The sequence below is a fragment of the Pseudophryne corroboree genome, chromosome 2 (genome assembly GCF_028390025.1).
Source record: "Pseudophryne corroboree isolate aPseCor3 chromosome 2, aPseCor3.hap2, whole genome shotgun sequence".
Lineage (NCBI taxonomy): Eukaryota > Metazoa > Chordata > Amphibia > Anura > Myobatrachidae > Pseudophryne > Pseudophryne corroboree.
Window position 1 is genome coordinate 729,290,873 of NC_086445.1, and position 288,358 is coordinate 729,579,230.

The window sequence follows — 288,358 nt, forward strand, 5'->3', positions numbered from 1 at the left end:
CCCCTTAAAAGTTTTTAAAATATTTTTTTTTTTAAATTGGATCATGGGGCAGTTACATCAATATACCACATTACTTCTGAATTAAGTTGCATCAAAATAAAAATCTTCATTTACAGTTAAAATTTAAATAATTTAAAAAACTAATAGCAATTACAAGTGATAAACACATACTTTCTTTTGCTAGAAGTCTCTATCTCTTTATAACGTATCCCCCAACTGTCTGGATTTTGGCACGACAACTGACTGAGAAACATGCTGGGACTTTTAGTTCCACAGCAGCAGGGCCGCGAAAGCCGTTGAAATATTGTTAAACCTTTCTGCACTGTACATTTTACATAGTAGATTTTTCCTGTCCGAACAAAAAAAGCAGGCTTAACCCGCCTTCACCAAGAACAGACACACAGTAAAATACCAGTTTTCCTTTATTTGCTCATTGTACATATGTTTATTTTTATTTTTACATTCTTAAGTCACGTGTGTCAAAATACAACTTTTACAGGCAGTCTGCAAAGAACAGAATACAAAACAGATAAAAGGCAAAAAAAAGAAGAAAAAGAAAAATCTCACAAGTATAAGCTTTATTTTAATAAAGGAATTTTAAAAGGCAAAAGTGAGGGACACAAGCTGAAGGTCTCAAGGAAAGATAAAGCTAGTCTGAAGAATTGCTGTAAAAAGCATGAAAATAACATTTCAGTAGACAAAGCACAGACACGTGGGTTCTGCAATTGTAATTACATCTATCAAAAATGCTGGTGTATAATGTGTGCATTATTTAGCAATAGTGTGGGAAGTAGGCTTTGTTTAGGGGAATAGGAAAAGAGGAACACAATGGAACACAGGACAGTGTGTAGAAATGGCTATTATACCCTCCAATATAATAGAGAATTAAATGCTGGTGTACAGTAACACCGCAGACACAAAGTACATGGGTGCAGCTGTGCCTATGCTTAGGTCTTGTGCGTTATAATGCCACAAGTTCCCAACAGAATTCATACACCCTTAAATACACTTATTATTATATACTTTTTGTACTACTATATAAATATAAAACAATGCCCTTGTGCAGTGGCATGGCCCTAGTGCCATGTTTCTGTGCTAGAGCCATAATGGCCATCAGCCAACCTTTTATGAGAGGCTGAGAAGGGGCATATATATTGTATGAAAATTAGGTCCATAGAGAGACTGTGTCATTTTGGCACAATCCATAAAAAAGTGGCATAAGCAAATACGCCCAAAGTCACATGCGTTCTGTGACATCGTTACCAAACAGGGCACATTCCGGCATGCTTCGCGTAAAAAAAATATCCTGCTCCATTCTTCTGTATTTATGGGCCTAATAGAGGTCACATGCTTGGTATAATGTGGGCAAGTTAGAACCTAACAATTGCTCTTTGTGGAAGTCTGAATGATCGTTAGCAGAAGCAGATTATGGTAAACATGATACACAAATATGTTAATAGCGATTTCAAGAAAATAATTTACAATGTAGGGCATTTACAATCTTTAGCAGCGTGGGCATTACTGGTCTGAGGAGTTTCGTGAAATTTAGGAACGGATCAATAACTTGTACAGCTGTGAGAATGCAAACTATTTCTGTACTATTTTGGACTTTTACAAGTGATGACAGCTTTAATAGCAGTGATCCTCTTTTACATGGCAAAACTTTTTTTTACGCTAATATCACTAGAGTTTATTACATGAAATGACTGCTAAAAGCAACATGCCGAATAGAAGCCATGACATAGGCAACAATAGTGCAATTTGTCTGTAGATCATATTGTGCTGTGCAAGATTCCCAGAAAGTATAATCTTTAAAGGCTTAAGAAACAATTTATTCTAATGTAGCTCCTTTGCAGCTACACAGCCCAACATAGCAATAAGCCTCAACAAGTCATTTTGGAAGGAGATTTGCGCATAATAATATATATTTAGTGTTTGTGTGTGTATGTGTGTTTGTTTGTGTATGTGTGTATGTATGTATGTATGATATACACACACACATTTTTTAGTGTACATGTATATCTATCTATAGCACAGAAAAAGAAGGGAAAAAAAAAAAAAAAAGTCTCCCAGAACCCCATATGTGCTTTTAATTTCTAAAACAATTTTTTATCCGGTGTATGGATTAGAAGTGGAGAAGGAAGGTACTGCAGTCAGTGCTTCCTGAAGACGTTTCTGTAATCCCAAACTCGCATAACTCTACGAAGGGGTTTAGTTGGGGAAACAATTAAACAAAAAAACATGAATACATACATTTAAAGTACAAACGGTGCATATAGCTCTTTGCTACTGAAGTCTCTGGCATCTTATAGCAGATGCTGCAGCAGCAATAGTAGCTACTCACTTTGTTCTTTTGGTCTTTCCAAAAGGCTCTAGGACATTTTTTTTATAAGATGGAGCAACGTTGCTTCTTCCTGTGTTTTCGGACTTGCAAGGCTGCTCGTGTTGCCATTTCAAACACTTCCCGGACGCCATCTTTTGTCTTGGCAGAGCATTCAAGGTAACCAAAGGCGTTAATTCGGTTTGCCATTTCTCTTCCATCTTCTGGCTTAACAGGCTCCTGCAGAAGAAGACAATATGATCAAACAATTTTTAAAAAGTACATATTTGTATAAAAATATATATTTAGTAGTAATAATTAAAGTATTATTAATAATAATAATAAATAATAATAATAATATTATATAGCATTATACATTATGCTGAAAGTCCTGCTTGACGACTAAAATAAAAAAAAGAATGATACCAAGTAAGCGCATGTTATTTTTGTAGAAGAATGGCCATAGTAAGGTTTTCTGAGCCATCATGTATGCCCATTACTAAGGAAGTTAAATAAAAATGAATAAAATCATCCTTACACATTATCTTGAGAGGCACTGTATTAAGGGTAACGCTAGAAACATGCAGATGTAAAGTGGGATGAAATATTATTATTATTATTATTAATATTATTATTATTATTATTATTATTACAAATCCTACAAAGTGTTCGGTATCATCAATTACTTTCTGATGTTTGCCTTTAGCACCATCTAGGCAACTTTATACAAAAATGTATATTTAAATACATGCAGATGCCATTCAGATATGCAAATGTGGTGTAGGCCATAAAAGGATATAAAGTCCCCTTCATATCACGACTCTTGCAGACATACAGATGTGTCCTCAACTATCGTTGCTGCGTACCGTGTAGCGGGCGCCATGCAACTCGCGCCCGCTCCTTGTGTTAGAAGTCCATTATAAGTTGCGTTATAATTGTAACGTGCATACTACTTTCTGTCCACAAGATGTCACTTTTCTAAACTGTACAGCGCATGCCTCAAATAGCCAACGGACCCTTCCTAGCGCCGCCTGCTGATTGGCTGACATTTATTGTGACAAAGAACCATTAAATCACTTCCCTTTATAAAAAAAATCCCCTTCTACAAAATACAATGCCACGCCGACGCCCTGTTCACACTATTCATTTTGTCATTACATTGTGTACTAAATCCTGGATTTTTATTAGCATAAACAGCTTTATTATCTCAGTAAGAGTTTCAGGTTTCTTTGCTATCAAATGGACAGAAACATGTAATGCACTGTACCACTGGGTCCCTATCACATTAATATGACTCCCAGATGGTCTCCATTGCAGTGCCACCACGCTTGGCGGATTCAATCTAAATTTTGTTTTTAAAACGGGGCCGCAAATCAGACAAAAAACACATCACATATACACCAGGGGTGCTTACTCTTACCATGGTTGGCTGAGGCCTAATGAATACAGTCACCGCCCACAATGCTTGCATCACTGGGTTCGATACCCAGCGGGCTCTTAATTTTTTTTTTAAATTTTTTTTTATTTTTTTTTATTGAATAGTTATTTGGGGTGTCGCCCTTTAAATCTGAAAGACAAAATTATTTTCTGCAGTATTCTATGCCATGGTATGATGAGGTGCTATTTACACTGTATTGTTTCACAGTCTAGGCGGCTCCCTACACTACAGTATGCAACTCAATGCAGGCTTCTGCACCACCCCCCACTGATCACTCATTAGTATTCATTCCCACTGAGCTCACTATGCCTGTACCAAAGCTCCTCCCCCAGCCACACTGCCGCCCATTCACGCTATTCATTTCGTCGTTACATTGTGTACTAAATCCTGGATTTTATTAGCATAAACAGCTTTATCTCAGAAAGAATTTCAGGTTTCATTGCTATCAAATGGATAGAAATATGTAATGCACTGTACCACTGCGTCCCTATCTCATTAATATGACTTCCAAATAGTCTCCATTGCTATGCCACCACGGTTATCAAAACTGTCGAAAATGGGTCTAAAACTGTCAGATTTGGCTGCATTCATTTTGTCGTTACATAAATGCACTAAGTTCTGGATTTCATTCAATAAAGTTATTTGGTGTGTCACTTCTTCCCTTTATACTGTATCTGAAAAATACAAACCAAAATTCTCTTCTACAGTATTCTATGCCACGGTATGATGAGGCACTGTTTACACTTTAGCGTAGGAAGTTGCCTAGACTGAACAATACAGTATGACACTCAATGCAGGCTTCTGCACCTCCCCCCATTGATCACTCATTAGAATTCATTACCTCTGAGCTCACTGTATGCCTGTACCAAAGCACCTACCCCAGCCACGCTGCTGCCCATTCATGCTATTGATATTGTTGTTACATTTTGTACTAAGCTCTGGAATTTATTAGCATAAACCACTTTATTATCTCAGACTTCCAGATGGTCTCTAGTGTTGTGCTGCCATTCACATAACGCTGTATACTGTAGTCCACAGGCCCTGGAAGAACCAGGAGTACCCCTCAGGTGAAATGATGTACCCCAAACATGAAATATTGTGACATTTGTGTTTTGTATCTGAGCCCCTCTCTTGCTGCTAGATAGAAAACACACTGTTATACCTTTTTACTAAAAACTCTTTTCTCTTCCGCAGGTTTCTCTTGGATGTTCCTGAACTCCTGGGACACCTCTACAGCTGAATGTAGCATTGACTCACCCCCTTCTACCATGACGGCATACTTGTGATTAAACCCCCCCACTGCGGTGTGACCAGGAGTACCCCTCAGATGAGATGAGGTGCACGCATTGCGGGCGGTGACTGAATTCGTTAGGCCACAGCCACCCGTGGTAAGAGTAAGCACCCGTGGTGTATAATATATATGATGTGTTTTGTCTGATTTGCGGCCCCGTTTAAAAAAAAAAAAAAAAAAAGTCGGATTGAATCCACCAAGCGTGGCGGCTCAGCAATGGAGACCATCTGGAAGTCATATTAATGAGATAGGAACCCAGTGGTACAGTGCATTACATATTTCTGTCCATTTGATAGCAAAGAAACATGAAATTTTTTCTGAGATAATAAAGCTGTTTATGCTAAAAAAATATCCAGGATTTAGTTACGACAAAATGAATAGTGTGAACAGGGCGGCAGCGTGGCATTGTATTTTCTAGAAGGGGACTTTTTTTTTTTTTCATAAAAAGGGTAGTAGCAACACACCAAATGGCTTTATTGAATTAAAAAATAATAAATGCATAAAAAAAAAAAAAACAACAACAACTGCGCCCCCCGCTGGGTATCAACCCCGGGGGTGCATGCATTGCGGGCGGTGACTGTATTTGTTAGGCCACAGCCAACTGTGGTAACAGTAAGCACCCCTGGTGTATATGTGATGTGTTTTGTCGGATTTGCAGCCTCGTTTAAAAAAAAACAAGTTGGATTGAATCCGCCAAGCGTGGTGGCACAGCAATGGAGACCATCTGGAAGTCATATTAATGAGATAGGGACCCAGTGGTACAGTGCATTACATGTTTCTGTCCATTTGGTAGCAACTATACCTCAAGAGCTTTCGGAGATAATAAAGCTGTTTGTGCTAATAAAATTCAGAACTTAGTACACAATGTAACAACATTGTGAACAGGGCGGCAGCGTAGCATTGTACAGTATTTTGTAGAAGGGGATTTTTTTTATAAATGGAAGAGCGTGATTGGCAAGACTCTCACAGATAACTGCCTACTGCCATAGCATTGCATTCAGCACTGTAGTCTTAACGTGGAGCATTTGCCACCCAGCGGTTCAACTGTGTATTACATGGCGTGGGACATAACACACACCATAAGGTTATTTACAACTCGCGACTCGGGATCCTAAATAGTGCGCTATTAGCAACGATGTTTGAGGACATATCTGTACACATTTGTATCCTGGTCATTCAAAAGTTCTTCCCTAAGTAGAAATGAAGAATGGGACTTAATCTGGAACATGCAAATCACATTTTTCTATTCATAAAAAGACAGTTTCTGATGGTTATTTAATTTAATGACTGTTTCAGAGTTGTACGCAAACCGTATGGCACAACTCGGATGGTGGGGGTGCCCCCTAAGCCACATCCTGATTGACATGCTGCGTCCGTTTGGGGGCAGGGAGGGGGGGGGGGGAGGGGACAAGCAGCACTCGTGAAAAAATAAATAAATAGGAATTTAATACCTACCGGTAATTCCTTTTCTCCTAGTCCATAGTGGATTTAGTCCCATGGGGGTATAGATCGGGTCCACTTGAGCCTGGCACTTTTAAACTTTTAGTGTGTGTTGGGTCTTCCCCTCTATGTTCCTACCAGACTCAGTCTAGGAAAACTCTGCCCGAGGAGAAGGACATAATCTGAGAGAAGAAACAATACAACCGCAGTGAGGCAACAAGTCAACACACAACCAGAAACGAAAGGAGGGCACTAACCAGAACAGTGGATAGCAACAGCAACCTAACCCGGATAGCACAGCTATCCCAACAACAGAATGGGACCACAACGTCGGTCCAACCAAACACTTACACAGGTAAGCAGGAACGAAGGACTGAGACGGGTGCCCAGTATCCACTATGGACTACGAGAAAAGGAATTACTGCTAGGTATTAAATTCCTATTTTCTCTCACGTCCTAGTGGATACTGGGGTCTTGTACTTTAGTACCATGGGGAAGTCCCAAAGCTCCCAAACGGGTGGGAGAATGCAGAGACCCCTGTAAAACCGCCTGACCAAACGGAAGGTCATCCCTGGCCAGGGTATCGAACTGATAGAATTTTACAAACTTGTTCGAACCAGACCAAGTTGCAGCTCGGCAGAACTGTAGGGCTGATACACCCCGGGCAGCAGCCCAGGAAGACCCCACCGTACTCGTCGAGTGGGCCTGAATAGACGTCGACACGGGCAGAGCAGCTGAAGTATAAGCCTGTTGAATGGTTAAACGGCGCCAACGAGCAATAGATTGGTCGCCCATCTTCTAAGCAATCTTGAAAGCATCATAAAAGGACAAACAGAGTCAGATTTCTGATGATGGGCCGCCTTTTTGGCATAAATCTTCAAAGCCCTGACCACATCCAAGAACTCAGGACCAACGGAAGCGTCAGACAACACTAGAACCACAATAGGTTGATTTACATGAAAGGCTGACACCACTTTAGGCAAAAACTGAGGACGGGTCCTAAGTTCAGCCCTGTCTGCATGAATAATCAAATAAGGGCTCTTACAGGATAAGTCCCCTAATTCAGAGACACATCTGGGCAGACACCAATGCTAATAACATCACAGTCTTCCAGGTGAGAAACTTCAACTCCACCCTATGTAAGGGTTCAAACCAGTCCGATTTGAGAAAGGACAAAACCACACTGAGGTCCCACGGAGCCGTGGGAGGTGTAAAAGGAGGTTGCATATGATGAACACCCTTAAGGAAAGTCAGTACTTCTGGTAACATGGCAAGCGGTTTCTGGAAGAAAATAGAGAGCGCCGAAATCTGGACTTTGATTGAGCCTAAACATAGGCCCATATCCACTCCCGCTTGTAGGAAAAGTAGAAAGCGATCAATTCTAAATTCCACAGGAGACACCTTTCTACTTTCACACCAGGAAGACATACTTTTTCCAGAAACGATGATAATGTCTTGACATAACCATCTTCCTGGCCTGGACCATGGTGGAAATAACCCTGGAGGGAAGACCCTTTCTTGCTAGAATTTCTCTCTCAACTTCCAAGCCGTCAAACGCAGCCGCTGTAAGTCTGGATAGACAAACTGACCTTGCTGCAGAAGATCGTTTTGGAGCGGCAGAGGCCAGGGATCCTCCAGAGACATGGTCAGGAGGTCCGAGTACCATGCCCGTCAAGGCCAATCTGGGGCAATTAGAAATGCCTGAACGCTTTCCCTTCTTAGCCTTTTTAGTACCCTTGGGATCAGCTGTAGAGGGGGGGGGGGGGAACAGGTACATCCACGGTGTCGTCAGCGCGTCCACTGCTACAGCCTGCGGATCCCTCATCCTGGAACAGTAATGGCATACCTTCTTGTTGAGTCGAGAAGCCATCATATCGATCTGCGGACAGCCCCACCGGTGAACTAACTTTTGAAACACCTGGGGATGTAGGCCCCATTCCCCCGGATGGAGGTCGTGCCTGCTGAGGAAGTCCACTCTCCAGTTGTCCACTCCTGGGATGAATATGGCTGAGATAGCTCTTGTGTTGGCCTCCATCCAGAGAAGGATTTTTGAGACCTCTGCATCACCGCTCTGCTTCTTGTTCCCCCTTACCGGTTTATGTACACCACCACCGTGACGTTGTCTGACTGAACCTGGATCGCCTGATCCTTCAGAAGATGAGAAGCCTGCAGAAGAACATTGTAAATTGGCCTGAGTTCCAGGATGTTTATCGGCAGAGTCGATTCCTGTCTTAACCATATCACCTGGAACTGGGTCCCTTGGGTCACAGCCCCCAACCTTGGAGGCATCCGTCGTCAGTCGAATCCACAAGTGGATATTGAAACTTCTGAACACTACCAGGTGAGGAACTTGTAACCACCATAATAGAGATTCGTGCTCTCAGAGATAATGTCGCTTCCTGATGCATGTGAAGATGAGACCCCGACCATTTGTCTAGCAGAAAGGGTCAGGCATGAAATCTGCTGTATTGGATTGCCTCGTAAGCAGCTACCAACTTGCCCAGTAATCAGATGCAAAGATGAATGGATACCTTGCGAGGACTGAGCACCAAGCGAACCATAGCCTGGATAGTCGAGGCCTTTTCCATTGGGAGAAACACCTTTTGAGACACTGTATCCAGCATCATCCCAAGGAACTGAAGACGCTGTGTCAGTTCCAGGTGAGACTTCTGAAAATTTAGGATCCACCCATGATCCGTACGTAGGCGAGTCGTCAGATCGATGCTGTGCAGTAGATGCTCCCTGGACACAGCCTTTATTAGGAGATCATCCAAGTATGGGACTATGTTCACTCCCATCCTGCACAGTTGCAGCATCATCTCTGCCATGACTTTGGTGAAGACCCTTGGAGCTGTGGATAAACCGAAGGGTAAAGCCTGAAACTGGAAGTGGTCTTCCAATATGGCGAACCTGAGGCAAACCTGATTTGGTGGCCACATGGGAATGTGTAGGTAAGCATCCTTGATGTCCAAAGACACTAGGAATTCCCCCTCCCCCAGAGCGGACACCAACGCCCGCAGGGATTCCATCTTGAATTTGAACACCCGCAGATATGGGTTTAGAGACTTCAGGTTCAAGGTGGGGCACACCGAACCATCTGGTATGGGAACGACAAAAAGACTGGAGTAAAAACCCAGTTGCGTAACGGAGGAGGTACAGGAACTACCACCCCTGTCTGCAAAAGTTTTTGAATAGCCTCGTGCAAGGTAACTTTTGCTGCGGGTAAAGCTGGTAAGCCCGACTCGAAAAACCTGTGAGGATGGAGTGCTTGAAATTCCAGCCAGTATCCGTGGGAAATGAGGTCCCTCACCTAAGGATCCCGGCAGGACTCCGCCCACATGTGGGCGAAGTGTTGAAGGCGAGCACCTACCTGAAAGTCACCTTGTTGCTGGGGCCAACAGTCACGCGGAAGGCTTAGCGGCAGGGAATCCAGTGGTCTGGTCCAGGGAGACAGCAGGTGCAGGTTTACGGGACTTACCACGAGATCCTCTGGAAGTGGAGGAGGCCCCTCAGCCCTTGCCTCTGAACCTTACCACACAAAAGGACTGCAAGTTGGGTTCTGTGTAAGGATGGCATAGCAGACGGCAGATAGGTAGACTTACCCGCAGTTGCTTAGGAGATCCATTTATATAGTTCGTCACCAAACAAAGCATTACCTGTAAAGGGAAGATTTCCTACATCCTTTTTGGAATCAGCATCTACCGACCACTGACGCAGCCACAGAGCTCTGCACGCCGAAACAGCCATAGCAGTAGTGCGGCCATTAATCTTACACAACTCCTTAATAGCCTTCTGAAGCATTCTGTATATGTTGCAGCAGAGTAACTACCTCATCTCGGGGCAAAGAATCCAAACCATTGATAAAATATCAGACCACTTGACTATTGCCCTGGAAATCCACCCACAAACAATTGTGGGGTGTTGAGCAGCGCCTGCCGCCGTATATACTGCCTTGAGCGTGGTCTCAATCTTACGGTCAGCTGGCTCTTTTAGGTATATAGCCACTGGTACCGGCAGTACCAATTTCTTAGACAGTCTGGACACAGACTTATCGACTGACGGGGAGTTTACCCATACCTCCCTGTCATCATCGGGAAAGGGAAAAGTAGTTAAAAACCTCTGAGGAAATTTTTTAACAGGGTTTAACCATGCCTCCCTGGCCAGGGAGTTCAACTCTTTAAACACAGGAAAAGTCGCTGAGGCCTTCGGTTTAACATTAAAATAAAACTCCTCATCTGGCTCTGACTCTTGATCTGGTATGTGAAGGGTCTCTCACAGCGAAGATGAGGGCCTCCACCCCTGGGGACAGAGAGCTGTCCTCATCCATATCATCATCATCTACATAAGTCTGATCAGAATCAGACTGGAGCACCTGTGGCAGTGAGCATTTTTGTGAAACCACTAGATGGGCTGAGAAGCTCTTTGTATCTGCTGCCTTGGTCACAGAATCAATAGAATGCTTCAACACCTGTCTCCCTTTAGCTGCAGCTAATTCAGAATTAACATGCTGGATCAAGCTAGTAAAGCTGTCCAGCCAGGCGCTTGTGAACTGTGTCCCTGTGGAGACCAGGAACACTGTTCACACATGAGTGACCCCGCTGAAGACGGGGATGAATTACAGGCAGTACACATAACCATGTCTACAGATATCTTTCACCCTGTAAAACAGCACAGCCCACTGACCAAACGCTCCACACAGACCCTAGAGAGCCCCAGGAGGGACACTTGAGGAGCGGACACCAGCACCCAGAAACACAGCAGTATAAGAGTAACTAAATGTATGACCTGAAAGGAGTGCAGCGGCGCTGTCGCTAGTGTGCATTTCTCTGTCTAAGACCCCCTGGTACCAGTACAGATTTCTGTAGCAGCGTAGGTCTCTGAAGGCGCAGCATTGTGTGCAGCTTGATTCGCAGCAGCAGGAAAATGGCGCCTTCCCGCCTCAGGTCCCGATCCAGGAAGCGCAGCCCCCTTTAATGCCGCGTGATCCCCGTTAATAGATTATACTGGCTATGTCAAAAATAGATATATACAGTACTCCCAAAGCCTTTCTGCAACAGTGAGCACAGAGGGGTGTCTGCCCGTTGCCAGTTCACCAGCAGCGGGCACCGCAGCTCAGGGCCCGTGACCGCCACACGACCTGTCACCAAAACTGCACGGGAGACCCGCTAACCTGGACCCCGGTGTAACACTCACCGCACCTGTATCTTCAGCATATTTTAGAGGGTGGTGGCTAGCTGCTGGAGTGGGCACACACACTAACAATGTGTGACCAGTACCTCAGGAGCTCAGTGTCCTGTCAACTGGGATTACGAACCATTAACCATCAGGAGGTTGGTTCAGTCCCCACCTCTAAGTCCCACAAATCAGGTAGTCTGTCTGCCAAGCAGAGCTACCTGAAAATAAACTAAATTAAACTTGAAGAAAAACTCTCTGGAGCTCCAGAGAAGTGCACCCGGCTCCTCTGGCACATTTTTCAAAACTGAGTCTGATAGGAGGGGCATAGAGGGGAGGAGCCAGCACACACAAAGTTTTAAAGTGCCAGGCTCCAGTGGACCCGATCTATACCCCCATGGTACTAAAGTTCAAGACCCCAGTACCCACTAGGACGTAAGAGAAAAGGGCATGCCGTCCTCGTTTTCTGAGAGTGCCAAGTCAAGTGTCTGTCTGCGGACGCAGATTTACTGGCCTACGAATGCGAGATGGCCATTCTAAGTAATCTGTGGGTTACTCGGATGGCTGATGTTCTCACATGTGATCTGAAGCTGCATCCTCGGATATAGCAGCGGATCACACATGCATGCAGGAGGCGTCTGAGAACACAAGTCGCCTCCTGCAGCATTATCTGCACCCAATGCTGTGTTCACCGCATCAGTCTCTGAATCACCCCCAAAAATGTACATGTGCTGTAACTAATCAGAAGTAACAGTCAATTATCCACTGCAAGTCTGTATGGTTGGTTGTATTGGTTGCTGCACATCTCCAGTTTGCTAGCAAATAACCCCCTCTGTGTAGTCCGGAGAGCCAGAATAGAAACAGGGTCACATCTATCTGACCCCTGCTGTCTTGATGGATGATGGCAAATGGCTGTCTGGTGCTAAAATGTAATGTCTCTGTTACTGTCCTCATGGGCAAAATACCAGAAATCTATATTATCTAAACCTTACTTGACAATCCTTGCCCGGCTTTAGCCACATTCTGTATTAATCTACATGATCTGTAATTAGTCTCAATAAGACTTACAAGGAACACCATCACATTTAGTTAAACAATAAAAAAAAAAAACAGGCAAAGTACTGTATCCAGCAGAGATAAAAGGTTTGACCAAAACCCCAATCAACCATTCAGACATGTGTTTGTGAAAGTATAAAACGGGTAGAGGGGCACTGACTAGTTTAGTTCATTTGCTAACAAAATGACATGCCAGAAGGAGCTAACAGAGTGTGAAAAGGGGATCACTGAAGGCAGTGCAATGTCATGTTCCCAGGGTGTCGTTGGACTGGTTTACAGAAAATACAGTAACCCCAATGGACTGGCAGCTCAGAGTCCAGATCTTAACCCCATTGAGAACCTCTGGGATGAATTGGAGCAACTGGTACGTTCTGTGTCGCAGTTGGTCACTGTACTTAAGGGGGAATGGCAAAAAATACCGCTTGTATAAAGTCACAGATTAAGGATAATGTAATGATACATGGATAGGTTCACTCACACAGGACTTGTCTTTTGCTGTTTAAACTGGATTATGTACTTTCTCCTCAGATGTGCATCTAGGATTAGTGTTTTGTGCAGCAATTTGAGGATAGATGTAGTTAATGCATAGTGCAGATAGAGACCTCCCAGTGATAAAATTTTTTTGCCCTATTTGTCTATTCGACCTAACCATCCCCCCTGACTTGTGGATGCAATCCAATGAAATGTATAACATAAGCACATAATTAAATCATAATAATCAAATGGCTGGACGTTTGATCTTATTTACCCACTTACCTAATATCAAAACTCCATACTTGGAGAAACACCTATGCCCCCTAGTGTATGCACTGAGAAGCAAATCCTTGTATTTGTTTAGCCAGATTAAACACTGAAATAAATAGGCCCATATAGACGGGCCGATGCGGGAGAGATGTGTGCTGAGTGAACCGCTCAGCACACATCTCTCCCGCCGCTCAGCAAAGCGCAATCTGTGCTGAGCGTGTGGGGGGAGACGGTACGGGGGGGCGCTCATTTCACCCAGCGGGTGAAGTGAGCGACACTCTAGATTGGCCTGCATGCAGGCCAATCTAGCTCCAGCGATAGCGATGCGTGGGGCTGCGCATCGCTATCGCTGTAGGGGGTACACACAAAGCGATAATGCTCAAATTCTAAGCAATCTAGTAAGATTGCTTAGAATATCGCTCCGTGAGTACCCCCCTTATCTGTGACCTCAGTAATTACATAAAAACTGACAATACAGTTACAGTAAGCAGGGAAAAGAACAGGTGTTATAAGATTTACGGTATTCCAACACACCGTGGTATTCTCACAAGGCCTTCAGCGTATAACAAGCGCCACCCTGGACGTGGACGGAAACTGGTCAGAATCCCTCCAGTATAGCTGAATTAGCTATCATGGTATAGGAGCATACATTTACATATGTCTGGTGAACCAGTGGAGTAGTCACAGATCAATTCAAGTGTGTCAGACATTCAGTGTATTCATACAGTGCATTATAAAGGGCTACATAACCAGCACATCAAAGGAAAGGTAAAATGTCCTCATTAAAGTAGATCCTTTATTTAACCACTTGCCTGGCATGGTCGCATCAGATGCAACCATGACTGCAAGTACTTTATCTGATCTGGTCGCACAGGATGCGACCAGTCAGATTAACTATGTTAGCAGCGGCAGGGAAGAGAAACTTCCCTCCGCTGCTGCTGCAGAAAGATCCGAAGGTCCCTCTGTCACCCTGCACAACCCCCCCTGTCTGCTTGTGGTGCCGATCATTGCTGATCGGTCAGCATGGCAGTATCCACCAACCCCCAGCAGCTGCAGACAATAGCAGTCGCTGGTAAGGGTAAAACAACTACCCCAAGCCACCCCCCAGACCCCCCCCCCCCCCCCTCCCGTGTACCTGGCACCTGTCCGGAAACTAAAAACTAAAGTCACGATGTTTTGGGGAAAAAAATATTTAAAAAAAATGAAAAAATATATATATTTTTTTTTTTTTAAACCAAAATCATTTTGGATAGGGTTAAATTCATGTTTTTCACCTAATTCACTCATAGAAAAACCCGACAAGTTCAGAGCAGTTTTTGGGGAAATAAATCGTCCGTTAAGTGGTTAAAGTTGTATTGGTCTAAAAGCAATCTGGTTTCACACCAGCACATTAATAGAAAACAAGTTTTGATTTTCAGTTCTATGGTCTCTGCAGGCTCTTAAACACCCCATAAAAAAAACAAAAAAACAAACAAACAAACAAACACACAACAAAACAAACAAACAAACAAACAAACAAACCAGTGCAACTTCTCTGCTTTATTAATTAGGATTTCAACAATTCCATTCTAAAGACAAACAGCCTTTGCAACTACTTATGATATAAATGGAGCTTTCTTCTTTTATTACAGTAATTTTGTTTTTGCTCTATGCAGAAACAGCTCATCTAATTATAGTGGAACAAACTAGAATAGTGTTGGTAGCATGGGAGCTGACGTCCATCAATCTAAAAAAAAAAAAAAAAAAAGTTGAAATATCTGACACACACTCTGAACCTCCGAGAGGGAAGCCAACTGTTTTTGGAAGAAAATGGATAAGGCCGAAATCTGGATTTTTATGGAGCCCAGGCCCACATCCACACCTGACTGCAGAAAAAGCAGAAAACGTCCCAGTTGAAACTCCACCACAGGAAATTTCCTGTTTTCACACCAAGAGACGTAGTCTCTCCAAATACTGTGGTAATATTTAGACGTTACCCCTTTTCTGGCTTGGATCAAGGTAGGAATTACCCTGTCCAGAATGCCTTTCCGTGCTAGAATTTGACGCTCAACCTCCATGCCGTCAAATGTAGCCGCGATAAGTCTTGATAGATGAACGGCCCCTGTTGCAGAAGATCCTCTCGAAGAGGTAGAGGCAACGGATCCTCCAGGAGCATTTACAATAGATCCGCATACCAAGCCCTTCTCGGGCAATCAGGAGCAATGAGAATTGCTTGAACCTTTTCCCTTTTTATTCTTTTGAGAATTCTTGGGATCAATGGAAGTGGTGGAAACACATACACCATCTGATAGACCCATGGAGTCACCAGAGCTTCCACCACCACTGCCAGTGGATCGCTCAACCTGGAACAATACCGCCTGAGCTTCTTGTTGAGATGAGAGGCCATCATGTTAATCTGTGGAATTCCCCACAGACGTGTCAAGCACTCAAACACTTCAGGGTGAAAGCCCCATTCTCCTGGGTGGAGGTTGTGTCTGCTGAGGAAGTCTGCTTCCCAGTTGTCTACGGCTGGAATGAAGATTGCGGACAACGCCACAGCGTGTCTTTCTGTCCAGAGGAGAATCCTTGTTAACTCTGACATTGCAGCTCTGCTCTTCGTTCCACCCTGTCTATGTACGTTACCGCTGTCACATTGTCCGACTGAACCTGGATGGCCTGATCTTGAAGAAGATGTGATTCCTGTAGAAGGGCGTTGTATATGGCCCTTAGTTCCAGAATGTTGATTGGAAGAATGGTTTCCTGACTTAACCATTTTTCTTGAAAGTGTTCCCCCTGGGTGACTGCTCCCCAACCTCTGAGGCTTGCGTCTGTGGTTAGCAGAATCCAATTTTGAATCCCGAACCTTCAGCCTTCTGTCAGGTGAGAAGTCTAAAGCCTCAACAGAAGAGAAATCCTGGCTCTTAGCGACAGAAGTATCCTCTGGTGCATGTGGAGATGCGATCCGGACAATTTGTCCAACAGCTCCAGCTGGAAGGACCTTGCGTGAAACCTTTCATACTGCAGCGCCTCGTAAGCGGCTACCATCTTTCCCAGAAGGCGAATGCATAGATGCACTGATATTCGGGTTGGTTTTAGAACATCCCACACCATCGACTGGATTACCAATGCCTTTTCCAATGGAAGGAATACCTTCTGTACCTCCGTATCCAGTATCATCCACAGGAACTGAAGCCTCCGTGTTTGTTCCAGGTGAGATTTTGTTGGGTTCAGAATCCACCCGTGATCCCGGAGTAGTCGAGTTGAGAGGGCAATGTTGTCCAACAACCGCTCCCTGGATGGTGCTTTTATCAGCAGATCGTCCAGGTACGGGATTATGTTCACTCCCTGTTTGCGGAGGAGAAACATCATCTCTGCCATTACCTTTTGGGATATGAAGGTACGCATCCTTGATATCCAGAGACACCAAGAATTCCCCTTCCTCCAGACCTGAGATCACCGCTCTCAGAGACTCCATCTTGAATTTGAACACCCGGAAATATGGGTTCAGTGACTTAAGGTTTAAAATGGGTCTTACCGAACAGTCTGGTTTCGGTACCACAAACAGGATGGAATAAGAACCTTTGTTTTGTAGCGGAGGTGAAACTGGAATAAAATGATACTTGCCTCCTGAGAAGCTGGTAAACCTGAGTTGAAAAATCTGTGAGGTGGGAGTTCCTGAAACTCCAGTCTGTAGCCCTGGGCGATGAGCTCTTTGACCCAGGGATCCTGGCATGATGTCGCCCTTATGTGACTGAAATCTCTTAAATCGGGCTCCCACCTGCCTGTCTTCCAGGCAGTGCAGTCCACCGTCATGCTGAAGGCTTTGAGGAAACAGAACCTGAGGTCGGTTCCTGTGAACCTGCAGTTGCTTGTTTTCTGGGTTTACCTCTATTGCCTTTGAAGGCTGTAGAAGAACCTTTGTTTTGTTTTTTTAAATTTTGCTGTCCAAAAGGACTGCAGAGTTGGAGCAGAGTATGTCTTCCTAGCTGGGGGGGCTGCGGAAAGAAGGTATGTAGACTTACCCGCCGCAGCCTTGGATATCCACGTATCCAGTTCATCTCCAAACAAGGCTTCACCTGTGAATGGTAAGCTTTCCACACCTTTTCTGGAATCCGCATCCGCAGTCCACTGATGTAGCCATAGCCCCCTGCGTGTTGACACTGCCAATGGCCGTGGTGCTTCCATGGAGCAAACCTATATCTTTTATGGCCTCCACCATAAAATTTGCTGAGTCCTGTATATGCTGTAGGAGTAAAACTATCTCCCCTCTGGGTAAGGAATCTCACCCCTCAAATAGATTACCTGACCATTTTGCAATGGCCCTAGTGATCCATGCACAAGCTATAGTGGGTCTTTGGGCCACCCCCGCAGTTGTGTACAGAGATTTGAGAGTGGTCTCAATCTTGCGGTCAGCCATGTCCTTTACGGAGGCTGCCCCTGGGACAAGTAAGATAATCTTACGTGACAACAGAGATACCGATGCATCAACAATCGGTGGGTTTTACCATTTTTTTCTATCATCCTGAGGAAAATGGAAGGATGCCAGTAACCTTTTAGGGATCTGAAACTTCTTGTCAGGATCAATCCAAGTTTCTTCAAATAGGGAATTTAATTCCTTAGATGCAGGGAAAGTAGCAGAGATTTCTTTTTTACATTAATATAAGATTCCTCATCTGTATTCCTTGTGACAGAGCTGCACCCCCACCTCCCGAGTCCACCTCACCCTCCTCTGCGTCTGATACATCATCATTGTCATCCTGCAGTATCTGGGCCAGTGTACGCTTTCGTGGACAAATGGTAGGGTACTTAGACGCTGGTATGAATTCCGAATCTCTATTCATCAGGTCATCCACAGACTGTCTTAAGTATTGCCTCTCTTTCTCATTTTGGGACAATTTATGTGAAATATTTGAGATCATCCCTTTTAATGAATCCAACCAAACTGGTTCGGACCCACTAGCCTGATAATGTGCACTATCCTGAGTACACTGTAGTGATACCCCTGGGGAAGAAAAACACTCTGCCATGCATGAGACACACTCATTTGACATAGTAAAATGTGAAAGAACACACTCACACAGGAGATCCCGATGGAATTCACTCGAGGGTTCATATGGAGCTGCACGCTGAACTAGCAAGACCTCTATTTTTGATCTTCATGGATTTGGTTAAATTGGGTATGGTTCCCATGGACTGGCGTATAGCGGAGGTAGTGCCGATATTTAAAAAGGGGAGCAAAGCTGAACCAGGTAATTATAGACCAGTTAATCTTACATTTAGAGTGGGGAAAGTATTGGAAGGTATTCTAAGGGACAGTATTCAAAAGTTCCTTGAAGCAAATAAGGTCATTAAAAGGAACCAACATGGATTTGTGAAAAACAGATCATGTCAGACCAACTTACTTGGCTTTTATGAAACAGTAAGTGCGAACCTGGATCAGGGTAAGGAGGTGGATATAATCTTTTTAGACTTTGCCAAAGCTTTCAGCACTGTACCACACATGCGTCTTATCTATAAGCTACAAGAAATAGTGCTAGGGAACACAATATGCACGTGGGTCAGTAACTGGTTAGATAATAGGGAGCAGCGCGTTTGGTCCAATTTGAAAATGATCCATTGACCACAGTACTAAGTGGTGTGCCACAAGGGTCTGTACTTGGACGACTTTTGTTCAACATTTTCATCAACGACCTAACAGTAGGTCTAGAGAGCATGGTGTCCATTTTCGCAAACGATACCAAATTGTGTAAGGTTATAAATACGGAGGGGAATGCTGAGTCTCTTCAGAACGACTTGACTAAACTGGAAGCATGAGCAGCAAAATGGAGAATAAGATTCAACACAGACAAGTGTAAGGTAATGCACTGTGGGGGCAAGACCAAAAATTACACCTACATACTAAATGGGGTAATATTAGGGGATTCTGTACTGGAAAAAGACTTAGGGGTTCACATAGATAACAAATTAAGCAGCAGTACCCAAAGTAGGAGTGCAGCAAAGAAGGCCAATAAGATATTAGCATGAATAAAACGGGGAATTGATGCAAGGGACGAGAGTATTATACTTCCATTATATAAATCACTAGTGAGGCCACATCTTGAATACTGTGTGCAATTTTGGGCACCATATTACAAAAAGGATATCCTGGAGCTAGAAAAGGTTCAGAGGCGGGCGACCAAACTATTCAAGGGCATGGAGACGCTGGAATACGAGGAAAGGCTTGCAAGACTAGGTATGTTTACATTGGAAAAGAGGAGACTAAGAGGGGACATGATCAACATCTACAAAATACATAAGGGGTCAATACACAGAGCTTGGGAGGGACCTGTTTTCTATAAGACCAGCACAGAGAACACGTGGTCACTCGCTTAGGTTAGAGGAGAGGAGTTTCCGCACATTGAGGCGAAAAGGTTTTTTTACAGTAAGGACAATACGTGTTTGTTATTCCCTGCCTGAGAGATTAGTAACTGCGTACTCAGTCAACACCTTTAAGAATGGTTTAGATAAATTCCTATTGGATAAAGGTAATCAGGGTTATGGTGCGTAGGCAAGCATTATAGTTAATATAACTAGTCCTAACATAAAAATAACTAGTCCTATAATAAGACTGCACAGGAGACCACAAATAGGTTGAACTCGATGGACAATTGTCTTTTTTCAACCTTAGTTACTATGTTACTATGAGAAAGGTTAAAAGCAGAGTTAACCCACACAGAGCCCTCTAGGGAGACACAGAGTATGATGGAGCCAGCAACACCGCAACCTTATAGCTAATGCCAAGCTTAGCTGGGTCGCAAACTAAGTACCCTTAATAGGGCTTAGTATTCTAATATTGCTTCACTCCATTGCTATGATCCCCTCGTACCGCTGAGGTAATCTGGAGTCCTTGTGGAGGAGCTGCGCTTCCCAGACAGACTGTCTGTGTAAGCTGCAGAAGGAAAATGGCGCTGGTGAGCGTCTGGATCCGCTCATAGTAAAGCCCCGCCCCCTCAATGGCGCGCGGTCTTCCCGTTTTTTTTTTTTATACTGGCCGAGGTGATTTTGGCGTTTAACAGTGGGTCAGAGCCCCTGTAAGCGCTGTGCCAGTGTAGGTAGTTGTTTAAAAAACGGCTCAGCTCGCCCCTCAGAGCGGTGCAGCAATGCTGATCTGGGCCTGGAGACGGAGCCTGCACTCAGAGCTGAGCTCCTACCCTTGTGCCGCCATAATAGCCGGCGACCCGCTAACCGGGACGCTGGCATAGTACTCACCACTCTAACTTCTGGCTCTGTTAGGGGTGGCAGCGTGCTGCGGGATTGTAGGGCTTGCGAATGGTTCCCTCAGGAGCTCAGTGACCTGTCAGCGGGGAACGGGACCATTAACCCTATTGGAGGTTGGGCCGTTTCCCCCCTTAGTCCCACGAAGCAGACAGGCTGGTGCCAACCAGCCCTGTCTGAAAATAACAAACAGAAAATAAATGCAGAAAACTCTTCAGGAGCTCCTCCGGGCACATTTTCTAAACTGAGTCTGGCAGGAGAGGCATAGAGTGAGGAGCCAGGGCACACTATTCATTTCTTAAAGTGCCCAAGGCTCCTAGTGGACCAGTCTATACCCCATGGTACTAAATGGACTCCAGTCTCCTCTAAGACGTAAGAGAAAATAGACATAAATTTGGTAAGAAGTTTGTTCTAATGAGGGAGGGCACATTTCTATAGATAACCCTCAGAACGGATGATAGAGTAAGAAAAAGAACTATACATTAAAAAAGGTCACAACATGCTGCTCTAACAACGGAGCCAAGGAACTCATGCCCAGTCACACAAATTTTAACTTTAAAGTTGCATTACTCTCTAAGCCAGGTAGTGTAAATGTTTACCACTATAAAGGGTCTGATTCAGAGATGTATGCAAATGCATTTGTGAATTTGTATGCAGCAGCTGTGCTGAAATATGCTAATGTCATAGCCACCGGGATTTGTAATTAGACGCCCATCAGTGGCTGCAAATCCCAGTGGTTGCATACAAAAGACGCAGCATAGTTGATTATGGAATTTCTAAATAGCTCTATTGTTGTGCAGCAGGAAGTGAGATGAAGGAGCCATTGCAGATCACAGTTGCAGGCTAACACCGCCTCAATACTATTGTGACGCATGCGCACTGCGACTTAGACGCATGTGAAGATTCTCATTAGTCTACTCGCTCTCCCCCTCCCAGACGGGGGCTTGGAGACTAACCCACAGGTAGACTCCTGGGCTTCGGGGAATAGGAGGAGCAATAATGCTCAGTTCCCTTCCTAACTTCTAGTCAAGTTTCCACAACTTACTTGTTTCATTTTTGTCAGCTCCCTCCGGGTATGTTCATCATTTCTAAGGTCTTTTTTGTTGCCGACTAGAATGATGGGCACATTAGGGCAGAAATGTTTCACTTCAGGCGTCCACTTCTCTGGAATGTTCTCTGTGATGGTTAAAACCAGAAGAAAAACATTTTATTATTGGTTCATTGTACTGTGACATTTGGTTCAGTCTCTAAGAAACAAGATCAGTGGCTTACATGAAAAGCTGCTAAGATTTCTGCACCTCTATCAGCAAATGAAATCTCTTTTAGCAAATGTATCTGGAACCTGAGGGAGACAATGGGGCCTATGTACTAAACCTTGGAGAATGATAAAGAAGACAGAGATAAAGTACTAGCCAATCAGCCCTTAACTGCCATTTTACAGGATGTGTGTGAAAAATGGCAGTAATGAGCTGATTGGTAAGTACTTCATCTCTCTCTCTTCAAGGCTTAGTACATATAGTAGATTCCTATTTCTTGCATGGAGCAACAGACGACGTGCTCATGGGCTTCTAATATAATGTACACATTATCTGCTTACAGTAAAGCAGTATAAACTCTTGCACAGACTAGAATACATGGCCAGTGACCTACATGATCCCCCAAACACAGGGCCGGATTAACAATGGGGCGGGTGGAGCTGCAGATCCAGGCCCCCCATAAAAATAGGCCCAGATGGTGCTGGTAGACATTGGTGACAAGAATTTTTTTTTCTGTCACCACCGTCAGTGGCCATCTGAATCTCCGCTCACTACCTCCCTCGCCCCCCCACCGCACCTAGTGTCCGACTCCACATACACTTCATAGTGTGGCGCAGCTGAATGGCCTTCCTGCGCCTCTGTGCAGATCCACTGAAGTGCAGTAATAAGAGGCTGGTCGTGTGCTGAGGCGGTCCGGCCTCTCGCCTACACTCATGTCATGTTTCCTCCCCCTGTTCCTCTCGGACGCTACCGCGTGCTATTGCCGCTGCTGAAAGCTGCAAGATCCAAACGACGGGGACCCGCTGCTGCCTGCTCCACTGATGCGGACCCGCTGCTGATGAGGACCCGCTGCTGCCGTCGCCTCTGATGCGGACCCGCTGATGGGGACTCGCTGCTGCCGCTGCCTCTGATGCGGACCCGCTGCTGCCGGCGCTTCTGATGCGGACCCGCTGCCGCCAAAAATGGGGACCCGCTACTATTGAAGGTGCAAAGTGCTACCTGCACAGAGAGGGGATGCTTTGTCACATGTTAACAAAGTGCCACCTGTTTGGGTGTTAGGGAATGCCTGTCCCTTTCGCTGTGCCCCCCCTTTCTCTTTCTGTCTCCTCCCCACTCTCTCTCTCTCCCTTCTGTGTGTCTCCCCCTTCCCTCTCTCTCTCTCCCTCTGCTCCCCCCTTCTCTCTCTGTCTCCCCCTTCTTTCACTCCGTCTCCCCCCTCTCTCTGTCTCCCGCTTTTGCCTCTCCTCTGTGTCTCACCCTTCTCTCTCTGTCTCCCCCCTTTTTTCTTTCTCTGTTTCCCCCTTCTCTCTCTCCTCTCCCCGTCACCCCTCTCTCTCTGTATCTTCCCCTTCTTTCTCTCTCTGTCTCCCCACTTCTGTCTCCTCTCCCCTCTCCTCCTCTCTCTCTGTGTGTCTCTCCATTCTCCCTCTGTGTCTCCTCCCCTTCACTCTGTCACCCCCCTCTTTCTCTCTGTCTCCCCTTTCTCTCTCCTCTCTCTCACCCCCTCTCTCTCTCTCTGTATCTCCCCCTTCTTTCTCTCTCTGCTTGCACCTTCTGTCTTTGTGTCTCCACCTTCACTCTGTATGTCTCTCTGTACCTACCCCCTTTCTCTCTCCCACTTCTCCTTCCTCTCTCTCACCAAATAATTAGTCATGCCACCACAGCACTGGTCACACCCCTGTGGGGGCACACAATAGGCCCTTCAGCAATTTCAGCTCCAGGCCCATGTGGTCCTTAATCTGGCCCTGCCCACACACTCTGCATTGCTGTAGATGCAGCTCCTCTCTGTCATAATACATTACATTTTATACACAGAGATATTTCCTTACCTAAACTGTCTGGACTGTCAATTGAGAAACACATGAGAATAACATCGGTGTCAGGGTAAGAGAGTGGGCGCAGCCTGTCGTAATCCTCCTGTCCTGCTGTGTCCCACAGAGCCAGTTCCACCTACATTGAAATAACCTAATTAGTTTGCACAGGAGGAGAGGAGGGATTATAGGCTTAAGAGCAAGTAGAGAGAGATAAAGAGAAAAGTGGAACTTGAGAGGTGCTCAGCATTTAGCTATACAGATTGCATAACTGGCACAAATACGAGGGAGAATTGGGCATTCCGACGAAGAGCTATAAAATTAAAATGTAAACTATGCCAGGAGAGTGCTCCTTTTCTCACCGTCCTCATAAGAAGTGATTTTGCTTTGTGTAAAACGGTCTTAGAAGTGCATGTTATAACAGATAAGAAACAAATTCTATTAATTTAATACAACTTAAGGTGCAGTTAGACTTAGATCAGACCCTGGCACATCCTCCAGACTGCTTGTTTAAATTCCCTATGATTAGACAACATCTTTGCCAAGTGTCAGTTTAAAATGTCTCCCAAATTTGGTGTAGTGCATACGATCATGCTTGTCCAAATAATGGCGCAGTGGGCTTTATATATATTACTGTATGAGGGCAAGGGGCAGGTTTGCTAGCAGGTGGTATGATATTACGTTAAGGAGGCAGCTAGGTAGCAATGTGGGTATCTGGATGGAAGAAAAGCAGTACAGTAAATAGTCAATAGGTCAAAACCAGATGGTCAACAGTCAGTAAGACAGAGTCAAAAGGTTGACATGGACAGGGTTAAAAGGTCGACATGCAAACGGTCAACTCCAAAATGTTGACACATGCTTTTTCATGATTTTAGGGGGTTGGGTTAGAGTTAGGCACTTGAGGGAAAGTTAGGGTTAGGCTGCCAGAGGGGAGGGTTAGGATTAAACACCAGGGGGAGAGTTAGGTTTAGGGTTAAAATAATATAAAAAAAATAAACAGGTGTCAAAATTTTTTTAGTTGACCTTTTGACCATGTAGAAGTCTATGTCAGCCATTGAACGGTCAACCTTTTGACTGTCTAACATCTGGTGTCAATCTACTGATTGTCTCTACAGACACTGTCGATCTTTTAATCCACACCTGCAATGTGTGTGGGCCGGGTTGGCTAACCAGGGTTTTATAGCCTCTCACCTGTTTTCCATCCACTTCAATGTCAGCAATGTAGTTCTCAAAAACAGTTGGCACATAGACCTCAGGAAACTGATCCTTACTGAATACTATCAAGAGGCAGGTCTTTCCGCATGCACCATCCCCAACAATTACTAGCTTTTTCCGTATCGCTGCCATCACTGGAACGAGAAGGTGAGAGCTCATTTATTCACAATACAAGCTGACTAAAAAGACAATCTTAGTCATTATAGGTTTAGAATAAGAAAAGAATAAGGTCAGCAATAGCCTGACAGATATTTAATCCATTTATGTAAATGCTATTGAAAACACATTAGGAAATATGTTTATATTTAGTGTACATCACTATTGCCAAATCCCATCTCAAGGCAAACAGCATGTGTGGTAATTTATAACACACTGTAAAACGGGATCCTGTCAGAATCCCAGCAGTCAGAATACCGACGCCTGACTTCCGACACTATTCGGAATGCCAACACTACATACTTCTCTTCCCCTGTTGGGATTCCGCACATTGGGATGCTGCAGTTTGTATTCTGACCACTGGCAAATCGAACCCAACCCATGTAAAAAACGCATATGAATTGCTGCATCTCCCCATAATAGCCGCATTTCTCTCTAAACCACTGTGTAACAACCTGTATCGTTCATGAGAGATCCGCTATACTTCATAAAAGGCATATTCCATAGAGGATTAGATTAATTTCTGACCAGGGTATCTTTTTTGTCGAAATTGCATCTTAGTCGCAACGCAATCTGACTAGACTCACCAGGAGAATGTGCGTATTACTTTTATATGCGACACTTGTACATCTGTGTGTGACTATGGGGTCTACGTATTAACTAAGCCTTGGAGAGAGAAAGTGGATGGAGATAAAGACAGATATCCTAATAGCTGTGGTGTGTTACCACAGCTAAAGGACTCTGGTGGGGCTATCCTATTAGCCCCAAAAGCTGGCACATATGCAGAATCCCCGATAACCAGCCCCCGGAGCCCAGTTATCGGACTCAAACACATGGGTCCGCGATGTTATCATGGATCCCATGTGTTATCGGCTTATAATGGGCGAGTTACTGCACAGTAAAAACAGGCTGTAATTGCATAGCCGATTAGCGTTATCGGGCTAAAAAGTCTTATTACTGTGCAGTAACTCACTGCACCTAATAGGATATCGGCCAAAATCTGTATACGAAGCACAACGGAACTTGCATGGGAAAAAAAAAGCTGCGGCTGTTACATTGTAACACTTTGAATACAGATTTTGAGACTCAGACGAACACAGATATACAAGTGTCACATAACAATTTCAGCAAAATAGAAGAGGCGCCCAAAGCTAGCAGAGTCTCACGGAATATGGAGTACGAGGATACATCTATGCAAATGAAAATATTTGATGTGCTCTGGCCTCAACACAGGTTCCTCAAAACAAACATCAGGAATAACATTTATTGCATTATTTAGACATGCTGCTGTTTAGATAAAAAGAATGACAGAAGACATTTAACCATCATATTGTTTGAAATGATTAGGAAAAAAAATAGATAGGAATTCAAGGTACAATTTTATAAACATTATTATTTATGCAATAATGAACATACCCTTTTTCACAAACACTTGAAAGCTCTGTACATGCAGGTTTCTTTCAGTAAATCAAATGGAGCCGTTTATGCTCTATGGGCCTGATTCAGATGTGAATGGAGGTGCGACCTGCACCGCAAAGTACTGATTATCGGTACTATGCACAGGACCCATTCTGTACCGCACAAACGGGTGCTACAACACAGGACACAGTCCGTCGTTAGACTGATTGACGGTCTGATGCCGTTTTGGGGGTATCGTCAGCTTCTATTTCTCCAACAGAGGTGTGTCGCCACGGTTTATGGGGAGGGAAGAGGCCAGGGATCTCCATGGTTGCCTATGCTATGTATTGTATCCAGAGATATACCTACCAATATTTTAGCATTTTTTTCTAGGACAGTGCACGCGCTGGTAAAAACATTATGGGTTTATTAATCTATTTCTGTTGTTCGTACTATTTTGTTGTGTTGGTACCCTTTGTACTGTACCTTTGATTATGTACAATTCAAAAAGTAAAAAAAAAAAAAAAAATTAAAAAAAAAAAAAACCACAAAAAAACTTTTGTTACCACACAACTCTCAAAACACTCCAGGCATTGCCATGTACAGCAGTATCAGGCAGGCAGGACACATCCCACGGTCACAAGTCGCCCTAAAGACATATTACAGTGTTTCCTAAGCTGTTTTCCTAACTGTTTGTAGGCTTGGCAACACACTGAGGCAGATGTATTAACCTGGAGAAGGGATAAAGAAGTGATAAACCAGTGACAAATGCAAGGTGATAACGCAGCAGCTTAGGAGCGGAGTGGCTGCTGCGTTTTCACCTTGCACTTATCACTGCTTTATCCCTTCTCCAGGCCTAATACATCTGCTCCACTGTCTGTCAGCCTTAGAGAATTAGCGCACGGTTATTTACCCAGGCTACATTGCTTGTTGGCCCCTCTCTCCGCTTCCTCCACCACTTCCCTTATTCTTCTGTACGGAAATCGTGTTCTCTCTCCTCCCCATCATCCTTCTTTGCATTGGTTTCTCCCTATCCAATTTTGTATACATGTCCCTTTGTCTCCACGTATACCTCTATGCCCTACCACCCTTGTCTCCCATTATGCCCCAAATCCCGGCTGTTCACCCTGATTTTTTTTCTCATGCCCATTTCAACATCTCCCCTGCCTGCCACTTCATGCATTTCTTTTCTCCTCTTCTGCTCAATGTGACAGTCAAAATCAGAGCTAGTGGCTACTGATCAGACATGGCCAAACAGAAGTAAACCAGCATGGGTTTGTGAGGGACAGGTCATGTCAGACTAACTTAATTAGCTTCTATGAGGAAGTGAGCAATAAGCTTGATTAGGGAAAAGCAGTGGATGTGGTCTTCCTAGATTTTGCAAAAGCATTCGATACAGTGCCTCACAGGAGACTGATCATCAAATTAAAGGAGCTTGGCCTAGGAAAAACTATTTGCACGTGGATAAGCAACTGGTTGGATAGCAGGGTACAGCGAGTAGTGGTCAACAGGAAGTCCTCAATCTGGTCCCCAGTCGTCAGCGGAATACCACAAGGGTCTGTACTCGGACCACTACTGTTCCAACATATTTATCAATGACCTAGAAATAGGCCTGGAAAGCACAGTGTCAATTTTTGCAGATGATACTAAACTGTGTAAGGTAATTAATTCGGAATTGGATGTGGAGTCCTTGCAGAATGATCTATCTAAACTTGAACTCTTGGCGTCTAAATGGAAAATGAGGTTCAATACAGACAAATGCAAGGTTTTTCATTTCGGGACTAAAAACAAACTCTCAGCCTACATATTAAATGGGGAACGCCTGGGGGAAACAGAATTGGAAAAAGATTTGGGGGTACTCATTGATAATAGGCTTAATAACCATACACAATGTCAAAGCGCAGTAAAGAAGGCAAGTAAGGTGCTAGCGTGCATAAAACGGGGAATTGAGTCAAGGGACTCGGATGTAGTCCCGCCGCTGTATTAAGCATTGGTACGTCCGCACCTGGAATATTGTGTTCAGTTTTGGGCACCACTGTATAAAAAATAAAAATAAAAATAAAAAAAATCGGTGAACTTGAAAGGGTTCAAAGGCGAGCTACTAAATTGATTAAAGGCCTAGAGGGACTGGATTATGAGGAAAGGCTTAATAGGTTGAATATGTATACACTAGAAAAGAGGCTTCTAAGAGGAGATTTTTTTTTTTTACCTGGCATAATGTGTAAGGGGTACTACTAATGTGGGTGTTATGATTTAAGAGGAAATACTCATGTGGGCATCATGTGTATAAGGGGAAGGAGCATAGGGAGGGCAGCTCCGGTGGAGCACATGCTTCGGCCCAAAAGGTTAGAGGGCACTCTGCAGTCACCCTGCTGGTGCCCTGTTTGCTTTTGCCCACCGCCATATTTTATTTACTGGTAACAGGCTAACAGCACAGTGCTGCTGGGGATCCAGTCTTCCCGACCCTCCCACTTTTTGCGGCTTTCCTGTGTAGCGTAATGTGTATAAGGAGCACTATTGTGTGGTGTAATGTGACTAATGGACACTACTGTGCGGTGCAATGTGAATTGGTAATATTCTGTGGTCACACCCCTATATTTTTGACGTGCACCGCCGCGCATGGTCCCCGTTTTAAGTATGGCGGACACCCAAATACATTTTTGTCCTGAGCTCCATAAGGTCTAGAACTGGCCTGGTCACCAATTTAGAATTTTTAAATATTTTTTTCTTTTTTGAAATGTAACAGGCCCCCAATTCAATAAAGGGGAAGGGGCACTAAAATATACCCTTGCTCTGGGCACCATGGCACCTAGCCACACCTCTGATAAGGGCCACTACTGTGGGCATTGTGCATAAGGGGTACTACTGTGTAGCGTAACGTGTATAAGAGGCACCACTGTGTGACATAACGTGATGTAATATGACTTGTGGGTACTACGTTTGGGGTAATGGGTTTAAGAATGTAATACCGTGTGGCGTAATTTGAATTGTGGGTACCATTGTGGCCACACACAGCCTCCTTGTGTGACCACACCTCTTTTTGCTGCGCATGCTATCCCTTTTTTACTTATGGGAAGGTGAAAATGTATCATTTGTAGGGGGGCACCAAACAACATAGCACCGGCCCTGGTTCTGTGTGTGAGCCTTTTGTCACATGACAGATATGATAATCCAATTAGTTCAAACACACCGAAGCATCTCCTTGTCAATATTCACAACAGCTGCTGTGATGCATTGCTTAAGAACGTTTACACTTACAGAATGTGGAGGAACTAGAAAAAAACCCAAAACACAACGTTGGGAAGAAGGTTTTTACGACTACAGCTGTTTGAGACATCAGCATTGTATGAGGAGCGGCCACTGCGTCATGTAAGCAGAATGGCTGCTACGCCAGTAGAGAAGGCTTTTAGTATGCTAGAATTAGCAAAAGCTAACCCTGTTAACTGTTGTACAGTGGCATTTTAAAACATGATATGGGAAATCTCCACCTACAAGACAGCCCATCTAAGACTGGAACAAGAAACGTACGTACACTGGTTGTTTAAGCAAAGGGAAAAGTTATGGGAGGCCACCTATATCAGAGAAACAAGTGGCTTTGGTTTGTGTACATGGATCTACACGCGCAGCTCTAAGAAGTCGACAAAACACAAGTTTAAAATTACAGAGTCCACAACAGACTGTATGGAAAATTTAGCAGAAATGTTTACAAATGTTTCCATATAAGCTACAGTTACTGCAAAGTTTAAGTAACGCAGAGAAACTCGTACGTCATTCTCTCTGTGTTTGGATTATCGTATTAATATCTGTCATGTGACAAAAGACTCACACATAGAACATTTGTAACTTATGCTGGGTACACACTAGAACAATATGTTGTCCGATCTGGTAGATCGGACCAACATATTGGGCACACAGTCTAGTGTGTACCATCTATAGCCCTGATTATGCATGCTCCCTTGCGACGCCAGTGCCATCCTCAGTTGGGCCTGCATGCAGAAAACATCTCTAGTGAGGGACATGCTGCCGAATGCAAAGTGGCTGCCGCTGCTCCGTCGCCCGCAATTTCGTGCTGGGTACACATCTTTAAGTGTGTATCCAGATTTAGTCACGGAAACTTAGACACATACTACATATCCATGTAAGTAATTTGACTATATCAAAGTGTCTATTTTAAATGGTTTAAAAACAGAAAAGGTTTCAAAAGTGTTTAGGCTCAATGTATTGCATCATACTATGTGAATAAGCATAACATGACTCAAATGTACCTGTTTATAGTAATTCAATGGGGGGGGGGGGGGGGCTGGTACAGGTAACAGAGGCAGTTTACCTATTTTTATTTATTTATTTATTTTAGTGGATGAAACTATTTTTTTTTTTAGACGTTTGTGTATTTTAAGGAGGGAGCTAAAAAATAGGATGCACAGGCTGATATGACTTGAAACCACGTATCTACCATCTGCTAAATGAACGTTAGGCTGTGGAAAGATGGGGGGGGGGGCACATTTAGGTCAAAGTGATGTTTTACTCTTGAGGAAAAGATGTGCACTTTTTAAATGAAAATTGCGAATGAAATCCAGTCCAAGATATAAGTTGTGGATTTATTCGGAGCAGCAACAAAAAGGAAGTGTACAGAGGCCCTGAGTGAGTGAGAGGCATTCAAAGAATTCAAACCGCATTCCTTTTACAAGCGGATTAGCTTCTACTTATAACACTTTACTGATCCAAGTATCAAATCCACTTCTAACCACAAGACATGCAGTGTCTGCACTGCACAGAATCAACAGGCCATTCACTCAATGTCCAGCTATGTTTATAGTGCACACAAATGAAAGGTCCGACATACTTAAGATTTCCTCTGCTAATTAATTTTCTCTTCATGAGAAAGGGAGTGGCGGGGGGCTGCTTCTCACACCCCTCTCCTTCTTGATGCTTATTAATGCCTGACCACACACAGTATGATCCTGCCAATAAGATCCACATGGAAGTGGCGGAATTGGATGACTGTCAGTCATTTGATGCTTGGCCCAAGCAGAAGGATCTCTTCAGACATCCCTGGGGCTGGATATTGTCACATTCACTTGGTGTTGCACGAGTACCCATGTTCTGTATCTATAGCTGAAATATATACCATCAGTCAGACCATTAGAATTGCTGTTATATGGATGAATGCAAATCATATGGTTTTTGCTTTATGATAAAGTGATATTTACAAGAGTACATTTTAAATAAAAACTTTGACCATTATTGGTTCAACTGCATGGTGGAGCTGGGTTGGGTATGTGTGACCGGCGGCCAGGAGACCGCTGGTGACAATACCGCCGGTGGGATCCCAGCTGCAGGTTGGCCAGCGGGGGTGGGGGGCGGGGGAACGACGTGCGGAGCATAGCCCCTCTTGTGGGCTCGCTGCGCTCACCATACAGGTTCATGGACACCCAAAAGTGGGAATAGTCCCTGTTGGTTGGCATGCAGACTGGTGGGATTTTGATCAGCGGTCACATAAACGCAACCCGGTGGAGTCACATTATTATGACCACCACATAAATTTGACGTCGGCAGCACGTAGCCCATGAAGTACGTCACATGTAGTGCACTGGTGGGTTTAGAAGGTGTGCGATAGGCCATCTGCACACATCACGTGTGTGATGGGAGAGGTGAACGTCAACTATGAAGATATGTGAGGAGCAACCGATGCAGTACAGTGGATCTTTTCATCATCAAAATGAACCGGCGGTTACTCCAGCTATTAGCTGGTGGTCATAATAATGTGACTTGACCATGTATTTCAAACATATTGCTTAGTACCATACTCTAGTGTGACAGTTTTAATTTCTCACAGATTAAGAATCTATACTTTTTTTTTTCTTTGCAAGGTAATACTATTACTATATTCAAAGAGGGACGACTATGTAAAGGTCCACAGTTTTTGAATGAACCTAGTATCTTTTTTTGGAATGGGTACTTATTTATATGTTGGTTATATTTAAGTGAGAGAGAGTAATAAATAAACATTAGGCTCCTGAAGGAAGACCTATGCAGACAGAGCACCAAGCATAGATTCAATTCATTTGCAGGGATTTAGCTCCCAAACTAAGCACCCGGGGGTTTGCAATAAATTCCCGCAATGGGCACTATTTCATGCGAGTATCCAGGTTTGTTCAAAGGCAATGGGAGGGAGTGGGGTTGTATAATTTGAATGGAATTATAGTTCCATATTGACATGTTTCTATTACTTATTTTTATATTTCAGTGAAACTAGTAAACTATTTATTGCTATGCAGACAAATTAGTACTCAAATTTTACCAAGATCTGGTATTCCCATCATGGAAATTGTATGTTTATTATTTTATTCAGTTAATGACACTGACAAGGAAGACTTACTGACTTGCCATATGCAAAGTCCACACACACCTCTTTTCTTGTTTGCTTATATGACGTCTAGATTGCAGTCATTGTGACTTCGGTTGTTAGTTTGTAAATGTACGGGGCGTCAGTACACGTGCAGTGACCAGTGGTGTATCTAATGTGTGCGGTCCACTGGGACCACACTCTCATACATTATGCTCACCGCTCCGGGATATGGCGTTTGTGCTGCAGAAATACCAAGAGAAATCACTGAGAACATGGTCTGGATGCCATTTTCCTGGAGACCTGCACATGTGCAGTAGGCTCTGGCATGGTACAATAGTGCACTTCCCAATGCAGTTTGAGAGAAGATGGAGCAAAACAGAAAATCTACAGTATGTCAGCAAAAAAACACAAAAAAAAACACATCTGTCTGTCACTGCTATCCTGTACTCATTTAGTTTTGGGACAGAATCTTAAGGTGCATATACACAGTGAGATTTTGGCTACCTTCGATTTTGACTCTGCGATATGGACTATGCGATATTGACTATGTGTGCTTGCTATATTGGATATGTGTGATTTTGATTAAGGGGGTAATTCAGAACTGATCGCAGCAGGTGGGGCAGATATCGAGATTTATGGTAAGAACTTACCGTTGTTAAATCTCTTTCTGTGAGGTACACTGGGCTCCACAAGGATTAACATCGGGGTGTACAGTAGGATCTTGATCCGAGGCACCAACAGGCTCAAAGCTTTGACTGCTCCCAAGATGCACAGCGCCGCTTCCTCTATAAACCCGCCTCCGTGCACAGGAGCTCAGTTTCGTTAACCAGTCCAATGCGTAGCAGATACTAGAGACTACAATCGCTCGTAGCCAATTACACCACACACTCACCACAGGAGAGGGTGTCAGCAGCTATGCCACACCAACCCAAAGAAGGTAAGTGCGTCAGGGTGGGCGCCTTGTGGAGCACAGTGTACCTCGCAGAAAAAGATTCAACAACGGTAAGTTCTTACCATAAATCTCGTTTTCTGCTGCGGGGTACACTGGGCTCCACAAGGATTAACATCGGAGATGTCCTAAAGCAGTTCCTTATGGGAGGGGACGCACTGTAGCGGGCAGAAGAACCTGGCGTCCAAAGGAAGCATCCTGGGAGGCAGAAGTATCGAAGGCATAGAACCTTATGAGCGTGTTCACCGAGGACCACGCAGCCGCCTTGCACAATTGTTCAAGGGTCACACCACGGTGGGCCGCCCAAGAAGGTCCAACTGACCGAGTAGAATGGGCTTTGATGGTAGCAGGAGCTGGACGACCAGCCTGTACAACCACCATTCTTATCCATCTGGCCAGGGTCTGCTTGGAAGCAGGCCAGCCACGTTTGTGAAAACCAAACAGTACAAAAAGAGAATCGGATTTCCTAATGGAGGATGTTCTCTTCACATAGATACTGAGAGCCCATACCATATCCAAAGATCGTTCTTTGGAAGACAACTCAGAAGAATTAAAGGCCAGAATCACAATCTCCTGGTTAAGGTGGAAAGAAGACACCACCTTGGGTCACAGTGAAAAATCAAATGGGGGGGGGGACTTACAGGATATGGCACCCAAGTCCGAGACCCTTCTAACTGAAGCAATAGCCAGCAAAAACAGCACCTTAAGGGAAAGCCACTTAAGGTCAGCAGAGGCAAGAGGTTCAAACGGAGACTCTTGCAAGGCCTCCAGAACCACCGACAGATCCCAAGGGGCCACAGGTGGTACATAAGGAGGCTGAATCCACAACACGCCCTGAGTGAATGTATGAACATTAGGTAGGACAGCAATCTTTCTCTGAAACCAAACAGACAAGGCAGAAATGTGAACCTTGAGGGAGGCCAGATGAAGGCCTAAGTCCAGGCCCTGTTGTAGGAATGCCAACAGTTTGGCCGTGATAAACTTGAAAACGTCATGATTGTGAGACGCACACCAAGTAAACAAAGCATTCCAGACCCTATGGTAAATCCGAACAGAAGCCGGCTTACGGGCCTTTAACATAGTTTGAACGACCGCCTCAGAAAAACCCTTGGCCCTCAGGACGGAAGCTTCAAGAGCCATGCCGTCAAAGCCAGATAGGCCAAGTCCTGGTAAACACAAGGGCCCTGAACGAGGAGGTCTGGTCATTGTGGAAGTAGAAGGGAACGATCTAGCGAGAGGCCCTGTAGATCGGAGAACCAGTGCCGCCTGGGCCACGCTAGAGCGATCAGAAGTAGGTTTCCTCCTTCTTGCTTGAACTTCCGTATTAATCTGGGCAGTAATGACACCGGAGGGAACACATACGGCAGCCAAAAGTTCCATGGGATTGACAAAGCATCCACAAACGCAGGTTAAGGATCCCTTGTCCTTGATCCGGAACCTTGCGATTGTGTGGAGACGCCATCACGTCCACATCTGGAAGGCCCCACATGTACACGAGAAGTTGCAACACCTCTGGATGAAGGCTCCACTCTCTGGCGTGTACATCCTGACGACTGAGAAAGTCCGCTTCTCAGTTTAGGACCCCGGAATGAACACTGCGGATATGGCCGGCAGATGGCGTTCTGGCCACTGAAGAATCTGTGATACTTACCTCATTGCCATGCGGCTTCAAGTGCCGCCTTGATGATTGATGTATGCCACCGTGGTGGCGTTGTCCGATTGTACTTGAACAGGTCTGTTCTGTACCAAATGCTGGGCCAGGTTTAATGCATTGAACACTGCCCGCAGTTCCAGAATGTTTATCGGGAGTAGAGACTCCTCCTCGGTCCACCGACCCTGAAGAGAGTGTTGTTCCAACACCGTGCCCCAACCTCTCAGACTGGCATCCGTCGTCAGCAGGACCCAGTTGGATATCCAGAAGGGACGGCCCCTGCTCAAATCGATGGTTCTGAAGCCACCAGCTCAGTGACAGGCGGACCCACGGAGACAGGGAGATCATATGAGATCTGATCCGGTGAGGCAGGCCGTCCAACTTGGTCAGAATTAACTTCTGAAGAGGACGAGAATGGAATTGAGCATACTCCACCATGTTGAAAGCCGACACCATGAGATCTAGCACTTACATTGCCGAATGTATCGACACTTGCGGACGAGATAGGAAGCATCGAATCCTGTCCTGAAGCTTCAGGACTTGCTCCTGAGACAAGAACAACCGCTGGCTGTGAGTGTCCAATAACGCTCCCAAGGTGCAGCATGCTCCGAGCAGGAACCAGAAAGGATCTCTTCCAGTTGATTACCACCCGTGGGCTTTCATGAACCGGACCGTCAGATCTAGATGACACAGGAGAAGTTCTGGGGAATTCGCCAGGATCAACAAATCGCCTAAGTACGGTAGGATCCTGACCCCTTGACGGCGGAGTACAGCCGTCATTACCGCCATTACTTTGGTGAAAACTCGCGGAGACGTTGTCAAACCAAATGTAACGCCTGAAATTAGTAATGAAGGTTGCCCACCGCAAACCTCAGGTACTGCTGATGAGACACTGCAATAGGAATATGCAGGTAGGCATCCTGTATGTCCAGGGAGACCATATAGTCCCCAGACACCAAGGCCAGAACAATAGAGCGCAGAGTTTCCATACAAAACTTGGAGACCTGCACATACTTGTTCAAGGACTTCAGGTTGAGAATGGGAGGCGAGGACCAGTTTGGTTTCGGGACTAGAAACAGCGGTGAATAGTACCCGTTGCCTCTCTGAGCCAGAGGCACCTGTACTACCACTCCTGTGGTCAGGAGGGAATGTACCACTGAATGCAGTGTTTGCCTTCGCCGGGTCCAGAGGAACACTTGTCAGGCAAAATCGATGAGGGGGACGATTCTTGAGGGGTACGGCATAACCTCAAGTGACGACTTCCCTTACCCAGGCATCGGAAGTGGTCTTCAACCATTCCTGGGCAAAACCTAGAAGTCTGCCCCCCACCCTGGGATCCCCTAGAGGGAGGCCCGCCAGTTTTGGAAGCAGGCTGACGGACAGCCCAGGCCCACTTTGGTCTGGGCTTGGCAGGTCTGGAAGCACAAGCTTGTTTTGGGTACGCCTGACCTTTTGCTTTAACTGGAGGATGAAAGGGCCGAGGGAAGGTACTTTTAGCCTTCTGCGTGGAAGGAGCCATACTAGGTAGGCAAGCTGTTTTAGCAGTAGCCAGATCAGCCACAATATTATTGCGGTCTTCTCCAAAGAGAATGTCTCCCTTGAAAGGAAGCACCTCCAGGGTTTTCTTGGAATCCATATCCACCGACCAGGATCTCGACCAAAGGATATGTCTGGCCAAGACTGACGTAGTAGCAGCCTTGGCTGCCAGCACCCCGGCATCGGAGACCGCCTTCTTAAGGTACAGAGTAGCCGTGGCAATATATGAGAGACATTGTCGAGCATGCTCAGATGCGTTGGAAGGTAGCTCCGCCTCTAGTTCCTGAGCCCACGCCTCAACAGCTTCAGCAGCCCATGTTGCTGCAATGGTTGGCCTATGCACAGCCCCAGTTAGGGTGTAAATCGCTTTCTTCTGATTAAGCTAAAATATGGGCTGCAATGGCAGCCCCCCTCTTGATTGCCTGCTTACTGCATGTCACCAACTTACAAACTGAGCTCCTGTGCACGGAGGCGGGGTTATAGAGGAGGTGGCGCTGTGCATCTTGGGAACAGTCAAAGCTTTGAGCCTGTTGGTGCCTCGGATCAAGATCCTACTCTACACCCCGATGTTAATCCTTGTGGAGCCCAGTGTACCCCGCAGCAGAAATAACATTTGCAGAGAGTTACATTTGGGTGGGTTATATTGTGTCTGTGCAGGGTAAATACTGGCTGCTTTATTTTTACACTGCAATGTAGATTTCAGATTGAACACACCACACACAAATCTAACTCTCTCTGCACATGTTACATCTGTCCCCCCTGCAGTGCACATTGTTTTGCCTAACTACTAACAAAATTTGCTGCTGCGATCAGATCTGAATTAGGCCCTAAGTGCCAATTTTCACTATACTTTACTACTAGTCAAAATTGACTTGCCTGTGTGTATCAGTACCAAATGATGGTAGTCCAGAACATGTTATTGGGATTTTCAGATATGCCATAAATTCAATTCAAAATCACTTTTAAAACCCAGAACAATCAGATTTTTGCAGATGTAAAAATGGTCATCGACCTTAGATGATACTGCTACTTTAACTTTTCATACTGTAATACTGTTAAATGAGACAAAAGCTGTAAATATATTTTTATAATCTAGGCAAGTAAAAATAAAGTCAATTTGTTTGGTAAGCCTGGCGGTGGGGTTACCCTTCCTGTGATGACTACAACTCTTATAAATACCCCAAATGAGATCAAACACACAGTGCAACACAGCCTTTAAACCCAACAGCCTAGCTCTCAAGCAGCTACACAGACTGACATTACTATTAAGGCTATTCTACAGCCATTTAACGCATATGGGTATATGCAATTCCGGGCGAATTGCGGCAATTTTTCGCCCGTTTTTAAATTCGACACAATTTGACCGTCGAATTCCGGCCGGCGGGTGCCGGAATTCGACATATTCAATAAAAAACAGATTAGACAGTCCCGCTGTCGAAAAACGGACCAATTGACGGATTTTGAATCGACTTTTCAGATGGTACAAAAAACGGTAAAAAACCCGAAAAAAAATTGCGTGGGGTCCCCCCTCCTAAGCATAACCAGCCTCAGGCTCTTTGAGCCGGTCCTGGTTGCAAAAATACGGGGGGAAAAAGGACAGGGGATCCCCCGTATTTTAACAACCAGCACCGGGCTCTGCGCCTGGTCCTGGTGCAAAAAATACGGGGGACAAAAAGAGTAGGGGTCCCCCGTATTTTTTGTACCAGCACCGGGCTCCACTAGCTGGACAGATAATGCCACAACCGGGGGGACACTTTTATACCGCTCCCTGCAGCCGTGGCAATAAATACCCAACTAGTCACCCCTGGCCGGGGTACCCTGGAGGAGTGGGGACCCCTTCAATCAAGGGGTCCCCCCCCCAGCCACCCAAGGGCCAGGGGTGAAGCCCGAGGCTGTCCCCCCCAATCCAAGGGCTGCGGATGGGGGGCTGATAGCCTTGTTGAAAATTAAAGAATATTGTTTTTTTGCAGAAGAACTACAAGTCCCAGCAAGCCTCCCCCGCAAGCTGGTACTTTGAGAACCACAATTACCAGCATGCGGGGGGGGGGGGGGGGGACGGGCCGCTGGTAACTGTAGTTCTTCTGCAAAAAAAATACCCAAATAAAAACAGGACACGCACACCGTGAAAATACAACTTTATTTCACACATGCCGACACATACATACTTACCTATGTTGACACGCCGACTGCCACGTCTCCAATGTCGACGAATCCGGGGTACCTGAAAATAAACTTATATTCACCTAAATCCAGTGTCCTGTGATATTTGTAATCCACGTACTTGGCAAAAAAACAACAACGCATACCCGATCCACACGGACTGAAAGGGGTCCCATGTTTACACATGGGACCCCTTTCCCCGAATGCAGAGACCCCCCGTGACTGCTGTCATAGAAGGTCCCTTCAGCCAATCAGGGAGCGCCACGTCGTGGCACTCTCCTGATTGGCTGTATGCGCGTCTGAGCTGTCAGACGCGCATCGCACAGCCCCCTCCATTATCTTCAATGGTGGGAACTTTGCGGTCAGCGGTGAGGTCACCCGCGGTCATAACCCCACTGCTGACTGCAAAGTTCCCACCATTGAAACTAATGGAGGTGCTGTGCGATGCGCTGTCTGCCAGCTCAGACGCGCATAGGGAATCAGGAGAGTGCCAGGACGCGTCGCTCCCTGATTGCCTGAAGGGACCCTCTGTGACAGGAGTCACAGGGGGTGTCAGCATTCGGGAAAGGGGTCCCATGTGTAAACATGGGACCCCTTTCAGTCCGTGTGGATCGGGTATGCGTTTTTTTTTTTTTTTTGCCAAGTACGTGGATTACAAATATCACAGGACACTGGATTTAGGTGGGTATAAGTTTATTTTCAGGTACCCCGGATTCGTCGACATTGGAGACGTGGCAGTCGACGTGTCAACATAGGTATGTATGTGTTGGCATGTGTGAAATAAAGTTGTATTTTCACGGTGTGCATGTCCTGTTTTTATTTGGGTATTTTTTTTGCAGAAGAACTACAGGTACCAGCGGGCCCGTTTCCCCCGCATGCTGGTACTTGTGGTTCTCCAAGTACCAGCTTGCGGGGGAGGCTTGCTGGGACTTGTAGTTCTTCTGCAAAAAACAATATTCTTTCATTTTCAACAAGGCTATCAGCCCCCCCATCCGCAGCCCTTGGATGGGGGGGGGGGGGGGGCAGCCTCGGGCTTCACCCCCCTGGCCCTTGGGTGGCTAGGGGGGGGCCTTGATTGAAGGGGTCCCCACTCCTCCAGGGTACCCCGGCCAGGGGTGACTAGTTGGGTGTTTAATGCCACGGCCGCAGGGAGCGGTATAAAAGTGTCCCCCGGCTGTGGCATTATCTGTCCAGCTAGTGGAGCCCGGTGCTGGTACAAAAAATACGGGGGACCCCTACTCTTTGTCCCCCGTATTTTTTGCACCAGGACCAGGCGCAGAGCCCGGTGCTGGTTGTTAAAATACGGGGGAACCCCTGTCATTTCCCCCCCCGTATTTTTGCAACCAGGACCGGCTCAAAGAGCCCGAGGCTGGTTATGCTTAGGAGGGGGGACCCCACGCAATTTTTTTCCGGGTTTTTAACCCATTCCATTTAAAAAATATATATATATATATTTTAAAAAAATATATATAAATAATACTAGTGCCTCCTAAATAGACAAACCAAGTACCTAATCCCTTCTAATATAAATAGATATGCTATTAGCAATAAAAAAAACACAAAATAAAAACTTTAAAAATTTTTTATTACATTCCGCCAGCAAAGTGAGGCGGATTGAAAATGACGAATTTACTGACGAAAAGCACGGTTGTCGAATTTACATTCTTCAATTGAATATACTTTTGTCGAAAAGCCGCATTTGTACCATTGCAGAAATGTCGAATTTGTCAAATGTCGAATTTCAAAAAGTCGAATTTGAAAAGTCAGTTTTTTTGCCGAAAAGTACTGTATTGCATTGTCGAATTATTTTTTTTGGCGAAAAAGTTCAGTTTTTCGACGTTTTCGGGAATTCAACCGCAATTGCATATACCCCATACTCTTTGAAATGAATTCGGAAGGAAGGACCATGCATCAGTCTTGCGACCTGTTTCTGTATTGCTTGTAAGGAAGAGGTGAAAAGATTATTTTAGATTCAAAAAGGAGAAGTGGACTTACATTAAGAATGCTGCCATCATATGGATACAGGGCTGTAAATACAGGCCAATTTTAGGTAACCATCTGTTTGAGAGACCGATAATGGACAAAAGGGACAGGGTAAAGAACCAACGAGTAGGCTCTTACTCCTTTGAGCTTGCAGTAAAGGAATGTATTTATGTATGCAGTGCTCCCCACAAGCCTGCATCCATAGGCCATGACCACACGATACACCACAAATGGAGTCATCTAGCCCCTAGATCGTCCACTTTGCTCATAGAAATATGGGCGTACCCAAATATTCTGGTACAGGCAGCAATTATGCAGTGGGTTTAGCAGTATGGCTCATGAAACGGCCAAACATTAATATGTTATATTTACTTTATTTATTGATCGTCGTAAACTAAAGATTAGTTTATATTATAGATTCTAGCTATTAGAGTATAACCCCCCCCCCCCGAGCAAAGTACACTCGGTTCCAACTACATCCACATGTGTGGCTTGTATTAGGCCTATTACATGTTCTGTGCCGAGCTTTGAGAGAGGCCTTGCTTATTAAGAGGCAAATTCAGAGACGTATGCAAACAGATGGTTTACGTCCATCTCCAATGTTCGGTGAACTGCACATGCAAAGCACCTGTGCTGTGCATGTGCAGATTGGCTCCTGCGTCACCAGAACTGCATTTGAGGGTGGCGACGGAGAACGCTATGACGGTCCCGTTTTCGAGGTTCACTGAGGCCAGTGTTTGAGCCTTTCAAAGCAACTTTACTGGCCTTAGAAGCGTGAATTACGTGTCTATCATGAGGAACCTTAGATTTATACAGATGACCGATGCTCAGGCAGATGACTAGATGCTGTGTCATTGGACGCAGCAGGGGAACAGAGAAGCCGGTAGTAGCACATTATCGCAAAGCCGCTGCATCCAAAGACACAGCTGCTGTATAACCTGCTTCCATCTCTGAACCAGGCCCCAAGTTATGTATTGTGCTTAAATATTTTGTAGAATTGCATTTACGCTTGTTGACCATCAGGAATTTTGCTTGTTGTACTTACTATGGTTTATGTGTTATATGCTATTTCCACACTGTAAGGTACCTTGTTATTATTTTTCTAATTTCACATTCCAGAAGTATATCCCCAAACCATGTACAGCAAGTGAAACTATTTTTCAGCTTGCTGACCATGCAAGTCAAATAAGATAACATCTGTATACTAAAATTATACAAACTACGACACTGTCCTGATTTTTTAATCCCTAAGTGTTCTGAAAATAGCAGATTACACTTCACATCAATTAGAACAAAAGACAAAATATGCCTCAATATACACTGCAAATACACCGAGCCCGATAATTGGATAAAAGTACTGTTCATACACTAGAACACAGTACACACATATATATATATATATATATATATATATATATATATATATATATATATATATATATATCCTCTTCCAAATAAGGCACTCCACGGACTTTCATCAGAAATAATAACAGCTCACTGCGGGGCTTGTAACTGCAACGTTTCGGATTTAATATCCTTTGTCAAGCATTACCATCATCAAAAGAAGAGGTTGTATGACGTTATAAAGAGCACCGCGGCAGCTGCATGGAAGTGAGAGTGCCGGTTGAGATATATATATATATATATATATATATATATATATAAATATATATATATATATATATAAATATATATATATATATATATATATATATATATATATATATATATATATATATAAAAATTGCATGGACTGAGATTGGAGTTTCCAGCCAGCCCCAATTCATATAGGACAGATTCTATTGTGGAATCGCTTTTCATTTTGGACCCACACTTAAGAAAATTGTGGCCAGTTTGTCAAGCAACCTGGCCATACAAATTGCTGTGTATTAGGAGACACAGCTGATATTACACAATGTGTAGTGTATGGAGAGCTTTACAGTTTTGCTTTGCCGTGTCCTAAGGGAATGTGGTTACAGTGCGGCAGTCAGGATCCCGGCGGTCAGGATACAGGCGGCAGAATCCCAACCACTGACAATACAGACAGCTGGAATCCCAGCTAACAGAAGCTATTCCCACTCGTGGGTGTACACGACACCCATAGAGTAGGAATAGAACCTGTGGCGAGCCACTGTGCCTGCAAGGGGCTTAGTTGCGCTCGCCCCCGTGCCAGCATCTGGTGTCTGTATGCTGCCTGCCGGGATCCCGACCGCCGGCATACCATACCCAACACCTCACAAGAGTGGATTGGCTTATGCAATGTATTACATTTAACAGAAAACATGAAGACTTAATGGGAGGTTTTCAACAGCGCTCGTCAACAGTTATTCAAATGTTTCTGCCGACAGGTGTGCTAACATTACAGCTTGCGAGCTGAAATGAGCTAAAAGTGACACATTTGAGCGCTCAAACAAGACTTTTTTGCATCCCGCCCCTTAGTTTAGTTGGGTTTAGCTTAGAGATGAGCAGGTTCGGTTCTCAGAGAACCGAACCCTAACGAACTTTGCCTTCCGAGCCTGGATCAGAGTCCGGCTCGGGTTTTCTCGCCTGACTCGGAAACCCGAACGTGGCAAAACGTCATCATCCCGCTGTCAGATTCTCGCGGGATTTGGATTGCATATAAGGAGGCCATTTCACTCCAGTCTCGGAGAGTGTATAGAGAGGACGTGCCCTTAGTGTTCAGTGTCTGTGTGCTGGGGCGGGGAAGTGGGGTGGCAAGTGTTGTTTAGTCCAGTGTATTGTGCTGCATCAGTTCAGGCAGTCACAGTGTTTGTGTTCTCTGCTGCTATATATCCAGTGTAGCTGAATAAAGGGGTGGTCTTCAGTTTGCCGAATGTCGGGATCCCGGCGCACAGTATACCGGCGCCGGAATCCCGACACCCGGCATACCCCATGACCCCCCCCTGGAGGGAGAATAAAATAGCGTGGCGCGCGTAGCGAGCCCGCAAGGGGCTCCTTTGCGCTCGCCACGGTGTCGGTATGCCGGTGGTCGGGCTCCCGGCGCCGGTATGCTGGTCGCCGGGAGCCCGGCCGCCAGCATACCATACTACACCCGTATAAAGTGGTGCTGTGTTGTGCAGACCAGTGGTAGTGTCCTGTGTCATCAATAATTCCAGTGACGATATACGCTGCTGCTATATGTCCACTGCTGCAGTATAATAATAATTATAACAACAACCTGTTGTGCTGCATCAGACCAGTGGTAGTGTCCTGTCATTCCTGTGCCGCATAATGTCTTCTATAACTCCCACAAAATAATGGGAGAACAAAAATTTTGAGAAGAAAATAGGGAAAGATCAAGAAGAACCACTTCCTCCTAGTGCTGAAGCTGTTGCCGCTAGCCATGATATAGACAATGAAATGCCATCAACGTCGTCTGCCAAGGCCGATGACCAATGTGACCGTAGAGGGCGTGTAAAATCCAAAAAGCCAAAGTTCTGTAAAAAGAACCAAAAAAAGAAATTTAAATCGTCTGAGGAGAAACGTAAACTTGCCAATATGCCATTTACAACATGGAGTGGCAAGGAACGGCTGAGGCCCTGGCCTATGTTCATGGCTAGTGGTTCAGCTTCACATGACGATGGAAGCCCTCATCCTCCCGCTACAAAAATTAAAAGAGTTAAGCTGGAAAGAGCACAGGAAAGAATTGTGCGCTCTGAGATGGTATCACAAATCCCCAAGGAGAGACCAAGTGTGTCGGTGGTTGCGATTCCTGACCTTCCCAACACTGGACGGGAAGAGTTGGCTCCTTCCACCATTTGCACGCCCCCTGCAAGCGCTGGAAGGAGCACCCAGAGTACAGTTAATGATACAGGTTGAGTATCCCATATCCAAATATCCGAAATACGGAATATTCCGAAATACGGACTTTTTGAGTGAGAGTGAGACAGTGAAACTTGTTTTTTTGATGGCTCAATGTACACAAACTTTGCTTAATACACACAGTTATTACAAATATTGTATTAAATGACCTTCAGGCTGTGTGTATAAGGTGTATATGAAACATAAATGAATTGTGTGAATGTAGATACACTTTGTTTAATGCACAAAGTTATACAAAATATTGGCTAAAATTACCTTCAGGCTGTGTGTATATGGTGTATATAAAACAAATGCATTCTGTGCTTAGATTTAGGTCCCATCGCCATGATAGATCATTATGGTATGCAATTATTCCAAAATACGGAAAAATACGATTTTCAAAATACCTCTGGTCCCAAGCATTTTGGATAAGGGATACTCAACCTGTATTCAAATTGAAGATGTCACTGTTGAAGTACACCAGGATGAGGAAAATAAGAATTTACTTACCGATAATTCTATTTCTCGTAGTCCGTAGTGGATGCTGGGAACTCCGTAAGGACCATGGGGAATAGCGGCTCCGCAGGAGACTGGGCACAAAAGTAAAGCTTTAGGACTGCCTGGTGTGCACTGGCTCCTCCCCCTATGACCCTCCTCCAAGCCTCAGTTAGGATACTGTGCCCGGACGAGCGTACACAATAAGGAAGGATTTTGAATCCCGGGTAAGACTCATACCAGCCACACCAATCACACCGTATAACCTGTGATCTGAACCCAGTTAACAGCATGATAACAGAGGAGCCTCTGGAAAGATGGCTCACAACAATAATAACCCGATTTTTGTAACAATAACTATGTACAAGTATTGCAGACAATCCACACTTGGGATGGGCGCCCAGCATCCACTACGGACTACGAGAAATAGAATTATCGGTAAGTAAATTCTTATTTTCTCTGACGTCCTAGTGGATGCTGGGAACTCCGTAAGGACCATGGGGATTATACCAAAGCTCCCAAACGGGCGGGAGAGTGCGGATGACTCTGCAGCACCGAATGAGAGAACTCCAGGTCCTCCTCAGCCAGGGTATCAAATTTGTAGAATTTAGCAAACGTGTTTGCCCCTGACCAAGTAGCTGCTCGGCAAAGTTGTAACGCCGAGACCCCTCGGGCAGCCGCCCAAGATGAGCCCACCTTTCTTGTGGAATGGGCTTTCACAGATTTTGGCTGTGGCAGGCCTGCCACAGAATGTGCAAGCTGAATTGTACTACAAATCCAGCGAGCAATAGTCTGCTTAGAGGCAGGAGCACCCAGCTTGTTGGGTGCATACAGGATAAACAGCGAGTCAGATTTCCTGACTCCAGCCGTCCTGTTAACATATATTTTCAGGGCCCTGACTACGTCCAGCAACTTGGAGTCCTCCAAGTCCCTAGTAGCCGCAGGTACCACAATAGGCTGGTTCAGGTGAAACGCTGAAACCACCTTAGGGAGAAATTGAGGACGAGTCCTCAATTCTGCCCTGTCCGAATGAAAAATTAGGTAAGGGCTTTTATAGGATAAAGCCGCCAATTCTGAGACACGCCTGGCTGAAGCCAGGGCCAACAGCATTACCACTTTCCATGTGAGATATTTTAAGTCCACAGTGGTGAGTGGTTTAAACCAATGTGATTTTAGGAACCCCAAAACTACATTGAGATCCCAAGGTGCCACTGGAGGCACAAAAGGAGGTTGTATATGCAGTACCCCCTTGACAAACGTCTGAACTTCAGGAACAGAAGCCAGTTCTTTCTGGAAGAAAATCGACAGGGCCGAAATTTGAACCTTAATGGACCCTAATTTTAGGCCCATAGACAGTCCTGTTTGCAGGAAATGCAGGAAACGACCCAGTTGAAATTCCTCTGTAGGGGCCTTCCTGGCCTCGCACCACGCAACATATTTACGCCAAATGCGGTGATAATGTTGTGCGGTTACATCCTTCCTGGCTTTGATCAGGGTAGGGATGACTTCATCCGGAATGCCTTTTTCCTTCAGGATCCGGCGTTCAACCGCCATGCCGTCAAACGCAGCGGCGGTAAGTCTTGGAACAGACAGGGTCCCTGCTGGAGCAGATCCCTTCTTAGAGGTAGAGGCCACGGTTCCTCTGTGAGCATCTCTTGAAGTTCCGGGTACCAAGTCCTTCTTGGCCAATCCGGAGCCACGAGTATAGTCCTTACTCCTCTCCTTCTTATGATTCTCAGTACCTTGGGCAGAGGAGGGAACACATACACTGACTGGTACACCCACGGTGTTACCAGAGCGTCCACAGCTATTGCCTGAGGGTCCCTTGACCTGGCGCAATACCTGTCTAGTTTTTTGTTGAGGCGGGACGCCATCATGTCCACCTTTGGTTTTTCCCAACGGTTTACAATCATGTGGAAGACTTCTGGATGAAGTCCCCACTCTCCCGGGTGGAGGTCGTGTCTGCTGAGGAAGTCTGCTTCCCAGTTGTCCACTCCCGGAATGAACACTGCTGACAGTGCTATCACATGATTTTCCGCCCAGCGAAGAATCCTTGCAGCTTCTGCCATTGCCCTCCTGCTTCTCGTGCCGCCCTGTCTGTTTACGTGGGCGACTGCCGTGATGTTGTCCGACTGGATCAACACCGGCTGACCCTGAAGCAGAGGTCTTGCTTGACTTAGAGCATTGTAAATGGCCCTTAGTTCCAGGATATTTATGTGAAGTGACGTTTCCAGGCTTGACCACAAGCCCTGGAAATTTCTTCCCTGTGTGACTGCTCCCCAGCCTCGCAGGCTGGCATCCGTGGTCACCAGGATCCAGTCCTGAATGCCGAATCTGCGGCCCTCTAGAAGATGAGCACTCTGCAACCACCACAGGAGAGACACTCTTGTCCTTGGGGACAGGGTTATCCGCTGATGCATGTGAAGATGCGATCCGGACCATTTGTCCAGCAGATCCCACTGAAATGTTCTTGCGTGGAATCTGCCGAATGGAATCGCTTCGTAGGAAGCCACCATTTTTCTCAGGACCCTTGTGCATTGATGCACTGAGACCCGGTCTGGTTTCAGGAGGTTTCTGACTAACTCGGATAACTCCCTGGCTTTTTCTTCCGGAAGAAACACCTTTTTCTGGACTGTGTCTAGAATCATCCCTAGGAACAGCAGACGTGTCGTCGGAATCAGCTGTGATTTTGGGATATTTAGAATCCACCCGTGCTGTCGTAACACTACTTGAGATAGTGCTACTCCGACTACTAACCGTTCCTTGGATCTTGCCCTTATCAGGAGATCGTCCAAGTAAGGGATAATTAAGACGCCTTCTCTTCGAAGAAGTATCATAATTTCGGCCATTACCTTGGTAAAGACCCGGGGTGCCGTGGACAATCCAAACGGCAGCGTCTGAAACTGATAGTGACAGTTCTGTACCACAAACCTGAGGTACCCTTGGTGAGAAGGGTAAATTGGGACATGGAGGTAAGCATCCTTGATGTCCAGAGACACCATATAGTCCCCTTCTTCCAGGTTCGCGTCGCGATCACTGCTCTGAGTGACTCCATCTTGAACTTGAACCTTTGTATGTAAGTGTTCAAAGATTTCAGATTTAAAATAGGTCTCACCGAGCCGTCCGGCTTCGGTACCACAAACAGCGTTGAATAATACCCCTTGCCCTGTTGCAGGAGGGGTACCTTGATTATCACCTGCTGAGAATACAGCTTGTGAATGGCCTCCAATACCGCCTCCTTGTCGGAGGGAGACGTCGGTAAAGCAGACTTTAGGAACCGGCGAGGGGGAGGTGTCTCGAATTCCAATTTGTACCCCTGAGATACCACCTGAAGGACCCAGGGGTCTACCTGCGAGTGAGCCCACTGCGCGTTGAAATTCTTGAGACGTGCCCCCACCGTGCCTAAGTCCGCTTGTAAAGCCCCAGCGTCATGCTGAGGACTTGGCAGAAGCGGGAGAGGGCTTCTGTTCTTGGGGATTTGCTGTCTGTTGCAGCCTTTTTCCCCTTCCTCTGCCCCGGGGCAGAAATGAGGAGCCTTTCGCTCGCTTGCCCTTATGGGGACGAAAGGACTGCGCCTGATAATACGGCGTCTTCTTATGTTGAGAGGCGACCTGGGGTAAAAATGTGGATTTCCCAGCTGTTGCCGTGGCCACCAGATCTGACAGACCTACCCCAAATAACTCCTCCCCTTTATAAGGCAATACTTCCATATGCCGTTTGGAATCCGCATCACCTGACCACTGTCGCGTCCATAACCCTCTTCTGGCAGAAATGGACAGCGCACTTACTCTTGATGCCAGTCGGCAAATATCCCGCTGTGCATCACGCATATATAGAAATGCATCTTTTAAATGCTCTATAGTCAGTAATATACTGTCCCTGTCTAGGGTATCAATATTTTCAGTCAGGGAATCCGACCAAGCCAAACCAGCACTGCACATCCAGGCTGAGGCGATTGCCGGTCGCAGTATAACACCAGTATGTGTGTAAATACATTTTAGGATACCTTCCTGCTTTCTATCAGCAGGATCCTTAAGGGCGGCCGTCTCAGGAGAGGGTAGAGCCACCTGTTTTGATAAGCGTGTGAGTGCTTTATCCACCCTAGGGGGTGTTTCCCAACGCGCCCTAATCTCTGGCGGGAAAGGATATAATGCCAATAATTTTTTAGGAATTATCAGTTTTTTATCGGGGGAAACCCACGCTTCATCACACACCTCATTTAATTCCTCAGATTCAGGAAAAAACTACAGGTAGTTTTTTCTCACCGAACATAATACCCTTTTTAGTGGTATTAGTAATATCAGAAATATGTAAAACATTTTTCATTGCCTCAATCATGTAACGTGTGGCCCTACTGGAAGTCACGTTTGTCTCTTCCCCGTCGACACTGGAGTCAGTATCCGTGTCGACGTCTGTATCTACCATCTGAGGTAACGGGCGTTTTAGAGCCCCTGATGGCTTTTGAGACGCCTGGACAGGCACAAGCTGAGTAGCCGGCTGTCTTATGTCGTCAACTGTTTTTTGCAAAGAGCTGACACTGTCACGTAATTCCTTCCATAATATCATCCACTCAGGTGTCGACTCCCTAGGGGGTGACATCTCTATTATAGGCAATTGCCCCGCCTCCACATCATTTTCCTCCTCATACATGTCGACACAACGTACCGACACACAGCACACACACAGGGAATGCTCTGACAGAGGACAGGACCCCACTAGCCCTTTGGGGAGACAGAGGGAGAGTATGCCAGCACACACCAGAGCGCTATATATATACAGGGATAACCTTAAATAAGTGTTTTTCCCCCTTATAGCTGCTATTTGTAATTATTACGCCAATTAGTGCCCCCCTCTCTTTTTTACCCTGTTTCTGTAGTGCAGGACTGCAGGGGAGAGTCAGGGAGACGTCCTTTCAGCGGAGCTGTGAAGGAAAATGGCGCCTGTGTGCTGAGGAGATAGGCTCCGCCCCCTTCTCGGCGGCCTTTTCTCCCGCTTTATTGTGGAATCTGGCAGGGGTTAAAATTCATCCATATAGCCCTGGGGGCTATATGTGATGTATTTTCGCCAGCCAAGGTGTTTCTATTGCTGCTCAGGGCGCCCCCCCCCCTAGCGCCCTGCACCCTCAGTGACCGGAGTGTGAAGTGTGCTGAGGAGCAATGGCTACCTTGGTGAAGACAGGATGTCTTCTGCCGCCGATTTTCCGGACCTCTTCTTGCTTCTGGCTCTGTAAGGGGGCCGGCGGCGCGGCTCTGGGACCGGACTTCGAGGCTGGGCCTGTGTTCGGTCCCTCTGGAGCTAATGGTGTCCAGTAGCTTAAGAAGCCCATTCCACTCTGCACGCAGGTGAGTTCGCTTCTTCTCCCCTTAGTCCCTCGATGCAGTGAGCCTGTTGCCAGCAGGTCTCACTGAAAATAAAAAACCTAAAACTAAACTTTCACTAAGAGCTCAGGAGAGCCCCTAGTGTGCACCCTTCTCGGTCGGGCACAAAAATCTAACTAAGGCTTGGAGGAGGGTCATAGGGGGAGGAGCCAGTGCACACCAGGTAGTCCTAAAGCTTTACTTTTGTGCCCAGCCTCCTGCGGAGCCGCTATTCCCCATGGTCCTTACGGAGTTCCCAGCATCCACTAGGACGTCAGAGAAATGGGTGTTGCTGGCGCTGAGGAGGAAGTTGACGATGAGGATTCTGATGGTGATGTGATTTGTTTAAGTCAGGTACCGGGGGAGACACCTGTTGTCCTTTGGACAAAGAAGCCCATTGTGATGCCTGGGTAAACTACCTAAAAAGCCACCTCTTCGGTGTGGAATTATTTCTCCACAAATCCGGACAACAGGTGTCAAGCCATCTGTTGCCTCTGTCAATCTGTAATAAGTAGGGGTAAGGATGTTAACCACCTAGGAACATCCTCCCTTATACGTCACCTGCAGCGCATTCATCAGACGTCAGTGTCAAGTTGTGAAACTTTGGGTAAGAGCGTAAGCAGTCCACCGACACCTAAATCCCTTCTTCCTCCTGTACCCAAGCTCCTGCAAGCCACACCACCAACTCCCTCAACGTCAACTTCCTCCTCAGTCAGGAACGTCAGTAGTCCTGCAGGCCATGTCTCTGTCAAGACTGAGGAGTCCTCTCCTAACCGGGATTCCTCCGGAGGATCCTTGAGTGGTACGCCTGCTGTTGCTGCCGCTGCGGTTGTTGCTGCTGGGAGTGGATCGTCATCCCAGAGGAAAAGTCGGAAGACCACTTGTACTACTTCCAGTAAGCAATTGACTGTCCAACAGTCCTTTGTGAGGAAGATGAAATATGACAGCAGTCATCCTTTTGCAAAGCGGATAACTCAGGACTTGACAGCTATGTTGGTGCTAGAGGTGCGTCCGGTATCCACCATTAGTTCAGTGGCACTTAGAGATTTTTTTTATATATATAAAAATAAGGTATTGCGCTGACTCACTGGTGGAGAAATAACTTACTAATATTTCCCTTCTTAGGGGTATTCTAATAGTAATACTGCTGCTGCTACCCAAAGTGAGGGATGTTTTGCGCCCCTCGTAATTATGATAGAAACAAGAAAACAAACAAAGTGGGAGTGCTGCTAGTATTGCTAAAAAATACAACCTTCTTTACTCATATAATTAATACTCATTAGCGGTGTTGATAATAAAATGACCTTTAATTATTACCATAAAAAAAAAGGGGGAGAGAGAGAAAAAGAAAAAAAGAAATAAAAAAGAAAAACAATATTAATAACACCAATGATAAAATGTATTGCTGAGATGGAATACCAGATCAGAGATATTTTATCTGATTCAAATGAAACATATAAAAATCATGTGCAGGGTATAATAGTATTGCACAATGCCCTTGCTTAATAGCGTAGTCTCATAGGGTAGTTCAGAGAGTTACTTGTTGCTGGCCAAAAGAAACATTGTTTCATTTTTGCATGAAGATATTGATACTTTGATATAGCTTCATCCACATGTAACACAATGTAGCAGTGCGGATCCAGCTGAATGCAATGTCCTTTATAGAAATAAGGATCCCTTGATCACACAGTCAATATAGAGACTGTGTGATCAAGGGATCCTTATTTCTATAAAGGACATTGCATTCAGCTGGATCCGAAGTATCAATATCTTCATGCAAAAATGAAACAATGTTTCTTTTGGCCAGCAACTCTCTGAACTACCCTATGAGACTACGCTATTAAGCAAGGGCATTGTGCAATACTATTATAGCCTGCACAGGATTTTTATATGTTTCATTTGAATCAGATAAAATATCTCTGATCTGGTATTCCATCTCAGCAATACATTTTATCATTGGTGTTATTAAGATTGTTTTTCTTTATTTCTTTTTTTCTTTTTCTCTCTCTCCCCCTTTTTTTTATGGTAATAATTAAAGGTCATTTTATTATCAACACCGCTAATGAGTATTAATTATATGAGTAAAGAAGGTTGTATTTTTTAGCAATACTAGCAGCGCTCCCACTTTGTTTGTTTTCTTGCACTTAAAGATTTGATGGAGATAGTGTGTCCTCGGTATCAAATCCCATCTAGGTTCCACTTCTCTAGGCAGGCGATACCGAGAATGTACACCGACGTCAGAAAAAGTCACCAGTGTCCTTCAAAATGCGGTTGTATCCAGTGTCCACTTAACCACGGACATGTGGACAAGTGGAACAGGGCAGACTAAGGACTATATGACTGTAACAGCCCACTGGGTAGATGCAAGGCCTCCCGCAGCAACAACAGCAGTGGAACCAGTAGCAGCATCTTGCAAACGCCAACTCGTTCCTAGGCAGGCTACGCTGTGCATCACCGCTTTCCATAAGTGGCACACAGCTGACAACCTCTTACGGAAACTGAGGAACATCATCGCAGAATGGCTTACCCCAATTGGACTCTCCTGGGGATTTGAGATATCGGACAACGCCAAGAATATTGTGCGTGCATTACATCTGGGCAAATTCCAGCACGTCCCATGTTTTGCACATACAATTAATTTGGTGGTGCAGAATTTTTTTGAAAATGATAGGGGTGTGCAGGAGATGCTGTTGGTGGCCCGAAAAATTGCGGGCCACTTTCGGCATTCTGCCACTGCGTGCTGAATATTGGAGCGCCAGCAAACACTCCTGAACCTGCCCCATCAACTGAAGCAAGAGGTGGTAACGAGGTTGAATTCAATACTCTATATGCTTCAGAGGATGGAGGAGCATCAAAAGGCCATTCAAGCCTATACATCCACCTACGATATAGGCAAAGGAGGGGTAATGCACCTGACTCAAGCTCAGTGGAGAATGATTTCCGTCTTGTGCAAGGTTCTCCAACTCTTCGAACTTGCCACACGTGAAGTCAGTTCAGACACTGCCAGCTTGAGTCAGGTCATTCCCCTTATCAGGCTTTTGCAGAAGCAGCTGGATAAATTGAAGGAGGAGCTAAGACAGAGCAATTGCGCAAAGTATGTGGGACTTGTGGATGGAGCCCTTCATTCGCTTTGCCAGGATTCAAGGGTGGTCAATCTGTTGAAATCAGAGCACTACATTTTGGCCACCGTGCTCGATCCTAGGTTTAAAGCCTACGTTGTATCTCTCTTTCCAGCAGACACAAGTGTGCAGAGGTGCAAAGACCTGCTGGTAGTAAATTGTCAACTCAAGCGGCAGGTGACTCGTCAACAGCTCCTCCTTCAAATTCTCACGCCACTGGGGCTGCAAAGAAAATGATAACATTTCCTAGCCCACCTGCTGGCGGTGATGCAGGGAAGTCAGGAGCGATAGCGGACATCGGGTCCGGACTGAAACCTGCCAACGATTACTGACATGTCTACTGTCACTGCATATGATTCTGTCACCATTGAAAGAATGGTGGAGGATTATATGAGTGACAGCATCCAAGTAGGCATGTCAGATAGTCCGTACGTATACTAGCAGGAAAAAGAGGCAATTTGTAGGCCCTTGCACAAACTGGCTTTATTTTACCTAAGTTGCCCCCCCTCCAGTGTGTACTCCGAAAGAGTGTTTAGTGCAGCCGTAAACTGATCGGCATAGGAGGTTACTTCCACTAAATGTGGAGAAGATGATGGGGTAAATTTACTAAGGTGGGAGATTTTTAGAACTGGTGATGTTGCCCATGGCAACCAATCAGATTCTACTTACCATTTATCTAGCTGCTTCTAGCAGATAATAGATATAATCTGATTGGTTGCTATGGGCAACATCACCAGTTCTAAAAATCTCCCACCTTAGTAAATTTACCCCGATGTTCATCAAAATGAATTATAAATTCCTCCGGGAAGACCTTTACCAGCAATTGCCTTCAGAAAGTACACAGGGACCTGTGATGGTGGATTCCAGTGGGGACAAATTAATACTCAGTGAGGAGGATGTACGTGGTGAAAGGGGTGAGGAATCGGGGGATGATGAGGAGGTCGAAATCTTTCCTCTGTAGAGCCAGTATGTGCAAGGAGAGACTGATTGCTTCTTTTTTGGTCATTTCAGCCAGTCGTGTGGCAGACCCGGTCACTGAAATGATTGGTTTGTTAAAGTGTGCATGTCCTGTTTATACAACATAAGAGTGGGTGGGATCAGAGCCGGCCATAGGCATAGGCAAACTAGGCAATTGCCTAGGGCATTTGATATGCCTAGGGGCATCAGCAGCTTCTGCTGATTAAAATGATATGAGACATGCCTATATTCTGTATGTAACATTTCATATGCAGATACAGCCACAGTCTCACAGTATATAGGCATGCTGCATATCAGTTTAATCAGCAGAAGCTGCTTGTGCATCCTAGCCACATAGCAATGCAAATAAGATGCATTTTCATAAAAAAAGGTGCCCGACGTTAGCATTGAGGCAAGATTTATGAGGACACGTGTATCCAAGCAGAGGCAGAGGTCAAGTGGCAGTGTGAGTGCTGTGTGCATGTGAGTGGGTTGGTTGTGCAGTAGTGTTCGGAATATGTGTAAGGAGCATTGTGTGTGTCATGTAAAAATGCATTAATAATGTGCAACATATATGTAAAGGGGCACTGTGTGTGTCATTAGGTGTATAAGGGCATTAATAATGTGCGGCATATGTGTAACAGGGTACTACTGTATATGTGTCATTATGTGTATAGGGGCACTAATAATGTGCAGCAAATGTGTAGGGGGCACTATGTGTCATTTCGTGTATAAGGGCATTAATAATGCGTGGTATATGTGTAAGGGACATTATGTGTAAAAGGGCATTAATAAAGGTTGTCATAATGTGTAAGGCACATTATGTTTATAAGGACATTAATGTGTCTTATATGTGTAAGGGGCATTACTGTGTGGAATTGTGTATAAATGCATTACTAATGTGTGGCATTATGTGTATAAGGTGCTCTACTATGTGGCGTTGCATATAGAAAGGGCACTACTGTGTCATCTAATGTGAATAAAGAGCAATAGGGTGTGGTGTAATGTGAATAAAGAGCAATTCAGTGTGATGTAATGTGAATAAGGGGCTCTACTGTGAGGAGTAACGATTATAAGGTAAAGTGATACTACTGTGGGATGTAATATGAATTATGGACACTATCGCATAAAATGTGAATAAAGTTGCAGCACTGTGTGGCGTAATTGGAATTGGGGTTACTATTGTGTCCATGCCCCTTGCCAGCAAAAACACACATTTTTTTGGGCTGTGCGCCAAATGTGCAAACTGTTCCTATTTAAAATAAGGGGGGTACAAACACCAAAATAAGGACTGTTATGGGTGAAGGGTGATGGGAAAGAGGTGCAAGGTCAGAGGCGGAACCAGCGGTGGTGCTAGGGTGCACCAGCCAAAATCTTGCCTAGGGCATCATATTGGTTAGGGCCGGCTCTGGGTGGGATGGCCCAAGGACAATTCCATCTTGCACCTCTTTTTCTTCTTTGCATCATGTGCTGTTTGGGGACTAGTTTTTTTTAAGTGCCATCCTGTCTGCCACTGCAGTGCCACTCCTAGATGGGCCAGGTGTTTTGTGCCGCACACTTGTGTCGCTTAGCTTAGTCCTACAGCCACCTCGGTGCAACTTTTAGGCCTAAAAACAATATTGTGAGGTGTGAGGTGTTCAGAATAGACTGGAAATGAATGTTATTGACGTTAATAATACCGTAAGACCAAAAGTACTCCCAAATTCTGTGATTTTAGCGATTTATGTTTTTTTTTTTTTTAAATCATCCAGATCCAAAACCAAAACACGAAAGGGTGGTTTTGGCAAAACCATGCCAAAACCCGAAAATGGAATTAGAACCAAAACACGAAAAGTGCCTGCCGCACATCTCTAGTTTAGCTGTGTCACGTGGCAAAACCAGACACTAATGAGTGTGAGCAGCACAATAAAAAAATTGTGATCTCCCGTCACTAAAGACGAGAGATCGGGCGCAATATAACAATTGAATACTGTCCAATATAAGTTTTTTTTCTTAAACACAAAGGGGCAGATTCAATTGGTTTCCCCGTGTACCCTTAAGGGGCGCAAAACGGAACAATTAAATTGTTGCCCTGTTTAGACACCTGTAGCTGCGGGGGTGACATTTCTTCTCGCAGCCTCCTGAGGTGCGAGAAAAAATAATGTGTGCAAACTCAGCACTTTGGGTGTCTAAAATGGGGGCAATTCAATTGTTCTGAGTGTCTATTTATCCCGTCTACAGGGGACGGGTAGACGGCCAAACATTTATCAGGATTCAATTGTGTTTGGGCACTCATGCAAATGGACAGGGTTCAGCAGCATAAAGGCTTAAATCCGGCTTTGGGTATCCAAATTCCAGTTTGGAATCCCAAAGTGACGACTTTGCACACATTTTTCTTGTACCTCGGTAGGCTGCGAGAAGAAAGGTCACCCCTGCAATTGAATTGCTCCATTTAAAAAAACAAAAAACAACTTTAAACAAACTAGGGTCTGCTGACGACAGTTTCACATATACATTTTACAGTGTCCCTTATCAGTTGAGCTTTATGTAGTATCAGTTACATCATATTTGTTATTTGTTTAAAACACAGATTAAGTCTGTGTGTACGTGACACGAGGTCAGATTTCACAATGCCATGAATGTCACAATAGCGCCATTGCTATAAGTTTCTTACAGATACAAAAGTAAAAGAGAAGAAGGTATTGATAAAGTCATAAGTAATAAATGATCTTGATGTTATAAGGGCCACACAAGGCATTGCTTAATCTTTATCAAGCTGCCCATTGGAGTCCGTGTAAACAAAGCCAAGTTTCCATAGCAACTCTTTCTCAGCTCTACTGGAGCATAAAGAGTCTCTGCCATCTGCATCACTCCTACATTATACGCTCCCTCATTGCAACATCCCGCATTTCTTAACAAGGGGAAGGGTCTCACTCAAATGACATGTATATTAGCTTTGCAAAATTTGGCTAGTCCCTTTTATTGGCTCTACATTCCGGTCTATAGTTATTGGGGGGGGGGGGGGGGGGGGGGATAATTAATGTTATCAATGCTCAAGTCTGAATGCTTTAGATAACAAGGTGTCCAGCAAATCATTTTGTGTCAATAAATATGGGGTTAACGTAATCTGATATTCACGTCAGATGAATGTTTTCTGTCACATGGGTTTGATTTGTCATTCAGAGAGGCCTGGTATCAAAGATGGGGCCACTATTTTGCTTACTGATCAGTTTAAGGGCGCCACAATCTCCTAACATATTGGCTAAATTACTATGGATATAAAAAGAATCAACTTTGTCTCACTCAAAGTTTAGTACTAATCTTTATGGCAAAATAATGGATCAAAGAAATACTTTCCAGAATCCTTACTTTAGTACATCTCTGTATAGAACGGTTATGGTAATACCCTTTTTATGACTTTTCCTTCTCATTTCATTTGGTTTGTAAATATAAAAGAAGAATTTACTCACCGGTAATTCTATTTCTCGTAGTCCGTAGTGGATGCTGGGAACTCCGTAAGGACCATGGGGAGTAGACGGGCTCCGCAGGAGACTGGGCACTCTAAAAGAAAGATTAGGTACTATCTGGTGTGCACTGGCTCCTACCTCTATGCCCCTCCTCCAGACCTCAGTTAGGGAAACTGTGCCCGGAAGAGCTGACACAACAAGGAAAGGATTTGGAATCCAGGGTAAGACTCATACCAGCCACACTGTACAACTTGTGATAACCATACCCAGTTAACAGTATGAACAACAACTGAGCCTCAGTAACAGATGGCTCATAACAATAACCCTTTAGTTAAGCAATAACTATATACATGTATTGCAGAGTCCGCACTTGGGACGGGCGCCCAGCATCCACTACGGACTACGAGAAATAGAATTACCGGTGAGTAAATTCTTATTTTCTCTGACGTCCTAGTGGATGCTGGGTACTCCGTAAGGACCATGGGGATTATACCAAAGCTCCCAAACGGGCAGGAGAGTGCGGATGACTCTGCAGCACTGAATGAGCAAAGGCAAGGTCCTTCTCAGCCAGGATATCAAACTTGTAGAACTTAGCAAATGTGTTTGAACCCGACCAAGTAGCAGCTCGGCAAAGCTGTAAAGCAGAGACCCCTCGGGCAGCCGCCCAAGAAGAGCCCACCTTCCTTGTGGAATGGGCTTTTACTGATTTAGGATGCGGTAACCCTGCCGCAGAATGAGCTTGCTGAATCGTGTTACAGATCCAGCGCGCAATAGTTTGCTTTGAAGCCGGAGCACCCAGTTTGTTGGGTGCATGCAGGATAAACAGCGAGTCAGTTTTCCTGACTCCAGCCGTCCTGGCTACATAGATTTTCAAAGCCCTGACTACATCAAGTAACCTGGAGTCCTCCAAGTCCCGAGTAGCCGCAGGCACCACAATAGGCTGGTTCAAATGAAACGCTGATACCACCTTAGGGAGAAATTGGGGACGAGTCCTCAACTCTGCCCTGTCCATATGAAAGATCAGATATGGGCTTTTACATGACAAAGCCGCCAATTCTGACACACGCCTAGCTGAAGCTAAGGCCAACAGCATGACCACCTTCCATGTGAGATACTTTAGCTCCACGGTCTTAAGTGGCTCAAACCAGTGTGATTTCAGGAAATCCAACAGAACGTTAAGATCCCAAGGTGCCACTGGAGGCACAAAAGGGGGCTGAATATGCAGCACTCCCTTAACAAACGTCTGAACTTCAGGCAGTGAAGCCAGTTCTTTTTGAAAGAAAATAGATAGGGCCGAAATCTGGACCTTTATGGACCCCAATTTTAGGCCCATAGTCACCCCTGACTGTAGGAAGTGCAGAAATCGACCCAGCTGGAATTCCTTTGTTGGGGCCTTCTTGGCCTCACACCAAGCAACATATTTCCGCCATATGCGGTGATAATGCTTTGCTGTCACATCCTTCCTAGCTTTTATCAGCGTAGGAATCACTTCATCCCGAATGCCCTTTTCCGTTAGGATCCGGTAAGTCTTGGAACAGACAGGGCCCCTGCTGTAACAGGTCCTGTCTGAGAGGCAGAGGCCATGGGTCCTCTGAGATCATTTCTTGTAGCTCTGGGTACCAAGTTCTTCTTGGCCAATCCGCAACGATGAGTATAGTTCTTACTCCTCTCTTTCTTACTATCCTCAGTACCTTGGGTATGAGAGGAAGAGGAGGGAACACATAAACCGACTGGTACACCCACGGTGTCACTAGTGCGTCCACAGCTATCACCTGAGGGTCCCGTGACCTGGCGCAATATTTTTTTAACTTTTTGTTGAGGCGGGACGCCATCATGTCCACCTGTGGCAGTTCCCAACGATTTACAATCTGTGTGAAGACTTCTTGATGAAGTCCTCACTCTCCCGGGTGGAGGTCGTGCCTGCTGAGGAAGTCTGCTTCCCAGTTGTCCACTCCCGGAATGAACACTGCTGACAGTGCTAGCACGTGATTCTCCGCCCATCGAAGAATCCTTGTGGCTTCTGCCATTGCCATCCTGCTTCTTGTGCCGCCCTGGCGGTTTACATGGGCGACCGCCGTGATGTTGTCTGACTGAATCAGTACTGATTGGTTATGAAGCAGGGGCTCTGCTTGACTCAGGGCGTTGTAGATGGCCCTTAGTTCCAATATATTTATGTGTAGAGAAGTCTCCAGACTTGACCACTGTCCTTGGTAGTTTCTTCCCTGAGTGACTGCCCCCCATCCTCGGAGGCTTGCATCCGTGGTCACCAGGACCCAGTCCTGTATGCCGAACCTGCGTCCCTCGAGAAGATGAGCACTCTGCAGCCACCACAGCAGAGACATCCTGGCCCTTGGGGACAGGGTGATCAACCGATGCATCTGAAGATGCGATCCGGACCATTTGTCCAACAGATCCCACTGAAAGATCCTTGCATGGAACCTGCCGAACGGAATTGCTTCGTAAGAAGCCACCATCTTTCCCAGGACTCGCGTGCAGTGATGCACCGACACCTGTTTTGGTTTCAGGAGGTCCCTGACCAGAGATGACAATTCCTGGGCCTTCTCCTCCGGGAGAAACACCTTCTTCTGTTCTGTGTCCAGAATCATTCCCAGGAAAAGCAGACGCGTCGTAGGAATCAGCTGCGACTTTGGGATATTCAGAATCCAGCCGTGCTGTTGCAACCCTTCCTGAGAGAGAGTGCTACGCTGACCAACAACTGCTCTTTGGACCTCGCCTTTATGGAGGAGATCGTCTGAGTACGGGATAATTATAACTCCCTTTCTTCGAAGGAGTATTATCATTTCGGCCATTACCTTGGTAAATATTCTCGGAGCCGTGGAGAGACCAAACGGCAATGTCTGGAATTGGTAATGACAGTTCTGTACCACAAACCTGAGGTACTCCTGGTGAGGTGGGTAAATGGGGACATGCAAGTAAGCATCCTTGATGTCCAGCGACACCATAAAATCCCCCTCTTCCAGGCTTGCAATAACCGCCCTGAGCGATTCCATTTTGAACTTGAACTTCTTTATATAAGTGTTCAAGGATTTTAAATTCAGGATGGGTCTCACCGAACCGTCCGGTTTCGGTACCACAAACATTGTGGAATAGTAACCCCTGCCCTGTTGAAGGAGGGGGACCTTGATTATCACCTGCTGGAGGTACAGCTTGTGAATTGCCGCCAGTACTACCTCCCTTTCCCTGGGAGCAGCTGGCAAGGCTGATTTGAGGTAACGGCGAGGGGGAGTCGCCTCGAACTCCAGCTTGTATCCCTGAGATACAATTTGTACAGCCCAGAGATCCACTTGTGAGCGAACCCACTGGTTGCTGAAGTTTCGGAGATGCGCCCCCACCGCACCTGGCTCCGCCTGTGGAGCCCCAACGTCATGCGGTGGACTTAGTGGAAGCAGGGGAGGATTTTTGTTCCTGGGAACTGGCTGCCTGGTGCAGCTTCTTTCCTCTACCCTTGCCTCTGGCCAGAAAGGATGCTCCTCTGACCCGCTTGCCTTTCTGAGGCCGAAAGGACTGCATTTGATAATACGGTGCTTTCTTAAGCTGTGAGGGAACCGGAGGTAAAAAAGTCGACTTCCCAGCAGTTGCTGTGGATACGAGGTCCGAGAGACCGTCCCCAAATAATTCCTCACCCTTATAAGGCAAAACCTCCATGTGTTTTTTAGAATCAGCATCACCTGTCCACTGCAGAGTCCATAATACTCTCCTGGCAGAAATGGACATTGCATTAATTCTAGATGCCAGCAGGCAAATGTCCCTCTGTGCATCCCGCATATATAAGACTACGTCTTTTATATGTTCGATGGTTAGCAAAATAGTATCCCTGTCGAGGGAATCAATGTTGTCTGACAGGGTATCAGTCCATGCTGCTGCAGCACTACACATCCAGGCTGAAGCAATAGCAGGTCTCAGTAGAGTACCAGAGTGTGTATACACAGACTTCAGGATAGCTTCCTGCTTTCTATCCGCAGGATCCTTTAGGGCGGCCGTATCCTGAGACGGCAGTGCCACCCTTTTAGATAAGCGTGTTAGCGCCTTGTCCACCCTAGGGGATGTTTCCCAACGTAACCTATCCGTTGGCGGGAAAGGGTACGCCATCAGTAACCTCTTAGAAATCACTAGTTTCTTATCAGGGGAACTCCACGCTTCTTCACACAAATCATTTAATTCATCAGATGGGGGAAAGTCACTGGCTGCTTTTTCTCCCCAAACATAATACCCCTTTTGGTGGTAACCGGGTTAATATCGGAAATGTGCAATACATCTTTCATTGCAGTAATCATGCATCGGATGGCTTTTGTAGACTGTACATTTGTCTCATCCTCATCTACACTGGAGTCAGACTCCGTGTCGACATCTGTGTCTACCATCAGAGCTAGCGGGCGTTTATGAGCCCCTGACGGCTTCTGAGTCGCCTGGGCAGGCGCGGGCTGAGACCCCGGCTGTCCCAAGGCTGCTGCGTCATCGAACCTTTTATGTAAGGAGTTGACACTGTCGGTTAAGACCTTCCACATATCCATCCAATCATGTGTCGGCCCCGTCGGGGGCGACACCACATGTATCTGCCCCTGCTCCGCCTCCACGTAACCCTCCTCATCAAACATGTCGACACAGCCGTACCGACACCGCACACACACAGGGAATGCTCAGACTGAGGACAGGACCCCACAAAGTCCTTTGGGGAGACAGAGAGTATGCCAGCACACACCACAGCGCTATATAACACAGGGATTTACACTGCTAATAAGTGATTTTCCCAATAGCTGCTTGTTTGTATCGATTTGCGCCTAAATTTATGTGCCCCCCCTCTCTTTTTAACCAGTCTTGTACCTGGATACTGCAGGGGAGAGCCTGGGGAGCGTCCTTCTAGCGGAGCTGTGAAGAGAAAATGGCGCTGGTGTGCTGAGGAAGAAGGCCCCGCCCCCACAGCGGCGGGCTTCTGTCCCGCGTTTTCTGTAACTTAATGGCGGGGTTTTTTACACATATACAGTTAACTGACTGTATTATGTGTATTTTATGCCAAAAGGTAATATAATTGCTGCTCAGGGCACCCCCCCCCCCCAGCGCCCTGCACCCTACAGTGACCGGAGTGTGTGGTGTGCTGTGGGAGCAATGGCGCACAGCTGCAGTGCTGTGCGCTACCTTAATGAAGACAGGAGTCTTCTGCCGCCGATTTCATCGTTCTTCTTCTGTCTTCTGGCTCTGCAAGGGGGACGGCGGCGCGGCTCCGGGAACGGACGATCGAGGTCAGGCCCTGTGTTCGAACCCTCTGGAGCTAATGGTGTCCAGTAGCCTAAGAAGCACAAGCTAGCTGCAAGCAGGTAGGTTTGCTTCTCTCCCCTGAGTCCCACGTAGCAGTGAGTCTGTTGCCAGCAGATCTCACTGAAAATAAAAAACCTAACAAATACTTTCTTTTCTAGCAAGCTCAGGAGAGCCCACTAGGTGCATCCAGCTCTGGCCGGGCACAGATTCTAACTGAGGTCTGGAGGAGGGGCATAGAGGGAGGAGCCAGTGCACACCAGATAGTACCTAATCTTTCTTTTAGAGTGCCCAGTCTCCTGCGGAGCCCGTCTATTCCCCATGGTCCTTACGGAGTTCCCAGCATCCACTAGGACGTCAGAGAAATATATATTCTAGACTTTAGTTTGTCATTGTTTCATGATGATGTGTCCTTAGTCATACCTATTGTGGCTGGATTGCTTCATGTACTTCAACAACCTCCCACACCCAGTTCACAGGTTCTGTACCACTGTGATATCTTGCTATAATTGTGTTCTAGTGATGCAACACACGGATGTAAAATACTCTAGGGATGCAACATTGAATAAGGCAACATCCTGTCTGTAACTTCTGAATGATTTTACTTAGCTTTCAGAACATTCCTCATATTACAGCATGACAATTAATCAGGCTCTAATATACAATACATATTCAGGTTTAGCTTTCACTTGGGGACAGAGGCAGAACTCTGGGAGGCAAAGGAGTCATCTGCCGCCGGGCTCCTGCTCTAAAGGGGGGCACCTCTCCTCCCATTCTGTAACACCATTTGATTAAGTTAATTGAGAGCTGCTGCTGTCTTTTCAGTGGCTGACTTTCTCACTGGTCCCTGCACCTTACAATTCACACCCTTTTTATTATAGATACACATTTTACAATTGTCATACCCAGGATTAGAAACCACATCCTATTATACTGGAAGCAGACACCTTACTGATGAAGCTATTTGGTCCTGTATAGTAAATATGAGAATTCTCACTATGGGGTCGATTCAATTCGTCAACTTATGAATAGCGCCAGGAATAAGCTCCCGACGCTATTCAATTCAGCTGCTAGTTACCCGCAATTGTCGGGAATTCTTCTCTCATCCCCGGGGGATGAGAGAAGAAACCCGACAAAAGTGCTGCCTCGCGGCCGGCGCGAGGCTGATTCTGTCGGGAATCAGCCTCGCGCCGGGGAGTTAAGTCGGAGAATGCTCGTTCTCCCGACAATTCAACCTGTTTAGTCGGCGAGAACGGGCCATCGCTGACTTAACTGGAGCTGAATTGAATAGCGTCGGGAGCTAATTCCCGGCGCTATTCATAAGTTGCCGAATTGAATCGACCCCTATATGAAGTTACTTCTCTGACAATTACACGTAACATCATATAGTTAGAATTCTCATTTTTCCTGTACAGAAACAAATGGCTCCATCAGTAAAGTATCTGCTGTCAGTGTAACAGGTCATGGGTTCTAATCCTGGGTATGACTGCTAAGAAATGTGTGATTTAAAATAAAAGACAATTAAATGTATAAATACAGTACAGTGTATAAATTTTTTTCAGACCACTCCATACACACACACACACACACACACACACACACACACACACACACACACATATTTATCTTAATATAGGAAATAGGGGGGCACCAATATTTATCTTGCCTCCGGGCAACTGGGACAAACTTACGCCACTGCTTGGGGACATAACCTTTACACACCCTTCTATCATTGGACGTATCCAGTCCCACTTGCTATTATCCTTTATGTGCTAGGTTGAGCCCTATGAAAAGTTGAATACAAGTACAATATATGCTGTATTTTTACTTAACTAGACTTGAGCAGTTTAGTAAACTTTTTAAATCACACAAGGAACTTCCCAACCCCTCCCCTCCTTCCTTATTCGTATAAGCAAAACTTGATACTTAAAATATAAATTCACTAAGGTTTACCATCACTTGAGACTTCCCCAATCAGATGCAAGCCCCAAGTATACATTAGGGAATACATATGTGCCACTGTTATCATTTGGCTAATTGCGCAAATGCTGTATAATGGTGATTTTATAGCCTGCAAAACCCTTCATGCAAAATCTCCTGGATCGAATAGTTCCTTATTCTGCTTGTCAGGTGAATTACAGGTATATTCTTTCACGCTGCAATTTCTTGATATGTCTGCAAAAAGGGAATTACAGTCCTATGCTTCTCCAAAATAATGCATACGTACCTCCCCAGATCTACAAATTCTATAGCTGATGAGGAGAGAAAAAGGATTTTTTTTTTTTTTTTACGAATACCATTATTAAAATAGTCTTGTTTTTGTGAGAGCAAATAATTGGCATCACTGGTCTACAAAGTGCATGTGTGCCCTCTCTAGGGGATAAGTGATAGAGTGTGGACCACTAGGGCATTTTAGCCACAGTATGAACAATTTAATGTATTAATTGGCCAGTTATAAGCTCATTTCTGTTTTATATACAGACACACAATCAAGCCAGAACCCTACCAAATAAACCGAGGCAGTAAAATAATTGACGTGACAGTGTCTATTCTGAGTGAACACTTCCCGGAATGTGGGGTGTACAGGGGAATTCCAGAGTCACATCCCTCCTATCCTGCCTACTACAACATAATTCCACAACCACATTCTAGGACATCCTCTAATTTTCTGAATGGATAATAGACGGAGAGCTTGGAAAAAGTTTAATTTTAAGGGTTTTAAAGCTAAATACACAGTTTATTGTACTTCGCATTATATATTTTACAAACCAGATTTTATATGTAGTACTGTATATGGTTTATTTTACCACTTGTGACCATCGAAAGTTTGGGCTAAATACCCACACTGACATTAGGCTACATTTATCATGGATGTAATACTGTCATTCAGGAACACTTCCACTTTGGTTACTGGCACAAAGTTGGGTGCGTGGACAAAATGAGCAGGCAAAAAACCCCAAGAAATACAAATCCCCAAGAGAGGGGAAGGACAAAAGAAACCAGGTATACTTTGTGGTGCACTCTACCCAACTGACAATTTTTAAATAAGATTTCACAGAAATGTATATCCTCAGTAATATTAGTAAGTATTGGTTTAAATGCCCATAACCAAAATGGTTGCCTGAAATTATTTTTCTAATGGGACTAAATATGTCCTTTATTAATAGAGCGAAATATTAAAATCAAAGAAAAAGAAAAATTATTTGTGTGATAGAAAAAGAAAAATGTGAATAAAGATTTAAAAACAAAGCTGATGTGTTTTTCCCTGTGTGTACTTTCTTATATTTGTTTCAAATGTGCATGACCATTCATGTATTTGTACAGCACTATATCAGTGCAAAATTTATTCAAAATGTATAATATCCATATTCCATGGAGCTTGTACCATATATTATAGAGGGAAATATATTTCCCTGCTATTGAGTCACAGACTTATTTCAGATATTGCAACAATGAGACTCTAGTCTCCTAATGTATACCAGAAGTGTAGTGAGATATTTCTCAATGTAGCAAGTTATGCTGCTTTCAGATCGCAAATGCCGGATCCTACCCGGTAAGAGAAACGTGTACTTACCGGGTGGGATCCGGCATTTGCGCTCCGTTGCTGGCTTTCCGACCCAGCAATATACCGGGTCGGTTGCCATAGCAGCGGAGGGCGCAGCAGCAGCAGGGGCGGGGGTGGAGGCGGCGCCGGGAGATGAGCGCATCTCCTGCGCCGCCTCTGCCTATGCTGTGAATGGGAGCCGTGTCGCATCGGAACGGCTCCCATTCACACTGCGCCTGACCCGGTAATCAACCCGGTAATAACCCTTCTTTTTTACCGGGTTGAATTACCGGGTCAGGAGACCCGCTAATTCACCAAAGGACCTTTCACATCGCACACGGACCCGTTTCGTCACGGCAATATGCCGTGTCGATACCGGGTTTTCAGTGCGATGTGAAAGGGGTATTAGAGTGAATGAAACACTGTTGCTCAAGTATGTGACTCATACGCTGAGTCCTGAGATACTGCACGGTACAGAAGCCTTGCAGTGTAATATCTACCATCCACATATAGAGAGAGCTAATTGGGGATATATCTTAGAGTAGTAACATATATAGAGTTATGTACAGATGTATAAATTAATCTTCCATTAATAAGGTTAATTAACAGTATTATATTTCCTTTTTATACTGTGTTGTGTCTATTCAGTGATTCACGATAGTATTTACAGCCCAGTGGTCATATTTATGACATGCTGCAGCAAGATATTCAACAAGTACATGGAGAGAATAAACTGATATCCCCTATATACTATTATTGGTTAATAACAGACTGTCTTGCTGCACTGTATTAAACTGGAATCACAGTAATACTTTATATCTGCTATTCATGCTGATGGTGCATCATTCTTAGTACAAGCAGATACTGAGTAGATATACAGGAATAATTATATCTTCTGTATGATATTAATACACAGTAGTTAGCTCTCTACCTTGCTGCATTAAATTGTATCAATTTGATGACACTTGGTAGCGCTTAATACCCGCTGTCCGTGATTATGTGTGAAAGCAACTTTTAAATGGTATTATTCATATTCAACTATATACATGCAGATGTGTATATGAAGTACTTGGCTATTCACATGACCATATTAAATTGTCACTTTTGATAACATGCGGAAGCGCTTTATAACCGCTGTTCGTGCTTGTAGGTGACAGCATTAACCATATTGAGTTGTATATATGAAGGTGTATTACACATCGCATGAATCCATTGAGACAGTAACCTAGTATGTGATCAAATACAATGAGTCCGTGTATATATATATGAACTACACTGTAAATTAAATAAATCCCCTGCTCTCCCTCGTGTTTTGTCTAAATGACAGCGTAATCCACAACACTGAGATGGCGTTCTGCTAGATATAACAGGCAGCCGTTTTTTTTGTTTACCACATACATTTGTAAACTCCCAAAATTAGGGTTTGACTGGATATAGTAAAAGGCATCCCAACTTTGTAATGAAAACTGTTATCAATTTATCTTGGTGCGGGTTACCCCCCAGTATCTGGCAGGATTGTCTTGCCTGACCAGCACTGGAACTTTTGGAAAAAAAAAACCAAGAGTTTTACTCACTGTATAATCTCTTCCTCTGCAACTTCTGGGGTACACTGAGCCATTACCTTTGGCGTTAGTGTAGGTGGCTTCTGGAGTCTGGCATTAAAATAGTTAATCTCTTTGACAGCAGGCCCCCTCCCCTACATTACCCCTTCCCGGTTAGCAGCACCTCATACCCCTTCTACACTGCCTGAAATATCCCGGGATTTTACATGGGAGCGTGCAAAATCCCGGGATTGCAGGCGGTGTAAAACGGTCCTTCTCCAAAACCCTGGGTCCTTTTTTCTTCCAGGAATCCAACCCGGCTTGTGTGCAGGGTTAGACCCGAGATAGGAGGCGGTGTAAATGGGTAAGCCAGGTCATCCGACGTGGTACCCATTTACAGCATGGCAGACCTCTCAAACCGCAATGTCCAGACAGTGGTCTGGAGGCTGGGGTTCACGGCGCACAATGTCTATGCAGACAGCAGCCCGTGCTGGCTTCCATGCGGCATCGAAGACTGGGGACACAGCGCATGCGGTCTATGCACACCGCAGCGCTCTATCAGGTGCCCGGCAGCTTCCAGATTGCTGGGTTTGCCCCCAGCGTGACACAAGGGAGTCCGGTTCTGCCAGGTTTCCTGGTGCTTGGAGAAGTCATCTCTAAGCGCCGGCCTCAAAGGCACTGCACCCGCGTGCAGTGTAAACGGTGCCGATCCGAAACGGCGGTGTAAAAGAGGGAGTCCCGAGTCTAACCTGACTTATAACTGTGTTCCAAATCTTGGGTCAGACCAGGGATTTTAGTGTAAAAGCAGCATCAATCTACACTAATACAGCTAGAGCTTTTACAAACGTGCCTTACTCCAAGGCACTAAACACTAGGTGCTGCTAATGGGGGAGGGGGCCTGCTGTCAAACAGATTAAACTATTTTAGTGCCAGGCTCCAGAAGCCACCTACACTAATCCCAGAGGTAATGTCTCAGCGTACCCCAGATGGATGGAAGCTTATAGAGAGAGTCACCCATTTATACATAAAAGCATCTATAAGATTTATGGACTATACTCCTTACAAGTGTGTGGTGTAATTTAGGACTATCATACAGTGTATTGTTCTGCAGAATGTAAGTGTTTATTCTTGTTTTTTATTTTATTTTCAAAATCAGATTTTTATTGGTATAGCATAAACACAACACAAGGTAAGCGATAAAGAAAATCTCCATCAGCAGCATATCTTCCTTTTATTATTTTAAAGTACAGTTGTCACTGCTGGTCCTAAAGCAGACTCCAGGCGGGGTGTACTATCTGGTTTATGACCCAGGAGACCGTATGCGCATGAGGAGGTGGCAGCCACAGGGGACGCTGGGAGGGATCCCTCACACAGCGCAACACGGAATGAAGCCCATAGGCTTCTGTAGGGTAACGCCAGCTACAGTCCAGGCGTCGGTACTTTAGTTCATTTGGACATGCGGTAAAAACCCTGAAAAACCACATTTCTTCTTTAGTACATCCTGCCCTCCATCTTCATCTGTATACAGATGTGTCCTCATATATCTAGCCTCAAAATGCAGCACAACGCGAGATGCCTGGTGGATAAGAGCCGCCAAGTCCTGTGCAACTCTACAAGCATCTGTCAGCTTTTTTTCTGAAAATCTGATGCGACTACAATGCACCAGGAGACACTGCTGATTAATTTCATATGCAACACTTGTAAAGGGAGCTTGGCATGGAAAAAAGCCATGACCGCTGCACCGTAGCACTTAATATACAGAGTCAGAGACTCCGTTTTATATATATATATAAGATTTTACTTACCGGTAAATCTATTTCTCGTAGTCCGTAGAGGATGCTGGGACTCCGTAAGTACCATGGGGAATAGACAGGCTCCGCAGGAGATAGGGCACTTTAAGAAAGCTTTGGACTCTGGGTGTGCACTGGCTCCTCCCTCTATGCCCCTCCTCCAGACCTCAGTTAGGGAAACTGTGCCCAGAGGAGATGGACAGTACGAGGAAGGATTTTTGTAAATCTAAGGGCGAGATCCATACCAGCCACACCAATCACACCTTATAACTTGTGATAAACTTACCCAGTTAACGGCATGAACAACAACATAGCCACGGTTCCACCGAAAAACTATAACATAACCCTTATGTAAGCAATAACTATATACAAGTCTTGCAGAAGAAGTCCGCACTTGGGACGGGCGCCTAGCATCCTCTACGGACTACGAGAAATAGATTTACCGGTAAGTAAAATCTTATTTTCTCTAACGTCCTTGAGGATGCTGGGACTCCGTAAGGGGATTATACCAAAGCTCCCAAAACGGGCGGGAGAGTGCGGATGACTCTGCAGCACCGATTGAGCAAACAGGAGGTCCTCCTCTGCCAGGGTATCAAACTTCTAGAACTTTGCAAAGGTGTTTGTCCCCAACCAAGTAGCTGCTCGGCACAACTGTAATGCCGAGACCCCTCCTGCAGCCGCCCAAGAAGAGCCCACTTTCATAGTGGAGTGGGCCTTAACCGATTTCGGTAACAGCAATCCTGCCGTAGAATGCGCCTGCTGAATCGTGTTACAGATCCAGCGAGCAATAGTCTGCTTTGAAGCAGGAGCGGCAACCTTGTTGGCCGCATAAAGAACGAACAAAGCTTCAGTCTTCCTGATTTTAGCCGTTCTGGTCACATAAATCTTCAAAGCCCTGACTACATCCAGGGACTCGGAATCCTCCAAGTCCCGTGTAGCCACAGGCACGACAATAGGTTGGTTCACATGAAAAGATGAGACCACTTTTGGCAGAAAGTAATGGCGAGTCCTCAACTCTGCCCTATCCACGTGAAAAACCAAGTATGGGCTTTTATGTGATAAAGCCGCCAATTCGGAAACACGTCTTGCCGAAGCCAACGCCAACAACATGACCACTTTCCACGTGAGGTATTTCAACTCCACAGTTTTGAGTGGTTCAAACCAAGGTGACTTGAGGAAACTTAACACCACGTTAAGATCCCAAGGCGCCACCGGAGGCACAAAGGGAGGCTGAATATGCAGCACTCCCTTCACAAAGGTCTGTACTTCAGGAATAGAGGCCCATTCTCTTTGAAAGAAAATGGATAAGGCCGAAATCTGGACCTTTATGGACCCTAATTTTAGGCCCAAAGTCACTCCTGTTTGAAGGAAGTGAAGTATACGGCCCAAATGGGACTCCTCCGTAGGAGCAGCTCTGGCCTCACACCAAGAAACATATTTCTGCCATATACGGTGATAATGTTTTAACGTCACGTCTTTCCTAGCCTTGATCAGGGTAGGAATTACTTCCTCCGGAATCCCTTTTTCCGCTAGGATCCGGCGTTCAACCGCCATGCCGTCAAACGCAGCCGCGGTAAGTCTTGGAACAGACAGGGCCCCTGCCGCAGCAGGTCCTGCCTTAGAGAAAGAGGCCACGGATCCCCTGCGAGCAACTCTTGCAGCTCCGGATACCAAGTCCTCCGTGGCCAATCCGGAACAATGAGTATTGTTCTGACCCTGCTTCTTCGTATTATTCTCAACACCTTGGGTATGAGAGGAAGAGGAGGAAACACATAGACCGTTCTGAACACCCAAGGTGTCACCAGAGCGTCTACCGCTACCGCCTGAGGGTCCCTTGACCTGGCGCAATACCGCTTTAGCTTTTTGTTGAGACGGGATGCCATCATGTCGATTTGAGGCAGTCCCCAACGATCCGTGATCTGTGCGAAGACTTCTTGATGAAGTCCCCACTCTCCCGGATGCAGGTCGTGCCTGCTGAGGAAGTTCGCCTCCCAGTTGTCCACCCCCGGGATGAACACCGCTGACAGCGCGCTTACATGGCCTTCCGCCCAGCGTAGAATCCTGGTCGCTTCTGCCATGGCCATTCTGCTCCTTGTTCCGCCTTGGCGGTTTATATGAGCCACTGCCGTGACATTGTCTGACTGAATCAGAACCGTTTTTCTCCGAAGCAATTCCTCCGCTTGACGCAGGGCGTTGTATATGGCCCTGAACTCCAGGATGTTGATGTGGAGACAAGACTCTAGGCTTGACCAGAGACCTTGGAAATTTATTCCCAGTGTCACTGCTCCCCAGCCTCGGAGGCTTGCGTCCGTGGTCACCAGGACCCAGTCCTGAATGCCGAACCTGCAACCTTCTAGTAGGTGAGCACTGTTCAGCCACCACAGGAGAGATACCCTGGTCCTGGGAGACAGGGTGATCCTTTGATGCATTTGTAAATGGGACCCGGACTACTTGTCCAAGAGGTCCCATTGAAAAGTCCTCGCATGGAACCTGCCGAAAGGGATAGCCTCGTAGGAAGCCACCATCTTCCCCAGGACCCGCGTGCAATGATGCACTGAAACCTTTTTGCTATGCTATGTATTCCCCCTTCATGTTGCTGCTTGGCGATGCACTGTACCGCAAAAAATTCCTAGTGTACATGAGTACACCTGGCCAATAAAGCGGATTCTAATTCTGATGTACGTAGGCATTTTTAATCAACAAATCTGGCGGAGCAGGAATGAGCTAGGGGGCCAGTTGTTGCGCACTGTTCTTTTGTGTGACCAGGACTGCCCATAAGAATTATGGACATACTTAAAATATAGATCTGGGCCCTCCTCTCCTTATCAGAGGAGTTTGAAAAGTGGTCTCTGATAATCTGATTAATAAAAAAAAAAAAGGTTCTCATTTCTTGTAACACTGCAATACAAATAACATGGCCACCCTTTATTTACATATGAGCTGAGCAACGTGTGTGATCCTGTTTGGGGGCCCTTAATTGTAAGCTATGTAACAAATTATAAGCACCCCTTTTGATGCTCCTGTATGATTTTGCTAGGGTTCTAGAAAAATTACAATTGTGGTCCTAAAGGTTGAGCACTATTATTTCACATTACTCTCTACAATAATGTATTATCATGATCAAGGTCAGAGATGCTACAAAATGTGCTCATTAATAGCTTAGGGTTCCTCCCTATATTTTATTTAGTTCCTCAACCTCACTTTTCCAACACCTCATGGAAGGAACATAAAAGATAATTTTGGAAGCTGACCAGTAAAAAAACCTCACTTTAGCTGTGGTTCAGCCTCTAGGTATAATTTATGCATGAGGATTAAAATGATGGAAAAGCACCTCATTTTTAAAAAGCCAAAGTATTCAACATGTCCTTAAAAGGATGTGGTCATGTGACCGTTGCTCGAGATCCTGGTCACCATGTCGACACCAGAGTCCCGCGCGATCAAACGCCCGACAGTCAGCATACGATTAACAGGGACTATTCCCACTCGACACGACACCCATTAAGAGTGGTAATAGAACCTGTGGCGAGCGCAGCGAGCCCGCAAGGTGCTCTGTTGCGCTTGCCCCCTCCAGGCATTCCGGGGTCGGTATGCTGACCTTCTGGATCCCCACCATTGGTCTCTCAACACCAACCCGTCCTTGAAATGTGGTTAGTTCTTAGACCTGGTTAGTAATCATGAAAACACTGCTGGTTATATAAGTTGTACAGAATACATGTAAAGTGCCCATGGAAATGGCTCGAATTACTTCAAATATGCATTGAAAAGGATATTTATTACACCACCATTCAGCCTATGCATTCACTAGCAACTAGAATTAGGTGTACTGATGCATTTTAAGTAGCAACTACGAAGCTTTTCTATTTAAATCATCTTTAGTATCAACGAGTCTGGAAAGAGGTGTAAGAGGTAATTTATCAAACATTCAGTTCATAAGTATAAGTATTTTTGTGGAGTGGAAATGGCATTATGCCCACTAGGTACAGTAGTAAACACCACTCACAAATGTTTAATCATCTCGCTCCACAAAATGAGGTTTCTTTTCCACAGTACTCTGCAAAACTATGTGCACTTGTGTCACCCTATGCCCTTATTCTGCCCAATTCCTACCCTCAGTCTATGCCAGTGGTTCCCTAACCCAGTCGTCAAGGCACCCCAACAGTCTAGCTTTTATGGATAGCCCTGCTTTGTGCACAGATGGTATAATCAAACTGACTGAGGTACTAATTAAGTCATCTGTGCCTTAAAACGTGGACTGTTACGGTAACTTGAGGACCACATTTGGGAACTACTGGTCTCTGCTAACTTTTTACAATGTTGCTCTGTTAACCTATGCAATTCAGTTCTAGACACAATTTTGCAAATCAAGACTTTAAGCTGCCCATACACCAAAAGATTTATCTTCTAATCTGGCTGGTTGGAACGAAAATCTGGTAATGGATGCAAGCAAAATGACAATTAACCATTTCAAATGGTCAACTGTCATTTGTTCCCATCCGTTACCAGATTTTCGTTCCAACCAGCCAGATTGGAATATAGCTCTTTAGGTATATGGGCATCTTAAGGGGTGTATTTATGAAGCCATGGGTGGAGATAAAGTGGACAGAGTTAAAGTACCAGCCAATCAGCTCCTAATTGTCATTTTTCAAACCCAGCCTGTAACATGGCACTTGGGAGCTGGTTGGCTGGTACTTTACCTCCAGCCAAGGTTTAGTAAATAGACCCCTAAAGTTTGCCCTGCACTGCTCAAATGACATTTGTGCTTAGTAAATGACCTCCATAGTATGTGCTTTGTGGCTTTGTAGGTAAAGTAAGGTTGGATGTAGCAAATTGACACTGGCCAATGGCAGAGGATGCTTAGGCCTTAAGGTGAGCGTGTCATATCTGTGGAAATGGCAATGCCGCCAGTCTGCATTTTCAGACAAAACTTGCCATTTTATCTTACTGGCACATGCACTGTAGGCAAGAGCCTACAGAGTGTGAGGCACGATAACACCTCCCAACACCCCCTGACTAGTGCAGGAAAGCTGGTCAGTGCCCTGAAATCTAGGGACGTCGGGGAGGTGAGAAGCTTAACAAATGACACACAGAAATTGCATGTCCATGTTATGAGCACAGAGTTTACAAAAAAAGAAAAATGTAGCAAGGTAATAGGGGTCAATTCAATTGTGTAATGGGTGCCTGCCAGCAGCAATTCAATTGTGCTGGCGAATGAATGCGCATGCTGCTGGTGCAGACATATCTGCAGAAATGTGCGAAACATGTTCCTTTGGGTGTCAAAACGTGAATTTTCGCATAATGGGCAGCAGTTTAGTCGGGTTTAGCAGTTTTGCATTGCTAAACCTGGAACTAGTGTGCGTGAGCAGTGCAATAACACTCAATGGACACTAAAACAATTGAATACAACCCCATCTAAAGTGACAGGGGAAATGCAATTATGGCCCGCACATTATAAAACTTAAAATCTTCTTAAGTAAGGTTGATTTTCACTATTTTTGTAGAAGTGTTCACTGAAACATGAGCTGTAGATTCTATACAAGAAATATGATATTCACTTTAAAGCTCGAGTGGGAGGTGTATTATAGAAAAAAAATAAGATTTTACTCACCGGTAAATCTATTTCTCGTAGTCCGTAGTGGATGCTGGGACTCCGTAAGGACCATGGGGAATAGCGGCTCCGCAGGAGACTGGGCACAACTAAAGAAAGCTTTAGGACTACCTGGTGTGCACTGGCTCCTCCCACTATGACCCTCCTCCAGACCACAGTTAGGATACTGTGCCCGGAAGAGCTGACACGATAAGGAAGGATTTTGAATCCCAGGTAAGACTCACACCAGCCACACCAATCACACCGTACAACTCGTGATACTATACCCAGTTAACAGTATGAATATAACTGAGCCTCTCAACAGATGGCTCAACAATAACCCTTTAGTTAAACAATAACTATATACAAGTATTGCAGACAATCCGCACTTGGGATGGGCGCCCAGCATCCACTACGGACTACGAGAAATAGATTTACCGGTGAGTAAAATCTTATTTTCTCTGACGTCCTAAGTGGATGCTGGGACTCCGTAAGGACCATGGGGATTATACCAAAGCTCCCAAACGGGCGGGAGAGTGCGGATGACTCTGCAGCACTGAATGGGCAAACTCTAGGTCCACCTCAGCCAGGGTGTCAAACTTGTAGAATTTAGCAAATGTGTTTGACCCCGACCAAGTAGCTGCTCGGCAAAGTTGTAAAGCCGAGACCCCTCGGGCAGCCGCCCAAGAAGAGCCCACCTTCCTCGTGGAATGGGCTTTCACCGATTTAGGATGCGGCAGTCCAGCCGCAGAATGTGCAAGCTGAATCGTACTACAGATCCAGCGAGCAATAGTCTGCTTTGAAGCAGGAGCACCCAGTTTGTTGGGTGCATACAGGATAAATAGCGAGTCAGTTTTCCTGATACTAGCCGTCCTGGAAACATAAATTTTCAGGGCCCTGACTACGTCCAACAACTTGGAAGCCTCCAAGTCTTTAGTAGCCGCAGGCACCACGATAGGTTAGTTCAAATGAAAGGCTGATACCACCTTAGGGAGAAACTGGGGACGAGTCCTCAATTCTGCCCTATCCATATGGAAAATTAGATAAGGGCTTTTACATGACAAAGCCGCCAATTCTGACACACGCCTGGCCGAAGCCAAGGCCAACAGCATGACCACTTTCCACGTGAGATATTTTAATTCCACGGTTTTAAGTGGCTCAAACCAATGTGACTTTAAGAAATCCAACACCACGTTGAGATCCCAAGGTGCCACTGGAGGCACAAAAGGTGGCTGAATATGCAGCACTCCCTTAACAAAAGACTGAACTTCGGGTAGTGAAGCCAGTTCTCTCTGGAAGAAAATCGATAGAGCCGAAATCTGGACCTTAATGGAACCCAATTTTAGGCCCATAGTCACCCCTGACTGTAGGAAGTGCAGAAAACGGCCCAGCTGAAATTCCTCCGTTGGGGCCTTCCTGGACTCACACCACGCAACATATTTTCGCCAAATGCGGTGATAATGGTTTGCGGTCACTTCTTTCCTAGCTTTAATCAGCGTAGGAATGACTTTCTCCGGAATGCCCTTTTCCTTCAGGATCCGGTGTTCAACCGCCATGCCATCAAACGCAGCCGCGGTAAGTCTTGGAACAGACAGGGCCCCTGCTGCAGCAGGTCCTGTCTGAGCGGCAGAGGCCATGGGTCCTCTGAGATCATTTCTTGAAGTTCCGGGTACCAAGCTCTTCTTGGCCAATCCGGAACAATGAGTATAGTTCTTACTCCTCTTCTCCTTATTATCCTCAGTACCTTGGGTATGAGAGGAAGAGGAGGGAACACATAAACCGACCGGTACACCCACGGTGTCACTAAAGCGTCCACAGCTATCGCCTGAGGGTCTCTTGACCTGGCGCAATATCTTTCTAGCTTTTTGTTTAGGCGGGACGCCATCATGTCCACCTGTGGCCTTTCCCAACGGTTTACAATCAGTTGGAAGACTTCTGGATGAAGTCCCCACTCTCCCGGGTGGAGGTCGTGCCTGCTGAGGAAGTCTGCTTCCCAGTTGTCCACTCCCGGAATGAACACTGCTGACAGTGCTAACACGTGATTTTCCGCCAATCGGAGAATCCTTGTGGCTTCTGCCATCGCCGTCCTGCTTCTTGTGCCGCCCTGTCGGTTTACATGGGCGACTGCCGTGATGTTGTCTGACTGGATCAGAACCGGCTGGTTTTGAAGCAGGGGTTTTGCCTGACTTAGGGCATTGAAAATGGCCCTCAGTTCCAGAATATTTATGTGTAGGGAAGTCTCCTGACTTGACCACAGTCCTTGGAAGTTTCTTCCCTGTGTGACTGCCCCCCCAGCCTCGAAGGCTGGCATCCGTGGTCACCAGGACCCAGTCCTGTATGCCGAATCTGCGGCCCTCTTGAAGATTAGCACTTTGCAGCCACCACAGCAGAGACACCCTGGTCCTTGGAGACAGGGTTATCAGCCGATGCATCTGAAGATGCGATCCGGACCACTTGTCCAACAGGTCCCACTGAAAAGTCCTTGCATGGAACCTGCCGAATGGAATTGCTCCGTAGGAAGCTACCATTTTTCCCAGGACTCGCGTGCAGTGATGCACAGACACCTGTTTTGGTTTTAGGAGGCCTCTGACTAGAGATGACAGCTCCTTGGCCTTCTCCTCCGGGAGAAACACCTTTTTCTGTTCTGTGTCCAGAACCATCCCCAGGAACAGTAGATGTGTCGTAGGGACCAGCTGTGACTTTGGAATATTTAGAATCCAACCGTGCTGTTGTAGCACCTCCCGAGATAGTGCTACCCCAACCAACAACTGCTCCCTGGACCTCGCCTTTATCAGGAGATCGTCCAAGTACGGGATAATTAAAACTCCCTTTTTTCGAAGGAGTATCATCATTTCGGCCATTACCTTGGTAAATACCCTCGGTGCCGTGGACAGACCAAACGGCAACGTCAGGAATTGGTAATGACAATCCTGTACCACAAATCTGAGGTACTCCTGGTGAGGATGGTAAATGGGGACATGCAGGTAAGCATCCTTGATGTCCAGTGATACCATGTAATCCCCCTCGTCCAGGCTTGCAATAACCGCCCTGAGCGATTCCATCTTGAACTTGAATTTTTTTATATATGTGTTCAAGGATTTCAAATTTAAAATGGGTCTCACCGAACCGTCCGGTTTCGGTACCACAAACATTGTGGAATAGTAACCCCGTCCTTGTTGAAGGAGGGGCACCTTGACTATCACCTGCTGGGAATACAGCTTGTGAATTGCCTCTAGCACTGCCTCCCTGCCTGAGGGAGTTGTTGGCAAGGCAGATTTAAGGAAACGGCGGGGGGGAGACGTCTCGAATTCCAGCTTGTACCCCTGAGATACTACTTGAAGGATCCAGGGATCCACCCGTGAGCGAGCCCACTGATTGCTGAAGTTTTTGAGACGGGCCCCCACCGTACCTGGCTCCGCCTGTGGAGCCTCAGCGTCATGCGGTGGACTTGGAGGAAGCGGGGGAGGACTTTTGCTCCTGGGAACTGGCTGTATGCTGCAGCTTTTTCCCTCTGCCTCTGGGCAGAAAGGACGCGCCTTTAACCCGCTTGCCCTTATGGGGCCGAATGGACTGTACCTGATAATACGGTGCTTTCTTTGGCTGTGAGGGAACATGGGGTAAAAATGCTGACTTCCCAGCTGTTGCTGTGGTCCGAGAGACCATCCCCGAACAACTCCTCACCCTTATAAGGCAAAACTTCCATGTGCCTTTTAGAATCTGCATCACCTGTCCACTGCCGAGTCCATAACCCTCTCCTGGCAGAAATGGACATTGCACTTATTTTAGATGCCAGCCGGCAAATATCCCTCTGTGCATCTCTCATGTATAAGACTGCGTCTTTAATATGCTCGACGGTTAGCAATATAGTGTCCCTGTCTAGGGTATCAATATTTTCCGACAGGGAATCTGACCACGCAGCTGCAGCACTGCACATCCATGCTGAAGCAATAGCTGGTCTCAGTATAATGCCTGTGTGTGTATATACAGACTTCAGGATAGCCTCCTGCTTCATATCAGCAGGCTCCTTTAGGGCGGCCGTATCCGGAGACGGTAATGCCACCTTTTTTGACAAGCGTGTGAGCGCTTTATCCACCCTAGGGGATGTTTCCCAACGTGACCTATCCTCTGGCGGGAAAGGGTACGTCATTAGTAACCTTTTAGAAATTACCAGTTTCTTATCGGGGGAAGCCCACGCTTCTTCACACACTTCATTTAATTCCTCAGATGGAGGAAAAACTACTGGTAGTTTTCTCTCTCCAAACATAATACCCTTTTTTGTGGTTCCTGGGGTAACATCAGAAATGTGCAACACATTTTTCATTGCCTCAATCATGTAACGTGTGGCCCTATTGGAAGTTACATTAGTCTCATCGTCGTCGACACCGGAGTCAGTATCCGTGTCGACATCTGTGTCTGCCATCTGAGGTAGCGGGCGTTTTAGAGCCCCTGATGGCTTTTGAGACGCCTGGGCAGGCACAGGCTGAGAAGCCGGCTGTCCCATATTTGGTATGTCGTCAAACCTTTTATGTAAGGAGTCGACACTGTCGCGTAATTCCTTCCACATAACCATCCACTCAGGTGTCGACCCCGCAGGGGGTGACATCACATTTATCGGCATCTGCTCCGCCTCCACATAAGCCTCCTCCTCAAACATGTCGACACAGCCGTACCGACACACCGCACACACACAGGGAATGCTCTGACAGAGGACAGGACCCCACAAAGCCCTTTGGGGAGACAGAGAGAGAGTATGCCAGCACACACCAGAGCGCTATATAACACAGGGATGAACACTATAACCGAGTGATTTTCCCTTATATCTGCTTATATATATACTGCTGCGCCTAAATTTAGTGGCCCCCCTCTCTTTTTTACCCTTTGTAGTCTTGAAACTGCAGGGGAGAGCCTGGGAGCGATCCTTCCAGCGGAGCTGTGAGGGAAAAATGGCGCCAGTGTGCTGAGGGAGATAGCCCCGCCCCTTTTTTGGCTGACTTTCTCCCGCTTTTTTATGGATCCTGGCAGGGGTATTTTTCACATATATAGCCTCTAGGACTATATATTGTGATTATTTTGCCAGCCAAGGTGTTAATATTGCTGCTCAGGGCGCCCCCCCCAGCGCCCTGCACCCATCAGTGACCGGAGTGTGAGGTGTGCATGAGGAGCAATGGCGCACAGCTGCAGTGCTGTGCGCTACCTTGTTGAAGACCGAAGTCTTCTGCCGCCGATTTTCAGGACCATCTTCATGCTTCTGGCTCTGTAAGGGGGACGGCGGCGCGGCTCCGGGACCGGAAGATCGAGGTCGGGTCCTGTGTTCGATCCCTCTGGAGCTAATGGTGTCCAGTAGCCTAAGAAGCCCAAACTAGCTGCAAGCAGGTAGGTTCGCTTCTTCTCCCCTTAGTCCCTCGTAGCAGTGAGTCTGTTACCAGCAGATCTCACTGAAAATAAAAAACCTAAAATATACTTTCTTTTCTAGGAGCTCAGGAGAGCCCCTAGTGTGCATCCAGCTCAGCCGGGCACAAGATTCTAACTGAGGTCTGGAGGAGGGTCATAGTGGGAGGAGCCAGTGCACACCAGGTAGTCCTAAAGCTTTCTTTAGTTGTGCCCAGTCTCCTGCGGAGCCGCTATTCCCCATGGTCCTTACGGAGTCCCAGCATCCACTTGGGACGTCAGAGAAAAATGATATAGATTACTGTAAACATCAAAATGTAATATGCAATATAACGCAGTGGCTGTCATGAAACATTCCACCGTGAAGAAGAAAAAAAAAAAAAAAAAAAAAAAAAAGGAGGTTCTTATGTTGTTATAGTGTATCTTTAAAGGAAGCCCTTTGATGCGACATTGGGGAGATAGGCAAATTGCAGACTACATACTTAAGCCTAGTACAGACAGGGAGATTTCCCCAGAGATGTGTGCTGAGCGATCTGTCACAGACCGCTCAGCACACATCTCTCCTCCCGCTCAGCACAGCGCGTTGTGCTAGATTGTGCCTGCATGCAGGCCAATGTAGCACTGGCGATAGAGACGCGTGTGGTCACACATCGCTGTCGCCGGCACCCCTGCACAGGGAGCGATGTGTTCTTAATTTCTAAGCAATCTAGTCAGATTACTTAAAGTGGGTACACACTATTAGATATATCTGCAGATCAATTGATCTGCAGATATATCTATGTACGGATCGTGCAGTGTGCTGTGCATACACAGCCCGATCCGTCGGGGGACTGACGTCATGAACTGGGCGGGCGGGCGCGAGCGCCCAGTTCACCTGTCAATCACCGCCGGCCGCCGCAGCATGTGTACGGGCGGTCGTACACACACAGCGACGGGCCAATATATCGTTAGATATATTGGCTGTCGGCTGTGCTGCGCGGCCGACGCGATACGTCTGTGAACGACGGAGTTCACAGACTTATCGCCCGTACACACTGGCCGACGGTCCCGCGATGTATCGGCCGTTCAAGATAACGGCCGATACATCGACCAGTGTGTACGGGCCTTTAGAAATTAAGTGTACACCGCTCCCTGTGTTGCCCCCCACACCCTTAATGTACAACACTCTGCTACGGCTAAAAGCAATTATACTGGGTTTATACATCCTCAACTCCATAAAAACCACTAGCATCTCCTTATATAAAAAGCCATGAAATGACAAAATCATAAATCTTGCCAATGCAATGCTTACTAGGAAAATAAGATTTTACTCACCGGTAAATCTATTTCTCGTAGTCCGTAGTGGATGCTGGGGACTCCGTAAGGACCATGGGGATTAGCGGCTCCGCAGGAGACTGGGCACAACTAAAGAAAGCTTTAGGACTACCTGGTGTGCACTGGCTCCTCCCACTAAGACCCTCCTCCAGACCTCAGTTAGGATACTGTGCTTGGAAGAGCTGACACAATAAGGAAGGATTTTGAATCCCGGGTAAGACTCATACCAGCCACACCAATCACACCGTATAACTCGTGATACTATACCCAGTTAACAGTATGATAACAACTGAGCCTCTCAACAGATGGCTCAACAATAACCCTTTAGTTAGGCAATAACTATATACAAGTATTGCAGACAATCCGCACTTGGGATAGGCGCCCAGCATCCACTACGGACTACGAGAAATAGATTTACCGGTGAGTAAAATCTTATTTTCTCTAACGTCCTAAGTGGATGCTGGGGACTCCGTAAGGACCATGGGGATTATACCAAAGCTCCCAAACGGGCGGGAGAGTGCGGATGACTCTGCAGCACTGAATGAGAAAACTCTAGGTCCTCCTCAGCCAGGGTATCAAACTTGTAGACTCTTGCAAGAGTGTTTGAACCCGACCAAGTAACAGCTCGGAAAATTTGTAAAGCCGAGACCCCTCGGGCAGCCGCCCAAGAAGAGCCCACTTTCCTCGTGGAATGGGCTTTCACAGATTTAGGGTGCGGCAGTCCAGCCGCAGAATGTGCAAGTTGATTCGTGCTACAGATCCAGCGAGCAATAGTCTGCTTTGAAGCAGGAGCACCCAGCTTGTTGGGTGCATACAGGATAAACAGCGAGTCAGATTTCCTGACTCCAGCCGTCATGGAAACATATACTTTTCAGGGCCCTGACTACGTCCAGAAACTTGGAATCCTCCAAGTCTCAATTAGCCGCAGGCACCACAATAGGTTGGTTCACATGAAAAACTGCTACCACCTTAGGAAGGAAATGGGAACGAGTCCTCAATTCCGCCTTATCCATATAAAATACAGATAAGGGCTTTTGCATGACAAAGCCGCCAATTCTGATACACGCCTGGCCGACGCCAAGGCCCACAGCATGACCACTTTCCACGTGAGGTATTGTAGCTCCACGGATTTAAGTGGCTCAACTCAATGCTACTTCAAGAAATCCAACACTACGTTGAGATCCCACGGTGCCACTGGAGGCACAAATGGGGGCTGACTATGCAGCACTCCCTTAACAAAAGTCTGAACTTCAGGCAGTGAAGCCAGTTCTATTTTGGAAGAAAATCGATAGAGCCGAAATCTGGACCTTAATGGAACCTAATTTTAGGCCCATAGTCACCTCTGACTTGTAGGAAGTGCAGAAATCGACCTAGCTGAAATTCCTCCTTTGGGGCCTTACTGGCCTCACAGCACGCAACATATTTCCGCCATATGCGGTGATAATGGTTTGCGTTCACTTCTTTCCTAGCTTTAAATAGCGTAGGGATAACTTCCTCCGGAATGCCCTTTTCCTTCAGGATCCGGCGTTCAACCGCCATGCCGTCAAACGCAGCCGCGGTACGTCTTGGAACAGACAGGCCCCCTGCTGCAGCAGGTCCTGTCTGAGCGGCAGAGGCCATGGGTCCTCTGAGATCATTTCTTGGAGTTCTGGGTACCAAGCTCTTCTTGGCCACCCGGAACAATGAGTATAGTTCTTACTCCTCTCCTTATTATTCTCATTACCCTGGGTATGAGAGGCAGAGAAGGGAACACATACACCGACTGGTACACCCACGGTGTTACTAGAGCGTCCACAGCTATCGCCTGAGGGTCCCTTGACCTGGCGCAATATCTTTGTAGCTTTTTGTTGAGGCGGGACGCCATCCTGTCCACCTGTGGCCTTTCCCAACGGTGTACAATCATTTGGAAGACTTCTGGATGAAGTCCCCACTCTCACGGGTGGAGGTCGTGTCTGCTGAGAAAGTCTGCTTCTCAGTTGTCCACTCCGGGAATGAACACTGCTGACAGTGCTAACACATGATTTTCCGCCCATCGGAGAATCCTTGTGGCTTCTGCCATCGCCATCCTGCTTCTTGTGCCGCCCTGTCGGTTTACATGAGCGACCGCCGTGATGTTGTCTGACTGGATCAGCACCGGCCGGTGTTGAAGCAGGGGTCTAGCCTGACTTAGGGCATTGTAAATGGCCCATAGTTCCAGAACATTTATGTGTAGGGAAGTCTCCTGACTTTTCCATAGGCCTTGGAAGTTTCTTCCCTGTGTGACTGCCCCCCAGCCTTGAAGGCTGGCATCCGTGGTCACCAGGACCCAGTCTTGTATGCCGAATCTGCGGCCCCCTAGAAGATGAGCACTCTGCAGTCACCACAACAGCGACACCCTGGCCCTTGGAGACAGGGTTATCCGCCGATGCATCTGAGGATGCGACCCGGACCACTTGTCCAACAGATCCTACTGGAAGATCCTTGCATGGGACCTGGCGAATGGAAATTCTTCGTAAGAAGCTACCATCTTTCCCAAGGCTCGCGTGCATTGATGCACCGACACCTGTATTTGTATTAGGAGGTCTCCGTCTAGAGACGCCAACTCCTTGGACTTCTCCTCCGGGAGAAACCCTTTTTATCCTGTTCTGTGTCCAGAACCATACCCAGGAACAGTAGACGCGTCGTAGGAACCAGCTGCGACTTTGGAATTTTCAGAATCCAGCCGTGCTGTTGTAGCACTTCCCGAGATAGTGCTACTCCGACGAACAACTGCTCCCTGGACCTCGCCTTTATAAGGAGATCGTCCAAGTACGGGATAAGTACTTCGGCCATTACCTTGGTAAATACCCTCGGTGCCGGGAACAGACCAACAGCAACGTCTGGAATTGGTAATGACAATCCTGTACCACAATTTTGAGGTACACCTGGTGAAGACGGTAAATAGGGACATGCAGGTAAGCATCCTTGATGTCCAGTGATACCCTGAAATTTTCCAGGCTTGCAATAATCGCCCTGAGCGATTCCATTTTGAACTTGAACCTTCGTATATAAGTGTTCAAGGATTTCAATTTTAGAATGGGTCTCACCGAACCGTCTGGTTTCGGTACCACAACATTTTGGAATAGTAACCCCGGCCTTGTTGAAGGAGGGGTACCTTGATTTCACCTGCTGGAAGTACAGCTTGTGAATTGCCGCCAGTACTACCTTTCTCCGAGGGCAGCAGGCAAGGCTGATGTGAGGCAACGGCGAGGGGGAGTCGCCTCGAACTCCAGCCTGTATCCCTGTGATACTACTTGCAGAACCTAGGGATCCACCTGTGGGCAAGCCCACCGGTCCCTGCAGTTCCCGAGACGCGCCCCCACCGCACCTGTCTCCACCTGTGGAACCCCAGCGTCATGCGGTGGACTCAGAGGAAGCGAGGGAAAATATTTGATCCTGGGAACTGGCTGACTGGTGCAGCTTTTTCCTTCTTCCCTTGTCTCTGTGCAGAAAGGAAGCGCCTTTGACCCGCTTGCTTTTCTGAAGCCGAAAGGACTGTACCTGAAAATACGGTGCTTTCTTAGGCTTTTGTGAGGAAACCTGAGGTAAAAGATTTTCTTCCCAGCTGTTGCTGTGAATACGAGGTCCCAGAGACCATCCCCAAACAATTCCTCACCCTTATAAGGCAGAATCTCCATGTGCCTTTTAAAGGCAGCATCACCTGTCCACTGCCGGGTTTCTAATACCCTCCTGGCAGAATGGACATTGCATTAATTCTGGATGCCAGCCGGCAAATATCCCTCTGTGCATCCTTTATATATAAGACAACGTCTTAAATATGCTCAATGTTAGCAAAATATTATCCCTGTCTTAGCGTATTAATATTATCTGACAGGGTATCAGACCACGCTGCAGCAGCACTATTTATGCTGAGGCAATTGCAGGTTTCAGTATATAACCTGAGTGTGTAAATACAGACTTCAGGATCGCCTCCTGCTTTTTATCAGCAGGTTCCTTCAAGGTGGCCGTATCTTAAGACGGCAGTGCCACCTTTTGACAAACGTGTGAGCGCCTTATCCACCCTAAGGGATATCTCCCAACGTGACCTATCCTCTGGCGGGAAAGGGTACACCATCAGTAACTTTCTAGAAATTACCAGTTTCTTATCGGGGGAAACCACGCTTCTTTACACACTTCATTCATTCATCTGATGGGGGAAAAAAAACACTGGCTGCTTTTTCTCCCCAAAAATAAAACCCCTTTTATGTGGTACTTGGGTTCATGTCAGAAAATGCGTAACACATTTTTCATTGCCGAGATCATGTAACGGATGTTCCTAGTGGATTGTGTATATGTCTCAACCTCGTCGACACTGGAGTCAGACTCCGTGTCGACATCTGTGTCTGCCATCTGAGGTAACGGGCGTTGTTTGAGCCCCTGATGGCCTTTGAGACGCCTGGGCAGGCGCGGGCTGAGAAGCCGGCTGTCCCACAGCTGTTACGTCATCCAGCCTTTTATGTAAGGAGTTGATACTGTCGGTTAATACCTTCCACCTATCCATCCACTCTGGTGTCGGCCCCACAGGGGGCGACATCCCATTTATCGGCCTCTGCTCCGCCTCCACGTAACCTTCCTCATCCAACATGTCGACACAGCCGTACCGACACACCACACACACACACACACACACACACACACAGGGAATGCTCTGACTGAGGACAGGACCCCACAAAGTCCTTTGGGGAGACCGAGAGAGAGTATGCCAGCACACACCAGAGCGCTATATAATGCAGGGATTAACACTATAACTGAGTGATTTTTCCCCAAATAGCTGCTTGTATACATATATTGCGCCTAAATTTAGTGCCCCTCCCCCTCTCTTTTTAACCCTTTGAGCCTGAAAACTACAGGGGAGAGCCTGGGGAGCTGTCTTCCAGCTGCACTGTGAAGAGAAAATGGCGCCAGTGTGCTGAGGGAGAAGCCCCACCCCTTTTTCGGCAGACTTTCTCCCGCTTTTTCTGGAATACTGGCAGGGGTAATTTTACATCTATATAGCCTCTAGGACTATATAGGATGTAGATTTGCCAGCCAAGGTGTCATATATTGCCCTCAGGGCGCCCCCCTTAGCGCCCTGCACCCATCAGTGACCGGAGTGTGAGGTGTACATGAGGAGCAATGGCGCACAGCTGCAGTGCTGTGCGCTACCTTGGTGAAGACCGAAGTCTTCTGCCGCCGATTTTCCGGACTCTTCATGCTTCTGGCTCTGTAAGGGGGACGGCGGCGCGGCTCCGGGAACGAACACCAAGGTCGGGTCCTGCGGTCGATCCCTCTGGAGCTAATGGTGTCCAGTAGCCTAAGAAGCCCAAACTACCACCTGTTAGGTATGTTCGCTTCTTCTCCCCTTAGTCCCTCGCTGCAGTGAGTCTGTTGCCAGCAGATCTCACTGTAAAATAAAAAACCTAAATATACTTTCTTTCTAGGAGCTCAGGAGAGCCCCTAGTGTGCATCCAGCTCAGCCGGGCACAAGAATCTAACTAAGGTCTGGAGGAGGGTCTTAGTGGGAGGAGCCAGTGCACACCAGGTAGTCCTAAAGCTTTCTTTAGTTGTGCCCAGTCTCCTGCGGAGCCGCTAATCCCCATGGTCCTTACGGAGTCCCCAGCATCCACTTAGGACGTTAGAGAAATAATATGTACCAAACCAAATTGTTAAATAATTTAAAATATAGCCTTTATAGGGTGTAGGTCCAGCTCCATATTTTAAGTGACTATACTTTTTTACGCAACACTATTAAATCCATACTACAGAAAGCAGCGCAGGCACTTCATATGAGAAACATATTTATTAACAGTTATGTATATAGCGCACACATATTCCACATTGCTTTACAGAGAATATTTGGCCAGTCACATCAGTCCCTGCCTCAGTGGAGCTGACAATCTATATTCCTTACCACATGTACAGACAACATTCACATTAGGGATAATTTCGTTTTGAGCCAATTAACCTACCAGTATATTTGCATTTAAACAGTGCTGTAGTTTCATAGCTTTGTAAGCTGCTCTGAACCTATACTTTATAGAAATATAATCAGAACAACAGACCTGTTAAACCTGTCTGTAACAACCAGTGTAATGTAATCTTGTTACTAAGCACCAGGATGATCTATTCAAGATGATGCGTCACTAACATACCAGGTCACATGTACTATGAGTTACACACAAGGGAAGGGTGTCACAAAAATGCAGTGTACACAAGGAGGATGCACAGAGTAGACCTGCAGTATCCCATGGATATGCAGATAGGCCAGAGTTCTACAACTTCAGCATGGGAAAGTTTTACTTTATTTATTAATGGTTGCACACATATTCCACGCTGCTTGACATTAAATATTTAATCAACATGTAAACACACACACATTTATTTTACAGAATCCAATTAACCCAATAATATATTTATGGATTATGGTAAGAAACCAGATCACCTGGAGAAAATCAGGAAGAACATACAAACTCCACACAGTTAGGGCCTTTGTGGCAATCGAAAACAAAACTGTGATGTGCTGTGAGGCAGTAATGCTTGGCAACACCTCAAAACTAACCAGAATGCCATTGGTGAAAACCCACCAATCATTGCACTATAGATTTACCTCTATCTGCATACATGGACGCTAAATCATTATCTATAATCAGTCATGTAAAGTAAGTCTTCTAGAAAAAAATAAAATATTTTTATTAAAAATTTTGACAAGCATGGAATGAGATCTAATGGTGACAGCAAGTTTGATAGAGGAAGAATGTTTATTTCCCAAAGACCCGCTACTGTAGCCCTATCTGCTCATTTTGCGAGTACAGCTTTAAAGGTCAGAATCTTTGACAATACTCATACTTACCCGGCTTCAACCAGTTTCTCAGATACTGCAATTATGTGAGGAACTGGTTGAAGCCACACAAGTATCAGTATTACCATTTATTTTTATACATTTAAATTGTAAAATGTTTAGGCTATTTCAGCTTTGATGTATTGTTTCTTTATGGGATACCTAGACCTAATTTTTTATTTTTATTAGTTCCATCTGGGTTCACACAAAAAAAAAAATATAGTGACCCGATTTAGATAAAACCTTCACTACTCTATTTGGTATACATCAGAAAATGGGATAAGCTATTTATTATTGCGCCTGTTCTCAAAACGGGTAGTTTGTAAATAAGAAACCTAATTGTGGGCAGGGCCGAGTAACCTTGGCATGATTGGTGGGTAGGTATCCTTTTAGACCACAGGTTCTCAAACTCGGTCCTCAGGACCCCACACGGTGCATATTTTGCAGGTCTCCTCACAGAATCACAAGTGACCTAATTAGCTCCACCTGTGGACCTTTTAAAATGTGTCAGTGAGTAATTAATACACCTGTGCACTTGCTGGGTTACCTACAAAACATGCAATGTGTGGGGTCCTGAGGACAGAGTTTGAGAACCACTGTTTTAGACCATTACCTATACTATTACATTATTTTAATAGGAATTTAATTAATAGTGTAAGCCAGAGGTTCCCAAACGTACCCATTATAGTCCAGGTTTTAAGGATATCCATGCTTGATATTAGAGCAGCGTGTTTTTACTGCTGTGCCATGGCACAAGTGGTTCTCAAGTGTGCCACCAGAGCCAGAGATGTACGCACCAGTGTATAGCCACTGCCGCCAATTCAACTATTAATTTTGGGTAGCACTGGTCTCTTCCTAGTGGACCTGCGCTGAGGAGTTGAAAGAGAGTCCAGGGAAGATTGAATTACAGAAAGATAGAGGGAAATGTGTTTTCATTTTTTTTCATGTGGAGGCCAATGTGTTTGGGTTTTTTCCTGCAAGGGGGATATGTGTGGATTTTTCCCCGTGGGGGACTTGTTGTGTGCCTTGACAAAACCCTGTTCGATGTGCTGCAAGTTGAAAAAGGTTGAAAACCACTGGCTTAGAGGGTTTGACTGAGGTACTAATCACTTGCGCTCAAGAATAGATTGTGTAAAAAGCATGGACTGTAATGGCAGAGTTTTGGAATCTGTGGAGTATGCACATTATTTGTTAATAAAGTTAATACAAATAAAAAGGAACTATAATAAGTATACGATTACGGATTCCTCAATACAACTAAAACACTTCAAATGAAAAAATAAAATAAAATACAACAATACAATGTTGGCAGAAGCAACTTCAATTATCATACTGTAATATGAACACAGAACAGCTGAGGGCTTAATAGATATTCATGTCACAGTTACCTTCAATGTATGAATAAAGGTCCAACTACATGACAGGACTTATAGGGGTATATGCAATTGCGGTCGAATTCCCGAAATTGTCGAATTTCGGGTCATTTTCGACCAAAAAAAAAAAAATCGCCTATGCAATTCAGTGCTTTCCGACCAAAAAACGGACTTTCAAAATTCGACTTTTTGAAATTCGACTTTTTGCAAATTCGACTTTTCTGCAATGATACAAGTGCTGCAATTCGACCAAAGCATATTCAATTCAAGTTTGGAAATTCGACAGCAGTGCTTTTAGACAGCAAATTCGTCATTTTCAATCCGCCACACTTTGGAGGGTGAAAACAAATAAAAAAAAAATTTAAACATGTTTTTTTTTGTGTTTTTTTTGGGGGGAATAGCAGATCTATTTATATTAGAAGGGATTAGGTACTTTTTTTTTTTTTTTTGGAGGCACAAATATTATTTATATATTTTTTAAAATATTATTATTATTATTTTTTTTTTTTTTATGCTGGAACGGTGAAATCATAAAAAAAAATGGCGTGGGGTCCCCCCTCCAAAGCATAACCAGCCTCGGGCTCTTCGAGCTGGTCCTGGTTCTAAAAATGCGGGGAAAAAATTGACAGGGGATCCCCCGAATTTTTAAAACCAGCACCGGGCTCTGCGCCTGGTGCTGGTGCCAAAAATACGGGGGACAAAAAGAGTAGGGGTCCCCCGTATTTTTAACACCAGCATCGGGCTCCACTAGCTGGACAGATAATGCCACAGCCGGGAGTCACTTTTATGCCGTGCCCTGCGGCCGTGGCATTAAATATCCAACTAGTCACCCCTGGCCGGGGTACCCTGGGGGAGTGGGGACCCCTTCAATCAAGGGGTCCCCCCCCCCAGCCACCCAAGGGCCAGGGGTGAAGCCCGAGGCTGTCCCCCCCCATCCAATGGGCTGCGGATGGGGGGGCTGATAGCCTTTTGTGATAATAAAAAGATATTGTTTTTTCCAGTAGTACTACAAGTCCCAGCAAGCCTCCCCCGCAAGCTGGTACTTGGAGAACCACAAGTACCAGCATGCGGGAGAAAAACGGGCCCGCTGGTACCTGTAGTACTACTGGGGAAAAAATACCCAAATAAAAACAGGACACACACACCGTCGACAGTAAAAATTTCATACGTCGACACACACATACTTACCTATGTTCACACGCCGACATCGGTCCTCTTCTCCATGTAGAATCCACGGATACCTGAAAAGAAAAGATCAATATACTCACCTCAGCCATGGTCCAGAGATAAATCCACGTACTTGGCAAAAAAACAAACCGAACACCCGCTCCATGCCGGACTGAAAGGGGTCCCATGCTGACACATGGGACACCTTTCCACGAATGAGACCTGTCAGTGACAGCTGTCACAGAAAGGTCTCTAAGCCAATCAGGAAGCGCAACTTCGTTGCGCTCACCTGATTGGCTGTGCGCTGTCTGTACTGTGACAGCACATCGCAAAGCCGCTCCATTACTTTCAATGGTGGGAACTTAGCGGCTAGCGGTAAGGTCACCCGCCGGTCAGCGGCTGACCGGCGGGTGACCCCACCGCTACCCGCAAAGTTCCCACCATTGAAAGTAATGGAGCGGCTTTGCGATGTGCTGTCACAGTACAGACAGCGCACAGCCAATCAGGTGAGCGCCACGGAAGTAGCGCTTCCTGATTGGCTGAAGGGACGTCAGTGACAGGAGTCACGTGATGTCCCGGCATTCGGGAGAAAGGGGTCTGATGTGAAAGCATGGGACCCCTTTCTAGTCCGGTATGGAGCGGGTTTTTGCGTGTTTTTTTTTTTAAACAAGTACGTGGATTTTACTCTCTGGACGTGGATTTATCTCTGGACGCTGGAAGGTGAGTATAATTTTTTCACAGGTACCCTCGGATCGTCGGAGACCGTGGCAGTCGGCGTGTCAACATAGGTAAGTATGTGTGTGTCGGTAGTGTGTAATAAAGTTTTACTATCAAAGGTGTGTGTGTCCTGTTTTTATTTGGGTATTTTTTTCCCAGTAGTACTACAGGTACCAGCGGACCCGTTTTTCTCCCGCATGCTGGTACTTGTGGTTCTCCAAGTACCAGCTTGCGGGGGAGGCTTGCTGGGACTTGTAGTACTGCTGGAAAAAACAATATCTTTTTATTATCACAAAAGGCTATCAGCCCCCCCATCCGCAGCCCATTGGATGGGGGGGGGACAGCCTCGGGCTTCACCCCTGGCCCTTGGGTGGCTGGGGGGGGACCCCTTGATTGAAGGGGTCCCCACTCCCCCAGGGTACCCCCCGGCCAGGGGTGACTAGTTGGATATTTAATGCCACGGCCGCAGGGCACGGCATAAAAGTGACCCCCGGCTGTGGCATTATCTGTCCAGCTAGTGGAGCCCGATGCTGGTGTTAAAAATACGGGGGACCCCTACTCTTTTTGTCCCCCGTATTTTTGGCACCAGCACCAGGCGCAGAGCCCGGTGCTGGTTTTAAAAATACGGGGGATCCCTGGCCAATTTTTCCCCTGCATTTTTAGAACCAGGACCAGCTCGATGAGCCCGAGGCTGGTTATGCTTTGGAGGGGGGACCCCACGCCATTTTATTTTTCGGGTTTTTCACGTTTTTTTACCATTTTTTAAAATCGCGGCAAAATCCGCCAAATCGGCCGATTTTCGCCCGCGACTCTGGCGAATCCGTTTTTCATTGAATATGGTGAATTCCGGAAGCCACCTTCCGGGATTCACCTGTCGAATTGAGTCGAATTAAAAAACGGCGAAAATTGCCGCGAATTCGACCGCAATTGCATATACCCCATAGTGGCACTCCTGGTTAGTGATGGAAGTTATAGTTTGGCAATCTAAAATGGCGTATGAATGTGGGGGTGCCTTCATGGACCAATACGAAGCAGCAAAGGCCAAACTTTCGGCCTCATATTGGTCCTTACAGCCACATCCTTCCACAGCTCACTGTGGCCCAGGATTTATCGAGCTTTGGAGAGTGATAAATTGCATGGTGATAAAAGCACCAACCAATCAGCTCCTAATTGTCATTTTTCAAACACAGCCTGTAACATGGCAGTTAGCAGCTGATTAGCCTGTACTTTATCAACGTGCAATTTATCATTCTCCAAAGCTTGATAAATCTGGGCCTCAGTCTCAACTGTCAGCTAGAAAGACAGAGCCCAGAGACAAAATGACTACATGGAACATCCAGTCTGTGCATGACTGTCAGGAGCGGTGGGTTTATAACAACCACAAAATGTAGCTTTACAATATTTAGCAGGGCTGCATTTACATTGTGGGAGTACCCATCCAGCACAAGATGACCTGCCTCCATTCACATGGTTTAAAGCAGGGATGGAGAACCTTCGGCTCTCCAGCTTTTGTTGAACTACACATCCCAGCATGCCCTGTAACAGTTTTAACATGGCCAAATAGCAAAACTGTAGCAAGGCATGCTGGTATATGTAGTTAAACAACAGATGGCGGGCCAAAGGTTCCCCATCCCTGCTTTAAAGGGTTGCACGTCTATAGAGGACTCCATCTTGGTCTCCGTTCAGGCACTTACCCAAAAGCAGGTGGATATGCACAGGACACAAATCTGAATGTCACAAAAGAGCCTCCTTTTTCTTTGGCATGCTATTAGCTATTTTTCTGGTATTTATTAGCTCTAAAGGTTCAAACTGATCCAGCTTCACCAAAGTCTCCTATCATTTGACAAGAAAACTCCATTGCTACATCTGGTTTCCCACTTATTACGCACTCAGGAGTTTACACAAATGAACCTAGTGACGGACAGTCTATCCTTACAAAGGATTTTAATCAGTGGCATAACTTGAAATGAATGGTCTCCAAAGTATAATTTGTGAAGAGGCCTCTCTAAACCACTTCATAGTTGTTGCCTACCACTAAAGTGTCTTTAATGAACCAAAATACACTTTCACAAAAATATCCAGAATGGCAACATACTAATTAAATTACTACCACACTGTTTTCTGAATTTTATCTATGCATTACTTATTTATTCAGAGGCTACCAAATTGGATTCCAGAAAGACTCTCTGGGGGATACAGTATGTATCAAAGTTTGGACAGAGATAAAGTAGAGCGAGATAAAGTACCACATACTCCTTACTGTCAGTTTACAGGCAGTGTGTTTGAAAAATGGAAGTTAGGAGCTGATTGGTTGGTAGTTTCTCTCTCTCCAAGCTTTGATACATATGCCCCTTATTTAGAAAGATTTTTACTAGGAGTCCGGCTAACAGCAGTCACACGGCCAGCTATAGGTCTATAGAGCCTACACTTGCTGAACGCTTTCACTTAAATAAAAAAAGTAAAATATAATAAAAATAAGAATTTACTTACCGATAATTCTATTTCTCGGAGTCCGTAGTGGATGCTGGGGTTCCTGAAAGGACCATGGGGAATAGCGGCTCCGCAGGAGACAGGGCACAAAAAGTAAAGCTTTTCCAGATCAGGTGGTGTGCACTGGCTCCTCCCCCTATGACCCTCCTCCAGACTCCAGTTAGGTACTGTGCCCGGACGAGCGTACACAATAAGGGAGGATTTTGAATCCCGGGTAAGACTCATACCAGCCACACCAATCACACCGTACAACTTGTGATCTAAACCCAGTTAACAGTATGATAACAGAGGAGCCTCTGAAAGATGGCTCCCTAAACAATAACCCGAATTAGTTAACAATAACTATGTACAAGTATTGCAGATAATCCGCACTTGGGATGGGCGCCCAGCATCCACTACGGACTCCGAGAAATAGAATTATCGGTAAGTAAATTCTTATTTTCTCTATCGTCCTAGTGGATGCTGGGGTTCCTGAAAGGACCATGGGGATTATACCAAAGCTCCCAAACGGGCGGGAGAGTGCGGATGACTCTGCAGCACCGAATGAGAGAACTCCAGGTCCTCCTTTGCCAGGGTATCAAATTTGTAGAATTTTACAAACGTGTTCTCCCCTGACCACGTAGCTGCTCGGCAGAGTTGTAATGCCGAGACCCCTCGGGCAGCCGCCCAAGATGAGCCCACCTTCCTTGTGGAATGGGCCTTAACAGATTTAGGCTGTGGCAGGCCTGCCACAGAATGTGCAAGTTGAATTGTGTTACAAATCCAACGAGCAATCGACTGCTTAGAAGCAGGCGCACCCAACTTGTTTGGTGCATACAGTATAAACAGCGAGTCAGATTTTCTGACTCCAGCCGTCCTTGAAATGTATATTTTTAAAGCTCTGACAACGTCCAACAACTTGGAGTCCTCCAAGTCGCTTGTAGCCGCAGGCACTACAATAGGCTGGTTCAGGTGAAACGCTGATACCACCTTAGGGAGAAAATGCGGACGCGTCCGCAGCTCTGCCCTATCCGAATGGAAAATTAAATAAGGGCTTTTATAAGATAAAGCCGCCAGTTTAGATACTCTCCTGGCGGACGCCAGGGCCAGTAACATAGTCACTTTCCATGTGAGATATTTCAAATCCACATTTTTTAGTGGTTCAAACCAATGGGATTTGAGGAAATCTAAAACTACATTTAGATCCCACGGTGCCACCGGAGGCACCACAGGAGGCTGTATATGCAGTACTCCTTTGACAAAAGTCTGGACCTCAGGAACTGAGGCCAATTCTTTTTGGAAGAATATTGACAGGGCCGAAATTTGAACCTTAATAGATCCCAATTTGAGACCCATAGACAATCCTGATTGCAGGAAATGTAGGAAATGACCCAGTTGAAATTCCTCCGTCGGAGCACTCCGATCCTCGCACCACGCAACATATTTCCGCCAAATGCGGTGATAATGCTTCGCGGTGACTTCCTTTCTTGCCTTAATCAAGGTAGGAATGACTTCTTCTGGAATGCCTTTTCCTTTTAGGATCTGGCGTTCAACCGCCATGCCGTCAAACGCAGCCGCGGTAAGTCTTGGAATAGACACGGTCCCTGCTGAAGCAGGTCCTGTCTTAGAGGTAGAGGCCACGGATCGTCCGTGACCATCTCTTGAAGTTCCGGGTACCAAGACCTTCTTGGCCAATCCGGAGCCACTAGTATCGTTCTTACTCCGCTTTGCCGTATGATTCTCAATACCTTTGGTATGAGAGGCAGAGGAGGAAACACATACACCGACTGGTACACCCAAGGTGTTACCAGCGCGTCCACAGCTATTGCCTGCGGATCTCTTGACCTGGCGCAATACCTGTCCAGTGTTTTGTTGAGGCGAGACGCCATCATGTCCACCATTGGTCTTTCCCAACGGTTTATTAGCATGTGGAAAACTTCTGGATGAAGTCCCCACTCTCCCGGGTGAAGATCGTGTCTGCTGAGGAAGTCTGCTTCCCAGTTGTCCACTCCCGGGATGAACACTGCTGACAGTGCTATCACGTGATTCTCCGCCCAGCGAAGGATCCTGGCAGCTTCTGCCATTGCACTCCTGCTTCTTGTGCCGCCCTGTCTGTTTACATGGGCGACTGCCGTGATGTTGTCCGACTGGATCAACACCGGTCTTCCTTGAAGCAGAGGTTCCGCCTGGCTTAGAGCATTGTAGATTGCTCTTAGTTCCAGAATGTTTATGTGAAGAGACTTTTCCAGGCTCGACCACACTCCCTGGAAGTTTCTTCCTTGTGTGACTGCTCCCCAGCCTCTCAGGCTGGCATCCGTGGTCACCAGGATCCAATCCTGTATGCCGAATCTGCGGCCCTCCAATAGATGAGCCCTCTGCAACCACCACAGAAGAGATACCCTTGTCCTTGGAGACAGGGTTATCCGCAGGTGCATCTGAAGATGCGTGCATTGATGTACAGACACCTTTCCTGGTTTTAGGAGATCCCTGACCAGGTCGGATAACTCCTTGGCTTTTTCCTCGGGAAGAAAAACCTTTTTCTGAACCGTGTCCAGAATCATCCCTAGGAACAGCAGACGAGTTGTCGGCATTAATTGGGATTTTGGAATATTCAGAATCCATCCGTGCTGCTTTAGCACCTCTTGAGATATTGCTAATCCCATCTCTAGCTGTTCTCTGGACCTTGCCCTTATTAGGAGATCGTCCAAGTATGGGATAATTAATACGCCTTTTCTTCGAAGAAGAATCATCATCTCGGCCATTACCTTTGTAAAGACCCGAGGTGCCGTGGACAAACCAAACGGCAGCGTCTGAAACTGATAGTGACAGTTTTGTACAACGAACCTAAGGTACCCCTGGTGTGAGGGGTAAATTGGAACGTGGAGATACGCATCCTTGATGTCCAAGGATACCATAAAGTCCCCTTCTTCCAGGTTCGCTATCACTGCTCTGAGTGACTCCATCTTGAACTTGAACTTCTTTATGTACAGGTTCAAGGACTTCAGATTTAGAATAGGCCTTACCGAGCCATCCGGCTTCGGTACCACAAATAGAGTGGAATAATACCCCTTCCCTTGTTGTAGAAGAGGTACCTTGACTATCACCTGCTGAGAGTACAGCTTGTGAATGGCTTCCAAAACCGTCTCCCTTTCGGAAGGGGACGTTGGTAAAGCAGACTTCAGGAAACGGCGAGGTGGATCTGTCTCTAATTCCAACCTGTACCCCTGAGATATTATCTGCAGGATCCAGGGATCTACCTGCGAGTGAGCCCACTGCGCGCTGTAATTTTTGAGACGACCTCCCACCGTCCCCGAGTCCGCTTGAGAAGCCCCAGCGTCATGCTGAGGCTTTTGTAGAAGCCGGGGAGGGCTTCTGTTCCTGGGAAGGAGCTGCCTGTTGCTGTTTCTTCCCTCTACCTCTGCCTCGTGGCAGATATGAATAGCCCTTTGCTCTCTTATTTTTAAAGGAACGAAAGGGCTGCGGTTGAAAAGTCGGTGCCTTTTTCTGTTGGGGAGTGACTTGAGGTAGAAAGGTGGATTTCCCGGCTGTAGCCGTGGCCACCAAATCTGATAGACCGACTCCAAATAACTCCTCCCCTTTATACGGCAAAACTTCCATATGCCGTTTTGAATCCGCATCGCCTGTCCACTGTCGCGTCCATAAAGCTCTTCTGGCCGAAATGGACATAGCACTTACCCGTGATGCCAGTGTGCAGATATCCCTCTGTGCATCACGCATATAAAGAAATGCATCCTTTATTTGTTCTAACGACAGTAAAATATTGTCCCTGTCCAGGGTATCAATATTTTCAATCAGGGACTCTGACCAAACTACCCCAGCACTGCACATCCAGGCAGTCGCTATAGCTGGTCGTAGTATAACACCTGCATGTGTGTATATACTTTTTTGGATATTTTCCATCCTCCTATCTGATGGATCTTTAAGTGCGGCCGTCTCAGGAGAAGGTAACGCCACTTGTTTTGATAAGCGTGTTAGCGCCTTGTCCACCCTAGGAGGTGTTTCCCAGCGCTCCCTAACCTCTGGCGGGAAAGGGTATAATGTCAATAATTTCTTTGAAATTATCAGCTTTTTATCAGGGGCAACCCACGCTTCATCACACACGTCATTTAATTCTTCTGATTCAGGAAAAACTATAGGTAGTTTTTTCACACCCCACATAATACCCTGTTTAGTGGTACCTGTAGTATCAGCTAAATGTAACGCCTCCTTCATTGCCAAAATCATATAACGTGTGGCCCTACTGGAAAATACGGTTGATTCGTCACCGTCACCACTGGAATCAGTGCCTGTGTCTGGGTCTGTGTCGACCGACTGAGGCAAAGGGCGTTTTACAGCCCCTGACGGTGTTTGAGGCGCCTGGACAGGCACTAATTGATTGTCCGGCCGCCTCATGTCGTCAAACGACTGCTTTAGCGTGTTGACACTATCCCGTAATTCCATAAATAAAGGCATCCATTCTGGTGTCGACCCCCTAGGAGGTGACATCCCCATATTTGGCAATTGCTCCGCCTCCACACCAATATCGTCCTCATACATGTCGACACACACGTACCGACACACAGCAGACACACAGGGAATGCTCTAAACGAAGACAGGACCCACTAGCCCTTTGGGGAGACAGAGGGAGAGTCTGCCAGCACACACCAAAAAGCGCTATATATGACAGGGATAGCCTTATAATAAGTGCTCCCTTATAGCTGCTTTATATATATCAAGATATTGCCATTAAATTTGCCCCCCCTCTCTGTTTTACCCTGTTTCTGTAGTGCAGTGCAGGGGAGAGACCTGGGAGCCGTCCTGACCAGCGGAGCTGTGAGAGGAAATGGCGCCGTGTGCTGAGGAGATAGGCCCCGCCCCTTTTTCGGCGGGCTCGTCTCCCGCTATTTTGTGAATACAGGCAGGGGTTAAATATCTCCATATAGCCTCTGGGGGCTATATGTGAGGTATTTTTAGCCTTTATATAGGTTTACATTTGCCTCCCAGGGCGCCCCCCCCCCAGCGCCCTGCACCCTCAGTGACTGCGTGTGAAGTGTGCTGAGAGGAAAATGGCGCACAGCTGCAGTGCTGTGTGCTACCTTTAGAAGACTGCAGGAGTCTTCAGCCGCCGATTCTGGACCTCTTCTTACTTCAGCATCTGCAAGGGGGCCGGCGGCGCGGCTCCGGTGACCATCCAGGCTGTACCTGTGATCGTCCCTCTGGAGCTGATGTCCAGTAGCCAAGAAGCCAATCCATCCTGCACGCAGGTGAGTTCACTTCTTCTCCCCTCTGTCCCTCGTTGCAGTGATCCTGTTGCCAGCAGGAATCACTGTAAAATAAAAAACCTAAGCTAAACTTTCTCTAAGCAGCTCTTTATGAGAGCCACCTAGAATTGCACCCTTCTCGGCCGGGCACAAAAATCTAACTGGAGTCTGGAGGAGGGTCATAGGGGGAGGAGCCAGTGCACACCACCTGATCTGGAAAAGCTTTACTTTTTGTGCCCTGTCTCCTGCGGAGCCGCTATTCCCCATGGTCCTTTCAGGAACCCCAGCATCCACTAGGACGATAGAGAAAGGCTTTTATAGTCTGCCTGCAATATTGCACCTGGGTAGAATGGATTTGAATGGTCTTGGAAGGGCTATGTGGTTGTTATGGAAACTTCTGGAACTGGCTCTTAAATTGGTGAGTCACCGAAGACTTATCTGACAGCAGATGAAATCAGTCACAAACAAAAGCAAAACATTTAAATCATCTGTGTTTATAGCCCCTACTTGGGGAAATCTGGCAACCTTTCATATCCGACAAGCTGCACCGCACTTTATTTCTTGAAGTACTGTAAACCACTATGACTGTGTGGTTTTAGCAGCTCTATTAAAACAATAACAATTGTAAGTATAATGAAAGAAAACGTGGAATTTCAAATATAAAGCTGGGCATACACTATCCAACAGTGTGACCCAGGGTCCAAGCCCTGCAGTGGCACCTGCATGTACAGCAGCTCCTGTGTGGTTCACAGCGGGATCAAAGTGTGGCCGCTGCTCTTCCAATGGAACTCTGTGGCGCACCTGCTGTTGCAGAGTTAAGCAGCTGTGTCCCAGAAGCCCTGCTACCACCAGCAATAGGGAACAGGATGGCCCCTGCCTGGTACCGCTCAGCCTGCGCTGCAACATGTGATGGTGCAGCAGGCACTGCTGTTGGACTGTGAGATGGGACCCACCGGTGAACGCTCATGCTGCAGACGGCTGAATCTCGTGAGTCTGACCCCCAAGCTGTTCTCACACAGCGTAACTGGAGTCCTGCCAATTCATTGTGCGTTCCGGTCTCTGTAAACCAGCTGAGAGCGCTATCTATATAATTAAATAAGCCGTGGAACACACAACATATTTGTTTTGCCTTTTTGTTTTTTTAAGAGCAGTGGCGCATGCAGGTGGGGTTTCTGAGCACCCAGAAACCCCCCTGATGGACCAATTTCTTATTTCAGAGAAGGAGACACCATTGTCTCTGCCTCTGCAACAACCGCGGGACACCTGCGATCAGAGCTGCCCGTCTGTTCAGCCGTCAGCGCTTCCGCTTCAGTCCACAGAAGCGCCGACTGCTGTACTAGCCATTTGCCGGGCAGCGCGCTGCTATCAGACAGCTCTCCCGCAGGAACAGGAGACAGGGAGAACTGCCCTGCTGAGCACCTAATGTCACGTAGGAGGTCCGCAGCTGACATGCTGCGTTGTGTTTACAGTATAAAGTATGTGTTGGGGTGATGTATGCTCACTGTATGTTTGCAACTATGCTGTGTGTGCATGCTACTATATGTGTGTCTCTGTATGTATGCATATGAGAGGGTGTGTGTGTGTGTGTGTGTGTGTGTGTGTGTGTGTGTGTGTGTGTGTGTGTGTGTGTAAGTACTGCCCTGATTTACTGCTGAGAGAGAGAGAGAGAGAGAGAGAGAGAGAGAGAGAGAGAGAGAGAGAGAGGATATACATACACACATATATATATATATATATATATATATATATATATATATATATATACATACATATATATATATATATATACATACATACATATACATATACATATATACACACACACACACACACACACACACACACCTCGCAGAGTCCTGCATTTGCCGCTGAAGAGGGACGGCTAGAATGAACTTATGCCCCTGGTGTGACCAAAAATATAGATCGTCGGACATGCTGCATCGTCCAGCATATCTACCGATGTCATATTTCGAAGTTACAATCTGGCTGCATTTGGTAGTATACACACCACAGTGTCTGACCATTAGATCTTTCCACTGCTCCTTCAATGAGGAGGAATGGTGAAAGTTTTCCTTCCCAGGGGAGAATTACAGACATCCTGTGGCCATAAACTGCGAGATATGTATGGCCACACAATATCTCACAGTGTATGCACAGGATATCTGATGAATGCAAGGATGACAAGCATTTTATCTGAGCGTGTATGCCCAGTTTAAACCACGATACGTTAGGGGGAAAATCTATCAAAGCCTGGAGAGATGGAGAGAGATAAAGGGTGGTATTCAATTGTTTGAAAAGTCAGTTGGGTGTCTGTTTTTTTTCTATCTGATAGACAGGAAAAAAAAAGATGCCCAACCAAACTTTTAAAACAATTTAATTCCCCCCAAAGTACAAAACAATCCGCTTCACACTTACGTCAAAATCTGTCATTTATTCACATGAACGCGCATCAACATGGGATTTTGGTAAATCCCCAACCCTGCTCTTTACCAGGGTCGGACTGAGATCTGGGAATTTTCCTGCTAATAGCCCTGGCAATTTCCCCGGTAGTAAGTCTGAAAGGGGCATAACTTTTTTCAAACAAACTGTAAAAATGACAGAAGCTGATTAGTTTGTACTTTTAGCTCTATCCAAGCTTTGCCAAATATATCCCTATACACTCTGACACACAGCACAGTTGTAGTAGTAATAGATGATACAGAGCTCCATTACCTATGGCTCGAATTATGCATGGGTGGCTACAGAGAGTCCAGGAAAATAATTATTATTCAGAGCCTAAACATGAGAAGTGCAGGCAGAAGGCATAACCTATAACTGGTAATAACTCACAATTGCTCATACTGCAATAAACTGTAGCAGCCAACTGGAGTTAATTACTGGTGAGGAAGGTCAATAATTAGGATTGCTTTGTACACTATCCACAACCAGGAAAGTCTGTATTTTGCATTAGTAATGAGGGATCATGTATTTAATCTATATACTAGGTGCCAAGAGCATGGAAGCTGGATCTGGTCACCAAGAATAGGGAGGCAGGGTTGTCTATATTAAATATTAGCCACCACGAAAGTTGTATGTATTGTATATGAAGAAGATATGTTCTAGACTACACCAGACAGTAGAATGGTAAGCCACACCTACAAACTGTATAAACCCCATAAATTAGCAGCAGGGGGTTTCTGCACAGCTCCTACCATTCTCTGGATATTTATCTCCATCTTGCTCAAGTGACAGTTAGTATGCCTGCTTTGATCGCCTTGACAACGGTTCCAAATCAAAAACACTTAATTCCTTCTGGAAAATCATGTGCGGATGTAGGGGTGAGGGTTCTCCTAGGCACAACAGTAATGCTCATTCCCTCCCCCCTCTCGAAAACATCTTGCTAATTTTATTATTTTTATTAATTCGTTATAAGCCCTCATTTGAGGATAGCCAATTTAATAGAATAATAAAAAAGCCACAAACTATGACTTTTTATTTTTAATTATGTATACATATTTACTAAGTAAGACAGCTTACAGGGGCAGTATGTTTATGTCCTATCCATTCACACTACATTCAAGATGGCATATGGTACAGTACAGTGGAAATATTTTGCAGTTATGGGTACATTTTGGGCTGACGGTACTAGCAGAAGCATCCAAGTGTCGCCCCCCAAACAAGTGCCGCCGCCCCTAGGCAAGTGCCTCTCGTGCCTAATGGGAAATTCAGCATGGTGGACACTAACATTGATTGACCGTTTATCATATAAAAAAACGTATAATAATAATAATAATAATAATAATAATAAAACTATTGGGACCTGGCTTGCTGAGCAAGAAGAAAAAAAACTTGACACGCTCAGAGCTGCATAGTGGAGATGTGAGTTTAGTACAGATTGTTTCAGACTGCTGTACATAAACTGAATCAATGCTACTTTCTGTCATAACAACAAATAGCTTCAGACTATTTATGGACACAATGAAGCAGTTTTTAATAAAAAAAAATTGAAGAAGTTTTGCAACAAGCAAAACATTGGCAGAGCTTAGAATCCACACTAAAGGCTAATCGTAGTATAATTTACTAAATATTTAGAATAGATCTAAATTAAACAGTCTGAAGCAGCCAAGTGATGTACTGTAGGGATGACAATATGATAAATACCAACCGCTGTTAGATGGAATTGCAATTATCCCCATGACTGAAGAAATATGTATGAGAAAATAGGACAGCTTTGAAAATATAGGCAGCGAGAAACTGGCAAGCGCAGGTCTCCTGATACAGGGAAGGGTTGGATTGAACTGTTTGTAACCCCTTCACAAAGGGCTTTAAAAATATTTTCAATGGATTTACTGCTTTACTTAGATTCCACAGAGTTTAAAAAGAAGGTTCAGGGTTATCATGTGCTATAGGCACTAATGAAGTGACTATTTTCTTGTTGAAGGCCCCTGTACACTAGCAGATTTTACAGGAAAATGTCTGGTTTTATCACCACAGCACTACCTCCTGAACTCAATGGCATAGGAACGCTTGCAAGGTGGAGGAAATGAATACAAATAAGTCCATGCACAACACATCCATTTTGGTCAGGACCAAGACTTGTTTGAACACTAGAAAAATCTGGTATGTCATTTTAGTACAAGTTCTGTTAGGTTCTCAAACATCATATTTACAGCTGCTATATGACAAATAGACGTTATAAAATGACAAACAAATGACGAGCATTTTGAAAATCCTGTCATTTAGGGAGTCATGTAACACGTGGAGATCTCAATCACTAGATCCCTATGTAATGTTAAAATATAAGATTTACTATATTTTATAAATCAAATTAAGCTTTGACTGCCATTCCTATTTCTATATGTAGGTACACACTAGGCGATGTGCTCTATGAGCGACGTCGTCTAGTGTTTCCTCTCCCGGGCCGGGGCGGTCAGCTGCCGGGCATACACACTGAGCGATAGGACGCACGGCCGACAGCGAGGGCCGTTAATGCGCTGGTTGTAGTCGTCGGCATACACTTGCCGAAAAAGTGAGCAACATCGTTCAGGAAGGGTGAAAATTAGTAACATTCATTTAGTAACATTCATTATTCTTTTCAAGGGAATTACCTGAAGGATAATTTATACCCCTAGATTTAATAAATGAGTCACCTTTTATTTTGAAATACAAACAACAAATGGTTCCACTAAACATTAGGTTGTCTCTATTTAGGCCAATACATCCGCAATAAAAAAATAAAATAAAGTAAATTAAAAATAAAATTTAAAAAAACAAACACACAACACAGATTCTATGAAGTTTCTTCACTCCCCGTCACCCGGCTCCATAGCAGTGCATGCTAATAAGGACGTGATTGTCCATATTGGCATGCATGTTTAAACGAGCCAGCACCAACGATGAACGAGCACGGGGCCACGCATCATTCATCGTTGATGCCTACACATTGGGGTCGATTCAATTCACTGACAGTTGAATAGCGCTATTCAATACAGCGACGAGTGACCCTCAATTGTCGGGGATTCTTCTCTCATCTCCGGGGGATGAGAGAAGAAACCCGACAAAAGTGCTGCCGTGCGCCCGGCGCGAGGCTGATTCTGTCAGGAATCAGCCTCGCGCCGGGGAGTTAAGTCGGAGAATGCCCGTTCTCCCGACAAAACAACCTGTTAAGTCGGCGATGGCCCGTTCTCGCCGACTAAACTGGAGCTAAATTGAATAGCGTCGGGAGCTAATTCCCGGCACTATTCATCTGTTGCCGAATTGAATCGACCCCAATGAAAGATATGAACGAGTTCATATCTTTCAGTGGTCTCGGCAGGTGTGTAGGGCCTATTAGAGTCTTCGCATTTTGATTAGAATCAGCAGCTAGTGTACCCCATTCATCTGCAAATCGGGGAATTGCCACAATCCATTGCAGATATATCGGCCCCATAAGACAACTATAAAGTTGACAGGGACGTTGCTTCTAAAGGCCCATATAGATGGGCCGATGCAGGAAGAGATGTGTGCTGAGCGAACCGCTTAGCACACATCTCTCCCGCCGCTCAGCACAGCGCGAGAAGGGCTGAGTGTGCGGGGGAAGACGGGGGGGCCGCTCACTTCACCCAGCGGGTGAAGTGAGCGACCCGCTAGATTGGCCTGCATGCAGGCAAATATAGCAGCAGCGATAGCGATGTGCGGGGCCGCGCATCGCTATCGCTGAGGGGGCTACACACGGAGCGATCATGCTGATATTCTAAGCAATCTAGTCAGATTGCTTAGAATATCGCTCCGTGAGTACCCCCCTTTACTTCACAGAAGCATGGAATTCCATTTACAGATGAAACAGTCCAGAAGCCACTTGCAGTGTAATAGAATTATGAATAGCTCCCAGAGGTTACAGTTCAAAGGTCACTCAAGGAGGGAGGGGCACAATAACACCATTCACATACATTGGTAGGGTTGTACAAATGTTGACTGATTTACGTAATTTCCATTTGTAACTCTTATAGCTTATGCAGTCTGGTAGTTTTAAAGTGACTTTTTTTTGCATCCACACAAATGGACAAAAGCAGGGATGCAAACGTACAAATGTATGATAGAAGAACAAGGAAAGCAATCAAATACAAATCTACTGTTTTCCATCCAAGTTTAACAAAATAAAAATAAAAGTATGATATTAATTAATATACAAGTCTATGAACATCACCCTATGAGATTTGAATCATGGACCCTCAAGTAATAGTCTTCAAGTGACATTATTACAGTGATTTAGTAAGCAGATGTAAAGTGACAATAATTTAAAAGGCAAATCCAGCTTGTTTTTGCCTTTTAAATTATCGCTGCTTTAAATTTTGTTGACCACACTACATGCCTGCGGGATACATATGATATCCCGGCAGATGGGATGCTAGCTCTCACTATGCTGACAGCTGCATTCCATCTGCTGGAATCCCCTCGCTGGCTCGCCGTGCTGGTGTGGACCCACCTACCGAGTGGGAATACCCATTGTGACAGGTTTCCGGGCGTCGGTATTTCACCGGCTGTCGACTTTCCGGTGTCGGTCTCCTGAACACCGGCAGACAGACTGGTTATTGACTGCATCCCGGTACTGTAACTTACGCATCATTATGTTTTTGCTCCATCCACAAGCTGCAGAATCAACGGAGTAATAAACACAGACTCGTACAGTGTAACGAACACTGAGGTCAGGTCAGTCTAGATTGGCCAAGTGGTTCTTATCTATCAAATTCTATGTTTCTATGTAACATAGTGGTTTAGAGACAACCTTGTAGGTTAATTAGCTACTGACAAAACTAACCAGAGTATGAGGGGGGGGGAATTCAGTAAGACCTGATAATTTTCCAGGTGTGAAAAAGGGTGGCAGGCTCAGGCTTTAATTAGAGCCCCTTTTTCTCGCCCAGTAAATTAACTGTTAACGGACGTTAACACATAGAATCCAGAATAAGTTCCCAGACCTATGTGTTAACATGGGCGCGGCACCCGAATAACAGACTATTTACTGGGGAAATCCCCAATAACGGCAGCCTGCGGCAGAGCCGTAACTGTGTGTGCGCCAGGTGTGCAACAGCCAGCGGCTTGCAATGAGTCCAATTGACTCATTACAAGCCACCTGTGCTGTGCTGTGTGCGCCGCGCTGGAGGAGAGCAGCAGCGCCGGAGGAGGAGGGGGGGGGGGACTGGAGCCGCAACAGTGCTATGTAATTGGTAGAGGCGCCGCTGCAGCAGTCCCTCTGCACGGCGCTGCTGTGAATGCTGGGATCCGCTTCCCTCATCCCAGCGGCGTCGGGCAGCCAATGTGGAGGGAGAGGTACAGCTGTAGCGGCGCCGTCACCAATTACACTGCGCTGCTGCGGCTCCAGTCCCCCTCCCTCCTCGGGATCTACCAGTACCGAAGAGCATGACTGCCTGAGCCAGCGGGGAGAGATGGTAAGTGTCTGTCTGTCTATCTATTCTGTCTGCCGCAATGTGTAAAAAGGGGGACGCTGTCTGCCGTAATGTGTAAAAAGGGGGACGCTGTCTGCAGTAATGTGTAAAAAGGGGACGCTGTCTGCAGTATCCCCATGAAGCCACGCCCCTATATATTTTCCGAGCGTCATTGGCGCGCACTGCCCCTGTCTTGCATGGGGGGGGCCCACCAATGCCGTTTCTTGCACACAGCGCTAAAATGCCTAGTTACGGTATTGGCCTGCGGGCTGCCTTCAGGACTAATTGAATCCCCACCCATAGTGTCCATGTGTGGTAGCGAGCAGAAATTGTAAACTCCAGTGGAGCAGAAACTAATGTGGATGATTAAATATTCTCTATAAAGTGCTGCATAAATCGTAGGTACTATATGAACAACTTATTAAAAATTATAGAAGCTGAAACAACCTACAGATGTAGCCACCTTTATCTTGACCGATTCTCCGCCTAGACGGACATTTAGTCACGCTAAGGCGATAGCTTAGCTTGCTGAGTATAATCACAGGCTGGCGCGTTGAGGCGATTCTAGATACTCAGCATGCATTACACATCTCCACCACTGGGTGGCTAATGCTCCACTAATCCAGTACTTTCGATCATATAGTGGCGGATTGATCTACAGCTCTGGCAAATGGTCAGTGACGACTGTAATATTAATAGATGGTGACCAATGGTCAGACGGTGAGAGTTCTCAATATAAATAAATAGTTTATACAGACACAAACAAACATGTTAAAACACTTGTGTATGCAGACGCAAGATTGTGTATGGAGACATGCATAAACACTGTGCTTTTGAAATACATGTATGGCATGAGCATCCGAGTTCCCGTGACATTCACTTTATTATCATTTTTTTTCTTTGTTATAAATTCAATGGAAGGGTGCACACAGGTTTCACATAAATCTTGTCTTGTAACCTGATCGGAACTCCCTACCTGTCTACTGCATGAACTGTGCAGGCTCCCAGGGGGGAAGGGGAAAGTGGGATGGGAGAAGGCCAGGCAGTGGAAAATACTGTGTTCAAAGAACGGGCCAATGCTGAAGGAGCGTCCGAATCCCCTAGCTAAAATACACAGGGTCGATAGGGATAAGCGAGGTCTATGCACATAACGATACACCAGACCCCATCGCATCACAAAGTGACAAAATGTCCGAGGTAGATGAACCCCCGTTTTGTAGAATTGTGTGCATAGACCTCGCTTAACCCTATCACCCCTGTGTATTTTAGCTAGGGGATTCAGACGCTCCTTCAGCACTGCCGCGAAGCCTGCAAAACCTATGCCGTCACTCGCTCCATAGCGGAGTGCTGACACAAGGTGGATGTTCATGTGCCTTGGACATTTTGTCACTTTGTGATGCAAAGGGGTCTGGGGTATCGTTAAGTGCATAGACCTCGCTTATCCCTATCGACCCTGTGTATTTTAGCTAGGGGATTCTGACGCTCCTTCAGCATTGCCCCGTGACCTACAAAATCTGTGCTGTTACTTGCTCCATAGCCGAGGGCCTCCATGGGGCAAGGAGTCACAGGCGGTAGCCATTTCAATTGAGTCTGCCCTGCTACAGAATTGTATGTGTACCGTATGGTGCATAGAACATTAACAGTACAACCGCTCCTGCAGCTTTGCCCTGGTTTATGTGAATAACTCCCTCCCTGTCTACTGCATGACCTGTGCAGGCTCCCATGGGGGTAGGGCGATGGGCTAGCGGCAAGCGGTGGAAAATACCGTGCTTTTGAAATGCAAGTACTGTATGAGTCCGAGTCCCCAGTATGTTCTTCTAGTGTACTAATTAGCACGAACTGCTTGTAACGTTCAGTGGCAAGTTTAACCTTTCTACGTATAATGGAGAGATAAAAGCTCCTCCCTAAGTTCCTAGATGCCAAGTCACCGTCCTTAGTATCTCTGTACAGTATGTTCTGCTAGTGTACTAATAAGCACAAACAGCTTTTAAATGGATGCCAAATCACCGTACTTAGTATCTCTGTACAGTATGTTCTATTAGGGTACTAATTAGCACAAACAGCTTGTAACGTACAGCGGCAAGTTTAATCTTTCTATGTATAATGGAGAGAGATAAAAGCTCCTCAGTAAGTTCCTGGATGCCAAATTACCGTACTTAGTACCTCTGTACAGTATGTTCTATTAGGGTACTAATTAGCTGTTCGTGCTAAGTTCGTAGCTAATTGTCTCCTCTTCCATACCAACCTAGCGATGAAGGCTCCCACCTCCCACACTGAGAGTCCTAGGTTTGAGTCCCAAAGTGCCAACTTTTTTTTTTTTTTAATATATATGTTCCCGTGACATTCACTTTATTATTATTATTTTTTCTTTGTTATACATTCAATGGAAGGGTGCACACAGGTTTCACATAAATCAGAGTGGGTGGGGGATTTTCCTACATACAGTAGTATACTGTTGCACATGTCTTGTAACCTGATCGGAACTCCCTCCCTGTCTACTGCATGTACTTTGCAGGCTCCCAGGGGGCAAGGGGAAAGTGGGATGGGGGTAGGGCGAGGCAGTGGAAAATACAGTGTTCAAAGAAAAGGCATAATCAAAACCATGGGGAACTTTACGGTGTATCGTTATGTGGATAGACCTCGCTTATCCCTATCACCCCTGTGTATTTTAGCTAGGGGATTCTGACGCTCCTTCAGCATTACCCCGTAGCCTGCAAAACCTATGCTGTTGCTCGCTCCATAGCTGAGTGCTGCCACAAGGCAGGGGTTCACGTGCCTCTGACATTTTGTCACTTTGCGATGCGATGGGGTCCGGTGTATCGTTATGTGCATAGACCTCGCTTATCCCTATCGCCCCTGTGTATTTTAGCTAGGGGTTTCTAATGCTTCTTCAGCATTGCCCCGTAGCCTGCAAAATCTGTGCTGTTACTTGCTCCATAGCCAAGTGCCTCCATGGAGCTAGGAGTCAGAGGCGGTAGCCATTTCAATTGAGTCTGTCCTACTATAGAATTGTATGTGTACCGTACGGTGCATAGAACCTTGACAGTAGAAACTCTCCTGCAGCTTTGCCCTGCTTTATGTAAAACTTGTGTTTTGTCAGTTTGCTATGCGATCGAGCCCGGTGTAACGTAATGTGCATAGACCTCGCTTATCTCTATCGCCCCTGTGTATTTTGGCTAGGGGATTGTGACGCTCCTTCAGCATTGCCCCGTAGCCTGCAAAACTTTTGCCATCTCTCACTCTATATCCGAGCGCTGCCTGCCATGTGATGGGGGTTCAGGGGCGGCAGCCATTTTGCCAGTGTGCTGTGCGATTGAGTCCGGTGTACTGTAATGTGCATAGACCTCGCTTATTCCTATCGCCCCTGTGTATTTTAGCTAGGGGATTGTGACGCTCCATCAGCATTGCCCCATAGCCTGCAAAATCTGGACTGTTACTTGCTCCGTAGCCTAGGGCCTCCGTGGGGCAAGGAGTCATAAGTGGTAGCCATTTCTATTGAGTCTGCCCTGCTACAGAATTGTATGTGTACTGTACGGTGCATAGAACCTTAACAGTAGAACCGCTCCTGCAGCTTTGCCCTGGTTTATGTGAATAAAAAAATAATAAAGTGTCTGGAAAAAACTAACATGCATTCGTACTTTAGAAATTGAACTCGGGACTCTGAGTATAGGAAACGGAACACTTCACCACTTCACCGCAGACAGATGAATAAATCAATTGGTTTTGATTATGCTGTAATGGCTATGGGATTAGGACGCTAACATACTGTACAAAATTCCTAATCTCAAGAGGCAATAGTGAACTTCTAACACGTCCATTTGCGACAGTGAACACTACTGGTTTTATGTTGTTTTGTCTGCGGGACTTGGACGCTCACATATTCATAAAGTACTGTAGATGGATCATATACTGTATGCTGTACTATTTGCATCTGTACCGTATATACTGTATTAAATAATGCAGCGTAATGAGTATTTACTGTATGCAGCTTAATGAGACGCCTTAGTAAAGTAGTCCTTATTATATATTTCAGTATTGTATTTTACGGGAGACCACACGCATGCGCAGTGGTGATTGTAAAAGGCGACATCTGGTGGATGATCGCAGGTATTACACGTAAAGGTAACGCCAAACGCTCTGTCTGCCTCCGTGCGATTAGGTACGCCTCTCTGTGACTAGGCGCGCCTCCCTACGCCCCGGTATGCTGCGTATGCTCGATCGGGACAAACGCCTCAGCCAGTCAAGATAAAAGTGGCTACATCTGTACTGCTTAAAATTTTTTACTTTGTTAAATATTTACATATACGCTAAGCTATATTAAGGCTATTTTCTCACTTAACAATGGGAAAGTGATAAGTCTACAAAAATTGTGACTGGTGTTCACAAATCTGTACTTACAGAGAAATAAAATCCATACCAAATTTCAGATCTACCTTAAATCTCTGTTCTAATCCATAACTTAATATTTCAGACAGCTAAACCCAGATGTGCAACATTAATGTAAAAAGAAATCCAAATACAGTGATTTGAGTTACAAATGAGAGAAAGCTGAAGTCCGAGGAATATTTTTGATGGACGTGGTACCAGTCTGTCAACACTAAACAAATGATTTGTAAATTACATCTATGATGGCAATGTACACATAGGGGCTTATCTACTAACATATTAATGGCATGCATCTCAGATTTGCTTCCAATGTCTAAATTCCAAATCATCAAAGTTCATTCCAGATCAGTTCCCAAGGATGAAAGCAAATCTGCCTTTTTGTAAGTTCATTTCCCCCTTGTACATCAGCCATTGAGATCACCGCATCTCAGCCTATCACTTGCAGCAACAAGTACAGGTAAAACGCAGAAAATTTGAATATTGTGCAAAAGTTCATTTATTTCAGTAATTCAACTTAAAATGTGAAATATATTATATAGACTCATTACATGCAAAGTTAGATATTTCAAGCCTTTGTTATAAATGTTGATGATTGTGGCTTACAGCTTAAGAAAACCCCAATTCCAAAACCTCAGAAAATTAGAATATTACATTAAATGAATAAAAAAAAAAAAAAAAAAAAAAAAGGATTTTAAATACAGAAAATGTCGGCCCTCTGAAAAAGTATCATCATGCATATGTACTCAGTACTTGGTTAAGGCCCCTTTTGCATGAATTACTGCCTCAATGTGGCGTGGCATGGATTCTATCAGCCTGTGGCACTGTTGAGGTGTTATGGAAGACTCGGATGCTTCAATAGAGGCCTTCAGCTCTTGTGCATTGTTCGGTCTCATGTCTCTCATCTTTCTCTTGGCAATGCCCCATAGATTCTCTTTTACTTTAGCCCAGGTAAGACGCTTCTGACGTTTGTTGTTCAGGAGCGGCTTGACAAGAGGAATACGACATTTGAAACCCATGCCCAGGATCCCTCTGTGTATGGTGGCTCTTGATGCACTAACTCCAGCCTCAGTCCACTCCTTGTGAAGCTCCCCCAACTGGCCTGTTGTTCAGTGGTCCAAAGTCCTCTTTTCTGAAGAAAGCAAATGTTGCATCTCATTTGGAAACCAAGGTCCCAGAGTATGGTGGAAGAATGGAGAGGCACACAATCCAAGATGCTTGAAGTCGAGTGTGAAGTTTTTACAGTCTGTGTTGATTTGGGGAGCCATGTCATCTGCTGGTGTTGGTCCACTGTGCTTTATTAAGTCCAGAGTCAACACAGCCGTTTACCAGGACATTTTAGAGTACTTCACGCTTCCTTTGGCAGACAAGCTTTATGGAGATGCGGACTTCATTATCCAGCAGGGCTTGGCACCTATTCACACTGCCAAAAAGTACCAAAACCTGGTTCAATGACCATGGGATTACTGTGCTGGATTGGCCAGTAAACTCACCTGACCAGATCCCCATAGAGAATCTATGGGGCATTGCCAAGAGAAAGATGAAAAACATGAGGCCGAACAATGCACAAGAGCTGAAAGCCGCTATTGGAGCATCCTGCTCTTCCATAACACAGCAGCAGTGCCACAGGCTGATAGAATCCATGTCACGCCGCAGTGAGGCAGTAATTCATGCAAAAGTGGCCCAACCCAAGTACATATGCATGATTATACTTTTCAGAGAGCCGACATTTCTGTATTTAAAATCCTTTTTTTATTGATTTTATGTAATATTCTAATTTTCTGAGATTTTGGATTTGGGTTTTTCTTAAGCTGTAAGTCACAATCATCAAAATTATAACAAATAAAGGCTTAAAAATATCTCACTTTGCATGTAATGAGTCTATATAATACATTAGTTTCACCTTTTAAGTTAAATTACTGAAACAAACTTTTGCACGATATTTTAATATTCTGAGTTTCACCTGTATTTATTAACTTACTTGTATAGGGAACACATTCTGCAGCTCTTTACAGAGAATATTTCAGTCCTCCACATCAGTTCCTGCCCCAGTAGAACTTACAGTCTATAATTTCAAGCAATGGGCAAGGCCACATGGCACCTGTGGGGTCAGTCGCTCTTCTACTAAGTGTGCAGTTCCTTCTCTCCTGTTCTACCTCTTTCCCTCATACAAGAGACCCATCTGGCTAGACCCTCTCCAAACTGAGGAACATAGGTGTGGCTTGCATACCCAAAGCAAAGCCGAAACTTCTGGTGAGTAAACCCAGTCACAGTTATTCCTGCTCAGAATCAACTAACAGTGGAAAATTCTGAAGCAAATTTCTGTCTTCAACTACACATTATCAATTTATAGCAGTATCCAATTAGCCATGGTAATCTATCAAAATGGATTCGCCGAGGGTTATTCAATAAATCCAGAGAGCCGGCATTTATCTGGGATTATGCATCATGTGCCTGAGCATAATCCCCGATAACAGGTGGGACCAAATACTTGTTCTGGATCGGCCGAATACAGGACACTTTTCTCCTGAAAAAACGGGCTTTAATTGGATAGCACACAAATTACCACTGGTCAAAAATCATTTCTACGTTATAACACAGGATACTGCATGGCCTCGTGACACACACCCATTATCACTCTGAGGACGTGCCCAGTACTCCCAGATATGCTGGGCTGCCCCCAGGATCTCCACACACCCTTAACAGATGCCAAACGCATACATAGCAGATGGGACCCAGTGGCAGGGCAGGCATCACCCTGCCGATACCGTCAGCAACGAGCAACGGCCGGGGGGGAGGGGGGGGTGTAGCGGGGGTTCATGCTACATTCAGCAGTATGGCCCTCGCTGATATCACCCATTGGACGTGTGGGATTGCGCATTGTCAGCTACATAGTGCATACACACTAGATGATATTGTGATCGTTGTCGGAATCAGGCACATCGTACACTATATCGGCTAGTGTGTACCCAGCTTTAGTGCTCTTGCTTCCTCAACTTTTTCCTGCTCCCACTTGTCCACAAAAGTGGGACTAAAGAGAAAAATGTAGCCTACCCCTACCCTTTCACATGGACACATACTAGATTTAACATTTTTAGTCATAAGCCAATTATCCTACCAATAAGTGTTTTGGGGGGATGGGGAGGGAAAATGGAATACAGAAATCCCATGTAAACATGGGGAGATAAAACAAACTAATGTTATATAGTGAAGAAAAACGATTCTGCATCAATAAAGGGAAGGTGAGCAGCACAATTTAAAAGACTATTAGATTATTCCCCTTTCACATTGCAAACCCGGGTCAGAGCCGGGATTTGAACATGGCTCCGACCTGGGTAAGAGACGTTCTCATCGCAATATTAACCTGGGTTATCGCCGTGTTGGTACCTTTTTGCTCAACCCGGGTTACCAATGTTAAAACCAGTGTGATGTCATTTTAAAAGGACTTGATTGGTTCCTGGTTTTCTACAAGAAAGGGAGGGGGCTGGGGAATGCTCACAGTGCAGCAATCATGACCAACAGAGCACATGTTCCAGCACAGAGCCCGGAATTCAGGATTGTCTCAGCTGTACTGCTGCTGGATTCAGGCTGTGAGAGGTTATTACAGCTTCTCACTGTCTGCAGCTTCTTCTGCTGCTATTGCAGGTTGAATTTTTTGGCTGAAAGGGATATTTTGGAGACAATATCTGCATAGGAGAGCCCGCATAACAGCATCGGTGACAACTATCCTGCACCTCCACCTCTCTTCTAACCAAAGATTATGGTCCAGACAACGGCAGCATAGATAAGCGTTCATGCACAGCGTCCTTAATTTTTAAGGATATCACACTTCAGGATATCACGGGAGACTTCCCATTATCTCTTGGATCTATTGACCCCAACACTCGCTAAGCAGACCACAAACTTCCGTACACCCATACAGCCTAGTAGGAGGCTAGCGATAGCATTGTGGTGGTGCGCCACTCCTGGTGAAAATCGCACCCTGTCGTGCCTATTTGGTGTGGGCATATCAACAGAGTTCAACATCGTTTATGAAGTCACACGGGCACTGGTGCAAACTCTATGCCATCGATTTGTCTACCCCAAGGTCAGCGCTTACAGGACACCATAAATGGTTTCAAGACCCGCGGATATCCTCAATGCGCAGGTGCAATTGATGGTACCCACATTTCTATCATAGCCCCTCACGAAAACCACTCTGATTATTACAACCGAAAAGGGTGGCACTCCATAGTTTTACAGGCTTACATACTTTTACAGGCTTACAGTGGTGGGATCATAAATATTGGTAAGAATGTTCTGTCTTTTTTTTTGCAATTTATATTTCTACATTTCCTAACTAATTCTTTTTGTTTCTCAGCTTCATAGATCTATCTGTTGGCCTGGACGGGCACATGATATTCGGGTACTTGCCAATTCTGGACTGTTTCGCCTAGCAGAGGAAAAGCAAGGAGGCTGGCTTTTCCCTAGAGAGGTAAGTAAATTTCACTTTTTAACTATGTTATTATAGCAGGCCATGTTGTTCATGCATATATATGACATCCTGAGCATTAATACAGGGGGTAATGTTTCCTAAAGAACGTGATTCTATCACTGCACCCACATATTCCATTTTACCCGCAAACACCAACACCCCATCTGTGGCCACCAGTCTGCCCATCACGGGAGAATCTGCTCCTATGATAATACCTATTCTTAATCTTAATGTAATTGTTTTGACACTTTTTGTAGAAATCTAAAATAGTTGGAGTGGAAGTACTGGTCCATATAATTGGTGATGCAGCTTACCCTTTGAGAAGATGGTTGATGAAGGGGTTCACGCAACCAGATAAGATAAACTCACAGCCTAAGCTCCGCTAGAATGGTTGTAGAAAACGCGCTCGACAAGCTGAAAGGTCGTTGGCGTTGTCATTTGAAACTGAATGAAGTGGACCTTTTGATTATGCCTAACATTGTGGCAGCATGCTGTATACTGCATAATCTTTGCAAGTATAGGAGGGAGGAATTCCTACCGGAGAGGGCAGTACAGGACTCTGAATGTGTCTATCCTGCACTTTATCCAGAGTCCTATTTGGGTGACCATGCAGAAAGTGCAGAACAAATTACGGCTGCAATAATGGGCAATCTTTCATCTTTCTTGGTTTAAATGTTGTTGTTTTTTTGTTGGTTATAGTTTTCAAAAAATGTTTGTTGCCATTCAACTACTGCACCCATATACATCTGCTATTGTGTTACACTTCGTTTTTTGTTGAAAAATTACATTTTTGAATGTGTACACAACAGGTGAGACACCTTTTACATTTATTCGAAACAAGCTTTGTAAATACCAAATAACAATACTATGTTAATATATACTATATTATTAATGCTTAAAAGGTTTTTTTTTTTTAAATATAATAACAAGTCAGCAAATACTCAGGTAATACAAAAAAATACTTTGAGATTAAGGTAAATTTTTATACATCGGTGCATTAGGATCTACCGGCCTCTGTGTAGGGGGTGGTTGGGGATGACTATACTCATACGATGCTGGGTAAGGTGCAGGATTGAAATGGGGATTGGAGTGACTGTATTGGGGAGGCATATTATGTTAGTGCCCTAAGCGTGGACTTTCGCTACCTGGGTAAACACGATCAAATAGAGACGTGAGAAACTCCTGGTTCTCCCTCTGTCGCTCAGGAGCATCTCTGTTATTTTGCTCCTGCATGTCTCTTAAATGATCGAAAACAATTGTTCTGCATGGCTTGTTCCGCTGCCAGGAAACAGTCCATGCGAGCATCTTCCCTGGCTGCGTCCATTTGTTCAAGCTTATCCAGCAGAACAGTCGTTATGGCTTTTGCTGCCTGTTCTGTTTTGTTAGGCCTCCTCCTGCGTGGCGGTACAATATATACTGTGGGCGCAAGAGATCAAAAAAAAAAAAAAAAAAAAAAATCTTTAAAAATGTGATTTGCAGTGAGGATATAGTGATGTTAGCAAGTGTGTGTCTGTGGTCTCCTCCCACCTACACACTGCAACATCATTCTTAGTTGTAATTCATATCCAATTTAACTTTTGAATATTTTATTATTTGTCCACTTTCCACACGATTTCTCAGACCTATACATCGGAATCGGGGTGACAAGTAGCCAAATAATAAGACAAGTGTATGTCCAGATTTTGTTATAAATATATCATTATTAACTTACATGATCCTCGTAAAGGCTGGGTTTGGGTTGTTGCAGCCAGACTAGGTCAAGATTGTGTCTCATCAGCCACCTGTGTTGTAGGCAACACGCCGGCTGCTTCTTCCGTCAGCAGTGAATCAGCCACCATGGGTGTAGGCTCATCCACAAACAATGCAGGTGACGGTGGCAGAGATGAGCGTGCCTCTGGGGTCACTACAGGAGGAAGGGGTTCTGCAGCACAGGCCTGGCTAGTTTCAGCAGCAGCCAGACTGGATGACAATGTCACAGGGCTGCTTAATGCAGTATGGCCAAATGTGTGGGAAGACAGCTCAAAATACTGCCAATCCATGCGGGCAGCACCACTGCGATTCCTATTGTGGCCGTTAACCTTGTGATAGTTTCTTGAGTGCCTTCAGCTTATTGACCACCTGCTGTTGGGACCTAATAAATCCTGATGCCGCAAGCATTTTACTGATGTTGCGATATGTTATCGCATCCCTGACTGTACCTGTTATCTGCCTACGTATTTCTTCTTCACCCCTGATCCACAGAAACTCCCCGACTTCCTCATCATTCCAGTTTGCCATGGCTAACGAGGTCTAAAGAAGTGCAGCACTAGGTCCAAAGGAGTGCAGAACTGTGCCGATTGCTTTCCAACATGTGCTCACAGTGCAGTACAGTAAACAGACCTCAGCTGACTGGAAACAGCCAATCAGCACTATTTCTTCAGAGGCAGGTCGAATATCCCAGGACTGTAGCTTCTTAGTGCACAATAATCCGGGTCCAACACGTGTTTAACCTGGGTCGAATGTCCCGGTATATTCAGTTTGACGCTTTCACACTGCACCTTGACCTGGGTCGACTCGGCAACAACCCGGTAAAAAGCCGGGTTATTTTCGCGATGTGAAAGGGGTATTAGTAGTTACTGGTCATTGGGATAATGTGGGAGTAAATTGGAGGTTTGAGAGGCATATGTATCAAAGGAGTTTTAAAGTGCACATGGGATCTGAGGGCAACTATAATATTTTGGCATTAGGGAGAACATTTCGTGGCAAGTGGTGCAGGGTGTCAGATTGGCATATAAGGTCTAATGGACAAGTGGGGGCATTTTGGGTCTGTTTCTGTTAATTAATGGGTAGGGTAATGGGTGGCGATTTTGAATGCTAGAGGGTGGTACATATGGTGTATCAGGTTGGCCATTACTGAACTACGGTGTTTGAAAAAGGCAAGAACTACCTATTACTACCAACATGGTAACATATGCAAAGTGTATTAAAACTTGGCCTAAAGTCAAAAGGTGCTGTTCCCAGATCTGCACTCTAAAATTTGAACACTGTGCTTAAAATGACTGAAAGAGGCACAAGCTATATCATTCATTAGCGCACAATACACGCTAATATATTGTAAAAGCACAAATGAAAAGTGCATGGAAAATTTGCATCACGTTTTAGGTCAACACGCCAGCCATGTAATCATTACATCCTCACACACTAAATATTTTAGGGTGTGTGCAAATGTGTCAGATTGACACAAAACACCACTGTGTATTCCCTTTCTAATCTAGTAAAACACCATGCACAGTTGACACTAAGCACATACAATTTGAAGCAAGCAAACAAGAACACATTTTGCTCTTTTTTTGCAATTTCTATTTTTGCAAGAATTATTTTGGACTGCCTGCGGTAGGTAGTGTGTGGAAGCCTCTTCAGCCGCCATGACTGGCCTCCACAGAGATGAAGATACCAGGGACTGCAGTGATAAATGTAACCAGTCATACACACAAGCTATGCCAGGACACCAACAGCACTGGAAGAAACAGGGTGTGTACTCTGAAAACTTACAGCTGTTCTATTACAATCCTAGCAAAAATATTACATAATTCCCAGAGAATCTATTTATATAAGTCTTTCACTTCAGAGTTTTTCAATGGCACATCGGGAACACTAATGTTCTGGGCCAGATTTCATTGTAAGCATTATCTAAACATTAGCTACAAACTTTCTGCAATTCTTTAGGCATTTGTTAACTTGTAAAGAAAAAAAACAATTAAACGTCAAAGCATAAATAAAACCGTATACTTGCATTAATAGAGTGTTGAGTGTTCTACATTATTAATTATCATCATTATGTATATAGCGCACACATATTCCGCGGCGCTTTACAGAGAGAATATTTAGCCATTCACATCAGTATCTGCCCCAATGGAGCTTACAATCTATGGTGTCTATTTAATAAGCCTTTGAGTGAGATAACGTGGCCAGAGTTAAAGCCCCAGCTCCTAACTGTCACAGCCTGTGACATGGCAGTTAGGAGCCGATTGGCTGATACTTTGTCCACAGCTTCGTAAATAGACCCATACATTCCATACCACATTGCCTGCAGCATAGTGTATAACGGGTCAGCAACAGATGGCGCACACCGAAGTTCAGAAGATTTACCAGCTAGAACCAAAATTTAAGTTCCCCCAGCACACATTAACGTCTGCCCTGCCCGCACCCCCCCCCCCCCAAAGGAAAAAAAAAAAAAAAAGTGCAATGCTTAGGCTATAACTAGCTGCAACTGCCCCTTTCTGCGGCACCCGCCTGCCCGCTTCCTGCTCTCCCAGCGTGTATAGATGCTGTGCGCATAGCATCCATTCACGCTACGGGAGAGCACTTGGGGAAGCCCAGCACCCCTTTTGTGACGCCACCACGTCCCCATTTGTGACGCCGCCAGCCGCCCACGCCCCCTTTAGTGACGCCGCCCACACACGCCCCCTTTAGTGACGCCGCCGCCCACCCATGCCCCCTTAAGTGACGCCGTCAGACGCGTGCATAAGTGCCCCCTCAGACCAGCGCCCTGCCCTCAAAAATTCCTAGGGGGAACACTAATGTCTAATATATAATTTCTCTTACGTCCTAGAGGAGGCTGGGGACTCCTTAAGGACCATGGGGAATAGACGGGCTCCGCAGGAGACATGGGCACTAAAAAAGAACTTTAGGTATGGGTGTGCACTGGCTCCTCCCTCTATGCCCCTCCTCCAGACCTCAGTTTAATACTGTGCCCAGAGGAGACTGGGTGCACTACAGGGAGCTCTCCTGAGCTTCCTGAAAGAAAGTATTTTGTTAGGTTTTTTATTTTCAGGGAGACCTGCTGGCAACAGGCTTCCTGCATCGTGGGACTGAGGAGAGAGAAGCAGCCCTACTTAAGTGCTAGGCTCTGCTTCTTAGGCCACTGGAGACCATTAGCTCCAGAGGGAGTCAGAATGCAGGTCTCCCCTAGCGGTTCGTCCCGGAGCCGCGCCGCCGTCCTCCTCGCAGAGCCGGAAGATAGAAGCCAGGTGAGTATAGGAAGGCAGAAGACTTCAGAGCTTCACTGAGGTAACGCTGCACGCCATTGCTCCCTCATGGAACACACACAGCGCAGACTGTTGGGTGCAGGGCGTGGGGGGGGGGGGGGGGGGGCGCCCTGGGCAGCAATGTATACCTCTAAGACTGGATATATATATATATATATATATATAGATATATATATATAGATATAGATATAGATATATATACATACATACACATACACACACACACACACACATACTTTTTTGTAGTATTTACAGTGAATCCCCGCCAGTTGTTTTAAAAGAGCGGGACCGAAGCACGCCACTGAGGGGGCGGGGCTTCTCCCTCAGCACTCACCAGCGCCATTTTCTCCACAGCACACGCTGAGAAGCTGGTTCCCCGGACTCTCCCCTGCTGACCACCGGTGACAGAGGGTTTTAAAGAAGGTGGGGGGGGCACATAATTTGGTGCAGTACATATATAAAGAAGCGCTGTATCTGGGTAATTTTTTCCAGGGTTATTGGCGCTGGGTGTGTGCTGGCATACTCTCTCTTTGTCTCTCCGAAGGTCCTTGTGGGGGAACTGTCTCCAGATTAGAGATTTCCCCGAGTGTGTGGTGTGTCGGTACGTGCGTGTCGGCATGTCTGAAGCGGAAGGCTCTCCTAGGGATGAGGTGGAGCGCATGAGTGTGGTGTCTCCGTCGGCAACGCCGACACATGACTGGATGGATATGTGGAATATTTTAAATGCAAATGTGAATTTATTGCACAAACGTTTGGACAAAGCAGAGTCCAGGGACGGAACAGAGGGCCATGCCCTGCCTTTCCCTATGTCACAGGGGCCTTCTGGGTCTCAAAAACTCCCACTTTCCCCGGTAGTTGACACAGATACCGACACGGATTCTGAATCCAGTGTCTATTATGATGATGCGAGGTTGCAGCCAAAATTGGTAGAGAGTATTCATTATATGATTATTTCTATAAAGGATGTGCTGCATATTATAGATGACCCCGCTGTACCTAATCCAAAGATCCACATGTTTAAAGAAAAAGGAGCCTGAGGTTACTTTTCCACCTTCTTTTGAATTAAATGAGTTATTTGAAAGTGCTTGGGAAACTCCAGACAAGAAACTGCAGATTCCCAAAAGGATTCTTATGGCGTATCCTTTCCCGATCAAGGACAGGATACGGTGGGAATCCTCCCCAAGGGTGGACAAAGTGTTGACGCGCCTTTCCAAATAAGGTGGCGCTGCCGTCTCAGGATACCACTGCCCTCACGGATCCTGCTGATCGCAAGCAGGAAACTACCTTGAAGTCAATTTACTCAAATACCGGTACAGTACTCAGGCCGGCAATAGCGTCGGCCTGGGTTTGTAGCACTGTAATAGCGTGGACCGATACCTTATCTGCTGATATGGATACGATGGATAAGGAAACTATTTTTTTGACCCTGGGCCATATTAAGGATGCGGTCCTTTATATGAGAGAGGCTCAGAGGGATGTGGGCATACTGGGGTCCAGAGCGAACGCTATGGCGATTTCTGCCAGGCGAGCACTGTGGACCTGACAGTGGACGGGTGATGCAGACTCGAAACGGCATATGGAGGTTTTGCCTTACAAGGGTGAGGAATTGTTTGGGGAAGGTCTCGCGGACCTAGTTTCCACGGCTACTGCAGGTAAATCAGCCTTTTTACCTTATGTTTCCTCACAGCCTAAGAAAGCGTCACATTATCAGATGCAGTCCTTTCGGTCGCATAAATCCAAGAGAGCTCGGGGATCTTCCTTTCTTGCCAGAGGTAAGGGCAAAGGGAAAAAGCTGCCAGCTACAGCCAGTTCCCAGGAACAAAAGTCCTCCCCGGCTTCTACTAAATCCACCGAATGACGCTGGGGCTCCGCGGGGGAAGTCCGCTCCTGTGGGGGCACGTCTTCGTCTTTTCAGCCAAGTCTGGGTTCACTCTCAGGTGGATCCCTGGGCAATAGACATTGTTTCCCAGGGGTACAAGCTGGAATTCGAAGAGGTGCCTCCTCGCCGGTTTTTAAAATCGGCACTGCCGACTTCTTCCCCAGAGAGGGAGGTAGTTTTGGCAGCAATTCAAAAGTTGTGCCTTCAACAAGTGGTGGTCAAAGTTCCCCTGCTGCAGCAGGGGATGGGCTATTACTCAACCCTGTTTGTGGTCCCGAAACCGGACGGTTCGGTCAGACCCATTCTGAATTTAAAATCCTTAAACCTATACTTAAAGAGGTTCAAGTTCAAGATGGAATCGCTCAGAGCGGTCATCGCAAGTCTGGAAGGGTGAGATTATATGGTGTTCCTAGACATAAAGGATACATACCTTCATGTCCCCATATATCAACCTCATCAGGCGTTCCTGAGATTTGTGGCGCAGGATTGTCATTACCAATTTCAGATGTTGCCGTTTGGGCTTTCCATGGCCCCGAGGATTTTTACCAAAATTAATGGCAGCACGGAACAAAAGAGGGCCTTTCTCCCGATGGAAAAGGCCCAGGAACTTCAGAGCTTGGTCAGGGACCTGTTAAAGCCAGACAGGGTGTCTGTACATCACTGCACTCGAGTTCTGGGAAAGATGGTGGCGTCTTACGAGGCCATTCCATTCTGCAGGTTCCATGCCAGGACTTCTCAGTGGGACCTTCTGGACAAGTGGTCCGAGTCACATCTACAGATTCATCAGATGATCCGCCTGTCCCCCAGGGCCAGGGTATCTCTCTTGTGGTGGCTGCAGAGTGCTCACCTTCTAGAGGGTCGCAGGTTTGGCATTCAGGACTGGGTTCTGGTGACCACGGACGCGAGCCTCCGAGGATGGGGAGCAGTCACACAGGGAAGAAACTTCCAAGGTCTGTGGTCAAGCCAGGAGACTTGTCTACACATCAACGTACTGGAATTAAGGGCCATATACAACGGCCTTCGTCAAGCGGAGACCTTACTTCGAGGTCTACCGGTTCTGATTCAGTCAAACAACATCACAGCAGTGGCTCATGTAAACCGCCAAGGCGGCACAAGGAGCAGAGTAACATTGGCAGAAGCCTCAAAGATTCTTCGATGGGCGGAGAGTCATGTAAGCGCTCTGTCAGCAGTCTTCATTCCGGGAGTGGACAACTGGGAGGCAGACTTCCTAAGCAGACACGATCTGCATCCAGGAGAGTGGGGACTTCATCAGGAAGTCTTCGCAGAGATTGCAAGTCAGTGGGGACTGCCTCAAATAGACATGTTGGCTTCACACCTCAACAAGAAACTTCCGAGATATTGCGCCAGGTCAAGGGACCCTCAGGCGGTGGCAGTGGACGCACTGGTGACACCGTGGGTGTTTCAGTCGGTCTATGTGTTCCCTCCTCTTCCTCTCAAAGATACTGAGAATCATAAGACGAAGAGGGATTCAGACAATTCTCATTGTTCCAGATTGGCTTCGAAGGGCCTGGTATCCGGATCTGCAGGAAATGCTCACAGAAGAACCGTGGCCTCTTCCTCTCAGGGAAGACCTGTTACAACAAGGGCCCTGTCTGTTCCAGGACTTACCGCGACTGCGTTTGACGGCATGGCGGTTGAACGCAGGATCCTAGCGGAAAAGGGCATTCTGGATGAGGTCATTCCTACTCTGATAAAGGCTAGGAAGGAGGTGACATCGAAACATTATCACCGTATCTGGAGGAAGTATGTATCTTGGTGCGAAGCCAAGACTGCTCCTCCGGAAAAATTCCATCTGGGCCATTTTCTCCACTTCCTGCAAACTGGAGTGAATTTGGGCCTAAAGTCAGGCTCCATTAAGGTTCAGATTTCGGCCCTATCCATTTTCTTTCAAAAGGAATTGGCTTCTCTTCCAGAAGTCCAGACTTTCGTGAAAGGGGTGCTGCATATCCAGCCTCCTTTTGTGCCTCCGATGGCACCATGGGACCTTAACGTGGTGTTACGGTTTCTTAAGTCTCACTGGTTTGAACCTCTTCAAACAGTTGAATTGAAGTATCTCACTTGGAATGTAGTTATGTTATTGGCTTTGGCGCGGCGAGTGTCGGAGTTGGCGGCTTTGTCTCACAAAAGCCCTTATCTGATTTTTCATGTGGATAGAGCCGAGTTGCGGACTCGTCCTCAGTTTTTGCCTAAGGTGGTTTCTTCTTTTCATATGAACCAACCTATTGTGGTGCGAGTAGCTACTAGGGACGTGGAGGATTCCGAGTCCCTGGATGTTGCCAGGGCATTAAAAATGTATGTGGCCAGAACGGCTCGGGTTAGGAAAACAAAGTCGGCGCTCCTGCGTCTAAGCAGACTATTGCTCGCTGGATCTGTAACACGATTCAGCAGGCTCATTCTACGGCTGGATTGCCGTTAACGAATTCGGTAAAGGCCCATTCCACTAGGAAGGTGGGCTCTTCTTGGGCGGCTGCCCGAGGCGTCTCGGCATTACAACTTTGACGAGCGGCGACTTGGTCGGGTTCAAACACTTTTGCAAAATTCTACAAGTTTGATACCCTGGCTGATGAGGACCTAATGTTTGCTCATTCAGTGCTGCAGAGTCATCCGCACTCTCCCACCCGTTTTGAAACTTTGGTATAATCCCCATGGTCCTTACGGAGTCCCCAGCATCCTCTAGGACGTAAGAGAAAATAAGATTTTAAACCTACCGGTAAATCTTTTTCTCCTGGTCCGTAGAGGATGCTGGGCGCCCGTCCCAGTGCGGACAACATCCTGCAAGACTTGTATATAGTTGTTGCTTACATAAGGGTTATGTTTTCAGTTTGGATCAGTTTTGGACTGATACTGGTTTTGTTTCATACTGTTGACTGGTTCGTGTATCCCATGTTATATGGTGTGAATGGTGTGGCTGGTATGAATCTTGCCCTTGGATTTAGAAAATCCTTTCCTCGTACTGTCCGTCTCCTCTGGGCACAGTTTCTCTAACTGAGGTCTGGAGGAGGGGCATAGAGGGAGGAGCCAGTGCACACCCATACCTAAAGTTCATTTTTAGTGCCCGTCTCCTGCGGAGCCCGTCTATTCCCCATGGTCCTTACGGAGTCCCCAGCATCCTCTACGGACTACGAGAAAAAGATTTACCGGTAGGTTTAAAATCTTATTTTTTATGATTTAATTTATGTTGCTCAGGCTGACAATGCTTACCACTGTGGTTGTGCATTTTCTAATTCTCCACCTCCCTGTTCATTAAATAAAAAAATAGGATTTTAGTACCTACCGGTAAATCCTTTTCTCCTAGTCCGTAGAGGATGCTGGGGACCCCAAAAGGACCATGGGGTATAGACGGGAACCGCAGGAGCTTGGGCACACTGAAAAGACTTTAACTGGGTGTGAACTGGCTCCTCTCTCTATGCCCCTCCTCCAGACCTCAGATATAGGAACTGTGCCCAGGAAAGACGGACATGTCGAGGAAAAGATTTTAGTTCAAACTAAGGGCTAGAACATACCAGCCCACAACACAACATACCGTACAACCGGAGTAACAGTAAACAAGATAACAGTATGAATTTAACTGCAGCAACAAGCTGAAACAACAAATACACAACCTGTGTGTAAACCAATGCAACTAATAAGAACACACTGCAAGTAACCGTCCGCACTGGGATGGGCGCCCAGCATCCTCTACGGACTAGGAGAAAAGGATTTACCAGTAGGTACTAAAATCCTATTTTCTCTTAAAAGGACCATGGGGTCTATACCAAAGCTCCAACACGGGCGGGAGAGTGCGGACGACTCTGTAGCACCGATTGAGCAAACATGAGGTCCTCCTCAGCCAGGGTATTAAACTTGTAAAACTTAGCAAAGGTGTTTGAACCCGACCACGTAGCAGCTCGGCAAAGCTGAAGTGCCGAAACCCCTCGGGCAGCCGCCCAAGATGAGCCCACCTTCCTGGTAGAATGGGCCTTCACGGATTTCGGCACCAGTAGCCCAGCCGAAGAATGAGCTTGCTGAATCGTACTACAAATCCAGCGTGCAATAGTCTGCTTCGAAGCAGGATGACCAATCTTGTTGGAAGCATACAGGACAAAAAGCGCCTCTGTTTTCCTGGCCACCGCCGTACTGGCGACGTAGATCTTCAAAGCTCTCACAACATCAAGAGACTTTGGAACTGCCACAGCATCTGTAGCCACAGGTACCACAATAGGTTGGTTAATGTGAAATTAAGAAACCACCTTCGGCAGAAATTGTTGACGAGTCCTCAATTCCGCCCTATCCGAATGGAAGATCAAGCACGGACTCTTGTGTGACAAGGCCGCCAACTCAGACACCCGCCTGGCAGATGCCAGAGCCAACAGCATGACCACATTCCACGTGAGAAACTAACTCAACCTTACGCAAAGGTTCAAACCAGGAAGACATAAGAAGCTGTAAGACCACGTCAAGATCCCATGGTGCCACCGGGGGCACAAACGGAGGATGGATATGCATCACTCCCTTCACAAAAGTCTGAACCTCAGGGAGAACAGCCAATTCCTTCTGAAAGAAGATAGATAAAGCCGAAATCTGCACCTTGATGGAACCCAATTTCAGGCCGGCATCGACGCCTGCCTGCAAAAGATGGAGAAACCGACCCAAGTGAAATTCTTCCACAGGAGCAGCTTTAGTCTAACACCACGAAACATACTTTCTCCAAATACGGTGATAATGTTTCACCGTAACTTCCTTCCTCGCCTTAAGGAGAGTGGGAATGACCTCCCCGGGAATACCTTTACGAGCTAAGATTTGGCGCTCAACTTCCATGCCATCAAACGCAGCCGCGGTAAGTCTGGAAACACGCATGGTCCCTGCAATAACAGGTTCTCCCTTAGAGGAAGTGGCCAAGGATCTTCCACAAGTAATTCCTGAAGATCTGGATACCAGGCCCTTCTTGGCCAATCTGGAACGACAAGAATTGCTTGCACTCTTGCTCGTTGACCGATTCCCAGCACCTTTGGAATGAGAGGAAGCAGAGGGAACACATACACAGACTGAAAAACCCACGGAGTTACTGGCTTGGGGTCCCTTGACCTGGAACAATAACTCGGAAGCTTCTTGTTGAGGCGAGACACCTTCATGTCGATCAGCGGAGTTCCCCAATGCTTCGTCAGTTCTGCAAACACCTCGATGAAGAGCCCACTCTCCTGGATGGAGATCGTGTCTGCTGAGGAAGTTTGCTACCCAGTTGTCCACACCCGGAAGGAAGACTGCTGACAGGGCGCTCACGTGCTGTTCCGCCCAGCAAAGGATTCTTGTGGCCTCTGCCATAGCCGCCCTGCTCCTTGTTCCGCCTTGACGGTTTATATGCGCCACCGCAGTTATGTTGTCGGATTGTATCAGGACAGGCCGACCCTGAAGAAGGCTTCTTGCTTGTAGCAGGTCGTTGTACATGGCTCTTAACTCGAGAACATTTATGTGCAGACAAGATTCCTGGAGTGACCATTTCCCCTGGAAATTTCTTCCCTGAGTGACTGCACCCCAGCCTCGGAGACTTGCATCTGTTGTCAACAGGACCCAATCGAGGATACCGAATCGCCGCCCTCCTAGGAGGTGAGAACTTTGTAGCCACCACAGGAGAGAAATCCTGGCCCTGGGAGATAGACTTATCTCCCGGTGCATGTGCAGGTGAGACCCGGACCACTTGCTCAGCAGATCCCACTGAAACGCCCGGGCATGAAACCTGCCAAACGGAATGGCTTCGTACGCCGCAACCATCTTCCCAGAACCCGAGTACATTGATGAACCGACACACTTTTTGGCCTCAGAAGCTCCCTGACCATCGTCTGGAGTTCCAGAGCTTTGTCTTCCGGAAGAATCACCTTCCGTAAGCCCGTGTCCAGAATCATGCCCAGAAGGGCAACCGAGTGGTCGGAATCAACTGAGACTTTGGCAAATTTAGCAGCCAACCGTGTTGTCGCAGAACGGACAGAGACAAATCCACGTTTCTTAGAAACCGTTCCCTGGACCTCGCCTTTATCAGGAGATCGTCCAAGTACGGGATAATGGTAACCCCTTGCTCGCGAAGGAGAACCATAATTTCTGCCATGACTTTGGTGAAAATCCTTGGGGCCGTGGAAAGCCCAAACGGCAACGTCTGAAACTGGTAATGAGAATCCTGTACCGCAAACCTTAGGAAGGCTTGGTACGGAGGATATATCGGGACGTGTAAGTAGGCATCCTTTATGTCGACTGACGCCATAAAGTCGTCCCCCCCCCCCCCTTCTAGGCTGGCAATCACAGCTCGAAGAGATTCCATCTTGAACTTGAAAACCTTCAAGTATGGATTGAGGGACTTTAGGTTCAGAATCGGTCTGACCGAACCGTCCGGTTTCGGTACCACAAAGAGGCTCGAGTAGAACCCCTCCCCCCGTTGGGACGGGGGAACGGGAACAATGACCCTCTGTTGACACAACTTTTGTATTGCTGCCTTCACCACCTCCCTGTCCAGAAGAGACACTGGTAAGGCCGAAATTAATAACCGGTGAGGGGGCACCTCCTGAAACTCCAGGTTGTATCCCCGAGATACTATATCTAGGACCCAAGGGTCCAGGCCTGATTGAACCCAGACCTGACTGAAGATCCGCAGACCGCCCCCCCACCGGTCCAGACTCCCCCAGGGAAGCCCCAGCGTCATGCGGTGGACTTGGTAGAGGCAGGGGAGGACTTTTGGTCCTTGGCGCCTGATACTGCAGGCGACTTTCTTCCCCTTGCTCTACCCTTTGAAGCGAGGAAGGACGAACCTTTTCCATGCTTGTATTTATTGGGATGAAAGGACTGCATCTGCTGATGTGGTGTCTTTTTCTGTTGTGTGGGAACATAAGGAAGAAAAGATGACTTACCCACCGTCGCGGTAGACACCAGATCAGCCAAGCCGTCACCAAACAAGACATTACCTTTGAAGGGGAGAGCTTCCATAGCTCTCTTGGAGTCGGCATCAGCATTCCATTGATGAATCCACAGCGCTCTCCTGGCCGAGATCGCCATGGCATTGGCTCTTGATCCCAAGAGACCTACATCCCTCGCCGCATCCTTTAGGTAATCTGCAGCGTCCTTGATATAACCAAGAGTTAAAAGAACATTATCTTTATCAAGCGTATCCATATCAGCCGCTAAATTCTCAGCCCATTTAGCAATAGCACTACTCACCCATACCGACGCCACAGCAGGCCTGAGCAATGCACCCGTATTAGCGAAAATGGACTTCAGGGACGTCTCCAGCTTGCGATCCGCCGGATCCTTGAGAGTTGCAGTGTCAGGGGACGGAAGCTCCACCTTCTTAGACAACCGGGATAGAGCCTTGTCGACATTCGGAGACGACTCCCATTTTTCCCTGTCATCAGAGGGGAAAGGATACGCCATATAAATTCTCTTGGGAATCTGCCACCTCTTATCCGGCGACTCCCAAGCCTTTTCGCAAAGAGTATTCATTTCATGAGGGGGGAAACTTCACCTCAGGTTTTTTCCCTTTGAACAAGCAAATCCTTGTTTCCTGCACCGCAGGTTCGTCAGAAATATGTAAAACATCCTTTATAGCCACAATCATGTACTGAATACTCTTAACTAACCGTGGGTGTAAAGCAGCCTCAGTGAAATCGACATCGGAATCAGAATCCGTGTCGGTATCCGTATCTACCAACTGAGTAAAAGGCCGCTTCTGCGACCCTGATGGGATCTGCACCTGAGACAAAGCATCCTCCATGGATTTCCTCCATACCCGAGTCTGAGACTCCGATTTATCTAACCTTTTAGACAAAGGGGCCACATTTGTATTAAGCGTACTTAACATTGTAAGTAAATCAGGTGTCGGCTGCGCCGACAGGGCCAACTCAAGACCCACATCTGCTCCCCCAGCAACCTCCTCCGGGGAATAACACTCAGCCTCAGACATGCCGACACGGAATGTCGACACACCGACACACACACACCGCCTCAGCTAGGGGACAGACCCACAAGGAAGCCCAGATAGAGAAACACAGAGGGAGTATGCCAGCTCACACTCCAGCGCCCATATATCCCAAAAGAAAATATATGTTAACAGCGCTGCTATGGATTATGCGCCAATAACTGTGCCACCCCCCCGATCAGCTCCCTGTTACTTTTAGAGGAGCTTGGAGGTCCCGGGCCAGCGTTCTCTGCAGTGGCGTGGAGGAGAGAAAATGGCGCTGATGAGCTGTGCGGCTAAGCCCTGCCCCTTCCCGGCGCGCTTCAGCCCACTAAATTTGAAAATAAGAAAATGCCGACGGGGGTTGAAAAACGATGCCGAGGCACCAAACTGCCTTCTGCCAGCTCCCAGACCCAGTAACATGCTGCCCAGGGCGCTCCCCCCCCAGCGCCCTGCACCCTGTGAGTGCCGTTGGTGAAGTGTGTGGGAGCATGGAGCGCAGCGCTACCGCTGCACTGTACCTCGTTACTGGAGTCTTCTGCATAATCACCCAACTTCTTTCTTCTGGCTTCTGTGAGGGTGGTGACAGCGTGGCTCCGGGAACAAGCAGCTAGGCGCACCAAGTGATCGAACCCTCTGGAGCTAATGGTGTCCAGTAGCCGAGTAGCAGAGCCCTTAAACTAAGAAGAAGTAGGTGCTGCTTCTCTCCCCTCAGTCCCACGATGCAGGGAGCCTGTAGCCAGCAGGTCTCCCTGAAAATAAAAAACCTTTCAAAGTCTTTTCCAGAGAAACTCAGGAGAGCTCCCCTAGTGAGTGTCCAGTCAGTCCTGGGCACAAAGTCTAACTGAGGTCTGGAGGAGGGGCATAGAGGGAGGAGCCAGTTCACACCCAGTTAAAGTCTTTTTAGTGTGCCCAAGCTCCTGCGGATCCCGTCTATACCCCATGGTCCTTTTGGAGTCCCCAGCATCCTCTAGGACGTAAGAAATAAAATAAAAAGAAGACCTCCCAGCCAGAACTGCATTAAGGTTCTCCAATCCAGTGGTTCTCAACCTTGGTCCTCAAGTACCCCCAACAGTTCGTGTTTTCCAGGTCACCTAGCAGATGAACAGGTGTATTCATTACTCACTGACACATTATAAAAGACCCACAGGTGGAGCAAATTATTTCACTTGCAGTCCTGTGAGGAGACCTGGAAAACATGAACTGTTGGAGGTACTTGAGGACGAAGGTTGAGAACCACTGCTCCAAGCCACCTTCTCAGGGACCCCACGCCACAGACCAGGTAATCCTAGTTTTGGGATGTCCGGCTGTGTTGAAAATGGTAGTGGCCATTGGGCCTCATTCATGTTTGTAAAGTAAATTATCAAGCAACTGGACAAAACCATGTTGCACTGCATGTGGGGCAGATGTACTATGTGCAGAGAGATTTAGAATTGTGTGGGGTGTGTTCAAATTTAAATTTAAATTGCAGTGTAAAAATAAAGCAGCCAGTATTTACCAGAAAAAAAATATAACCCACCCAAATCTAAATTTTTCTGAACGTTACATCTGCCATACCTGCAGTGCAACATGGTTTTGCCCAGTTGCTTAATAATTTGCTTTACTTACAAACACTATTGCGTTTGTGAGAGATAGCGCTTTTCTCAGGGCCGTCTTAACAGTAGTGTGGGCCCCTGGGCAGAGCAACGCACTGGGGCCCCTACCCATCCTCCAGAAGTAGGGGTGGGGGGTGCTATCAGTGGCAGCGGGCGGTAGGGGGTGATCTATCTTCCGCTAAGCATGTAGAACCTGGAGCAGTAATTTCTGCTAATTACTCCTTTACTGCACAGATGGGGCGGGAGGGAGAACACTAAACTGTAGAATGGGGCATTGTGCTGGATGAAGTGGCCCTGGTACATGACTTTCAGGGTGGTAGGGGGTGTTTAATACGTAGGGGAGGAGTGGATGGTGTGCGGCTTAATATTTATCATTTTCTGGTGGGAGGGCAGCTTGCTTGACTGCAGATATCTCAAGTTCCTGGTAATAGATTTCTTAGCTTTTAATAGGATAAAAAACTATAGAGACCCACCTTTCAGGAGGTGCTGGGGACTTGTAGATCAGAGTTCAGGAACTAGAGCAGTCCTCCAATGAAAATATAAAACTGCATACCAGGCGTGTGGAGCTTGAGCAGGGACCAGCTGCTTGAAGGCGGATATCTCTGGTTCTGGGCATAGTAGGGCCAAGTTGCCATTGTCCACTGAAAGGGGAGAGTCCCAGCATTTGGAGTATACCCTCGGAAAAACTCTATGTCAGACAGAACCTAAGATATCTGGCTTGGAAGAGCAACTAACAGGCTTGGATGGGGACCACTGCTTTGAAGTCGGATATCTCTGGTTTCCTAGGGCCGATTTTCAAAAATCTGGTACCCCTGGAAAGAGGGGACCCTCAGCTATTAGCCTAGGGCCCTTATACTCATGGGGCCCTTGGGCAAGACCCCATTGAGCCCATACGAAAAGACGGCCCTGGCTTTTCTCCCAAACCTTACTACCAAGGTGTCCTCAAATCAAACCTAATCATCACACAAACGTCAGCTATATTTCTAGGATTTCTGAAGCTCCTATTATAGAAACATTAATTATACATCAAAGCATGTTACATTTTTTTTGTTCCTGCTAGAATTTAGAATGCACATTTTGGTCAGATTGTTGTTTGAATATCCATGCTGTTTTTGGCACACAAAGATGGCTTTCATGTACTGCACCATCTAAACAGCTCCAGGTCATCTATATACAAACATGTATTAAAGTTTTTGTTCACCTATCTCCTGCCCAAGTAATTGTCTTTTCTGCATTCAGGGACATACATAAAAATAAGATTTTGCTTACCGGTAAATCTATTTCTCGTAGTCCGTAGAGGATGCTGGGGACTCCGTAAGGACCATGGGGAATAGACGGCTCCGCAGGAGATAGGGCACTTTAAGAAAGACTTTAGGATTCTGGGTGTGCACTGGCTCCTCCCTCTATGCCCCTCCTCCAGTCCTCAGTTAGGGAAACTGTGCCCAGAGGAGACTGACAGTACGAGGAAAGGATTTTAGTTAACCTAAGGGCAAGATTCATACCAGCCACACCAATCACACCGCATAACCTGTGATAAACTATCCAGTTAACAGCATGAACAACAACATAGACTCGGTTCGAACCAATTCAACTATAACATAACCCTTATGTAAGCAATAACTATATACAAGTCTTGCAGAAGAAGTCCGCACTTGGGACGGGCGCCCAGCATCTTCTACGGACTACGAGAAATAGATTTACCGGTAAGTAAAATCTTATTTTCTCTAACGTCCTAGAGGATGCTGGGGACTCCGTAAGGACCATGGGGATTATACCAAAGCTCCCAAACGGGCGGGAGAGTGCGGATGACTCTGAAGCACCAATTGAGCAAACAGGAGGTCCTCCTCAGCCAGGGTATCAAACTTCTAGAACTTTGCAAAGGTGTTTGACCGCGACCAAGTAGCTGCTCGGCACAAATGTAATGCCGAGACCCCTCGGGCAGCCGCCCAAGAAGAGCCCACCTTCCTAGTGGAATGGGCCTTAACCGATTTAGGCAATGGTAATCCTGCCGTAGAATGCGCCTGCTGAATCGTGTTACAGATACAGCGAGCAATAGTCTGCTTTGAAGCAGGAGCGCCATCCTTGTTGGCCGCATACAGAACAAACAGAGCTTCAGTCTTCCTGATCCTAGCTGTTCTGGACACATAAATCTTCAAAGCCCTGACCACTTCCAGGGACTCGGAATCCTCCAAGTCCCGCGTAGCCACAGGCACAACAATAGGTTGGTTCATATGAAAAGATGAGACCACCTTTGGCAGAAATTGAGGACGAGTCCTCAATTCTGCCCTATCCACATGAAAAACCAGGTAGGGGCTTTTATACGACAAAGCCGCCAATTCCGAAACACGCCTTGCAGAAGCCAAGTGAGATATTTCAATTCCACCGTCTTGAGTGGTTCAAACCAAGGTGACTTGAGGAAACTTAATACCACGTTAAGATCCCAAGGTGCCACCGGAGGTACAAAGGGAGGCTGAATATGCAGTACCCCCTTCACAAATGTCTGTACTTCAGGAAGAGAAGCCAATTCTTTTTGGAAGAACATGGATACGGCCGAAATTTGGACCTTTATGGACCCTAATTTTAGTCCCAAATTCACTCCCGTTTGCAGGAAGTGAAGCAGACGGCCCAAATGGAACTCCTCCGTAGGAGCAGTTCTGGCCTCACACCAAGACACATATTTTCACCATATACGGTGATAATGTTTCGATGTCACGTCCTTCCTAGCCTTGATCAGGGTAGGAATGACCTCCTCCGGAATACCCTTTTCCGCTAGGATCCGGCGTTCAACCGACATGCCGTCAAACGCAGCCGCTGTAAGTCTTGGAACAGACAGGGCCCCTGCTGCAGCAGATCCTGCCTTAGGGGAAGAGGCCACGGATCTTCTGTGAGCAACTCTTGCAGATCCGGATACCAAGTCCTTCGTGGCCAATCCGGAACAATGAGGATCGTTCTGACTCCTCTTAGCCTTATTATTCTCAACACCTTGGGTATGAGAGGTAGAGGAGGGAACACATAGACCGATCTGAACACCCAAGGTGTCACTAGAGCGTCTACCGCTAGCACCTGAGGGTCCCTGGACCTGGCGCAATACCGCTTTAGCTTTTTGTTGAGACGGGACGCCATCATGTCTATCTGAGGCAGTCCCCACCGACCCACGATCTGTGCGAAGACTTCTGGATGAAGTCCCCACTCTCCCGGATGCAGGTCGTGTCTGCTGAGGAAATCCGTTTCCCAGTTGTCCACCCCCGGGATGAATACTGCTGATAGGGCGCTTACATGGCCTTCCGCTCAGCGTAAGAACCTGGTCGCTTCTGCCATGGCCACTCTGCTCCTTGTGCCGCCGTGGCGGTTTACATGAGCCACTGCCGTGACATTGTCTGACTGAATCAGAACCGGTTTGTCCCGAAGCAATGCCTCCGCTTGGCGTAGGGCGTTGTATATGGCCCTCAACTCCAGAACGTTGATGTGGAGACCAGTCTCTAGATTTGACCAGAGACCTTGGAAATTTCTTCCCAGTGTGACCGCTCCCCAACCTCGGAGGCTTGCGTCCGTGGTCACCAGGATCCAGTCCTGAATTCCGAACCTGCGGCCTTCGAAGAGGTGAGCACTGTGCAGCCACCACAGGAGAGATACCCTGGCTCTGGGAGACAGGGTGATCCTCTGATGCATTTGTAAATGGGACCCGGACCATTTGTCCAGTAGATCCCATTGGAAGGTCCTCGCATGGAACCTGCCGAAGGGGATGGCCTCGTACGATGCCACCATCTTCCCCAGGACACGTGTGCAATGATGCACTGAAACCGTTTTTAGCTTTGATAGGTTCCTGACCAGGCCCATGAGCTCCTGAGCCTTTTCCATCGAAGAAAAACCTTTTACTGGTCTGTGTCTAGAATCAGACCCAGAAAGGTCAGTAGGGACTAGCTGGGACTTCAGTAAATTGAGAATCCAGCCATGCCCCTACAACATCCTCACCGACAGCGACACGCTGTCCAGCAACTTCTCCCGAGATCTCGCCTTTATGAGGAGATCGTCCAAGTATGGGATAATTGTGACCCCCTGCTTGCGCAGGAGCACCATCATTTCCGCCATTACCTTGGTGAAAATTCTTGGGGCTGTGGAAAGCCCAAACGGCAACGTCTGAAATTGGTAATGACAGTCCTGTACTGCAAATCTCAGGAACGCCTGATGAGGAGGGAAAATCGGAACATGAAGGTATGCATCCTTTATGTCCAGGGACACCATCCAATCCCCCCCCCCTCCAGGCTGGCGATGACCGCTCTGAGCGATTCCATCTTGAACTTGAACTTTTTCAAGTACAAGTTCAGGGATTTTAGATTCAAAATGGGCCTGACCGAACCGTCCGGTTTCGGGACCACAAACAGGGTTGAGTAATACCCCTTTCCTTGCTGGAGAAGAGGAACTTTGACTATCACCTGTTGAAGATACCATTTTTGAATTGCAGTCAACACTAACTCCCTCTCTGACGGGGAAGCTGGCAGAGCTGATTTGAAAAACCGGCGAGGAGGCACGTCTTCGAATTCCAGCCTGTATCCCTGAGAAAACAATCTCTATAGCCCAGGGATCCACCTGTGAGTGAACCCAGACCTTGCTGAAAAATCGAAGACGCGCCCCAACTTGAGCTGACTCCCCCCGGGAAGCCCCAGCGTCATGCGGTGGACTTTGCAGATGTAGGGGAGGACTTCTGCTCCTGGGAACTAGCTGCATGCAGCTTTTTTCCCTTGCCTTTTCCTCTGGCAAGGAAGGACGATCCCCGTACCTTCTTGCTTTTATTGGAACGAAAGGACTGCATTTGATAATGAGGTGCCTTTTTAGTATGCTGCGGGGGGTAGTAAACAAATGTCTCTTTGAGCATCCCTCATATATAAAGCAGCATCTTTAATATGCTCTAGGGTCATTAGAATGGAATCCTTATCTAGGGTTTCAAGTTCCGTAGATAAGGAATCTGTCCATGCTGCGATAGCACTACACACCCAGGCCGATGCCATAGCCGGTCTAACGTTAGTACCGGAATGTGTGTAAATGTGCTTCATGGTAACCTCCTGCTTACGATCAGCAGGATCCTTGAGGAAAGCTGTATCCTGAGAAGGCAGTGCCACCTTCTTGGATAAGCGTGTCAGCGCCTTGTCTACCTTTGGCGAAGATTCCCATCGTATCCTGTCCTTTTGTGGAAAGGGATACGCCATAAGAATCCTTTTGGGAACTTGTAGTCTCCTATCTGGAGATTCCCAAGCCTTTTCACACAAGTCGCTTAGTTCAAATGAGGACGGAAAAGTGACCTCAGGCTTTTTCCCTTTATACATGTGTACCCTCGTGTCAGGGACAGGGGGTTCCTCAGTGATATGCAAAGCCTCTTTAATGGCCATAATCATGTAACGAATACCTTTCACCACCTTTGGCTGTAATTTTGCATCCTCATAGTCGACACCAGAGTCGGTATCTGTGTCAGTGATCTGGGATATGGTGCGTTTTTGAGACCCGAAGGTCCTGGTGCCACAGGGACAGGCATGGTCTGACTACCTGACTGATCCCTAGCTTCAGCCTTGTCTAATCGTTTATGCAGTAAATTTACATTTGCATTCAAGACATTCCACATATCCACCCAGTCCGGCGACCTGACCATCATGCACTCCCCCTCCTCCTTAGGTGAGCCTTCCTCGTCAAACATGTCCACACACACACACACACACACACACACACACACACACACACACACACGTACCGACACACTTCACACACACAGGGAATCTCTTTTCTGAAGACAGGTTCCCCCTGAGGCCCTTTGGAGAGACAGAGAGAGAGTATGCCAGCACACACCCCAGCGCTATATGTCCCTGGAGAAAAACACAGAATGTTTACCCAGTAGCGCTGCTGTAGTGTATAAACGCCAATAATGTGCCCCCCCTCTACTTTAAAACCCCCTTTTACCATGTGTCAAGCAGGGGAGAGTCCGAGGAGCTTCCTCTCAGCAGTGCTGTGTAGAGAAAATGGCGCTGGTGAGTGCTGAGGGTGAAGCCCCGCCCCCTCGGCGGCAAGCTTCTATCCCATTCAAACTTATTAAAAAATGGCGGGGGCTCTTTTATATACATGTACAGTGCCCACCTGTACATGTATATACACTTTTGCCATAGGAGAGGTGTTTTATTGCTGCCCAGGGCGCCCCCCCTGCGCCCTTACAGTGACCGGAGTGTGTGAGGTGTAGCGGAGCAATGACGCACAGCACTGTGCGTTACCTCTGTAAAGCACCGAAGGTTTCTGCCGCCTGAGACGTCTTCTGTCTTCGTTTCTTCTGGCTCTGTGAGGAGAACGGCGACGCGGCACTGGGATGAACGCCCAGGACGAACCTGTGTTCATTCCCTCTGGAGCTAATGGTGTCCAGTAGCCGAGGAAGCAGAGCCTAACATTTAAGTAGGTCTGCTCCTCTCTCCTCAGTCCCTCGATGCAGGGAGCCTGTTGCCAGCAGTGCTCCCTGAAAAAGAGAAAAAATCCTAACAAAAATGCTTTCTAAGCAGGAAACTCAGGAGAGCTCCCTGCAGTGCACCCATTCTCCTCTGGGCACAGTCTAAAACTGAGGTCTGGAGGAGGGGCATAGAGGGAGGAGCCAGTGCACACCCAGAATCCTAAAGTCTTTCTTAAAGTGCCCTATCTCCTGCGGAGCCGTCTATTCCCCATGGTCCTTACGGAGTCCCCAGCGTCCTCTAGGACGTTAGAGAAACTATAGATTGTAAGCTTACCGGTCTGTCTGTTATTACCCAGACTTTTTTATTATTACTATTTTGTAACCAATTGTAAAATGCAACGGAATTGCAGCAATAGCCCCACTAATACAGTAAATAGGTCAAAGTGAAAATAAAACACTTTAAACGGCAATTACACTTGTTTAATCAGGTTTTTTTTTAACCTTTTTTAGCTATATTACATTTTTACTGAAAGTTAAAAAATGTGGGATACAGAAAAGAAAAAGACATTGGTGGGGGATTTGGCAACACAGCATTCTTAGACTTCAAAAAGATAAAAGAGCTAAATATGCATACATTTAAGACAGTATACACACAGTATACATAGATAATGCTACAGTTTAGGTCAGAGATCCCCACCAAAGGGGGATTCAATCATATTAAAATGAGTTTAGTGTCAGCCAATATTGGGACGAGGAGAGTGAACTCCCTCTGGATATAGGGATGCCAGGGGCACCACTTCATAAAAGGGGAAGAGGCCTGTGTGGAATATGGTGCCTCCATAGTTTGCACTTTAAAGTGATACTTACTAAGCATTTAGCAGTGGTTAGCACACCCCAACATTTTATAGGAGTTAACAGTTCCGCTGCTTTAGTGAGAATGATTGAAGAAAGTCTCTCTCACACTGTAAGTGGATGAGTGACTTGTCTGATAGGTCCGCTGGAGACCGAAGGCTAGATACCAAAATGTAATAGCTCCATAAGCTGAGGTACTAGATCAGGGGTTCTCAAACTCGGTCCTCGGGAGCCCACACAGTGCATGTTTTGCAGGTAACCCAGCAGGTGCACAGGTGTATTAATTACTCACTGACACATTGTAAAAGGTCCACAGGTGGCTCTAATTATTTCACTTGTGATTCTGTGAGGAGACCTGCAAAACATGCACTGTGTGTGCCCTTGAGGACAGAGTTTGAGCACCCCTGTACTAGATCGTCTGGCCAGGGTCCATGGAACAGGCGAAAGGTGTTAGGAATATTGCTCACACATCCAAATTGAAGTCTCAAGTTTTTCATCAAACTTTCATGGTATTTTTGTCCTTTGATAAATCAACACGAGAGTGAGGGATAGGCTACAGCGCATGGTCCACAGTGGTGTAATTGGCCCAGGCTACAATGTACCAACCCCTGGCTACTCCAGCTATCATGAGCATTTGCGGACCCTTTGCGTGTGTGCACAGTCGCATACGTTATGCACCTCTCAGCTTTCACTCAGAGTGCTGCCTGGACGGCTGCTAGACTTAATATTGCCGGTGTAATTGGTCACTGTCTGCCGCTTCCTAAAGGTTAAACATGCAGAAGACTACAAATGTTAGCTTATTGTTTGTGTATACAAAGAAAGTTGCCCCAAATATACAATATTTTGACCCGGGGTTTTACAGATTTCACCCATTTACCACCAAAGACCAGGAGCCCTCATCCGTAGAACCAAATGGTGCATAGGTTTGAATAAGAAGCCACACTTCAACGCATTTTTACTAAGTGGGACTTCATCAGGAGAATGGATAAGGGGCAAGCCCTCAATGTACTTGTGGCCATGGAAAACAGGTACCACCACAGAACTCATAGTCCATGATCACCCAAATCAATCAGTGGCTGATTTTACCTATCGGCTGCCCCAGTAAAAATCTGCCACCACAAGTGAGCCCTCAGTTGCTTCCCATTGGAAAGACCTATCTGCTAATGACAGCTGGACAGGCAGTCTGGACTGCGATCAGCAGATATCGCTTCCAAAGGGAAGTCAATCCTCTGCCTATCTGCCAGGTCTAATGCTTCTAGGGGCTGCTGCTGATGCAGTCCCTAGAAGCCCTGAGGAAGAAGGAGGGGTGGGGTCCGTATGTGCAAGTTCTCCTGCCAGCTGTAATGTGCTTCTAGGCCTGGGGCTGCAGCCAATGCACTCCCTAGATGCAAGGGGGATTGTGCGCATGCACGAGTCTCAGGTTTTCCTTCTCCAATATTTGACCAACTGTGTCCAAGACTCATTTTTGTTTTCTTCCCCTACATCAGAGTGCTGCTCAGGCAAGCAGTGCAGCGGTAGCCCCCCTCAAGACCACAGGTAGGAGCCACCAGGTAAAATTAAGCCACTTACACAGGAGACAATGCCCTTTTACAGCCTAATATAAGTAAGCAATTGGGTGCAATCCCAATTAGCCCCTCAATTGCCTGCATCATGACAATTTAACAAAGTCCATGAGAATCAATTTGACATTTATTTGTATCTAATTAAAAGCAAAAAAGGCATGCAATCATGTTAACAGAATTTCTTGTGCACAAGTGCAACAATATACACAGAGCAAAACTTACTTGTGGTCATTAATGTATGTAACGGTGTAATAAACATAAGATTACAAAAAGGACCTGAAAATGTTTTATAAACAATAATTTAAAATAAATAAATAAAATAATGTATCACCTTACAATAACTAGACAATAATGAGACATAAGGGGGGGAAATAATAATAAAAAAATAATAACTTATTTAAACTGGTTCCCATGGAAACTAAAATTGATCTCTCCAAGACGATTGTCGCTAAAGCACAGCTCACACCCTCTTCCCTCCCCAGTCCTTACCAGCCACCACCCCGCCCTTTCCCGATCACCCTGGCTGCCACCTCTCTACAGGACACTCCTGTCCCTCTCCGTCACCACAAGGCAAACTGGTTTCAGATAAACACTAGCTTACAGCAGCAGAAGGGTGTGTGCTCTCGCTCCCCAGCACCATAGTAGCTACAAAGTATCCTATCAGGCATAGTGATCCTGATAATAAAACATAAGGCAGATGTACCCCTTCTAGGTCAATTAGCCAATAGGAAACCTAATGTAAACAGACTTGTGAATAAGATATTTAGATAACACCAATAATGTACATAATGCGTCAGTGTTTGTAATTACTAATATACAAATGCTATATATAAGATACAAAGTATTCACACACCTTAAGAAGCTTCCCAATCAATCCTGTACAATTTGCAGTAATTAAGCGGACCAGTACCCAGGGGATCTACACAGACACACAATAACCTGTGGATACTAATACACATGCCAAATGTAACAACATACACATCAGCCTGTCACACTGGACTCCTACCTCAGACATACATCTTATGTGACCACACAAATATACAATAAGAACAAACTTGCGGAAATACACACAGAAAAGACAGACCACTAACTTTGGTACACACCTAGCAAAACAATACAGGGGAAAAGAGGACGGCAGATGTAACAACACTCTCCCACAGTATAGTGACTTGGTGCATACAAGGAGAGAGGTGTGGTACAAACCCCTCTAGCTCTGTAGGGTGTACAGACACTTCTCCCCGGGAGATTCCCGATTTGGGATGATAACAAGGGGCACATCTCGGTTACCTTACCTCAGGACCCCACAAGCTGTGTGCTGTGCCTACTGCTCACTTGAGACGATCAGCCAGGAGGAGACTGCAGCAGTGTCTGTGAGACAGGAGCTAATGTCTGAGCAGTGAGTGCAACTGACAGGCAGCCTTCCAAGCCCTACTCTATAGACTGCAGACTGCTGCTGCTTCACGGGAGGAGGGAGGGGCAGCTCTGTGCTAGAGGAAGAATCAAATCCTCCACCCCCTCAGGGTTCACCATGACATCATTGTCAAAGGATTGTGGGAGAGGAGGTGGGAAAGCAAAAAAAAAAACAGTAAGAAACAAAGCTAATTAACCTGTTTATCGCTGGATATTGTCCATGTTATGATTTTAAAATATGCATTGCTGGTTAAGAGCCTTCAAATGCACTTATGTAAGTAGGTAGGTGTGTCCATTTGCAACAGTTTGATGTTTGAAAACACATAGCTATAGAATGGCATTATAGATTTGAAACATAAAAAAAACCTTTGAGTGACACTCCAATAGTTATATTTGTTATTTTTATGCTTTTCTTTATTTTAAAGTTTATTTTGCAATCACAAAAAGACTAGTTTTACATTATTATTATTATTATTATTATTATTATTATTCACTAATGGCATAATGGTTAGCATTACTGCCTTATAGTACTGAGGTCATGAGTTCAGTTCCCAGTGAAGGCCCATGTGTGTGGAGTTTGTTTGTTCTCCCCTGGTCTCTGGGATACAGAATACAGATTGTAAACTCAACTGGGACAGGAAACAGGACCGGACTGGCCATCTGGCACTTCTGGTAAATGCCTGAAAGAACAATTACATGTTGGGCCAGTGATTCTCTCTCACTGTTCATCTGCCCTCCCAACCGTTAGTAGGCGGTTTACAGATAGATTGAGAGTGTGCCGCAAGGCCAGGCCCCCCTGACGCGTGTCATACCCCCTTAGCCATGGCCACGCCCCTTTGACATGCCTGTGCCGCACAAGGACGTGTCGGGGTTGCTGCATAGCCCCAGTCTGTCCCTGGCAGGAATTGATGTGAATTACTGAAATTATTCTCTGTAAAGTGCTGTGAAATATATGTGTGCTTTATAAATATCTGTGAATATTAGCACTAGCACTGTCATATTCTGTTATGCATTACAAGTCCTCAATCATGTTTTATAAAGCTGGGTAAATTCTATAAAATAGTGTGACCCAGCGACATGGCAGTGCAATGTGACAATACGTCGCACCAGCATACACACTAAACAGGCCACTGTACGACAGTGCAATTATCTTTACTTGCTGCATGTAAAATACATCGCATTGTATGCAGAATCGTCCTTTAGACCTGTCGACCTAGCACATGTCGACCTAGAAACCCTGTCGACCTTCCATCCATGTCGACCTAGTGACTGTCGACCTATAGTGGTCGACCTAAACATTGTCGACCTAGATACTGTCGATTTGATGAACCACACCCATATGAAACATAAATGAATTGTGTGAATGTACACACACTTTGTTTAATGCACAAAGTTATTAAAATATTGGCTAAAATTACCATCTGGCTGTGTGTATAATGTGTATATGAGACATAAATGCATTCTGTGCTTAGATTTAGGTCCCATCGCCATGATATCTCATTATGGTATGCATTTATTCCAAACTACGGAAAAATCCGATATCCAAAATACCTCTGGTCCCAAGCATTTTGGATAAGGGATACTCAACCTGTAATTTGCCTTTCTCTGACGTCCTAAGTGGATGCTGGGAACTCCGTCAGGACCATGGGGAATAGCGGCTCCGCAGGAGACAGGGCACAAAAGTAAAAGCTTTAGGATCAGGTGGTGTGCACTGGCTCCTCCCCCTATGACCCTCCTCCAAGCCTCAGTTAGGTTTTTGTGCCCGGCCGAGAAGGGTGCAATCTAGGTGGCTCTCCTAAAGAGCTGCTTAGAGTAAAAGTTTTGTTAGGTTTTTTATTTTCAGTGAGTCCTGCTGGCAACAGGCTCACTGCAACGAGCGACTTAGGGGAGAAGAAGTGAACTCACCTGCGTGCAGGATGGATTGGCTTCTTAGGCTACTGGACACTAGCTCCAGAGGAACGATCACAGGTACAGCCTGGATGGGTCACCGGAGCCGCGCCGCCGACCCCCTTGCAGATGCTGAAGAGAGAAGAGGTCCAGAAATCGGCGGCTGAAGACTTCTCAGTCTTCATGAGGTAGCGCACAGCACTGCAGCTGTGCGCCATTGCTCTCAGCACACTTCACACCAACGGTCACTGAGGGTGCAGGGCGCTTGGGGGGGCGCCCTGGGCAGCAATGAAAGTACCTATGCTGGCTAAAAATACATCACATATAGCCCCTGGGGCTATATGGATGTATTTAACCCCTGCCAGGTTGTCAGAAAAACGGGAGAAGAAGCCCGCCGAAAAGGGGGCGGGGCCTATTCTCCTCAGCACACAGCACCATTTTCCTACACAGCTCCGCTGCTAGGAAGGCTCCCAGGCTCTCCCCTGCACTGCACTACAGAAACAGGGTTAAAACAGAGAGGGGGGGCACTTATTTGGCGATATTATTATATATTAAGATGCTATAAGGGAAAACACTTATATAAGGTTGTCCCTGTATAATATAGCGTTTTGGTGTGTGCTGGCAAACTCTCCCTCTGTCTCCCCAAAGGGCTAGTGGGGTCCTGTCCTCTATCAGAGCATTCCCTGTGTGTGTGCTGTGTGTCGGTACGTGTGTGTCGACATGTATGAGGACGATGTTGGTGAGGAGGCGGAGCAATTGCCTGTAATGGTGATGTCACTCTCTAGGGAGTCGACACCGGAATGGATGGCTTATTTAGGGAATTACGTGATAATGTCAACACGCTGCAAGGTCGGTTGACGACATGAGACGGCCGGCAAACCAATTAGTACCTGTCCAGGCGTCTCAAACACCGTCAGGGGCTTTAAAACGCCCATTTACCTCAGTCGGTCGACACAGACACGGACACTGACTCCAGTGTCGACGGTGAAGAAACAAACGTATTTTCCATTTGGGCCACACGTTACATGTTAAGGGCAATGAAGAAGGTGTTACATATTTCTGATACTACAAGTACCACAAAAGAGGGTATTATGTGGGGTGTGAAAAAACTACCTGTAGTTTTTCCTGAATCAGATAAATTAAATGAAGTGTGTGATGATGCGTGGGTTTCCCCCGATAGAAAATTATTGGCGTTATACCCTTTCCCGCCAGAAGTTAGGGCGCGTTGGGAAACACCCCTTAGGGTGGATAAGGCGCTCACATGCTTATCAAAACAAGTGGCGTTACCGTCTCCAGATACGGCCGCCCTCAAGGAGCCAGCTGATAGGAGGCTGGAAAATATCCTAAAAAGTATATACACACATACTGGTGTTATACTGCGACCAGCGATCGCCTCAGCCTGGATGTGCAGCGCTGGGGTGGCTTGGTCGGATTCCCTGACTGAAAATATTGATACCCTTGACAGGGACAGTATTTTATTGACTATAGAGCATTTAAAGGATGCATTTCTATATATGCGAGATGCACAGAGGGATATTTGCACTCTGGCATCAAGAGTAAGTGCGATGTCCATATCTGCCAGAAGATGTTTATGGACACGACAGTGGTCAGGTGATGCAGATTCCAAACGGCACATGGAAGTATTGCCGTATAAAGGGGAGGAGTTATTTGGGGTTGGTCCATCGGACCTGGTGGCCACGGCAACAGCTGGAAAATCCACCTTTTTTACCCCAAGTCACATCTCAGCAGAAAAAGACACCGTCTTTTCAGCCTCAGTCCTTTCGTCCCCATAAGGGCAAGCAGGCAAAAGGCCAGTCATATCTGCCCAGGGATAGAGGAAAGGGAAGAAGACTGCAGCAGGCAGCCCATTCCCAGGAACAGAAGCCTTCCACCGCTTTTGCCAAGTCCTCAGCATGACGCTGGGGCCGTACAAGCGGACTCAGGTGCGGTGGGGGGTCGTCTCAAGAGTTTCAGCGCGCAGTGGGCTCACTCGCAAGTGGACCCCTGGATCCTACAAGTAGTATCCCAGGGGTACAGATTGGAAATTCGAGACGTCTCCCCCTCGCAGGTTCCTGAAGTCTGCTTTACCAACGTCTCCCTCCGACAGGGAGGCAGTATTGGAAACAATTCACAAGCTGTATTCCCAGCAGGTGATAATCAAAGTACCCCTCCTACAACAAGGAAAGGGGTATTATTCCACACTATATTGTGGTACTGAAGCCAGACGGCTCGGTGAGACCTATTCTAAATCTGAAATATTTGAACACTTACATACAAAGGTTCAAATCAAGATGGAGTCACTCAGAGCAGTGATAGCGAACCAGGAAGAAGGGGACTATATGGTGTCCCTGGACATCAAGGATGCTTACCTCCATGTCCCAATTTGCCCTTCTCACCAAGGGTACCTCAGGTTCGTGGTACAAAACTGTCACTATCAGTTTCAGACGCTGCCGTATGGATTGTCCACGGCACCCCGGGTCTTTACCAAGGTAATGGCCGAAATGATGATTCTTCTTCAAAGAAAAGGCGTCTTAATTATCCCTTACTTGGACGATCTCCTGATAAGGGCAAGGCCCAGAGAACAGTTGGAGGTCGGAGTAGCACTATCTCAAGTAGTTCTACGACAACACGGGTGGATTCTAAATATTCCAAAATCGCAGCTGTCTCCGACGACACGTCTGCTGTTCCTAGGGATGATTCTGGACACAGTCCAGAAAAAGGTGTTTCTCCCGGAGGAGAAAGCCAGGGAGTTATCCGAGCTAGTCAGGAACCTCCTAAAACCAGGAAAAGTGTCAGTGCATCATTGCACAAGGGTCCTGGGAAAAATGGTGGCTTCTTACGAAGCGATTCCATTCGGCAGATTTCACGCAAGAACTTTTCAGTGGGATCTGCTGGAAAAATGGTCCGGATCGCATCTTCAGATGCATCAGCGGATAACCCTGTCTCCAAGGACAAGGGTGTCTCTTCTGTGGTGGCTGCAGAGTGCTCATCTACTAAAGGGCCACAGATTCGGCATTCAGGAGTGGGTCCTGGTGACCACGGATGCCAGCCTGAAAGGCTGGGGAGCAGTCACACAAGGAAAAAATTTCCAGGGAGTGTGATCAAGTCTGGAGACTTCTCTCCACATAAATATACTGGAGCTAAGAGCAATTTACAATGCTCTAAGCTTAGCAAGACCTCTGCTTCAAGGTCAGCCGGTATTGATCCAGTGGGACAACATCACGGCAGTCGCCCACGTAAACAGACAGGGCGGCACAAGAAGCAGGAGGGCAATGGCAGAAACTGCAAGGATTCTTCGCTGGGCGGAAAATCATGTGATAGCACTGTCAGCAGTGTTCATTCCGGGAGTGGACAACTGGGAAGCAGACTTCCTCAGCACGACCTCCACCCGGGAGAGTGGGGACTTCATCGGGAAGTCTTCCACATGATTGTGAACCGTTGGGAAAGACCAAAGGTGGACATGATGGCGTCCCGCCTGAACAAAAAACTGGACAGGTATTGCGCCAGGTCAAGAGACCCTCAGGCAATAGCTGTGGACGTTCTGGTAACACCGTGGGTGTACGAGTCGGTGTATGTGTTCCCTCCTCTGATTCTCATACCTAAGGTACTGAGAATTATAAGACGTAGAGGAGTAAGAACTATACTCGTGGCTCCGGATTGGCCAAGAAGGACTTGGTACCCGGAACTTCAAGAGATGCTCACAGAGGACTCATGGCCTCTGCCGCTAAGAAGGGACTTGCTTCAGCAAGTACCATGTCTGTTCCAAGACTTACCGCGGCTGCGTTTGACGGCATGGCGGTTGAACGCCGGATCCTAAGGGAAAAAGGCATTCCGGAAGAGGTCATTCCTACCTTGGTCAAAGCCAGGAAGGAGGTGACCGCACAACATTATCACCACATGTGGCGAAAATATGTTGCGTGGTGTGAGGCCAGGAAGGCCCCACGAAGAAATTTCAACTCGGTCGATTCCTGCATTTCCTGCAAACAGGAGTGTCTATGGGCCTCAAATTGGGGTCCATTAAGGTTCAAATTTCGGCCCTGTCGATTTTCTTCCAGAAAGAATTGGCTTCAGTTCCTGAAGTCCAGAAGTTTGTCAAGGGAGTACTGCATATACAACCCCCTTTTGTGCCTCCAGTGGCACTGTGGGATCTCAACGTAGTTCTGGGATTCCTCAAATCACATTGGTTTAAACCGCTCAAATTTGTGGATTTGAAATATCTCACATGGAAAGTGACCATGATGTTGGCCCTGGCCTCGGCCAGGCGAGTGTCAGAATTGGCGGCTTTGTCTCACAAAAGCCCATATCTGATTGTCCATTCGGACAGGGCAGAGCTGCGGACTCGTCCCCAGTTTCTCCCTAAGGTGGTGTCAGCGTTTCACCTGAACCAGCTTATTGTGGTACCTGCGGCTACTAGGGACTTGGAGGACTCCAAGTTGCTAGATGTTGTCAGGGCCCTGAAAATATAGGTTTCCAGGACGGCTGGAGTCAGGAAAACTGACTTGCTGTTATCCTGTATGCACCCAACAAACTGGGTGCTCTTGCTTCTAAGCAGACGATTGCTAGTTGGATGTGTAGTACAATTCAGCTTGCACATTCTGTGGCAGGCCTGCCACAGCCAAAATATGTAAATGCCCATTCCACAAGGAAGGTGGGCTCATCTTGGGCGGCTGCCCGAGGGGTCTCGGCTTTACAACTTTGCCGAGCTGCTACTTGGTCAGGGGCACACCCTGGCTGAGGAGGACCTGGAGTTCTCTCACTCGGTGCTGCAGAGTCATCCGCACTCTCCCGCCCGTTTGGGAGCTTTGGTATAATCCCCATGGTCCTGACGGAGTCCCCAGCATCCACTTAGGACGTCAGAGAAAATAAGAATTTACTTACCGATAATTCTATTTCTCGTAGTCCGTAGTGGATGCTGGGCGCCCATCCCAAGTGCGGATTGTCTGCAATACTTGTACATAGTTATTGTTACAAAAATCGGGTTATTATTGTTGTGAGCCATCTTTTCAGAGGCTCCGCTGTTATCATGCTGTTAACTGGGTTCAGATCACAGGTTGTACAGTGTGATTGGTGTGGCTGGTATGAGTCTTACCCGGGATTCAAAATCCTTCCTTATTGTGTACGCTCGTCCGGGCACAGTATCCTAACTGAGGCTTGGAGGAGGGTCATAGGGGGAGGAGCCAGTGCACACCACCTGATCCTAAAGCTTTTACTTTTGTGCCCTGTCTCCTGCGGAGCCGCTATTCCCCATGGTCCTGACGGAGTCCCCAGCATCCACTACGGACTACGAGAAATAGAATTATCGGTAAGTAAATTCTTATTATTACAATGACCAGTCTGAATTTAATAGCTGTGATAAAAAAATTATTTCAAACAGTTCCAGATTACCTAGGACATACTATGTTTTTTGAATATTTCTCATTTTGGAACTAGATAGATAGATAGATAGATAGATAGATAGATAGATTGTTTCTCAATATATAGTGCACATGAAATAATAAAAAAATTCAATCTCCTATAACAATTAATCAAACAATTTTAAATTGTAATGAAAAAAATGATTCCCAGTGTAACAAACTCATCACAGAAATATAAAAAATGTATTATTATTATTATTATTAATAATAATAATAATAACAATAATAATAATAATAATAATAATAATGTGTGTTTGGTCATGTTAGGACACACACAGGACTCTGAGCGGTTACATACAAAATTCTGTCTGTCGGGATGCCAGCAGTCAGTACACCGGTTGTGGCATCCCAGCGCCGGGAATCTTGACACCTGGAGAGAAAGGTAGCTAACCCTAATCCCTAACCCCGCTAACCCTAACGCGAAGACTAAACCTCCCTGATGGTGCCTAGCCCTAAAGGCCCCCATCCACTACTACGACTTATCCAGGCTTGATGTATCATGTAATTTCCCTTGAACTCGGCAGCTTCCCGGGAGTCCTGCGGGTAAGATTTTGTACTTGAGTGCTATTTTCACATACGATACATCAGGTATCAGCAGTAGGAGTGATAGGACCATTAGAGACACATACACGTTTATATGTCTCCTGGTCCCCTAAGAAGTGTCTGACCAGTGGTTGTGAATTACCATCTCTGTGCATTAGAATGATTTGGGATCATGTATTCTTCAATAATGTCCTGTGACCAGTGGAGTTAATCAACTTTATTGTACTTCCTTCTGGCGAATAATAGGATTTTAATACCTACCGGTAAATCCTTTTCTCTTAGTCCGTAGAGGATGCTGGGGTTCCAAAAGGACCATGGGGTATAGACGGGATCCGCAGGAGACATGGGCACACTATAAGACTTTAAATGGGTGTGAACTGGCTCCTCCCTCTATGCCCCTCCTCCAGACTTCAGTTAGAAAACTGTGCCCAGAGAGACGGACATTTCGAGGAAAGAATTTATTGTTTAAACACGGTGAGTGTCATACCAGCTCACACCACGAACATGCCGCAGAACGTGGAATTCAATAGAACACCAGCTGACGGCATGGAAAAACCATACAGCAATACGCTGACCGAAAACGTAACACAACCTGTGTGTATCATGGCCGATAATCACATATCGCATGTCATGGCACGAATAACCGCAGCCACAGACTTGACTGCAAAGAAACACCACATGAGTGTAACGACCACCAATAGCTACTGTCAAAGTCAGAAAAATATCACGATGCACACTGCCATATTTGCACCTCATATGTGTCCCTGCTGCGCATGCGTGCGCTCTCCCGTGCGTGCGCATACTCGCTGTTGCGGGCACCCGCAGGCGCACGGTATGCGCATTTACGGTAGAGATTGTATGCGTCTAGCGGGGGACTCTTTCGTTACATATTTTCACCATATAATGTATTTTGTAGATTATGGTCCCTTTGATAGATTCTGAAAGTTTAGTTAATGTAGCATGTTCGTGGACAGAGAAATCCCTCTTTGTTTGATACGAAGGGTCAGACAGGAGTAATACAGTGGTGTTTAGTATCCATCGGAAGAGTATTTAATTAGCAATATTCCGGTGTTGGTTTGAAACAGATTAATCGCTCGTGCGAATAGTTATGGACATAAGAAGTTTATGTCCATATACTATTATTTGCACTTACTTATCCATGCGGCGGGAAACTCAGTTTCCCACCCACCTGAGCAGTTGGAAATCGTCACAGCCCACCTGTATGAATCAACCTATGACCTTTTGTTATAATGCGAGGAGGAATTCCTGTGTCCAATGAACAATGAGATTGTAGGGACCATTGAATTGTATTGTGTGTGGGGCATAAATAGACAAGCCGATCACATCCAGCTCACTCTTCAACGGTACTCATTGCTGATAATCGGGAGCTGGATGTCCAGAGGCGCATGCGATCGTTCCCCTTTGTGCGTAAGTTTTCTCCGCAATCATATTGTCTTTCTTGTTATTATGGGCCATATCTCTCTCTCTCTCTCTTCTCCTTTCTCTCATTTTCCCTTAAACGTAATAGTATTATATTTACTGTGTAGTTATCTGGTTAGTTAGTCTATGTTATATTGTAGTGTATGACTTGTATTGTATTATTCTTTTTCTCAAGTATAACAATCATATAAGGCGTTAGACCCTAAGCCCGGTAGTTGTGTATTTATTATAGTGTTAAGTATTCACAGAGTGTCGGTGACGCTTAAACAGCTTTTAAGTTAATAAGGTTACACTGTGTTGCATCTACACCCTATCTCTGCACTAAGGTTTTACTGCATATTACATTGTTTATGGTTTAGATATAAAGGTTTAACATTGTGAGCGTCTGCGCCGCTGGTGATCTCCTCGTGGTCCCGAGCGTCCGCTACGCTATAGCGAACCATTACATTAGTCGGCAGCCAATAGCGTGCCTGCCTGTGATCTCTTGGCCGTGAGCGAACGTGACGCTTGAGCGTCTCGACCACGGCTAAGCGATTGTTACGCAACGTGCGTACCCTTACGGTACTCCATACGTCAATAGCGTACAGTGTTCTTAGGCCTCTTAAAGGGTTTTAAATAAGATAAATATTTAGCTTTATCAATTGGCGGCTCGTCCTGTCCTTCACATATCTCTGCTAGGTAATTTCAGCAGACATTATCCAGCAGCAAAGGGCGGGAGGTCATATTCCTCGTAGTGCTGTTTGGATAAGCGTCTGCTTAGCTTAGTAAAGGGTGCTGAAGGAATCCGGAACCGGAGGTAAGAACAAAATGCTAGTGTCTTTTAAAACTGTTTATTTCTGTCTTGCGTACGCACGCACGCACATATCTGCATTTCTTTTTCATTCGTGTATTTTCATATCACTCTCCTGTTTGCCATTTTATAATTGATAAAACGTGCTAAGAGAGATTTGTCGCTATTTCATAGTTAAAGTGTAAATGTAATATATAAAGGGGTAAAGTGTAAAGCCCACACGCAACTCTACCTAAGGTATAAGGAGAGATTGGTGTGTTGCGCGGTAGACGATCGAGGATCATCTACATTGATAAACGTGTTAGTTGTGTTGCGGTGGATATTTGCTTTGCGTACACGTGTCTCTAACAAAGGGTGAGACTCGCGTACGCAACTCAAAGGCCGACGCACGCAGCGTAAATTACGCAACGGGACGTCCGGGTACGCCCACGTAACTCAAATCACACGATAGTGTTATTGCAACAGGCAACGTGGTAAGTAGCGCAAGTCTATTTAGTGTCCGAAATTTAGATTAACAGATCCTTCTCCAAATTCACAACACATCTGGTCTAAAGAAAATTTCTGCGCAGAAATAGAAATAGAAACAAAAGTGTACATGTGGTGAGTGAGTGTTTTGTATATATAAGTTTATACAATTTTCCAGGTTGAACCACAAAAAGTCGAGTTCTCGCAGAGGTACATGCATGTAAGTGTCGTACATGGTGGCGAGGGAGGCATCCTTTGTTAAATATAAAATTTGAGCAGTAGAGTATAGTAGACCAGGAGGTCATACTACAGACCAGGAGGTCATACTACAGACCAGGAGGTCCAGGTACAGCAGACTAAGAAGTCTGCCATAAATAAGAGAAAAGGGCACAACCCAGGGGGTTGGTGCAAAACCCATATAGGCCAATAAAGCTCTGGCTGAAGGAATTCGCAGCCGAAATTTTCGATTCCACTGGTCGCTCAGCACATAAGATTAGTTGCTTATGTGCTGAACGATTGTACCGCACGTAATTGTGTGCATTAGTTAGTCTGACCAGTACCATTTGTGTACGAACCCGGTCATAAAACTATTTGTACACTCTGATGTGATTTGTGTAATTTTTTTATTTTCTGAAGGGAAGTTCGCTGGTCACTCAGGAATTGTCCAACAACCAATAGTTACTGGAAAGAGTAAGTGTTCTGCGGATATCCCTCGCATGTTCCAGTAAATAGAGGTTCATAGGGGCCCTGGGTCGAGTACGCCAGCACTAGGGCAGTGTGTAGGTCGTATTGGTCGGCGTGGGCGAGTGAGTGGGGTACTCGGTAAACCGCCACCGTCAGCCTATCGTGAACATTTTGGTTTTTGTAAGGGTTCGCTGAAGACCCTGATTGAAGGTCAGAGGTGGTGAAAGCAACGCCTGCAAGTTATGGGGGCCAATTGTTCAGGAAGGGGGCGATCAACCTCGGTTCGGGTTGATTCAGTAAACCGACCAGTCGGGTCGGCAAGGTACGTAATGTGTGAAAAATATGGTTCACATACAGAGGTTTTATGTGATGAATGGGAGAGAATGACAGTGCATGACGGAGAGAAATTCCCAAGAGTAGGTAGCTTTAGCCCAGAAGTGTTGCAAAATTTAAGGAGGAGGATATGTCTCATTAAATCAACAAAGAGACGAATCCAACATTATGATTATTTGCAGTTATGGCAACAGGAGGGTGAAATACAGAGAGGATTGGCTCTGGCGGCGGGATCTAATCCTATCAAGAAATTGGTAGCCACGGCCCCGCCGCCACCATACATATCAGGAGAGAAATTGGTTGCGGAGAATGACGCATTAGGGTGTAACAAAGAAACACTTAGCAACTGTGTAAATGTTAATAAGTTAACAAATGCAAGTATTAACCCGTGCAAGTTGTACCCTGTTTTGAACTTTCCCCAGGAGTGTGATCAAGAGGACGAATCGGCAACAATATCGGCGCTCTCTCTAGCAGCCACCATAGCAGAGACAACAGTAGGCACGGCTCCACCCACGAGATTAGTAACAAAAGCCCCTAGCGGAGGGATAGGTGAGGTCGTATCTACAGGTAAGTACGGCACCATACACTATGCTGAAACCATTTCACCACAGGCTGTAGAACCTACACAGAATGATGTTAGTAGACTTAATCCTGTTAGGGTAATAGCAGTGCCAAATGGGAAAACTGACACGACAGGAATCACACCTGTTAGGAACATTGCCATGTACAGCCCATTTTCCCGAATGGAATTAAGAACCATAGTGTCTGAATTCCCTGACCCTAGGAAAGACTTAGTTGCTAGCCAGAAATACATCAGAGACCTAGGGAACACTTTAGAGCCCAATAACAAAGACTGGCAGATATTGCTGAGGGCATGTTTACCCTCCAATGTCGACGCAGCTCAATTTTTAGCTGACTGTGGATTAGATCAGGATGTACCTCTTACAGATGTGTACAACAAAGATAACGTAAAAAGAATAAGTTTACAGTTAAAGGAGTATTTTCCAGCGGTAGTTAAGTGGAACAAGATTTTCTCCATTAAACAGAAAGAGTCAGAAACTGCTGCAGAATATTTTCACAGGGCATTACTAGAAATGGCAAAATACACAGGTATAGAGGACATTAAAACAAACATAAACCATCGAGAAGTAGCAGTATCTGTACTAATGGATGGTTTAAAAGAGACATTAAAGACAAGGGTACAGACCACGCAACCATGTTGGCGAGGTCTGTCGGTGGCTACTTTGAGAGAGGCTGCTATTGATCACGACCGGAATATCACCCGACACAGGGAGTCACAAGGTGATAAGTTAATGGCCGTAAGTATACAGGCCCTGACCACAAGGCAGCCTTTGTATAAATCACCAAACCCTGTGGGTAAGTCAAATGTGGTAACTTGTTTTTCATGTCATAGACAGGGACACATGGCACGAGACTGTAGAGTGAAAAATTCACAAAACTCATATCAACCCCCTAGACAACGACACGACACACGACATTGGGAGCAGGGTCCGCAGAAACGGAGTTATGAGCCACATGCAGGGGAAACAAAAAGATACCCCCCGAACAGAGACTGGCAAGCCTCTGGTAGTTCCCATTTAACCCCTTCACAAGTAGTTGCTGCCAGCGGGATTCAGGGAGGTCACCATACCCAATAGGGGTGTGGCCATACCTGTAATCTGCAGCCAGTAAAATTGATTGCAAGTCTTGGGAGTGAACCTGAAATTGCAATTAATGTAGCTGGTAAAACATTAAACTTCCTTGTAGATACAGGGGCGGCCAAATCAGTGATCAATTCGACAGTGGGCATGAGAACCACTGGTAAGACAATTCCAGCCATGGGAGTAACGGGAGTAGTCCAGCACTACCCTGTTAGCAAACCAGCCGAGATTACAGTAGGGCCTTTACATACCAAGCATTCCTTTTTGCTGGCTGCATCGGCACCGACTAATCTCCTGGGAAGAGACTTATTGTGTAAAATGGGGTGCGTCATTTATTGTACTCCTGAAGGTGTATTCTTGGACATACCTGAGAATCACGCTCAGGAAGTGCAAGACATGTTAGACTCCCCATCAAAATTAATGTCACATACCATTATGACAAATAGGACTCCATCCCAAGTAGAAGAAATGACATCCCAGATACCAGAGTCACTTTGGACTAAAGACGGACAAGACACTGGATTGATGGCAAACGTAGCTCCAGTAGTTGTACAAGTAAAAGATGGTAGGATAGCTCCAAAAATCCCACAGTACCCTCTGAAGCCAGAGGTGGAGTTAGGAGTTTACCCAGTAATAGAGCGCTTGCTACAACAGGGCATTCTGGTAAGAACGTCCAGCACTGCCAATAGTCCCATCTTCCCTGTTAAAAAGAGTGGGGGGAGGGGTTACAGGCTAGTGCAGGATCTAAGGGGGATTAACAAAATAGTTGAGAGCCAGTTCCCCGTAGTGCCAAATCCAGCTGTCATCCTTATGCAAATCCCTCCCACTGCGAAATTTTTCACTGTTATTGACCTCTGCTCCGCTTTCTTTTCGGTACCTCTGCACCCTGACAGCCAATACTTGTTTGCATTCACATACAGAGGAGTCCAATACACATGGACTCGATTATCACAAGGTTTCATAGACAGTCCAAGTATATTTTCCCAAGCTTTGCATGATTGTTTACAGTCTTTCCAACCAGAGAGTGGATCAGTATTAATACAGTACGTGGATGATCTACTACTGTGTTCTGATTCATTGGAAGCATCCCTGAAGGATACGAAACAGCTCCTGTTTCATCTTTCAGACACAGGACACAAGGTTTCCAAAGACAAGTTGCAATTATGCCAATCTAAGGTAACATATTTGGGACACTGTCTAACACAAGGACTGAGACACCTGACCGCTGATAGAATTCAAGCAATTAGAGACATGACTCTGCCACAAACCCAGCAACAGATCAGAACATTTTTAGGAATGTGTGGGTATTGCCGTAACTGGATCCCAGGGTTTTCCATTCTAGCGTTACCTTTGCAGGAGATGGTCTCCTCAAACAAACCTGATCGGATTTCGCACACAGACGAGTCCGAGATGGCATTTGAGAGACTTAAACAGTGCCTAACGCAGGCACCAGCATTAGGTATGCCAGACTATGGGAAACCCTTTGAGCTGTACGGAACAGAAAGTGCTGGTTGCGCGGCAGGCGTCTTAACCCAAAAGCACGGTGATGCCAGCAGGCCAGTAGCATACTACAGCGCTCAGCTAGACACGGTAGCGCGATCCCTCCCTACATGCTTGCGAAGCGTTGCTGCGATAGCATTGCTAGTAACGAAAAGCGAAGATGTAGTGCTAGGTCACAACCTCACAATTCATACACCACATGCAGTGTCAGCCTTGCTAAATTCTGCCCAAACCAGGCACGTCTCATCAGCGCGGTTTACAAGATGGGAATTGGCACTAATGGCCCCCGTAAACATCACCATAAGGAGATGCAGTGCATTAAATCCTGCAACATATCTCCCAGGTGTGCCTGGACAGGCACAAAGGGTGGAGGATGAGAGTGGTGGGGAAGGAGAATTTAATACAAAGGAGGACACACATGATTGTATGGAATATTTGACCCAAAATTTTACCGCAAGGCCTGACATCAGTGACAACCCACTGGAAGATGTAGATCTAACCTTCTACACGGACGGTAGTTGTCACAGACAGTCAGACTCGGGAGACTTGTGTACTGGATACGCAGTCGTAGATGACCAAGGCACCATAGAAGCAGAACCGCTAGGCCCACCTCACTCAGCCCAGGTTGCTGAACTGGTCGCCCTAACCAGAGCATGTGAATTGGCTAAGGGCAAATCAGCCAATATCTACACCGATTCTAGATACGCATTCGGGGTAGTCCATGATTTCGGAGCCCTATGGCGCCTCAGAAATTTCATGACGGCAGCTGGTACACCGGTAGCGCATGCAGCTCACATCAAAAGGCTTCTAACAGCGATATAGGAACCCGACAGAGTGGCTGTTATCAAGTGTAAAGCACACACATATAGCCAAGACCCAGTATCACTTGGTAACAGCCGAGCAGACGAAGCAGCTAAGTTAGCAGCTGGGACCCCCAGACAGACAGACACCACACAACTGATGGTATTTAATACCATCAACACACAGAAGTTGTGTGAGATGCAAAATTTGTGTTCCACACAGGAAAAGGCAGTCTGGAAGGCAAAGGGATATGGCCAGGAGTCCTCAGGACTCTGGACGGATGGACAAGGTAAACCGGTGGCCCCCAAAGCATATCTTCCATGTTTAGCTGAGGCAGCTCACGGGCTGACTCATCTGGGCAAGGAAGGGATGTGCAAGTTGGTAAGAGCATATTGGTGCGCCCCAGGATTTTCATCTCATGCAAGTAAGAGAGCAATGTCATGCCTTACATGCTTGAGAAAGAATATCGGAAAGGCAATACCAACAGAACCATCTCATATCCCACCTACAGGCGGTCCTTTTCAGGTAATACAGATTGACTTTATTCAATTACCCCCTTGTCGAAATTTGAAATATGTACTTGTTTGTATAGATGTGTTCTCAAATTGGGTCGAAGCATTTCCTGCGGCCACAAATACCGCCATGTTTACTGCTAAGAAAATTGTGCAGGAATTTGTATGTAGATATGGTATCCCTAGAATAATTGAAAGTGACAGGGGTACCCATTTTACAGGTGATGTCTTCCAAGGAATGTGTAAGTTGATGGGAATTGATAGCAAGCTGCACACTCCATACCGTCCACAGGCGAGTGCGAAGGTGGAAAGAGTGAACAGCACTATTAAAAATAAACTGAGCAAAGTTATGGCAGAGACAGGATTGACATGGCCAGAAGCTCTACCCATTGTACTGTACAGCATCAGAACCACTCCCAGGTCCCTTCTTAATCTGTCTCCCTTTGAAATCTTGTTTGGTCGACAACCGCATGTTATGATTAACCCTCAGGATGATTTGAAGTGTAACAATGAAGTGACTGTAAAGTACTTGATTAACATGAGTAAACAGCTAAGGAATCAAAATGATAATTTGAAGTTGGTGATTCCTGATTTACCAGATAGTAATTGTCATGACATTGAACCTGGGGATTATGTAATGATACGGAATTTTCTACGCTCAGGTTGCCTTATTGACAGATGGGAAGGACCATACCAAGTCTTATTGACTAGCACTACAGCATTGAAAGTTGCCGAGAGAGAGACTTGGGTTCATTCGTCCCATTGTAAGAAGGTTGCTGACCCAGAGAGGTCCCGTGATAAGGAACAGACGGTAGAGGAAGTTGTATCACTGGAGTGTCTGTTCCAGGAGGACTGAGGCGGCACCTGAGCATTGAGAATCACAAGATCAAAAGCAGTTGTCGATTCCCTGTTCCCTTTTATTGTTTTTCTCCACTTCCCATCCCCCCTCCCTCAAATTATTTTTCCCCCTTCTCATTCTTCTTCGTTTCCTCCTATAAGATGGACTTGCCCCAAGAGACTGTGATCCGGATTTTCCTGTTGACCATGATGTTGACCAGAGCAGTCTGTTCCGGCGAGAGTACCATGGAGGTCGATAGAGGTTCTGGAATGGGTTCTGATGACAGAGATGGAGGCGTAGTTTCCCAAGAACAACATAATCAACAAGCAAAGGCGAGTATCAGAAAACGATCCGATAGCATTGACCATAGAAGGAATTGTGAAGGATTGTTAGCTGAAGAAAACTGTATCTGTAGGCTCTGTGACAATGTAGTTGAGGATGGGTGCATCAAGAAATGCCAATCCAGTTTTAATATCCACATGGACCGGCATCCCTTGAGTGACTATCACTCTTTAGTGGGTAGTGTGTTAAATCAAACAGATTGTTGGGTATGCTCTCAAGTACCTCAAGGTCATAGCAAATCAGGACTAGTACCATTTCCTTTAACGATAGGGGAGGTACTTGAGCTAAGTGGTGGGAGGCCGGTGGACAGGAGGTTTAATATCTCCAGGCCTCCTAGTTTGAAGCTCCACCAATATCATGTGGATAGATCCCTAATATGTTTTAACATTTCCAATCCCCGAAAGCCGGGAAATTGGGAAGTGTCATGGAGTAACCAAACCATGACCTTTTCATATAGAGCAGATAGAATGCCGACAGATACAGAGCTTATACGCCACATAGCCAGTAGAGGAAAATCTTTCCGATATAGGTATACCCTAGGAAATAGGATTACGAGAGTTGGAGAGGTATCACCAGGATACTGTGCACATATCGTACAAGCTGATACGTGTACTAGACAGATGGGAGAATTAGGGTTAGGAGATTTCACATGGAAGATGTGTAATATGGTTATGTCCTACTCCGTCCCATATGTTCTCCCCGATGATGCATATTTCATATGCGGGAGGAAGGCGTATAAGGGGCTTGCCCCAAACTCTGAAGGATTGTGTTATATTGGAAAAGTACTGCCTGAAGTAATGACTGTATCACATGCCAAAATGAAAGATATACACCGTGTTGCCCAAGCTCCTTATACTCACACCCATTACGAGCACGTAGTTAAACGGCACCTGATAGAAAGAACAGAGCATCCGGCCTCTGACATGATCCATGAATCCACCGGGATTCAGTTTCTACTTGCGTTAGACATCACTCGCACCGCTAGAGGAGTGTTGAATTATAAATACATAACTGCGCTCGCAAATTTGTTAGATAATATCACAGAAATGTATGATGACACGTTTAGGTATACTGGAAGAGAACTTCAAGCTTATAAAACAGAACTGGTTCAGCATAGAATGGTTCTCAATTATCTCACGGCAGTAACAGGTGGATATTGTGTCACACTGGCAACGCAGTACGGCGTGAAATGCTGCACATATATAACGAATAGTACCGAGGACCCGGTCGAGGTCATAGACCAAAAGATGGACGATATTCTCCAATTGAAGTGGGAATTTCGCAGGAGACACAATCTCACCCTTGCTGCTGTGAGTAATGAGCTGACTAGTTGGGTGTCATGGTTGAACCCGCGAAATTGGTTCTCTGGTTTAGGAGAATGGGCTCAAGGAGTCATAATGGATGTTGGGAAGTTTTTTCTATGTATCTTAGGTGTTGTCATAACGATTGGCTTGATATTTAGATGCGGTCAGGCTTTAACGAAGTGTAAACGAGGTACTAGGGTGATGAGCTTAAGGAGTGAGGGAATTGTAATTCCAATGGATTTGATTTATGACCCAACTGTAGAAACAATGATGTGATGAAAAAGCGATTTCTACGGTCCGTTTCTTTCACCTGTTTTTCCGGTTTCTCCAAGGTAACAAGACCTACGTTTGACGAGGAATTTGATGATCCTGTATACAGACAACGGATGGATTAAAGAAGAAGTTTTGACAACCTTATACACAGATATTTGATGAACTTTGCCATAGACCCCCAGTTTCCCTAGAAATTTTAAAATTACGCTAGCCCAACACTTTTGTAAGTCTATGGACATTGACAAAGCTTTTTGCCCACACGCCTTTTGGCAAAAGCACAAAGAAGACTGCATTCAACAGACACCGAACAAGACTTCAACCGACAAATGCTCATTTACCTGACATAGAATACCACTGCATTTACCGTAATTATGTCTTTTCTTCATCTCTACAACCTTCAGGTAATTACACACATAGTCGATAGGGAATACAGGCACAGATATCAGCAATCACATATTCCCCCATTCATGTATCATCAACTAAAATGTGCTCCCCATTTTGTTACAACCACCGCTGAAGAGAGCTCGGTAAAGTTTGACAGCCCATCCACAGACCCGTACCACGGGATAAGAAGGAATTCCAATGTATACTTCGCAATACCTCGAAGCTTGATTTAAAACACGTACGGCACGATGATACATGACCCCCAAACACGGATTCATACACACATGCTTCTGCTATCTCACTAGGTCATACCCTTTTCCTACCTTCTCCTCTCCTCCCCTACCCAACCATGTAAATGTATTAACCCCTGACATATATTTTTCTCGTTTTGAAATGTTTTAGGAAGTGGCAGTTATTGTTGACTGCCAAAGGGTGGACTGTCAAAGTCAGAAAAATATCATGATGCACACTGCCATATTTGCACCTCATATGTGTCCCTGCTGCGCATGCGTGCGCTCTCCCGTGCGTGCGCATACTCGCTGTTGCGGGCACCCGCAGGCGCACGGTATGCGCATTTACGGTAGAGATTGTATGCGTCTAGCGGGGGACTCTTTCGTTACATATTTTCACCATATAATGTATTTTGTAGATTATGGTCCCTTTGATAGATTCTGAAAGTTTAGTTAATGTAGCATGTTCGTGGACAGAGAAGTCCCTCTTTGTTTGATACGAAGGGTCAGACAGGAGTAATACAGTGGTGTTTAGTATCCATCGGAAGAGTATTTATTTAGCAATATTCCGGTGTTGGTTTGAAACAGATTAATCGCTCGTGCGAATAGTTATGGACATAAGAAGTTTATGTCCATTTACTATTATTTGCACTTACTTATCCATGCGGCGGGAAACCCAGTTTCCCACCCACCTGAGCAGTTGGAAATCGTCACAGCCCACCTGTATGAATCAACCTATGACCTTTTGTTATAATGCGAGGAGGAATTCCTGTGTCCAATGAACAATGAGATTGTAGGGACCATTGAATTGTATTGTGTGTGGGGCATAAATAGACAAGCCGATCACATCCAGCTCACTCTTCAACGGTACTCATTGCTGATAATCGGGAGCTGGATGTCCAGAGGCGCATGCGATCGTTCCCCTTTGTGCGTAAGTTTTCTCCGCAATCATATTGTCTTTCTTGTTATTATGGGCCATATCTCTCTCTCTCTCTCTTCTCCTCTTTCTCTCATTTTCCCTTAAACGTAATAGTATTATATTTACTGTGTAGTTATCTGGTTAGTTAGTCTATGTTATATTGTAGTGTATGACTTGTATTGTATTATTCTTTTTCTCAAGTATAACAATCATATAAGGCGTTAGACCCTAAGCCCGGTAGTTGTGTATTTATTATAGTGTTAAGTATTCACAGAGTGTCGGTGACGCTTAAACAGCTTTTAAGTTAATAAGGTTACACTGTGTTGCATCTACACCCTATCTCTGCACTAAGGTTTTACTGCATATTACATTGTTTATGGTTTAGATATAAAGGTTTAACATTGTGAGCGTCTGCGCCGCTGGTGATCTCCTCGTGGTCCCGAGCGTCCGCTACGCTATAGCGAACCATTACGTTAGTCGGCAGCCAATAGCGTGCCTGCCTGTGATCTCTTGGCCGTGAGCGAACGTGACGCTTGAGCGTCTCGACCACGGCTAAGCGATTGTTACGCAACGTGCGTACCCTTACGGTACTCCATACGTCAATAGCGTACAGTTTTCTTAGGCCTCTTAAAGGGTTTTAAATAAGATAAATATTTAGCTTTATCACTGCAGATACAGTGCGCACTGGGACGGGCGCCCAGCATCCTCTACGGACTAAGAGAAAAGGATTTACCGGTAGGTATTAAAATCCTCTTTTCTCCTACGTCCTAGAGGATGTTGGGGTTCCAAAACGACCATGGGGTTTATACCAAAGCTCCAGACCGGGCGGGAGAGTGCGGACAAGTCTGCAGCACCGATTGAGCAAACCTGAGTTCCTCATCAGCCAGGGTATCAAACTTGCAGAACTTAGGAAAAATGTTTGAACCCGACCAAGTAGCCGCACGGCAAAGTTGAAACACAGAGATTCCCGGGCATCTGCCCCAAGAAGAGCCCACCTTCCAGGTAGAATGGGTCTTTCCCGACTTCGTTACCGGCCAGCCAGCCATAGAACGAGAATGCCGAATCGTATCACAGATCCAGCGTGTAACAGTCTGCGTAGAAGCAGGGGCCCCACTATTGTTGGAAGCATACAGGATAAACAGAGCGTATGTTTCCCCAATCTGAGCCGTTCTGGCGACATAAATACTCAAAGCCCTGACTACAACCAGAGACTTCGAATCAGCCAAGGCTTAGGTAGGCCCAGGCACCACAATAGGCTGGTTCCTGTGAAACGCAGAAACCACTTTAGGCAGAAATTGTTGCCAATTCTCAACCCCGCTCTATCCACAAGGAAGATCAAAAAGGGCTCTTGTAAGACAAAGCCGCCCATTCCGACACCCGCCTTGTGGACGCCAATGCCAATAGCATGACCACTTTCCAAGTGAGAAATGTTTTACCTTTCGTAGAGGTTCCAGCCAGTATGACATAAGAAAACTGCAACACCACATTAAAGTCCCATGGTGCCACTGGGGGCACAAATGGAGGTTGGAAGTGCAGCACTCCTTTCACGAAAGTCCAAACTTCTGGAAAGGTGGCCCATTCTTTTTTTTTTAAAGAAAATTGATAAGGCCGAAACCTGCACTTTTATGGAGCCTAACTTTAGGCCTGCATCCACACCTGCTTGCAAAAAATGGAGAAAACGACCCAGCTGAAAATCTTCCGTAGGAGCCTTCTTGGATTCACAATTTTATATGTAATATCAATACTGCGCTATGAATATGTGTAGCAGCTCCATAAAAATTGTGACCATTTAAAATATTAAAAAGGAGCGCTTGTATAAACTAAACGCACATACCTGTAAAAAAGAAATTTACGGACACAGCAGGAGATTGAGAAAAACTCTGAAAAAGGTTCATAAATACTGACACTTCAAAAAGCCGTGAGCCGCACGGAGGAGTGTAAGCCGGAGCGATCAGACGACGGGAGCCGCTAGCCGCTAGCCGCAGCCGCTAATTGTGCTCCCCACAGCCGTACAGGCTGTACAGCTTTCATCGTAAGCTGGAGCCATCAGAGAATGGGAGCCGCCAGCCGCAGCCGCTAATTGTGCTCCCCACAGCCGTATAGGCTGTACAGCTTTCATCACCAGCCGGAGCGGTCAGAGCATAGGAGCCGCTAGCCGAAGCCGCTAATTGGGCTCACCATAGCCGTACAGGCTGCCCAGCTACACAACCATCTAAACCCGGCATGTAAGGTAGGGAAAAACAGGGAAAGTTATTTCATTTAACCTTTAAAAATAATCAATTCTCACCTCCTGCATTTTTTCAAAAAAGAGTTGTAACATTACTATACTAAACAAATTTCATTTTTACAGGTATGTGCGTTTAGTTTATACAAGCGCTCCTTTTGGATTCACACCAAGACACATACTTCCTCCAAAAACGGTGGTTAAGCTTCACCGTTACTTCTTTCCTAGCCTGAAGCAATGTGGAAATGACTTCACCGGCAATAACCTTTAGGACTAGGATATGGCGTTCAACCGCCAAGCCGTCAAACGCAGCCCCGGTAAATCTTGGTACACGCCCTGTCCTTGCTGTAACAGGACCACTCTTAGAGGAAGAGGCCAGGGAACTCCTATGAGTGATTATTTAAGATCTGGATACCAAGCCCTCCTTGGGTAGACCGGAACAATGAGGATCGCCTGAACCTTTGTTTTTCATATGGTTATCACCTTCGGACAGAGTGAAAGTGGAGGGAACACATTGACCGACTGAAACACCCAAGGTGTCACGAGGGGGTCCACTGCTATAGCTTGAGTGTCCCTTGACCTGGAAAAACATCCCCGAAGTTTCCTGTTGAGGCGAAACGCCCTCACGTCTAATCGAGGAATTCCCCAAAGACTTGTCACTTCTGTGCACTTCGTGATGAAGACCCCACTCTCCTGGATGAAGATCGTGTCTGTTGAGGAAGTCTATTTCTCCGTTGTCTTCACCCGGAACGACAACCTCCAATAGAGCGTTTACATGCCTTTCTGCTCATATGCAACTTTTGAGGCTTCCACCATTTCCGCTCCGCTCCTCATTCCGCCGTAGTGGCTTACTTACGCCACTGCTGTTTAGTCCGACAGAATTAAGATGATCAGAGCACGAAGAAGATGTTCCGTTGTAAATAGCTCTTAATCCAAGAATGCTTATTGCAGGCAAGCTTCCCAGCTTGACCTTTCCCCTCGGAAATTCTTCCCTTGGAAAAACTGCTCCCCAGCCTCGGAGACTTGTATCCATGGACACCAGGATCTAATCCTGGATCCCAAACCATCGTCCCTGTAGGAGGTGAGAACTGTGAAGCCACCACAGGAGAGATATCCTGGTCCTGGGAAATAGGAATATTTACCGGTGCATGTGCAGGTAAGACCCGGACCATATGTCCAACTGGTCCCGCAAAACAACTCTGGCATTTGACCTGCTCACCGAATGGCCTTGTAGGCCGCAACCATCTTCCGCATCAACGGACGGTATTGACGGGTTTACACTGTTGCAAACCTGATCCGACTCTGGATCATCAGATCTCTTTCCACAGGAAAAAACAAACTCACAACCGATCAGTATCTAAACTTATTCCCAACTCCGACCTCAGCGTCGTTGGGATCAACCGCGATTCTTTGTGACGAAGAACTGTCAGAGAGAAACAACGAATTGTACCATTTGTTTCTTGACCTCGCCGCAGTCAGGAGGGCATCCCAATACAGAAAAATAATGGCTCTTACTATAGAAGGAAACCAGTCTGTCTTCTTTTACAGGTCGGAAATCCCTGCCCTGAGAGACTCCTACTTGTAGTCCAACTTCTTAAGAAGAAACTTTTTTGGGATTGTTCTGACCGAGCTGTCCGGTCTTAGAAGCACGAAAAAGCCTGAATAACAGCTTATACTCTTTTTTTTTTTTTTTTTTGTGACAGGGACAGCAGGACAATGTCCAGATCCTGAACCAAGCCTTGTATGGCGTCGCATACTATCTCCCCGTCCAGAGGAGAATCGGTAAGATCTATTTTAAAAATCAGCGAGGGGAATCATCTGGAAACTCGAGTATGTCCCCCTATGGACTGTATTTTTAACTCACTGTGTCAAGTTCATTCCAGGACTGACTGAGGAGTAATAGACGAGTTCCCACCGTTGTGAGCTCCAGCAAGATAGACCCAGCGATCTGCGGGGGACGTGGTAGAAACAAAGGACAATATCTGCTTCTGCAAACTTGAAAAGGCCGCAGACCTCTTACCTTTTCACCTTCCTCTACCCGCAAAGAAGGGGAAAACAAAACGGTATCCAACCAGTCAAAATGACTGCATCCCACAAAAAATGCGTCACTAACCGTTGTGAGGGAACATAGCTCAGGACGGTAGACTTACCAGTGGTATCTGCCGAGATCAACTTAACCAAGCCATCCCCAAACCAGCTTATCCCTTCATAGGGAAGATACTCCAGTATTTCTCGGAGTCAGTGCATACCTCTTGTAGTCGCACGGCAGCATGCTGCAATGTTCTAGATAAGACCCAAGGAATATCCCATTTCTCCCCAGGGTAATTACATCGGATAACAAGGTAACCGACCATCTTTGACTACAAGCACACCCCCATGCGTATGTAATGCACATATCATCAAAGCATATAATTAAAATTATAACTTAGCTTCCTGTATACGATCCTTGTAGATATTCACTTTATTCTATCCGCGGTGGGAGAAGAATAAACACTCGGACTCCTCGAGAGGATTCGAGACCATCTTGTCATGGCTGACCTAGAGCTTCATCAACAGAGCGAACAGCACAAGAGAAGGAATAACTTTACTTCAGCATACATAATATAAATGTACACATTTGAATACACATATATACACATTTATCCATATATACATCTCATATATATATATATATATATATATATATATAATCTGTCAGGAACATCAGGGTCCCTAGTGACATTTATGTGTTCTGAAAGTGTATGAACATGTACTGAATGCCAATGTTGTGAATCTAATCAGGAAACATTATGGCCGACATAGAACATAGTATTCGTGTCGACAACAGGGAGTAGTGACTGGGCAAAAATAATATTTTTGTGCCCCCGAGGGATCTGAGGGAAACATATACCTAATTTCACAAGGACGCCCCCACAAATACTATCACGTCTGTGCTCGAGCTACAGCCCACTGCAACGTACCATACATATATACATCTACAGGTATAGGTTTTTTCTATATTTTACACCCAGTCATTATAGTTGGTGCCGCCAGGGTCACCGACACACTTCTGTGTTCCCCACACAGTGCTTACTTTGGCAAAGCTTACCACTACTAACATGCTGACACTTAATCTCATGAATCAAGTACCATCTGTAGTCGGCACTGCCGACAGAGGGATACCCATATCTGTTTGCGGTAGATCACTCACACATGTTGACACACGTGTACTAAACAACCACCAGCATTGCTAACATGGGCAGATTTCTGACAGGGAAACCACAGAAACTCAAACCAACTCCGTTTACACACGCACATTATATACATATATCTATAGTGCCACATGGTTGAACCTATATTGCACTACATAACTGTGCTCCCCCCCCCCCGCCCCCTCATTTCACACTGTTAGGTGTTAACAGTGTTTTGGCGGGCCCAGCATCTTTGTGAGGAGAAAATGGCGGTGTAATAGAGTTGTGAGGCTAAGCCACGCCCCCCTTCTCGGCGCGCTTTAGCCTGGCTATCATTTTACAGTTTTATACTGGCTGGGGTCCGTATACACTGCCTATGCACTGTATACATCTTTGCCAGGGTTATATTGCGAGGTATATTGCTGCCCAGGGCGCCCCCCCCCCCTGCGCCCTGCACCCTTGTAGTGCCGCTTGTATGTGGGAGCAATGGCGCGCAGCGCGACCGCTGCACGTTGCCTCCGAGACTCTGAAGTCTTCTGCCATCACTGAAGTCTTCTGTTCTTCTAATACTCACCCGGCTTCTTTCTTCTGGCTTTGTGAGTGGGGTGACGACGCGGCTCCGGGAACGAGCAGCTAGGCGAACCAAGTGATCAGACCCTCTGGAGCTAATGGTGTCCAGTAGCCTAAGAAGCAGAGCCCTTGAACTCAAAAGAAGTAGGGCTGCTTCTCTCTCCTCACTCCCACTATGTAGGGAGCCTGTTGCCAGCAGGTCTCCCTGAAAATAAGAAACCTAACATAAAGTCTTTTCAGAGAAACTCAGGAGAGCTCCCCTAGTGTGTGTCCAGTCTCCTCTGGGCACAGAGTCTAACTGAAGTCTGGAGGAGGGGCATAGAGGGAGGAGCCAGTTCACACCCATTCAAAGTCTTATGGTGCGCCCATGTCTCCTGTGGATCCCGTCTATACCCCATGGTCTTTTTGGAACCCCAGCATCCATAGGACGTAGGAGATATCCAGTTTGCTTAATCATAATCTTTCAGGTGGGAACCATATGTATCCACCTTGTTGTATATTTTGATTCAACCCCTGGGGAAGTCCTGTTATAGGACGAAACGCGTAGTGTTTTCAAGGTGATTAGGATACCTTGACTGCATTTTGGGAGTCCCCACCACTGAGCTAACAATCCGGGGTGGTTGGTGGCACAAACCTGTATATCTGCCCTAGTGTAACCTTGGTTTTCTTAAAGCACCTTGTATTGAATATAGAAGTTCATTTTATTGCATATTTTATATTGGATGTTCAAATAAACATCAAATGTTTTATTAATTTGAGGCCTTTGGCCACGTTCTTGGGTGTACATTCTTTGGTGTGAGGGTATTTTTGCAGGAGAAACATCTGGTTGAGCAAAAATTCACCATCCTGGGTCAGGGATCTAATCAAGTCCTATAAGAATACGTCACTGAACAAATTTTTGGTTTTGGACAATTGTTTGTGACATCATTAGCGCCCTCTGGTTTCCTTTTTCTTCTACAAATTTACTGTTCCCACTAACAGGGGTTCTACTGTGAGGTGCTGCTGTTCTTCTGAAGCGCGTGATAAAGGTTTTTTTCTAGAAATAAGTAATTGTTTAAGTCTAAATATAAAAATGATGCTCTTAAGACCTCATGAGCGGATATTATTTTAAAGTGCAAAATGGGTGTTCTTGACTCAAAGCATATTTAAAGATTTGATGCTGACAGACCTGATAAAAAGTAGGCAAAGGACTTGTACACGGGTGTGGTATGCATGGTCGACCTCACTTAGGTCAACAGTGTCTAGGTCGACCACTGTTGGTAGACAGTAAGTACGTCGACATGGTTTCTAGGTCAACAGGGACTCTAGGTCAACATGTACTAGGTCGACATGACAGAAGGTCGACATGAGTTTTTTCACTTTTTTTGTTGTTTTCTCCGTACAGTGACTGGGAACCCAAATTAGTGCACCGTGTCTCCTCGCATTCGGCACGGGTCACCGTTCCCAATTGTAGTCCACATGGATCATAAAGTATGAAAAAGTTTAAAAAAAAAGAAAAAGAAATGTGAAAAACTCATGTCGACCTTTTATCATGTCAACCTAGAGTCACTGTCGACCTACTTACTGTCAACCAATAGTGGTCGACCTAGAGACCTGATACTGTTGTGTGTTATCTTCACTTTAAGCTGCATAAATGTTACATTTTTCTGCAGCGCTTAGAAAGGATACGGATAGCATTCAGTAAGGTACAATTGAATCATATGGGAGCACTGATTCATAGTACAGAACTCTGCTGCAGAGAGACTTGGTAATGCATTAATGAACTTGCTAACAGTCAGTGAAAGTGAGGATACTGCACAATGTTTATATAATATTTATGCCTTATGTTGTTTTTCAGCACCTATGTGTATAAACCCTAAAGAAGAGTATTATAAAGAGTCTCCACTGCCACAATGCAGCTTATTAGAGATCAGCAGTTCTCAAGTGTAGAAACTAGAAACCAGAAGGTTTTGTTGTGACAACTGATTTTCATGCAGCAGCACAGATCCTAGTGACCACTGCAGGCTGGGGATCAGAAAGCAACCATCCCTCTGCTTGGTTAGAATGCTGGATACCTTTCCATGACCTCTAACAGCTAACTGGTTATAAGGGATCAAGAGAGGACAGATACAGTAACTGTCCTTTCTTTCTTTCTTTCTTTCTTTCTTTCTTTCTTTCTTTCTTTCTTTCTTTCTTTCTTTCTTTCTTTCTTTCTTTCTATCACTCACATCACTGGGAGCTCCAGATTGGTAGTAATGAAGGATGTCTCTCCTCTGTAGATTGCTGACCGTCAATATCTTGTTGGAGATTGTGGACATGTATCCATCATTTGTACGGGTCAGGGGTATCTGCTATGTGCTCAGATTGTGTTGGGCACTGGTCAAAACTTAGTGCTGGTCAGCTTTATTGATCCAAGGTGGACAGGGGCGGATCCAGAAGAAAATGATAGGGGGGGCACCATGGAAGGGGCAAGTACATTTGTGTGCGGCTTCGGTGCATGTGAGGTGGCGCTTCTTATACAATGCCCACAGTTGTAGCACTCATTATGCAATGTCCACTGTACTGGTAGTGCCCCTTATATAGACCCCCAAGTAGTGGTGCCCCTTTTGCAATGCCCGTATTGCCCCCAGTAGTAATGTTGCCTGTAGTAATGCCCCCAGTCATTATGCCCCCAGTGGTAATTCCCCTGCAGTCATGACCCCAGTAGTTTACCCCCCCCCTTTAGTTTAGCCTCCCAGTGGTAATGCCCCCAGTAGTTTAGCCACCAGTAGTAATGCCCCCCTGTAGTTTGCCCCATTGTAATTTAGTCCCTGTAGTTATGCCCCCTTGTAGCTTAGCCTTCAGTAGTAATGCCCCCAGTAGTTTGGCCCCTGTAGTTATCCCCCAGTAGTTTGGCCCCTGTAGTTAAGCCCCCAGTAGTTTGGCCCCCCTGTAGTTTAGCCCCCAAGTAGTAATGCCCCTGTAGTTAAGCCGCCAGTAGTAAAACCCCTGTAGTTACGCCGCCAGTAGTTGGCACCTTTGTAGTTGGCCCCCAGTAATAGTCCCCCAGTAGTTTGCCCCCAGTAGATGCCCCCCAGTAATAATGTCCTCCAGTAGTTTGCCCCCAGTAGTAATGCCCCTTATGAGTTTGCCCCCAATAGATGACCTCCCAGTAGTAATGCCCCCAGTAGATGCCCCCCAGTAATAATGCCCCCAGTAGATGCCCCCCAGTAAAAATGTCCCCCAGTAGCTGCCCCCAATAGATGGCCCGCCCCAGTCGTAATGCCCCCTGTAGATGCCCCCCAGTAATAATGCCCCAGTAGCTGCCACCAATAGATGACCCCCCAGTAGTAATGCCCTCAGTAGATGCCCCCCAGTAATAATGCCCCAGTAGCTACCCCCCAATAGATGACCCCCCAGTAATAATGCCCCAGTAGCTGCCCCCAATAGATGACCCCACAGTAATAATGCCACCTACGAGTTTGCCCCAATAGATGACCCCCCTGTAGTAATGCCCCCAGTAGATGGCCCCCAGTAGCTGCCCCCAATAGATGACCCCTCAGTAGTGATGCCCCCAGTAGATGCCCCCCAGTTATAATGCCCCCAGTAGTTTGCCCCCCAGTAGTAATGCCCCTTGTTGATGCCCCCCCAGTAGTAATGTCCCCCGTAGTTTGCCCCCAGGAGATACCCCCGCTGCATTAAGGAAGAAAAAAACATACTTACCGAGCCCCGTTCCCGCGCCGCTGCAGTCCTCCTCCTCCCTGGGCGTCCGCTCCTCAGTCACTCAGCACTGTGAGAGAGACGTCATGACTGACGTCTCTCCCATAGCGCACAGTGACAGCGCCGGAAGCTGGAGCTCAGTACTGAGCTCCTGCCTCCGGCTGCCGCTGTGCAGGGAGACGAGCGCCCGCTGGTAACACAATCTCAGCGGGCGCCCGTCATCTCCCTGTGCGGCGCAGGGGGAGAACGGGGACGGAGGCCAGAAATGACAGGGGGGGCACGGGCCCGAGTGCCTCCCCCCTGGATCCGCCACTGAAGGTGGAGGATGCTGGTTCAAAGACACAATCTACTGGGATGACAGGGGGGATAAGTCCTTCCCTTTCTTTTCCGGCACAACGCCGCCTCTCCCTATCTAGTAAACGGGTCCTGGGGTGCATCGACCCGGGAATCCATTCACGCAGCCACTGACGCGGTATTCAACCAGGGAATAACACTGCTTATAACCCGGGTTGCATTACTGGGTCAGGCGACCCGGGAATTTGGACTTGGCGCTTTCACACCGCACACTGACCCATGTCGACCCAGCAATATGCCGGGTCGATACCGGGTTATTTGTGCAATGTGAAAGCTTTATTAGTGATACACTGTTCTGATACTTTTAATGACTCATAGAGCAAATAAAGTATCCAAGATTAATTACCAGTCCAGGAGAACAGGGCTTGCAGCCTTACCCAGTTAGAGTGGACAGAGGGAGCCGGCAAATTGTGCAATATGAGGTAATATGAGGCTTTTCGCATAATCTTGGCCAAAATGACAGGCTTAACCACCACTTCACGGTAACCTCATAGGGGGGTATTCAATTAGTGGCGAATTTTCCGACAGTCGGAAAAACTGCACTTGTCGCTCGTTTTTAGGTTGAATTTACAGTCGACCTATTCAAAGTACCAATTTTTTGACTGTCAAAAAATCTGGCACTGTTGGTAAACATGTAGCTCAGCGACACGGCTGTTTTCGACTATTTTCCACGTATGCAGATTTGAATTGTTAACAAGTCGAATCCGCATTGTCAGAAAAAGTGTCTGAAAATGGGCGGGATTGAATAGCTATGTCCGGATTTTTCGGCTAGACTGAAAATCCAGGCATAATTGAATACCCCCCATAGTCGGGTAAGTCCATAACATTCTAAAGATTCAAGTGTAGGGCACAGGACACCCCAAAAAAGTCCAGCCAGAACCACCCCAAGGCATCACACTAGTGAGAAAAGTGAATTGTGCAAGAAAGATAGATAGATAAGAGCAGATACTGCACGTGTTAGTGTTACAAGGGTGAAAAATAAATGTGTGTAAAATATATATATAAAGCACAAATAATAAAGGCTCTAGAGAGTGCTAAAGTAAGTATTATATTGTTTTGCTATGGAGCAGCCCAGCCAAACCAATTCAGGGGGACCCACGTCTTAAAACTCAGATGACTGTTTTCGCAGCAGATCAGAGAAGCTGATAGGAAGCGTATATTTCCATTAGCACATTATAGTACAGATGGTGCAGAATTTTCATAAAAACTAAACAAACATGGCATTTACCTCTAATAGCCATACACTGGAAATGTCCAACACAACCCATACTACCCCTTTCCCTGGTGACCGCCCTCCTAGCTAGCATTAATTACATTGCATCTTTGGAAAACTCGTATATTGGCCCTCATTCCGAGTTGTTCGCTCGCTAGCTGCTTTTAGCAGCATTGCACACGCTAAGCCGCCGCCCTCTGGGAGTGTATCTTAGCATAGCAGAATTGCGAATAGAAATTTCTTAGCAGTTTCTGAGTAGCTTGAGACTTACTCTTACACTGCGATCAGTTCAGTCAGTTTCGTTCCTGGTTTGACGTCACAAACATACCCTGCGTTCGCCCAGACACTCCCCCGTATCTTCAGACACTCCCGCGTTTTTCCCAGAAACGCAAGCGTTTTTTCGCACACACCCATAAAACGCCAGTTTCCGCCCAGAAACACCCACTTCCTTTCAATCACACTCCGATCACCAGAACGATGAAATTTCTTCGTTAGGCCGTGAGTAAAATACCAAACTTTTTAGCAAATTTACTTGGCGCAGGCACACTGCGAACATTGCGCATGCACAGTTTGCGACTAATCGCTCCGTTGTGAAAAAAACTAATGAGCGAACAACTCGGAATGAGGGCCATTGTCAGCCTGCAGAATAACACAGTGGCCAAGTTCCATACTGTATGGTCCCCCTCATTTCAAACACAATTCCCGGACTCTACTGAATCTCTTGTTCTCTCCCCCTTTCTTCCATGTCCCATGTATGGTAATATATTTGCAGATATATCTTTTAGTGTCACTGCATGGGACTGTTATAAGATCAACTTTGTGCAGTTCTAATCAGTACGACGTGTAACATACAGTATTGCCCCCAGGTCATTGGGTAATTTAAATGTTTACATAGTACATACCAATCCCTCATAATGGCAGAGGGTCCTATTCTTGGGATGCGATTATGTTACCGGCAGTCAGGATCCCGCCGCCGTAATCCCTAACTACTTAAAATGCCGACACCCATGGTCTCAACATACAGGGTCCAGTGATCGCGCAGAGCGAAAATATTTGTGGGTCCCAGGGACCCCTCACTTGAAAAAATTGGGGTCCTATTCCACTATTTCTGGGTCCCGTCACATATTATGGGGGCATGAGGGCAGAAAACAGATGGGACAGTGCTGGGCAACAAGGAGAGTTTTAGGGGCAAGTAGTGCTGGGGGTAGGGGCTGAAACCAGTTGGGGCAGTGCAGCGGCGAGGGGTTAGGGCCAGGCAATAAAGGGGGTTGTGATGGAGATAGGGAGGGGGTAAAGGTAGATAGCAGTCGGGCCAGTACTCAGTGCAAGAGGAGGTTAGGGGCAAAATGTGCTGGGGGTAAGGGTAGAAAGCAGTTTGGGCAGTACTCGTGGGAAAGGAGGTGATTAACAGGGGATATGGCCACTGAGGAATGACCAGGTGCTGCGTTACACCCTGTGAGTCAGAGTCCTGTGTGCAACTCATCCAGTACCATTCCTCAGGACTCTGATTCACAGCATGTCCTGCAGGACCCAGTCTGTTGTCCTCTAATTATTGTAGAGCTATAAATAAATGATAATAATGCAATGGCCAGCATGCCGACAGTAAAAGGCTTTCTCTATTCTAACATCCAGAATTACCTGAGGTACTATCTATAGAAAAAACCCACAAAGTACTGTAGGTGTGATGCGGTGAAGATGTCGGAATCCCGACACCCGTTAGAATTTGGAGGCTGGAACTCAACAGGGGCAGGAGACCAACGCTGGAATCCTGACCTTAATCACAGCCTGTGGGTTAGGTTTAGGAAAAGGAAGGGGGGATTAGGGTCAGGCAGTAAAGGGGGAGGTTAGGCTGTGGGAATAGATTGTTAGCGTGAGGGGGTAGGGAGCAGGGGGAAATACTCATCCCTGTTGGGATTTTATACATCGAGATCCTGGCATTTGTAGCATGAATGCCGGGATCCCATGTGCTGGCATTACATACTAATTGCCTGAGAGAGCCACAGGTGGTCACATGAATGGGTGACAGTGTCGCCATTCCCTCTGTTACCAGGCCCTTCTGTTCACGTTGCAGTGGTGAGATAGACACACTACACAGCGCTACAGAATCGGTTGATGCTAAATTCAAGTGGCCTAAGAGACCTTTTACGTCAGGGAGAGGAGCCACGACACAAAGGTGTGATACCCTGAAACTGCAGCCCAAATCAACTGTGGCACTACAGGTGCCAGCATGACTTTAATAAAAGTAAAATGTTTGCTGGAGTTGCATAGCACTGTGCCAGCAGCCTACGGCTTGCAGCACAGAAGGAGTTAACAGCACAGCTCATAGCTATACAGATTAGTCTGCAAAATGCAAAGGGCATGACTCACTCATTTGCAGACTCAGAGCGGGAAACTGAGAGCGGGAAACACAGAGCGGGAAATCCCAGATAGAATGTGTACCTGGGAATGCAGGGTTATAAAAAGGTTGTCCTGCAGCAGCCTAGGGAGAGGACAGTCAGTGAGGAGAGTGAGCAGACAGTGAGGTGAATTTAGCCAGAAAGATGTAGCCCCAGTGAGGGCTCCCCACATGTTTAGGTGGGGAGTGATGCCAGCCACAGCAAAGCACTTGATGACAGAGGGAGACATCGCAGCGTAAGAGCAGCAGTATACAGAATCCAGTGAAAGGGTGATGCCAGGAGAAAAGTGTGCTAATGATGTGAGTCTCAAGAGGTATCTGGGTGAAGTGGTCGGAAGCCACGCGGCGTGAGTAAGCGCCCCCATGGAAAAGTATCTCGAGAGGTATCTGGGTGAAGTGGTCGGAAAGCCACACGGCGTGAGTAAGCGCCCCCAAGGAAAAGAATCCTCGCTAAGTAAGAGAGAGAGAGACGGTCACCTGATGTGTAGCACTACTGGTCACAGAATGCCCTGGTACGTAATGCTGTTTGCCATGTATATGCCGCTGCGACTAAGCGATGCGCTGGAGGAGGTGCCCTGATGTGTGATCCACTGTAACTTATGCTTTGTGCTGGAGGAGTGTTCACAAGTTATCCCTGCAATCTCCCTGTTTGATGTTTGAATAAACTTTATGCTGTTTATCTGAGATGGGCTGGCGCCTAATTCTTTATGCGCTGCACCGACACCTGTAGTCCACACCCACAATGTACTTGTAGTTAAAGACCTGATTCTTCAGGGGACCCTCTGGTAACTGTGCCTGAACCCATGACCAGCCGGGGCAAGGTAAGGGTGATGTACTATACACAGTGACTGCAGATCTTGCATACCTAATACTAGTGGGTTATCACATTTGGCGTCACGAACAGGATACGAGCAACCATGGTTACCAACGTGGGGCTCTAAGGGCAATATTTGTGGAGGTGGAACTCATGTAACAGGACATCGGGACTATGCAGTGCACCCGGTCGGAGCAACACCCTTGGGGGCACTGTGTTTGGCCATTTCTGAGTGTCCGAAAGAGCCAAGGATCGCAAGGGGAATGTAGTCCCCTATATCTATTTTCCTAAAGTTGGAGAAACTTGTTTAATGGGGGGGGCCCACGAGAGCCACCTGTCTCTTTTGACCCAGACGTGGGGGGAGACAAGGGCAGGCGAGGGCAGGTTCTCTGTGTTTGGCGCAATTGCCACAAGATGTCTGGAACATTTTACTATCACATGTGACTCTGGACTGTAACTCGTTTGAAAACCGCAACAGAATATGTGATTTGTATGTAATGTGATGTTTGACATGCCATGTTTTCCTGAATATGTGATTGTTGTTTTTTTAGTTACATGTACTGTCATTATATGTTATGTTGAAAACTGCTGTTGTGTGAGGACACGCAAGATTTCAACAGGGGTGCATGTGATATCCTGAAACTACAGCCCAAATCAACTGTGGCACTACAGGTGCCAGCATGACTTTAATAAAAGTAAAATGTTTGCTGGAGTTGCATAGCACTGTGCCAGCAGCCTACGGCTTGCAGCACAGAAGGAGTTAACAGCACAGCTCATAGCTATACAGATTAGTCTGCAAAATGCAAAGGGCATGACTCACTCATTTGCAGACTCAGAGCGGGAAACTGAGAGCGGGAAACACAGAGCGGGAAATCCCAGATAGAATGTGTACCTGGGAATGCAGGGTTATAAAAAGGTTGTCCTGCAGCAGCCTAGGGAGAGGACAGTCAGTGAGGAGAGTGAGCAGACAGTGAGGTGAATTTAGCCAGAAAGATGTAGCCCCAGTGAGGGCTCCCCACATGTTTAGGTGGGGAGTGATGCCAGCCACAGCAAAGCACTTGATGACAGAGGGAGACATCGCAGCGTAAGAGCAGCAGTATGCAGAATCCAGTGAAAGGGTGATGCCAGGAGAAAAGTGTGCTAATGGTGTGAGTCTCAAGAGGTATCTGGGTGAAGTGGTCGGAAGCCACGCGGCGTGAGTAAGCGCCCCCATGGAAAAGTATCTCGAGAGGTATCTGGGTGAAGTGGTCGGAAAGCCACGCGGCGTGAGTAAGCGCCCCCAAGGAAAAGAATCCTCGCTAAGTAAGAGAGAGAGAGACGGTCACCTGATGTGTAGCACTACTGGTCACAGAATGCCCTGGTACGTAATGCTGTTTGCCATGTATATGCCGCTACGACTAAGCGATGCGCTGGAGGAGGTGCCCTGATGTGTGATCCACTGTAACTTATGCTTTGTGCTGGAGGAGTGTTCACAAGTTATCCCTGCAATCTCCCTGTTTGATGTTTGAATAAACTTTATGCTGTTTATCTGAGATGGGCTGGCGCCCAATTCTTTATGCGCTGCACCGACACCTGTAGTCCACACCCACAATGTACTTGTAGTTAAAGACCTGATTCTTCAGGGGACCCTCTGGTAACTGTGCCTGAACCCATGACCAGCCGGGGCAAGGTAAGGGTGATGTACTATACACAGTGACTGCAGATCTTGCATACCTAATACTAGTGGGTTATCACAAAGGGGAGGAGCTAGGCCAGCGGGATAGTTCCTCTACTATCCACGCCACTAACTATTACCTTTAGTAATCAGGTGGCGAGCGAAGCAAGCCCGCAAGGGTACTTTTCGGGTACCCTGTTCGGCCGTAGCTCCTCCCCCTGGTGACGTGTCTCCTCCCCTAGTGACATCAGAAGATCCCTTCTCCCACTCTGATTTAGAACCAAACCTACAGAATCCGCACAGCGCACCACAAATACCGCTCCCCGCCTGCTGTCAGCTACTGCAGGGTCAACTAACGGTTGGTTCTAAATCTGAGTGGGAGAAGAGACCTTCTGATGTCACTAGGGGAGGAGACACATCACCAGGGGGAGGAGCTACAGCTGAACAGGGTACCCGAAATGTACCCTCGCAGGCTCTGTGGCGAGCGATTGTTGGTGGCGTGGATAGTAGAGGAACTATCCCGGTGTGCTAGCTCCTCCCCCTTGTGTCGTGGCTCCTCCCCTGACGTAAAAGGTCCCTTAGGCCACTTGCATCTAGCATCTACTGTCAACCAACGGCCTGGACCAATCCAGGTTCCCACCCTGATATGATACACACATGATCACGCAGCCTGTATATGGCAGAGGCAGATACATACAGCGCAGTGTTTGCCAATCTCTGCTCATGCGGACCTGTGTGCAGCTCTGAACCAGCCAGTTGCCCATGCTGATGCCAGTCAGCGTCCAGCCAGAATCACACCACCCAACTGCCAGGGCCCGTACTCACCAGTGCACGTCTTCCAGGAAGTAGACCACGCGGTGCAGCCGCTACACTCTCCCCCGCGGTGGGCACAGCAGCATGTCATTACGCCTGCTGGACTCAGCCCCGCCGGCAGCCGGAGCAGTGGAATGGTCTCAGGAGCCGGCCACATCCCCGCACACACGCTCATCACCCCGGCCACAGCAACCCGGACCAGCAGACGGCGGGTGGAGCGCAGGGCTGGACCAGAATGAGGAGCGTGTGTGCGGGGATGTGCTATTGGTTTCACACACACGGGCCCGCCCCCTCATCTACGTTACAATAAGGACGGATGGGGCATGTTGCCGGCGGTGCGTGACAGGGAGGACGGCTACTGAGGAATAAGCAGGTCCTGCAGGACGCGCTGTGAGTCCTGTGCGTGCCTCAGCCAATAGCATTTCAGTATTGGTTGAGGCACACACAGGACTCTGCATCATAGCGCGTCCTGCAGGACCCGGTCATATTTAAAAAGTGAGTCCCTCTTCTTCTGTAGCGCGTAAAAACGCGCTATAACGCGTATTTTGCGATCACTGAGGGTCTATTCCCACCCGTGGGTGTCTATGACACCTATAGAGTGGGAATAAAACCTGTGGCAAGCACAGCGACCCACCATTCCCCGCAGCGTGGGGAATGGCGCAAAAGGCTCCATTGCGCTCACCACCCTGATTGCATTCCGGTCACGCAAACCCAACCCGTTTCTCTAGCATCCATAAGGGATATTGGGGAGACTTAGTACGATGGGGTATAGACGGGGTCCAAAGGAGCCGGTGCACTTTACATTTATTCACTGGGTGTGCTGGCTCCTCCCCTCTATGCCCCCTCCTCCCAAAAGTGCTCATACAGGTACCATACACACACATAAATGCACCCCACTCGCCATTCCCAGGTTGGGGTGCAGTGGCCTGTGACCACATTGCTTAAATAAATAAAACTAGTTAGAAGTGAGAGTACAAAGACAAAACAACTGTTTTTGGGAGCACTCGTTTCATGAAATGTAAATTTAAGTGTATAATATAAAACTTAGGGCCTAATTCAGACTGGATCACTGCAGCTGCAGCGATCGCAGTCTGAATCTCTATGTGGAGTGCGCACGCGCCCCCCGGGAGCCCAGTGAGATGCTGACAGCATCTCTGGGCTGCAATCGCCTCTGCCTGATTGACAGGCAGAGGTGGTCACGGGGCGGGAGGGGGCGTGCCAGCAGCGGGCCTCGGCAGCTGCGTGACGTCACTCGCAGCCGCTGCTATCCCAGTCATGGCGGGTAGCGGCCTGCCACCTGTGCGGGTGGCAGGGTAGGGCCTGACATGCGTGGGGGACTAGTCCTGCGCTGGGCACTCCCCCCATGTCAGAGTAAATTATCGTAGGTGTGCTAAATTTAGCACATCTGCGATCAGATCTTAACCTTTAATAGTTCCCTAGGATAATAATATCATAAATTCATAAAAACTGGATTGCCTTTTGAATAAATAAGGTTCAAGATCAAAAAAATTAATATTTGCGTGAAAATATCACTTGGTACATTTAAAGATTTCTGAGACTAAAGACAATGGGCCAAATGTACTAAGCCAGGGGTAGCCATTCCTGGTCCTCGAGAGCTACCAACAGTTAACGTTTACCAGGTCTCCTGACAGAATCACAAGCTAAGTAATTAGCTCCACCTGTGGATCTTTTAAAATGTAAGTGAGTAATGACTGCACCTGCTAGGTGAGCTGGAAAACGTGAACTGTTGGTAGCTCTCGAGGACCAGGGTTGGCTACCACTGTACTAAGCCATACTTGCCTACCTGACCCTCTCCATGAGGGAGAAAATGCTCAGTTCCTGGAGTTTCCTGGTAATGTATCATTGCCATCACCTGTGGTGAAACACCTTTCCTATCAATTAACTAGCTTACCACAGGTGATGGCAATCATACATTACCAGGAAAGTCCAGGAACAGATCATTTTCTCCCTCATGGAGAGGGTCAGGTAGGCAAGTATGTACTAAGCCTTAAAAAGTGATAAAGTGGAGAGTGATAAAGTGCCAGCCAATCAGCTCCTAACTGCCATGTCACAGGCCTTGTTTGAAAAATGGCAGTTAGAAACTGATTGGTTGTTAGTTTATCACTGTCCACTTTATCACTTTTCTAGGCTTAGTACATCTGGCCCATTAAGAGGAATCATAACAATCACTGGATAATTAGGAAGTAGTTAATAAACTGTTGGGAACATGTACTAAGCAGTGATAAAAGTGGAGAAGTGAGCCATTGACGTAACATTTAGAATTTGCATACTATAAACGTATTCAGAGCAGCTGATTGGTTGCAACTTCTCCGCAGGCTCACTTCTCCACTTTTATCACTGCTTAGTACATGTCCCCCTGTGACACAGTTGATATTGAAGATAGAGAGGGCCAAAGGTAGGTATCCGGTCCTTAGGTCGACACTACTTAGGTCAACAGTTATTAGGTCGACCACTATTGGTCGACATGCATTGGGTCGACATGGTCTATAGGTCGACATGGTCACTAAGTCGACATGAACAAGTTCAAAATGGAAAGAGGTTGACATGAGTTTCTCACATTTTTTGAGCTTTTTCGTACTTTACGATCCACGTGGACTACAATTGGGAATGGTAACCTGTGCTGAGTGCAGCGGTAGCGGGAGGAGGCATTCCCGGTCACTTTACGAAGGAAAAGGATTCCCGGTCACTTTACGAAGGAAACTACACCAATTTTTTTTTTTACTCATGTCGACCTTTTTCCATGTCGACCTTGTTTATGTCAACCTAATGACCATGTCGACCTATTTCAAGTGTCGACCTAGTCACTGTCGACCAATAGTGGTGATCTAGTGACTGTCGACCTAGTTACTGTCTATGCTGTGATCCACACCCCAAAGGAAAGACCTTGAAGACATGAATACAAAATGGTTGTCTCCTAGAAAGACAACTATTTTGTATTCATATCTTCATGGCCTTTCCTTTGGCCCTCTCTATCTTTAATCTCAACTGTGCCACAGTTTAACTACTTCTTAATTATCCAGTGATTGTTATGATTCCTCTTATTGTCTTAAGTCTCATAGAAATCTTTAAATGTACCAAGTGATATTTTCACCCAAATATAATTTTTTTTGATCTTGAACCTTATTTGTTCAAAAGGCAATCAAGTTTTTTTATGAATTTATGACATTATTATCCTAGGGAACTATTAAAGGTTAAGTTTTATATGATACACTTAAATTTACATTTCATTATCATAAACGTGTGCTCCCAAAAAATGCTTCTTTGTCTTTGTTCTCTCACTTCTAATTGTAGTCTAATCTACAAAACATTTGGGTGCACCACCAATAAATCACTGGGCCTAATTCAGATCTGATTGCTGGGCTGCGTTTTTTGCTGCCCTGCGATCAGATAGTCGCCGCCTACAGGGGGAGGGTAAAATGTGCAAGTGTGCATTCCTATGTGTTGCAGAGCTGCACAACAATCAGTTTTTGCAGTCTCAGCACAGCCCAGGACTTACTTATCCTGTGTGATTGAATCCTGTGATCGGGCCGGAGCTGACGTCAGAAACCCTCAATGAAAACGATTGAGCCCGCCTGCGTTTTTCCGGACACTCCCTGAAAACGGTAGGTTGCCACCCACAAATGGCCTCTTCCTGTCAATCACCTTGCAAACGCCCGTGCGAATGGATCCTTTGCACCATGCCGTTGCTGACTGGCGATGCCCATTGTAGCCGTCCGACATGCCTGCGCATTTCGGTTGCATATGCATGCCCAGTTCGGATCTGATCGCCCGCTGTGCGAAAGCACATAGCAGCAATCAGATCTGAATTAGACCCTCTGTTTCTAATTGATTTCAACAGTTCTAATATTGGTTTTCTATATGTAACATTATCTCCTATGGCTGGTGCGGACTCATAATTCTTCTTTAAATAAATAAAAGTCAGAGAGCTCAGTACTCACCATAATAAAATCACTTACCTTAGTACATAAATAATGGGGTTTTAGTTCATGGATTGATCTGTGCATTTAACCTTGCAGCCCAACATCATGGGACCCCATCTCCCTGCAAGTCCCACTCTATCTACCAGATTTTTAAGAATTTAGCAGCTGCTATCACAGAGTCAAACTGGAAATATGTGCCGAGTTCTCTGTCTTTTATCTATCTGTCCATCCGTCTGTCTATCTATCTATCTATCTATCTATCTATCTATCTATCCAGTGTCGGACTGGGGCATGAAAGGCCCATCGTTGGAATGCAGTAGTATGGGCCAATATTTAAGGGTGTGACCAGACTCCAGAGGGGGTTGTGACTAGCCACATTGGTTTACCTAACCATTACAGAGTGCATGGGCTGGGCCCATGTAAAAAATAAATATATATATATATATATGTACGCCACAGGCTCTATTCTTCCTCTTTGGGTGTCGTGGACACCCATAGAGGGGGAATCACCTACCTTGCGTTATGCCAGCAACGGCATGGTGCCCCCGTCGGGATCCCGGCATTGGTACTGTGACAGCCGGGATTACGACGAGCGTATAAAATACACCATAGTCCTGTGCAGTATAAGGTAACATATATATAATGTATAATTCATTTGCACAGTCTGGGACCTGATCCCTAGAGGAGAAAGTGGGGGCCCATGCTGTGGGGTCCACCAGGGAAGTTACATGTCCTGTGTCCTGGTCCTGTGGACCAGTCCGACCCTGTATCTATCTATCTATCTATCTATCTATCTATCTATCTATCTATCTATCTATCTATCTATCTATCTATCCATCTATATACACTATATGGACAAAAGTGTTTGGCCACACCTGTTAATTATTTAATTCAGGTGTTTTAATCAGACCTGTTGCCACAGGTATGTAAAAGCAAACACCTAGCCATGCAGTCTCCAGTTGCAACCATTTGTGATTCAGAATGAATCTTTAGTACTGTGATAGGATGCCACCTTTGCAATAAGATGGTTAGTGAAATTTCATATCTGCTGGATATTCCACGTTCAACTGTAAGTGATATTATTAGAAAGTGGAAGCATTTGGGAACAACAGTAAAGCGGAAGACCATGTAAAATCACAGAGCGGGATCAACGTCTACTAAGGCGCATGGTGTGTAAAAGTCACCAATGCTCTGCTGATTCCATAGCTGAAGGGGTCTATTCATGAAGCAGTGAAAAGTGTGGAGAAGTGAGCCAGTGAAGAAGTTTCCCATAGCAACCAATCAGTTGCTACGTATAATCTGGCTCACTTCTAAACACTTTTCACTGCTTCGTGAATAGACCCCTAAGACATTTTGGATAATGCAATGCGTTGTGGAGAAAAGTATTTTCTATTCTAACATGACTGTGCCCCAGTGCACAAAACAAGGACTATAAACTAAAGCCATGGTTTGATGAGCTTGCTGTGGAAGAACTTGATGGGCCCGCACAGAGCCCTAACCACAATTCCCTCGAGCACCTTTGGGATGAATTGGAACAGATATTGTGAGCCAGGCCTTCTCATCCAACATCAGTGCCTGACCTCATAAATGCTCTACAGATTGTATGGCCACATATTCCCACAGAAACACTCAAAAATCTTGTGGAATGCCTTCCAAGAAGAGTGGAAGCTGTTATAGCTGCAAAAGGGGGACCAACTTCATACTAAAGTATATGTATTTGAATACAATGTCATTACAGTCCGTGCTGGTGTAATGGTCAGGTGTCATTACAGTCCGTGCTGGTGTAATGGTCATCCCTCTTACTTATAATTTTTCTTTCATTTTAGTCGGATGTATAGAAGTATCAGAACAAATTAGGCCAAAATGAGTCAGATCAACCAATATAACAACACTTGTCTGTGAGACTGTAATCCTTTTCCCAGCAGTCACACCATAATAATAGGATTTTAATTTTAATTGCCTACCAGTAAATCCTTTTCTCATAGTCCGTAGAGGATGCTGGGGTCCACATTAGTACCATGGGGTATAGACGGGTCCACTAGGAGCCATTGGCACTTTAGGAGTTTGAGAGTGTGGTCTGGCTCCTCCCTCTATGCCCCTCCTACCAGACTCAGTCTAGAAACTGTGCCCGAGGAGGACATCTTCGAGAGAAGGATTTTACACATATAATGGCGAGATTCACACCAGCTCACACACAAGGCAAACCAAGCTAACCAGCTTGAAACATCAGCAACGGCTGAACAGGATTACTTACCAAGTAACAAAACAGTACTTACCAAGAACTAAGCAGTACTGAACTAAATAACACGGCAGGATCACGAAGCGCTGGGCGGTCGCCCAGCATCCTCTACGGACTACGAGAAAAGGATTTACTGGTAGGTAATTAAAATCCTATTTTCTCTTACGTCCTAGAGGATGCTGGGTTCCACATTAGTACCATGGGGATGTACCAAAGCTCCCAGAACGAGAGGGAGAGCGCAGAGGCTCCTGCAGAACCAATTGACCAAACTTTAGGTCCTTAGAGGCCAAAGTATCGAACTTGTAGAACTTTGCGAACGTGTTCAACACCGACTAAGTAGCTGCTTGGCAGAGTTGTAATGCCAAGACACCCATGGGCAGCCGCCCAGGAAGAACCTACCTTACGAGTAGAGTGGGCCTTAACAAACGTAGGACACAGCAAGCCTACTGTAGAATATGCATGCTGGATAGTGAACCTGATCCAGCGAGAGATCGTCTGCTTAGAAGCAGGACACCCAATTTTCTTGGGATCATTCAGGACAAACAGAGAATCTGACTTCCTGTGACGAGCAGTTCTCCTCACATAGATCTTTAGAGCCCTTACGACATCCAAGGACTTTGATGAAATTGAGAAGTCAGTCGCAACTGGCACCACAATAGGTTGGTTGATATGAAATGCCGAGACAACCTTCGGAAGAAACTGCTGACGTGTCCGAAGCTCAGCTCTATCTTCATGGAAGATCAAGTATGGGCTTTTACATGACAAAGCTCCCAACTCCGACACACGTCTAGCAGAAGCTAAGGCAAACAAAGTTACAGCCTTCCACGTGAGAAACTTGACCTCACCCTTCTGTAGAGGCTCAAACCAGTCTGGCTGGAGGAACTGCAACACAACGTTAAGATCCCAAGGTGCCGTAGGTGATACAAAGGGAGGTTGTATGTGCAGAACTCCCTTCAAAAAAGTCTGAACCTCAGGGAGGGCAGTCAACTGTTTCTGGAAGAAAATGGATAGGGACGAAATTTGGACCGTTATGGATCTTAACCTCAGGCCCATATCCACACCTGTTTGCAAGAAGAGGAGAAACCATCCCAGTTGAAACTCTACCGCAGGAAACTTCTTGGACTCACACCAAGATACATATTTTTTCCTAACACGATAGTAATAATTGATGTTACTCCTTTGCTAGCTTGTATCAGGGTAGGAATAACCTTGTTCGGAATTCCCTTCCGAGCTAGTATCTGGCGTTCAACCTCCAAGCCGTTAAACTTAGCCGTGGTAAGTCTTGATAGGCGAACGGCCCCTGCTGCAGCAGGTACTCCCGAAGTGGAAGAGGCCTCGGCTCTTCTAGCAGTAGATCCAGAAGATCCGCGAACCAAGCCCTTCTTGGCCAGTCCGGAGCAATGAGGATTGCCTGTACTCTTGTTCTCCTTATGAGTTTGAGAACTCTTTGAATGAGTGAAAGTGGAGGAAACACGTACACCGACTGGAACACCCACGGAGTCACTAGGGCGTCCACCGCCACTGCTTGCGGGTCCCTCGAACTGGAACAATACCGCCGAAGCTTCTTGTTGAGATGGGAGGCCATCATGTCGATTTGGGGTACGCCCCAAAGATCTGTTACCTCCTTGAACACCTCCGGATGGAGACCCCATTCCCCTGGATGGAGATCGTGTCTGCTGAGGAAGTCTGCTTCCCAGTTGTCTACTCCCGGAATGAAGATTGCTGACAGCGCCAACGCGTGTTTTTCTGCCCAGAGGATGATTCTTGTTACCTCTGACATTGCAGCTCTGCCCTTCGTTCCACCCTGTCGGTTTATGGAAGCCATTGTCGTTACATTATCCGACTGTACTTGAATGGCCCGATTTTTCAGAAGATGGGCCGCTTGAAGAAGACCGTTCTAGACGGCTTAGTTCCAGAATGTTTATCAGCAGGCCGGCTTCCAGACTTGACCACCTTCCTTAGAAGGTTTCCCCTTGAGCCCCAGAAATTTGCATCCATGGTTAGAAGGATCCAGTCCTGAATCCTGAACCTGCGGCCCTCCAGAAGGTGAGGTAAGTGCAGCCACCAGAGGAGTGAAATCCCGGCCTTTGGCGACAGACGTATTCTCTGGTGCATGTGTAGATAGGATCCCGACCACATGCCCAGGAGATCCAGCTGAAAGGACCGAGCGTGAAACCTCCCGTACTGCAGAGCCTTGTAAGAGGCCATCATTTCCCCCAGAAGGCGAATGCGCTGATGAACCGACACCCGGGTGGCTTCAGGATATCCCGGACCATTGTTTGTATCACCGACGCTTTTCCTCTGGAAGAAACACCCTCTGCACTTCCATGTCGAGGATCATTCCCAGAAAGGACAACCTCTTGGTTGGTTCCAAATGTGATTTTCGAAGACTCAGGATCCAACCATGTTCCCTGAGAAGCTGGATTGTGAGAGCTATGGACCATAACAGCTTCTTCTTGGACGATGCTTTTATCAGCAGATCGTCCAGATATGGAATTATGTTCCATAATATTATTTGTTATGATGTTTCCTCCTACAGTACCCACAGTGTGTCAAAACACTTTTCAGATTTCCATAACAAGGATCCACGAGGTTTAAAATTTGTGGCTATTAAGCAAGTACATAATAATTGAAGAGGAGGAAACATCATAACAAATCTGTTAAAAAATTAAACAAAATGGATATTTGAGATGAAAACCTTAATACCTCATGGACTCAACATCGACATTGAATTAAATGCATTTTTATAAACATACACAGCTACAAACCATCATGCAAAAATCTTTTACCTTTTATCATTTTTATTTTCTTATTTTAAATTTTTAGTGGCACCTGGTATATTATTTTTATGAATTTTGTATACCTCAAAGGGAGCACATGGTTGCCGCCTTATTGAACCAACTTCCTGTGAGGTACTTCCGCTTTTAAAGAATGAACAATAAAGTTTTTTTAGGTATAAACAAAGGATCAGGAAGTCAGCATGCCATCCATGATTAAGTGCGCGGGGACGCACGAAACACGTTGGAGACAGAGAGCTACAGCACACCATCTTTCCGGCACGAACACCTAGATGCCTAGCCGCAGCGTGACGTCATCGAGCCGCGACCTTCCACCGAGCCGCGAACCGTCTCCGCTGGACGCAGCGGAGTGGTAAGGAATTACAACTCCTTCTTGTCTGCAGCACGGAATTGAATGAGGTAGGGATAGCTAGGGCCTCACTAGCAAAGTGAGAACCGGAACGGACTGAGCTCTATCTACATACTCCATAAAGGAGCTGTAAACATACCGCACTATAACCAAAAAATTATTTTTCCATACAGGTGCCACTTGCATATATAAATTTTAGATCACATAGTTACTTACAGCGCTCGTTATATGTTTTATCAGTATTCTTTTTCTAAACAGAGCAGCTTAATCTCATAAGTCAGTGCAGTTGTCACATTTTTTAATTGTCCCTCAGAAATGGGTTTAGTGATTTTAAGTTCAGAATGGGCATGACCGAACCATCCGGTTTTGGTACCACGAAAAGGTTCGAATAGTAACCTTTGTTTTGCATCTGGGGAGGAACTGGTACTATAACCTGTGCCTCCACCAGCTTCTGGATGGCTCCCGGTAGGGTAGCCCTGTCTGCCGGTAAAGCTGGCAAGCCTGATTTGAAGAACCGGTAAGGAGGGAGATCTTGAAATTCCAGCCGGTACCCCTGGGATACAATATCTAGTACCCAGGGATCCAGGCCGGACGACACCCAGACGTGTTAGCGAGGCTTTCTTATTGTCAGTGAAGTAAGCCTCCTCATCCTGCTCCGGTGTAGTATCTGCAATATTCAACACATCCCTTAAAGCCTCTATCATCAACTGCACCAATTTAGCAAGAGATGCGGCCCCCCTAAGCACGTCCCCATCACCGTCTGCCGTGTCAGAGTCGGTATCCGTGTTATCCTGCATAATCTGTGCAAGAGCACGTTTATGGGAAACTCCTGAGGGGGTCCCTGAGGTAACAGAACCGGACCAAACTGCCATAGAGTTCTGTAAAACCTGAGTTGCAGATTCATTCTGTACAACCCTAGCAGAAATCTGAGAAATCATGGATTTGATAGAGGATAACCATTCAGGCTCCCTTGCTGGTGAAACAGTGCAATACTGATTACATGAAATGGGATCATCCTGAGAGTACATATCCTCTGCAGCATATGTCACATAGCTAATGGAGACCACAGACACTCCACACACACACACACACACACACACACACACACACACACACACACACACACACACACACACACACACACACACGAGTACAGACAGAGTTTAACCCCCAAGAATGGCAAGAGAGACACAGAGAATGGAGCCAACCCACACACAGCACTTTCCAGGTATAGGGAGACCCTGAACCAGCGCTGACTGTGTACCTTAATAGGTTACACAGTCTTTACATAGCCTCCCCCCCTTCTACAACCCCCTGGTACCGTGAGCGATAGCTGGAGTTGCTCTGGAGGGACTGCACATCACTGACAGCGTTTCTGCAGGCAGGAAAATGGCGCTGAACGCTGCTGGGTCCGCTCTGAGGAGAAGCTCCGCCCCCTTAATGGCACTGTGTTCCCACTCTTCATAGGATTATACTGGCCTGAGGATTTATGCTGGCAGAGATCCCGGGACCCCGACAGGCTGTGTGACCAGTGTAAGGTGTAGGCGTTGGCTCGGGGCGCCCCTCACAGCGCCGCACTATGTACCACTGAACCCTGGAGCGCAGTTAGTACTGTGCTCCATACCCTGTTGCCGCCATCTTCACACTGGCTCCCCGCTTGCTAGAGGGGCCGGTGACTAACTTGCCACCGATCTTCTGGCTCTGTAAGGGGGTGGCGGCATGCTGCCGGGGTCACATCCCCTGTGGCGGGGAATGTTCTATTCCCTCAGGAGCTCAGTGTCCTGTCAGCGGAGATAGTGGCTCAGACCCCGGAAGGGCGGACACTACTCCCCCCCTTAGTCCCACGAAGCAGGGAGGCTGTTGCCAGCAGCCTCCCTGTAAAATAAAAAATCTCTAAAATAAACTTTTACTAAAGAAGCTCTGTAGAGCTCCCCTAGCTGTGACTGGCTCCTCCGGGCACATTTTCTAAACTGAGTCTGGTAGGAGGGGCATAGAGGGAGGAGCCAGCCCACACTCGCAAACTCTTAAAGTGCCAATGGCTCCTAGTGGACACGTCTATACCCCATGGTACTAATGTGGACCCCAGCATCCTCTAGGACGTAAGAGAAAAGCTGATTCTGTCCTATAGAAATCAAGATTGTTAATAGGTGTGCTTATTGGTGATGTTTGGGGCTACAAATCTCTGCTGTGATGAGGGCAGAGAAACCCAAAGGGTGTGTTTAGCCCTATTCAAATTTATATAGGAAACGGGAGCATCTGGGGTTACTGTTGAAGATACTGGGGTCTATTCATGAAGCAGTGAAAAGAGTGGAGAAGTGAGCCTGTGGAGAAGTTGCCCATGGCAACCAATTAGCTGCTCAATGCAATTGTATAGTATGCATTTTATAAATGTTACTTCAATGCTGATTGGTTGCCATGGGCAACTTCTCCACTGGCTCACTTCTCCACACTTTTCACTGCTTCATGAATAACCCCTAAATATAATAAAAAAATAAGATTTTACTTACCGGTAAATCTATTTCTCGTAGTCCGTAGTGGATGCTGGGGACTCCGTAAGGACCATGGGGAATAGACGGGCTCCGCAGGAGACAGGGCACTTTAAGAAAGAATTAGGACTACTGGTGTGCACTGGCTCCTCCCTCTATGCCCCTCCTCCAGACCTCAGTTAAGGAAACTGTGCCCGGAAGAGCTGACAGTACAAGGAAAGGATTTTGGAATCCAGGGTAAGACTCATACCAGCCACACCAATCACACCATATAACTCGTGATAAACTTACCCAGTTAACAGTATGAACAACAACATAGCATCAGACAAACCTGATGCAACCATAACATAACCCTCATGTAAGCAATAACTATATACAAGTATTGCAGAAGAAGTCCGCACTTGGGACGGGCGCCCAGCATCCACTACGGACTACGAGAAATAGATTTACCGGTAAGTAAAATCTTATTTTCTCTAACGTCCTAGTGGATGCTGGGGACTCCGTAAGGACCATGGGGATTATACCAAAGCTTCCAAACGGACGGGAGAGTGCGGATGACTCTGCAGCACCGAATGAGCAAACACAAGGTCCTCCTCAGCCAGGGTATCAAACTTGTAGAATTTTGCAAAAGTGATTGAACCCGACCAAGTAGCTGCTCGGCAAAGCTGTAATGCCGAGACCCCTCGGGCAGCCGCCCAAGAAGAGCCCACCTTCCTTGTGGAATGGGCTTTTACCGATTTTGGATGCGGCAATCCAGCCGCAGAATGAGCCTGCTGAATCGTGTTACAGATCCAGCGAGCAATAGTTTGCTTTGAAGCAGGAGCACCCAGCTTGTTGGATGCATACAGGATAAACAGCAAGTCAGTTTTCCTGACTCTAGCCGTTCTTGCAACGTAAATCTTCAAAGCCCTGACTACATCTAGTAACCTGGAATCCTCCAAGTCACGAGTAGCCGCAGGCACCACAATAGGTTGGTTCAAATGAAAAGATGACACCACCGTCGGCAGAAATTGCGGACGAGTCCGTAATCCTGCCCTGTCCATATGGAAATCCAGATAGGGGCTTTTACATGACAAAACCGCCAATTCTGACACACGCCTAGCCGAAGCTAAGGCCAATAGCATGACCACTTTCCACGTGAGATATTTTAACTCCACGGCCTTAAGTGGCTCAAACCAGTGAGATTTCAGGAAACTCAACACCACGTTAAGATCCCAAGGTGCCACTGGTGGCACAAAAGGGGGCTGAATATGCAGCACTCCCTATACAACGTCTGGACTTCAGGAAGAGAAGTCAGTTCTTTTTGAAAGAAAATGGATAGGGCCTAAACCTGGACCCTAATGGAACCCAATTTCAGGCCCAATGTCACTCCCGACTGTAGGAAGTGAAGGAAACGGCCCAGCTGGAATTCCTCCGTAGGGGTATTCCTGGCCTCACACCAAGCAACATTTTTTCCGCCATATACGGTGATAATGTTTAGCCGTCATCTCCTTCCTAGCCTTTATCAGTGTAGGAATAACCTCATCCGGAATGCCTTTTTCTGCCAGGATCCGGCGTTCAACCGCCATGCCAACAAACGCAGCTGCGGTAAGTCTTGGAACAGACAGGGCCCCTGCTGCAACAAGTCCTGTCTGAGAGGCAGAGGCTATGGGTCCTCTGTGAGCATTTCTTGCAGATCTGGATACCAAGTCCTTCTTGGCCAATCCGGAACAATGAGTATTGTTCTCACTCCTCCTTTTCCTATGATTCTCAGCACCTTTGTTATGAGAGGAAGCGGAGGAAACACATAAACCGACTGGAACACCCACTGTGTCACTAATGCGTCTACAGCAATCGCCTGAGGGTCTCTTGACCTGGCGCAACATCTCTGTAGCTTTTTGTTGAGGTGGGATGCCATCATGTCCACCTGTGGCAGTTCCCACCGCCTTGCAATCTGCGTGAAGACTTCTTTATGAAGTCCCCACTCTCCCGTGTGGAGGTCGTGCCAGCTGAGGAAGTCTGCTTCCCAGTTGTCCACTCCCGGAATGAACACTGCTGACAGTGCTCTTACGTGATTCGCCGCACAGCGAAGAATTCTGGTGGCTTCTTCACATGAGCCACTGCTGTGATGTTGTCTGACTGAATCAGCACCGATTTGTCGCGAATCAGGTTCTCCGCTTGACTTAGGGCGTTACATATGGCCCTTAATTCCAGGATATTGATGTGAAGGCAAGTCTCCTGATTTGGCCACCGCCCTTGGAAATTTCTTCCCTGTGTGACTGCCCCCCACCCTCGGAGGCTTGCATCCGTGGTCACCAGGACTCAGTCCTAAATGCCGAATCTACGACCTTCGAGAAGGTGAGCACTCTGCAGCCACCACAGGAGAGACACCCTGGCCCTGGGGGATAGGGTGATTAACCGATGCCTCTGAAGATGTGATCCGGACCACTTGTCCAGTACGTCCCATTGGAAGGTCCTCGCATGGAACCTGCCGAAGGGAATGACCTCGTGTGATGCCACCATCCTTCCCAGGACTCGAGTGCAGTGATGCACTGACACCTGTTTTGGTTGTAATAGATTTCTGACCAGTGTCACGAGCTCCTGAGCTCTCTCTATCGGGAGATAAACCCTTTTCTGGTCTGTGTCTAGGATCATGCCTAGAAGAGGCAGATGAGCTGTAGGAACGAACTGCGACTTTGGAATACATAGAACCCAGCTGTGTTGCCGTTACACTTCCAGAGTGATACGCTGTTCAGCAACTGCTCTCTTGATCTCGCTTTTATGAGGAGATCGACCAAGTACGTGATAATAGTGGCACCTTGCTTCCGCAGGAGCACCATCATTTCCGCCATTACCTTGGTGAATATTCTCGGGGCCGTGAAGAGACCAACCGGCAACGTCTGAAATTGGTAATGACAATCCCGTACCGCAATTCTGAGGTACGCCTGATGAGGTGGATTAATGGGGACATGAAGGTATACCTCCTTTTTGCCCCGAGACACCATAAAATCTCCCCCTTTTCAGGCTTGCAATGACCGCTCTTAGTGATTCCATCTTGAACTTGAACCTTTTTAGGTATATGTTCAGGGATTTTAAATTCAATATGGGTCTGACCGAACCGTCTGGTTTCGGGACTACCACATGGTCGAATAATAACCCCCTCCTTGTCGAAGGAGGGGAACCTTGACCACCACCTGTTGAAGATACAATTTGTGAATTGCAGTTAACCCTGTTTCCCTCTCGTGGGGGGAAGCCGGCAGGGTCGTCAGTGAGGAGGCATCTTCTCAAAGTCCAGTTTGTATCCCTGAGACGCAATATCTATTGCCCAGGGATCTAACGGGGAGTGAACCCACTTGTGGCTGAACTTACGAAAGCGTGCCCCCACCGGGCCTAGCTCCGCCTGTGGAGCCCCAGCGACATGCGGTGGATTTTCATAGAGGCCGGGGAGGACTTCTGTTCCTGGGAACTAGCTGTGTTGTGCAGCTTCTTTCCTCTGGCCCCGCCTCTGTCAAGAAAGGACGCACCTCGGACTTTCTTGTTTCTTTGTTCGAAAAGCTGCATTTGATAATGACGTGCTTTCCTAGGCTGTGCAGGAATATAAGGCAAAATATCAGCATTACCAGCTATAGCCGTGGAGACCAAGTCCGCGAACCCTTCTCCACACAATCCTCGGCCTTCCATATGCCACTTAAGTTGGCATCATCTGTCCATTGCATATTCTACAGGACACGTCAAGCAGAAATCAACATAGCCTTGACTCTAGGACCCAGTATACTCATGTCTCTTTGGGCATGTTTGATTATATATATATCTCTTAAGACAGCATCTTTAATATATATATATATATATATATATCTATATACATATATATATATATATATATATACATACTAGGGTCTCAATTTCTGCTGATAAGGTACCTGTCCACGCCGCCACAGCGCTATAAACCCATGCCGACACAATCGCTGGTCTGAGTAGTGTACCAGAATGTGCACGCTATCTGCAGGATCCCTCAGAATAGCTAAGGCTACCTTCTGGGCAAACGTGACACCCTAGGGGAATATTCCCATCACATCCTGGCCCTAGTGGGGAAAGGATACTGCCTGAGAATTCTTTGTGGGAAGCTGCAGTCTCTTGTCTGGAGATTCCCGCTCTTTTTCCTCATGAGAGGAGGGAAAATTACCTCAGCTTTCTTCCCCTTAAACATGTGTACCCTTGTGTCAGGGACAAATGAGTCATCAGTGATATGCAAATCATCTTTTATTACAATAATCATATATTGAATACGTTTCTGCCATTTTGGCTGTAACTTTGCATTATCGTAGTCGACACTGGAGTCAAACTCCGTGTCGATATCAGTGTTTATTATTTTGGATAGTGAGCATTGTGAGACTCTGAAGGTCTCTGCACCATAGGGACAGACATGGGTAGATTTCCTGTCTGTTCTCTAATCTTTTGTGCAATAAATTCACTTTAGCACTTACACATATCCAAAAAGGTGTCGCGTTGTCGACGGAGACACCCTCTCACACACATATTAGCTCCATCTCCTCCTTAGGGGAGCCTTTTACCTCAGACATGTCGACACACACGTACCGACACACCACACACACACAGGGGATGCTCTATTTGAAGACAGTTCCCCCACAAGGCCCTTTGGAGAGACAGAGAGAGAGTATGCCAGCACACACCCCAGCGCTATATGAGCCAGGAATCACACAGTAACTTAGTGTTAACCCAGTAGCTGCTGTATATATTGTTTTTACTCCAAATTTATGTGCCCCCCCCTCTCTTTTTCACCCTCTTCTACCGTGTAACTGCAGGGGAGAGGCTGGGGAGCTTCCTCTCAGCGGTGCTGTGGAGTAAAAACATGGCGCTGGTGAGTGCTGAGGAAGAAGCCCCGCCCCCTCAGCGGCGGGCTTCTGTCCCGCTATTTTGTGTACAATAATGGCGGGGGCTCATGCATATATACAGTGCCCAGCTGTATATATGCTCTATTTTGCCAGGAGGTACTCAATTGCTGCCCAGGGCGCCCCCCCTGCGCCCTGCACCCTACAGTGACCGGAGTGTGTGGGTGTAATGTGGGAGCAATGGCGCACAGCTGCAGTGCTGTGTGCTACCTCATATGAAAACAGGAGTCTTCTGCCGCCGATTTTGACGTCTTCTTGCTTCACTCGCCGGCTTCTGTCTTCTGGCTCTGCGAGGGGGACGGCGGCGCGGCTCCGGGAACGGACGACCAAGGTTAAGTTCCTGTGTTCGATCCCTCTGGATAATGGTGTCCAGTAGCCTAAGAAGCGCAACCTAGCCGCAATTAGTAGGTTTGCTTCTCTCCCCTCAGTCCCACATAGCAGAGAGTCTGTTGCCATCAGAAGCTCTCTGAAAATAAAAAACCTAACTAAAATACTTTTTTATTAGCAAGCTCAGGAGAGCTCACTAAAGTGCATCCAGCTCTGACCGGGCACAGATTCTAACTGGGGTCTGGAGGAGGGGCATAGAGGGAGGAGCCAGTGCACACCAGTAGTCCTAATTCTTTCTTAAAGTGCCCTGTCTCCTGCGGAGCCCGTCTATTCCCCATGGTCCTTACGGAGTCCCCAGCATCCACTAGGACGTTAGAGAAAATTCTTAATGCCATATTGAATTCTCACTAACCTAAAGTGATATTAATTATTCTATTTGGACTCTTTCTCCTGTTTGTTTGTTTGTTTGTTTGTTTGTTTTATTCTGTGTGGTGCCTGCCATTACAATTCATACTGGAAATGATCCAATGTATACAATATATTTTAGATATTTTCACCTCAGGTTTCTGACCATTACATCACAAAATTATTGGATTATGTTTTCTATTCCGGTGTTATATATTCTGAAACAGAAAATATATCTGATATTTTATTTCTGGGAGTATATTTACTAAGGTGCAGTTTTGTAGAAATGGAGATGTTGCCCATAGCGACCAATCAGATTCTAGCCATTATCTTTTAGAAGGTGCTAGATAAATAAATGGAATCTGATTGGTTGCTATACTTCTAAAAACCCGCACTTTAGTAAATACTGTATACCCGCTGGTTTCTTTTCCTTAAGAGACCAAGGGGAACATTTACTAAAAGTACATTTTTATTGTTTTTAAAACTATATTAATCGATTGTTGTGTTTCAGGGAGTAAAACATGCATTTATTAATTTTTAATAATTGATATAACAAAAATATATTTCATTTCTGTTTGTGCTAAGAGAGTGCTTGTGTCTCTTTTTGTCCAATTTCCAAATTTGTTTTAATTTTTTTAATACCGATCGCCAGGGAAATGGAATTCAGGGAACATTTATGTGTTTCCTTGAAATGGTTGGATAAGTTGTGTTTCTCACTTAAAAAAGTCTTTGACAAACACAACTTATCCAACCATTTCAAGAAAACACATAAATGTTCCCTGAATTCCATTTCCCTGGTGATCGACATTAAAAAAATTCTTGGAAATTGGAGAAAAAGAGACACAAGCACTCTCTTAGCACAAACAAAAATGAAATATATTTACGACATTAAAACACTTACTCCATCGGGTTAAATGCAGAATTCAAATTAAAATGGTTCTTGTGACCTATATATTTCAAATTACTCGATATATTAGTACATTCGATTTTCAATATATTCCTTTCATTAAGCAATCAGAGATTCTTTGTAGAAATTCATGGTATTTACCGTTTTTGAACCTATTGAGTATTTTTCAATATTGCTTGGTTTTATGTATATTAGTATATTTGTTTATTAAGCAGATAGGTTCTGTGCAGAATCATATGATACAACCTATTTTCTAACACATTGGGTATTTTGATATATACAGTATATAATATTGCTTGGTGTGAATGTATATTTATTTTTTGTGTTTTCCCCCCATTTAACAAATAGATTTTGTGTAGGAACTTATGGCACAACCCATTTCACTTTAAAGCTATTAGGTGCTTTTATTACATATGAGCCGCACCGCGATGCCCGGAGACCGATGGAACGCATAGACGCGACTTCCAGTGCTTGGAACTCATAGGGGGGATTCAAATGTTTGAAAAGTCGGTTGGGTGTCTGTTTTTTCCTGTCTATTAGATAGGAAAAAACAGACACCCAACTGACTTTTCAAACAATTGAATCTCCCCCATAGTGTTATTTCCGGCTGCCGGTGGAACGCACAAAAGCGGAAGTGCGTCACCGGCTTTTCGGACTTCACTATGTAATGTTCTAATACCTTTGCCTATCCACTAGAGCCCAAACACCAACACTAGTGAAAGTTTTAGAAGAAGCTAGTTTCATTGGTTAAGTTACGGGTTGTCATAGCAACCCAAAAACATTAAATAAATATCAATTCCTTTTATAACATTATAAAATAGGATTATTGTGATCTATTACCACTCTTGTTTTATTAAGTTTATTATGTAAGTTCATCTCCTTTTATCAATTAGTGAATTACCCCCACATCAATGTATTATGCCCATAATTAGTATAATTAGGGGCGGGACCGTGCAGAGCTTAAATGGATAGCTCTGGGATCCCTCATATACCATCACCCTGAGGAAGACTAAAACAGTCGAAACACATAGATGGCAAGGTATTTGGAGCACACAGACCAACACTTGAGGTACCCAGCAGAGTGGTGAGAACATAAGGGCCCTTTTTGGTTCTTATCAACTCCGCTGTGGAAATATTACATCTACCCAGGTTAGGTCGCTACATGGTGTGTCCCAGAATTTTTATTAGATTTTATGTTTATGTTATCCAATAAATGCAGTTTATTTTTAATCCATCTACGGCTCTTTTTGGATTTGTTACGATTGACATGGAGAGGAAAAGAAACCGCTATGGGAATCTACGACAAGTGTTCCAAGTAAGCATACGTGTAAGCTGATTTGGTTTAAACACCATTTAATTGATAAGCACTAGGAAACTGCGTACGCTGAAACAAAGATACCTTTATAAGCATGGATCATGTTGTTTGATGTAAGCCTGAGAGTGAGCATCATTATTGATTCACTGTCACACATTTTGGGTGGTCCCGTAAAGCGTATATTGCACCCCCGGAGTGGAAAAATCCTATGGAATCCGCCCACTAGACTTTATCCTGTGTGATTATGATAGACATTATTTAGTGAAAAACTACACATTGGACTTTTTTTGTGTTTTTGTTTTGCATATGACATCTGTTGGAAGAGACCATACCATCTTATATTTGAAATAAGGACAAACCTCAGAGACAGAGATCGTGGGTTTTGTTTCCAAGTCATTCTTTGAAATCTAAGTATCTGTACCCTTCAAGTTTTGTGGCGCATAGAATATCAATTCTTTTTTCACACAGTTAGGGCCATGGTGAGAATTAAACCCATGATCTTAGTGCTGTAATATATAATTATATATCAATAAATGTTATGTTTTAACTACACATATCTTAAAGTAAGCTGAGTGGCCCTTTTCGTTGTGATACAATATGTATAGTCAGGATTTAGGCTGCTGGGGGAGGGTTAGGATTAGGCTGCCGCCCAGAGGGGGGGGGGGGGGTTAGGTATAGGCTGCAGGGAGGGGGGGGGGGGTAGGCACCCACAGGGAGGGTTAGGGTTAAGCTGCGAGGGTGGAGGGTTAGATTTAGGCTGCGGGAAGGTGGGGTTAGGTTTAGTCACCACCAGGGAGGGTTAGGCTACGGGCGGTGGTGGATAGGCTGCTAGATGGGAGTGTTAGGGGGCCAGTGGGAGAAGGTAAGGATACTCACGTTCCCCTGTCGGGATTCTGATCATCGGGATGCCGCAGTCGGGATTCTGACAGCTGGCATCCCAACTGCCAGCATTTCATGCACAACCCACATGGTTACACTGGTTAAATCCTGACCAGTTTAACCAGGTTAGATAGTAAAATAATATATCACATATTGAAAATTTTAAACATACTAATATCGAGTCATGTCTGCACTCAGCAAATGTTATGTGTGTGACTGAATGATTTAATCATTTTAACAGCTCAGTCTGGCTCTTACCTTTCTTAAGATCTGCCTGGACTTGAGCTCGGGCTTTCTGTGAATCAGCTCTTGCTTGTTAGCTTCTAGCACAGGGGTGGGGAACCTTTTTTCTACCAAGGGCCATTTGGATATTTATAAAATCCTTCGGGGGCCATACAAAAATGATCAACTTAAAAATTACCCTGCCCCCCAGTAGTTATTCCCTCAGTAGTAATGCCCCTTAGTGGTACTGGGTGCTCTGATTGGCTCACAAACTGGCGGCTGGTTTGAGATCATACCCGCCGCTGCCGCCGGACATAGCTGTGCTCTCCTCCCTGCCCTGATAGCTGAGACACGCCGCCGCTGGACTGAGGGGCGGCGTGTCTCGCTGACATACAGCAGCGGGTGGGCTGGAACAAACGGCTTTGCGGGCCGCTGGCCGGAGGTTTCCCACCCCTGCTCTAGGGTTTTGGAAAACATGCTGTACTTGGTTTTCGGTTCTTGTTTATCTATTCTCTTTAGTAAGTCCAAAGCAATTTCCAAGAGTACATACTAAATGGTCATTGTTGTTTAACTGGGGTGTGGATTTTAGGGTCAACCTCACTTAAGTCGACCACTGTTGGTCGACAGTGACTAGGTCAACACCTGAAATAGGTTGAGATGGTCATTAGGTCGACATGAATAAGGTTGACGTGAAAAAAGGTTGACATGAGTTTTTGTTTATTTTTCTTACGTCCTAGAGGATGCTGGGGACTCCGTAAGGACCATGGGGTATAGACGGGCTCCGCAGAAGATAGGGCACCTAAAAAGAACTTTGACTATGGGTGTGCACTGGCTCCTCCCTCTATGCCCCTCCTCCAGACCTCAGTTAGATTCTGTGCCCAGAGGAGAAAGGGTACACTGCAGAGAGCTCTCCAGAGTTTTCTGTTTTAAAAGAATTTTGTTAGGTTTTTTATTTTCAAGGAGTCCTGTTGGCAACAGGCTCCCTGCATCGTGGGACTGAGGAGAGAGAAGCAGAGCTGGCTTTACGGTTGGGCTCTGTTTCTAGGCTACTGGACACCATTAGCTCCAGAGGGTGTCGGAACACAGGTCTCACCTGGGGTTCGTCCCGGAGCCGCGCCGCCGTCCTCCTCACAGATGCCAAAGATAGAAGCCGGGTGAGTATGAGAAGGCAGAAGACATCAGGCGGCAGAAGACATCAGATCTTCATGAGGTAAGGCGCGCAGCGGTAAGCTGCGCGCCATTGCTCCCACTATACACACACAGAGCAGCACTGAAAGGTGCAGGGCGCTGGGGGGGGGGCGCCCTGGGCAGCAATATTCCTCACTTCTGGGCATGTTAAGATGGATTAGGCTGCGGAGGCAGTAAATCCAAGAATCCCCCGCCATTTTAATTTAAAAAAGCACTGGGACCGAAGCCCGCCGTCGGGTGGGCGGGGCTTGATCCTCAGCACTAACCAGCGCCATTTTCTCCACAAAGGCTGCATGCTGAACGCTGGCTCCCTGGTCTCTCCCCTGCTGAACTTCACAGGCTGGAAAAAAGAGGAGGGGGGCACATTGGCGACGCAGTGAGTGGGAATTGGAATATTATTATATAAAAAAGTGCTATCTGGTCATATTTTTCCAATGCACTCGAGTTCTGGGAAAAATGGTGGCGGGCTACGAGGCCATTTCCTTCGGAAGGTTCCATGCAAGGACTTTTCAATGGGACCTTCTGGACAAGTGGTCCGGGTCCCATCTGCACTTACATCGGAAAATAACTCTGTCCCCAGGGGCCAGAGTGTCTCTCCTGTGGTGGTTGCAAAGTGCTCACCTGATGGAGGGTCGCCGGTTCAGAATTCAGGACTGGATCCTGGTTACCACGGACGCGAGCCTCCGAGGATGGGGAGCGGTCACACAGGGAAAAAATTTTTCAGGGACTTTGGTCAGACCAGGAGTCCTGTCTACACATCAATGTGTTGGAACTCAGGGCCATTTACAACGGCCTTTGACAAGCGGAGAGTCTTCTTCGAAACCTACCGGTTCTGATTCAATCAGACAATGTCACAGCAGTGGCTCATGTGAACCGCCAAGGCGGGACAAGAAGCAGAGTCGCGATGGCGAAAGCCACCAGGATTCTTCGCTGGGCGGAAAATCATGTAAGCGCTCTGTCGACTGTCTTCATTCCGGGAGTGGACAACTGGGAAGCAGACTTCCTCAGCAGACACGATCTCCATCCAGGAGAGTGGGGACTTCATCAAGAAGTCTTTGCAGACATAACACGTCTTTGGGGAACTCCTCAAATAGACATGATGGCGTCACGCCTCAAGAAAAAGCTTTGGAGGTATTGTGCCAGGTCTCAGGACCCTCAGGCAGTGGCAGTAGATGCTCTGATAACACCGTGGGTGTTCAAATCGGTCTACGTGTTTCCTCCTCTTCCTCTCATCACAAAGGTGTTGAGGATCATAAGGCAAAGAAGAGTACAGACGATACTCGTTGTCCCAGACTGGCCTCGAAGGGCCTGGTACTCAGATTTACAAGAGATGCTCACAGGAGATCCCTGGCATCTTCCTCTGAGGGAAGACCTGTTGCAACAGGGGCCCTGTGTATTTCAGGACTTACCACGGTTACGTTTGACGGCATGGCGGTTGAACGCCGAATCCTAGCGAAAAAGGGGATTCCGGAAGAGGTCATCCCTACTTTAATAAAGGCTAGGAAGGAGGTGACGGTTAAGCATTATCACCGTATCTGGCGAAAGTATGTGTCTTGGTGTGAGACCAAGAATGCACCTATGGAAGATTTTCATCTGGGTCGTTTTCTCCACTTCCTACAGACAGGAGTGGATATGGGCCTGAAATTAGGCTCTGTTAAGGTTCAGATTTCGGCCCTCTCGATTTTCTTTCAGAAGGAATTGGCTTCTCTTCCAGAAGTCCAGACGTTTGTAAAGGGAGTGCTACACATCCAGCCTCCTTTTGTGCCTCCAGTGGCACCATGGGACCTCAACGTGGTGTTGCAGTTCCTAAAATCACACTGGTTTGAACCCCTTAACAAGGTGGAGTTGAAATTTCTTACTTGGAAGGTGGTCATGTTGTTGGCCTTGGCATCAGCAAGGCGAGTATCAGAATTGGCGGCTTTGTCACACAAAAGCCCCTACTTGATTTTTCATGTGGATCGAGCTGAGGACACGTCCGCAATTTTTGCCTAAGGTGGTTTCTTCATTCCATGTGAATCAACCTATTGTAGTGCCTGTGGCTACAAGTGACCTGGAGGATTCCAGATCCCTGGACGTAGTCAGGGCCTTAAAGATTTATGTAGCCAGGACGGCTAGCATTAGGAAAACAGAGGCTCTGTTTGTCCTGTATGCGGCCAATAAGATTGGCGCACCTGCTTCGAAGCAGACTATTGCTCGCTGGATCTGTAATACGATTCAGCAGGCTCACTCTGCGGCTGGATTGCCGGTACCAAATTCGGTTAAGGCCCATTCCACTAGGAAGGTGGGCTCTTCTTGGGCGGCTGCCCGAGGCATCTCGGCATTACAACTTTGCCGAGCGGCGACTTGGTCGGGGTCAAACACTTTTGCTAAATTCTACAAGTTTGATACCCTGGCTGATGAGGACCTAGCGTTTGCTCAGTCGGTGCTGCAGAGTCATACGCACTCTCCCGCCCGATTGGATGCTTTGGTATAAACCCCATGGTCCTTACGGAGTCCCCAACATCCTCTAGGACGTAAGAGAAAATAAGATTTTAAACCTACCGGTAAATCTATTTCTCCTGGTCCGTAGAGGATGCTGGGCGCCCGTCCCAGTGCGGAAACTCTGCAAGACTTGTATATAGTTGTTGCTTACATAAGGGTTATGTTACAGTTGAAATCGGTCTTGGACCGTTACTGTTGTTGTTCATACGGTTAACTGGTTATGTATGATCCAGGTTACGTGGTATGATTGGTGTGGGCTGGTATGAATCTTGCCCTTGGATTCTAAATCCTGCCTTGTATTGTCCATCTCCTCTGGGCACAGTTCTCTAACTGAGGTCTGGAGGAGGGGCATAGAGGGAGGAGCCAGTGCACACCCATAGTCAAAGTTCTTTTTAGGTGCCCTATCTCCTGCGGAGCCCGTCTATACCCCATGGTCCTTACGGAGTCCCCAGCATCCTCTACGGACTAGGAGAAATAGATTTACCGGTAGGTTTAAAATCTTATTTTTTTTGCTGTAGTTTTCTTCGGAAAGTGACGGGGAACCCCAATTAGTGCACCGTGTCCCCTCGCATGGCTTGCATCACTCGCCATGCTTCGGGCAAGGTTACTATTCCCAATTGTAGTCCACATGGATCGTAAAATATGAAAAAGTAAAAAAAAAAAATGAAAAAAATTGTGAAAAACTCATGTCGATCTTTTTCCATGATGACCTAGTATATGTCGACCTATAGACCAGTGATCGTGCTGAGCCTCACTTTTAAAAATTGGGGTCCTACCTGTCCTTTTCTGGGTCCCATCGGAATGAATATTCTTATTAATCTTATTAATTATTCAAATATTAAATCAAGCACTTGATGTGGACACTACTAAAGTGTTGGAAAGGGGTGACAATGCTGCTGGGCTGTGTAGTATACATGACACTTGTACCAAAGCTGTAACTAGACATTTTGGTGCCCCCTACCACACACAAAGAATAGACAGTGCGCGCCAAAGGCGCGGTGCAAAAATATAGGGGTGTGGCTTCGTGGGGAAGGGGTGTGGCCACATAATAGTACCAATTTGCATTACATCACAGACATTGTGCCAGGTAGAGCTCTTATGCACAGTGATCGCGGGTTGTCAGCGAGGGAAGGGTGTGCCCACAGTCATTGCGTATGTCAGTGGGGGTGCCAAAGGGAGCAGTGACAATGACTGATGTAGTCAGGGCTGGATTAAGGCTAGTGAGGGTCCCAGGCAACAAAGGTGTGGGGGCCCCCACCAATAAAACTGACTGTGAACACTGTTGCTATCATTAGAGAGAGGGCGAGAGATTAAAACGGCGTCAGGGAGAGATAGACAGAGGAACAAGCGAAAGAGGGAGATAAAGGGTGTTAGAGAGGGAGAGAGACTAAGACAGAGAAGGAGGGAGAAAGAGAGAGTCAGGAAGACAGAGAGAGGGAGGGTGTGTGAGCAGGAGAGAGTCAGGGAGGGAGAGAAAGCGAGAGGGGGAATGAGAGAGAGGAAATGAGGATGTCAGGGAGGGAGGGAGTGAGAGGCAGAGAGAGCCTGGAAGACAGAGAGGGGAGAAAGAGGGAGGGGGGGGGGACCAAGCGAGAGGGTGTCAGTGAGGTAGAGAGAGAGAGTCAGGAAGACAGGGAGAGGGAGGAGGTGTGAGCAGGAGAGAGTCAGGGAGGGAGACAAAGCGAGAGGGGGAATGAGAGAGAGGAAATGAGGATGTCAGGGAGGGAGGGAGTGAGAGGCAGAGAGAGCCTGGAAGACAGAGAGGGGAGAAAGAGGGAGGGGGGGGGACCAAGCGAGAGGGTGTCAGTGAGGTAGAGAGTGAGAGAGAGAGTCAGGAAGACAAGAGGGGAGAGAGAGGGTGTCAGTGAGGGGGCGAGAGAGAGAGAGGGAGAGTCAGGAAAACAGGGGGAGGGGGACCAAGTGGGAGAGGATGGGGAGAGAGAGTGTCAGTGAGGAGGGAGAGAGATGGATAAAGCTGGATAAACAATACATGTTGGGCTATAGCAACAGCAGGTAACTGATATGTGCAGGCACTTCACAATGTTAGGCTCCGCCCCCTTCCCCACGCACCTGCAAATCTCGGCATTATATCCACGAGGGGGCGGGGCTTACTGTAGAGACGAAGGCAGTCTCTATCTCAAAGACAAACTCCCTCCTGTAGTCATGGACAAAATGATTCACTGAACTGAGTTGAGACACATGACACAGTTCAGTGGAGTGTCTCGAGTCAGTGTCTCGGAACATGAGTCATGACTCATTTGGATTGGAATGTATTGCAGATACAGTGCACATGGGGGGTAATTCTGAGTTGATTGCAGTAGCAAGTTTGTTAGCAATTGGGCAAAACCATGTGCACTGAAGGGGGGGCAGATATAACATTTGCAGAGAGAGTTAGATTTGGGTGGGTTATTTTGTTTCTGTGCAGGGTAAATACTGGCTGCTTTATTTTTACACTGCAATTTAGATTTCAGTTTGAATACACCCCACCCAAAACTAACTCTCTGCACATGTTATATCTGCTCCTCCTGCAGTGCACATGGGTGGTAATTCCGAGTTGTTCGCTCTGTAATTTTCTTCGCATCGCAGCGATTTTCCGCTAATTGCGCATGCGCAATGTTCGCACTGCGACTGCGCCAAGTAAATTTGCTATGAAGTTTGGTATTTTACTCACGGCATTACGAGGTTTTTTCTTCGTTCTGGAGATCGGAGTGTGATTGACAGGAAGTGGGTGTTTCTGGGCGGAAACTGGCCGTTTTATGGGAGTGTGTGAAGAAACGCTACCGTTTCTGGGAAAAACGCGGGAGTGGCTGGAGAAACGGAGGAGTGTCTGGGCGAACGCTGGGTGTGTTTGTGACGTCAAACCAGGAACGACAAGCACTGAACTGATCGCACTGGAAGAGTAAGTCTCGAGCTACTCAGAAACTGCACAGAGAAGTCTTTTCGCAATATTGCGAATCTTTCGTTCGCAATTTTGCTAAGCTAAGATTCACTCCCAGTAGGCGGCGGCTTAGCGTGTGCAATGCTGCTAAAAGCAGCTTGCGAGCGAACAACTCGGAATGAGGGCCATGGTTTTGCCCAACTGCTAACAAAGTTCCTGATGCGATCAACTCAGAATTACCCCCCATGATTCAGTGAGTTGCCAGAGACTCAGTGCTGGCAGACCAGTGCTGGTGACTCATGGAGGGAGTGACTCAGTCCTGCGGGAGTTGGCTCAGCTAGTTATTCAGCTGCACTGATTGTGCAGTGAATCTGGGGGATGCAGCTGCTTATGCACTGATTGTTAATAATATATTAACATAGATTCAGTGTTATGTTGATATATTATTAATTACCAATTATTGCATACTAGTTACTGAATATCCACATTATTTCTGGCTGAGGAGAGAAAGCTTAACAGCCATGAAACACATATCATACAGTCACAATCACATTGAGCAGGAACAGTGAGCACTGAAACATAGAAAAAATTTTTTTTTAAAGGGGAGCAGACAGTAGAGAATCACTTCCCCATAGTGCCCAATCCAGTTGACAAACTTTATAAAATCCTCTTTGCCGCTACAAACTTATCTGTTACTAACCTCTATGTGATTTTTCTTCAAAGTTTCCTCCTCATCTCTTACGTTCACCGACAGGAGGGTACAATACATGGACACGATTACAGTTCAAACGCCACATGCCTACTCGGTCCTTCAGAGCTCTGCCCAAAAACACAGGGGCTCCACCTCCTGCAGGCTAATGCTGCATGAATCAGATCCGTCCACTGAGTCTACACAGTGGGGGTAATTCCAAGTTGATCGCAGCAGGAAATCTTTTAGCAGTTGGGCAAAACCATGTGCACTGCAGGGGAGGCAGATATAACATGTGCAGAGAGAGTTAGATTTGGGTGGGTTATTTTGTTTCTGTGCAGGGTAAATACTGGCTGCTTTATTTTTACACTGCAATTTAGACTGCAGATTGAACACACCACATCCAAATCTAACCCTCTCTGCACATGTTATATCTGCCTCCCCTGCAGTGCACATGGTTTTGCCCAACTGCTAAAAAATTTCCTGCTGCGATCAACTTGGAATTACCCCCAGTGTACAACTGTCTCGACTCACAGGCAGACTCAGGAATCAGGATGAATGAATCAGGCACAGCAGCGCAACACTCACTGACTGGTGAGTCGTGACTGCTCCCTCGTCCCTCCCACTGGGTGTCACCTGGTATTGCCGCTGGCCAATCACAAGAACACACTGAGTCTCCTCCCTCTGGCTGAGAGAGGCTATTGCTGCAGCTGTCTCGACTCATTAAACTGTGAGTGACTTGAATCATTCATACTTCCTGATGATTCAAGTCACTGTTGAGATAGAGAGCCAGTAGCCATCTCTACCCTCCTTTGCTGCTGGGACTCAGAGCCGCCAGGGTACAGGGGGGCCGGACCGGGGTCAGTGTTTTCCAGTGTGTAGGGGACCCTGGACGACAGCCCTGTCTGCCTTTCCTATAATCCAGCTCTGCATTCAGTGCAGCAGCTCCAGTCCTCCTCCCTCTTCCTGCTCCGATGCTGCAGTAATGGCCACTGGCAGGGTCAGTCCGTCTGAGCCCAGTGTGACACATGTAGGCGCCTGGCCATCTCTAAAAACCCACCCCCCCAGCACATACACAGCAACCAGCTCTCACCTCTCCCCCGGCACAGCACACACAGTCACCGGCACTCACCTCCCCCCATCCCTGGAGCACATACAGTCACCAGCGCTCACACAGCAGCACATACACGCATCTGCGAGCCGTTGAATCCCCCTTAAATACAGCCAGAGCAGAGAGTCACTGTCTTCCGCAGCCACCCTGGGAGTCTTGCACACTGTTCCAGGGAGCCGCGCCATCATGCCGGGACCCTGTGAAGCCATTGCAACCAGGAGAGGAGTGGTAAGGCTCCACCTCCTCTATTTAAAGGCACAGGATCACTGATTTGCTGCTGCGGAGCGCGTCCCCGGGGACCCTCCCATTTAGATAAGTGAGTCCCCGGACCTCAAAAGCGGGTAAAATATGTGCTATAGCGCATTTTTGCGATCACTGCTATAGACCATGTCGACCTATAGACCATGTTGACCTAATGCATGTCGACCACTAGTGGTCGACCTAATGACTGGTGATCTAAGTATTATCGACCTAGAGACCAGATACCTTTCAACTGTGCATGCATTTCTAAGGGTTAGATGCATCATGGAAAGTGATGAAATGGAGAAAGAAAATGTACCAGCCAATCAGGTCCTAACTGCTATGTCACAGGCTTTGTCTGAAAAATGGCAGTTAGGAGCTGATTGGCTGGCACTTTTCCTTTCTCCATTTTATCACTTTCCAAGCGATGATGCATCTGGCACTTTAAAAAGTCACTCAGCTTAGGTGTTACACCCATACTTGCTTACTCTCCTGGTACGGGTGAGAGGCTCCAGAAAATTAGTTGGCACTCCTGACCACCCGGAAGAGTGTTCAAGTCTAACCACCATCCACTTTCTAAGTGAAGTGGACGGTTCCGTGGCTGAATCATGCTGAATCACATTATTGTCGCAACGCTCCCTGCTGTACAGTGACGGAAATCTCTGCATTGCATAATGGTGTGGCCATGATGACGTGATCACGTTTACGTTACTCCTCCTATACAGTGCCATGCCTCGCACCACACCCTATTCTTTACAACGCATTCCACACAGCCAGAACGTTGGCAACCACGGTCCCACTGTGTTCACAGAGCTGCAGTAGCAAAACATACCATCGTCTAGGAAATGGGCGGTGACTGGGACGTGGGTATTCAGATGCACAGAGACGCAATGTCTTATGGGCATGTTACGGGAGTGTTCTGAGCGTGTCGTATCAGTGGTTTAAACTCACACGTTCAGTTGCTTACATTAGAGGACACACTCTGAAAAAAATTCTTCACATAGCATGGGGCAGGTGAAGGTTTCAATGGTAATAGTAGCGTCTAAAGATGCACCAAGCGAGAGTGTTGATTCTAAAGAAGCAAAAGTGTACATTCCAGTCCTTGTACATTCAGATGCATGTAAGGGGGAAGGGAAGGGGAAGCTGGGCTGCATACTATAATTCTAAGCATAAGTGGTACTACCATGCTATGACATGTAGTGCCGTACAGAAAAATAAAAAATGCAGGTGCACACTCTAAACACTAAGAACGCCGGCTGAGTAAAATTGAGGTTCTTAGCTATGACAGCTAGGTGATCTCCACCAGGTAGGTCCCCAACATTCCTAAGGCTTAAGTTCAGAGTACAGGACTCCCGGTTCAGCACAACCCAACCAGCCCAATGTGATGCCTTCGTACCCAGACACCCACCCACCCCATTGCATTCACTACTAGCTCCTTAGCAACACACAGACACACTCTTCTCCTCCTGCATTCACTTTTAACACCCCAGCAGTACCCTGACACACACTGTAATCCCCCTACATTCACTACTAACACCACAGCAGCACCCTAATACACACTCTACTCCTCCTGTGTGATACCTAAACTATGTACAGTGCAGTTGTGTCCACATGGACCCCCACGCTATCTTGGGTGTATGTGTGTGTGTGTGTGTGGGGGGGGGGGTTCAGTCAGAGGACTCTCATATGGGGACCTTACATATTTACAATAATACGCCTTTCCTGTCCCCGTTAATTGGCATAATGAATCGGCCCCATAATGAATAGGCTTAACATAATTTTTTTTTTGGGGGGGGGCACAAATAATAATAAATGCTCCTTTCTGAGGACGTTCCAGTGTTCCTGCTATGCCACTGTGGAGTAACTATGGGGGTAATTCAGATCTGATCGATGGGCAGCGATTTTTGCAGCCTGGCGATCAGATAGTCGCCGCCTACCGGGGGAGTGGGTTTTTGCTGTGCAGGTGTGCATTCGCATGTGTAGCAGAGCTGCACAGGACTTAGCCGCTGCAAACACATCAGGCTGATATCGGGACCGGATTTGACGTCAGACACCCTCCCTGAAAATGTTTGATCCTGCCTGCATTTCCTTGACACTCCCAGAAAACGGTCAGTTGCCACCCAAGAAACGCACAGCAGCGATCAGATCTGAATTACCTCCCATATGCTTTGACCTATGTGTACATTATGAGAGCATTTGATTATTAAATGTTTTCAGACTTTTAATAGGTCTCTGTGTGTAGAGGGGGCACCGCACATGCAGGCTAGGGGGCGCTGTTGGTGGCACTTGTCAATTATCTGTTTTAATTACTTTCACTTGCAGTTTCCCCCCTTTTTCGAAGCCCACCATCTCCTGTCCACTTCTGTCTCCTACCCTGACCCCTTCTGTCGCTAATACCTATACAACATTCACGAACTCAACCTGAGATTTCTTTGTTCAGTCACATTGTCCTTTATTACATTTCAAGATGCTGACATACCCGGGATTCGAACCCATTGCCTGTGGCATTGCAGTCAGACAAACTATCCATTGAGCTATCTGCCCTTAAATAGAAAGGTATATAATTCTTAACTAGAAAATTCTATTTGATTCTTACCTTGTACTTTGTGAAAAAATGATCAGCATTGCGGCTGAGTAGATCTGTGTAGTATGTGGCTGGAGGGGATTGGACGGGTGGCTGCATACAACATAGATATGCTCAACTGCAATGCTGATTTTTTTTTTTTTACAAAGTACCAGTAGATTCAAATAGTGTTCATAGTTTTTATGAAGGATGAAATAGATCAATGAGTAGGGTGTTTGATTAGAATTCAACAGGTTGACTTCCGGTGGGCGGGCCGAACGACCCGGCTGCTTCTTCCCAGAGCTCTCCCTCCAGGCGTCCCAACCAGCCTATATCAGCGGCTTGACCTGGACCGGGGACCCCGCAAATACACCAGCGGGTCCCGGAGATAGTGGGGAACAAAGTGGCATTAGTCCCGGCTCGCCCCCCCCCCGTTTCGCCCACCGGAGCCCACACACGCTGTGTGCATTATATGACAGCGGCCATCTTGGACCTCGTGCAGGGCCGTGGCTGAGCCGCCTAAAGGATCCAGGCTATATACAGCGATCCGCTGTGCTGCCCGCCGGACCCCACACCGCTGATATACAACCCCGCTACACCAGGTGCGTGAAGACATAAATAGCCCTGCCGCTGCAGAGGCCGAGTCCCCACCTGACCCCGTGGCCGTAACCCAGTGCACTCCGCGGCCCCGCTGCCCTCACTGAGAGACGGGAACACTCACCATATCACAGATCCGGCTTGCATCAACAGCGGCTAACTCTGAGGTACATTCTGCTGACCCCTGTTCGTGCCTTTAAGAGAAAAACAACACCGTGCTGCACATCCAGGACTCCTCAGGTACCGCGCTGGTCGCTGCCTGGGGTTTGCCCTCACTGCTGATACAAGGGGCGATCAAGCTCTCCTACCTCACCTTCCCCCTTTCACAAAGAGCACCTATATAATACATATCGTACCTCCACTCCCCTGATCACAACTATCTAAACAACACTCCCCATTATGGAAAAGTATGTAGCCAAAACGCCTCGTGCGTGCAAGAACTCTCAAAATAAAAATAAACCAACAACTAAAGATAAAGACCAAAGTCCTACTCAGCAGAGATATTCACCCTCACCGGGCAGAAGAGACCCAGTTGACCTGTCGCACACTGACACCCAGGCTAGCCCATCCGCAATGCAGAAAGCCAGGGAAATTGCAGAAATCATCTCACCATTATTAGATGCCAAGCTGGCACCATTAATGGAGGCCATCACATCAGCAGCCGCACAACTGACCCAACACACACAACGCCTGGCAGAGGCCGAAGATCGCATCTCCACACTGGAAGACGACCATCATGCGATACAAACTCAACAGCAAGCACATGATAACACCTTGGCGGCCATGAGGGACAAACTCGAGGAATTGGAAAATCGCAACCGTCGGAACAACTTGCGCCTGATTGGCCTCCCAGAATCCGTCAAACAAAAAGATCTACTACATTTGGTTACTCACTGGCTCCCCACAACTCTTGGTTTACCTCCCTCACCCACTTCCTACATGGTCGAAAGGGCACACCGTATCGGCCCTGATAGACAATCCTCACAATCCTCCCAGACCCGCCCTAGACCGGTAATCTTTAAACTGCTAAACTACCTTGACAAGGTGAAGATTTTAGAGGCCTATCGCAGATGCTCTGATCTCCACCATGAAGGATCCAAAATTCTGCTTTTCCAGGACTTTTCTTTCCAGGTTTCAACACAACGAAGAGAATTCTCCCCGGTTTGCAAAGAACTATTTTCCAAAAATATCAGATTCGCTCTACTATACCCTGCAAAGTTAAGACTCTTTCATGCAGGCAAACCACATTTTTTTCCATACCCCGGAGGCTGTTCGCAACTTTCTCAAGTCTATACCAGACTCACACTCTGATTCTAGAATGGACGATGCTGATTGACTTTCCTAAAACCAAGTATTCCTTCTCTTTTCTTCTCTTTCATCTCTCCCATCTGCTCCAATGGATAATGCAATGTTAATTATATATATTTGGCTCTTACAGCCACTGCTGGGTGGATGCCCTTCTTACTCGATGGGGTTAGGGGGATGGCGGAGGGCCATACTTCCAATCGCTCTGTCGACTCCCTTTTTGTTTCCTCTCCCCTTTTTCTTTTCTATTCATACTAAGGTTTCAGTTATATATGGATGGTTATTGCTACTATCATATTGGGTTCAAAAATTTAAAAATGTTTTTGATAGGTGGCCAAAGTTAAATCAGTTAATACTTTATACATATACCAAAATGTTTCGTTATATGTTGAAAGTGACCCCACATGACTTCCTTACATGCCCCTTTGACCCCCCCCCCTGCTCGCTGGGACCGGGGAATGGGTTACCGATTGTGGCTTCTCCTTCTGCGTTCCATCAGACTGGGCATTGGATAATGTCGAACCCTGAAGAGGCCGAACCTCCCCTTGATAACTCAAAGAGGTCTCTCAAATTTGTCTCATGGAACGTGGAGGGTTTGAACACACCAGTCAAGAGGAAAAAAGTACTAAACCACCTTAAAAAATTTCACCCCGATGTGGTATTACTACAAGAGACACATTGGCGAATCACTGATCCTAACGTACTTAGGGATACCTGGGTGGGAGACTTTAGAAGTGCATCATATACTACCAAAACAAGGGGAGTGATACTCCTTTTTCGCAAATCACTACATTGTGAGATCAGGGAGGAACGAGTGGATCCAGAAGGCCGATTTCTGTTTTTAAAGGTTGATATCGAGGGAGAACGTTTCACTCTGGCTTGTATTACGCCCCCACAGGGCCTAACGCTTCATTTTTCTCAGATATCTTTGTTCACTTACAGGATTGGGTAGAAGGCTCCTTGATACTAGGAGGAGATCTTAATGTCGTTCTAGATCCGATGCTAGATGTGTCAGGTGGTCCCAGGCAATCAGGTTTGAATAGATCTACTCCCCCACCATTATCCCTAATGCTAGACACCTTACAGCTCATAGACCCCTTGGCGATTTCTTAATCCTGACTCCAGGGAATACTCCTTCTTCTCACACCCACACAAAATATTCTCCAGACTAGATTATTGGCTAGTATCTTCCTCTTTAATACATAGAATACAAGACACCACCATCGCTAACATTCTTCTATCAGACCATGCTCCAATTACACTATCAATTACCCTGAACTAGAACTAGAACTGAACTAGAATGGCTAAAGCTTCTCTCCAGGTTACTTCTATATATTTTTAACTATTGGCCGACCCATCGGAATCCAATAGAACACGATATAAAGATGCTAAATTAGTCTATGACACACTCTGCACGGAGCAAGCCAAACTGTTCCTTTCCTTCCAGTCCAACAAATATTTCCGTTGGGGTAACCGCCCTGGAAAATTATTGGCAAATATGGTGAAGGCTCATGCAACCCCTAAACATATCTCCACTATTCGAGACGCTCACGCTTCACCAGCGCTGACACATGAGGCAATCAGCGATACCTTTCTGTCCTTCTTTGAGACTTTATATACGGCCCCTCTGGACCAACCAGAACTTGGCTCAGAGTTTTTAACAAAAGCTGGCCTTCCCACTTTATCAGAAGGAGACAAAGAGCTCCTCACTACCCCCATTACTGCAACGGAATTGGAAGCAGTTATTAAATCTCTACCTAATGGGAAATCTCCCGGCCCAGACGGATTGTCTGCAGCCTATTACAAATTACTCCTACCACATATAAGCGAGCATCTTTTAACTTTGTATAACTCAATTTTGTCAGGACACCCGGCCCCACATAACTTTAACACAGCACGAGTCATAGTTCTCCCTAAACCCAATAAAGACCACACCCTGGTCTCATCCTACCGACCATTCTCACTATTGAATCAAGATTTTAAAATATTCACGAAGATATTGGCTTCTCGACTCCAGTTGGTCCTACCTAAATTACTTCATCCCGCCCAAACGTAACAGACACTCTGTGCATAATGTTCGCTCTCTCCTAGCGGCCATGACCAAAACTCATGACTCGTTGGAGACGGGGAACATTGCCCTAAGTTGTGATGCGGACAAAGCTTTTGACCGAGTCTTTTGGGCCCACATTGATAGAATACTCAGATTCCAGAATTTTGGCCTAGACTTTCTTCAGGTATTTCATACCCTCTATCGAACCCCCCAAGCCTTCTTAACAATTAATGGTCATAACTCTAGACTCTTTTCCCTACACCGTGGCACAAGACAGGGATGCCCCCTATCTCCTCTACTGTTTAATTTAGCCCTAGACCCACTTCTTCGCCACTTCATAAAGGAAACGAGATGGCAGGGTATAAAATTGGCAGACAGAGACCTTAAATTCTCAGCATTTGCAGATGACATCCTATTATACTTTAGCAACCCCAAAGTGGCCATCCCACATCTACTAGACATATTAAAGTCCTTTGAACAAGTTTCCGGGTTCAAAATCAACCACTCTAAAACGGAGGCTTGGCCTTCTTCCCTTCGGCCAAAATGGGTTGGGACACCGCCTTCCCATTTCAATGGGCCCCAAACAACCGCATTACCTATCTAGGTATTGTGTTTTCTAGCCATCCATCTGAACTATATTCTCTTAACTTTTCACCACTACTCACCAAAACACATGCTGACTTCGCCAGGTGGGCCCACCTTCCCCTTACATACACGGGCAGGAGTCATTTGTATAAAATGATTAGCTTCCCACGTTTCTTATATGTGCTTCAGATGCTCCCGCTGATTCCACCCAAGGACACATTCACTCAATTGGATAAAGCATTATCCACATTTATTTGGGCGGGGAAATGCCCTAGATTTTCATTGTTTAAATTGCGCCAACCACGGTCCCTTGGTGGATTAAATTTACCATGCCTATATACTTACGCTCTAGCAGCTAATTACAGGATTGCGGTGGACTGGATCAGCGGACAGAGCATATATGCAAACACATATCTAGAACAATCCTTTACACCTTCTTGGAACCTGATAACCCTGTTACATACAACTCCCAACTCCATGCCAAATAGAGCAAAGAACAATTTACTTATATCCTCCATTTGTGCAGCATGGCGATTAGTCCGCTCACGACTTGGAATATCACGATACAAATCACTGTTCCTACCTCTTTGGGGTAACCCAGACTTTCAACCCCACACAATCTCGCACATATTTTATACCTGGCACAATGGAGGCCTGAAATGTATCCACCAATTTTTGAATGCCGAAATACTGACTTTACTAACACACTCACAGGTTATAGCGCGTTTCCCACACTTACAGATACCACTGTTCCCATTCCTTCAAGCCTGCAGTTACGTACAGAGGGTCCTGTCCTTGATACCACAACAGAATAAATCCCACAATCTGGATAAAACACTACGCCAAACTGAGAAAAACACCTTCTCCACAGCCTTTATATATTCACACTCTCGCACCTTACTAAACATAGACACAGGCTCAGTGGGACTTATGAAGTGGAGAATAGAGTTCCCGTTTCTCTCCTTAAAAGTGATACTAGAGGCCAACACTTATCTAGATAAAGCACTGGGTTCCATTTCATACTCCGAAATGCACCAGAAAATCCTACATAGAGCATACGTTACCCCAAAGTTACGACACCTCATGGGAGCTGCCCCCTCATCTCACTGCTTTAAATGTGCTGCTCTGGACGCAGACCTAGTTCACTGCCTGTGGTCTTGTCCCAAGGTGCAGACACTATGGCAAGCACTCCAATCATACATTACAATAGATCTGCAAATACATTTGACATTACTAAAACATGGGCGTTTTGGGGCATATATCCGAAATCCTTACCTATTAGACTAACTAAAGGACAACGTATTCTATTGATTAAACTATCAGCAGCCACAAAGAAGACAATCCTCTCACAATGGATCTCTACCGACCCCATACCCATCACACTGGTACACCCTAGGATCTCACACCTCTTCCATCTTGACTGGACAAATACCACTTTGCAGAAGGAAAAACTGACTGCACAGTACTTTAATACCTGGTTACCCTATGTCCTGACCCTTTCCCCAATTACCAAAGAAGCACTAAGGAAATGTTTTAAAGATACCAAATGGTATCTTTTGGAATCACTCGACTCCACACCCCCCTTCTGAATATACTGCTTCTAAATGTTCAACAGGCTCAATCGTGGTTGCTCCCCACTATCAACTTGATACTTGTTTACCTCTTTAAGTACAAAGTTTTACTTCACTAGGGGTCTGCATGGGGTACTGTTACTGGTATAATAACATTTATTTTTACTATAACGAGACGACATATCCCTAAATATCCTCATGTATAACGTATTTTTCTCATTCTGTATGTTATCGTTACTCACCTGTCAATAAAAAAGTTTTACGAAAAAAAGAATTCAACAGGTTATAGGAATCCTGGGTATGACAGTATAATGAAATGTGTTATTTAATAAAGGGTATTGTAACTGAATGACAACAAGCTCTCATGTTAAGTGCATGAATGTGGTATAAAGAGAATCGTGTCCAAATCCATTTTCTTGTAGTGGTCTATAAATGTGTAATATATATATATTTTATAAAACATAAATCACTGTGCACTTAGATGTTATTGAATGTTCAAGAATATACCAGTCCGTAAAAAGAAAGGATGTCGTCTTCCAATCTTTTTCCTCTAGTTCATTGGGTAGAGGAATCAATCAAAAATAGCAATAGGGCACAATCCTAATGGACAGTCCAGAAGATATTTACACAGTTACAAAGATGGGATAGATCCGGATCATCTCACCTTAATATGAGTGTGTGACAGGACGATACCGTCCGGAAGCACTCGCAGCTTCCGCGTCCCGTTGACTGCGCACAGAATGGAAGGTCAAGCCGCACGAGGCCTGACCACATAGGGGATTCCCGCTTACCGTCAGTAACCGCCTGTTACTGACTCCACCCACTGCGCTGTGGGCGGGTTCTCGCTGCCACCACCAAACTCCTAACCTGCCGTGGCGTTTGGAACCACGGTTCTGCTCTGTATGTGCCGACGCACTGCTTTACCACACCTGTGTGGTGTCGACGAATCCCCACTAGCCACTTGCTAGGCCTCTACCGGTAGCTGGCGGAAGGCGGAGTTTGGAGACGTCAGGTGCTTCCCTGGACAGCCGGAGAACGGGGCTAGGTTTGGCCTAACCCTGTTGGTCACAAGATGAAGCAGTCTTCTTGAGGCAAAGGTGTTTATTGCTCAAATAACCTTTAAAAAGGCTCCTCCCTATTGCTAGGGGCAACAGCATACAATCAAGATCTTTTCAGCAGAAGAAGATGTTACAATACACAATCCTATGGGCCAACTGCCCTTCTTTTATCCCTCTCCAAGACCCCTTACCACAGGGGGTAAGCCCGCCCTGTGGTGTACAACCAATCAATGTTTACCCATGAGCTGTGCATGCTCTGGTCTCATGCACACCTAACATTGTTCCCTATGGACAGTGGGGAGTGGTCGGTCTCCTTTGACGCTCCTACCTTGGAGAATCAGGATACTCCCCGGTGCCTTCCAGTCTGGCTGGGGGGAAGTTTTCCCTCCTAAATCTGACTTCCAGAAACCTGCCCGGGACCCCTCTCACTGCCTGCAGCCTGGATTTGGGCTCCAGAGCTGGGCAGTCGGGCTCCCCGGTCCAGGTTTCTTGGCACTACGGCTGATCTCCATGGAGCTCCAAGAAACCACTCAGCTTGTTTTATAGCTAAGCTGCTTCTCTTTCTCCCTGTACCCTTTGGAACTGTGAGGCTGGATGGGAAAACATTCCGTTTTTGGGGAAAGGGTCTGGGAGAATCCATCAGCCTGCACAGCTATGGATTCCCCCCTCCTGGGACACACAATCAAGTAAGTGCACTTTCTCTTTAAATATATTACATTTAAAATCACACTGTACATTGCTGAGCCTGTGCCTTGCACAGACTCTACATACTCAGGCACTGCAGTGCCTTCCCTAGCCCTGCAGCCTGGCTGCTAGGGCTCTCCCTCTCAGTGCTGGAGGTATGGGGCTGGCTTCCCCCATCCTCCAGCCTGCCTTCCTGCCTCTGGGGTTCCAGGGAGCTGGCTCTCCCTGTCCCCCCAGGGTGGCACTAACCAGTGGCCTCGCCGCACGCAGCGGCGCACCCCCCTTTACCGAAGTCCGGCGGCCCGGGACACTTGTCCTGGCCGCCGTGACCCTGGCTTGTTTCAGCGCTGAGGCGCCGGGAGCGTAGCTCCCGGACCCCAGCGCTCACCATCCTGCTGGGCAGCCTACTTTCACCCACGCCGCTAGGGAGCCGGCTAGCCCGGTCCCCCATGAGCGGCGCCTGTCTGGTGGCCTCGCTGCAGCGTCCGGCGGGGAGCCGGGCTGCAGCGCACCCCCCTCGCCGGCTAGCAGCCCGGGACGTCCGTCCCGGCTGCTGCGGCTGGCCACCCGTGCTGGGCTGAGGCGCTGGGAGCAGAGCTCCCGGCCCCCAGCGGCGGCTCTCACATAGAGCACTGCAGCGGGAGCCGAGCTCCCAGCCGCAGCGCTCACCCTTCTCCCCGGCGCGCACACTCCAGTGCGCCCGGGGCTACACTGACCGCTGCCGGGAGCGGAGCTCCCGGACTCCGGCGGTCAGCGGCTGCCTCCTCTCCCCCGGCGCGCACACTCTGCTGAGCGCGCCGGGGAGCTGTCCTCCCTGCCGTGGTCTCCGGAGGGGTCCGGGACCACGGCACAGTTTAAAATTACAATTTAAACATATTTTTACAAACACGGCGCCTAGCGCCCAACACAATTCAAATTTGGCGCCAAGCGCCCCTTTGTCTTTAAAAATGGCGCCGGGCACTAGGGGTTAACCCCTTCAGTGCCGCAGGCGGCCATTTGCCTCGTGGCTGGGGCTCTCCGGCCACACTCCTCCCCCCCCATTCAAGCGGGTCAACCAGGGACCCATGTCCCAACGATTTGGGTCCTGGTCCCGCAGTCCGTTGGGGTGAAGGGGACGCTACCTGGGGGGTGTAGGCTCTGGCCTAGACAGTTCATCCATAGTGTAGTGGGCCTCTCTTCGTGGGTGCACAATGTTCAAATAGTCCACCTGAAGTCCAAGTTCAAGGCTCCACCACAAAAGTCTGTCCAATTCCCCCAAGGTCGGTTGCAGCCACCTAACAGGTAGGTGGTAAGTCACCACGGTGGGGGGCCGGTTACAAACAAGTGCCACCCACGGTGTCCCAACTGTGGCATACCCCACCTCCCACCATAGCAGTTTTCTGCTCAAACAGGCCACAGGGTGCTCCTGCCCATATGGCTCTTTCTGGCTCGGTACAGCTCCCAGTCCGTGCAGTGGCGCAATAGTTCGTAACACACAGTCCTGGTCAAGAATGTGCGCCATCAGCACTGGAGCGGGTACCCGAGCCTCCTTCAATGACTGGAATGCCAACTCGCAAGCGGGTGCAAAGTCCACTGACTTGGGAATGCCCTTCCTAGCCATCTCTGTCAAGGGGTTCACTACAGGACTAAAGTCAATGACAACATGTCCGTAGGGCCTTACAGGTTCTAAGGTCAGTACCGGTCTGGGTGATGTGGGTCGGGGACAGCCTCTGGTTGCCTCCACCCCCTCTGGGTTGGGCCTACCCCTGTCTCCTCCCACATGGTGCCCCAGGCACTGCACCTCCGTCATACCTATCTGGCAACTGTCTGCCCTAACTGTCAGACCTGCCCTCCAATCCCCTTCTGTCGACCTATGACTCGGGAAACCTACCCTGTCACCTAGGCCTACTCTTCCCTCCTTGTCCGCTACCTGTGCCACAGTGATGGCGGCCAGACCACCAGCCTCTGGATCCTGTGTGGCATCCACTACAGGGAGGCTGCGTGTCTTCCCCGATCTACTGTGCACAGGCAAGGGACCTGCTATGTCCACAGCAACTTGCTGCAAGGGTTCTCCTATGGGCAGAGGCCCAGAGACAACACAACCGCTGGAGTGCCCCGGCTGCCAACGCATGGCACCAGCCTTACAGTTGGTCTGGGCGTCATCCGACATTCCAGACCAGGGTAAGCTCTGTGTCAGGCACTTCAGGGTACGGTCTGTCTCCGGGTTACTGTCCAAAGGGGTTTCGCTGGCAACCGACACCGGTTGCGCAGGAACGTTCCCTGGGGGGACCAGTTGGACACATTCCCTATCTGGTCTATCCCCTCCCACTTTCCTGGCTACCCTGTACCTTAACCCTTCCCGCCAGGTCAAACTTCCTACCCCAACCCTGTCAAGGCCGCTGCCTGAGTGGCGCCTCATGCCTTTCGGGGATGGGTCAGAGAGTTGAGCCTCCCTAAACTCCTGCCTGTGGCCCTCAATCTCTCCTAAATTGGGACACTCTACAGGGGGATCTAGGTGGGGACTACTAGGGTCAGTCTGGTAGGGGTCAGTCATGGAAAAGTCAATGTGGTTTCTCATACTCACCGCCGGAGTTGGCAAACCACTTGGGTCAGGAACATCATTGGGCACCCCCACAGGATCAAACGAGCTGGAACCGACATCCTCTGCGTTGCTAGGGGACGTGGGCATACCAGAGGCAAAAGGCATGCGGGGTCGATGTACTGATCTAGCCGCTGTAATCTTTTCCTCTGGGCTGGTTGATGCTGTGGTTGGCAGTTGTCTAGCAGCTGTAGTCTTTTCCTCTGGGCTGGGCTGTGCTGGAGTAGCTGATGTCAACGGTGGGTTTGGAACTTGACTCCGGGGAATGGCGCCAACAAACATAGTGACGATCCCACCACCCAGATCATTTCCTAGGACCACATCAGTTGGGAGACCATCCATGACGGCAACTTCTCGCAACTCTGGTCCAGCTCCCCAGTCCAGGTAGACTCTTGCCATGGGAACCGCTTTTTCTGTTCCTTCTGCCAGGGTGACCGTGGCAGTGCGACCCTGCAATACGGCAGCAGGATCTATAAGGTGGGGGCTCACCACAGTGATTGAGGCCCCAGAGTCTCTTAGGCCTTCTCCCTGCAGGGGTCCCACGTGGACTGGCTGCAGGTGCCTTCACATGTTGTGTAGGGGCTGTTTGGCCATGCAGGTGACTCTCTCCGCAGAGTGCACCTGTCTCTCGCCACACTCCATCGGACTGACTGGAGGGGGAACAGTCTCTGTAGGCTCATCTCCTCTCGTCAAACAAGCGATCCGGGCTCCAGCACTCGGATTTGGGGCACGAGTCTGGGGTGCTTGGGATGCAGGACAGTTCATCCTCAGATGTCCGATTTTCCCACAGCCGTAGCACTTCTTCTCCAGTCGTGGCACCGATGATCTCTGATCAGTTGCAGGGACGCTGCGGTGCGGTTGCTGGCCAAGAGCACCCGGGTTGGACGATGCTTGTCTTTGGGGGTAATGAGCTGAAGAGGGTGGTCCCTTTGGTGGTACAGTCTGTTGGAGCTGGCTGCTGGCGGGGCGCTTCTGCCCCCGTGGCCGAATTGCCACATATTTGTCGGCTAATTGGGCAGCCATTTTTAAGCTGGGTGGCTCCCGATCTAGCACCCACTCCTTCACTTCTTGGGCGCACCTGCGGTAGAACTGCTCCCTGCAGATCAGGTCGATCAGTGCGTCCCATGTAGTGGCTTCCGAATCCTTCACCCACTTCACCACGTACTGCCGCAGCTGGGTGGCGAACTGCTCATGGGTGCTGCTAGGATTCTTGGGCAAGTCTCTGAACTTCTTCCTGTAAGACTCTGGAGTGATGAAGAATCGCTGGAGGAGGGCCTTCGCGACTTCGTCGTAGTTCCCACAGTCCTCCGTCGCCACTCCTCGATAGGCCTCCAAGGCCTCTCCATGCAGAGTGGGCACAAGGTGTCTCACCCACTCTGACTTGGGTAGATCGTGTAGTTTACAAGTCCTTTCAAAGACTTGCAAATGTCCATCAATGTCCCCATCACTGTCTGCAAACTTGGCAAACTGAATACGTCCTGATCTGTGTACAACAGCTGACAACGGCTCCCGGGGTACCACGGCCTGTGGTGCCCGCTCCGCATGCCACATCCGAATGACAAGCATGCGTTCTTGCTCCGTTGCCCTTTCCCCCAATTCCGCTAGCCGATCTGCTAGGGTATCCGGGTCGCCCCCCCCTGGGACGTTGGGATCCTGGCCCTGCTAGGGATTGCTGGGAAACATTGCTGCTGTGAGAGTAGGCGGGGCTTGTGGTTCTCACCGGTTCCTTACGAAGGTCCACTGTTGGGCCGTCCTCTGCGATGCTGACGCCGTCAGTGCTTTCCACCTCCGCCCGATGGGACTCTTCCACGCTCCTGAGCGCCGCCTTCATGACGCTTCTGGACGCGTTGGAAGGGATATCCACACCCTTCCCCTGGCATACGATCTCCAGATCCTCCTTGGACATTCCGCTGAATTCCGCCATCTTGTGCGTTCTCCTGCGCTGCAGTTACTCCTCTCCTGAGTAACTCGGCTTCTCCAATCGGGTGATGAAAAGCCGCCTGGGATTATCCCACCACTATGCCACCAATTTCTGTGACAGGACGATACCGTCCGGAAGCACTCGCAGCTTCCGCGTCCCGTTGACTGCGCACAGAATGGAAGGTCAAGCCGCACGAGGCCTGACCACATAGGGGATTCCCGCTTACCGTCAGTAACCGCCTGTTACTGACTCCACCCACTGCGCTGTGGGCGGGTTCTCGCTGCCACCACCAAACTCCTAACCTGCCGTGGCGTTTGGAACCACGGTTCTGCTCTGTATGTGCCGACGCACTGCTTTACCACACCTGTGTGGTGTCGACGAATCCCCACTAGCCACTTGCTAGGCCTCTACCGGTAGCTGGCGGAAGGCGGAGTTTGGAGACGTCAGGTGCTTCCCTGGACAGCCGGAGAACGGGGCTAGGTTTGGCCTAACCCTGTTGGTCACAAGATGAAGCAGTCTTCTTGAGGCAAAGGTGTTTATTGCTCAAATAACCTTTAAAAAGGCTCCTCCCTATTGCTAGGGGCAACAGCATACAATCAAGATCTTTTCAGCAGAAGAAGATGTTACAATACACAATCCTATGGGCCAACTGCCCTTCTTTTATCCCTCTCCAAGACCCCTTACCACAGGGGGTAAGCCCGCCCTGTGGTGTACAACCAATCAATGTTTACCCATGAGCTGTGCATGCTCTGGTCTCATGCACACCTAACATTGTTCCCTATGGACAGTGGGGAGTGGTCGGTCTCCTTTGACGCTCCTACCTTGGAGAATCAGGATACTCCCCGGTGCCGTCCAGTCTGGCTGGGGGGAAGTTTTCCCTCCTAAATCTGACTTCCAGAAACCTGCACGGGACCCCTCTCACTGCCTGCAGCCTGGATTTGGGCTCCAGAGCTGGGCAGTCGGGCTCCCCGGTCCAGGTTTCTTGGCACTACGGCTGATCTCCATGGAGCTCCAAGAAACCACTCAGCTTGTTTTATAGCTAAGCTGCTTCTCTTTCTCCCTGTACCCTTTGGAACTGTGAGGCTGGATGGGAAAACATTCCGTTTTTGGGGAAAGGGTCTGGGAGAATCCATCAGCCTGCACAGCTATGGATTCCCCCCTCCTGGGACACACAATCAAGTAAGTGCACTTTCTCTTTAAATATATTACATTTAAAATCACACTGTACATTGCTGAGCCTGTGCCTTGCACAGACTCTACATACTCAGGCACTGCAGTGCCTTCCCTAGCCCTGCAGCCTGGCTGCTAGGGCTCTCCCTCTCAGTGCTGGAGGTATGGGGCTGGCTTCCCCCATCCTCCAGCCTGCCTTCCTGCCTCTGGGGTTCCAGGGAGCTGGCTCTCCCTGTCCCCCCAGGGTGGCACTAACCAGTGGCCTCGCTGCACGCAGCGGCGCACCCCCCTTTACCGAAGTCCGGCGGCCCGGGACACTTGTCCTGGCCGCCGTGACCCTGGCTTGTTTCAGCGCTGAGGCGCCGGGAGCGTAGCTCCCGGACCCCAGCGCTCACCATCCTGCTGGGCAGCCTACTTTCACCCACGCCGCTAGGGAGCCGGCTAGCCCGGTCCCCCATGAGCGGCGCCTGTCTGGTGGCCTCGCTGCAGCGTCCGGCGGGGAGCCGGGCTGCAGCGCACCCCCCTCGCCGGCTAGCAGCCCGGGACGTCCGTCCTGGCTGCTGCAGCTGGCCACCCGTGCTGGGCTGAGGCGCTGGGAGCAGAGCTCCCGGCCCCCAGCGGCGGCTCTCACATAGAGCACTGCAGCGGGAGCCGAGCTCCCAGCCGCAGCGCTCACCCTTCTCCCCGGCGCGCACACTCCAGTGCGCCCGGGGCTACACTGACCGCTGCCGGGAGCGGAGCTCCCGGACTCCGGCGGTCAGCGGCTGCCTCCTCTCCCCCGGCGCGCACACTCTGCTGAGCGCGCCGGGGAGCTGTCCTCCCTGCCGTGGTCTCCGGAGGGGTCCGGGACCACGGCACAGTTTAAAATTACAATTTAAACATATTTTTACAAACACGGCGCCTAGCGCCCAACACAATTCAAATTTGGCGCCAAGCGCCCCTTTGTCTTTAAAAATGGCGCCGGGCACTAGGGGTTAACCCCTTCAGTGCCGCAGGCGGCCATTTGCCTCGTGGCTGGGGCTCTCCGGCCACAGAGTGGAAACTCTTCCTTTCTATACGTGAGTACGGTACGCATTATCGTGACTAACAGCATAAATTTAGAAGCATCCATCTCTCCCAAATCCTGGACGTACTACACGATATTGTGCTTCTATTTTCTCTTTGAGGAACTTCGGACCAATCCAGAGGGGATTCCTCTACCCAATGAACTAGAGGAAAAAGATTGGAAGACGTCATCCTTTCTTTTTACGGACTGGTATATTCTTGAACATTCAATAACATCTAAGTGGACTTGGTTAAGCTGAGCGCGGTTGAGGTAGTTCCCTATTTTTTCTGTTTATATCCATGGTATAAGGTGTTGGGTGACACCTAGGGTGCTACGCAACTGCAGCCGCCGAGAGCGCAGTGATTGCCTATTTCTGTTTTTTCTTGTATAAATCACTGTGCGCCTGATAATGTGCATCAAGCACTTATGTATCACCAAAGTCCGGTGGGACAAAGTCCTTCCACCTTTAACTGTTAATGACCGCACCAGTGTCCATCCAATAATTCAAACAACAGGTGGGCCGCAGCTGAACCTCTTCAATACCCGAAGTCCAGTAGATCACAATTTCTGTCAAAAGATAAAGATGCAGCGCTCCATTATGCATTAAATGATTTTTTAATAATAAAACACAGGTAAAGTATCCAACAGGACTATCCTTTCCCGTATCATAAAATCAAACACTGTGGACTGGATACCACATGGCTTAGTAACAATACTGCACCGGGCACTGCTCCAAATGGGACTTCATGAGGCTAAATGAATACTGGATGACTAAGAGGAGGCAGGGCGGAGCTTTGTGACGTCACTCTACTCCGGTGTGGGTGTGATCCCGAGTCATCAGCTTCAGTGATCAGGCCCACGGCAATCCCCGAAGGAGGTCAGTTACGGCTCTGCCCTGCACTACTGTTTGAGTTTATGTTCTCCCTAACTATACTTTACTTGAATGGATAGTGTCTCCGTCCGTGCGCCCGCACAGAGACTCTCTGAATGGGAGCGTCTCTCTGCACTCCCACCGAAAAGTCTAGTTACGGCTCTGCCCTGCACTACTGTTTGAGTTTATGTTCTCCCTAACTATACTTTACTTGAATGGAGAGTGTCTCCGTCCGTGCGCCCGCACAGAGACTCTCTGAATGGGAGCGTCTCTCTGCACTCCCGGTGTGACTAGGCGGATGGATTGCCTAATCACGCCAGAAGTGTACGTTTGCGATGGAGCTGCCTCAGATTAGCGCTGCTCCATCTGCATATAGGAAGGGGCATCATGGTATGGGCTTTCTCTGTGATCAATCTTGTCATGCCACTTTCCCACGAGACATTTGCCTTATATCCCTATTGAAAAAATGGTGGTGGTGGTGGTGGTGGGGAGGGGGGGGGGGGTGCCAATGCTCTGTCTGGCACAGGGCACCGAAAAGTCTAGTTACTGCTCTGCCCTGCACTACTGTTTGAGTTTATGTTCTCCCTAACTATACTTTAAGCATAAGGGGAAAAGGGGACACATCTCGTTCTAAAATATTCAAAGAAAGAGTGAAAGAAAGTGGAGTAGATTATTTCTTGATATCATCCTGATGAATCACATGAAATGAGCTGCATCCTGTTGGGAACTATATTAAGGTAGCGTTATAAAGAACTTCCTCCTACAAAAAGGACATTTTAGAGGGTGATTATTTTAAAGAATCTTTGATACTGTGAAGGGTACACTTGTTTGTGTAAACTGTTCACCTGGGTGCTTTTGTGGTATTCTGTACTGTACTGTACATGTTAAAATATTAGTGCAGTTGCATTGCTTATTATCTGTATCCAAGGTGTTGGGTGGATACTCCTTTAGTAGAAATCCTAGCAGCATTCTGTATTGTTATTGTGCATATGCTCTAATATTTTACATTGAGCAGCTGAGTACCAGTGAACTGTAGTAGAGGTGGTTTTTATAGAGGGCCGGTCAGGAACCCAAATTATATCACAGTGCCGGCATCCTGACAGCCGGGCTCATAATCAAGTGACTGCCAGGCCACCGGAGAGGTACTATAAGCCGCGGGGATGGGAGTTTAGGTTTAGGCTGCGGGGGGAGGTTTGGGTTTGGCTGTGGGAAGGGGAGGTTAGGTTTAGGCTGCTTTTAGGCACTACCGGCGAGGGTTAAGGTTAGGCTGCGGGGAGGGGGGAGGGGTTAGGGGGCTGAGGGGGAGCATGCTTACCCGACCGCTGGGATTCTAAACAGCATTTCAGCCCCAAACATCTTATAGATGAGGTACTCAGCATATTGGTTCTGCAGGGAAGGAACATGTAAAAAAAATCAGTTTTCAGTGAGTTTTTCTTCCTCCCACTGAAAGACCCATGCAAATGAATTTTTGAACACATAAAACGTCAGTTTTTTGTGATTTTTTTTATCACTTTTTTCTCATGGGAAAACAAATAATATTTGTGAAAAGTTGCGGAGCTAAGTGGTTTCGTGGCTGCTATCATGGAAAAAAGCTTCTTATCACAGATTCAGTTTTGCCTGACTTGGCCAGGTGAAAACAAAGGGGTAAATTTACTAAGATTCGTGTTTTCCCGTTTGAGGTCAAAGTTCAATCACGAATGACATCGAAAGTGTAAATATGCAACTTTTTGAATTGATTACGACTAATTTACTAAGCTGCCGTATTCTGCATTTTCGGGTTTTCCGATGTCGATGTCATTCGTTTTTTTAGGCAGTGTTTTACGTGAGTGACTTGTAAAACACTGCCGACTTTAATACAATGAATCTCGGCCGGATCTGAGAGATCCGTGCTGGGCTTCATTGTGCACTTTGTTAAAAAAATAAAGTTTAAATGTTAAAAAAAAATTGCGTGGGGTCCCCCCTCCTAAGGCAAACCAGCCTCGGGCTCTTTGAGCCGATCCTGGTTGCAGAAATATGGGGAAAAAATGGACAGGGGTTCCCCCATATTTAAGCAACCAGCATCGGGCTCTGCGCCTGGTCCTGGTTCCAAAAATACGGGGGACAAAAAGAGTAGGGGTCCCCCGTATTTTTGAAACCAGCACCGGGCTCCACTAGCTGGACAGATAATGCCACAGCCGGGGGTCACTTTTATACAGTGCCTTTGCGGCCGTGGCATCAAATATCCAACTAGTCACCCCTGGCCGGGGTACCCTGGGGGAGTGGGGACCCCTTCAATCAAGGGGTTCCCCCCCCCCCAGCCACCCAAGGGCCAGGGGTGAAGCCCGAGGCTGTCCCCCCCATCAAATGGGCTGCGGATGGGGGGCTGATAGCCTTTGTGATAAGTGTTTGATATTGTTTTTAGTAGCAGTACTACAAGGCCCAGCAAGCCTCCCCCGCAAGCTGGTACTTGGAGAACCACAAGTACCAGCATGCGGCGGAAAAATGGGCCCGCTGGTACCTGTAGTACTACTACTAAAAAAAACCACAATAAAGACATTACACACACACCTTGACAGTATAACTTTAATACATCCATCCACACCTCCATATATACATACTTACCTTATGTTCCCACGCAAGTCGGTCCTCTTCTCCAGTAGAATCCATGGTGTACCTGTAGAAAAAATTATACTCACATAATCCAGTGTTTTCGGCTCCTCGGATAATCCTTTTGTAATCCACGTACTTGAAAAAATAAAAAAACGGATACCCGACCACGAATTGAAAGGGGACCCATGTTTTCACATGGGCCCCCTTTCCCCGAATGCCAGAAACCCACTCTGACTGATGTCTAAGTGGGTTTCCTCAGCCAATCAGGGAGCGCCACGTTGTAGCACCCTCCTGATCGGCTGTGTGCTCCTGTACTGTCTGACAGGCGGCACACGGCAGTGTTACAATGTAGCGCTTATGCGCTCCATTGTAACCAATGGTGGGAACTTTCAGGTCAGCGGTTGACCGAAAGTGACCTCACCGCTGACCTGAAAGTTCCCACCATTGGTTACAATGGAGCGCATAGGCGCTACATTGTAACACTGCCGTGTGCCGCCTGTCATACAGTACAGGAGCACACAGCCGATCAGGAGGGTGCTACAACGTGGCGCTCCCTGATTGGCTGAGGAAACCCACTTAGACATCAGTCAGAGTGGGTTTCTGGCATTCGGGGAAAGGGGGCCCATGTGAAAACATGGGTCCCCTTTCAGTTCGTGGTCGGGTATCCGTTTTTTTATTTTTTCAAGTACGTGGATTACAAAAGGAGTTACCGAGGAGCCGAAAACACTGGATTATGTGAGTATAATTTTTTTCTACAGGTACACCATGGATTCTACTGGAGAAGAGGACCGACTTGCGTGGGAACATAAGGTAAGTATGTATATATGGAGGTGTGGATGGATGTATTAAAGTTATACTGTCAAGGTGTGTGTGTAATGTCTTTATTGTGGTATTTTTTTAGTAGTAGTACTACAGGTACCAGCGGGCCCATTTTTCCGCCGCATGCTGGTACTTGTGGTTCTCCAAGTACCAGCTTGCGGGGGAGGCTTGCTGGGCCTTGTAGTACTGCTACTAAAAACAATATCAAACACTTATCACAAAGGCTATCAGCCCCCCATCCGCAGCCCATTGGATGGGGGGGACAGCCTCGGGCTTCACCCCTGGCCCTTGGGTGGCTGGGGGGGAACCCCTTGATTGAAGGGGTCCCCACTCCCCCAGGGTACCCCGGCCAGGGGTGACTAGTTGGATATTTGATGCCACGGCCACAAAGGCACTGTATAAAAGTGGCCCCCGGCTGTGGCATTATCTGTCCAGCTAGTGGAGCCCGGTGCTGGTTTCAAAAATACGGGGGACCCCTACTCTTTTTGTCCCCCGTATTTTTGGAACCAGGACCAGGCGCAGAGCCCGATGCTGGTTGCTTAAATATGGGGGAACCCCTGTCCATTTTTTTCCCATATTTCTGCAACCAGGATCGGCTCAAAGAGCCCGAGGCTGGTTTGCCTTTGGAGGGGGGACCCCACGCAATTTTTTTTCTGTAAATTTAGAACATTTCAGCCCCCTTCCCACTGAAAAACATGCACGGATCTCATGGATCTGTGCATGCCTATACAAACACGGGATAAAAAAGCAGGTCTGTTTTTTTTTAGCACTTTTTCACGATTTGTATTTTATCACGGCAGTGTTTGGCTATTGTCGGCAGTGTTTGTGTTTTGCACTTTTTAGTAAATTCTCGATTTCTAGCAAATTGCAGGCGTATTTGACCGATGGTGTATTGATTCGTGATTTTTTCCTAGGACTTCCAAAATATTACGAATGCCCTCATCACTGCCGTGATTTTTGCTTAGTAAATTACCGAGATGACACTTTGATGAAAAAACGGCATCTCGGTCAAAATCGGGACCTTAGTAAATATACCCCAAAGTCTCAATGAGTACTGGCATTGGGGGTAATTGGATAGCCCCAAGCGATGTAATTACTCTCTGTAATTTACTGCTGCTAATAGGATACAACCCTTAGTCTTCCAACAAGAAGTGCTGTCAGGAACTGAAAGTGACAGCGATGGTTATGTGTTGGGCGGATTGGAAATGTGTAATATATAATATATCCACGATTTGGCATTACTAATTTTTAAAAAGTTAAATTAAAGTGTAAACACCATAATGCACTCATAAACTTAATTAAAAGAAACATAATTGGACAGTATATTTCAGTACTGTAGGTCCAAAGAGTAACTCATGCCTTCCTACATTCAGTGTTTGCTTTCCTTTCCTTTATAGCTTGTGGATGACCAGCTAGCTGGATCTTGAAATAAAAAGTCTCAGAGATTGAGAATCGCTGCAAGTATTTTTGGTTCATTGGCAACTTCTAGCTGTTGTGTTGGGACATCCGCTTTTCCATTTTATTTACAGCTTTTATGTAGAAAAACAAGAACACAACACTGCCATTCTCAACAAATTGTGAAATATATATCTCTTACCCAAAATCAAACAAGTGATGTCATGTTACATTACTCAATAACTGCAGAAGTTATTGAGTAACTACAGTATTTATCTTTCGTTCAAAATCTAAATATGAGGTCTAAATCCTGACTCATAGAACACGTAAGTGATAAAGATTTGAATTACTTTTACTCACCTTATTTAGAAAGACATCACATTATGAATATAAACTTTCTGTACATATGTAATGTTTTATACAGGATACTCCCAATTACGCATCATATACCATTATTCATTTTTTTCCTGTGTGATTTCTTTTATAAAGTAGAATTGAAGGGTGCACATATCTGAAATGGGTTATATTCAAGATACCGGAAGACGAAATACAGACGTCGGAATCCCGACACCTGTGAGAACACAGATGCCAGAATCCAGAAAATGTCAGAATCCCGACGCCAGAATCGCAACACCCAGAACCCCGAAGGTAAGTATAGACGGGAGGGTTAGTGTTAGGCTGCCGGGGGAGGAGGTGGGGGTTAGCTTTAGCCGCTGACCAGGGAAGTTAGGGTTAGGCTGTGGAGGTAGAAAGGTTAGGGTTAGGCTGCGGGAAGGGGGAGTCAGGGTTAGGCACCACCAAGGGTGGGGGGGAACGTAGGTTTTAGGCACTAATGCGGGAGGTTAGGCTGCGGTAATGGGGGGTTAGTGGGATAGGGGGATGAGTTAGAATGCTTAACCCAACCCTGTCGAGAGCTTCAGCAACGGGATGCCGATGTTGGTTTTTTGACCACCAGCATTCTGTCCGCCAGGATCTCATGCCAAACACTCTAAAATAACTTAAATACATGTCTATTGAGGCATGCTTGGTGCTTGTCAGTATCCTCATGCTTTAACAATCCATGTAAAATGTATTGCCTTTTAAAGATCACATCACATTTACTTGATCTACTTATAAAATGTTTATGGTTTCACCTGTAAGTCTTGTGTAATTCCAGGTTTTACCCAAAGCCTAATGATTGAGAGCAGGCTGTCTATCAATTTGCTGAAATTCAAAAGAAGATACCATGGGGTAGATTTACTAAAACTTCTAAAACAAACTAATGGTGGTGTTACCCATAGCAACCAATCAGATTCTAGCTATGATTTCACTATTGCATACTAGAAAATGATAGTCAGAATCTGATTGGCTATGGAAAACACCATAACTATTTTGCTGTGGAAGCTTTAGTAAATCTACCCTCATGTGTCTCAAGAACAGGCATATGTTCTTCTCTCAAACATGAAAAGCCTTTAAAATCTTGTAGCAAATATATTCATAGTTTGTCACAGATTTTGCTATTTCCTCAAAATCTGCGACCACTAAAATCGCATGCTGGGGTCCACCCAGCACAGGGCAAGACCACCCAGCATGTGTGGCACTGCATCACAAAAACATCACAAAAACCTCAAATAGAGTGACACCGCCGCCATGTATCTGAACGCAGGAAACGCAGGTTATGTCATTGGCCAGCCCTGAAAATTGCCATAACATGCCTGCGTTTTCTGGTCCTCTCCCCCCCATTGCTGTGTCGCCGCCACCGGACGCGTTTTCGTTTGTCAATCATGATGCGACCACATCCTTCTAGAATTGGTCACCAATGCACACTGTGACCGCTGCTTGCATTCAGTGGTTCAAAAATCACCCGTTTGCGATTTTCGGAACACTGCGTCCTCCTCTGAATAGCCCCCATAGTTCTCATTCTTGTATAATAACTACTGGTTGTAGTATGTTCTTTAGAGAAGTATTAGGTGGAGTTTACTGTACCGTAGGCCTGATTCCGAATACTACGTAAACCCAATGGTGTGCGAAAGAGTCCTATGGTCATGCTTACAGTGCCCGACAGATTGATTGACAGGCTGCGGGCATTTGGGGACAAGGTGAGGGTGGTGCTGGTGAGCATTATCGAAAGCGGGGGTATTTTGCTTCTGTTTTCAGGCCTACTTTATGGAGCTGCAGCAGCTAGCCTGCGTAACCCGAAGCTTACTTTGCTGGCTAACTGTCTCGCAGAGTGATCCAATGCTGCATCCTCAGATGTAGCAGCAGATCACACATGCACACAGGAGGCATCTATGTACATCAGGCGTCTTCTGCTGCATTATCATATGTTAACATTGCTGCTATGTACAATGGTGCAGCAGCGATGCTAGCATCTTCCAAATCCAAATCAGGAACCATGTTATTCAAATGCTTGAATACCTCCACTTTTAATTAGATTAAAGCAGGCTAATCAAGAGAACACCAACAAATTAGGCAGCTCAACAAATATCTTCCTTGACCACATTTCTAATTTTTTTTTTTTAATAATATTTTATTAAAGGACTGCACATGTATACACAAACAATAGTAAAAGGTATACATTTGAAAAAATCTGAATATGAACAAGAAAGTATAGAGCACTGTGACAAAAGTATTGGTTGTAACAAAAGTTACACAGAGTATATCAATCAAGGAAGAACACACAGTACATCAAAATGTAATCACACAGACGTAGTCACACGGGAAACATATATCATACAGCGCTAGACATTCTTAGAAAGGAGGGTTGCCAGTCGCAAGCACAGAAAGGTTATACCAAGAAGTTAGAGAAACTGCTGCTCATAACAAATTTTTAAGAGTCGGTGATAATGATAAGAATTTTTCAGCATGCCTCTCTTCGTTAAGGGACATCTCAAGCCAATCCATTTGAAACAGAGGGGAAACCCTGGGCAAAAATAGGGATAATATTAAGGAGTCAGACGAGATCCATCGAGACAAAATTGTTTTCCGCACTGCAGCTGCTAATTTGGCAAGGAACAAAGGTGGTCTGGCTTGGATGGGAGATGCATATATATCCCATATAGTACACTCTGGAGTGAGAGTAATAGTGTTATCATAAGTGTTTTTTTATATAGTGACCAACTTCAGGAAAACTCCACATGCAGTGGTATAAACCTGCATCTGGCTCAGTGCACTTGAATCAATTTGAATCTGTGGATGTGCCCATTAGCAAGCGTCGTTTTGGGGTATAGTATGCCCGGTGTAATAACTTGTATTGCATTTCCATGTAGGAAGCAGAAACTAAGGTCTTATTGAGACATATAAATGCTGAAAGGAGCGATGCAGGAGGGGTATTGGGTAAATCTATGGTCCATGTCGCCATTCCTTTTTGAAGACCATCTAGATAAAGCTGTTGTTTAATATGCATGTATAGTAAGGAGGTAGTACATACCCTCTTGTTAGCATTTCTAATCATGACATCCAGCCCACTTGAGGTGTCTTTATCAATCAATTGGGAAAGGACACTAGCAACATAACTGCGAGGTTGATAGTACACAAATAAGGGATTAGATAATTGCGGGTATTTTTTGCACAATCGGTGAAAAGGCAGTATTTTTAAATTGCCACCTTCTAATACATGTGAAACCAAACAAAGACCCCCTTCCCCCCCATTCCAATTTGTGGACAACAATGATGTGACCAGTGTGGGGTCTTTACCCAGTTTTGGGAGGATTATAATTCTAGCTTGTTTAAAATCAGACGGTAACTCTTTCCTAACAGTATGGAATTAAACAGAGTCAGGAGATGTGAAGATAAGTGTGGAGACAAAAGTTTATAATATTCGGCGCCTAGTCCGTCAGGGCCCGGAGCTTTTCCTTTAGCTAGCTGACTAATGGCCAATTTGAGTTCCTGCTCTGAAATAGGATAAACCAGGGCATCTCTTTCGGTGTCCGTCAATATTGGGGCCTTCACCTTCCTAATAAAGTCCATGCCTAAAGAAGGATTGTCAGGGGGAGCAGTATATAAGCACTTGTAATCTTCCAAAAAGGAGTTGGCAATGTCAGGAGTGGAAGTCAATTGTTCCTGGTCTGAAATGATTTTTGGTATGTGTATTAGCGGCTGTTGACTGCGAACTACAGAAGCCAACAATTTGCCAGATTTGTTTCCCCATCTAAAGTAGCAATTCCTTTGGTAGTCTATGGAGTTTTGTGCCTTCTTGTTGCATAGAGTATCAAGATAAACACAAAAGAAGCAGAAAAACAGTAGACTCTTGTTGGGGAGCACTCAATTTCAGACGCACAAATATATATCGTGAGTATCTGTTAAAATCATAATAGTTTTTATTAGTTTAATGTTAATAGTGTGGAGTTCGAATTTTGCCAGTACGTGTGAATTAGTAAAAATAGATTAAACATAGTAAATAGCCTTGGCTATGATAAACACTCAGCCGGATTCCCTAGTGCTATAATTGATATGATTCAAAAGTGTACTCAATAAAGTGGTATCTTTATGTTGAAAAAAGATTCCTGTATATTTTTATGACAACTTTAGAAAAAGGTTATTGCAGGAAGTTGAATCATAGGTCATATATCCGAAAGAAAGTATCCCATTGGTCTATGGTGCTTCCTGTTGGCATACAAGTGGATCTAGTATGCAGCCATAAATTGCAGTACCTGGGTGTTCCAAGATGGTCTCCCATCTAAGTACTGACCCAGCCCTCCACTGCTTGGCTTCCAAGATCATATGAGATTGGGCATCTCCAGTGGGGTATGTCCGAAAATTGCTGCGCTTAGACCTCTCGTCTAAATAGACAGTGGTAGCACACCTTAATAATTGTTAAAAAGGTGACAAAAAGTGTATATTATATTATATTATTACTCAATTTAAGCAATAAAAGGACCCACTTGTGAAAGAATGGATAATTTGTACAGTGGTTACAACCAGGAAGATGTTTTCACATGTGTATTAATACATGTGAAAGTGCAGGGAGTATTAATATATACCCTACACTGATGGTAACACAGTACGTTGACATAGATCCCTAGGATTACAGTCATAAATATACCACATGGGTGTAATAAATCATAGGGTTTCCATATGGCTGGAATTAAAGCAATCCTCCGGAAACAGCAAATCATATGCCACAGGATTATTTAGAAACAGCTATAGCTGAGATTAATATGATCTCTCATTTAATGCTAAAAATAGCAATTCATATGTGAGACAAGTGACTCAACATAAACAGCAATTGGTATGCCACAAAGTGACTCATAGTCAGCTATAGCTGAGATAAGTGCAATCTCTCATTCAATGCTACAAAATACCAGTTCATATGTCAAACAAAGGGGGGGGGGGGGGGACTCATCTATAGTCACTCATATACTCCAATGGAGATACAGTAATACAGCCAGTGTTGGTCGTGAGCAGAAAAAGTGTTAATGCACATAAGTGATTTTTAATACTCCCTGTGTGTACTGATAGTGTCTTACTTCTGCTTTTCTCCCATCTTGCGCATTGGTATAGGATGAGGAATGAGAGAGTAAGATCCAACACATCAGGTTTGAAAGAAGATATAGTAGAGCTGTCTAGTATGTTGTCGAAGTCGAAAAATATTGCAATACACACATCACGTACAAACTACACACAGATGGCCTCCGTGCGAGTACTTATTCTGCTGTGCGTGCACATATTCGCAATTTGCATATGGTCGCTCCCACGGTCCTGCGCATTAGCACGTGGTATGAGTATTTACGGTAGTGTTTGTAGTCGCATGGAAAAGCCATAAAAATACATTACATATTTAATCCAAATAGTGCACAATGTACACATAGCCTCCCTGCATCACACCAGCAAGTTACAACAGTTTAAATGGTATCAGAACAAAGGGATTTACCTTTACAGGATAGGAGGGGACAGAACAAGGTTATAAGGTGGTGTTTGGTATCCAGCTGTAGGGTATTTTAAGGGCAATATTCCGGTGTTGGTTTGCAGAAGATCGCACACTCCTGCGAATAGTTATGCGCAGGAGCAGAATATAAATATAAACTGTATTTACTGTACATTTGTTATGCGGCGGGAATCCAGAAGAGACCACCTACAAGTGCATCTGGAACAGACATCGCCCACCTATTCAAACCAACCTATGACCTCTCCTGTACTGTAAATGACCATCCCTGTGTCCAATGGACAAAGAGATTACAGTATCCATTGTGTTAGGTTTTGGAAGATTGTATAAAAGAGCCAGTTGCATGCCTGGTCACACACAGACTCTTAAGGTCATCTACCTTGATGACTGAGGAGCAGACTGGGAAGCGCAGGCGAAAACCAAACAAGTATGTACCATTGACTGTAGCCATTATTCTATTGTATTGTATTGTTTATATTGTTACCCCTTGCAAGTAAAGAACCGTTGGTGGGTTAGACCCCAACCTAGTTTTGAATTACAATTGGTGTCGTGTTCCATTTCCTTGCTAAGGTTCAAAGTGTATTTACAGCCACTCGGGCTGCTGCATTGTGCTAACAGCGTATAGGCCTGTGTACGCAAACTGTGTAGTCCCTATGCCCTTTCGGCGTACATACGCAGAGTGCGTACACTGTGCGACCTTGTGTACGTCAGGTTTGTAAATAATATAAAGGTGAAAGGTTAATTACTGCGGCCGCAGCGGCTCAATATTAAAGTGTATCAAGTGTGTTTAAGGTATATGCTTTTTAGTCCTGTAAGTAAACCAGCGTTTACAATTGGGGGCATCGTCCGGTTTTCACATGCTCACAGCCTAACAGGTCATAGCAGACTTAATCTATCAGCAAAGGGCGGAAAGTCATCCTACGTAACCTTTTCATGCTCGATCGATGTGCTGAAAACCCTATTTGTGTGCTGTTAGATTGCATCTGCTCTGTCTGGTCTGCAGAGATGCTGATAGAGCCCGTAAAACAGGGGAAAAAAAGCTATTTAAAAATCTGTGAATTTTTTTTGGCACCAAAAGCGTACACAAAGGGCACCGATACTTTGCATACCCTATCACATTGTTGCAGCAAGATTCAAATTGCTAGAGTCATTTAGATCTGTGTGAAATCGGATAAATTTTTTGCTATATAGTTAAAATTGAAATAACAGTATTTAAGGAAGTAAGTGTAAAGACACGAACACGGGTCTGCATAAAAGCTTATACAGAACAAGTTGTGTCTAGTGGGCAATAGTAGGTAGTATTGCTCACATTTATAGAGTTGTGTGATTTGTTTTATTGCGGACTCATGGTTTTGTACACGTGTCTCGGACAAAGTAAAAGACACGCACGGTCACGTGTTTACGCAAAGTGCGTAAGAGTGCGGCTGATAAGTACAAATTACACGATAGTTTCGTTCAGTTAAAAGGTGGGACAGTAGCCATGCTTCAATAGCACATAACTATCCGATTTCTAAAACAGATTAGTATAAAACTTTTGTTTAAACTGTATTGCCTCTGGGGTAAAGCTGCCGACCAGAACGAGGGAAAAATTTTCTGTACAGAAAAACAAAGCATATTTGAATGAGTGAAAGCAGGAGTGAGTAAGTTGAATCCCGTGGAATTCGGGATCCCGTCGTTTGGTACACCAAGTAAGTAGAGGCTTGGCGGCGTGAGGCGGCTGACTCACGTTAGTATAGATTGAAATACGCAAATCGTGAGGAGATTTGCAAAGGAGCTTAATAGGGAATTGTGCATTGTGTAGTATTGAAGTAAAAAGGTTTTTTGTACGCTCCGGCTGAGGGTTGCAGTTTGTACATCGACTCGTGGTCGTACGGCAGATAGGTAACAAGTACCTATATGTCGTGCGATTGGACCGCACGTTTGTGGGTGCGATATACAGCGCAACTTGATACTTTCTTTTTACAAGCTTTTGTGTAAAATTGCGGTATCATTAGCGCTGTGTAGAGCATACGCAAGTGTGATTTGTGTATAAAAAGTGCATAGGGAGTTTTCGCTGGTCTCTTTCAGGAAAATCTCCAGCGGTGGATATTTGCTGGAAAGGGTAAGTCACGCATAACACTTCCAGTAAATATAAACCAATTAGGTCGACCTCACTCGGTACGCGGTGGTCACTATTGTAGTGAGTCGTGGTACTCGGCGGAGTAGGAGTGGGTGAAAGCGCTCTAAGAACTTTCACCGTCTATCCGTGTCGTGCAATTGGGGATTGTGTAAAAGGAAAAAGTCTGCGATGGGATCCAATTGCACAGGCGATGAACGTATGGTAGCCAGGGTTCAGGCAGAAGAGTTGGGACCGAGAAGGTCAGAATTGAAGCCGAGAGGGTCAGAAAGGTTTATTATGTGTGGAAAATATGGTCCACACACTGAAGACTTTTTGTCTGAATGGGTACGTGTGACTGACAAAGATAGGGTACCATTCCCTAGGGTGGGCAGCTTTGAACCAGAGGTACTGCAGAATGTAAGTAGTAAAATATGTCTGCTTAAATCCAGAAAACAAAGGATTAGACATAATGATTGTTTAAAATTATGGCAACAAGAGGGGGAAATGCAAAGGGAACAAACCCACAAAGCAGGTTCCAAACCTAGCAGGAATGAGGACACAAACACACCATTATCGACACAGGTCGAGAGGAAGAGATGGCTACAGTCAATGGTATATCTGTAAATGATAGTAGAATACAAGAGAAATGTATTAACCCTAATTTTTGCAAGATGTATCCTGTTTTGAAGTCTTTTCAAGGCTATAGGTCACAAGAAGATGAAGGACCCAGCTCAATCGCAGCTTTCATTCAGGCAGTCACCTTGCAGGAAGCTCAGGTGGGACCTGTCCACCCAGTTAGAGCAGTAACAGTATTCCTCACTGAAAGAACTGGTGAGGTCACAACTACCGGTAAGTGTGAGACGGGTCATTGCACAGAGACAACAACACTTTACAGTAAACAGATTAGGAACGGAATGGTAGGATAACATCCTGTCTTGGAAATAGTAACTCCCAATGGGGGAACCGATAATCAGCGAGTAATCCTCACCAGGAATAATGCAATGTATTGCCCGTGGTCCAGAGCTGAGCTGCGGTCAATCATTTCAGAATTCCCCGATCCCCGGAAGCATTTAGCCCGATGTCAGAAGTTTATCAGAGATCTGGGTAATGCTCTTGAACCAGCTAATAAAGATTGGCGGATACTTTTAAAAGCGTGCCTACCCCCTAATATTGACACCCAAAAATGTATCACCGATTGTAGATTAGAGTCGGATGGTCCTATGACTAACGCACACAGGGGGTAATTCCAAGTTGATCGCAGCAGGATATTTTGTAGCAGTTGGGCAAAACCATGTGCACTGCAGGGGGGGCAGATATAACATGTGCAGAGAGAGATAGATTTGGGTGTGGTGAGTTCAATCTGCAATCTAATTTGCAGTGTAAAAATAAAGCAGCCAGTATTTACCCTGCACAGAAACAAAATAACCCACCCAAATCTAACTCTCTCTGCACATGTTATATCTGCCTCCCCTGCAGTGCACATGGTTTTGCCCAACTGCTACAAAATATCCTGCTGCGATCAACTTGGAATTACCCCCACAATCAGGAGAATGTGGAACGAATTAACAGGCAACTAGAGTTGTATTTCCCCATTACTGTTAAGTGGAGAAGAATTTTCTGCATAAAACAAAGGGAAAATGAAATGGCATCTGAATATTTCCATCGGGCTCTGCAAATAATGGCTAAATACGTTGGAGTACCAGATACAGGGAACGATGCGAATTACAGGGAGATGGCTGTCTCTGTGCTAATGGACGGGCTCAATAAGACAGTAAGGGACAGGGTACAAACATTTTTGCTTAATTGGAGAGGGGCCACAGTAGCTTGTCTTAGAGAGTGCGCAATGGAACACCACGAGAATGTTGCTAGGCTAGGAATCTTGCTAGGCGCAGGAAACAACAGGAGGATAAACTGATGACAATAAGTGTACAGGCTCTTGCAGCAAAGCCTCATCAGCCTAAACCCCAAAACCCGGGTAGTAAGAAAAGACCGATATTATGGACCGATATTATGTTACATTTGTAGAAATAAAGGGCATTTTGCCAGAGACTGTAGGAGTAGTAGAACAGAACACATAGTCAATATAGACCCCTAGACAGAGAAAACAAGCCACATTATTAAACACATAGACGGGATCAAGGGACATATAGTAAGGAATCATGAGCCATATAGAAAACACAGATTCGGTTAACGGGGAAGAACGGAATAAGTGCAACTTTACCCTTTTTACAAAACTTGCTGGGGTTAAGATGAGGCCTCTAAACTTTTGCTGCTTTCTCTAGCAGAAAAGGCCCCTTATTAACTTAACAAGAATTTTGTTAGATATGGTATACATATAGCGTGCTCCCGCCCAGGAAGTACAAAGTATGTTGGATACCCACGAAGGCTAATATTGCATTTCACTGTTCTAGATGCATGTCCATCACAGGTAGAGGAAATTATCTCACAGATACCGGGTTCTCTATGAAGTTAGGATGGACAGGACACTGGATTGATGGCTGAAATAGTCCCAGTAGAGATATGACACATAGAATTTTTTTTAGGGGTATAGACAGTAGAGAATCACTTCCCCATAGTGCCCAATCCAGTTGTCAAATTTTATAAAATCCTCTTTGCCTCTACAAACTTATCTGTTACTAACCTCTACGTGATTTTTCTTCAAAGTTTCCTCCTCATCTCTTACGCTCACCGACAGGAGGGTACAATACATGGACCCGATTACAGTTCAAACGCCACATGCCTACTCAGTCCTTCAGAGTTCAGCCCAAATCCAGTATATCTCACCAGCACAAGGACACCAGTATTTATGCAGTGTGCCTGGTCATGCACAAAGGGTGGAGAATGAGAATACTGGTGAAGGGAGACTGTGTACAGACACCGATATGCATGATGGTGTGACAGCCTGTTGGTGAATGCCAAACCTGACATTTTCTTTTTTTTATTTACTATTTTTCCCCTCTTTTCTCTCATCCAGAGACGGTTTACTTCACACAACTGATAACACACAACAGTTAAACAAAATGCAAAATTTGTGTTCCCTACAGGAAAAGGCAGTCTGGAGGGCAAAGGGATATTGCCAGGAGTCCTCAGGACTTTGGACAGGTGGACACGGTAAGCCAGTAGCCCCCAGAGCATATCTTCCAAGTCTAGCTGAGGTGGCACACGGTCTGGCTCATCTAGGCAAAGAGGGTATGTGCGAGCTGGTGAGAACCTACTGGTGTGCGCCAGGATTCTCTTCTCATGCAGGTAAGAGAGCAATGACATGTTTTACTTGCTTGAGGAAGAATATTGGAAAGACAATACCAACAGATCCATCTCATATCCCTCCGACAGACGGACCTTTTCAGGTAATACAAATCGATTTCATACAGTTACCACCCTGTAAGAATTTGAAATATGTGTTAGTTTGTATTGATGTATTTTCCAATTGGGCAGAAGCATTCCCTGCTGCCACAAACACTGCTGCGTTCACTGCAAAGAAAATTGTGCAGGAATTTGTGTGTAGATATGGTATCCCTAGAGTAATTGAAAGTGATAGGGGTACCCATTTTACAGGTGAAGTCTTTCAGGTCATGTGCAAACTGATGGGAAGCTGAGCAAATTAATGGCTGAAACTGGATTGTTGTGGCCAGAAGCTTTGCCACTAGTGTTGTACAGCATCAGAACCACTCCCAGGTCTCCACTTAACTTATCACCCTTTGAAATTCTTTTTGGTCGACAACCTCATGTAATGATAGACCCCCAGGATGATTTGAAATGCAATAATGAAGTGACTGTGACATATTTGGTTGGGATGAGCCAGCAGCTCAGAAATCAACAAAGAAATCTAAGCTGGTGATTCCTGACCTACCGAACAGTGATTGTCATGACATTGAGCCTGGGGATTATGTGATGATTTGAAATTTCTTACGCTCAGATTGCCTCATAGACAGGTGGGAAGGACCATATCAAGTCTTGTTAACCAGCACGACAGCATTAAAGGTCGCCGAAAGAGAGACTTGGGTCCACCCGTCCCACTGCAAGAAGGTCGCTGACCTGGAGAGAACTCGTGACAAAGTAGTTTGGTAACTGTGCGTTCAAAGTGAACTGTGTGTTCAAAGAGCAAGGCAAAGAGACACTAGAGTGTTTGTTCCGGGAAAGTTGAGAGGCAGGACTGTTGAAAGGCACCTGAGCACAGAGAGCAACAAGATCTAGGACACTTGTCGCACCATTTTCTTTTTCCACCTCCCCCTGAATTTTCCTTTCTTTTCTCCTTTTTTTCCTTCTTTCCCCTAACGAAATGGATCTATCACAAGAGACTGCATTTCGGGTTCTGCTAGTAATTCTGTTTTTGATCAGGACAATTTGTTTTGGTGAGGGTCCCAGAGAGGTCGAGCGGGGATCTGGAATGGGTTCTGATGGCGAGTACGAATTTGTAGGATCTCAGGAGCAGCACATCACTCGAGTAAAGGCTGGTATCAGTAAGCACTCTGGTAGTCATGGAGCTCGGAGGCACTGTGAAGGGTTATTGTCTGATGAATATTGTATTTGTAGGAACTGTGAGAATATAGTCGAGGATGGGTGCATCCAGAGATGTCAGTCCAACCTTAATACCGACATGGACCGCCATCCGTTGAGTGATTACCACTCACTAATGGGTAAGGTCTTAAACCAGACAGAATGCTGGGTGTGCTCACAGGTACCTGTTATGCACACCAGTGCCTGCAGGAAAGTACTGGTGTCAGAACTGTTATGCACTCCAGTGCCTGCAGGAATGTACTGGTGTTTGAACTGTTATGCAAAACAAATGGACTCACAGACAGACTGGGGAATATGACATAACGTACACAGAAGGTGATAGGGTAACAAAATACACACAAGGTGAACAGAGAAGCCCAGAGGCTAAGGAACTGGGTATCTCCCTTGTATTAGAACTGCTCAGATGGGAAAAGCAAGTAGTTGTGTTTTAATACGTAGAGAACCCGAAATGCTGTTGCTAAGGGCAACAGCAAAACCCTAAAGGGTTACCAACGGGTGTGGCAGTAAACTCCTTGGTCAGAGATGGAATGATAGACACAAGGAGAGCCTCCACAATCCTAATTCTCACTTGCAGTGCACAGGTTCAGCTTACTGCCACTAAACTGACCCCTGACACCTAGCACAGTGAGACAGGATTAGACAGGCAAGTCTTAGAATACAGCCGCAAACTTGCTAAGTTCACAGAGTAGTAACAGAACCCCAGCAAGCTAAACGACTGACTCCAGTCTTACTGCTAGGTCTGGATTGGCAGAGTGTAATACCAAATCCCCAGGCCTATTTGCAGTAAGCAACAAACAAATACAAAGCTACACAGTACTGGTTAACTTTCAGGAACTGACTAACCAACAAAGATTCAGCAGCATCTGCTTACCCTGAGAAGAGGCCTTATAAAGCAGGTGCTGTCCACGCCCCACTCAGACCTCACAGACTGTGAGCACAAAAACCAGCACCGGATCCCCTGCCGTGCACAGAGCCTATAACCACTGCACAGCAAAAGACCCGAACCGGAGTATCAGCTGCGCTCAGGTTACTCCGCTAGCACTTGTCTCCCGGTTGCCATGACGACGTGGCAGCACAGGGCAGGAGACCCTAACAGTACCCCCTTTCTGACGAGGGGTCAAAGAACCCCTACCACCGGGTTTATCGGGGAACTGCGAGAAGAAAGAGCGTATCAGTCTGGGGGCACGAAGATCACAACTGCGCACCCACGACCGCTCCTCCGGGCCATACCCCTTCCAGTGCACCAAAAATGACAGCCGACCCCGAACCACCTTGGAGTCAAGAATCCTTTCAACAACAAACTCCCTCTGGCCACGTATCAGAAGAGGGGAAGGTCTTCCACTGGAAGAAGGATTACTAATCACCCGTTTTAAAAGGGAACAATGAAATGTTTTATTGATACCCAAAGAACGGGGCAGATCTAACTGAAATGCCACCGGATTGATAACCCTGGTGATCTTATAAGGGCCGATGAACCGGGGGCCTAACTTATGAGATGGCTGTCTCAACTTCAAATTCTTGGTAGACAACCAGACGAAGTCTCCTAATTTGAAGCTGCAGGGTCTTTTCCGCTTATCAAAAACCCTTTTGGTCACTAATGACACAGACACAAGGGCTTTCTTCACTTTCCGCCAAATACCTCTAAGGACCGAAACCACAGAGGAACCACCAGGCGTGGAGTCCAGGGGGTCAAAAGAATTGGCCTTAGGATGATGCCCATACACACAAAGGAAGGGAGAGATCCCTGTAGCAGAGTGAGCCGCGTTGTTATAGGCAAACTCCGCCATGGACAGATGAGCAACCCAGTCAGTCTGACACTTGGAGACATAACACCTGAGGAACTGCTCCAAGGACTGGTTCACCCTTTCAGTCTGCCCAATAGACTGTGGATGGTAGCCTGACGACAAGCTAACAGAAATCTGGAGATCGGAACAAAATGCCCTCCAGAATTTGGCCACAAACTGGGATCCGCGGTCAGAGACCACATCAAGTGGCAACCCGTTGAGACGCACAACATGCAGCATAAATAATTCAGACAGGCGTCTGGCCGATGGCAGCCCAACCAGTGGAACGAAGTGCGCCATCTTCGAAAACCTGTCAACGACAACCCAGATGGCTGTCATCCCCGAGGATTTGGGCAAGTCCACCACAAAATCCATTGAAATGTGGGTCCATGGCTTAGATGGGATAGAGAGTGGATGTAATGGGCCAACAGGAACCCCTCTAGGAGTCTTATTTCGGGCACAGATGTCACATGCCCGAACCCACTGATCCACATCCTTAGCCACCGAGGGCCACCACACCGCCCTAGATAGCAACTCCCGAGTTCTGGCAATACCCGGGTGACCTGCCGACTTCTTGGCATGGAATTCCAGGAACACTCGCTGTCTTAACCTAGGAGGCACAAACAAAAGACCTACCGGAAGGTCTGGAGGAGCCTGCTCCTGTGCTCTAAGGACTAATGATAAGAGGTCCTGGGTAATGCCCACTTTAATACATGATGGGGAAACAATGGGCAACGGCTCCTCGGTGGTCTCCTGGATTGGAGCAAAACTCCGCGAGAGCGCATCAGCCTTGATGTTTTTTGACCCAGGGCGATATGTTATCAAAAAATTAAAGCGAGCGAAAAACAAAGCCCATCGTGCCTGCCTGGCATTGAGACGCTTTGCTGACTCTAAATATGCCAGATTCTTATGGTCAGTGAGAATTGAGACCACAAACTTAGCCCCCTCAAGCCAGTGTCTCCACTCCTCGAGTGCATCCTTAATAGCCAACAATTCCCGGTTACCCACGTCATAATTCATCTCGGCAGGCGAAAATTTACGGGAAAAGTAAGCACAGGGATGAAGGCGATTATCAGACACTCCCATCTGAGAAAGCACTGCCCCAATACCCATCTCAGAGGCATCCACCTCCACCACAAAAGGACGCTCTGGATCTGGGTGTCGCAGCACCTTGGCCGAAACAAATGCCCTTTTGAGACGGGCAAAAGCCGCTTTGGCCTCACAAGACCAGTGAGCAACATCCGCCCCTTTCTTAGTGAGTGCCACCAAGGGCGCCACTATAGACGAAAATCCAGCGATAAATCGTCTATAAAAATTCGCAAAGCCCAGGAAACGCTGAAGCGCCTTCAAACTAGTGGGCTGCACCCAATCCAGGACTGCCTGTACCTTGGAACCCTCCATTTGGAAACCTTCTGGGGAGATAATATATCCTAGAAATGCGATTTGCTGAACTTCAAATTCGCACTTCTCCAGCTTCGCCCCAAGCCGGTGGTCTCTGAGTTTCTGGAGGACTAAGCGTACATGCTTCCGATGTTCCTCCAGGGAATGGGAGAAGATTAGGATGTCATCTAAGTATACAACTAAGAATCTATCCAAATATTCCCTGAGCACATCATTCATGAAATCCTGGAAGACTGCCGGGGCATTACAGAGCCCAAAAGGCATCACCAAATATTCATAATGCCCTGAGTGGGTATTAAAGGCAGTCTTCCATTCATCCCCCTCTCTTATTCGGATTAGATTGTACGCACCGCGTAGGTCAATCTTAGAAAAAATGGTGGCAGTACGAAGCTGGTCAAACAAGACCGAAATGAGAGGCAGTGGGTATGAGTTTTTAATCGTAATACGGTTCAATTCCCTGAAGTCGATGCAGGGTCGCAACGAACCGTCCTTTTTACCCACGAAGAAGAACCCCGACCCAACTGGAGACTGTGAAGGTCTGATAAATCCCTTAGCCAAGTTCTCCTGAATGTACTCTGCCATAGCCTGAGTCTCAGGACGTGACAGGGAGTACAACCTGCTCTTGGGAAGCTTAGCATTTGGCAACAAATCAATGGCACAGTCATAGGGGCGATGGGGAGGTAGTACCTCTGCAACTTTTTTGGAGAACACGTCCGCAAAATCTGCATAACACCCTGGCAATCCTGGCAAACTTAGCTGCAAGAGCCTGACTGGAAGGCTCAAGCAACTCCTGAAACAATCAGTACCCCAACTAAGAATCTCCCCAGAGACCCAGTCAAATTGAGGATTGTGGGCCCTTAACCAGGGTAACCCCAACACCAATGGGGCAAAAGTACAGACAGTCACATAAAAGGACAATTTTTCAGAGTGTGTGGCTCCAATAAATAAAGAAATCTGGCTAGTGCAAGAGGTAATTTTACCTTGGGATAATGGTTCCCCGTTTAACCCACAAATCTCAATTTCCGATGCCAAGGGTACTAAGGGAACAGAGTGTTTCAGGGCGAATTGGCGGTCCATAAAAACCCCGTCGGACCCACTGTCCACAAAGGCCTCAGTCTTGACAGTTTGACCGAGGATCTTCAAGGTCACCGGAATGATAAAAGTCTTCTTGGGAAATTCTGACTTCTGACCTGACAGGATATTTCCCATCACCCTCAGGCCCTGAAGTTTTCCGGCTTTTCTGGGCATGATACTACCACATGACCTTTATTCCCACAGTACAAACACAACCCCTGCTGTCTCCTCCGCGTCTTCTCACGCGAGGAGAGGCGGGTAGCCCCAATCTGCATAGGCTCCTCGGAAAATTCCTCAGAGTCTGAGGTTCCCTTGGGAAGGAAGGAAATCTCAGTCTCCCTTTCAAGCCTACGCTCTCTCAGCCGTCTATCCACCCGGATGGATAACTGCATGAGCTGATCCAAGCTATCAGGCAAGGGATATTGTACCAGTTGGTCCTTTATCTGGTTAGAAAGACCTCTTCGGTACTGGTGTCTCAGGGCTGGGTCATTCCACTGGGTATCATGGGCCAACCTCCGAAACTCCGTACAGTAAACCTCAACTGGCCTTCGCCCTTGCTTAAGGATCGAAATCTGAGCCTCGGCTGAGGCCGTCTTGTCAGGGTCATCATACAACATGCTCAGTGCCGTAAAAAAAGCATCAACACTTTTAAGCGACGGACAGTCAGGCTGCAACCCATATGCCCAGACCTGTGGGTCTCCTTGTAGCAAGGAAATCACTATGCCCACCCGCTGAATCTCCGACCCAGAAGACTGAGGCCTAAGCCGGAAGTATAGCTTGCAGCTCTCCTTGAAACAAAAGAACTGCGAGCGATCTCCAGAAAAACGATCCGGGAGATTTACTTTCGGCTCCTTAACCCCTGCAGGTGCTGCTGCTGCGGGAGCTCCGCCAGCAGCCTGGGAGGTGTGCATTTTAATGGACAAATCATTAAATTGTCGAGTCAGGACCTGCACCTGATCGACCACCTTGTCACGATCCGGGTATCTGGACGCCATTTCTTACCCATCAGATGCCTCCTAAGGCTGGCTCAGCGCTCCAGGACCGGATCCCATCTGTTATCCTAATGTTCACATTCCTGCATCCTCTCCTGTCTCTCTGAGACGCTGTCACAGTAACGCCTTATTACATCTGGCATGGCGTCTCCCGCGGCCTCCGCCGCCGTCCCTGAGCTTCTGCATGCAGAGTGTCAGAGTGGCGATTACGTCAGCCGCGGCCTCCGCTGTGTCCGCGTGGTTGGATGTGCACTTGTCAGCCTGGCGTCTCCTGTCTCCAGTGGCCGGCGCCGCCATTACTGTTTTCATTACCACATGGATTACAAACCAAACTTCCCTCCAAGTGTCTGCATGGGCGCAGCCATCTTGGATTCTGTCAGCTGATCATTTCCTCCAATCTGTTGTCAGTATTGTTAATCTGCATAATTGCCTAGCCAATCCCTTCTTTGCTGCAGGTATAAATACACTGTGCCTGAGCAAGGAAGGCGTCAGTGCTTTGGTTGTCAAACCTAGTTCCTGTTTGTCTCTCTCCTGTGATTGTCTTCCAGGTTCCAGCTCCTGTCTCAAGACTTCCACCATAGAGACCCGCACCAGCATTCCACCTGCGGTGTAGCCTGACTCTCTAATCCATTGTGGATTCATCTGTTTCCAGCTACAACATTACCTGCTTCCAGCCCAGCTTCCAGCAGAGTACAGCTTCTCTTAAAGGGCCGGTGTCCTTTCTACACTTTACCACTCTCCACCGGTATTATTATTTCTCCGCTCTCAAGTTCTACATTTCAGTTCATATTTCATCGCTCCCAAGTTCATTTATTATTTAACTGGTTCCAGCCAGTATCCACTCCGTGCTAACAACAGTCTGGTTCCAGCCAGTATCCACAGCAGCCGTTTTATCTTCAGCAACCCAGCTTTTCCTGGAACACCAGCTGGTACAATCCTGGGTTATCTCCATTGCTACAGTCAGGCCTGGTAAGGACTTTCCATCTAGAAGATTATAAGAACTATCTCACACTACCAGTGCCCTGTGGCTCCTGCCATCCTGTAGTACCCAGGAACTGTATTTATTCTTTGCTGACTTTTACGTTTTCTTTTACTGCTGCTGTGTTGCGGAGTTGTCATAATAAACATCATTGACTTTTATCCAGGTTGTCGTGGTCACGCCTTCGGGCAGTTATTATTCATGTTACTTACATGTCCAGGGGTCTGATACAACCTCCCAGGTTCCGGTACATCTCAGCCCCTACAACTGAGGCTGCCTCCCGTCAGCTCAGGCCCTCAGTTGTGACAGTAAGCACTGACCTAATGAATCCAGCCGGAGACCAGGATCAAGCGGCCAGGCCGATGCAAGAACTGGCAGCCCGACTAGAACATCAGGAGGCTGCACAGGGCCACATCATCCGCTGTCTCCAGGATTTCTCTACTCGGCTGGATGGGATTCAGACAACTCTCCGTGGATCAGGCGCGTCTGGTGCGTCAACCACAGTGACTCCAGCTATAACCCCACCCACCTTACCCATTTCTGCTCCACGTCTTCATCTTCCAACGCCAGCAAAATTTGACGGATCTCCAAGATTCTGCAGGGGATTTCTCAACCAGTGTGAGATTCAGTTTGAGCTACAACCTGGCAATTTTCCCAGTGACCGTACAAAAATTGCCTACATTATTTCTCTTCTCAGTGGCTCAGCCCTTGATTGGGCATCACCGTTATGGGAGAGGTCCGACACCCTGCTATCTTCCTACACTGCCTTCGTGTCAATATTCAGGCGCATCTTCGACGAGCCAGGCCGGGTAACCTCAGCTTCATCCGAGATTCTCCGTTTACGCCAGGGGTCACGTACTGTAGGACAATATCTGATACAGTTCCAGATCCTCGCATCCGAACTGGCATGGAACGACGAGGCCCTGTATGCTGCATTCTGGCATGGCTTATCTGAGCGTATTAAAGATGAGTTAGCTACCAGAGACTTACCCTCTAAGTTAGATGAGCTAATCTCACTCTGCACGAAAGTTGATTTACGTTTCAGAGAGAGAGCAACTGAGCGTGGAAGATCATCTGCTCCAAAATCTTCTGCTCCTCCTCCTCGCCAACTGTCACCAACTAAAGATGAGCCCATGCAAATTGGTCGTTCCCGTTTAACTCCTGCTGAGCGCCGAAGACGTCTCTCCGAGTCTCTCTGTCTTTATTGTGCAGCTTTGTCTCACACCATTAATGTCTGTCCCAAACGTCCGGGAAACTCCAAATCCTAGCTCGCCAAGGAGAGGGCCGGCTAGGAGTAATGATCTCCTCTCCATCTCCTCAAGATTGTAATCTCCCAGTCTCGCTTCAAGTTGCTCAACGTTATCGGAACGTCATTGCCCTCCTTGATTCCGGAGCAGCTGGGAACTTTATTACCGAAGCCTATGTTAAACGGTGGTCCCTACCCACCGAGAGACTTCCTTCGTCCATTTCTTTAACTGCCGTGGATGGCAGCAACATTTTTGATGCAGTTATTTCTTTAAGGACTCTACCAGTTCGTCTGAGAGTGGGAGTTCTTCATTCCGAACTTATTTCTTTTTTAGTGATTCCAAGAGCCACACATCCTGTGGTCCTGGGCCTTCCATGGCTCCGTCTTCACAATACTACAATTGATTGGACGACTACGCAAATCCTGGCATGGGGTTCCTCCTGTGCTAAGACATGTTTGTTTAAAGTATTGCCTGTCTGTTCTTCCTCCCCCAGGTCGTCTGATGTTCCACCTCCTCCATATCAAGATTTCACGGATGTGTTCAGTAAAGCTTCTGCTGATATCCTTCCTCCTCATAGAGAATGGGACTGCCCGATTGATCTCGTTCCAGGGAAGGTTCCACCTCGAGGCCGAACTTATCCGTTGTCTCTGCCTGAGACGCATTCTATGGAGGAATACATTAAAGAGAACCTAGCAAAGGGGTTCATTCGACCTTCTTCTTCCCCAGCCGGCGCAGGCTTCTTTTTTGTAAAAAAGAAAGATGGTGGTCTGCGGCCGTGCATCGACTACAGAGGTTTGAACGACATTACCATCAAGAACCGTTATCCTTTACCCCTGATTACTGAGCTCTTTGACAGAGTTAGCGGAGCTACCATCTTTACAAAGCTGGACTTGAGAGGTGCATACAATCTCATCCGGATCCGTGAGGGTGACGAGTGGAAGACCGCCTTTAACACCCGTGACGGACATTATGAGTACCTCGTCATGCCCTTCGGATTGAGTAATGCTCCAGCTGTCTTCCAGCATTTTGTCAATGAGATCTTCAGAGACATTCTATACCGTCATGTCGTGGTCTATCTAGACGATATCCTCATTTTTGACAACGATTTAGAGGAACATCGTTTTTGGGTTAAAGAGGTTCTGTCCCGTCTCCGTGTCAATCATCTCTATTGCAAATTAGAGAAATGCGTCTTTGAAGTCAAGTCCATTCCGTTTCTAGGGTACATTGTGTCCGGTTCCGGACTAGAGATGGATCCTGAGAAACTACAAGCAATCCAAAATTGGCCGATACCCTTAACTCTCAAAGGGGTCCAGAGGTTCTAGGGGTTCGCCAACTATTACCGAAAGTTTATACGAGACTTTTCCACCATTGTGGCGCCTATTACTGCTTTCACTAAGAAGGGTGCTAACCCGTCCAAGTGGTCTGAAGAAGCCATGCAAGCATTTCATCTTTTAAAACAAAGGTTCATCTCTGCGCCTGTTCTGAAACAGCCTGACATCGACTCTCCTTTCATCTTAGAGGTGGATGCCTCCTCCGTTGGAGTAGGAGCGGTGTTATCTCAGAGGGCTAAAGATGGCCATTTACACCCTTGCAGTTTCTTCTCCCGGAAGTTCTCCCCAGCTGAGCGCAACTATGCCATTGGCGACCAGGAGTTGCTAGCCATCAAGCTCGCTCTAGAAGAGTGGAGGTATCTGTTGGAGGGAGCTTCTCATTCAATCACCATACTTACAGACCACAAGAACCTTTTATATCTGAAAGGCGCACAATGTCTCAACCCTCGTCAGGCCAGATGGGCACTTTTCTTTTCCAGGTTCGACTTTAAACTCCAGTTCTGTCCGGGCTCTCAGAATCGCAAGGCCGATGCCCTTTCCCGCTCATGGGAGCAAGAAAATGAGTCAGAGTCTTCAGACAAGCATCCTATTATAAATCCGTTGGCATTCTCCACGGTAGGGATGGACTCTACGCCCCCATCAGGGAAAAGTTTTGTGAAACCGATGCTAAGGAAGAAGCTCATGCATTGGGCCCATGCTTCCCGTTTTGCCGGACATACAGGTATCCAAAAAACCCTGGAGTTTATCTCTAGGTCCTATTGGTGGCCAACTCTGAAAAAGGACGTCTTGGAGTTTATTGCATCTTGCCCAAAGTGTGCTCAACATAAGGTATCCCGCCAGTCGCCTGCGGGGCAACTGGTTCCACTATCTGTTCCCCGTCGACCGTGGACCCATTTGTCGATGGATTTTATTACAGATTTACCCATGTGCAACAAGTTCAATACCATCTGGGTGGTAGTTGACCGGTTCACCAAGATGGCACACTTCATTCCTCTCACCGGTCTTCCGTCAGCTTCCAAGTTGGCTCAAGTATTCATACAAGAGATCTTCCGACTCCACGGTCTTCCTGAAGAAATTATCTCAGATCGAGGAGTTCAATTCACAGCCAAATTCTGGCGAAGTTTATGTCAAGTCCTTCAAGTCAAGCTAAAGTTTTCCACGGCTTACCATCCTCAGACCAATGGTCAAACCGAGAGGGTGAATCAGGACTTGGAGGCCTTCCTCCGCATCTATGTGTCCTCCTCTCAAGATGACTGGGTTCAATTACTTCCCTGGGCCGAGTTCTGTCATAACAACCAGTATCATTCTTCATCTGCTTCAACACCATTCTTCACTAACTTTGGATTCCACCCTAAAGTCCCTGAGTTCCAACCGCTTCCAGCAACTTCTGTTCCCGCAGTGGATATCACCTTGCATCAGTTTGCCAATATCTGGAAGAGCATACGATCAGCTCTGCTCAAGGCATCGTTCAGGTACAAGAAGTTTGCGGATAAGAAGCGTCGAGCAGTTCCTGCTCTCAAGGTGGGTGATCGGGTATGGTTATCCACAAAGAATTTGAGGTTAAGAGTTCCCAGTATGAAGTTTGCACCTCGCTATATCGGTCCTTTCAAGATTGAACAAGTCATCAATCCTGTTGCTTACAGACTTCAGTTGCCTCCCTTCTTAAAAATACCCAGGACATTCCATGTTTCCCTGTTGAAACCGCTGATCTTGAATCGGTTTCATTCCTCACTTCCTCCAACTCCGAAAGTCCAAACTCAACGAGGCGTTGAGTATGAAGTGGCCAAGATCCTGGACTCACGTCACCGTTACGGTCAACTACAGTATCTTATTGACTGGAAGGGTTACGGCCCTGAGGAACGTTCATGGACCAATGCCTCTGATGTCCATGCTCCTGCCTTGGTCCGGAGATTCCATTCCAAGTTTCCTCAAAAGCCAAAGAAGTGTCCTGGGGCCACTCCTAAAGGGGGGGGTGCTGTCACGATCCGGGTATCTGGAAGCCATTTCTTACCCATCAGATGCCTCCTAAGGCTGGCTCAGCGCTCCAGGACCGGATCCCATCTGTTATCCTAATGTTCACATTCCTGCATCCTCTCCTGTCTCTCTGAGACGCTGTCACAGTAACGCCTTATTACATCTGGCATGGCGTCTCCCGCGGCCTCCGCCGCCGTCCCTGAGCTTCTGCATGCAGAGTGTCAGAGTGGCGATTACGTCAGCCGCGGCCTCCGCTGTGTCCGCGTGGTTGGATGTGCACTTGTCAGCCTGGCGTCTCCTGTCTCCAGTGGCCGGCGCCGCCATTACTGTTTTCATTACCACATGGATTACAAACCAAACTTCCCTCCAAGTGTCTGCATGGGCGCAGCCATCTTGGATTCTGTCAGCTGATCATTTCCTCCAATCTGTTGTCAGTATTGTTAATCTGCATAATTGCCTAGCCAATCCCTTCCTTGCTGCAGGTATAAATACACTGTGCCTGAGCAAGGAAGGCGTCAGTGCTTTGGTTGTCAAACCTAGTTCCTGTTTGTCTCTCTCCTGTGATTGTCTTCCAGGTTCCAGCTCCTGTCTCAAGACTTCCACCATAGAGACCCGCACCAGCATTCCACCTGCGGTGTAGCCTGACTCTCCAATCCATTGTGGATTCATCTGTTTCCAGCTACAACATTACCTGCTTCCAGCCCAGCTTCCAGCAGAGTACAGCTTCTCTTAAAGGGCCGGTGTCCTTTCTACACTTTACCACTCTCCACCGGTATTATTATTTCTCCGCTCTCAAGTTCTACATTTCAGTTCATATTTCATCGCTCCCAAGTTCATTTATTATTTAACTGGTTCCAGCCAGTATCCACTCCGTGCTAACAACAGTCTGGTTCCAGCCAGTATCCACAGCAGCCGTTTTATCTTCAGCAACCCAGCTTTTCCTGGAACACCAGCTGGTACAATCCTGGGTTATCTCCATTGCTACAGTCGGGCCTGGTAAGGACTTTCCATCTAGAATATTATAAGAACTATCTCACACTACCAGTGCCCTGTGGCTCCTGCCATCCTGTAGTACCCAGGAACTGTATTTATTCTTTGCTGACTTTTACGTTTTCTTTTACTGCTGCTGTGTTGCGGAGTTGTCATAATAAACATCATTGACTTTTATCCAAGTTGTTGTGGTCACGCCTTCGGGCAGTTATTATTCATGTTACTTACATGTCCAGGGGTCTGATACAACCTCCCAGGTTCCGGTACATCTCAGCCCCTACAACTGAGGCTGCCTCCCGTCAGCTCAGGCCCTCAGTTGTGACACACCTGTTGCAACGTATTTTGAGGGGTATGCTCCATATTCCCACAAAATTTCAACAGGAGTATTAGGCTGCTGAATATGTTATGCACACCAGTGCCTGCAGGAAAGTACTGGTGTCAGAACTGTTATGCACTCCAGTGCCTGCAGGAATGTACTGGTGTTTGAACTGTTATGCAAAACAAATGGACTCACAGACAGACTGGGGAATATGACATAACGTACACAGAAGGTGATAGGGTAACAAAATACACACAAGGTGAACAGAGAAGCCCAGAGGCTAAGGAACTGGGTATCTCCCTTGTATTAGAACTGCTCAGATGGGAAAAGCAAGATGTTGTGTTTTAATACGTAGAGAACCCGAAATGCTGTTGCTAAGGGCCACAGCAAAACCCTAAAGGGTTACCAACGGGTGTGGCAGTAAACTCCTTGGTCAGAGATGGAATGATAGACACAAGGAGAGCCTCCACAATCCTAATTCTCACTTGCAGTGCACAGGTTCAGCTTACTGCCACTAAACTGACCCCTGACACCTAGCACAGTGAGACAGGATTAGACAGGCAAGTCTTAGAATACAGCCGCAAACTTGCTAAGTTCACAGAGTAATAACAGAACCCCAGCAAGCTAAACGACTGACTCCAGTCTTACTGCTAGGTCTGGATTGGCAGAGTGTAATACCAAATCCCCAGGCCTATTTGCAGTAAGCAACAAACAAATACAAAGCTACACAGTACTGGTTAACTTTCAGGAACTGACTAACCAACAAAGATTCAGCAGCATCTGCTTACCCTGAGAAGAGGCCTTATAAAGCAGGTGCTGTCCACGCCCCACTCAGACCTCACAGACTGTGAGCACAAAAACCAGCACCGGATCCCCTGCCGTGCACAGAGCCTATAACCACTGCACAGCAAAAGACCCGAACCGGAGTATCAGCTGCGCTCAGGTTACTCCGCTAGCACTTGTCTCCCGGTTGCCATGACGACGTGGCAGCACAGGGCAGGAGACCCTAACAGTACCTCAAAGTCAGAGTAAGTCAGGATTAGTACCATACCCTTTAGCAATAGATGAGGTACTCGAATTATGGGGTGGGAGACCGGTGGACAAGAAATTCAATATCTCTAGGCCCCCTTGTTTGAAGCTCCACCAGTATCATGTAGACAGATCCTTACTGTGCTTTAATATTTCCAATTACCGAAAACCAGGAAATTGGGAAGTGACGTGGAATAACCAGACAATGACCTTTTCACACAGAGCTGATAGGATACCCATAGACTCTGAACTTATACGCCAGATAGCCAACAGTGAGAGGTATTTTCAGTATAGGTATACCCGTGGAAGCAAGACCATGTGGGTTGGAAAAGTATCGTCAGCGTATTGTGCCCATATCATCCAGTCCGATACTTGTACTGAGCAAATGAGAGAACTAGGGATTGGTTTCTTTACTTGGAAAATTTGTAATATGGTGATGTTATATTTTGTCCCCTATGTTCTACCAGATGATGCCTATTTCATATGTGGGAGGAAAGCGTACAAGTGGCTTGCCCCGAGCTCAGAGGAATTGTGTTGTATTGGGAGAGTACTACCAGAGGTCATGACCATAATCCATGATAAAATGAAAGACGTTCACCGCAGTGCTCAGGCTCCTTATACTCATACTCACTATGAACACATCATCAAGAGACACCTCATAGATAGTGCAGAGCACGCAGCCTCTGATTTGATCCACGAATCTACCGGGATTCAGTTCCTTCTCGCATTAGACATCACCCGTACTGCCAGAGGAACTATAAATTATAGGTATATCCATGCGCTAGCAAACTTGATAGATAATATCACTGAGATGTATGATGACACCTTCAGGTATACGGGAAGTGAGTTACAAGCCTACAAGAAGGAACTGATCCAGCACAGGATGGTCGTTAATTACGTCACAGTTGTGACAGGTGAGTACTGTGTTGCTCTGGCAACTCAATATGGTGTGAAGTGCTGTACGTATATTACAAACAGCACTGATGATCCCACGGAGATCATCGATCAGAAGATGGACGAGATCTTGCAGTTGAAGTGGGAGTTCAGGAGGAAGCACAACCTTACCTTAGCGACTGTGAGTAATGAACTGACCGGCTGGGTCTCATGGTTGAACCCACGCAAATGGTTCTCAGGTTTAGGAGAGTGGGCTCAAAATGTCATTATGAGTGTGGGGAAGTTTCTCCTTTGTATCCTGGGAGTCATCATAATTATTGGTTTGATATTTAGGTGTGTTGAAATTCTAACGCGGCGAAGCACGGCACAAATTTGATGAGTCTAAGGAGCGAGAGCGCTGTTACAGCAGCAGATTTAATTTATGATCCATCCATAGAGACAGCGTTATGATAAGGATTGCAAATGAATTTCATGGCCTGTTTCTTTCACCCGTTTTTCTTTGTCTCCCCCTCTGCCCAGATACATCCAGACGTCAGCCCTACCAAAAAAAATGTTTATGTGAATGTATTTTTATATATGTGTCTTATCTTCATCTCTGCAACCTCCAGTAAATGGCACACATAGTCGACAGGTGATATCCACATATACTAGCACTCACATATGTTCCCCCTCCATGTATCATCAACTAAATGTGCACCCCATTTGTTGAAAAAGAAGCCGAAAAGAGCTCGGTAGTGTTTGTTGGCCCATTTACAGACCCTTAATATGGGATGAGAAGGATTTAATGTATACTTCGCAATACCTCGAAGCTTATTTAGAACATATAAGGCACGATGATACATGCCCCTCAGACATGGATTCATACATACATGCTTTTTACTATCCCACTAGGTCATACATTTCCCATCTACAACTCTCCCCCGACCATCCAAGCTTCTGAATATATTGTATAGATATTTTTCTGTTTATTGATTAGGTAGTGGCAGTTATTGGTGACTGCCAAAGGGTGGACTGTCGAAGTCGAAAAATATTGAGAGTAAGATCCAGCACATTAGGTTTGAAAGAAGATATAGTAGAGCTGTCTAGTATGTTGTCGAAGTCGAAAAATATTGCAATACACACATCACATACAAACTACACACAGATGGCCTCCGTGCGAGTACTTATTCTGCTGTGCATGCACATATTCGCAATTTGCGTATGGTCGCTCCCACGGTCCTGCGCATTAGCGCGTGGTATGAGTATTTACGGTAGTGTTTGTAGTCGCATGGAAAAGCCATAAAAATACATTACATATTTAATCCAAATAGTGCACAATGTACACATAGCCTCCCTGCATCACACCAGCAAGTTACAACAGTTTAAATGGTATCAGAACAAAGAGATGCACCTTTACAGGATAGGAGTGGACAGAACAAGGTTATAAGGTTGTGTTTGGTATCCAGCTGTAGAGTATTTTAAGGGCAATATTCTGGTGTTGGTTTGCAGAAGATCGCACGCTCCTGCGAATAGTTATGCGCTGGAGCAGAATATAAATATAAACTGTATTTACTGTACATTTGTTATGCGGCGGGAATCCAGAGGAGACCACCTACAAGTGCATCTGGAACAGACATCGCCCACCTATTTAAAACAACCTATGACCTCTCCTGTACTGTAAATGACCATCCCTGTGTCCAATGGACAAAGAGATTACAGTATCCATTGTGTTAGGTTTTGGAAGATTGTATAAAAGAGCCAGCTGCATGCCTGGTCACACACAGACTCTTAAGGTCATCTACCTTGATGACTGTGGACCAGACTGGGAAGCGCAGGCGAAAACCAAACAAGTATGTACCATTGACTGTAGCCATTATTCTATTGTATTGTATTGTTTATATTGTTACCCCTTGCAAGTAAAGAACCGTTGGTGGGTTAGACCCCAACCTAGTTTTGAATTACAATTGGTGTCGTGTTCCATTTCCTTGCTAAGGTTTAAAGTGTATTTACAGCCACTCTTGCTGCTGCATTGTGCTAACAGCGTATAGGCCTGTGTACGCAAACTGTGTAGTCCCTATGCCCTTTCGGCGTACATACGCAGAGTGCGTACACTATGCGACCTTGTGTACGTAAGGTTTGTATATAATATAAAGGTGAAAGGTTAATTACTGCGGCCGCAGCGGCTCAATATTAAAGTGTATCAAGTGTGTTTAAGGTATATGCTTTTTAGTCCTGTAAGTAAACCAGTGTTTACAATGTGATGATAAACATAAATGGTCTTGTTACTAATGCATTGCAGGGCTCTTATAACGTCAGGTCACACAGCATACGGTATGCTCTGAAAAATGTATTTACACACAGGCAAAATGATTAAATAACACTTTAAATTACAGGATGGGGTATCTAATGATTTGTGATATACTCCTTCGAAACAAATACAAATGTATACAGGTAGATCTATGAGAAATCACACATCACTTTGCAAGCATATTTCTCTTATTGCATAAATTACAACCCCATTTGCATAATGGTATGTTGGACACAACAAGGAAGAATAGCTGCACTATGTGTAATCTCTTGCTCGACAAAAACAATATAAAATGAAAGGATAAGTATAAACTGTCACAGTCCCCCGAAATCACGGCTTACCAAAATAAGACCGTTTTTGTTTTCACTTAAAACTCTTTCCTATATAACTCTCTATGAAATTTCTAAGGATAAAATAGGATTTTAATACCTACCGGTAAATCCTTTTCTCTTAGTCCGTAGAGGATGCTGGGGAAGCTTCAAGAACCATATGGTATAGACGGGATACGCAGGAGACATGGGCACTTTAAGACTTTCAAAGGGGTGTGAACTGGCTCCTCCCTCTATGCCCCTCCTCCAGACTTCAGTTATAGGAACTGTGCCCAGGGAGACGGACATTTCGAGGAAAAGGATTTATTTTTAAATTTTAAACTAAGGTGCGATACATACCAGCTCACACCTCAAACACGCCGTACAACATGGCATTCAACAACAACGCATGCAATGGCATGACCAACATCAGCCACAGACTGACTGTACTTAACATGAGTGTAACCATAACCAAACTGCAGATACAGCCCGCACTGGGACGGGCGCCCAGCATCCTCTACGGACTAAGAGAAAAGGATTTACCGGTAGGTATTAAAATCCTATTTTCTCATACGTCCTAGAGGATGCTGGGGAAGCTTCAAGAACCGTGGGGTTTATACCAAAGCTCTAGAACGGGCGGGAGAGTGCGGCTGACTCTGCAGCACCGATTGACCAAACAAGAGGTCCTCCTCAGCCAGGGTATCAAACTTGTAAAACTTTGCAAAAGTGTTTGAACCTGACCAGGTAGCAGCTCAGCAAAACTGTAATGCCGAGACCCCTCGGGCAGCCGCCCAGGATGAGCCCACCTTTCTGGTAGAATGGGCTTTCACTGATTTTGGTAACGGCAATCCTGTTGTAGAATGAGCCTGCTGAATTGTATTACAGATCCAGCGCGCAATAGTCTGCTTGGAATCAGGAGCCCCAATCTTGTTGGGAGCCCACAGGACAAACATAGCCTCTGTTTCCTAATCTGCGCCTTCCTGGCGACATAGATCTTCAGAGCTCTGACCACATCGAGAGACTTCGACTTCGCCAAGGCATCAGTAGCCACTGGCACCACAGTCGGCTGGTTTACATGAAACGATGAAACCACTTTTGGCAGTAATTGCTGACAAGTTCTCAACTCCGCTCTATCAGCATGGAATATTAAATAGGGGCTTTTGTGAGACAAAGCCGCCAACTCAGAAACGCGCCTTGCGGATGCCAAGGCGAACAACATGACTACTTTCCAAGTAAGGAAATGTAACTCAACCTTACGTAAAGGTTCAAACCAAGGAGATTGCAGGAACTGCAATACCACATTAAGATCCCATGGTGCCACTGGGGGCACAAATAGTGGTTGGATGTGCAGCACACCTTTCACGAAGGTCTGAACTTCTGAAAGGGAGGCCAATTCTTTCTGAAAGAAAATTGATAAGGCCGAAATTTGTACTTTAATAGAGTTTAACTTCAGGCCCGCATCCACACCTGCTTGCAAAAAATGGAGCAAACGCCCTAGCTGAAATTCTTCCATAGGAGCCTTCTTGGATTCACACCAAGACACATATTTTCTCCAAATACAGTGGTAATGCTTTACCGTTACTTCCTTTCTAGCCTGAAGACGAGTGGAAATGACTTCACAGGGAATACCCTTTCTGGCTAGGATATTGCGTTCAACCGCCATGCCGTCAAACGCAGCCACGGTAAGTCCTGATACACTCACGGACCTTTGTAACAGGTCCTCCCGAAGAGGAAGCGGTCAGGGATCTTCTATGAGCAACTTCTGAAGATCTGGATACCAGGCCCTCCTTGGCCAGTCTGGAACAATAAGTATCGCCTGAACCCTTGTTCTTCTTATAATCTTTATCACCTTTGGAATGAGTGGAAGTGGAGGAAACACATAGACCGATGGAAACACCCACGGTGTCACTAGGGCGTCCACCGCTATTGCTCGACCTGGAACAATATCTCTGAAGTTTCTTGTTGAGGCGGGACGCCATCATGTCTATTTGAGGAATTCCCCAACGACTTGTCACTTCTGCAAAGACCTCTTGATGAAGACCCGACTCTCCTGGATGAAGATCGTGTCTGCTGAGGAAGTCTGCTTCCCAGTTGTCCACTCCTGGAATGAAGACTGCTGACAGAGCACTTGCATGTCTTTCCGCCCAGCGAAGAACTTTCATGGCCTCGGCCATCGCCGCTCTGCTCTTTGTTCCGCCCTGGAGGTTTATGTACGCCACTGCTGTTATGTTGTCTGACTGAATCAAGACTGGCAGACTGCGAAGAAGATGTTCCGCTTGCAGAATGCTGTTGTAAATGGCCCTTAATTCCAGAATGTTTATGTGCAGACAAGCTTCCTGGCTTGACCATTTTCCCTGAAAGTTTCTCCCTTGTGCGACTGCTCCCCAGCCTCGGAGACTTGCATCTGTGGTCACCAGGATCCAAACCTGAATCCCGAACCTGCATCCCCCCAGAAGGTGAGAACTGTGCAGCCACCACAGAAGGGAGATCCTGGTCCTGGAAGATAGGATTATTTTCCGGTGCATGTCCAGGTGAGACCTCGACCACTTGTCCAATAGGTCCCACTGAAACACCCTGGCATGGAATCTGCCATACAGAATGGCCTTGTAGGCCGCCACCATCTTCCCCAGCAGCCGAGTGCAATGAAGAACTGACACTTTTGCCGGTTTCAGAATCTGTTTTACCATGTTCTGTATTTCCAGAGCCTTTTCCACTGGAAAAAAAGCTCTCTGTAATTCTGTATCCAGAATCATACCCAGGAACGACAGCCGTGTCGTCGGAACCAACTGTGATTTTGGCAAGTTTAGGAGCCAACCATGTTGTTGCAGAATCATCAGTGAGAGCGCAACATTCTTCAGCAATTGCTCCTTGGACCTCGCCTTTATGAGGAGATCGTCCAAGTACGGGATAATTGTAATTCCCTGCTTGCGCAGGAGAACCATCATTTCCGCCATAACCTTGGTAAAAATCTGTGGTGCCGTGGACAGACCAAACGGCAACGTCTGAAATTGGTAATGACAATCCTGAACCGCAAACCTCAGGTATGCCTGATGTGGAGGATATATGGGAACGTGTAAGTAAGCATCCTTTATGTCGCCCGACACCATAAAATCCCCTTCCTCCAGACTGGAGATCACTGCTCGGAGAAATTCCATTTTGAATTTGAACTTTTTCAGAAAGGGATTTTAGGTTCAGAATCAGTCTGACTGAGCTATCCGGCTTCGGGACCACGAACAGACTCGAATAAAAGCCCTCCCCCCATTGTGACGGGGGTACCGTGACAATGACTTGATTTTGACACAGCTTTAGTATCGCCGCGCATACCACTTCCCTTTCTAGATGAGAAGCTGGCAAGGCCGATTTTAAAAATCGGTGAGGGGGCACGTCTTGAAACTCTAATTTGTACCCCTGGGTTACTATTTCTAATATCCAATGATCCAGGTTTGAGTGTACCCAGACCTGACTGAAGAGTTTGAGACGTGCCCCCACCGGTGCGGACTCCCGCAGAGGAGCCCCAGCGTCATGCGGTGGATTTGGTAGAAGCCGAAGAGGACTTCTGCACTTGGGAACGTGCCACAACCTGTGACCTCTTTCGCCGTCCTCTTCCTCTCGCAGCAAGGAAGGAGGACCCTCGTCCTTTTTTTAATTTATTGGGCCGAAGGGACTGCATCTGATAGTGGGGCGTTTTCTTCTGTTGTGCAGGAACATAAGGTAAAAATGACGACTTACCCGCGGTAGCCGTAGATACCAGGTCAGTGAGGCCGTCACCAAACAAGACACTACCATTAAACGGTAAAGACTCCATCACCTTCTTAGTGTCGGCATCAGCATTCCATTGAGGAATCCACAATGCTCTCCTAGCTGAGACTGCCATGGCATTGGCCCTTGATCCCAAAAGGCCAATATCCCTTACAGCTTCTTTTAAATATGCTGCAGCGTCCCTGATATGGCCCAGAGTCAAAAGCACGTTATCCCTGTCTAAGGAATCTATCTCAGATGACAAGTTATCTGCCCACTTTTCAATCGCGCTTGTTACAAACCTGCAGCGGCCGCGGCGGCCGCGCTTGTCCCTACGGGTGGTCTGGTCTGCCCGGCGCCTCGTTCCCCCTGGCGGTCTCCGGATTCAGTGGCGGGTCGGCGCTGCTCCCCGGCGGCTTCCCGGAAGCAGGGACGCCGCCATCGCAAGTGAGGGCAAGCAGGCGGAGCAGGTCTGACGTCACCTGCCTGCTCCGTCAATCAGGCTGGGGCGGGGAGTTTAAAAGCGGATACCAGGCAGAGATCCGGTGCCTGAGTATCTTCGTTTCTCCTTCGGAAGCTGTGATTCCAGAGCTCCCTCGTCCTGTGCCTCCAAGCATCCTGTGCCTCCAAGCTCGTCCTGTGCCTCCAAGCATCCTGTACCTCCAAGCATCCCGTGCCTCCAAGCACCTCCGTGCCTCCAAGCACCTCCGTGCCTCCAAGCACCTCCGTGCCTCCAAGCACCTCCGTGCCTCCAAGCACCCCGTGCCTCCAAGCACCTCGTGCCTCCAAGCACCTCCGTGCCTCCAAGCACCTCCGTGCCTCCAAGCACCTCCGTGCCTCCAAGCACCTCGTGCCTCCAAGCACCTCCGTGCCTCCAAGTACCTCCGTGCCTCCAAGTACCCTCGTGCCTTCAAGCACCTCCGTGCCTCCAAGCACCTCGTGCCTCCAAGCACCTCCGTGCCTCCAAGCACCTCCGTGCCTCCAAGCACCTCGTGCCTCCAAGCATCTCCGTACCTCCAGGGGCCTCCTAGCACGCCCTGTACTTCCAGCACCTCAGAACCCCAATACCGCGGAGCCTCCGACATCACGGTACCTCTAATATCTCAGTACCCCAGCCTTCAGTATTTCTACGAGTCTTGTCTTACAGGAGACCGTCAAGAACTCCTCTGTGCCTCCCGCCTGCCGACGTAGTCCTGCATGAGGAAGACCTACATCCGGCCATCCCTACTGCGACCCAGTGGCGGTTCCTCTTCCCGGTCATCGGAAGAAGCCCCGAGTCCACAACACTCCCAAACCAGGTCAGTGATAGTATACTCAGGCCTAATGGACTCGGGGATTCGGAACACGGACTCGAGTGCCATCCAGAACCTGGCTTCCCGAGTACAAAGTCAGGAGGCGGCGCAAGGCCAGGTGGTGCAGTACCTCCAGCAGTTGTCCGGACGTCTGGATCAGATCCAGGCGTCTCTGGCCTCAGTAATTCCGGCTCCTGCTCCAGTGGTCGCACCAGTTGTCGTTGCCAGTAATGTTCAACCATCGGCTGGTATCACTCCACGTCTTCAGTTGCCTACTCCGTCCCGCTATAATGGGAATCCCAAAAATTGCCGCGGTTTCTTGAACCAATGCGAGGTACATTTCGAGCTACTTGCACACAACTTTCCTACAGACCGGTCCAAGGTAGCATATATCATTTCTTTATTGGAAGGTTCTGCTCTGGATTGGGTGTCTCCACTATGGGAACGGTCCGATCCCATGGTTTCCAACTATACCAACTTCATCTCGTCCTTTCGAAGGATTTTCGACGAACCCGGCAGAATGACCACGGCTTCTTCCGATTTGCTCCATGTTCGGCAAGGCGCCCGTTCCGTGGGCCAGTATGTGGTTCATTTCCAGACCATTGCTTCCGAACTACGCTGGAATAATGACGCCCTGAGAGCTGCCTTCTGGAACGGTCTTTCCGACCGGCTGAAAGATGAGCTGGTTACTAGAGATCTGCCGGATCCATTAGAAGATTTGATTTCTCTGTGCGTCAAGGTGGATCTTCGGATGCAAGAGCGTGGAAGAGAACGTAGCCATTCAGATCGTCCCAGGCTCCGGAATCCTACTCCTAGGCCGGTGGCCTCACCTAGCTCAGATGAGCCCATGCAAATTAACCGCTCCCGACTGTCTCCAGAAGAACGACAGCGTCGTCGTGAGGGTAAACTCTGCCTTTACTGTGGAGCCGCAGATCATTTTCTTAAATCTTGTAAAGTCCGTCCGGGAAACGGGCAGTCCTAGCTTGTTCCGGAGGAGTCAAGCTGGGAGTTGCGACAAAAGCTTCTCCAACTTCGGACTGTTTGCTTCCAGTAACTCTAGTCTCCAACTCAGTCTCCAAGTCTTGTGAAGCCCTATTGGACTCCGGAGCTGCGGGGAACTTCGTTTCTTCCATCTGTGCCCAAAGTTTGGGTTTGAAGTTACGGCCTATCGAGCGGCCAATCTCACTGACGGCTATCAATGGGACTAGAATTGCCAAAGGTCTTATAAGGTGGCGCACGGGGCCAGTTAAGCTGCAGGTCGGGGCTCTACATCAGGAAGATTTGGAACTCTTGGTAATCCCAGAAATGTCCCATGATCTGGTTCTTGGAATACCTTGGCTAAAAAGTCATAATCCCCACATCGACTGGAAGTCGTCACAAATTCTGTCCTGGAGTTCCTTTTGTCACACTAATTGTCTTACTCCTGTCTGTCCGCTCCGTGTCACTTCCAAGACGGATGAAGAGCACATTCCGGAGGCATATCAAGGGTACAAGGACGTGTTTTCGGAACAAGCTGCGGACCTATTACCACCTCACAGGCCTTGGGACTGCTCTATTGACCTTGTCCCAGGGAAGACGCCACCCCGTGGTCGCACATATCCTCTGTCTCTTCCTGAGACCCAAGCCATGTCGGAGTATATTAAGTCCAATCTGCTCAAAGGATTCATTCGCCCCTCTTCCTCCCCTGCTGGTGCAGGCTTCTTTTTTGTGAAGAAAAAAGACGGAGGGTTGAGACCATGCATCGACTACTGCGGCCTAAATGACATTACTATTAAGAATAAGTACCCTTTGCCACTAATCACAGAGTTATTTGATAGGGTTCGTGGGGCCCGCATTTTTTCCAAACTCGACTTGAGAGGAGCTTATAATCTTATACGCATCCGAGAGGGGGATGAATGGAAGACTGCCTTTAATACCCGAGATGGGCATTACGAATACTTGGTGATGCCATTTGGTCTTAGTAATGCTCCCGCGGTTTTCCAGGGATTCGTCAATGAAATCTTTCGTGATATGCTGTATCAGAGCGTTGTGGTATATTTGGACGACATATTGATTTTTTCCAAGAATCTTGTCGAACACAGGTTACAAGTCAAAGAAGTACTACACCGTTTACGAGAGAATCATCTCTACGCCAAGCTCTCCAAGTGTACATTTGAAGTAACATCTATTCCGTTCCTCGGTTATGTCATCTCGGGGACGGAGCTTCGCATGGATCCGGAAAAGTTATCTGCCATTCGTGACTGGACTCAACCTCTTTCCCTGAAAGCAATACAAAGATTCCTGGGCTTTGCGAACTACTACAGGAAATTCATTAAGGGTTTCTCCACCATTGTTGCGCCCATTACTGCCCTGACGAGGAAGAGTTCCAATCCTAGTCTGTGGTCCCCGGAAGCCATTTTAGCTTTTTCTCGTTTAAAATTAGCCTTCATGACGGCTCCAGTTCTCAAACAACCAGATTTCGATGAACCCTTCTTCTTAGAAGTTGATGCGTCTTCAGTCGGAGTTGGGGCTGTTCTCTCCCAGTATTCCTCTGATAAGAAACTACATCCGTGTGGCTTCCATTCTCGTAAGTTCTCTCCGGCCGAACGGAACTACACTATTGGAGACCAGGAACTCTTGGCAATCAAGTCTGCCTTGGAAGAATGGAGATATCTTCTGGAAGGGGCTAAACACGTGTTTACTATCTACACAGATCACAAGAATTTGCTGTACATCAAATCCGCACAGTGCTTGAATCCTCGCCAGGCAAGATGGGCACTTTTCTTTTCCCGATTCTCGTTCATTATCAAGTACCGGGCCGGGAGTCTCAATATTAAAGCAGATGCACTTTCTCGTTCACAAGTTTCCTCTGACGAGGATGAACCTCCGGAGCGGGGTTTAATTCTGAATCCAGTTTCTGTCTCTGTTGCTTTAACTACTCCAGCTCCTCCTCCTGGAAGAATGTCCGTACCAGCTAGATTCCGCTCAAGGATACTACTGTGGGTCCATAACTCCAAGTTTTCCGGTCATCCCGGCGCTCAGAAGATGTACAAGTTTCTGCAAAGATCTTACTGGTGGAACACCATGAGGAAGGATGTACAAGATTGCGTTAATTCCTGTCCCCAATGTACACAACACAAATCTCCTCGTTTGCCTCCTGCAGGGTTACTTCGTCCTCTGCCTATCCCTGTGAGACCCTGGACTCACATTTCCATGGACTTCGTCACTGACCTGCCCTGTTCCAAAGGTTTCAACACCGTTTGGGTTATCGTTGACCGTTTTTCGAAGATGGCACACTTTGTGCCCTTGACTGGTCTTCCAACAGCACCGAAACTGGCACTACTGTTTATCCGAGAACATTTTCGTTTGCATGGGTTGCCACAAGAGATTGTTTCTGACCGAGGAGTACAGTTCACCGCCAGGTTTTGGAAAGCCCTTTGTTCGACTCTGCAAATCAAACTTAAGTTTTCGTCTGCTTATCATCCCCAAACAAATGGACAAACGGAACGTGTCAATCAGGATCTAGAGACTTTTCTTCGTCTGTACCTCTCTCCTTCACAGGACAATTGGGTGGAGTTGCTGCCTTGGGCGGAGTTTGCCCACAACCATTTGTTTCATTCTTCCACTGGGGAATCACCATTTTTCGTCAATTACGGGTTCCATCCCCGTGTTCCGGAATTTCCAAGCCTTCCGTTAGTAGAGGTTCCTGCTGTAGTATCCACTCTACGACACTTTGGACAAATTTGGAGGAAGGTTCATGCCAATCTTAAGCAGGTTTCGGCTCGGTACAAGTTCTTCGCAGATAAGAAACGGCGAGCTGCACCTCAATATAAAGTTGGGGACAGGGTATGGCTGTCCACACGGAACCTCCGGCTGAAGGTGCCTACCATGAAATTCGCTCCAAGGTTCATCGGGCCCTACCCTGTGCTAAAAGTCTTAAATCCTGTGGTCTGTAAACTGGGTTTGCCTGCCCATCTTCGAGTACCTAACGCCTTTCATGTTTCTCTACTCCGTCCCCTCGTTCTGAATCGGTTCCACTCAGCACTCCCTAGGTCAACGTCAGTAGTGGCAGAAGCCGGAGCAGAGTTTGAAATCAAAACTATTCTTGACTCCCGTTATCTTCATAAAAAATTACAGTACTTGGTGGACTGGAAGGGTTACGGTCCTGAGGAAAGAAGTTGGATTGGAGCTACTGAAGTAATGGCTCCTCGTCTGATTCGGATCTTCCACTCCAAACATCCGACTAAGCCCGGGAAGTGTCCAGGGGCCACTCCTGGAGGAGGGGGTACTGTTACAAACCTGCAGCGGCCGCGGCGGCCGCGCTTGTCCCTACGGGTGGTCTGGTCTGCCCGGCGCCTCGTTCCCCCTGGCGGTCTCCGGATTCAGTGGCGGGTCGGCGCTGCTCCCCGGCGGCTTCCCGGAAGCAGGGACGCCGCCATCGCAAGTGAGGGCAAGCAGGCGGAGCAGGTCTGACGTCACCTGCCTGCTCCGTCAATCAGGCTGGGGCGGGGAGTTTAAAAGCGGATACCAGGCAGAGATCCGGTGCCTGAGTATCTTCGTTTCTCCTTCGGAAGCTGTGATTCCAGAGCTCCCTCGTCCTGTGCCTCCAAGCATCCTGTGCCTCCAAGCTCGTCCTGTGCCTCCAAGCATCCTGTACCTCCAAGCATCCCGTGCCTCCAAGCACCTCCGTGCCTCCAAGCACCTCCGTGCCTCCAAGCACCTCCGTGCCTCCAAGCACCTCCGTGCCTCCAAGCACCCCGTGCCTCCAAGCACCTCGTGCCTCCAAGCACCTCCGTGCCTCCAAGCACCTCCGTGCCTCCAAGCACCTCCGTGCCTCCAAGCACCTCGTGCCTCCAAGCACCTCCGTGCCTCCAAGTACCTCCGTGCCTCCAAGTACCCTCGTGCCTTCAAGCACCTCCGTGCCTCCAAGCACCTCGTGCCTCCAAGCACCTCCGTGCCTCCAAGCACCTCCGTGCCTCCAAGCACCTCCGTGCCTCCAAGCACCTCCGTGCCTCCAAGCACCTCCGTGCCTCCAAGCACCTCGTGCCTCCAAGCATCTCCGTACCTCCAGGGGCCTCCTAGCACGCCCTGTACTTCCAGCACCTCAGAACCCCAATACCGCGGAGCCTCCGACATCACGGTACCTCTAATATCTCAGTACCCCAGCCTTCAGTATTTCTACGAGTCTTGTCTTACAGGAGACCGTCAAGAACTCCTCTGTGCCTCCCGCCTGCCGACGTAGTCCTGCATGAGGAAGACCTACATCCGGCCATCCCTACTGCGACCCAGTGGCGGTTCCTCTTCCCGGTCATCGGAAGAAGCCCCGAGTCCACAACACTCCCAAACCAGGTCAGTGATAGCGCTACTCACCCATGCCGAAGCAACGGCAGGTCTGAGTAGCGAACCCGTAGTGACATAAATGGATTTTAGTGTATTTTCCTGCTTGCGATCTGCAGGATCCTTTAGGGCTGCCGTGTCAGGAGACGGAAGCGCCACCTTTTTGGATAGACGCGATAGAGCTTTATCCACCGTGGGGGTTTACTCCCACTTTTCCCTGTCCCCAAAAGGAAAGGCAAATGCCACTGGAATTCTTTTGGGAACCTGTGCCTTCTTGTCAGGATTTTCCCAAGCCTTTTCAAAAAGAGCGTTCAGTTCATGAGAGGGAGGAAAAGTGACCGCAGGTTTCTTTCCTTTATACATACAGACCCTTGTATCAGGGACAGCAGGGTCCTCTGTTATATGCAACACTTCTTTTATTGCCACAATCATGTACTGAATGCTCTTGGCCAGTTTAGGATTTAATCTTGCATCACTATAGTCGACACTGGAATCAGAGTCCGTGTCGGTATCTGTATCTGTTAACTGGGTAAATGCACGTTTCTGTGACCCCGAAGGGGTCTGAGCTTGTGACAATGCCTCTTCCATGGATTTCCTCCATGTCTGGCTTTTAGACTCAGATTTATCTAATCTCTTCGTCAACCGAGCCACATTAGCATTCAAAACACTCAACATATTTACACAATCAGCCATCGGCGGTGCCGACCCGGTCACTCCCCCAGCCTTTTCTGTTCCCACTCCAGCCTCCTCCTGAGAAGAGCACTCAGCCTCAGACATGTCGACACACACGTACCGACACCCACAACCACACTGGGGCTATAGGAGACAGACCCACAACGAAGCCTGTTAGAGAAACACAGAGGGAGTTCTGCCAGCTCACAACCCAGCGCCTATCCCGGTTCTGAAGCAAATAAAATACTGCCCAGACCTGCTAGCACTTTTATATGTAAATAAATAGCACCAAATCTCTTGCGCCCCCCCCCCCCCCCCCCTGTTTTGCACCCTGTTACTTCTACAGCAGTGTGGGAGGCCAGTCTCAGCTCTGTAGCTTCTGTGAAGAGAAAATGGCGCTGGTCAGAGCTGTGAGGGCTAAGCCATGCCCCCTTTATGGCGTGCTTCAGTCCCGCTTAATTTCATATTTTTTATACTGGCGGGGGTCTGTAATCAGTGCCCAGGCACGTTATACTCTTTTGCTAGTGGCTAACTTGAGGATAAATGCTGCCCAGGGCGCCCCCCCCCCCTGTGCCCTGCACCCTGCAGTTGCCGTTCTCAGTGTGGGAGCATGGCGCGCAGCGCGGCTGCTGTGCGGTACCTCAACAAGCCGTCTTCTGCCGTCACTGAAGTCTTCTGATCTTCTAATACTCACCCGGCTTCTATCTTCTGGCTCTGCAAGGGGGGTGACGGCGCGGCTCCGGGTACGAGCAGCTAGGCGCACCAAGTGATCGGACCCTCTGGAGCTAATGGTGTCCAGTAGCCTAAGAAGCAGAGCCTTTGAACTCAGAGAGGTAGGTCTGCTTCTCTCCCCTCAGTCCCACGATGCAGGGAGCCCGTTGCCAGCAGGTCTCCCTGAAAATAATAAACCTAACAAAGTCTTTTTTCTGAGAAACTCTGGAGAGCTCCTCAGTGTGCATCCAGTCTCACTGGGCACAGAATCTAACTGTAGTCTGGAGGAGGGGCATAGAGGGAGGAGCCAGTTCACACCCCTTTGAAAGTCTTAAAGTGCCCATGTCTCCTGCGGATCCTGTCTATACCCCATGGTTCTTGAAGCTTCCCCAGCATCCTCTAGGACGTATGAGAAATATATCTATACCTACTTAGACGTAAAAATACTTTTCTCTAACGTCCTAGTGGATGCTGGGGACTCCGTCAGGACCATGGGGAATAGCGGCTCCGCAGGAGACAGGGCACAAAAAGTAAGCTTTTAGGATCACATGGTGTGTACTGGCTCCTCCCCCTATGACCCTCCTCCAAGCCTCAGTTAGGTTTTTGTGCCCGTCCGAGCAGGGTGCAATCTAGGTGGCTCTCATAAAGAGCTGCTTAGAAAAAGTTTTTTAGGTTTCTTATTTTCAGTGAGTCCTGCTGGCAACAGGCTCACTGCTACGAGGGACTTAGGGGAGAGAAGTGAACTCACCTGCGTGCAGGATGGATTTGCTTCTTAGGCTACTGGACACCATTAGCTCCAGAGGGATCGAACACAGGCCCAGCCATGGAGTCCGGTCCCGGAGCCGTGCCGCCGACCCCCCTTGCAGATGCCGAAGTTGAAGAGGTCCAGAGGTCCGGAAACAGGCGGCAGAAGACTTTCAGTCTTCATAAGGTAGCGCACAGCACTGCAGCTGTGCGCCATTGTTGTCGGCACACTTCACACCAGCGGTCACTGAGGGTGCAGGGCGCTGGGGGGGCGCCCTGGGCAGCAATGTATAATACCTTTTTCTATGGCTAAAATACATCACATATAGCCCTTGAGGCTATATGGATGTATTTAACCCCTGCCATATATCGCAAACTCCGGGAGAAGAGCCCGCCGTTTTAGGGGGCGGGGCCTATTCTCCTCAGCACACAGCGCCATTTTCCTGCTCAGCTCCGCTGTGAGGAAGGCTCCCAGGACTCTCCCCTGCACTGCACTACAGAAACAGGGTAAAACAGAGAAGGGGGGCATATTTTGGCGATATTTTTATATATTAAGCGCATATAACAGAAACAACACCTTTTAGGGTTGTTTATATACATTTTTATAGCGCTTTGGTGTGTGCTGGCAAACTCTCCCTCTGTCTCCCCAAAGGGCTAGTGGGGTCCTGTCTTCGATAAGAGCATTCCCTGTGTGTCTGCTGTGTGTCGGTACGTGTGTGTCGACATGTATGAGGACGATGTTGGTGTGGAGGCGGAGCAATTGCCGGTAATGGTGATGTCACCCCCTAGGGAGTCGACACCGGAATGGATGGCTTTAATTATGGAATTACGTGATAATGTTAGCACGCTGCAAAAGTCAGTTGACGACATGAGACGGCCGGAAAACCAGTTAGTACCTGTCCAGGCGTCTCAGGCACCGTCAGGGGCTGTAAAACGTCCCTTACCTCAGTCAGTCGACACAGGTACCGACACAGATGAATCTAGTGTCGACGGTGAAGAAAGAAACGTATTTTCCAATAGGGCCACACGTTATATGATCACGGCAATGAAGGAGGCTTTGCATATCTCTGATACTGCAGGTACCTCAAAGGGGGGTATTATGTGGGGTGTGAAAAAAACTACCTGTAGCTTTTCCAGAATCAGAGGAATTGAATGACGTGTGTGATGAAGCGTGGGTTAACCCCGATAGAAAACTGCTAATTTCAAAGAAGTTATTGGCATTATACCCTTTCCCACCAGAGGTTAGGGCGCGCTGGGAAACACCCCCTAGGGTGGATAAGGCGCTCACACGCTTATCAAAACAAGTGGCGTTACCGTCTCCTGATACGGCCGCCCTCAAGGATCCAGCTGATAGGAGGCTGGAAACTACCCTGAAGAGTATATACACACATACTGGTGTTATACTGCGACCAGCAATAGCCTCAGCCTGGATGTGCAGTGCTGGGGTGGTGTGGTCGGATTCCCTGACTGAAAATATTGATACCCTGGATAGGGACAGTATTTTATTGACTATAGAGCAATTAAAGGATGCTTTTCTTTATATGCGAGATGCTCAGAGGGATATTTGCACTCTGGCATCGAGAGTAAGTGCGATGTCCATATCTGCCAGAAGAAGTTTATGGACGCGTCAGTGGTCAGGTGATGCGGATTCCAAACGGCATATGGAAGTATTGCCGTATAAAGGAGAGGAATTATTTGGGGTCGTCTATCGGATCTGGTGGCCACGGCAACAGCCGGAAAATCCACTTTTTTACCTCAGGTCACCTCCCAACAGAAAAAGACACCGTCTTTTCAGCCGCAGTCCTTTCGTTCCTATAAGAACAAGCGGGCAAAAGGACAGTCATATTTGCCCAGAGGCAAAGGAAGGGGTAAGAGGGTGCAGCAAGCAACTACTTCCCACGAACAGAAGCCCTCCCCGGCTTCTACAAAGCCCTCAGCATGACGCTGGGGCTGTGCAAGCGGACTCAGGGGCGGTGGGGGATCGACTAAAGATTTTCAGCACACAGTGGGCGCGCTCACAGGTGGACCCTTGGATCCTGCAGGTAGTATCTCAGGGTTACAAGTTGGAATTCGAAAAGTCTCCCCCTCGCCGGTTCCTAAAGTCTGCTTTACCAACGTCTCCCTCAGAAAGGGCGACGGTATTGGAAGCCATTCACAAGCTGTATTCTCAGCAGGTGATAGTCAAGGTACCCCTCCTACAACAGGGAAAGGGGTATTATTCCACACTATTTGTGGTACCGAAGCCGGACGGTTCGGTAAGACCTATTCTAAATCTGAAATCCTTGAACCTGTACATACAGAAATTCAAGTTCAAGATGGAGTCACTCAGAGCAGTGATAGCGAATCTGGAAGAAGGGGACTTCATGGTGTCCCTGGACATAAAAGATGCTTATCTGCATGTCCCAATTTACCCTTCACACCAAGGGTATCTCAGGTTCGTGATACAAAACTGTCATTATCAGTTTCAAACGCTGCCGTTTGGTTTGTCCACGGCACCTCGGGTCTTTACCAAGGTAATGGCCGAAATGATGGTTCTTCTACTAAGAAAAGGCGTATTAATTATCCCTTACTTGGACGATCTCCTGATAAGGGCAAGGTCCAGAGAACAGCTGGAAGTCGGAGTAGCACTAACCCAAGTAGTGCTTCAACAACACGGGTGGATTCTGAATCTTCCAAAATCTCAATTGACCCCGACGACACGTCTGCTGTTCCTGGGAATGATTCTGGACACTGTTCAGAAAAAGGTGTTTCTCCCGGAGGAGAAAGCAAGGGAGTTATCCGAACTTGTCAGGAACCTCCTAAAACCAGGAAATGTGTCAGTACATCAATGCACAAGAGTCCTGGGAAAGATGGTGGCTTCTTACGAAGCAATTCCATTCGGCAGATTCCACGCACGAATATTTCAGTGGGATCTGCTGGACAAATGGTCCGGATCGCATCTGCACATGCATCAGCGGATAACACTGTCACCAAGAACAAGGGTGTCTCTTCTGTGGTGGTTGCAGAGTGCCCATCTGTTAGAGGGCCGCAGATTCGGCATACAGGACTGGGTCCTGGTGACTACGGATGCCAGCCTACGAGGCTGGGGAGCAGTCACACAGGGAAGAAACTTCCAGGGCGTATGGTCGAACCTGGAGACGTCTCTTCACATAAATATACTGGAGCTAAGAGCGATTTACAATGCTCTAAGCCTGGCAAAACCGCTGCTTCAGGGTCAGCCGGTGTTGATCCAGTCGGACAACATCACGGCAGTCGCCCACGTAAACAGACAGGGCGGCACGAGAAGCAGAAGAGCAATGACAGAAGCTGCAAGGATTCTTCGCTGGGCGGAAAATCATGTCATAGCACTGTCAGCAGTGTTCATTCCGGGAGTGGACAACTGGGAAGCAGACTTCCTCAGCAGACACGACCTCCACCCGGGAGAGTGGGGACTTCATCCAGAAGTCTTCCACATGATTGTGAACCGTTGGGAAAAACCAAAGGTGGACATGATGGCGTCCCGCCTCAACAAGAAACTGGACAGATATTGCGCCAGGTCAAGAGACCCTCAGGCAATAGCTGTGGACGCTCTGGTAACACCGTGGGTGTACCAGTCCGTGTATGTGTTTCCTCCTCTGCCTCTCATACCAAAGGTACTGAGAATTATACGGCTACGGGGAGTAAGAACAATACTCGTGGCTCCGGATTGGCCGAGAAGGACTTGGTACCCGGAACTTCAAGAGATGCTCACGGAAGAGCCGTGGCCTCTACCGTTAAGAAGGGATCTGCTTCAGCAGGGACCTTGTATGTTCCAAGACTTACCGCGACTGCGTTTGACGGCATGGCGGTTGAACGCCGGATTCTAAAAGAAAAGGGCATTCCAGAGGAAGTTATTCCTACCTTGATTAAAGCCAGGAAGGAAGTGACCGCACAACATTATCACCGCATTTGGAGAAAATATGTTGCGTGGTGTGAGGCCAAGAAGGCCCCAACGGAGGAATTTCAATTGGGTCGATTCCTACATTTCCTGCAGGCAGGATTGTCTATGGGCCTCAAATTGGGGTCTATTAAGGTTCAAATTTCGGCCTTATCGATTTTCTTCCAGAAAGAATTGGCTTCAGTGCCTGAAGTACAAACCTTTGTCAAAGGTGTACTACATATACAGCCCCCGATTGTGCCTCCAGTGGCACCGTGGGATCTCAACGTAGTTTTGGATTTTCTCAAATCCCATTGGTTTGAGCCGCTCAAATCGGTAGATTTGAAGTATCTTACATGGAAAGTAACCATGCTACTGGCCCCGGCTTCAGCCAGGAGAGTATCAGAGTTGGCGGCTTTATCGTACAAAAGCCCATATCTGATTTTCCATTCGGACAGGGCAGAACTGCGGACGCGTCCTCAGTTTCTGCCTAAGGTGGTTTCGGCTTTTCACTTGAACCAGCCTATTGTGGTGCCTGCGGCTACTAGCGACTTGGAGGACTCCAAGTTGCTGGACGTTGTCAGAGCATTGAAAATATATATTTCAAGGACGGCTGGAGTCAGAAAATCTGACTCGCTGTTTATCCTGTATGCACCCAACAAGATGGGTGCTCCTGCGTCTAAGCAGACGATTGCTCGTTGGATCTGTAGCACAATCCAACTTGCACATTCTGTGGCAGGCCTGCCACTGCCTAAATCTGTAAATGCCCACTCCACAAGGAAGGTGGGCTCATCTTGGGCGGCTGCCCGAGGGGTCTCGGCATTACAACTTTGCCGAGCAGCTACGTGGTCAGGGGAGAACACGTTTGTAAAATTTTACAAATTTGATACTCTGGCTAAGGAGGACCTGGAGTTCTCTCATTCGGTGCTGCAGAGTCATCCGCACTCTCCCGCCCGTTTGGGAGCTTTGGTATAATCCCCATGGTCCTGACGGAGTCCCCAGCATCCACTAGGACGTTAGAGAAAATAAGAATTTACTTACCGATAATTCTATTTCTCATAGTCCGTAGTGGATGCTGGGCGCCCATCCCAAGTGCGGATTGTCTGCAATACTTGTACATAGTTATTGTTACAAAAATCGGGTTATTATTGTTGTGAGCCATCTTTTCAGAGGCTTCTTCGTTGTTATCATACTGTTAACTGGGTTCAAATCACAAGTTGTACGGTGTGATTGGTGTGGCTGGTATGAGTCTTACCCGGGATTCAAGATCCTTCCTTATTGTGTACGCTCGTCCGGGCACAGTACCTAACTGAGGCTTGGAGGAGGGTCATAGGGGGAGGAGCCAGTACACACCATGTGATCCTAAAAGCTTACTTTTTGTGCCCTGTCTCCTGCGGAGCCGCTATTCCCCATGGTCCTGACGGAGTCCCCAGCATCCACTACGGACTATGAGAAATAGAATTATCGGTAAGTAAATTCTTATTATCCTCTCATTTTTAAGTATGATCTACATCAATCTCAGTACTATAAGTTTATATAATGTTTATAACTGACTAGTGTGAGGTGCTTATAAGGTTAACTAATTTAGGTTTAAATATGATAGACATAGGGATAGGCTCACAATCTGCCGTCATAATCTATTAACCAATCAGAAAAGCTCCTCTCACATATAAACTTAATCAGAGATCAGGCCCTAACATTGCCCTGTGATCACTTCAGGGACTATTAAAAATCACTTATGTGCATTAACACTTTTTCTGCTCACGACCAACACCGGCTGTATTACTGTATCTCCATTGGTGGAGTATATGAGTGACTATAGATGAGTCCCCCTTTGTTTGACATATGAACTGCTATTTTGTAGCATTGAATGAGAGATTGCACTAATCTCAGCTATAGCTGCCTATGAGTCACTTTGTGACATATGAATTGCTGTTTATGACTGTTTATGAGCTACTTTGTGGCATACCAATTGCTGTTTATGATGAGTCTCTTGTCTCATATATGAATTGCTATTTTTAGCATTAAATGAGAGATCATATTAATCTCAGCTATAGCTGTTTCTAAATAATCCTGGAGCATATGAATTGCTGTTTCCGGAGGATTGCTTTAATTCCAGCCATAACAAAACCCTATGATTTATTACACTCATGTGGTATATTTATGACTGTAATCCTAGGGATCTATGTCAACGTACTGTGTTACCATCAGTGTAGGGCATATATTAATACTCCCTGCACTTTCACATGTATTAATACACATGTGAAAACATCTTCCTGGTTGTAACCACTGTACAAATTATCCATTCTTTCACAAGTGGATCCTTTTATTGCTTAAATTGAGTAATAATATAATATACACTTTTTTCACCTTTTTAACAATTATTAAGGTGTGTTACCACTGTCTATTTAGACGAGAGGTCTAAGCGCAGCAATTTGCGGACATACCCCACTGGAGATGCCCAATCTCATCTGATCTTGGAAGCCAAGCAGTGGAGGGCTGGGTCAGTACTTAGATGGGAGACCACCTTGGAACACCCAGGTACTGCAATTTATGGCTGCATACTAGATCCACTTGTATGCCAACAGGAAGCACCATAGACCAATTGTGCGTCTGAAATTGAGTGCTCCCCAACAAGAGTCTACTGTTTTTCTGCTTCTTTTGTGTTTTCCTTAATACATTTCTGACTCTGGGGAGCACCACTGATGGTTAACCTATATACATGTTATAGGCAAGAAAAAGTCTTTAGGTGCATGGTTACCTGACTATGAATTAATCTCATTGACCATTATCAGTTTGTTTCAGACGACTATTATTACTTATTCATTACAATTTTTCAATCTGTGCGGTTCCCCTCACAACCAAGCTTTAACTTGCATAGAGTATCATACATAGATTTGGTGTCAGTATACAACTGACGATTCTCTGGAGTGTTAGTGCTCACATGGCAGAATAAGAAGCGGATACAGCTAAACTAAGCTCATGCAATCTCTTATTCACAGTTTTGCGTTTGGCTGTGATGTGTGCAATTATATGGCCTCGAAGCATCGGTTTATAGGCGGCTCAAAAGAGATTCACATCTTCAATATGTTGAATGTTGTCATCCACATAATTAAGGAAGTGTTGTTCTAAGGACAACTTAAAGGAGGTAATTCCAAGTTGATCGCAGCAGGACATTTTTTAGCAGTTGGGCAAAACCATGGGGGGTCATTCCGAGTTGTTCGCTCGCAAGCGGATTTTAGCAGATTTGCTCATGCTAAGCCGCCGCCTACTGGGAGTGAATCTTAGCATCTTAAAATTGCGAACGATGTATTCGCAATATTGCAATTACACACCTCGTAGCAGTTTCTGAGTAGCTCCAGACTTACTCGGCATCTGCGATCATTTCAGTGCTTGTCGTTCCTGGTTTGACGTCACAAACACACCCAGCGTTCGCCCAGACACTCCCCCGTTTCTCCGGCCACTCCTGCGTTTTTTCCGGAAATGGTAGCGTTTTTTCCCACACGCCCATAAAACGGCCTGTTTCCGCCCAGTAACACCCATTTCCTGTCAATCACATTACGATCGCCAGAACGAAGAAAAAGCCGTGTGTAAAATTCCTAACTGCATAGCAAATTTACTTGGCGCAGTCGCAGTGCGGACATTGCGCATGCGCATTAAGCGGAAAATCGCTGCGATGCGAAGATTTTTACCGAGCGAACAACTCGGAATGACCCCCCCATGTGCACTGCAAGGGAGGCAAAAATAACATGTGCAGAAAGAGGTAGATTTGGGTGGGTTATTTTATTTCTGTGCAGGGTAAATACTGGCTGCTTTATTTTTACACTGCAAATTAGATTGCAGATTGAACACACCACACCCAAATCTAACTCTCTCTGCACATGTTATATCTGATTCTGCACATGGTTTTACCCAACTGCTAAAAAATGTCCTGCTGCGATCAACTTGGAATTACCCCCAAAGTCTGGAGAGTCTGCTACAATGGATGGAAACCTCCAGTTAAAAGAAAGCAATTTAGGGGAAGGAAACATCAGAGTAAACCAAGTGCCGGTGTGATCCGAGACAACAATGTTCTCAATTTTTGAATGATGTACCCTAACCAATAAAGAGGTGGGGATTAGCCAAAAATCAATTCTGGAAGAAGTGTGATGTGGATGTAAATAAAAGGTATAATCCCTACCCACCGGGTGTTGATATCTCTAGGGGTCAGAAAGATGTAGGGATTCCATTAATAAGGTAAGGGCAGCAGGTGGTGTAGTGCGAGTGGCAGCGTTGGACTTGTCTAATGATTGGTTTAGGGTGGTATTAAAATCCACACCTAGAACTATGTGTCCCGCGGCCCAGTCCTGCAATTTAACATAAACCTCGGTAAAAAATACAGTTAGGGCCAGTCGGAGCATACAATGGGGGTCATTCCGAGTTGATCGCTCGCTGCTGTTTTTAGCAGCGCAGTGAACAGGTTACTACTGCGCATGTGTATGCACCGCAATGCGCACGTGCGTTGTATGGGTACAAATCAGATCGTTGTTGGATTGACAGGAAGAAGGCATTTATAGGTGTCAACTGACTGTTTTCAGGGATTGTTTGGAAAAATGCAGGCGTGTCCAGGCGTTTGCAGGGCGGGTGTCTGACGTCAATTCCTGGACCAAAAAGACTGAAGTGATCGCAAGGGCTGAGTAAGTCCAGAGCTACTCAGAAACTGCAAAAAAGTTTTTGTTCCGCACTCGGCTGCACACGCATTCGCACACTTGCAAAGCAAAAACACACTCCCCCGTGGGCGGCGACTATGCGTTTGCACGGCTGCTAAAAGTAGCTAGCGAGTGATCAACTCGGAATGATCCCCAATGTCGCTATAGTATACAGTTCCCCTTCCAAGCTTATTTTTACAAAAATGAATCGCCCTTCTGGGTCACATAGCTTGTCTAATATCGTGTATTGTAAGGTTTTGTTAAGATTGAGAATCACCCCTCATTGCTTAGCAGTATAAGAGGCAGACAAATAGTCCGAAAACCAATTATCTCTAAGGGTATTCGGATCACCCACTTTCCAGTGCGATTCTTGTAATACCGCAATATATGGCTTAAATTGCTTTAAATGCTGCAGCACTTTCCTTCAAGGCATATTAAGGCCCTCTGTGTTGCAAGTTAAACATTTTATGTGTTCCTGTTTAATAAGTGATGCTGTTTGTGTGTGTGTCTTATTAACCTATTCCTAATTTTGGAAACAAGTAAAAAGAGCCAAACTTAAAGTAGGCAGCTCCTCTTGTCCAAGCCAGCAGGGGCACTACAAAAAAAAAAGCAAAGTGTGTACAGTAAACAATAGCAGTGTGAAACAACAAATACATATTACAGTTCTAACTTTTTTCGTAGTTTTATGAACCCAAACAAAAGGCCAATAGGGCCAGTCATTAGCAGTGGTAACATTATTGATTCGACACAGGAGAGAGGAGAAAGAAGAAAAGGAATAAGGCGCATAGGAGCCATCAGTAGAAAAAAGGGAGGGGGGAAATGAGGGAGGCCAAGTGAACCATAACAATTCAATTCTACAGTAAAACAGCGACAACAGTGGTGGCACAAATTGTAAATCAAGAACCAGTAACAATGCAAACATGAAAAGCATTGCAATACATAATGAGATGTTATACTTGCAAATTTATATCGCGGTCAGTCCATTCCATCAGAAGGAGAATGTGGTTAGCCCGAGAGAGAAGCAAGAAATGACTTAACAGATGATACAGAGTCAAAGAAATGCTGTTTGCCATCGTGTTGTACCCCTAGTTTAGCTGGGTAAAGGAGTGCAAAGTGAACACCAGCATCAAAGAGTGACTTGCAAACAGGCGAGAATTCTTTCCGTTTCATTGCCACTTGGTAGGAAAAGTCTTGAAACAAAAGAAGCTTGTCACAGTGGTAATTTAGGTTACGAGATTTCCTGTAGGCATCCAACATGCAGACGTTATCCATATAGCTCAAAAACGTGAAGATGACAGGTCTGGGCAAGCGACGATCAGCTTGGTGATCAGGGCCAATACAGTGTACTCTTTCTATGAGCGTGGCACCAGATGCAGGTAGACAATTTAATTAACTCGGAAGCCAAATGGAGACCTGGTTCATCAGGTCTCGTTGTTTAACCGAATCAGGCACGTCGATCAGGCGTAGGTTATTACGACAGTTTTGGTTCTTGAGATCCTCTAATTTGTCACGGACGGCCTCAAGAGACGCTTCTTGGGTAGCAATAGTAGCCTTAGCCGCAAGAAGGTCATCCTCCACATTTGAAATGCATTGCTCTGCTTTGTCAAAGTGAGCACTATGTTCCTTAAGTTGAACAACAGCAGATGCAATGGCCTCCGTCAGGCCCGCCAATTTCTTTTCAAGCAATGGTGACAGTAAATCAGATATTTCCTGGGCATTAGTTATGGACACGGCACTGTACACAGAGGGGTCAGAAATGCCATGTAATATATTGTCCCCATCAGGAGAGGATGGTGGACTCGACACTGGCAGGGTTGAGGCTCTCGTTTCTCGAGATTTGGCAGCCATGCCCCCTTTGCCACCTCTCTGAGCTTTGGCCACAAATTTATCCATAGTAAAGGGATAATAAAATAATACAATCTGACCAGCAGGTGGGGGTAGGTCACAAGGCAATGTAGTCGTTCAACAAATTGGGAATGACAAGGATATTTGAGTTATGAAAGTAGTATTAGAAAAAGTCAGTGAACTCACATATATTCCAAGTAAGCAGTAAGAAGAAATGGTGCTGATGGAAGCTACCGGGCAGAGTAAACATCTAGAGGCTCCAGACCTCCACACTCCAGCAAAGTGTCACAATGAAAGGTGGAAATGTAATCCAAACCAAATGGGCATCTACAAGGGGTAGACAGTGTTATTTGTATTTGGGCAGACAAAGCAGCTAGAGCAGAGATTCTGCTGCACTATATATCCAAGCTCAGCTGATTCCAAGATGGCGACCGTTAGCACCAAGTGCAGGTTCCCAAGAGCACTGTAGAGAAGTTTGAGATCGGGGGTATCCGCAGTGCAACTTTGTCAAAGTTGTACAATCTGGCTAGTAGGGGGAGGAAATATATCGGACATCACTACCTGTGATGTAACTCTAACGGGCAACCACCGGAACAACAGAAACAGTTCCCAATCAGGAAACGATATAAGCTGTAGTGGACAGCACATATGTTTGAGAGAAGACAATTTTATAAATCCCATGCATTACCTGAGCACAGAGTAGCCAGCTTCCATCAGGGTGAGGGCACAGAACAAGAAGCAATGTGTACTGGGAAGTGTTGGAACTTACCTGAGAAAATACATGCACAAAGGCTTGCAGCTTATATGACATGCACGCGGCAGCAGCACTCTCATGGGATGTGGGAAACTGATGGCCTTGGATCCCCTTCAGAGGAGGGCCCAATAGCCAACACATTTCTACATTTTAACACAGCAAAAAGTGACTCCATCAGGCAACTTCCTCAGTTTAGCCCCTCAAAATCCAACTGAATGCCCTGCTATTCGGAAGGGCCACTAATATCACAGCAGTACCAGTGCTAAAAGTAGGGTGGTACGAAGTACCATTAAGAAATATGGTGGTGGTACCACCAGCCCACCACTAGGGCATCATCAGGGGGCATTTTTGTAAAATAGTGTCAGTGGTATAACTGTGTGTTGCATAATATGTAATAGGCATTACAGTGTGTGGTATAACATGTAATAGGCATTACGGTGTGTGGCATAATGTGTAATGGGCATTGCGGTGTGTGGCATAATGTGTAATGGGTGTTGCGGTGTCTGGCATAATGTGTAATGGGCATTACGATGTGTGGCATAATGTGGTCATGCCCATATTGTCATGTAGCCACTCCCCTAGTTTCATGTGGCAACGCCCCTCACAACACTTGACCACACCCATTTTTACTATCAGTACCACTAAGAAACAATTTCTACTTGCACCAATAAGCAGTACTTTCACAATAAACCTGATAAGGCTGACTTTACTGGCCAGTACATAAAGACAAAGAGGACTCTCGATCCGGTGAGTGAAATCTGAGGTTTTTAAAGAAATGTATGGACTATTTCAAAAATTTGTGCATTTCCAGACTTTTGAACCCCCTTATTAGCTTAATTTTCCAAGAGATACAATGATCTCTTATTTATCCAGAAGGTAGGGACCTAAAATCTCAGAAAATAATCTTAGGAGGAAACTCAAGGCTATCAAAGCACTAAAGCCTACCTCAGCATTAGTTATGGATGGAATCATGTCTCAATATTCTAAGAAATTCTTGGAACAGTTTGCACCATTTTCGACAATGTTCTTTACCAACATCTTAAAGGGGGACCTCCTTCGATGCAGAAACTACAATCCTGCTTATACTGTGGTGATTTCAAACTGGGCAGATACTATAAAAACATCATTGTTAAATGTTGAACTTAAAATTTATTTAAAGGTATTGACAAACAGTGTGTACCCCCTCCTCTTCCTTAAGTTCTGTCCCAGGATGGCAAGCATCGGACAATACAAGGAACACCATTGACCAAATCCACGCTGTTGATACACAAAAATTCTCTTATTTTTATTTATTAGCACTTGGCACATCTTGGCATTTTTTCTTGGGATGCTCAGATTAATGGATTTCCCCAATACATTTCTTGAAGGGATCTTGGCTTCATAAACATGAACATCTCTTCCCCTTTGGATTCAATAAAGGTACAACACAGGGCTGCTCCCTCTCACCATTACTATTTGTCGTAATCAGTGGACCTCTGGCCATGAAAATCTGTATAACCTCAGAGATTTCAGGGATTGTTAATGTGTGACAAACAACCTTGAACCATGGTCATCACTTCCTTCTCTTTCTGTATTCTCAAACCACCCCCTCCCCCCCCCCCCCCAAAAAAAAAAAAAAAAAAAAAAAAGTGAGATCTTAGACTCCTGTCTTACAGATATGACAATAGATTCTCTGGAACAAAGTACAAATTTATATCAGTACTGAAAATTGTTCATGGTATATACCTTATCTGACTTTGAACTTTGCATTTTCAATGGCTGTCAAAGCAACAAAAATTATTGTGATAAAAGCTCTGTTAAAGTGATAAATGGGAGATACTGTAGTTTGTCCCAGGTTTCTGGCCTATTATTATTATTATCCTTTAATTATATGGCGCCACAAGGGTTCCGCAGCACCCAATTACAGAGTACATAAGCAAATCAAAACAGGAAAACAGCAACCTACAGTTGGCGACAATATAGGACAAGTACAGGGTAAATAAACATAGCAACTTTGGCAGAATACTCTGGAATAAGTATCAGGTGGCAGAAGACTGCTGGATTTGGTGCAGTTGATTATTAAAATAAGAAAAAGGATAAGCACATGAGGGAAGAGGGCTCTACTCGTGAGAGCTTACATTCTAAAGGGGTAGACAGCCAGGGGTGACACAGACGGGGTACATAGAGAGCATGGAACAGAGGGTTAGGATGAGATTTGGCTGGGTTTGGTGAAGAAGTTGGTCTTGAGAGCCCGTTTGAAGTT

General features: G+C 46.6%; 1 protein-coding gene and 2 pseudogenes across 1 annotated transcript; 1 reads left to right on the top strand and 2 right to left on the bottom strand.

Annotated features, from left to right (window-relative positions):
• Positions 1-404: 404 nt before the first annotated feature.
• Positions 405-144,122, bottom strand: RHOC (ras homolog family member C). Its single transcript, XM_063955389.1, has 5 exons — positions 143,907-144,122; positions 24,953-25,110; positions 23,780-23,900; positions 21,740-21,870; positions 405-2,560 (listed from the first exon to the last, which is right to left on the bottom strand). The coding sequence occupies exons 2-5, from the start codon at positions 25,106-25,108 to the stop codon at positions 2,387-2,389; spliced, it is 582 nt and encodes a 193-aa protein (XP_063811459.1). The 5' UTR covers positions 25,109-25,110; positions 143,907-144,122; the 3' UTR covers positions 405-2,386.
• A 93,870-nt stretch (positions 144,123-237,992) lies between these two features.
• Positions 237,993-238,112, bottom strand: LOC135052096 (5S ribosomal RNA; annotated as a pseudogene).
• A 43,150-nt stretch (positions 238,113-281,262) lies between these two features.
• On the top strand, positions 281,263-281,382 carry LOC135053211 (5S ribosomal RNA; annotated as a pseudogene).
• The last annotated feature ends 6,976 nt before the right edge of the window (positions 281,383-288,358 follow it).

What these genes read in the sequence shown, in the direction of transcription:
- RHOC (XM_063955389.1), bottom strand. Translation starts at nt 25,108, where the DNA reads ATGGCAGCGATACGGAAAAAGCTAGTAATTGTTGGGGATGGTGCATGC. An exon ending in TTGAAGTGGATGGAAAACAG is followed by an intron (nt 23,901 to 24,952) that starts GTGAGAGGCTAT and finishes ATTTCAATGTAG; the next exon opens with GTGGAACTGGCTCTGTGGGA. An exon ending in TGACAGTCCAGACAGTTTAG is followed by an intron (nt 21,871 to 23,779) that starts GTAAGGAAATAT and finishes TAACCATCACAG; the next exon opens with AGAACATTCCAGAGAAGTGG.